Source organism: Panicum hallii, chromosome 3, assembly GCF_002211085.1.
Source record: "Panicum hallii strain FIL2 chromosome 3, PHallii_v3.1, whole genome shotgun sequence".
NCBI lineage: Eukaryota > Viridiplantae > Streptophyta > Magnoliopsida > Poales > Poaceae > Panicum > Panicum hallii.
The window spans coordinates 1,610,022-1,869,534 of record NC_038044.1 but is presented as its reverse complement, the minus strand read 5'-3'; the positions used below and the strand labels follow the sequence as shown (position 1 = coordinate 1,869,534).

The following is a 259,513-nucleotide window of genomic DNA, read 5'->3' as shown; positions in this document are numbered from 1 at the left end:
GGGTACATATCGAAATAAAAATCCAAGCAAAAAACTAGCACAAAAATCAGTTTTTTGGCAAAACAATCTGCTTTCAGTCATACACATCCTATGATTATAACTGCACTGTATCAAACAAACCTCTGCGTCCATCTAGTGATCCTGTACATGTAACTCAAATACATTCTTTTTTTTCAAACAACAAAAATCATTTACACACTAGTTTCTCTGTCCTGACATCATCGCATCGTAGTACATAAAAAAAAACCCTTCATTCCCCATACTCCAATCCTAGAAATCACCATATGAACCTTTCGGGAATATTCACCTAACGCAGTCATCAATCAACGCAATTGATGAACACCAGCTTACTTTGCCCGAGAAGGGTTCTTAATTGACATCTTCTTGATTAGCTTCAAAAGGGGCATCAAGTTCAGAGTTGAGAAGAACAGACATAGGCAAATCTATTCATCCATGCTTACAAGTTTATTAACAGCAACACCTGGGTGCAAGTCAACTGCAGCAGAAACAACATCTTTGCCATACTCCTTTTCAAAAATGCCACGCATCCAACCGAATTCAGAGAACTCTCAGCAGTCAGCACCTTGGAGCTTCAAATATCAAACTGCAGATGCCTTCTTTCGGGTCTGCTGGTCATTCCCTGAAGCACAAGATTACGGCCATCTTTTCCTTAGTTATGATGATAAATGATTTTTGAAGCCGGGAGTTGTGCAAGACAGACTTCTAGCTTTCTACATAAAAATGCCTGTTATGCCACATACATGGATTAATCATATGATATTTAGTCTTCATCAAATTTCTACCCATGCTTCTGAACAACATATGACAGCACAGGCAAGAGTGTAACAAAACAGCAGAAAAATTGGTTCACTTATCAAATACAAAAGAAACTAAAACTAAATCTGTGCCCCATACATGTTCTTATCTGCAAATTGAAAATTGTGTCCTAAGGTCTGTTCATACTATTATCTAAACTAACTGGAATCAAATACGTACTCAGGCTGAAGTACCTAAGGAATCAAAGACGGGGACTATTAACTAGGCCACGGCAAATTGGCGTCGATGGACGTGGTCGCCCGCGCGGTGACGTCCGTGAGGTAGCCTGATGTCACGGCCGGGGTGTCGCGCCACGTCGTCGGCAAGATGAGGCACGGGGACGCGCGGGCGGCGCACGTCAGGGCCAGCACCCGCGTCGCGCGAGGCAAGGGCCGACGGCGCCCGGCGGCGCCCGCGGTGACGCGCGAAACAAGGGAAGGCGACGCCTGCGGTGCCGCAAGCAAGGGCCAGCGACGCCCGCAGTGGCGCTGGCGGCTGCTGTCCAGGGACGGGAACCCGATCTTCAGGCCGGCGCCAACGCGGGCGGGCACGGGAAGGAGGCGGCTGCCAGTCAGGGGTGCCGCCACAAATGGAGCACGCACGACGAAGGCCGACGGATTGGAAGGGAGGAGGCAAGCGGCGCACGCGAGATGCAGAGGACGGGCGGTGGCCGGGAAGGGAGGATGCGAGCTCGCTCGCTCGTGAGATGCACGAGGGGCGGCGGCCTGGAAGGGAGACACGGAGAGGTGATAGGGGCTAATTTGCAAAAGTTAAAAAATTGTTCTCAATTTATATTAAATTGACAATCTTACGTCTTCTGATAGATGGTTGGATCTTCTCTATACCATATATATGGTAGTATTTACGCTATAAAAGATCTTTTATTTCGAACCTTCGATCTACTATTGGATTATCCATTATAATCTTCAATTGCAGCACTATCCCGCGCACTCAACAGTTCGACCAAGAAGAAGTCTACCGCGGCAGGAGATACAGTCTTAGTTCTCAAGTTGATCTCCCCCTGCACAGTAATTATCCATAATTTTAAAGTTTTGTTCGGTTGCTCACCCTATCGTGAGTAATGGCTTATTGTTGTCTCGCTTGGCAATACTCCTACTTGCTATTACAACATGCAGTTTCAAGAGAGTTCTCAAGCGCAAAGTTATAAGAGATATAAAGAGCAACGGCATAGAAGAAATCCACATCACCACTATACACCAAAACAACTAAAATCTGCAGAGAAAGAGAAAACACTATGGATAACTGCACAACTTGCCACACAAGTTGCACAAGTTCCCTAGCTGGATCTTTTTTAAAAAATATTTTGAACCTTCAATCTACTATTGGATTATCTAGAAGAAATCCACATCACCACTGGACACCAAAACAACTAAAATCTGCGGAGAAAGAGAAAAACACTATGGATAACGGCACAACTTGCCACACAAGTTGCACAAGTTCCCTAGCTGGATCTTTTAAAAAATATATTTTGAACCTTCAATCTACTATTGGATTATCCATTCAGACCCGTAAAATGAATCGCTTGAACTGTCGTTTATAAAAAGAACAAAGTTGCTTCTGAATTACATCCTGATGCTCGCTGAGCTTGTTAAAAATGCATATCTCTAATGTAGCCCGAGCGCAGACATACTTATATATTGCCAAACGGGCTGGCCGGTCCGGCAGGGCGCGAGCCCATCTTGACATGGTCCGACGACGAGCGATCTCGGCCTCCCCGCGCGCCTCGTGCTCCGCCGCAATCTCCGCGGCTCCATCCAGCGTCCATGGATCGGCCACTCGCCACCATCCTCCCCTACCCAGCGAGGGGGAAGTTACCGGCGGCTGGGAAGCGGCAGCTGGGGAGGGGCGAGACAAAGAAGGGGAGGGGAGCTGGCGCGCCCGCGCTTGAGCCACGGGATTGCGAAGCAGGAGGCAAGAGAGAGGGGTTCAGGCGGGCGGCGTGAAATGGGAAGAATGAGAGGTTGTGGGTATGGTTTAATCCGATTGAGGAAGGGGAGCTATGGAGGTTGGGGTGGCTGCCCAAGCATAACCCGCTCGCTCGATAGTGTCGTGCCAGCCAGACACTGTGGCAATCGTGCCTGGCCATGCTTTTTCCGACCGTGCTTTGGACCGCCAATTTAACCCGACCCATTTAGTCAACTATAGACGTACTCGCCATCCACGCAGTTGTTCCGGCCAGTACAGGAATAGGACATGTCAGTCCGGTGCACGGACGTCCCCATCGGTCCCCGACAACTCGCCGTGCGCGAAGGCGACGGCGACGGCGCGGGCTCGCCGGCTGGCACGTTGGGGCTGCCTCTACGGCCGGCGGCGTCGCGCGCGCGGGAATTCCACGCGAATTTACCTGCATCAGACGTGTTGGGCTCCCCGAGCGACGCGTCTCGGCCATGGCCCCGCCTACGCGGCTGGGCGCTGGTTCGAAGACCTGAGCACGCCGGCCCCAAGTCTTCTCCAATGCGGTTGGGTTGGGTGGTTGCAGGCTTGCAGCACACGCATTTTTTCGTTCAGTCACGTCCCGAAGCAGCCAAGAAACAGGGCTCGTAACCAATAAATAGATAGATAAACTGGACCCAAGGGTTGATGGTCATGGTCTATTGATATGATAGTTCTATTTTATGGACCCAAAAATGATGTAGCCAAGATGCTAGCCCTATCCCTAAACTCGATTTCTTAAATAATTACTACTTCAATGTGTCTGACAACGATAACTAAGATCATATTATCCGTTAGTCTTGCATGTCGCTACACATCTCTTAATCATTTGCTAATAAGAGGATTACACATTTGGAAACCAAAAACTGTCGCCTTTGACACACTTTTTAATTAAACTTTGGGAACTCTCGCTAGCCGTAAGAGTTTTTTTTTCAAATGTTTGGGCCGAAAACACACAAAAAAACATACGTGCACGCGCTTCTGAAAAAAAAAATCTTACTGTATGCTCATCTCCGAACCATCATCAGTTCAAGTAGTACATATCCCAAGAGGCCAAGTCATCACAACTCGCCCAAAAAGCCAAATCGCAGCTCACAGGAACCAGCTACCTACCTCCCTCTCCTCTCCCCGTTGACCAACAACTCCAGCCAGCGAGGCAGCCGCAAGCTCCCCGTCCTCCTCCTGCCCGCCATGTCCGGCAGCGGCGGCAACACCCGCAAGAAGACGTGCTGCGGCAGCTGCTGCACCCTGCTCATCTCCCTCGGCTTCGTCGTGCTCATCTACTGGGCCATCTTCCAGCCGCACCAGATACGCGCCACCGTCGAGTACGCCGAGCTCTCCAACCTCGCCGTCTCCAACGCCTCCTCCCCGGCCGCGGTCATCACCTACCACGTCGCCGTGAACCTGAGCCTCTACAACCCCAGCAAGCGCGTCAACATCTACTACGACGCCATCGGCGCCGAGCTCCTGTACCGCGGCGCCGTCCTCGGCCCGGCCGCCGCCGCCGCGTCCCCCGCCGAGTTCTACCAGCGCAGGAGGACCGCCCAGCCGGTGCGCCTGGAGTTCGACGGCAAGGGCGTCGCCGTCCCCGAGGGCGTCTCGGCGGAGCTGGAGGGCGAGGTGAAGGCCGCGGCGTCGCTGGGCCTGGAGCTGAGCGTCGGCGTGCGGGTGAGGTACGTGTTCGGGAGCTTCAAGATACGGCAGAAGCCCAGGGTGTGGTGCGCGGTGAGCATCCCGGTCCCGCGGGCGCCGGGCGGCCTCGGCGTTCTTGGCTCCGGCGACCGGTGCTGGGTCAAGTACTGACGATTGGAGTCGAGTACCCTTCTATTATTGGTTGGAGATTGCTACTGTTGGGGTTGGAGATTATAGTTTCTGCATTTGTGTCTATGTTAGAAATTACTGCGCCATTGGATTATTAGTTTACATGATGAGCATGTAATGTTTTGACATGATGTCTTGCATTTGATTGGAGGAGCAACCATGTGATCTGCAGTTCACTGAGCTTGTGATAATTTTTTTTAAGCTAGGCAGGGCAGCTAGGCTGGTTGAGGTGAGATGTTGGGTCAATGACTTGAGATTGCTCAAGTCAACGCCCGGCCATTTTGTGCAAACATCCCGATCGCCTGGCAGGCAAGGCCAGAGTGTCGTTCAGCTAGTCGACCAGGACTCCAGGAGTACAGATACTTGCTTCCTTGCTGACGATGATGAGCCGTTCAGCTGTCTTGGGTCCCTTCTCCGCTAATGTTCAGGGTCGCTCACGCGGGTGCGATCCATGCCATCGCAGAAGCGGTTAGAGCAGTACAATACGATTTCTAAATTGGGTCATACAGGGTTTAATTGAAAAAAATAGCCTCCAACAGGAGTACTATTTTATAAAAAACTGGCAAATCAATTTAGGACTTAGTCTTCCGGGTCCTAGATACACGACTCAATTAGTCGGGTCCTATCTCCCTTTTGCCATGAAATCTAACTGATAGAGACTTCTTTCCCCAATGCCTCTGCTCCAATCTTTCCCTAATTAGTTATAAATGACATGATTTGAGACCCCGCTGTTGGAGTATAAGCTTTTTTCCCCTAAACACATCAAATATGTCCCTAATACAAATTATAGAACTCATGGTTTGAGATGCTCCGAGCCTGTCTATTCTCTCCGGCCCACGTCATCTAATTAGCTGCGCATGTGCGTCCCCGCTACTTCAACTATCCTGATAACGTGAGCGTTTGCAGCACATATTTGGTACGTTTCCAGTTTACTTTTCTCTTTCTCATTTTTTTCTTTTCTTTCTTTTATTCTTTCTATTTCTAAAATATTTGTCTCTAGTAAACAAATAGTTTTTGTTCCAAACCAACAATATTTTAAAGTCATCATAAACAAAATTAAATTTTTGTTCCTCCACGGTTTACTTGTCCATATTTAACAAATCATGATTGTTTATAAAGTATTTGTTCCTTTGAAACTAATATTATTTTTTGTTTCCTATAGTGTTCAATTTTTTATTCAAGAAAAGGTACTCATTTTGTTCCAAGTAAATAGATTTTTTGTTCCATGGCAACAAAAGTTGATTTATTTGCATTAAACATTTTTTAAGTTTTCCTATATTGCTAACATTTTGTTACACGGAAACAAATATTTTTCATTTAGTTCCTCGAGTGTTCAAAATTAACGAATATACATTTGTTTGTATTAAACATTTTTTATTTCTTTTTATTCCTATATTGTTCAAAATATGTTCGAAGATAACAACTACATTTATCTGTATCAAACAATTTTTTTTGTTTCTATAAATAAATATTTTGTTGCACACAATAATAAAGTCTAAAGTCCCACAGATTGCCTTTTGAAGATTGTACTACAATACTATTTCGTCCAAGATAATATTTAAACCTAGCAACTGTGAATCAAACTTGCTCTAAAGTTTCAACCAAAAAATTCATCATTCTATATGTACTGGTTGCTGAACCTATCTAGTCTAATCTACTGGAGTATTTCTTATGCATTCGTGAATCAATCACGTACCGTGGTTTCATTTGTTCTCAGTTCAATTCTATTTATTCAATCTTGTAATTGAAATAATCAAAAAATTTAAAAGACGCGGAATACAAAAATATATGTTCGCACAACGGACCAGTACTCGCGCGCAGGTAGATTCAAAATTTAAATTACGCTGTTCAAACTTTAACCTTGTATCATTTTTACTATCGAACTGGTGGAAAAAAGAAAAAAAGGGAAAGCTTCGCAGTTCTCCCGCCGTTCATCTCGCTCCTGCTTCACGCGACCGTGAAGAATCAACATGGGCCATCTAAATATCGGCCCAACAAACAACCAGCTCTTGCGCCAACCCACTTCTACGACGAACTCCAGTCACGTGCGTTGCGTCTAACAGGAATTTTTTTTAAAAAGGATTAAAAAAATTAAATTCGAAAAAGGGGTGCCCGTTTTGCAAATTTTCGAAAAATGGGTGTCTCCGCCCGATCAACGGGCGGGAGGCGTGGGGCCGGAGACCTCCCGCCCATCCAACGGGCGGGAGGTCCCAAAATTTTTCCCAGACCCCTCCCGAGGGCCTCTTCGCAAATAAGAAATATTTTTTCTTATTCGCGAAGAGGCTCCTAACGCGGCCGCGGCGGCATCCCGCCCGTCCAATGGGCGGGAGAGGCGGGACGTTCCACTACCACTATATAAGCCCTCAACTACCCCCAAATTCTCATATTATTCAGCAAAAATCAGAAAAAAGAAAGGGAGGAGAGGAAGAGAGGAGAGGAAGCGGCGAAGCCCTGTTCACACGTCGGTTTGGAGATATATTCTCGTTCTAATCGTATAATTACTTGAAAATAATTAAATCTAAGAAATATTTCTTAGGGTAGTTATATTTTGAATAGTTTTTAGGAATATTTCTTAGGGTAGTTATATTTTGAATATTTTTTAGTATTTCCAATAGTTTTTAGAAATATTTCTTAGGGTAGTTATATTTTGAATAGATTTTAGTATTTTGAATAGTTTTTAGAACTATTTCTTAGGGCAGTTATATTTTGAATAGGTTTTAGTATTTTCAATATTTTTTAGAAATATTTCTTAGGGTAGTTATATTTTGAATAGTTTTTAGTTTTTTCAATTATTTTTAGAAATATTTCTTAGGGTAGTTATATTTTGAATAGTATTTAGTATTTTCAGTTGTTTTTAGAGATATTTCTTAGGGTAGTTATATTTTGAATAGATTTTAGTATTTTGAATGGTTTTTAGAACTATTTCTTAGAGTAGTTATATTTTGAATAGTTTTTAGTATTTTTAATAGTTTTTTGAAATATTTGTTACGGTAGTTATATTTTAAATAGTTTTTAGTATTTTCAATTGTTTTTAGAAATATTTCTTAGGGTAGTTATATTTTTTATGCAGATATGGCACAGACACCGGAGCTTCTTGACGCGAACAGCGACGAACGGCATAGGTCGTACGTGGCAGCGGTAGAAGGGCAGCAGCTTCACGAGTTGCGCCCTCGTGTAGCAAAAGAGTTATTGCACCTGGACAACCGCTGGCTTGACAGGTGATACGTTGTATTTTTTTATGGAATGAATGTATTGCTTGTACGACAATTGTAACCATAGTGCAAAATATATAGGTTACGTGAGGCTGGTTTGCTACCACTCGCACATATGCTTCAGGCCAGCGACGGCCAAGACGGTGGCGCCAAGAAGTAGATGCAGCTCGACCGCTCTCTACTTGCGGCGTTGGCGGACAGCTGGCGTCCGGAGACGCACACGTTCCACTTGCTGTGCGGGGAGATGGCCCCCACGTTGCAGGACGTGTCGTATCTGTTCGGGCTTCCCATTGCAGGTGAAGCTGTTGGCCCGGTTGCCGTGCCACCTACCTGGAGGGCGGAGCTTCAGGAGCGGTTTGCTCCAGTGAACCCACCATATTTTTTGGACGTACCTGACGCGCCCGGCCCCATCAAGGGTTGGGTAATACAGTATAGGGTACGTACAATTATTTTTAATTAATTTAATTGAATCATATGTGACTACCTCTAAGCATTGAACAAATATATTTCAGGTTCAGGATGTCCACCCTCTGGCTGGGCCGTACGAGGTGTCGCGCTGCCTGGAGGCATATCTCCTGTGGTTGTTCGGCTGGGCTCTTTTTTGCAACTCTAGCGGCAACTATGTGGACAAGGTTCTCATCCAGTACGCGCGCACGATTGCGGATGCGGAGCCGGGCCAGGCATCTGGGTGGAGCTGGGGATCGGCAATGCTTGCTGCCACGTACCGAGGCCTTTACCAGGCCTGTTCCAAGACGGAGAGGACCGCCGTCGTCACAGGCTGTCCACTTCTGCTGCAGCTATGGTCGTACGAGCGATTCGCCATAGCACGCCCCCTAATCAGCGAGAAGCCTTATCCGCACGAGATGTATGGGCTATGGCACGAGGACAGCCCCACGATGGGTTCGCTTTGGACCGATCGACGGGTAAGCTCTTTATTTTACTGTTGCACATTTCTGTATATGCAAGTACCGACGCAGTTGTGTAATTTCGCAGATGAGCTGGGCACATCGGTAGGTCCGAAAAGCATACCCGCAGTTTGTGTCCGAATTTGATCGGTTGCAGCCACAGGATGTCATCTGGACCCCGTACACAGGTGCGGCTGTCCACACACATGCGCCGCACGGGTTGTCCTCCCTCTGCACGCGTGACGAGGCGTACTGGCTCACAAGGCGAACCTAGTGTTCGATATTGTCGTGGAGCCGTACTGCGTCGAGCGAGTGATGAGGCAGTTTGGGTGACGACAGCACTTCCCTCTCCTACCGCGAGCGTTCCAGGCCGTGCCGCGCAGCGTACACGAGTAAGTTTGTGATAACTCGTTTTCTAATAATTATATAACTGTTATCATGAAATAATGTTGTCTTCCAAATGTTTGCAACAGATATTCGCGCAGGGTATATCATGCCAACGAAGTCAACTGGATTGTCAAGCTGTAGGAGTACGTAGGAGGGTAGCTAGACGCACGTGACGATGTGTGGGACGAGCCGCAGCCACACGCAGAGGCGTCTTACGGCGCATACCTCCGTTGGTACCTCACTCGCACGCGTCCGTACGTCACTCTTTCATGTATTGATGACGCGGAGCATCAATATCCGCCGACCATCTCGGACACGTATCCCTTGTACCGTGATCAGGCGCAGCGTGGCGCGGTACGTCTTTCGCAACTTCAATTATTAAATCTTTTTTTTAAAAAATAGATAATAATATTACTCTGCTTCCCATTACTCATGCAGATCGATCTCATCAACTGCGCGGAGGTCGAAACTACATCTCAGGTCACGTTGTTTGAACACGTGGAGTACGTGTACCGGACGCACAGTATAAAGAGAGCTTTCGTCGGATTCATGACAACTTGAAGCGAGCGTTACGTGCACTGATGTGTTGCAGCAAAGATCACGTGGGGGCCTCTAGTTTATCTCATGCGTCCGCCCACGTGTACACAGCTGGCCCGTCGACCTCTCCAGCACCGCATGCAGCGTCCAGCGGTACTGCCGCCAGTTCGAGTTGTAAGTCCTTTATAATTGCCATTTCGATCAACTTTGATTTACACGACTAATTTTGTTTGTTTTTATAGTCATGCACTCGACGGCAATGGGGCCTCCTCCTGCAAGAATGGAGCCTCAGACGTTTGGCGCCTATGCTCCAGGAACGTCTCTCCCGTCGGGTTCGACACCAATTGCTCCGTATTCTCAAGGCTATACTCAGCATGCTTGGCTGATGGGAGCTCCTGCACACGGTGGTCTGTTCGGTGTGCCGGATTGGGACGGCTGGGACGACGCCTACGTCAGTTTGTCGGAGTTGGAGGGCGGCGGCGCCGGGCTTGACATCATTGGTCCCTCCCAGACGTATAACGCTCCAGCTCCACAGTCCCAGGATGACCCGTTCACGCCGGCGCCTCCTCCGCCTCGTCCTCACCGTGCTCCAGATGCACTCACGTACTCGGAGGGACACATAAGCCGACGGCCTAGGACCAGGGGGAGGACCAAGAGAGCGCGAGGACCGGGACAGGCGGAGTAGATACTCCTGATTCGGTGGACTCTGTATATTTAAACTGTTTTTGTATGATACTATTTTATTTTTAATGGGTTGATGTATCGTACTATCATAATATTTGGATTCTACGTTGGAAAACGTTATCGTTTAACCATCTCCATACGAGTTTTGTATACAGTAATCTTATTCGTAAAATTGAATTAAAATTTTATATGTATACAAAAGAGTATGGCGAATAAATCTTGTATTTGAAAAAAGTATAAATTTTAAATAGTTTGTAAAATATAAATTTGAATAAAAAATAAGAAAGAATGGGAACCTCCCGCCCGTTGGGCGGGCGTGATGCCTTAGGGTCTTCTTCGCGAATAAAAAAATTTCTTATTCGTGAAGAGACCCTCAGGAGGGGTGTGGGAAAAATTTTGGGACCACCCGCCCGTTGGATGGGCGGGAGGTCTCCGGTCGGGCGGGAGGCACATATTTTTTTTGAAAATTTCCAAAACGGCACCCTTTTTCGAATTTAATTTTTTTAACCTTTTTTTTAAAAAATTCCGTCTAATAGCACCCCTTCTCCGCTAATAACAACACGCATCATTTGGGCTTTCATAGGCCCTCTGCCCGGTCCCCTTCTCCTCCTCTCTCCCTGGGCCAAACCCAAAGCTCTTGAGTATTGTTTGAGTGGACTGCGTGGTTGGGCTGTAATGACCAAGTTGGGCCCAACAGGCCGTGGATGAGTGTTCGTTTTGGGCTGAAAGAAGGATCCAGTGATAGATGGCCATGGGCCATAGGCCGTTTCCTGAAAAAAGTGACAACACCGTACGCACACTGACAAAGCGACAAGACCTGCATGAGAGTGAGACCAGATCCGTCCAGCAGCCGCATGCACTGCATAGGTAGCCCTAGCTTTGATGAAAGAAGAGGAAAGCAAAAGGGCTAAACAAAGCCCTAGCTCTCTTTCCTTTTTCCTCGAAGGCTGGCCAGGTGGAAATTCTGTCTCAACACACCTCTTGCACACAGCCACATCGTAACGATGGCAGGGCGTATGTACCGGAGGTTGAAGAGGCCTGCGATAACTTGACTGCACTCCGCCTGCTTTTGCTGTGCTGAGTACTGACCATTTTATTGATCGATCGATCAGGTGAAATATAATGCGAATGGCTAACCGCTTTTGCATCCTGTCGTTTTCCTCGCTCTCTGGGTGCAGTAGACATGTACTACTGTATGCAGCATAGCTCTATGTAACCAACTAAAGTAGCACACAGCATCTATAGAGCTATCATGCAGCTGGATTTTATTACCTGATAATCTCGGAGCGAGCTTTGTCAATCCTGGCCTGCTTTACCATCCTTTCGATGCATATCTTGCATTGTGTGACACTGACAGATGCTTGGAGCACCCCTCTCAATAATTCTATTAAGCTGTCAGTGGGCAAGCTCAGTTGTGCGACACAGCTTCAAAGTCTGAAGCAGAGATAAAAATACGTATAGGAGTACTATTAGTTGATAAGCAGGATGAAGCACACCTACACTACGTACAAATGCGTGATCATCATCTTGCGTGGTGCGTGCACGTGGCATGATATGTCCTGGGCACGTCACGAGCTTAGTTTTTTTAATTATTATTGGTGGTCTTCGACGTGCAAACTAAAGATGTCATGGAAGCGCATGCTTTAGGCAGCACCATGCATGTAATCAAGTCTAGAAAATGCACGTTCTAATGTATAAGAAACTATTGATTTCTAACTGATCCAAGTCGCTTGTTGCGTGCTAAGGTTTACAGAGGGAAAGGCGAGCTATCTTTGCCATCAGCACTTGTCTAGAGTTTGTATACAAAGTTGGGAACACACTTAATTTGAAAGGCAGGGGTAAGGCAAAAGCTACATGAAAAAGGCACCATTATCTCCAAACACCAGTCCACATCCTAATAACTGTGTAAAATAATGGCAGCATGTGTCTGCTCGTTAAGGTGTTCACTCATTCGGAGTTTTCAAAAAAAAAATGTATGTATATTCATATTGCCACTGAACTGGCACGCAAATATATATAGGCCACATTATTTACAACTAGTGGCATGGAAATAAAATCATTTTTGTACGGTTTTTATATGGCACCACCAAGAATTCATGGTTGTATTGCCACAACATAATTATTGTGGCAATACCATCTAGCCGCAGTTGCAACAGGCTACGTACATCTTGTTGTAAATATTTTTAGGGAAATAGTAGAAAAATCACACAGAGAGAGAGAGAGAGAGAGAGATAATAGGCAAATAAAATGCCCCAAGTACAACGTGTACATGCATTACTGAATAATGTAAATGCGTAAAACACCATGCATAAATATGCACATGCATGTAGAGAGAAGATACAAGTAGCTAGCCACCTCCTTTTAAGAAGAAAGTAGTATGGAGCTTCTCCCCTTTTGAGATAGAGCAAAAGGTAGAGGTAAAACACAAAAGTGTAACGAGATACACGCAATCGACTATACAGACTACAAAGCTTGTGGAATAGATATAGTCATTGGGGAGGGGAGAGAGATTCACAGAATACACAGAGGCTCTCAGGTTTCAACACATGGCGTCAATTTTTATCTCTGAAAAGCAGCAAACGACAAGTCCCCTACTTACACCTGGTTTGCGTATTTTAGTGGTCTATCATCAGGGTACTGAGAGGAGACTAAATATATCTTTCTAGGATTCTAAAGCATCAAACTTTAGGGCCTAATGACCAGGGAGAGATGCTTATCATCTTTGATCTCTTGCTTTGCTTTCCTCCAGCCTAAGCTTTTTCACACCCACTGCTTTAAGATGGCAATGTGGATTTGGAGATCTAAAGCACGAAAAGGAGGATACTTTTATTTTCTTTTTTCTCAAATGGCATCACCATACTACGCACTAAAAGCATATACCTTTTGGTCATCTCTACTGAATGAAAGATTTCAGCTCGTTGCCTTGTAAAGTGCCGCCCCCTTTCTACAAACCCAAAGTCTCTAATCATATTAGGCAACACATCTATACCGGCCAAGAAATACGCAATGATTACTACTCCAAGTGCCCAAAAATTGTGTTTACGATTCTATTCTTTATTATAGATTCCAGGAGAAATGTGAAACCAAGTACTACTATACAAGCCATCTATCTGGTTGCACTGGATACAATTTTGAGGTTCATGCAACAGAAATCTGAAAGGCAGTTCAATAGGATGTTACTAGCTGTCGCTCGTACAAGTAGTTTGAATACAATACAGGTGGGAATGCTCTCCCCCGGTGACCATTCAAAAAAAGTGAAGAACGCATCACGAGCATATATGCTCCTTGTTTCCATTAATCACATCAAAATTAAATCGGCTGTATGGTTTGAACACCAAATGTGTAATTTAACAGATGCTTTTTTGAGCAAAGGATAAGTGATGCTTGTTTTTAACTTTGATCGATAGAATCTTCGTGAATGTTTAAACTGACCATATATATGCTTGAAAATGGTATGTATTATCAAGATTTGATGAATAGTTTGGCGGAAACAGTGTCGATGTACGTCGATGGCGACAGAAGTTTACTGTGGTTTGCGGTACTACGGTTAGAGGGTGCCATTTTTTTATGGATGGATACATTGTGTCTACTGTCTAGTCCTTGGAGCCTGACATCACAATGCAACGTTCATGAACTTGTCTTCTGCTACTCCTCATTAATATACAAGATGCATAGTTTTCCTATGTTTTCTTGGAAAAAAAATATTCAAGGCAGAAATAATAGGGCAACAGCAACAGGTAAAATTGTTATCAAATGAAGCAAAGCTAGTAATCAAACTATTTTTTCCGTTAATATTGGAAGAAGAAAACGCCATCCACAGCTTTAAGGATCTCCACGTCATTAGGCGAAGAACTCCCTGATTCCTCCCCTTCTTCGTCCATGGCGGCGCAGGCATTCAAATCCAAGCCAAGCCGTGGCACAGCTCCTTTCTCTGCGCCTTCATCTTCCGCCTTGCTGTCGACGTGACCCATGAAACGTCGTAGCTTCACCGCCCGAGGGGAGGAAACCCTAGACCTCGACTCGGAGACTTGGCAGCTCACTACGATGGCGTCCTCCAAGCTCACCGTATCACCATCGCAACCCCTCACCGTTCCGGTTGCCATGGCATTCTTGATACCGGCTTCGTCTGAGTCATGCTCGACGCCATCGATCATCACGACGCGGTGAGGGTTCTCGCGGATTGCCTCGTAGAACCTCTGCATGTAGCCGTGCTCCTTGTCCGGCGACCTCTGCCTCTTGAGGCTGTCGCCGGAGTTGGAACCGGAGGGAGCTAGGGTTAGCTTTGCTGCGGTGATGCAGGTGAACTCGGCGTAGGAGCCAAAGACAAGCCTGGCGAGCTCCCGGGCCATCGCCGCCTTGCCGTCATCGTCCCTCCCTTGGAAGAGCAGCCACGTCGCCGAGCTCGGCCGCGTCGTCCTTGTCACGCCGGAGCGGCGCTGGAGCACGGCGCTAGCGATGCCCGCAGCTAGATCTCTGTGGCGCGGGACGCGCCTCTCGAATGCGCTGCACAGGATCTTGAGATTCTCCGCGGTGAGCTCGGTGAACTTTGGACGGCGGCGAGCTGCAGTCTCCGTGGCGGCGTCCGATGAGTTAGATTTAGACACCGAGTTAGACGATCCAGGATTAGGGTTCGCGAGCAGTTGCTGATCGCACGACTCGGCCATTGGGCCGTCGTGCCCGTGGTTCAGCAACGGCTGCCGCCGGTCGATGAGATCATGCCATGGCTCGCAGCTCATGTTGGCGTCGTAATGGGTAAAGCCGCAGAAGGAGGAAGATGCCGGAGAGGAGAAGCTCAGCGTGAGCTCCGATCCGGTGAGGACTGGACCTTGCTGGCTGCGGCGAATCCACGAGGGGACGCTCGCCGCCGTCGCCACGACCATGTCGGCGCCGCAGTGTGTGATCTCACTGAAAAGAACAGATCAAGAATGCCCCGTCAATGAAAAATCGTTGAAAACACGTTGACTAAACGAAAACTAATTAAGTGATCAACTTGACGCATGCATGCGACACGCTGGAGGATCTCATCAATCATCTAGTAGTGTCGTGTACCGTACCTGTCGCCGCCGAGGCTCAATGCGAGGCTGTGTTCCGGCACGACGACGGGGTGTAGCTCCAAGACGGCCTCCAGGGAGGGCTGCCCCGACCTGCAGCTCGTGTAGGACGCGTAGGTTCCGAAGCCCAGCAGCCAGAACATGTCGTGGCCGCGGCCGCCGCCGCCGCGCACCAGGCTGCTGAGTTCCATGACCGCGTGCTCGACGGGGCAGTAGTACTGGCCATGCGCGCGGGGGTCACTTCTCTTCCACGACGCGGCTGACCAGGCCTCGGCGGCGTAGCCGAGGTCCTCGAGCACGAGAACCACGCCTTTGCCGGCGGCGCAGCCCTCGCGCACGAGCGCGCGCAGGTCGGCGACCCTGGCCTCCACCTCCTCCCTCGGCAAGCGCTGGAAGGACGCGGCCGTAAAGGGCACGAACTGGGCGTTCTTGAGGCAGTCGTGCTGGAGCCGCAGGTCCCCCTTGCTCACCTTGTCCATCACCGCCTTCACCACTCCCTTCGCGGCTGGCGCGCTCTCGCCGACGACCACCACGCATCGGTTCCGTCCGCTCGCCATGCAGTCCAGCACGCGCGCGGCGTCGCCGATGACGTCGACCTTGTCTTTGGCATCCTTGGGTTTAGGATTCGGGGAGGCGCTGGTGCTGCTTGCCGTGTTTGACGACTGCTCCGACGACGAGACCGCCTTCTCGACGTTGGCCTTGACCTCGGCGCTGGAGAAGCCGGCCTCGCGCATGACGCGGCTGACGCCGGGGTCGTCGAGGATGGAGATGACGAGCTGCTCGAGCTCGACCCTGGCGGCGACCTGCTGGCCCTCCGCGGAGGTAGAGCCGCCGCCCCGGCGCTGGTTCGCCTGCGCGCGCTTGAACGCGGCGGCGAGCGCGTTGGACAGCGCCGGCGCGCGGTGCCCCGCGTGGTGGGCGTGGCAGTGGTGGAACATCGCCGCGGGGGCCCCCGCCGTGGCGAGGCGGTTGAGCGCGACGTTGAAGCAGAGCTCCAGCGCCTTGCCCTGGAGCGGGTGGGAGCTCGCCCGCGACCGGAGGCAGGCGGCGCGGAGGAGGCCCCCGGCGTCCGCGAGCATGGCGCTGGCGGCGTGCAGCGGCGTGACCTGCGCGTGCCCCCGGCGGCGCGCCAGGCTCACCGCCTGGTGCATCACGGCCGCCGCGTCCCCCGCCAGCTCCTGCTGCACAGCGCACCCGCCGCTCCGCATCTCCCCTTGCTTCTTCCCCGGCCAGCCACCTCTCTCCTGGCCTGGGACGTACGACGCCGGCCTGCCGAATCCTTGGCTACAGCTCGATCTTCTGGCGTCACTGCGGTACGTGTGCAGATGGACGCAAGCATCGAGGTTTAGCTGCTATATGTCGCCATGAGACGCAGCAGGGATTGGAGTAGGCTGGAGGAAATAATGGAGCTGTGATGGCTGTGTCGTCGTCTTGCCTGCAGGCTCATACTAGCAGAGATGAGATGAAGATGACTGACAGGGCGGACGGCTCATGAGATTCGGTTGATCGTGGCTGTCGGGATGTATTATACTATATGTTGTACTGTCATCAACTCATCATATACGCACACAATAAGACGAAATGCTAATTCTCAATCGCCTGAGGCTTTCTTATATGTGCGTGTATATATTCGTTTCAAGAAAATGTCTGAATTTATATATTCGTTTCAAGAAAATGTCTGAATTTATATATTCTTTTGAAGAAAATGTGTGATGGTGGGGCTTTTTTAAGAAAAAAATCCGATTTACACCCTTTAACGATCACAAAAGTCCGATTTTTAACCTTCAACTACAAAACCGGATAACATAGGCCATCCAACTGTCGAAACCGGGTGAATTTGGCCCTTTGAGTGGTTTCGAAGGTAGTTTTTCATTTTATAAAAATAGAAAATATTTAAATTTAAACTAAAAAATTCATAAGTAGCTCATTTTAAATAAAAAAATACGAAATGGGTATCAAAAGTTTTCTAAAATGTAACCTATCCGTTGGCACTATACTTGTCAGTTATTCGGATCCATTTTTTTGTTCATAGTATTTGGTTGCTTGTAGTTGTGCCTATTATTTTTTAATAATAAGATTCAAATAGAGCTATAATAGTTAGGTTATATTTTTAGAAAACTTTTGGTACTAGTTTCATAATTTTTCTAATTTAAAATAAATTAGTTTTATTTTTTATTCTACTTAGATTTTTTATTTTAAAAAAAAATACAAAACCACTTTCGAAACCACTCTAAGGGCTAAATTTCTCCGGTTTCGATAGTTGGATGGCCTATGCTATCCGATTTTGTAGCTGAAGGTTGAAAATCAGACTTTTGCAATAGTTCGAGAGTGTAAATCGAACTTTTTCCTTTTTTTCTTCTATATGCATGAGTTGAATCGTTTCGTGTGAAATTTTGTTTTTCTTTAAACAAGCTCTACAGACACTAGACTGCCACTCCGAATATATGGGGGTGATACTTGCATAATTTTGTCCAATCGCAAATAAAAAATAGTTGATTTTTTAGATTTGACAATTATTTTCTAAATTTGTACAATTGACAACACAAGATTGATACTACTAATATATTCAGTAAATAAACATTTTTGTTACCAGCAGCACTACTTCCAGTAAAAAAGTATGATTTCAAATGGTTTTCATTTAAAAATTTGCCAATCAAAATGTCACATTGAATACCATGTCGATGTCCTAATAATAAATCCTATATTTGTGATCGGCAGAAGTACACAGATATGCACGAGTTAGATGGCAGCTTATAAGTACAATTACTGAACTCTCTGAGTACGTTTCTGAAGTCACTGCATCAACACAAAACAGGTGAAGCTAATCCAAATCTGTAGTAGTAGTAGTAGTAGTAGTACACAGTTATGCATGCCCCTGCCCTAGCTGCCGGGGTCCAGAAATTAAACTGCTGACACACAACACAGTTGACCCGGCCCCCTGAACCCGATCCCCGATATACAGTGGTCCATGTGTGTACTTGCTACCGGTCCAACTTTGTGATTTGATTGCAGCATGCAAATCATGGTTACTCCATCCTACATATACATAATATTATTAGCGCATTGCCTTAATTAAGTTATCATTCTAATTGTTTACTGCAAATTGATTGTAGAGTATTGTGCGATGCAGTGTACTGCCACGCAAATTCAATGCTAAATAGCTAGCGCAATTGTGTGCCCAGATTTTAAAGTTGATTTGTAATTGTTTTATATAAATATAATCGTTACCTTTTGTGTACAAGTATATGACCTATTGAATTAGTTTCTTCTTCTTTATTTTTTTTGGAAGGACAGGACTACCATAAGCGTGTAGTAAAGTTTTGTGTGCACTCTCTAAGAGAGAGAGCGAGGGGGGAGGGAGAGAAAAATGACCTCGAATACGCTGAATGCATGATTAGCGACAAGTTGGTTTTGTTCTTGTAATAAAGAGCGGGGAGACGTTTTTCTAAAAAAAAGAAAAAAGATCCAAGCAGGCTTAATTGTCGGCTCATTGATCTGCACGTACTCCGACCAAGAGTCGGGAGTGTGTAAATTAGGCTCTTGATCGAAGAAGCTAGCGAAGATGCCCCTGTACAGTACAGTTGTACTCCCATGCGTATCCAACGTACGTACTTATTCTGGTGTCCTTCTTCAGATGACTAGCTACTTAATTTCACTCTCTCTCTCTCTCTCTCTCTCTCTCTCTCTCTCTCTCTCTCTCTCTCTCTCTCTCTCTCTCTCTCTCTCTCTCTCTCTCTCTCTCTTTCTCTCTCTCTCTCCCCCTCTCGCCGAATTGTCATGTCATTCCATGCGTTTGTTAATTGTTGCTGCGGCTGCTGTAGCGCAAATAAATGGTGTGGAGAGACGACCTTGTTGCTTGATCGAACATGCATCGAAGAAGCTAATAAGTGTTCGCACGCAGCAGCGCTTACAACATGCATCTCCAAGGAAAGGATGCAATGCAAGGAATTATTAGCAACGCATGGAATTAGCAGCCATCACCATCGTCGTCGCAAGCTAGGCAGCTGTGGTTGAGGTGAGGTGACGATGCAGATCGAGGTCTATAACGCAACACAGCGGCCACGTACGTACTGGCCGGGGTCGGAAGAGACATGTATGCCTGAGCTGCTGGGGCAATGCAAATTGATGATACCTGCAGTGTGACTAGCGATACAGATTCGCGACCTGCTGCCGCAAAGATCCTGCGTGCCGCGTGCTAGCTGCCTGTCTCTGTCGATCTGTACGCGACCTCCTAACTATCATGTGTTACCATGCATTGTAGCCCCTGCCGGTACTCTACATTTACGTGAAGTAATTTAAATTGCAAATGCATATAGTTAGTTGTGCAGTGACAAGGTTAGGAGCTAGTAATTGCTAACACTGCTACCTCCGTTCTGAAATACATATAAAGTTGTAGTCAAATTATTTTAAGTCTGATTCATGACTAAACTTATATAAAAGGAAATTACCAGCTAGCAATATAATGATACCAAACATGTATCAGATAAGGTATGGCTTTACTTCTTTATTTATAGTGGTAGCTGTTCGATATACTTTTTCTCTACGATAAAATATCTTGATTGGAGAATGACATAATATACTTTTCTCTCTACGATCATAGCTCCTTCTTGCTTTGCAATCTGTAATCTTTTCCTCGCTCCCATGTTTTCCTGTCTCTCTAGGCCTTTGGGCCTATTTTCCTGCTCCTTTTGAGCAGGTCACCGCTCTGTAACCCTAACCCTTTCAGCTGTTGCTGTGTTACTTTAATTCGCCGCCGTAGTTCGCCTCAAAAGAAAAACAGACGCAAAGGACCGTATCTCTGTGACTCTGCGTGTGCCTTCCTTAACTGGCGGAGGCACGTACTAGTACTAGTACGCGCGCAGGGAGCACGGAGGGCAGGGATACGATCGAGCCCACCGGATCAACCGGATACGCCCGCCGTTGACATGCGCGTAGCTAGCTACGTATTGCGACGACAGAGTACGCGCGTCGTACTCCACTACACGTACGCATGCAGGTGAGCAGGTCCCCGGCGCTGCCGCGTGTGATTGCTCGCGCCCGGCCGCCTGCTGGATGACTGGCAAGGCAGAGGCGTACGCCAAGCTGCCGCTGCACGCACGGCACCGCCGGGCAGCCGGCCTTTACGGCCAGTGCTACCTACCGGGTCGTATCTATATCGCCCGCGGCCACCCGGGGACCGCCCGTTGGATGATACGGGGTCCGGCCGCGGAGCCTGGACAGGTAGCCAGGTAGGTGGACATAGAGAAGAGCCCCAGGTGATTTCTCCGGGCGAACCTGCGACGACGGGCCGCCATGTGCCATGCCCAGCTGGGCATGTGCACCTGCGAGTGTACAGCGTCGTGGCGCCTCGTTTCTGGATGGCTAGGCCGGCCGGCCTCTGTATCTATATCTGCTAGTAGTTTCGACCATGCATGTATAGTATAACTATACAAAACCTTTTGTGTTCTGATGAGTCACAACGTACGTAACACACACACACACATACATAAGAAAAAGTAATAAGTCGGGACGAAATCTTTTTTCATGGAAGCTAGCTCTTGAATCTTCATGACGGAAAAAAGCAATGCGCGGGAAGATCGGGCAACGGCCGGGGTCGGGACGCGCGCGTGTACGTTCGTGATGGCAGTGCGGTGGATCGCGCAGGACGGACCTATCTGCCGGTGAGCTGAGCTGAGCCTTGCCCGCCACGGCATCTATGATCTATCTACATCTATCTACGCGCGCGCGGCTCCCGATGAGCCCAAATAAATTTGCATTTCATCCCGGTGGTGATGGCCGGGAGGGAGGAAATTAAATAAACCGTGTGGGGAGGCAAGGCGGTCCGGGCCTTGTAGTTGCATGCTCTGCGCCGCGTCTGCTCCGCTCTCAGGTACTCACCCAAACTAACTAAAACCTATCATCTCTCTTTACCGGCTCACCCAAATTTATTAGAGTATTTTAGGCAACTCCAGATATGGTTAGTTCAGGAGAGTCTACTTACGCTCCAATCCATATACTTCTATACATTATATACAATCTTACATACATGATATCATGAGTCTAGGTACAAACTCTAGCATCCTCTAGCATCCAGCTTCCACTACCTCCCCCCCCCCGAGAGATCGGTCTCCGCCGAGGGCAGCGTCTTCGTAGGATCTGCACGCGGATCCCTCTAATCCGCCGCGCCATCGTGGTCAGGCAGAGCAGATGAATCTACCTTCCATGGTGATTCGATCTCATCGGGCTACCTCGGTGCCGCTTCCCCTCGTCGTCTCCCCCAGCGTATCTGGTCCAGCACTGCCCCTCCCTCCTCCTGCGCTACCACTACCGCTGCCTTGTGTGCAACCGCATGGCTGCGGAGGAAGCATGAGGGGGCGCCAGGCTGCCATGCCATTGGAGCCGTTGGGATCAAGCCGGGCCGCAGTGCCGCCGGTCGATGCCGGCACCCTCTGTCGCGGGATGGGTACCCGTGGTCTGTCTGCTGTTGTTCCTTTTTTATCAGAGATCGGATTGCGTCGCCCTGCTGTTCGCCGCATCGTCGTCGATACTCCCGAGGATGAGGTTGTCGCTGCGCTCGCACAGGTTGCAGCGCCGACACTGGTGATCAGCCACCATTGCTGGTGTTGCCGCCTTTTAGGTGGTGGCGCCACCCATGCTGCCAGTCCTCGTCATGCTGGCTCTCGATCCGAGTCCGTGCCTATTGCTGCAAGCTTGCGGACACCGCTGTTCATGTTGCTGAAGGAAGACGAGTTGCGCTCTTTAGCAGCACCGTCTACCATCGCCATCCGTGGCTCGTCGTCCTGCTGAACTCATCGGCAACAAGCTGCTGTTTTTTGCACTCGTACACCTTTGTTGACGCTTCGGACCAGCGCCCTCCTCCACGGGTTTGATCACGTCCACCTCGACCTCGGCTACTTCAGCACTAAGGGGCTATCATCTGCATGCATGAGCTACTCCAGTCGAAGCATTCGCACCGGTGTTCCGACTGCGGAGGGATATCTCCATTGCTCTCCAGCCTGTCTGATAGTGTTGCTACCACTACGACTGCGGGAGGATGTTAGAGTATATTAGGCAACTCCGGATACGGTTAGTTTAGAATTTATTGTAATCGTGGGATAACCTTACTTAGAGACTCTAGGAGAGGCTACTTGCCATGTACTTCTATATATTCACCCTAGAGGCTCAATGCAATACATCCCACACATTATACACGGTCTTACAAAATTAACTAGAGCCATTCCAATTTTCGGGAGGGAAAAAATTACTAGTAATTCGTTTCTTCTTCGGGTGGATTAGGCTTTAGTGACTTTGATATATATAGCGTAGAGCTCTAAGCTTTTTCATAAAGTAAAGAAAGACCGGCCACCAAAAGCCTATGTGTGTATTTATTTTTTTAAAAAAGGCTATGTGTGGCATTTTCTGACCGAAAGCTGATCGCAGTACATTAATTATACTGGGAATCTCTTTTGCTCGTTTCAGGCACAACCTTTCTGAGAGGCAAGAACAATGCCATTAAACTACGTCTCCGTTCGGGGGGAAGGATAAACACCATTTCCTTCCCCGGAAAACCTAGAAAAAGCCAGCATAATCGCCTTTCATTAATTTCTTTTTTTAAGAAACCACAAGTATTAATTCCCTTTGCGTGATAATAAGCGCCTTAGCTTTGCGTCAACAGAAAGATAATATTCCCCATAACATATTTGGAAAAAGAACTGGCACTAGGGAAAAAAAGTACCAGCATATGTACCATTATTGCATTTCTTTTCTTTATTGAATGTGTCCGGAGGGACGACAGTATTGCATCTCTTTAGATGATCCCTTTTTTTTTCTTTTCTTTTGGAGCTGGCCGGAATGTACTTCCGTTTAAATAGAGGCCGACGTAATTTCTGCGGCAACAAGGTAAATAAATTATATCATTCGGACCACTGTCAGGGCCAGAGCAATGTGCTAGTACCACAAGAACGTCGAAAACTTAATTTCTGCGATAGATAATGACACCACACGGCGCTGAACCAATCAAGAGGTCAAGTGTTCAGAGATGACTTTAAGTTAACTGCATCGGTCTCCAACTCCACCCGTATGATCCCAGAGCATCAGAAGCATATAGCTCAGAGCTAGCCTGCACAAGTGCCATGGCTTTCAGAATCCAGCCCGTAAAGCATCAGACAAATGCTCATGTTTCTTCGTCTCCTGACGCATCACTGCCCCCTGAGACCATCCGTATCCTCTCAGATCATCCTGCTGAAAGAATGAAGTATCTATCAGTGTGAATTTTCAGATATGCTTCCTGGTACAATGCCACCTCAACTGTGGGTGTTGTTTCTGATCCACTGAGTCAGGAAGAAAAAAAAAATCCAAACAGCCAGCGGTAATAATAAGCTTCTGAATTAGGAAAAGATATCTGTCCAGCAGGCTGAGGACAATCAGCGGCATTAACCCGATTTCGCTCTGACCATTATTACACCCACAAGACGACGATGGTAACAACTCTGATCGATCTGTAGCTCATCTGGCCACTTTCAAATTTCTAGAAGATAGAACTTCTTTTGGTGGTTGCAATGAAACCTCAGTAGCAGCAATGTCCTGAAACTGGGCCATGATGGCCCGCTTGTCTATCAAACCACACCTGACCGCCGCCAGGCCCAGAGGGAAAGCATGGGCTGCACCAGGCATATACAAAGTCCAAATTCGGGAGCCCGTAACGTTTTGGGTCGGACCATGCCAGTACTGCAACCAGATGGGGGGTGGATTCCCGGTTTCACGTGGACCGCCCCACCCACATGTATGGGCCGCCAAGCTAGCTTGTGTTAGCTAGAGCCTATGGGCTTCTAATGGGTCTACTTCCCTCCGGGCTGCAGATTTTGTCGGCCCATATCCTCGCGGTGCCACGCGCCAAGCTGCGCGTTCAAGCTGAAATTTGCCCGAGACATTTTTATCGGGATGGCCCACATCAGTTAAACCTACAAGAAAACCACGTGCTACCTACCACCTCCGCGCACTGACAGGTGGGTCTAACACCTCTGGGTCCCCATGTCATGACCGTGCCGCTACTAATCTCGTGTAGCTTCCCGCGTGTTTCAGTTCAACCTCGTCGTGCGCTGGCGTGAGCCAATCAGGATGCTCCCCGCCAAAACGCGCGCGAGCCAGCGCGTGGTCCACCTGTCAGCCTCACGAGGTGGGGGAGCGCCACGAGGCGCTCGGCGGGAAAATAAAAGCGCGCGCACTTCACGTCTTCACCAGGGGGGTCGGACCCCACAACAGCTGGACGGTTTCTCGCCTGGTCACGCTTTACTTTCTCGCCCATGCCTTTTTCCTTTCTGCGATCGAATGAGGAGCACATCACATCGCCTCGCCCGTAGTTCAGCCACGTACAGTTTACAGCAGCCTACTACGTGGTAATCCAACAGTTCAAGGACATAAAACATATTTTACTTTGGAAAATATAACCCTATATGTTATGGTCAATAATCAGTCAAACTACAAAGACATCCAGTGTGAAAAATTATGCAATTTGACGTAAATCGCTAATAATTCATGCGCTCTTATATCTTTGTGTATCTATAAAGATGGACACATCTCCTCCGGTATAATTTTAGGACTGCATCGGGATAAAATATTTCTTAAACTTATGAACCAAGTTATTACTTTTTAGAATAACCCAAGACATATGTTTTTGGTTAAAGTGCTCTAGAAATCCATTACTTGAAAACAAACTATTTAACCGCACCTGAACAATTGCAACCATTTCTTTATTACATAACACAGTAGCATGCCAGAATTCTAAACATCATAGCATCTATCTTGTCTTGAACTGTGAAAAATTTCAATAATTAAACGCATCCCTCTACTTTTATATATCGCAGTATACGAACTAAGGATGAAGGACCTTCATTGAAAATTCTGAAAACAAAAGGAAAAAAAAGGTTCCTAAAACAATTTGTAATTTACATTTTTGCCCCTTCAGCCTCCAGTAGAGCTACAGCGCGCTCCCCCTGTCCACACCATAAACTCGCAACCCCCACTGAAAACTCCAATTTCCCTCGCTTCTCCCACCCCACTTTTCCCTCGTTTTCTTCCCTGCCCTCACTTCCGCCGCGCAAACCCTCGCCCGCCGCCGCCTCAGATCCCAGCTCTCAAACCCTGCCGCCCTCCCGCGCGCCGTCCCTCCGATCCGCGGCTCCACGCGTGCCCCGATCCCCATGGCGGCGGCGGCGGCCGGCGGCGGGGCCGGCGAGGCCGGGGCGCGGGCGCTGCTGCAGCGGCACCAGCCCTTCGCGCCGCCGCCCGGCGAGTACCACAACTTCGGCGCGCCCGCGGCCGGCGGCGACGAGATGGTGGAGGCCGTCGTCCTCAGGACGCCAGTGAGTTCCGGGGGACTGGTGGTCGAGTCCTTGTGCTGAAATTCCCGGTTGTTGGGTCAAACGCTAGAGCGCGGGCGGTTGATGGCCCCTCCCGCCAGCGGCGAGGGGAGCCGGGGGAGCTCGTGTGCGCTGGTCCACTGAATCAGCTTTAGCAATGCCGACGCGCGTCGCCTTGGATTTGGTGACGACCGAGCTGGTGGGATGGGGTTGGTTTGGGTGTTCGCGGAGACGAATTCGCTGAATTTCACTACCGGTGATGGAATCTGCTGCAAATTCTGCACAGATTTCGCGTTATCTGCTTTCTGTCGTTCCATGAAGAGGTGAACAGATGGATAGTTTGCTGTCGTTTAGGTGAATGTTGCTAGGATGTAGTAAGAGAATGCGCTAATCTGGTGAAATTTTCTAATCGTGATATTTGAGGGGATAGCTTTGCTTCTTTGTGCGTGCGCATATTACAACATATTAATCAATGAACGCTTATATTTTTTTTTGTTTGCACATGGTAATCAATATGCGCCAGCTAGAGTGCTATATTGATGGTGCTGTTTGGTGTTTTTTGTGCTGATGAATTGATATGGTGTGTGCTGATTTATCTGGCATCACCCCCCTCCTTTTGTGATTATCAGATTACATAACAAATTGTTACCTAAATTTGGCAAACACTTTGTCTAAGTCTATGCAACTTGTACATGCAGTTATCTAAAAGCACTAGACGCTAGCAATATGTTGGCGGTAGCTTGAAAACCCCAATTAATGCTCCAAAACTCTGGAGATTGAGCGCGAACTATCTTATGGATGGTCAATCATAAATAATGGTGAAACCTCATACAAGTGCATTGTTAAAAGCAGCGCAGGATTTGAATTTACTGAAAAATCTACAAATATTACAAACCATATAAATCTGTCTCCTTTCGCGCCAAAATAACACTATTGTCAAATTTTACCAAATAATCAGTCTGGCTTAATTTATTACCATCCTAACAATGTTCCCAGGAGGTTCTACACTTGTCGGCTTGTGGAGACTATTTAGATGATGTTGCATTTTTGTTGTATTAATGTAATGCTTTTCAGCAACTTGTGCTCATAAATATAGGATCTCAAAGCATAACGATATATATGCATGCAGTTTTTTATTTAGCTCTGGTTCTAACAAGAATATTCCTCTTGTAGTTGAAACGGAAACAGAACAGAGAAGGAAATGGAGCTGCCGAACCAACTGACTGGATGATGAGCCCTGGATATGCTAATGCAGGCAGCAGTCCGGTTCCTACACCACCGTCAGGGAAAGGTTTAAAATCTTCTGCCAAGCCTAAGGCTACCAAGGGCCAGAAACCTTGCCCTCAGACCCCTTTGAGTTTTGGTGAGTGATGCACATTCAATCAGCCATGAATCATCTTTGTCTTGGATAACTCAATCTAATTGTATACTTTTTCACAGGTTCTCCAGGCAATCCTTCTACTCCTGTCGGTGGCTGCCGCTATGATAGCTCCCTAGGTGAGAAGAATCAGTTATCAATTTTCCTGTTTTGGACGTTGATATTTGCATGGTATCTTGATCTCAGATTTCCTTTCTTTTTTCATTATTGCCTTTTAGGGCTCTTGACAAAGAAGTTCCTAAACTTGCTAAAAGGTGCACCTGGCGGCATAGTTGATCTGAATAATGCTGCAGAAACTCTAGAGGTAGAACTTCTTTGTTTGTATCTTGTTCCAAGCACGGTTTTCTTTTGTTAAACATATACATGCAAAACTTGTTTTGCAGGTACAGAAAAGGCGTATATATGACATTACTAATGTTCTCGAAGGGATAGGGCTTATAGAAAAGAAGCTTAAGAACAATATCCGTTGGAAGTAATATTCTTAGTACCTGTATTTGTGATTGGTTCTTTATGGGCATTACTCACTTCATATGTCCTTTTGCAGAGGAATCGATGACTCACGGCCTGGAGAAGTTAGTGATGATATGTCAATTTTACAGGTACTATGCTTCATTTTTTCCTATTTTTTTATAAAATAGTTCTTCTCAAAGCTGATGCTTAAGTATGGTTCTTATTCTCTAAGAAATATTTATATTTATTCTATTTGTCATCCACAGGCAGATATTGAAGCTCTCACAGTGCAAGAGCAAAATTTGGATGAACGGATAAAGTTAGTCACCAGCTATTTAAAAACTCCTGTTATTGTTATTATTTCAGTTTTTCTAAGCATTCTTCTCCAATGTTTCTTTCAGTGAAATGCGGGACAGGTTAAGGGAGCTTACTGAAGATGAAAATAATCAAAAGTAATTATATTCTATTTTCCCCTCAAGACTTGAGTAATTGCCTCGCATGTCTAGGCATTGCAGGTTTTGGATCTGATTAATGAATCTCTGTACCCACAGGTGGCTTTATGTTACAGAAGATGATATCAAATCTTTGCCTTGCTTTCAGGTTCCTTTTTTTTTGCCCTGACTTTAGTAACTGTTAAAATGATCAACAATTCAACACTACTCAGTATAGATATGAATCAAGTAACTAAAAGTTCACTACAACATGCAGAACCAAACTCTAATTGCTATAAAAGCACCGCATGGTACAACTTTGGAAGTCCCAGATCCTGATGAGGTGGGTTGCAAAACTATCTTTGTTTGTCACACTCACGGTCATAGACGGATGTTACATTTCGTTAATGGAGTCAACTCCCCTACGCAGGTTAATGATTATCCTCAAAGAAGATACAGGATTGTGCTAAGGAGTACTATGGGTCCGATAGATGTGTACTTAGTTAGGTATATGCTCATTATACCCCATGTCTGGCATATGCTAAAAAAAACATTAAAAAAATCAGAATGCACATCTCCAACTTAACATGATGCCTAACATTATTTTGTTGATTGATCGTAGTCAATTTGAGGAGATGAGTGGCATGGAAACTCCTCCGAGGCCTACACCGACAATAAGCATGGATTCTCTAGAGAATCCTAGGACGCCTTTGGCTGCAGAATGCAGCAAAGCTGCAGGGACAGAACCTACCATTCAACAAGGGTTTACACTACCTCCTGATGCTCCTAGTAGTTCGCAGGACATTGGCGGGATGATGAAGATTGTCCCTTCAGAGCTTGATGTAAGTTCACTTCCATGCATTATTATTCAACAGGATGTGTGACGTGAAATTGATTTGTCTATAATCATGTTCTTAATATTTAAGTGCATGTTTTTTTTTTGCACCCGCTCAGCTTCACGTGATATGCTTAAATCACATTTGGTCTTGCTTCGTCTAATTTGGAAAATCGTGTTATGTTTGCTTTGCTTCAGTATATCTTCCTTTTATGGAATATCAACCCCTTTGTAGCACTTCATTACTTAAAAGATTGATCTGTGAAGAGGTACAACTTGAGTTTCTTTACCAATTATCACCGAACTGGGCAACACAACCTTTTTCCTAATATTGAAACACGTGGTAGACAAATTTTGTTTTGGATATATGGAACATTACACATCTGAGTTCAACAGCAATACTTGCAGTTCAGGAGCGCAAGCACCTTGTAAGGCCTTAACCCCCCTTTTTTTCTTGGCAGACTGATGCAGACTACTGGCTCTTATCAGACACAGGAGTTAGCATCACAGACATGTGGAAGACAGCACGTATCCTTCTAACAGTCTCTGTCACCATATCCATGTTTCTCATGTAGTATAGCATATGCAGCTTTTTGATATGAAACCAGTAGACCCTTAACTCGACAACGCAGCAGATGTGGAGTGGGACGGGATCGAGAAATTCAACGCGGAGGATTTCCTGGAAGTCAGCACGCCCCGTCAGCAGGATAAACCGGCCGACGTCGTGGATGGCCCCTCCTGTATGAGCTGAAAGCAGATGAATCGTGGCAGGGAACACCATTCATATTTTAACGGCCGATCGGATCAACCTGGAGCGGTATATGGCTGAGTGATGTACAGATGCTAGCCCAGAAATAGCTCAAATGGTCTTTTCGGATCATGCTGATCATATAACCGAGCGTGGAATGTGGACTGCTCAGGCTGTCCTTCACAGGTTGACCTTGAAACCATGTGCCGGGCCTGCAAGTTGCATGCTGTGCTGGGCATCCCACAGCATGAGGAGTGTACAATTAGGAATATGTTGTGTGCTGATGATGCTCGCGGAGATCCATTTGTAAAATAGTAGTCACTATTAGTTATTTATTATTTGCGTCATACTGATTCATCTCTCTTTGAAAAGAAAAAGAAAAACCAAGCGTGTAAATGGTGGCATCCTGGCATGGATGGATCATGGATGGATGCTGCTACGAACAAAGCCCTGCTCTGGAAGTAACCTGTCGTCGGGCTTCGAGTGTCTTGGCAGATGGTCTCTCGCCATCACAACTCACAAGGCACGGGCGCACGGCAACCTCTTGTGCTGATGATGCAGTGCATGTGCATCGTGATCTCTGCTAGCATTTGATTATTCCGCTGCTTCCCTGCAGCTTCACATCGAAGCAACTCTGCTACTCCGTTTCCTTTTCTTGCTTGTCACATCGGGCATCCGGTTGACTGGTATTTTCTTTCCCTGGTCGCCGTTGATGCGGTTTTCTTCTATATCTTCACGCCATTACAAAATGGAGTCACGGTCAGTGTCGATTGTCGAGTATCCTGTACGTGAGCAGTCGTAGATGGCACCACACCATGCCAGTGCCGCGTCAAGCTTATCTGCTTCATCTTTTGCCTGGGAGCATGATGTGGCTAATCCTTCAGCTTGGCGCCTACTGCTGGTCAGAGCCAGAATCCTTTGCTTCAGAAATGGAAAGTAAAATGCAGAACCAAACTCTCAAGTAATTGATCATTAGTTATTTAGTTCGCGCATATGTGTTTGGTGTTTTCTTTTTCCTTTTTTACCATATGCCGGTGATTGGTGTTTTGCTGTATCGATCAACTCTATAGAATAATGGTGGACTGATGCCTCTTCGAAAAAGGATGTTGAAGCCATATCATTTTTCCATTGTCTAAAAAAGGGTGCTCTGTGGAAGATCACAAATGGAGGAAATACAACACCTTTTGTTGCATAATTGCATTACTCTCATTCTGTCGCTGTTTGATACAGGTAGGCATTTTGCCATTTTATGGAAATTCATGGACGACTTGATTAAGAGGGGTAATGACCATGGACCACTGATATTTGCACCTTGTTTAATCTATTGTTACAAGCTGGCCAGCTGGAGTGCTACCCAATAAAAATGGCAAGATGCCTAAACAATTGCAATGGAACATGCGCCAACTATGACCCAGATTTCATCTTTTGTTTTCTTTGGCCACATGTTGTGGAAACTATCTTGAGCCTCAGTCAAAGAGGTCATGAATCAAGTCCTGGAATAAAAAAACCCGGATAATAACTAACCAACATTTGATTAGTGTATTTCATCTCTCCCACTTTGACCCCCTAATATTCTGCTCAAATTATGCAGGTATTATATGCCCTTTCACTGATTCCTACTTGTCCAAAACAAAAGGGGCTTTATGCATTCTGGTCCACCCCACCTGGCCTGGCTCATCTGCAGATATTCGATTCTGAAAGACTCCAATGTGGAGTGCTGACGGTTGAGCATAAAGTGAATTTTCTCACCTTACTGTATTCTTGAGCTACACAATGCAAGTAAGATCCCACCTTGAAATGTTGACATGGACTGATAATGCCTCGCTGAGACTTGTTTTAAAGCAAGTGCATCGTGCGTGCCCAACCGAATCAAGCAGTAGAATGGTTCCAAAAAAGAAAAGGAAAGAAAGAAAAAACAAACAGTAGAATGGTGCCAAAAAAGAAAAAGAAAGAAAGAAAAAACAGTACAAGGATAGAACAGTAGAAGTATTAGGAGTTTGGTTCCTCCAGGGTTTATTTTAAGCGTCGTCACATTGGATGTTTGATGCTAATTAGGAGTATTAAATATAGATTAATAAAAAAATAAATTCCAAAACCCTAGGCTTATTCGTGAGCCGAATCTATTAAACCTAATCAGCCCATGATTAGCTCATATGATGCTACAGTAAATATATGCTAATCATTGATTAATTAGATTTAATAGATTCATCTCGTGGACAGACTAAGTTTATGCAGTTAATTTTATAATAAATTATCAAGACATTCGATATGAAATGACTTAAAATAAGCATAAGGGAACAAAGCCTGCAGCCTGCTACGCTGCTACTAAGCCTGCCATAGTTCCGTCTGATCTGATGTGATGCTAGAAACAGATCGCCCAAAGGAAACGCAACAACTGTCTTGGCTGCACTTTGATGTGACTCTATATCAGCTTCATCCCATGAGGCTCCGGGTACCAACTTCTGAATTCTAACTCTTTATTTTTTTAAAAGAAAATCGTCATTTATTTTGCACCTTATTTGTTGTTACAAGCTTAACAGTAGCTGGTCAATTACTGGATAAAAATTTGCAAGAGGTCTAAACTTGTAAGGCAATCTCTCTACAGCATGCCTCTGCAAATGCCAAATGGATTTGTGGGACCTAGCGAATATACTGAATCTAATTGTTTCCTGTGAAATTTGTACGCGCTTTAAGTTTCGAAATGGACCTAACTTATTTAGAAAAAGAAGTAGCTTACTGATAGTATGTATGATCAACAAGTATCCCATTTCTAAAAAGGTATGTAGACTTAAATTTTCTAATGAACATTATTTGTTTTTATTCATTTTTAATAGATTCTAACGAATTGGGCCTCTAATATTCACTTGCCCAAGCTGCTAGCTCATCCTGAATCCCAGATGCTGTTCCTCAATTCCCAAATTAAGAATATATCCCAAGTGCGCCATGCTGACTGTTGAGCATCCAACTCTCGCCAACGTGGACCAAGATTCCAACGGAATGCGGATTGCTGACTAGGACTGATCCCGAGCGGGCCCCGCATGCGGTGACGCGAAATGCGGCAAAATTAGGGCCACAATTTCCTCGTGGCACTGGTGCCTTCCATCCTGGCCATTCGATTGATCAAAAGGGTTAGGTAAATGCTACTACTAATAATTCCCATCCCTGTTTTGAAATGTTCTTTGTAGTGGCCCCAAACTTGTGATAGAGATGTTTCTGTTGTTATCCACAGGCTACTCTTCTTGCTGTGCAGTGGAGATTTTGCAGTCCTGACCATGCTATATATATTGCTCTTTTATTCCCAATATTTTGATTGGTCGACTTCCTAGGTCTGGACAATGGACAAGTAACTTCGTTGCCAATTACGTTCTCATAATTTGTGTCACTACATGCACAGATGAAGAATGCTTTTATAGCAGTGTAGCTAATGATATGATTTTTTTTTTCACTATGCTAACATGTGGTTTTAAAATGTTAATAGCCAGGTCAAATGAAAAGAACGTAGAGAATGAATACAAAGTTGTCTATCCCCAAAACACTATTAACTTTTTTTAAAAAAAAAGCAATGGCCAATGAGGTGTTCCATACTAATACTATTCAATTATGTCAACAAACCTTCTCTGCTCTAGTATTTTCTAAACGAACTCTAATAAACAGACTCCAAAATTGACTAGCAATTAGAAGCTACATTTTTTGTAAGTATCTAGAAGATTTCTGTAATCAGTGCTAGGATTTGTAAATTGTTCCAAACTATCCTAAACGAAATCAAGACTTCAAGAGTGCAACCTGACGCTGAAAAAGAAAACCATGGGAGGAAGAGGAACGCAGGTCGGCCAGGTGCTGACGTGGATACCAATAATTTCTGTGGGCCCCACCCGCCACCCCGAGCCGCTCGCCCCGCGCGGTCTGACAAGCCGTTTCAGGTCCGCTAGCCCCCAAAATTCCATTCCCGTCGTAATCTCACCACCGAAATTCGCACTACTGATTTCCCGAACATCTACCAAGTCCATGACATGTGGGCCAGCTTATGCTATTTCGCAGCGTTTTTAGGGGCCTGCTATATATCACACCTGTGCAAAAAGAATTCTTCCCCCCTTCCTCACTCCCACACTCTGTCCCGAGCAAGTCGTCGTCGCCTCCTCCTCCCGAGCTCGCTGTTTGATTCGTTTCCTACCATCGCCGATCGCTTCTGCTATGCCGTCGGCGCCAGCCGTCGTGCCGCCGGAGTTGCCGAAGCTTTCGCCGACGTCGCAGCAGGCCCGCCGGCCGCGCTCTCCGCTAGCCAACGGCTCGGCCGGCGGCGATTTCGAGCTGCGGCACTGGCGCACGCCCAAGAAGCGCGCGGCGGGGCCGCCGCCGCCCTGGGCGCCTCCGGTGATCGATATCCCCAACGGCGCCGGGAGCGACGACGATAGCAACAGCAGCGGCGGCGGTGGGCACGGGTACACCAGCCTCCGGGACATTCTGTCGTCGCCGGAGTACGCCGCGACCACGGGCGGCTCGCCCGCGGCCTGCGGCGTCATCGGGGGCGGCTGCGGCAGCTGCGGGGACATACACATGATCCGGCACCCGCTGGTGAAGCACGCGGCGTACGCGTACCTGCAGATGACGCCGTCCGCGAGGGAGGACCCCAGCCGCCGCGGCCGGCGCTGGCGGGGGCCACTCTGCCGCCTCCTGCTCGGCTGCCTCAGCTTCATCGGGGCGCTCTTCCGGCCCTGACTCCACCGGCGACACCGTGCTTGCGGTTCTTGGTTGCAATTTCTTCTTTGTCTTCCCTTGCTCTTCCGGTTCTTGTGTGATTAGAATTTTTCTTAGGATTCTCTCTTTTTTTGCGAGGATTTTCTTAGAATTTTCGTGCTTTCCCTTGAAGTGTAATTTGTGTAAATAATTTGCTAGGATTAGGCACAAATGGAGATGAGATTATAGCAGGAAGAGAAATGATTAATCGCGCACTCACAGCATATCATTGGATAGCTTGATTCTGCTATGATTTTTTTAGTCGTCATGAAGTAATGATTGGCGCAATGAATATGAGAGCAATCAAATGAAGAAAAACAAGTAATGAAGCAGGCTGAGATATATTCCATCGCAGAAAGAAGAATGAAACATACTGATCAATGAAAAACTAACGATTTCTTTCATATCACTTGAACCATACTTGATACACATCCATCTGTTCTTCACAATGGTGAATGGTTGCTGATTTTGCTATGTACTCTACCTCTTTTTTTTTCCCTCTGCCTTTCTTTGATTCGTTCATTCATTCTACTTTCTTTGATAATTGATTCGTCCATTCATTCTATGTACAACAGATAAAATCATCCCCTATAGTTTGTGTAGGAGTCTCTTTGATTTCCTCTAGTAATGCTTGCCGTTGGGCGCTCGCCGGGGCTTGGCGCCACCCCCCGCGGCGCCGATGGTAGCGCGCAGAGCCTCGGCCACCACGGCGGCGTCGGGGTTGCTCTCGAACAAGGACTCCTGCGGTGGCGGCGACGGCGGCCGGCGCTTGGTGGCGAAGGGGCTCCATCCGGACTTCTTGTTCTTCTGCTGCACGTAAAAACAAAAAACGAAACCACCCGTTATTAATGCCTGCTGTGAAAAGAAAAATACCTCCAGTCAGCGCCTGTGCTTCACAATCAGGGCGCCATGATTCGTGCACGTGGACGCACATGTCCGTTTGGTGGATACGAATACGATGCTGCCTCGCTGTGCAGCTGAACCTTTGTACAGGGCGGCGTGTACCGACCAGGCAACAACCAGTCGACACGACACGACGTCTCCTGATTTCACACTGCTTCCTGTGGCCCGGCTAATCTGGGTTTCATCACGTAAAGTTACTCGTTATAGTACGAGATGCCAATACGTGAGCATCGATTTCTGTAGTTCATCATACCCAAAAGACCATGCCAGGTCAGATCAGAAAGAAGTGAGCATTCACCAGACCAGTTCATGGAGCGTGCCAGCGTGGGAGCTGGGACAACGCAAGGAAGGAGAACGCAACGTTGCATGAGCAGAAGAGCTGACAGGAACGAGACAAGGTCAGAGCTGGGCAGGATCAGTGTGTGGAAGCTGGAACGGGGTGAAGGAAACGGTCAGGTTGACAGGTTGTGCTGGCCCTTTGGCTCTTGTGCAGACAAGTGCCCACGTTCTCCGCGCGGGCTGCTGCTGCTTTCCCAGTTGCTGCAAGGCCAGAGCCGTTTGCGCGTCACTGTCCGGCGGGCCAGGATTGTATGGGAGCAGCGAGAGGCTGATAGGGCAGGCAGGGGCCGCACCCGCATGGGCGAGCAACCGTGGCCTCAGCTTGAGGTCGGGGAGAGGGGGCACCCGGGCAGGCGAGAGCCCCTGGCAGTTGGCAGGCACTGGGCCTGGAAGGATTGGTGGATAATGCTGCATTGCTGCTGTCTGCTTTGTCAAAGTGGGGCGGTGAGAGGGAAACCAAGGGGGAGTGAGTTGGCAGGGTTGGAGGGCTGGGCTTTCTTTGTTAGCAACAGTTTGTTCGATGCCGGTTGGAGTTTCTTTAGATGTGACAAGCAGGAGATGTCATGGTTCATCCAAAAGAAAAAGGTTGGCCAAAAAATAACTGGAGTATGTTGATGAGATTTCGGTAGAATATGATTTAAAATAAGGGCAAACTTTTCAACCAAAGCTCAATTTCATATGTTCCGAGCTAAAAATCATCTGTCGCTGGCAAAATGTAAGCCTGCAATTGAGTTTCTGATTGTGATACTTTGATTGGATTGCATTCAAAGGAGCAATAGTTTTTTTAACTGCAGGATAGCTAACCAATGGCACTAAATTTGATCAGTAAGAAAATCTAATGAATCTACATGGAAAGTAGTGTTATTAAATTTATTTATAGCAACCGTACTGCACGTCCTTCAGACTGTATGATGCATAGGATGATAGGACATGAACTTTACCAAGAAAAAACAAATTTGTTTAACAAATTCAGTGTCAATTGTTTTCTGTAAACCATAACCTATAGCAATTTAACACAGATGAGAAGAATAAATTTAGTGTCAAAAGTCAAAACTACCCCGCATGCTGAAATTTAGTCAAGAACAGAAAGGGTCATGTTGGAGCAAGGAGGAAATATAGTGCACGCTATATCTATACTGAGTAGGTCTGATGGAGAAATTGTTGTTACCTCTGCATTGGATCCTTCAGGTTTCTCTGATACGACATAGCGAAGGACATCCATGAAGAAGGCTGTCCCTTTGTCTGCGAAATTCTTCATGTAGAAGCTAAGCAGTTGCCCTGATTTCGCCCTCAGATGCAGTAGCCTCTGCTCGATGTTTGGTTCATATTGCATCACTATGGGCCGAAGAAAGGTGTCATATACCACATCACTTCCCTGCGGATACAGTGAAGTTAAAGCAGATTTTGACCCAAACAAAGGTATGGTTTGCTGGAGAAGTTAAAATCTGAACGAACAAACTTGCTTTCTTACCTTTGTTTTGGGGTACCAGAGATAGACAAAGAAAGCTAGCTTCATTTCTGAATACATCGGCATCCTGACAAGGATACAATACGATAGACATGCGTAGATAAGTGATAGGCTTCAAAATTATAAAGAAAATAGTAAGCAACAAGAATTGAACTGACCAAGAGATCACGCTCTCAAAGGCTATAACCATGGCCACAATAATCCTGAAATATTCACAAACAGGACAGTTTACAAGGATATGTTAGTCTATCTGATACAGTGGTACTTCTACTCAGTCTGAAGACAACACTAATTTTGTACTAGCAAACAAAATAAGCAACAATAAACCTATATGTAGGAACGACTCTAGTAGTCCATGCAATAAGACATGATTGTTTTTAGTCATAGATTGTACGAATAACAAAGTTATTTCTTTGTTTACTACAGCATTTGTATTTTGTCTTGTTGTGTATATACATAGATTTCTTCAATACTAATGTCACTGCTAACTCGATTTTCTAGTAAATAATACCCCAAAAGTCCAGTGAATTCCCCAAAAATAAAGCCTACGATTAAAACCTTACAGTTACTCTATTACTTTTAGCATAGGGTGTCAGAAAAAATAATGTAACATAACCATGGCTGCTCACAATAGTTGAAGTACATATTGCCAAAAGTCTCTTCATTTCCTCTGCTAGGGTAGTATTAACAAAACAATTCTAGTGAGTAGCGCACATTTTACAATACCTTGCATTAGTGGAAAATGTTCCTATGTTAAAATAAAAAACACCTTGAAAAAGAATTCCTCCCTTCTAGCATATGGAGCATCTCCTTTTCATATTTAACTAACAAGTTAACATCAGATTTCAAAACTATATCACCACATAGAATGGTGATCTTATCGCCCCAACTGGTATATATTCTACAGAAATAACTAGATTATAAAAATCATTCCCTGAACTTGGTTCTTTTTTTTTTTAAATCCCTGATAACAAAATGGAACTGTGCATATTTGTATACTAGATTATAAACATTTCTCAGGTCAATCGACCATTCCATTACCAGACAACCATGTAACTCAGACAAACAGGACAACAGAACTTTTGTCCAATCTAAAATGGCCCAGTAAGAGAAATAACAACTGGTAACCAGCTGAGTGATTTTATGGAAATGATCACTGACTAGGCAAAGGGAAAGACTCGTATGGCCACAGGCAAACATTTTGTTTGCATAACAGGATTTTTTTTGTCTCTCTTTTAGATGACAGTCTGCAATCCACATGAAGCTTCTTATCTCTTTCTTTGAAGAGCTTCATGTTGAAGTCAAAGGAAGATTAGGTAAAACCTAGTTTTGCATCATTTTCTGGTTAGATGTTGAATTGGCCTCCCTTTGGTCAATTGAGCCAATTAAAATGAATATGGTGGGCCTTCGAGCCTACCATATTTTAGTTGGTCAGTGACCAAGTCTGGTGATGCTCAAGTCTAATTAAATAGGTAAAATAACAAATCAGGAAACATTCAGCTCACAAACAAATCGATCCTCTTATGTCAGATATCATGAAATGAATGACTACGCACAGAATCAAATTGATGTTGTTAACAACGCAAATGTTTGATGAATTTATAGTCAATTTCTTCCAAAAAAATGCGTTAGTCTTTGTACTAGTTATTAGAGAACTACTACCAATTTACTTGAGGCTAATATTTTGAAAACTTTTGTCTAAGTTGAAGAAGGCATTCGATGAAAGGATATCAATTCTTCCAGTAACTCATATGTCTTACGTTCCACTAAAGTAATGGCGGCTACTGGTTCCATTTACTACTGAGAATCAGATTGAAAAAGTTTACAAAGAATCAATCTCAGTGTTTTTTTTTTCATTGAAACAAAGAATTCAGTCAAGTAGGGTTACATAAAATGAGTCAACATGTTTCTAAATCCAGTATATACAACAAAATGCCAAAATAGAAAACTCTGGTCTTGGAAACAAAATTATGTGTAATCCCAGTGGGAATGGCAGAAATGCCTCAGTCTCACAGTAGATGCCAAACAAAAGGGACATGAAATCTCTGTCTTCAATTACATTTCAATAAGCATGCCACTTATTGCAGAAATAGTTTGTTAAAACTTGGCCAGGTAAACATAGACATAGGCAATATAACCAAAATAGCAATTAATTTAGTGATTAGTAAATCATATATGATGCAAAACCCTGTATAGTAGCAATAATGTCAGAACATTTTTCCCGCACTTCACCAGTGCATATTGGATGGTCGCCCCGATCATGCATTTCACAGGGAGAAGCAAACCAATCTCTTTTTGAGTTGAGGCTTCTACAAGATGTAAAAATTAGTGCAGCACAATTTGCCCCCCCTGCTCTAGTCCATTGCATTGATTTCTAATCAGAAGTCTTAATACAGCATTTCTAATGTTTGGCAGCTTTATTTTCGCGCCTATTTCTAGGTGGCAGAGGCAGGAATCTGAATCTGGAACAGAACTTGCCCAGTTCTATCAATCCTAAAATAGCATAGAGCTGGCAATCATTAACAATAAGGCTGAGGAATGGGCAAGAACCCTCTGATTGACACCACTTTCTTCCGTGGAATGCAGGATTGAGGTGTCATGATCCAACCATCCACCTAACAACCAACTATTAACGCACCATAACGAATGTAATAGTTTGTAATTGAAAAATAAAGGGAGGCAGAAATAAAGGTGGCACAATCATTTCGCATGAACTTTTGCCTATAAACACACATTAAAAAACCACTCCATGTTATGTTAGTCAGGGAGCAAAAGGCTAAAGGTGGGCGAACTAAAGTCAGCATCATGAAACCACTTAAAAGTAAAAACCACGTTATCCAAGTACTGAATCTCACGCCACATCGTCAGAGGGTAAAGAGAAAGCACGCAATCGCGATAGCTAATGGTAACACACAAGCAGGCCGATGGGCGACGGATGTGGAATCGGCAGCGGCAAACGCATGGTCGATCGATTGAAACGAATTGAAATCCGTTTGCGACTCGACAACCCGAGGAAGGTGGCGGTTGACCGAGGGAGGTAACAAGGGAGTGAAGGAGGCAGGGACGCACCAGTACTGGCACCAGAAGCGGAGCATGTGCGCGTCGTTGGGGCGCGTCTCCACCGTCTTGAAGCACTCGAACGCCGGCATGGCGTACCCGAAGAGCAGCCTGTGGGCGAACCAGGTTTCAAAATCAGCACGCGTCAGCGAAAGCCAAAAAACCAAAGCACCGCCATCCGTCCGACCGGCCCGGCGAAGGAGGCAGCATTCGGGTGGGACGAATTCCGACGGGGGCTTACAGCAGGAGCTTCGACAGGAGCTCCCCCAACATCTCGCCGGACCCGGAATGCCGGCCGCCTGCGGCGCTCGGTCTCGCAACCCCCCGCGCGCGGAACCGCGGCTCCTGGCCGCTCGCGGCGCCGCTTTACTTGGGGAGTCGCGTGGAGCGGCGGTGGCGGAATGGCAGCGGAGAGGAGGCGGGGAAGGGAGAGGAGCGGAGGCGGAGAAGGAAGCGGTTGCGTTGGCTTCGGGAAGACGCCTGCGGCAGACCCGCGACGAGTCGGAGATTTGAGAGGGGTGGGCAGGGCAGTTGCCGTTTGCCGAGTCCTCGGACGTGGTGGGGTTGGACCGTCCGTCCGAGCCGGGGGATTGGACTCGTTCGGCCACGACCGCGACTGGGCCTGGGCCATCTACAATGGATGAGGAGTTGGCTTTACGGCATCTGGTCCATGATCCGGTGGGGCCAGGTAGGGGGCATGGCGTCCGTGCGGCCGATCCTCCTGTCACGTACGGGAGGACATGTACAGAGCAACGACCTCCTAGCTGAAAACAAATGCAACTGTCACACAGTCCATCTTTAGCTCCGCAGCAGATCGATGGCGCCCTTTTGGGGCAGGAAACGTGGCGAGAATCTCTACGGAGGGCACGCCAAAGCGGAGAAGATTTGGCATCTCTACGCGTGTGCAGTGACGAAGACCCAGCATTCCAACAATAATCTGGAGGCAGGCGTGCATGAACCCCGCGGGAGGGAGCGAGCGAGAAGAAGCAGGGCCGGGTCAAACCCACTGCCGTTGACGCTTTTGTTAATTTTGACTCGATTTTCTGTGCTTATGACGGTCTCTACCTGGTTTTTTCCTTCCATGAATTTCCCGATGGTTTCTTCTCCTGACATCCCCTGGTGTCCGCATCTGGCAGCGTCTACGCAATTGACGCACGCACACTTCCTCCTCTTCTTTTGTCCCCCGATCCGGCGTGGAAAATCACAACACCAATTGCTCGGCAGTTGTTGAGTTCTACCCGTCCACGGACATGGAGTAGCCGTGCGCGCGTTGCTCGATCGCTCACCGTCGTTGTCAGACATGACAGGCTAGTTTGCAGGAGTTGCCGAGGAATTAAGGATGCAAGTTCTATACGTATCGAGTCATTGGATTAATCCAAAATATTGGTATGCAAGTTGTACCAACCAACCACGATGTAAAGTCCGTTACGGGTTGGTTGGGTTTAGGCCTAGGGGTTAGGTGCTTGTCAGCTCACCGGTTCAATCCAATCAATCGAGCTCGATCATCAGCTAGCGCATCCTCTCCGACCCGTTGCTGATTCGACATGCACATGGCGTCTCCGGTATCAGATTTCCCATCTCGGAAGCCAGGCGTCGAGTCTCAGCTTCCTGGATTGGGCCAAGAAGCAGCCCATAGGGGGGTCAGGCCCAGTTCTACCGGGTCTAGTCCATTTAGTTCAATCTAAAGCCCACGGGGTCTGAACTGAAACCGTTTGTCGACGCTTCCATGTTCCATGCACGTCCGACTATCCGCTTGATAATTTTCAGCTGCCATAGCCATAGCCAGGCCTAGGAAATGAAGCTCTCAAAGCTGGATTGCAGGAGCCAAGCAGAGCACATTGATGCCGCCGCTGTGACCCAAGCCAACCCAAGGATGATCTGAAATCTCTGATCCGTTCCGGGCGCCGCCTGCATCGAATCGAATCCAAGTAGCCAAGCTGGGACTGGGAGTAGTAAACTCGTGAGGTCACGTCCGCTGGTCGCTCATGGCGATGCCGTGAACCCCGGCGGTGCTACATAAAGCTCCGCCTGCCACGCAGCGCTGCAGCTCCCGGTGCCAAGCAAAGCATTCAGTGGAGGTAGAGCAGCGCGACGCCGTACGCGTAGGCCATGCGAGGGCTCATGGCTCCAGCGTGACGCACAGTAATTTCTTCTCTCCCCTTTGGCCCTTTCAGCTCCAGCAATTGATGGTCGTCCTGCGATTAGCTCCTAAGCAAGATCGTCGGTAAACTGTCCGGTCTAAATGCAGGGAATTATGGTAAACCATTGCAGCTTCAGATCGAAGCAGGAGCCCATAACTGGACAAGACAAGTCTCGAGGATTGTAATGAAGAACAGACAAGCGCTGAATTCGCTCGCGGCAGCAGCTGGACGCATCAAATTTCGTCGCAGAGTCGGGGGTAGCCGAGCGGGGGTGGAATGCGCCCGCTCGCTCGCTCAGTCGTCAGCGCGAGGTAAATGCTAGCCAGTGGCAGGGTTACTGGCTACCGCAGCACATGCTGAAGACGCAGGCTGCAGGCATGCAGCAAATGCTGCAGCAGAGCCCCTACCTGCCCTGTTGCCATCTTCATAGCAGGGCGGCCTTGGGCTTGGGCCGGAGAGGAGCCGAATCTCCGGACAAATTTTACTGCAGCCCAAGCTTCAAGACCCTGCTGCTCCCTCTGATACTCATGCCCTCCTTTTCGGCTGCACTGCAGCGACGCGTACCTAGGCAAGTCTCACCTGAGTCACGGCCAGGGAGGCGCCATGATTTCCGGCTCAGATGCCAGGCCAGGCTGTCTGCCCGCATGTTGTCACTCGTGTACTAGGTGTTTATCCAGTACTGCCTGCTTTGTCCGGAGGGGGGCAGCTGGTCAGTCCAAATTCAATCCACATTCAGGCTCTCAAGTCTGAAGAGGACGAGCCGTGCGAGTCATTGCCAGTCCCTCGGCCGGTTTCACGGTGCGACTGGCCGACTCGTGTGGGAGTGTTCAGTACGCGGGAATACAGTTCAGTTTTTTACTGCATGATGAAAGAACCACAAAATCTTCACTGAAAAGAAAAAGGGTCCACCTGGTCAGTAGGCTCACATAGCTCAAGTGCAGAACCATGAACAAATTAATTAAGCCACAAATTCGGCGGCTTACATCAAAACCTCCTCATACAGTGCGTGTATTTGTTCGTTGCCCGTAGTAGGCCATAGCAAGAGGCCGGCTCAGACCTGAGAGTCATGGTAAGCAAGCTGTCTCCTTGCCGGGGCGCCGAGCGCTCTCGCGCGCACGCAAGCGAATAAAACCCTGCAGCTAGCAGCCTGCAAAACCACGCATCGCAGGCAGTAATGAGCGCTGTTTCCGGCACACCCAACGGCTCAAAAGGTCTGTGTCGCTACTGTTCCGGCGACACGCGTGCGCCGCCGTCATCCGGAGAAGATCCATTGGTGGTGCTGGGTTGCCGGCTCTGAAAAGCTGCGGCGCGTCGTGTTCAAGGGATGATCGCCGGCCGCTTTGCCCCTCGCCGACGACACGGCGACATGATCAGCTGAGGAGGGGCATGCATGCATGGGATATGCACCCCGTCCGGAATGCAAAACCTTCGGTGTGGTCTGCACGCATCAGCTAGTAGATTACTAGCTTGGTCCATGTATGGCTGGTCCACGTACATGGACTGAAACTGAACGCGTATGATCGCTGCGTGTGCATGTGCTCGCACAAACCATGACTGCCAAACCTGTTCATCAGCATGTTGCTTCTCATGGTCACGGCAGTGGGACCCTTTTAAACGTGTAATTGAGTTACCTTTTGGGGCATATATGAGATAACTTTTAATCACGAGTGTCGGTACATACGGACAGGGGTACCTCCTGCTAGGGTGTCCAGTCCCTTAGCGTCTCACCATACGTAATCTCCCCCTCCCCTTCTGGGTGACGTGGCATACGGCCCGGGCTTGACAGCTGGGACCATGATCTCCGGACCTTTCCTGTGCTCTTAGAGGCCCGAGGTCTCCACGTGCCCAGGAAGGCAGGGGAGCTCTCGGGTAACCCGCGCGGACCCGGACTCCCCAGGGAGGTCCGGGGCCGCCACGTGTGATGGCCGGACCATCACAGGCCTGACCGCTCCAACCGGCCTCAGGGGCCGGATCCCACCTTCCCTCGGGAAGGGGTCCGGTGTCACCACGTGCCGCCCCCCACGGTGGGAGCGGGGCTGGCTCTGCCACGTGCCTGTGGCAGGAGGCCCTTCGCGGGTCTCCAACCCACATACCAGCATTTAATGCGGTAGCTGGGCTGGGTGCGTCCAAGTCAAAAAGTATGGCCTGCCACTGACACAGGGGCAGGTAGGCTGACACCACGGTAAGCCCGCCTGTTTCCAAGGCGGCGTGTCGTGTCACCGTATGCTGTGCGCAGGCGGCGTACAGTCCCGTCACAGCGTTGCGCGCGGCGTGATGATGGCCTGTAACAGGTGAGCCGAGGCGTGCGCTGCTACAGGGCGCGCGGAGGCAACGGCGCGGCGGGTCAGCGCTGCTCCTTCGCCTGACAGGTTCTCACTCAATAGTGGTGGCACGGCTCCACTGTTGGGTAACACTGACAGTGGTCACTGTGCCTGCAAGGCAGCACACGACCGTATCCAGGCTGTGGATACGCACATTATCTTCCCAACCGTGAAGGCTACAACGAGGAGCTGGAGAAGGAGATCTCCATATCACATAGAGCAGGCTCCTATTGGCCGGGCCCACCTGTCGGGGCCCCGCACAATGTAATCACTCCCCTTGGACTATAAAAGGGAGAGTGCACTCGTTAGAAGATAAGGTTCAGACAGACACACACGAACACAAACTAAGGTGCATCCGAGCTCACACAATCAATACAACACCAAAGTGGACGTAGGGTATTACGCTCCGGCGGCCTGAACCACTCTAAAATCCTCGTGTCCTTCCTGTGTTCATCCGCACATCGATCAAGCGCTCCTAAGTCTCCTCCAAACCCATCCTAACTAGGATTAGGCGGGTGCATTCCGCCACCCGGCTGGAGATTTCCTCTGACAACGAGTATGGAGGATTTAGGGACAGATTTAAGGGCTAAGTTAGGCTATTTTAATAGTGAATGGTGGGAGTGGGCAATTTAGACGCAAATTTAGAATGATATACTTTAGATTGTTGGCATAGGTGAATGCTACTTTACGGCATAATTCTGATATAGATTGATGGGTTTCTTTAGTTTATTTTCAAAACGATGTGGGTAGGTAATTTTTAGGGAAAAAACAAATCTGACGGCTATTATTGTCCATGATGGCAAAGATGAGTAATTTAGATATAGGATCAGTGATTACCTTAGAAATTTTTTTAGATCTAATGCTACAATATACTGTTAATAATTATTAGAGTTTACCGAGTTGGTATCTAGATTTCTCTAAATTTCTATGAATTTTTTCTAGTTCTTAGTACGTGCGGATTACCATGTGGACTTTAAAGAAGATACTTAGGGCCTGTTTGGATCCTTTGGCAAAAGGGCAAATAGCAAAAAATTTGCTCTTTTTTTTCCATTTGGACCCAAACACCCTATAGCAAAAAGGAAACAACAAATACAGATAGCAAAAGGAAACAGCAACCCGCCCGATCCCGCATCCCGACCCCGCGCCTCGGCCTCCCCCCCCCCCCCCCCGCCGCCGCGGGAAAGGGGATAGGAGAGGGAGAAAAGAGGTTTAAATGAGCTTTTACCAAAACTTTTGCCATTTGGATCCAAACACCTCTAATGGCAAAACTTTTGCCACTTTTGGCAAATGGCAAAATTTTTGCCCTTTTACTCTTTTGCACTTTGGATCCAAACACTACCTTAATAATAGTAAGATAAAGTCGTATTTGGCCAAGCTTATGGGGGCTCCGGCTCCTCCTGACAGCGGCATTGACAGCGGTATTGTACCGTCAGAGAAGCCGGAGCCGCAGGAGCTGCAGTTTTAGTGACAGTCTGTGGCTCCTCCGCCGGCTGCGAGAGGGATGGGGAAGGGAGGGGGGAAAAAAGCTCCGTGCTACAGTAATCTACGATGCTGCTATTGTAAACTGTCACAAGGATCGGAAGCCTCGTGAAGTTGCACCAAACATGCACTAAGATGGGACCCGAGTGTGAGCATGTAAATTGGAGAAGGAGCATCCTGACCACGTACAGCCAGTAGGAAGATGAAAATGCTCTGACAGCAGCGTGGTGGAGACTCGTCCACTGCACATCCCTGCTCGCGCGAAGACCTGCCGGCACCCGGGCTTAACGGTTAAACCCTCTTTGATGATTGCACCGAACCCCCCGAACTGGACGCGGCCGTGATTGTATCTTGGGCAGGAGCCTCGGCGAAGAATGATTCGTGGCCCGGCAGAACGCTGCCAGGGAGCACCGTCCATCCGTGACTTTTTGCGCGCAGTGATGATCCTGCGTGCAGAGCTAGGTAACCTGCTTTGGATATATACGGGAGGATGGTCATGAGACGACTGCAGATGCAAAGGCGAAAGCGGCCGCTGGACGACGACATCTTTGCGACGGTACGTTGCTCGTGAGGCGTCATGATGACCCTGGAGAGCTTTGGAGGAGCTAGCCAGGCCCATGGAAGGAGAACTGCAACTACGAGAGCGTTCACACTTTTGCTGGCCCGTGTGTACGGACCGCCGGGGAGGGTCGTCGTCCTCCCTCGTGCTGGCGCCTCCCACACTAAACCGGTAAATCCTCAAGCACGCCGCCGGCCTCAACAATCAACGCCATGTCCGCCAGCAAGGTGGTCCGCCACACCGTCGAGGCGTCGAGCATGGGGGCCGTTCGAAGCAGAGCCGGAGAATCAGCATCCCGGGGGCGCCGGGCGCGTCGAACACCGGGGGCGGAACAGATGTCGCCGTGGGGGGGCTGTCCTCCTCGCAGCCGACGAGTCTTCACGACGGTGCGGTGCCATGGTGGCGGAGGTGCGAGAAACACCGGAAGAGGCGAGGGAGGAGACGCCGGCGCCGGCGGAGACGGACGCGCGCGGCGCTGGGTATTTTGCGACCGGGTCCTCGGTCAGAGGCGGCGACGGCTGAGCTGGGCCAAAATACCCGTGGCTATTTTCTGAAAGAGACCCTAGTATTTGAGGATACGTTTAAACACACCTCCGAATCGGATGGCTGATCCAATCTGGAGGGGTACTTTAAACCGTTGGATTGAGGATGTGCGGGCCACGACGGCGCGGGCCAAAGGGCCAGCGGCTATTTTGCAAAGAAAAAAATCCGATTTATACGTTTAAACTATCGTAAAATTTGATTTTGAACCAGATAAGAAAGATCATCCAACTATCCAAATTTATCCGGTTTTGACAGATAGATAGCCTATTTTATCCGATTTTATAGTTAAAAGTTGAAAATCGAACTTTTACAATAATTTAAGATATAAATCGGACTTTACCCTTTTACAAAATAGCGACTTAGTATTTCGCGGTCCCTTCAAACATGGCCCAAATCGGGTCGTGATCCGATTTTGCGTGGGTTTGAGCCGTTGGATGGCTACTGCGCGGCCCAGATCGAGGAGGGTAGAGACGGCACGATGGAATTTTACAAAACTAACCCTCCATCGACGAGGCCTGTCAAGCGGGGCGGTGAACTAGGCGGAGCGCCCGCGGCGACTGGCCGGCCGTCACGGGTCGCCACCGCTGCTCCCTTCGGGTCTGCCCCTGAATGATCACTACCTCTGCAAGGCGGGAGGACGCCTCCATCCCCTGAGCTTGAGGGCGGTCTCTGCTGTCGCCGCCTCGCTCTAAAGTTCCCCGTGGAGTACGCCGCCGGCCTCGACCGCGTGTTCGCTGGTAAGCTGTTCCACCTCGTCGTCGAACACATCCGTGGAGCGCCACGACCTCAACCGCATGCTCGTCCATGAAGATGGTGAGGCAGAGCTGCAGGGCCCGGTTTCAGAGCAGACGAAACCAAACGTTTCTTCTCCAGGTACAGGATTTCATGAAGAACCTTCCATGGCTTCGCCCTCTCTTTCGGAACAGGCAGAGCCCCGTAAGAGTCTTGCTAATGGACAACTGAAGCTGCATGGCCTCTGCAAAGTAGATGAGTATGTAGGATCTGGTTGTCTTCCAGCAACCGGTCGTACTCATCAAGGAGAAGCTCTTCCGACTGCTTCTGCGACGCGTTCACATGGGGCCTCGATCCGGTGCCGATGCCTTCCTCTCGTGTTCTTCGGTCTCGGATTCCAGCTTCCTCATGCTCTCGTTGAGCTTTGCAATCTCCCGCCGGAGCAACTTCACCATGGGACGAAGACGCCTATATTGGGACGCAATTGCACTAGGGCGGACCGGCCGGGCACACGACCCGCTGTGCCCAGTGGTGGGCCCACAAGCATTCCTGTACACGTACGTGTAGGTGATGATTGGCCGCGGCACGGGCACTGCACGAGCTGATGAGCGTGCGTAGGAAAAGGCTAAAGCCTACTAGAGATGGTCCGAGAGCTCATACTCTCCGTCTTCGGCACGCGCGCGAGCGCTCTCCTTTGAAGGCGGGCGAGCAATGGCAAGCTCCTTTCCACGCCGCCGTCTGCGCGAGCCGGCGCCGGCGTGGACGGCATCCCGGCCAGGGCAGAGAAAGGCGGAGCGGGGCGCGTGGGACCACCCGGTGATTATTCGGACGCGCGGCGCAGGTTCCCAGAGAGATAGAGAGAGAGAGAGAGAGGGGATGCGATTCGATTCCACGTAGCTCCGGCCCTCGAGCGACCGGATCCCGAGGGAGCTCGCTTCATCCAAAGCTTAGACCCGACCTTGCCATGTCCTCGTGTTGACCAGGTTAAGTAATACCGGCCCCGGTGGTCCGGTCCGGTCGGTGTATCCTGCCCCGTCGGGTCTCATGCGATGTACGCCGGCCGTGGCAGGCACAGAATACCCGTAACCCGTTTCATGTCATCAGATGATGGATGCACCAGAGGGTTCGTTTAGAACAACAACTAAAATAAATCTAGTCGACTTTGCCTCACAACCCTCCCCTGGATGGACCGTGCCGTCTCAATCTCAGTACGGTAACTTTTGAGCCAGTTCGGCGATTAAACAAGCACTTTGCGACGGTGCCTACGCGTAACCTATAACACACAGCGGAAGCACCTACATGGTCTAGGCTCTATCATAGTAACACACTTTTATGGAAGTTTCATAGATATGTAACCCAATTAAATAAGATGCCACATCAGTTAATATGGTACTATAGTAAAATATCTGTGAAGAGATATACTACATGAGTAATGAGTAGTTTTATCTTTTATGCAATGGTGCATTGGTATTTTTCATTGTTTCCAATACGCTGGGAATCGAGTGAAACTCCTAGTCAAAGGGTATGTGTTTCATCTCCATACGTTGTAGCGTCTCTTATTGGTCACTTAGATGTGGGATCTAAATGTTAAGATGCTATGGTTGGATTGGGAGGGAGAAGAAGGTTTGAGTCACCACAACAAAAGATGGAGCATGTGATCATATATAACGCAATTTAGGGAACCGAACACAATATTTCATAATACAAAATGCGCTATGCAAATAACCAAACACCACCACATGCACATTGCACAAATTTGGATCCACCAGCTAATTGGCAGCTAAGCTAATTTTAGCTATGGTGGATCAACCTAAGCTAATTAGAGCTCATCGGCTAATGAATTAGCCGGTGGATCCAAACCGGCCGGACCTTAGAGCATGTTCAAGAGTGCCTAAAAATTAGAGTTCCAAAATGCTAATTTTGGGATCTTGCCAAAAACTATTGGGAGGAAAAAATAACTCATTCACCAACAGTACCCAAAAGTTAGTTCCCAAAAAGATTTAATTGCTGCCATATCATCCATCCGTGGGCCCATCATTTTATATTCCTCATGATTGCCCCTCGCCTTTCCCCCTATCCGTTCCCAGTAGGCCACCGCTGCTCTTCTCTCTCCTTTGTTCTTTATTTTTCATCAAACAAATCATCAAAAGCTCGATCTTCCTATCCTCCAAGCTTGGCCAAATATCACTGTACTTCTTTCTCTCAACTGAAGCACCCAATCGGCAGCTAGTAGCTCTCCTCTTCCTCTCTAATCTGAGCTCCACAGCTACAAGAGCCCAGCATGCCTGCTCCTGATCTCTGTTCCTTTTTGCACTACTTCCAAATCAAAACAGCTAGCCAAGCACTAAAACCACTCACGCCATCTTCCTCGTCTGGATTACTTCCAACCAAAGTAGCTCGTGCTCCTCCCTCCCTCTATTCTTCTATACATCGAGCAATCAGTGGTTTTAGATCGGAAGTCAAACCGCATCTTCCGGATCGAGCACCCTGCGCCACATCTTTTATCCCTTCTCTCTGCATGAGCAAAACAGGCAGCCAGCCGCAAGAGCAAGTCAAGGTGATCTCTCTTCCGCACTAGTCGTCCTCCACCTGCAAGCCATGGCGGCCTGAGCAACGCGACACCAGCACTGCGCATAGAGGACGGATGGCAAAAGTCCCCTTTTGCCGGCGTCGCCCCTAGAGACTTGCGTGCCTGCAGGAGGAGGACGGAAGGGGAGAAGGGAAAGTGGCGTGTAGGGAAGACATCACGCAGAGTCGCGGACGGGAGAAAAACCGACGGAATCGGCTGATTGAGAGCACAAGCTAGCGGCGTAAAAGTGGCTCGGTTGGCCGCTACTATTGGGCGCGCGCAAGAATATTGGACACCGTTTTTGGCACCTGTTGGAGCTAATGTTTTGTGTTTGTTTTCAGAATTGATTTCTAGTAATACATTTTGAGCACCGTTGGAGATGCTTTTAGACTAAACTGTAAACTTATTGGGCGTAACGCAGACTTCCAGGGAGCACAATCAACCAAACACACTCTCTTCTACTCCACTGTATACTACATTTCTACTGCCTTGTACAACTACACGTGTCACCACTATGGCAACCTTTGCCCTGCGGGTACTCACGTACGTGCTCCCTTTTATTTTGTTTTTCCACCCGTACTCGCCGCAGCGTAGCATGCATGCAGGTAAACTGCTGGGGAGGACGGTCAAAGTCAACACCGTCGACAAGCCGCAGGGAACGGAATGATGAGCGAGCCCTCCCACCAAGGACAAGGAGAAGCTCACCCAGCTCAACGCATCACGTGGCCCACCCATTTGACCCCACCAATTAACCGCCCCTGGGCCCACTCCCCCCGTCTGGCTGGCCCGCCCCGCCCGTTTCCCTTCACCCAGATCGCGCATATAAAACGGCGGCGTCCACTCTCCTTCCTCCCTTCACCGGCGCCGTCATCTCCATCACGCACAGAGCCACATGCACAGGAGAGCCAGCTAGGCCAGCCAGCCACACTACCACACCGCACGATGTCGTCGGCGTCGGCGTCCAGGACCCGGCGGGGCGGGAGCCTGCAGTTCCCGGTGGGGCGGTGGCGCCACGTGGCGGTGGTCGACGCCGGGTGCGGCTGCCGCCCGCGCCGGGCTACCTCGCGCCTGCTTAGCCAGCTGCCCTCCTTCCTCCGCCCCTCGCCCAAGCCCCCGCAGCAGCCGCCGCGGAGCAGCTCCCGCTCCTCGTCGGGCTTCTTCCCGTCCTCGGCCTCCACCGCCTCCTCCTCCGCCGCCACCTTCACCACCACCCACTCCTCCTACTCCAACTACTCCGCCTACTCCTACTCGGGCGCCGCCTACACTGCCGCCACCACCAAGAGCAAGAAGCAGCACGACCCGCCGGCGTCGACCAAGGCGCTGCCGCCTGCTTCGTCCTCCCACGTGGCGGCGTCCAGGAGGAGGCAGCAGGGCAGGAGGAAGAAGAGGTACGAGAAGATGGGCGCCGCAGCAGGACAGGAGGAGGACGACGTCGGCGTGGCCGTGGAGAAGGAGTCCTCCGACCCGCGCGCCGACTTCCGGGAGAGCATGGTGCAGATGGTGGTCGAGATGGGGCTGTGCGGCTGGGACGACCTCCGCTGCATGCTCCGCCGCCTGCTGGCCCTCAACGCCCCGCGCCACCACGCCGCCATCCTCGCCGCCTTCGCCGAGGTCTGCGCGCAGCTCACCGCGCCCCCGCCCCCGCCCCCGCCCCCGCCCCCGCCGCACCCGGCGTACCACGCCTACGACTACCACTACCACTACTGACCAGCCGACGAGCTGGTTCGCCGCGCCGCTCCACCAGCGGCGTCGTCAGCGACCTCCTGCACGTTCCGGAGGTCTCGAGATCCTGGCACCACCCGTGTGCTGCCTGCGCGCTCGTGCTGCAGAGTGCTGTACAGTCACCGGTGGTGACAGGATCTCGTAGTACTAGTACCATCAGGATTAGTAGTACCTGTTCCTTGTGTTCTAGCTGCAGTAATCCGTCAGGTGGGTTCAGCTTCATTAGTTTCTGATTTTCTCGCTGCTAGCTTGGAATAACTAAGCTGGCTTGCTGGGTGTTGCAGTGTGCTTGTTTCAGTGTGTTCGGCTGGCCTTTGGTTTTGGATGAAGGTCTCTGAAAATGTAGAAGTGTGCTAGTTTAGCAGCAGCAGCAGCAGCTCTGCTTTGTTCTTGCTTGGCAAAGTATATGTAACTTGCTGTGAAATGTTTGAGGTGTTCGTTCATGCATAATAACGCATGGCAATTGCTAGTAAAACGATTTGTTATTGTTATCCACTACATACTTGTCTTCTGAAGCAGTAGTTATTCAGCGATGAATGGTGCCTACAGGCTACAACCCCCAAGCAACCATGGTTCAACGGTACTACCATTTGGTGGTTAAACAAAAAGGTTCCACCGTACTACCTCTTGGTTAACAGGCTGGAAGTAATAAATTGTGATGCCCTGGTGTCTGCCTGATGCAGCGACGCGTAGTTACTGCTACCTGAGAAACCATCTGAATGTGCATTCATCGTTGAAACAGAGCGCAGGGCCCATGCTGGCGTCGGTCAGATCTTCATATCAGTAGGTGAAGGTGAAGCGCTGAGACGGGCATTAACGTTACTGTGCACACTCAGGCGTCGTGCCTCGTTCAGGCGCTCTGTTTTGTTTTTACCACCACTTTACGGGCACTCGCTGAATACATGTACCCTTTTTTTTTCTGGAACGTACAGTGAATATGTACTTGTCGAACTGATTCAGGTACTTGGCTCGCGTCATTTGTTTGAGGTACTTAGAATCATGCCGGTTTTGTTGCAGTAAAAAGGATCCATCATGCCATTTTTTGTTGCAGTAAAAAGGATCCGATCCATCATGCCATTTTTTTGTGGAATTTTTAGCTGTATTTCTCGCTCGTGAACCACCGGCACTGCTCCATATACGTACAGCACAGGTATAGGAGTACACTCCATCTTCAGGAGGTGGTACTACTTGTCCCTATATTTCTTGCTTTCTGGAAGGAGGTGCGTGCGTGCGGCAGCTTACGGCCTTGTGCTTTGAGCCCCGGAGGAGCTTTTCAGGAGCTCAGGCGAGCGAGGCCTTGGGCACCTCTTCCTCGTTCCTGTCCTGGGCAAGCACAACACAAAGGGTAGCACGCATGATGATGATGTATCTGCAGTTGGGTTGAGCACGATGATGAGCTTTGCCTGACGTGCATGCGCGCAGCCGCAGGCGCCAGTGATCATGCATGCAAGTTTTTTTTTTTTTTGCTAAGTTGATGCAGGGCAAGTTGAAGTCCTTCTCCTGGGCCGTATCAGGTGCAGTTGTAAGCCCACGTAGAGCCCATGCGTCTCCTTTTGGCTCGGTCCAGCCCAAACTGCACCGGTCAGCAGAAACGGACACGGACCGGATCACCGGCAGGAACAGCTGCGCAACGCCATTGGTTGATTGCGTTGACCCTTGTTCTGGGCGCGACGCTCCTGGATCGATGCAGCAGCGGCAACGTCCTTCCTCCGTCCACCTGCATTCTGCAAGCTGGCGGAGGAGAGGATGAGGTCCACGAAATTCAGCTCACCACCAACGATCGATGCCATTCCTACGAACCCGATCCACTCGTCAGCCATCAGTCAGGGACACTGGGGTAACCAAACCATGCAAGCAGCAAGCAGCAGTAGAAGAATTCGTCTTACCTCTTCTCCGTACGACTAGAGCCTGGCGTTAGTTAGAAAACCAGGACGGGCTTGAGGGGCTCGAGGGGCGCTTACTGAATCCGGACACACAGTTGAGCCTTCTTGGAGTCTGCTGGGTGCCTTGGAACGAGGGAAAAGCCGGCACTACTGCGCTCAGGATCACGCACCATAAAACGGATGCGATTCGAGGTCGGCTCACCACGCGTGGCTCCCCGTGCCAGTCCACGGGCTGGAAAAGGTTCCTGGTTTCAGAAGCTTCTCCTACTGAGCATGACCATGTTCCCAGCGGCTTCCACGGAAGGATCTTGTCGCACGCCGCGCGCCATGGGAGACTGCATGCCGCGGCTTGTAGTTTCACACTAATAATAATGGGAACATGCACCGCCCCGTCCAGAAACGGTTCGGGCCTTTTGATGAGGACGACCTGCGGCCTGGTTAAACAAAAGAGTCGAGCTCAAAATCTTAGGCTACGGATTAGCGCTAGGAGTCGTCGTCAGGGCTGATTTCGAAAAATTATGAGCAGCTAGCTCATTGCCCAGGTCGTCCTCATCAAAATTTTGAGCTTAGGAAACATACCTGATCCCTACCCTAATACTGCTGACTAGGTCCGGCAGATGAGGTGGGCCGCACCGATGGTCCGATCCAATGCACGCGATGCACCCACTGGTCTGTTCGCGTCGCCCGCCACAAGTTGGGCGCCTCGATCGCGGCCGGCTGGACCGTAGTGCCGCCAGCGCCGGAGCAAAAATCCATTGACGACGGATCAGTGGCGTGCGCCGGGCCACACACGAACTGCTCACCCTTTAATGGAGATCGGAAGGGAGGGTCCGGCTGCCCGATCGGTCTGACCCGTCGCGCGGGCCTCACCCTCACCGATGGCTCGCGGCGACGGCGACATGTCAGGTCCTCCGCCCGCCCGCCTAATTAATCAGAGCCTCATACTGTGCGTCCTACTGCTACTGCCCGTGTACATGTATGATGTGCGCATGCGCATAAATACAGGCACATGCCCGCTCTCCACTAGTGAGCCTATTAAATGGCGGGCATGCCTGCCTGCCCACCTACCGGATCATCAGGGAAGGGAACAGGTGACGCCGTGAACAGGGCCGGTGATTAGTGACTAATGAAGGGGAGTAACTAAGCAAGAGGATACCGTAAAGGTGCTCCATGAATTGTTCCTGAAGCTAAGCTGCTCTCGCTGCATTGAATTGTCAGCAATGAGCTTGCGTATCTGATCTCTACCCATGCAACTAATGTATTACCTTCCCATACATCGCATTGCATCATTTGCATTGGATCCTTCCCACGGTCCCACCGACCACTTCTCCTACTACCACTAAAATAAAACGAGCTCGAGAAGAAAACCTACCCCGATTAATCATCTTGTCGTTAATTTGCTTGGTTAATCATCAAAACACTAACCAGCACCGGCACCGGCAGCCGGCAGCAAGCCATCGAAATCGAAATCGCTTGCTAGGCGATCGATTGCGGAACACGCAGGGGAGCACTAGCCGCGGCAAGAGCTCGAGCAGCACTACTGGCCTTCTCCTCCTCCTCCACGTCGTCCTGGATGTCGGGCCCGGCGGCGCACGAGGACGACGACGAGGAGCAACAAGCGGCGGCTTCGTTTCCTCCGCCGCATTGCGCCGCCGCCGCTGCTGCGGTCGTCACAGCTGTAGCAGCAACAATAGCGGCGTCGCCAGCGGCACTGGTGGTAGTGGCCGCTGTGCTCGTGCTCGTGCTCGTGCTGGTGGTGCAGCGGCTGCCGGCGGACGCGCTGCCACTGCTGCTGCTGCTGCTGCTGCTGGTGCTTGTGCTCGTCTCGGCGGCGGTATCAGAGGGGGAGGAGGACGCGAGGCCGAGGAGCAGGTCCACGAAGGCGTCCACGATGAGGTGGTGGTGCTGCTTGCCGTTGATCCGGAGGTACCAGGCCAGGAGCTCCTCCAGCGCCGCCCAGTCGCGGAGCCCGTGCACGGACACCATCTCCTCCATGGACGCGCGGAAGTCCCCGTACGGGTCGCCCGAGTCCACCGCCACCGCCACGCTCCCCTCCGCTAGCGATTTCGACGGCGCGGACGGCTGCCGCGTCTTCGCGTCGTCGCCGTCGTCCTCTGGCTCTGGGTCGGGTAGCGTCACCGTCTTCGTCTTCGCCTCCGCCGCCGGGGGCGCCTTCCTCGACGGCGACGGGGCGGCCGTCGCGAGGATGGAGTTGGAAGCCGGCAGCGGGCCCGGGTCGAAGAAGAAGCGGTCGGTGGACGTCCGCCCCAGGCTGCGGATCACGGCCTCCGACCACTCCTCGGACGCGGTGGTGGTCGAGAAGCTGTCGACGTCGTCCAGCAGCTCACCCTCCTCCTCGTCGTCGTCGCCGGCGAGGGAGAAGAAGTCGACGTCCGCGGCGGGGTCGTCCATGTAGACCGAGTTGACCGTCTTGTACATTTCGCCGGGCGCCGCCCCGCGGACCATCAGCTTATTGTTCCCGGTCGTGGCAGGGCCGCCCCGGCTGACACCGGCTGCTCCTGGCGTCGTCGTGCAGCAGGGCTCCCCGCCGCCGGAGCCGGCGCGGAAGGACGCGGTCCGCGGGTTGGTCCCGCAGGGCGGCCACGGCCACGGCGGGGGCGCTGGGCCGGCGGCGGGGGAGGAGTCGACGGCGAGCCTGGAGAAGATGGAGACCAGGCCTTTCCTGCCCATTTTTCGTGGTGGATGGATGGATGGATGGAACGATCGACGGAATGCACGCAGTGGAGTGACGATGGATCGAATGGAGTCCCGAGCTCGAACGAATTGAGGAAGGTGCGCAGAGGGAGAGGGTGAACGGGGAATTGAAGAGGTGAGCTCGGAAGTGGTTGAGGAGGCGGAGCGGAAGGAAGGAGGAGAGCGAGCGGAGCTCGGCAGGCTGGGCGGGTGGTGCAAGGTGAGCGCTGGCTGACTGGCTGGCTGCAATTAAGGGAGGAAGGGAGGAACATGGGGATGGGCCCGTGGCTCATGCATGTGCCCGTACTTGCTCTGTTGGTTGGTTAGACCCTAACGGGGACTGGCCACCATTGGGCGCAAGAGACGACGACCGTGCCAAATTTTTTTTTTGACAATACTGCAACTTGCGTAGCACATGATAGGGGCTAGGGAGGGAGGTCAAAATTTTGGCATGTCAAAAATATGGCCACCAAAAGGCATACTATGGTCCTTCCGTTTCTGACCACCGAGCCCCACTTGGAGCGACGTAGCACATCAACAACGCACACCAATGCCTCTCTTTCCTTTTTATTTGGACCTGTTTGTAGCGTTTATGAAACTAAAAACACATGATTTCTAAGATGCCGGAACATCCTGTTCATCTTTTCTATGCATGCACTTGTTTTCACTGCCTTCTCCCGTCGCGTCGAGCCATGTGCATATTGCAATTGCAGTGATGTTGCTGGATGGTTAACCATGGCAGGTTCGCGTCCAAAGATATCTTTACACCTTTCTGCAACCGAACTGCTTCGCCGTGTATCTGCATGCACGGCGAGAGTAGTAAAAGCTCACGCCCCGCTGGTTGGTGGGCGGAGCGCATTGCAGCGAGCGAGCGGCGTTGCTGCAGCAGCTGCACCGGGCGCGGCAATGTTTCATTCCGAGCCGGCTGCTGCCACAGTGCGTCTGCGTCACTGTGCGCGCCCGGGCAGCAGGCAATCTTTGCGTGCGGCGGCCTGCGGCGAGCAGAGCAACAGAGCATGCTCTTGAAGTGGTTCGAAATAGCAACGGATTTTTTTTTGATTTATTCCGCGTCCTGACCTGACGCGGGGATTTGCTTGTCGATCTGCTGAGCTCTCTGCGAGACAGTGAGAGTGCGAGACTGATCGCCGGTCACCGTCGATCCATGTGCCTGGTTGTTTTTTTCTTTTACAGCATTCGACAGCCCCGCATGCTGCGAATAATAATTGCTGCACGCTGCAGTTTCGTCCGCATAAAAATAAATATACGTTTTTAGGGGGGGTCTGACCAAATAATACTAATATACCCCTCCAGCATTTCATTCAATTCAAACTTGATGCTGCATAATTGAGTATAGAAGAAGGTGTCCTGGCTAGAAGCTCTGTTCCGTCATCCGTGGATGCGGAATACGCGGAGACAAGGGCTAGTACTGCACGCTACAGATTTATGAGCAAGATAAAATAGAAGATTCGCAAGGCATGTTTGAATTCGTGCATCCCTTTGATTTTAGTTTTATTTTTTTTTCCAGTTTGTGTCTACGATTCAAATTTCAATTTTCTCCCAGTTTGTTCTAACGGTTCTCTTCTGAACTCCCATGGTCCCGACGATCCAAAGAACAAGACATTATCGGCCAAGCTCCTTTTTTTTTAGTTTTCACCATCCGCGTGAAGATAACATCTTTACTTTTGCAGAAAATTGCATAGGAACAAGTAGGACGTATCGATAAAATCAAGGATTTCAGGTGGCATATTCGCATACAAATCGCAAGTTACCGTGCCATTTATTTGGAGGTCTTGGAAGGATCGCATCAACGATGGAAACCCCAGAACAGCAGGCGCCAGTAGCTCTGGCCGCGGAGGTCAATTTCATACCGTCCAAAAACAAAATATCGAGCGAGTGGTGGCGCCAAACGTGACGGCGATCAGACGCGAGAAATTAAAAGCGGGTGTACCCCGTACTAGGGAAATCATGCAGAAGGGCTGACGCGGTGTCGTCCGCTGGTCATGCAATCTCCATGAAATTCTGGCAATCTCCAAGCGCTTTGGCGACGCTGCACGCCCGCAACCCATCTCCTTGGGCCTTGGCGTCTTTCGCGGCGCCGGCCGCCCGCTATTGTACACTCAGGGTACTCAGGGTATGTTTGATTCTTAGGACTAAAATTTTAATCCCATCATATTGAATATTTGAACATTAATTAGGAATACTAGCCTATCAATCCGTGTTCCCCCCACGGCTAATTAGAATTAAGATAAAAATAAAACTTATAGCTAATAGTTATAATTATCTATCTCACGCTATCTTTCATCTATTAAATATTCTCACACATACTCTAAAATACATATTTATCATTATCTAGTTGCAATAGATTTTATTTTGCATCACACTTCCATATGTGTTTGATATATATTTAATTGAACTATTTGTTTGTAAATTGGTATTATTATCTCTTTCCATCATACATGAAGATTTTTATATAAACGACAACATAAATAATATATTAATAATTATAGAAATAGTAGTTTATAATTTATATTGGTGCACTTTAATATTTTGTTATAATTATATAATTTAGATTCACATCTAGGGTTATTTTAACTTTTAATAATGATATAATTTATATGAAAATTTAGGGGGTTGTTTGCATTATTTTTACAATGGTATGGGTGGATAATTTACACAAAGATTAGAGGGTTATTTTAGATTTTCTTTATAATGGTAAAGGTGAGTAATTTAGATACACGTATAGGGGGTTACTTTAGTCTATTTTTATAATAGTTGTTAGGAAAGACAACAGATTGATGGCATATTGATGGTAATTTAGAATCATTAGAGTTGTCATATTGCTAGCAGGATGTTTCTATTTTTTTGAGAATTTTTAGGATTTCTAATTTTTTTAATTGTCCACCTAGGATTCTTGGTGACTTTTGGCTAATTAGCATAAATGGGTTCGTCTCGATAATTAACCGCGACTTATGATAATTAACTGCGACTTATGCAATTAGTTTTATAACAGTCCATCTAATCGGTGTCCAAAGAGAGCACTGTAGCCAAACGGATGGTCGAGCCATACCAGTCGTCTCGTCTGCTAGCTGCATCCCAACCATCGATTCGCCTGAATGGAGTAGCATTTGCAGGCGCCTGGATGGCTATGGCTTTCTGCAGCAGGAAGCGTTAGTTATTGATCCAAGATTCAGAGCCAGAGAGTTCAGAGTTTCAGGCCCCGATGGCATGGAATGATTCGCGACCTGGATTGCTAACCGAAGACAATTAATTAGCATTCCAGGCATGCATCGACTATCAGCAGTCTATGACCCATCGTGCACCACATGTTGTATATGCATGCAGATGCGCATCAGCTTGAGATTCACATGTATCGACAGAGAGATCGATGCCCTTCGGCCACAGGGACCGTGCTTTTTTCGTTCCGCACGTGATCGTCGCGCCCATGGATACGGCTGACTGCACGAAAACAACATCCTGCGCCGAGTGGTATTTGTTGCAGTTGCAGTGTGCTATGCCAGGCTGAGAGAGAGGTGAAGCAGTCTCAGAATTGCCGGCGGCAGCGTGCGTGCTGTCTTGGAATGCTCTCGCTCTTGTTCGTAGGCGCAGTTAGTTTGACCATGTTCAAGATCACGCTCCGATCAATGTACAGTTACGACTCCGATCCAGTTCGGTATTGTAATATCTGTAGTTACCAACAAGAGTTTTATCAATTTTGTGGACATACAAATACTCTCACCAGAAAGTTATTAACGGAGTAGTTAGTTTAATTTCTGTCGATGGCGCTGCAAACTGCAGGATTACTACTACCACTGAGATTGAGAAGATCTGAAGATCCTTCTTCCTTGGCGTCATCGATCAGTGCGGCCGGTGAGCGTGCTATTATTGGAACTAGCTATAGTTAATTATTGGCAAGTGTACACATGGCTGTAGGTAGGTAGGTAGGTATGCGCATGATTTCATCCGAAGGACGGATCGAACTGCCTAATACCACGTTTAATTTCTCTCCGTGGATGCATTCGTACGCACTACACCACAACACCGCAACAGCAACGGACGGACCGTCGTTATAAGCCGTTATACCGACGGACAGTCCGTCGGTAAAAACTTTTACCGACAGACAACTCCCGTCAGTGCTAGTCCCGTCGGTAAAAGTTTTTACCGACAGACTGTACTTATACCGACGGACCATCCGTTAGAATAGCATTTACCGACGGACTATGCGTAACTAGTTATACCGACAGACGCTTTGATGTTAAAAGTTTCTTTACCGACGGACCGTCCAACGCGATAATTCCAATTTTAAAAAAATAAAAGCTCATTTAATTGCAATTTAAATGGTACATTGAGAATATTCATTCATCAGGTCTCAACATAATTCCAGACAAGCCATTAGCAAGCCAACAAAAAAGCCAAGATAATTTACATCGGTGAATATATATAGGACATCATCCATACAAGCCAAGAGTCAAGATAACAGCTAACATTTCATATATCTATGGTTCAGCTGTATAGCCATTAGCATTTGTTGTACAAAAGATATCATATTAAGAGGTTTAACCTTCCATCAAAATCACACATGAGACAAGTTGCTGTGATTCCTCAGTGGTGTCATCACAGCCCCAAAAGATCCACTGAATTCACCTCAGCCTCCAACAAACGATCTGGCACAAGTATTGGCTTGATGTTGGTAATTTTGCTACTTTTACCATGTCAACTAGTTAATTAGCAGCGCCTTGTGATTCCTACAAATAAAGATCAATACGGAATAATAATCAGCCCGATTTTAATTAATGAGTGAACATGAAGAAATAATCATGATCGAACAATAAAGTAGATCAATTAGGAAATAATCTAGACCATGAGAAGGTTTTGATGCCCTATCGTCGCAAACCTTTAGCTGTCACATGCAAAATCAGTTAGGAAATGCTGGTTACTCCTCACAAATCAAAGAAACAAAGGAAAAATAAAGCCCAATTAATTATTACCCTCTTGTATGGCCATGCAATTGACATCATATCTGCATCAGCCATAGTTTCCATATCATCATAAGGGCGAGGCAGCATTGCATCTCTTTTGAGCACCACATTCACAATAACTTCACAAAATTGCTTCCCAAGAGGCTGACCTCCTAATATGGTGTTTGGATTAGTTGAAATGACAACACCCCTAGCTACAGCTTGTGATCTCAGCATAGCATATAGTATGACAGTCTTTCCAACCTGTTTTGGATGATGCAATTATTTGAAAAGGGTGATGGATGACCCGCTGGAAAATGACAAGTAGAAATTTTGCTGCAGGACAAGAAACTTACAAGGGAATCATGTGCATAGCGATGGCCATCATCAACACATGGTTGGGATGCCTTGTTCATGGCAGGCACTAATGGAGCTGTTGCATGCTTTTGGATAAGCAACTTCTCCCCATCAGAAAGGTCATAATCTTCATTGTCTGTGCAATTACCTGCTTCAGCTCTAGAATTATTTTGATGTGACTCATCTGCAGCTTCTTCAGGCCTCGGATTCTACAATGAGATAGTTTAACAAGATGGAGGAATATGTTACAACACAATAGTCAACTTATAGCAATGGCTGCAAACACATGCTGAATTCAGATTGCTTGTCGAAATGGAACACCCTTACCACTTGGTGTCGTGAAGTAGAACCATGTTGTGAGTTGGATTCATGATTTTGCCTTTCTCGTGCCAGCCTTTCCTCAAGCATTTGCTCCTCTAATTCCTTAACACGTTGTTGTAGGGCTGCTCTCTCACTTTCAGCTTTTTCACGAGCAAGAACTTCCATTTGAATCCTTGTTGGCACGTATGACTTCAACTCCGGCGTACCAATATCTTGGGGAGTTGGTCCTACGCCCAATACACGAACACGTCCTTTTGGCTCCTTTAATCCGCAAACAATAGCGTATGCATCGCCTTGCTGAATTGTTTTGTCTACCAACTCAGGATAGACTTCAAGAATGTCTTTAATTTCATCCTGTACACATGAAAGCAATATCTCATTTGTGGATGAAGCAATGTCGGAGGCTGACTTTTTTCATGTACAGAACTTACAATTTTTGGTGCCGCCTGCTTTGAAGGAACCCCATTTTTTCTTGTATGTGTTTTGACAAAGACTTCATCTCTTCTAGCCGGACGCCCAAGTTCCTCACCCTATAATGATTTTACTACTTAGCAGAAATCACAATGCTCAAAAATACTATCATGAATAATTAATGTGAGTGCTATGTTACATTACCAGTTTATGCCTAGTAGAAGCATGGCTAACGCTGCCAGATGTATGAAGGAGCTGCAACTTTGCACGGCATGCTTTTGCCCGTTCCGTGCGAGCCTATGATAGGAATTGTAAAAATTTACATACATTTTGAAGAATACAAGATCCATTTGCAAGTTATGAGACAAAGATTATTCACATGTTACTTACTTTAGATTCATCAGACCTCCAAAAGTTAATAAGATATTTCCAATCATTAGGATTTACTCTTCCATCATTTCTTCCCATCAGCTCCTTGTCTGTTAATGTCTCATCAAAAAACTTCTCTTTTAATTCTGCCTTAAACCCCTTCCATTTTAATCCACATGTAGTCATAAACCACTTGAAAGCAGCATCACCTATATCATAGACTTCCTAATTTGTGATGAAAAAAATCAGCAGAACATCATGAAAGAAAGGAGTGCAATAAGATGCTACTATGGCAGCTAACAATTTAGTACAATATGGGAAAAATTCAGAGCCATATATTGCTGCTACCTTTATATTTTCCCATACTTCCAACTTCTTTTTTGCATCAACAAGCCTCCAATCATCACACCCAAGTGGTAGTGTACTTCTCACCTGAATCCCAATAGCACCAGCAAGCCTCCTAGAATTTTCCCCAACCGGCTGTCCATATTCATTGAGCATTATTTTAATTTTAGGCATGTGAGGTGTTCTGGAAAATATATCATCCAATCTACTGATACCCCTGCCTTTCTTCTTTTGTGGTTCCAGATCTGTAAATATAAGTTTTAAACAAATGGAAACATAATTTCATAGGTTGCTATTTAAGATGCAATAAGATGAAACAATAGAAGTTACAGGACCTTCATTGTCACATAAGAAATCTCCATTTGTTTCATGGTCTAGATCATGAGAAATCTGCTCGTCTACAGTCTCAATATTGTTTCTTCGTGACCTTGATCGTAAATTATGACCTTCAGTTGCTGCATCACTTGTTTGGTCAATTTTCTGGAAGAAAAAATATAAGTGTGAATTAGTTGTCTAGAAAAAAAACATGATGATCATAGGTTCAAGATTAAGTGAATAGGCTAACCTTTCTTCTTTTGCTAGGTTGCCTAGGGGGCACCAAGGTGTTCATATGAGGAATTTTTAGAGATTCCAGCCTTTTCTTAATTTCTGCCATGTTTGCAATTCTTTGCTGCTCATGCTCAGGAATGGAAGAATCCTGATTATTTCTTCTTACGCTTGACATTTTTCCTCCTACAAAAGATTTGAAACATATTAGCAAACTGAATGAACACTATTTTCAAAGTAATCAGTAACAAAATATAGCAGCCACGTTATTCAACAAACAAGACTTACTTCTTAGTGTTTTTCCTAGACTTTTTAGGTTCAACAATTATACTATCTATATCAGTCCGAACAGCAGGGACAACCCCGTTAATAATATCCACAGTCACATTGCCTTTTAGGTCCTGCAATGGCACAACCAGTCCATTACCATTATCTAGGTGCTCACTCTCTAAATTATCCATATCATAAAAATCCCTTGGTTTTGACTGAAGAACAGCGGCCCACTCAGTATCTATTGGATCAGGAACATAGAAGACTTGAACTGCCTGTGAAGCAAGAATAAAAGGTTCATCTGAAATTTTTTCGCCTGTATTGAATAAATACCTAAAATTGACACTGGTAACCCCGAACTGATCGGTTTTCACCCATTTGTCCTGCACACGATTGTCAACCCAATCACACTTGAAAAGAACCACATTTCCTTTGTGTTGATAGTTCAGTTCAACAATCTCCTTTATAATACCATAGTAAGTCTTGTTTCCTAGTATGATGTTATCCTTATTGCCCCTTTCAAAGCATTCTGACTCAGCAATCAGAGCAACCCCACTATTTTGAACAGACCTACCATCATCATAAGATTTTGTATGGAAATCAAATCCATTTAGTGTGTAGCTACTATACTTTCGTGCGGTCATCATTGGTGCCTTAGCTAAAATTTGTATCTCATCTGATGCTTCCTCACCTATTTCTTCCACCTGTGATTATAAAATACTACTGTTAAGGTAGCTATGATGTTCATCTCAAATAATGTGTGCCGTCTTCCTAGTTACTTACATGCGACCTAAGCCACTCATGAAAGGATTCATGCTGCATGCGGTTGATGTCTCGTTTGTTTCGAAGACCAATTGAAGATAGATATTGATCATGCTTGCTGCAATGGTAATTTTATAACTTTACCATGAAGAGAAAACTAAAATATGATTTTAAATAAATGAGATAACTTACTCCAAGTATGGTCCTATATTGGCATAGTTGAACAAAACATATCTATGTGCTTGCAGCCATGTCTTGTAGTCTAAGCTCACCGTACACTTTCCAGCCAAACCCCGACCAAAACTGTGAAAGAAAGTAGTTGTACTGCAGTTCTCTACTTGCTGCCTGTCATCATTTCTAACTTGTCGACTAAATTGAGTCTCACTATGTAAATAGCGAGCACAAAGGTTAAGGCTCTCATAAAACAAATGCCCCTCCATAATTGATCCCTCAGGATGACTTTTCGTATGAACATCACCCTTACACCTCATCAAAAACCTGTACGCATATAATAAGCTCAAAATGTTGTAAAATAATATGTACAATTGTTTTTTTTACTACAATTCAGCATGCCTAAGGGGAATTACCTCTCAACAGGCCACATGCTACGAAAATGTACAGGACCAGCAATTTTTGCTTGGGCAGGAAGATGAACCATCAAGTGTACCATGACGTCAAAGAAAGATGGAAGAAATATAGCCTCAAGAAGGCTCAAGGTTTCAGCTATATCAGCCTTTAAACTCTCCATATCAGTTATTCGAATAACTGGTGAGCAAATTTTCTTGAAGAAGTTACTAACACGAATCACTGCAGCACTGACTATTTCTGGTAATATTTTCCTCACAGCAAGTGGCATTAAGTGTTGTAGAACAATGTGGCTCTCATGACTCTTCAGCCCAAACACCTTTCTTTCATTGACATGAACATTGTGTCGTATATCAGATGCGTAACCAGCAGGGAACTTTACCCCTTTAAGTACTTCACAAAATAATTTCTTCTCATTAGGACTCATTGTGTATGGTGCAGGTGGTAAATAAAGTTGGCCATCAACATCAATAGGGTGAAGATCACTTCTAATACCTAGAGCTTGAAGGTCCAATCGAGAATTCAAATTGTCCTTAGATTTCCCATCGGTGCCCAGAAATGTATTAACAAAGTTCTCATCCATATTTTTTCCTATGTGCATGACATCAAAATTATGTCGCAGCATCAATTCTTTCCAATAGGGAAGTATGAACCAAATAGATCTTCTTTTAAAAATTACTAATGGCTCCCCCTCCTTGCGTCTCTTGCTTGCTGGTTTCTTTCCAGATGGATCCTTCCCAAAAACTGTAACAATATCTTTTGTACACTCTAAAATTTCCTCACCGGAAAGTGGAGTAGGTGCTGGCCTAAGTTCAGTTGAACCAAATTTATCAACATCAAACCTAAATGGATGATTTTCATGCAAGAACCTACGATGACCCATATAGCAAGTCTTGGTACCATTACTAAGTCAAAATGAACATGTATGGTAGTGGCAATCAGGACATGCTGCTTCACCAGATGTTACACAACCTGATGCATAGCCTAGACCTGGAAAATCAGTGATTGTCCACAATATTGCAGCACGCAGCTGGAAGAACTCCCTCTTGGAAGAATCATAAGTTCTGACTCCATTTTCAAACATATCTAGCAAATCATAGACAAGGGGCTGAAAATAAACATCCATATCACTACCAGGAGCGTGCCGACCAGGAATCAACAAAGAGAGGATGAAGTTTGATTGCTTCATGCACATTGAAGGTGGAAAGTTGTATGGAATACAGATACCAGGCCAAATGCTGTAGCTAACATTCATGCCCCTATATGGATTAAAACCATCGGTGGCAAATGCTAAACGGATATTGCGGCTGTCTGAAGCAAATAGTTGATGTTTATCATCAAAGTCTTTCCACAGAGGAGAATCAGCTGGATGCCTAAGTAAATCATCCTTTGTTCGCCCCTCATCATGCCATCTTGTTAGCTTTGCTATTTTGGAAGTCAGGAACAATCTTTGGAGCCTTTTCTTTATTGGAAAGTAGCGGAGAACCTTGCTAGGAACCTTATATACATGTTTCCCATCTAGACTCTTCCTAACTGATTTCCACCTTGAAACCTTACATTTTGGACATGAATCTGAATCTACATGGTCCTTCCAATACAGGATGCAATCATTTTGACAAGCATGAATACTAATGTACCCAAGTCCTATGGATTTAATCAATTTCTTAGCCTCATAGTAGTTTCTAGGTAGAGATGAAGCCCCAGGTAATGCATCATTGAGTAGATCAAGTAATAGGTCAAAACTTTTATCGGTCCATCCTCCATGAAGTTTGATATGAAGCAATCTAATGAGGAAACGAAGCTTTGTATAATTCTTGCATGTAGGGTACAGCTCTTGACTATTTGCTTCTACCAACTTATGAATCTTTCGTAGATCATCACTAGGTTGCGGAATAGAAGTGTTGTCTTCAAAATCCCCTCTATCATCTAATCCACAAGCTAGGTCTCTAAGCAATTCAGATATTTCATCTTCTTCACTAGACTCATTGTCACTATTCCCATGATTCACATTAGAGGTGTTTGCTTCTCCATGTAAGTTCCATGTTGTGTACCCTTTTACAAACCCATCACATATCAAGTGCTCACGTACATCACTTGCATCTCTCCAAAATGAGTTAATACACTTTCTGCAAGGGCATAATATTTTTTCTCCTACGGCTGAATTGGTAAATGCATAAGCTAAAAAACCGTTCACCCCTTGCAAATATGCCCTTGTGTGCCTACATGCAATTTATTAAGTTAAGTCACATATTAACTTGACAACACTTTCGCATCTTTGAAATAGTTGTGATGTACCTAGCCTCATTGTTGATCCAGGTTTTATCCATCCGACTTTATGGAGATGAAGCTGCTTCTAAATTATATCTTTTAACACTAAACTATTGCACAACAGATAGCACAGACAAACAGTAAGCATGAAAGCCAATGCAACAATCAGTAATAGGCATGAGAGAAATAAAACTTACTGTTACACACAAGCTCCTTCACTTAATAACTTCTCAGCAACAAAGGTTGGTTGCTATGAGTGTTGCAGATGCTCCAAAACGATGTGCGAGCTGCTGACAATGTTGTAGAGGCAATTCAATATAAGTCTAAAAAAATTTGGCCATGAGAAAGAAAGATGGAAATATGTAGTACATGCATTATCATATCTTGCAACCAAATTAATTAGCATTTTATATCAAAAACAATGGCATAGCTTTATTACCTTAATGGGACTTCAGAAGGCCAGCAATGCGGCGGCCACCTCCAGATAACACCGTTGGGGAGGATATAGGTTCAAAAACTGAAAGTAGGAAGCAAGACATAGATCCATAAGAAGATTCAAAATAAAAGTCCTCAGCAGCAAGGATACGACAATATCAACAAACATTGAGCTAATAAGGGTGCATAAACTAATAGTACATCTGAAATCAAGTCTTATCACAAAATTGTACAGATGGCTAAATCAGCACACAAAACTGCATTTATGTAACCACCAAATGAATCATCAAATAAATCACACAGAATTCTCTCCAAGTACTAATAATCTAAGGATCCTATGGCATCATGCATCAACTCGCAACATCATACAGAATTCACCAACTCCTATTACTGTAAGTAATGCATCATCAATTTCTGCTACCACCTTCTAGAACTAAGCATAAACTAATCCTGAAATAGAGCAATCGAACAGGCCTGCACTACCATCTTTCAGCATTGCCTACCCCATACGCGCTCGATCATATATGCAATGAAAACAAACTAAACTACAATAATCGCTCAATTAAACACAGAGCAAACAATATGCACAGGAAACCTGCTATATCCACCATAGATCCTACCAAATCCTAGCACTGAACAAGAGAAATAGCTGGGATTATGAGGGGAAATACCAAATCCTAGCACTGAACAAGAGAAATCCTTCACGACGGCGTGGCTGAGCTGGGGTGGGTGACGGCGCGGGCGAGCAGACGGGGATGGATTGCGCGAGAGAGATGGGGGCTGGGTCACGCGGACGGCCGGGGGCAGGGAGCGCGCGCGACGAGAGGCCAGCGACGGCGCGCGCGACGAGCGGCCGGCGACGGCGCGCCCGAGCGGCCAGCGACGGCCCGCACGACGAGCCGGGCGACAAGCGGCCGGCGACGGCCCGGGGCGCACGAGCGGACAGGGACGGCCCGGCGCGCCCGAGCGGCCGGGGACGGCCCGCGCGACGAGCGGCCGGCGACGGCCCGGGGCGACGAGCGGCCGGCGACGGCCCGGGGCGACGAGCGTCTGGCGACGGCCTGCGCGACGAGAGGCCGGTGACGGCCCGGGGCGACAAGCGGCGACGGCCTGGGGCGATGAGCGGCGACGGCCTGGCGCGACGAGCGGCGACGGCCCGGGGCGACGGCCGGCGACGAGCGCGCCTGAGCGGACGCTGGGATGCGTGCGAGCGAGATGGGGGAAGGTGGCGGCGCGCTGCCTGCTGGTGTGTGGCAGGCAGAAGGGGGCGGGAGTGTGTTTTTTCAGCCCAAGAGAGCAGAGTTAGGTCCAAAAAGCGGGCGCACAAGCCCGCGCGCGGAAATATTTGGCGCTAAAATTTGTTACGTTTTACCGACTGACTGCCCGATGTAATATCAGGATTCACCGACAGATCATTCATTGGTAAATATATATACATTTACCGGCGGACCGTCACTCGTTAAAACAGGAAGCACCGACAGATCGTCCATTGATAAGTTTTACCTGCAGACTGTCCATTACTATTAGTGCACTTTTACCAACTGACTCCTGTCGCTAATACTGTGTTGTGGTGTAGTGACGGCCAACGGAGATGCTTGTCCGTCCAATGGCTAACGTGAACACAGATGCAAAGTGCAGTGCAGGGCTGTTTCTGCATTAGCCGAATTTTCACCCTAACGCAACTTGTCTGTTGGCAGCTAGCCGTGGCTCTTGCTGTGCATTGGCAACGATCTTCCGCTGCAGGCATATGATGCACGGCGGATCGCTGTAGCGGCTACCAGTCACCGTCGGATGCATGTGTACGTACTACCCCACTGATACTGCTGTGCCGGGAGCAGAGATCTGCTACTTAGCTGAGGAGCTTGCAGCTTCCATGACGCGCGGGTGGATCGACGTAAGACATGCAGGTCCGTCTAGATCGGTTTGGAGGTTGGAGCTTGTTGCTACTTTGCTAGCGTGCTGCTGTCCGTATACCTGTAAACTGTGTCTCGCTCTGTTTACGATCCCAAACTGAGCTGTCAGTGGTGACAACGACTGGAGAGACACGTATGAGAGCTGTAAAGATCGATTGAAAAAAAAACTTTTCTGGTCGTAGACATAATTTGTGCAGAGATCCTTGGGTGGTTATAAGCTACTCCTTTGGGCCCTTGCCAGGCCGGTAGTTAGCATTTTTTGAGCCTGTCCTCCACAGTACAAGGTTCTGGGCCGCTCTCATGTTTCTCGCTCGAACGAAGGGCATGGCCCAAAGCCCGCATTTGGTGACCGCGCGGGCAGCCCAAATTCATGCCGGAGGGAGGGACGATGGAGGGAGACCCGGTTGGGGAAGGAGAAGGTCAAATCACACACACACACACACACACACACACATCATCGGCGTCGTTGGGGTACGTTAGGGCATGAATGAATGCGAGTGCGATGGAGACGGCCATGAATGAAGGCATGGGAGAGCCGGAGGTCATGCGCGCTATCGGTACGTGTGCCGCTCACGTACGTCGTCTCCGCTCAATAACCACGATAGATCTCGATCGATCATCATCATCACTCATCAGCGCAGCGGCTCGATATATAATTGTCCTGTATGGCTTCGTTTGGATTTGGACCTGAAGCTGGCAGGAAGCAGGAGTCAGGAGCACGATCAAGGAGATCGATCGCGATCTCGTAGTAGACTCGTGTGCTACCTTCTCCTTCTTGCTCGATGGGAGTGGCAAACAGATAGCTCTTGGTCCGAACAGAGCAGAGGGCCATCATCCATCCATGCAGGCAGCAGGATGCAGGTGGCGAGATCAAAGCCTGAGTGAGAGAGACTGACTGGCGGAGGGACAAGAGCATAACTCAGCAGGTGGCCGGCCGGCTTTAAACCGCGCGCGCAGGATGATGATGTAGTAGTAGTAGTATGCCCAGGAGAGGAGGAGAGGAGAGGAGAGGAGCAGCCTGCAGAGAGCGAGGGCGCCTTGATGGCGCGCTCCGCCTTGTAAGCAGCAGCAGGCACGCAGAGTCAGAGACGAGCCGAACGGAATAAATCGATCGAGCTAGCTAGCAAGCTAGGAGGCGTACGGCTCCTGCGGCTCTACTAAATTGCCGTGACGCAGCACGCGCAAGCATCCATCGATTCGGGCCGCGCTGCACCGCGCGTCGCGTCGCCAGCAGCATTGCATCGCGTTGCGTCGAGGCCGCACCGCACACCATTACTCGCGGCGATCCATCCATCCATCCATCCATCCATCCATCCGTCGGCTCCCCTCCCAACCGCATGCATTCATGCCGGTTTCCTGCACTGCGCTGCCGCATACCGTCATGATATTGATGACACGCCTCGATGCAGAGTTAGCGAGAGCTCCATCATCTGACGTTCGCTAAACAGGGTGGAGTTTGGATCCTGACCGGATGGTCCAGGAAAGAAGAAGATGCCCCTCTGGTGCCTCTACTAGCTGGTTCAATGCAGAGGATCGATCCTCTGCCCTGTGCAAGCCGGGGGATTCCTGGAGGTCCACTTGCCAGTGACCTCTCTTTTCTTTCGCCTCTGGCCCAGTGGCCTTCGTTCGTAGTCGTAGCCTCGCTCGGCCAGCAAGTTCGATGCGCCTTAATGCTTAAGCTCAGAGTCTGCACGCGCTTGCCTTCCGCTACAACATGCATCATTGAGTAATGATGCTCTTCTTATTTGCTGCAGGCCTTCAGTGTGTGTGTCTCTGTGTTTGCTGCAGCGGCCACCGAGTTCTGCATCCTCAGGCAGAGACGCTGCTGCCTGCGGCGCGGTGCCTCAAGCAGTCAAGCTCAAGGCGGAAATGAGTTTGATCCGGGCCACCGGTACTCCATCCGATGGCCATCAACTCGTACGGGCATGCCCTCGTATCACTGGCCAAATCAACTGTACAAGACACGTCCGAGTATACAAATACTACACCGGCACACTCCTATTGGATGTTGAACGCTACGCTAACCATTTCTCCATGCAACAAAAAGAGACGCCCATGAAGCAGGACTGGATACAGGGAACCTGAATACCTGATTCAGACCGCGTATACTCTCGACTTTGACACGACAACAGTTCCAAAACCACAGTCCGGCCAGCTGCACGAATCAAAGCCCAGCTGGACCAAACAGATGCAAGAGCACCGCACTAAACATCACTGCACACAATAGTACTTGATAGGTTAAATAAATAGAAACAGAGAGAAACAGCTCACGAACAATGTTCTTGCATCTGCAAAGGGTAAAGCTCCCTTGCAAACATTTTCTTCAGCTAAACTGGAGGGAGATTACAACTGAAAACACCACCACAACCATAATAAGTCTCCACTACACATACCCCACAAATGACTGACAACCTAATCAGCAGCATCAAGTAAACTACTAAGCTGCTGCTACTGGAACTACTAGCCTCCTGCTAACGAGGAAGGAAACCCTGTCCAGTGGATGATCCAACGGCAGTCACTCTCCCCCACCCCTGAGCTAACCGTCCGTATGAGCATCCACTGGGCGGGCGGGCGCACGACACGATGAATCTCCATTCGCTCCTTCACTTGCGCTTGCCGCGCTTCTTGTCGTCGGCCTCGGCGCCGCCGGCCTCGCCGTGGAGGAGGTCCACGAGGCACGGCTGCTTGCAGTTGATGCAGGTCGGGTAGTCCTTCTTGGCCACCATGCAGTACATGAGGCAGCGCGTGCAGGCGCCGATCACCATCGGGGACTTGCTCCCGGGGCTGCCGCCGCTGGAGCTCCGCCCGTCCGACGACACGCACGAGCTCGGCGACGACGAGTCGCTGTCGTCCTGCCCGACCTCCATCCCCACGGCCGCCGGCGGGGACAGGTTTAGCTGCAGCTCCAGCCTCCCGCTCCTCACCCCGCTGCCGCTGCCCCGGCTCATGGCTCACTGTCACCACCTGAGGATCACAGCCACCATTACACAACAACCTATCAAAGCATGATGATGAACAAGAACACAGAGCAGATAACAGAACTGCTGTTACCTGAAGCAAGCCTGGAGGATCCGAAGAGGAGATGAGAACAGCGAAAGAGATGAGCTTTGATGCGTCTGGTTGAGCGGCTAGGAAGTTATATAGGGCAGGCAGGGGGGTGTCATTGTGTCAAGTAGGGGAGAGGTCAATGCTTCTCTTTACTTGGCATTAATGCAAAACAACAAAGCTCCCACGTCCTCCTCTTCTTCCTCCCTACTGGACTACTATCTCCTTCATTCACATCTCCTCCTTTCTCTCTATGTGATCCCATCCTAGTCTGGAAAGATCATAAGATGGAGCCCTGCGAGATTCATGCGTCGTCCTCAAAGATCATGTTTTACTCGAGAAAGATTATGTATTCAGCCGCTGGAACCAAACCACTCTACTCTACTAGTATGTCCCAACTTGCCCTCCCTGCAGCTGCAGTAAAAATGTAAACAGAGACATCCATGGAGTATGGACTAGGAATTAGGCAAGGAAATGGTATCTTCAGTTAGCCATCAGTTGAGATTTCCTCCTCCTTTGAAAAATAGATTTCTTTCTTTTTTTTTGCTCTCTACGACTCCACCATGCAGAGCAGAGATGATGGCAGGCAGTACCTGCGAGTAATTTTACTCCATACTGTTGGCAGCAGCTGCATATAGTTTTAGCACCTTGAATGCTCCTTTATGATGAGATTTATGGCCGCGGCAGCTGATCAAAGGGTTCTACTCCCATCTAGCAAAGTAGTAAATGTGCATCAATGAGCCACTGCTTATGTGAATCGACTCCCCTTAAATATTAAAGCCATTTTAGGTAAATATAAAGCCTTTTTTCTCAATGTTAAAAGTATGGAGCCTGTGAAGAGAGGCCGGCATATATTACTTACCTATGCCTTTGCAGCCTATATCCTTCAATGCCGTTTGCTCTTCAATGAGCTTCCATACTTTACTTTTGGTGCCTCAAGGATGCAACTTGTGAAATGACACCTAACCAACAAGCATTTAGAACTGCGTTGCGTATTCATTTCAATCCTCACCATCAGCTTATGAATCACTCTAGCAGTAAAAGTGTAGCACTAAATCCATTTCTTGTGGAATCTTTTAATCAAAGAGGATTTGCTCTTGCCTGTTTAATCTGACGAGCAGGTCGAGAGCACTTTAGGGCCGACTCTGAGTAGAGAGTTGACAACGTGACTACTTTGACAAAACACGCACATATTGCAGAGGGTGGTAAAGACCTCCCTCTGCGTCGCAAAGGAATAATACAAAGATTCCCGTTAGTTTTGACAATTCCAAACTAACCAGGCTAAAATATGCCTAATGAAGTACCACCAAAACATCCTATTTCAGCCGAAGTTTTATTTGCAACTTTCTAGTCGACTCTGGACACTTTCTGCGCTACAAACCCAATGAAGGAAGTGTCCAATCCAATAAATTAGCACTGTGTATGATCTAGTCTTTCCACCATAACTTATTGGACCACGACATTTTACTCGGAAATTAGATCAAGGAACATGGCTGCATAATTGAGGGATCAGGATGCATACCATATTGTAGAGACCAAAGCGTATTATGCAAACCTGCTACTTAAGCTTCTCATAGAATAGTTTGCAATAGTAAGATAACAAACTCACCGAATTAGGGAGTACCTTAGAAGGGATCCTACTCGCTGGATTGGATGGATCCAGGCGAAACTGAAAAGAGCTGCCTCACGGTCCTATTGTAATTCAATCAGGACGACCAAGTCATCAACAGTAAAGACTGATACACAATTGGACCCACTCAAGGTGAATACTCACTCCTGACCTGGTGGTCATCTGTGGAGATGGAGATGGGCGACGCGGCATTCCCCGAGAATGATTTTGCCATCGAGATCCCTCATCTGCATGCCTTTAAGTTCAAATACGTATCATAATAAAACAAGTAAGGACAGTCAGATCTTGAATTCCTATGCAGTAAAATCAGCAACAGTCGAAGCAGAGCACTTCAATGTTCTGGCTTCGAATTACATGTCAATTTCCAGACTTGTCTGAACCAGGGTTATCAATATCGTGGTGGCAGAAATTAATATATGTACTTATAACTGTATAAATCACAAAAAAGATGAAATATGTATAGTGCAAGATTGATTGAACCATGGCATCAATATATTCAACTGAGACTTCAAGACTTGATAGATATAGCTACAAGTTTACCAACATTTTGGAAACTTTATTGATTTTGTAGTGTGTCTTAGGAAACCTTTTGTTTTACATTTTTGTGGCACCCTGAACAATAAATTGGCATTACTTAAAAATTCAGCAACCTACAGGCTCTCCGTTTCAACATTTATAAGCTCTATGCATCCATGGCATCAGCCATGGATAGTCCGATACTTAAGTTGGCATCTTTCCTCAAAATGTTTGTAAATTACCAAAAAGATGAAACATCGACTCTGCAATACTTGATCGAGCCATGACACCAACATATTAATTGATAATTCAAGACTTGCTAGATATAGCTTCAAAAAACAGTCCATCAGCATTTTTGAAACTTCTGATAGTGCAACCATGTCTCGAGTCTTAGGAAACCTATTATCTTACATTTTGTGGTACCATAAAATCGATATCTTTGTATCACTTAAAAATTCAGGAAATTATAAGACCTTCCACTGAACTAAGATTCACTTCAACATTTATAACGTCTGTGCATCTCTGCCATCCCACCATCCGCTATGGATTGTGAGTCCGATGCTAGCACTTAAGTTGGCATCTTCCTCAAAATGGGCAACGGCCTTTATGAGGACAGAGCTGTAAAGACGGCTATATAAAAAAAAAGAAAGAAAGAGGAAGCTGTTTAAATCTTTGACCAGAAAGCTTGAATTAATCCAGCAACCAGTACTGTCGTGGGTGATAAAATCTCATCGATATCTTTCCGACACAAGTACAAAGAACTCAAGAAAATAAGGAGTACTGTCTACGGATAGAATGAATACATGATGGAACAAAGATCTCTTAACATATGCACTGTAGCGTAATAAAAGTGAAGTGAATTCTGGTACTTTATTCTTGCTATAAAATACTATTTTGATAAATGTACCAGACAGCCAAGCTTGTACAAGATGAGGATGTATGACCAAATGGCATACAGCATAGGAACCATGGAAGTGGTCAGAAGTTAATATCTCGAACCAATGCAAGAAAAATTATTAGTACTAATAAAGACATAATTTGCAGTATGAAACAGCTTAATATAGTGGCAGCCATTAGCAGTGCACAATCAATATAACTGAACAAACTAATTATGCTAATACCTTGACGCATGAACGAAGAGGCCAAGAACTCTCAGTTGAAGAAGATCGTGGAACTCCAGGAGATCCCTTGCGGTCCCATCGGAGCATTGGACACAGATCCTAGACCAAAGTTGCACAGATGGCGCTGTCAGGCAACGGTGCCGTCTGCTGCTCGCCTCCCGGCAGACATCCCTTGATGAACCAACTGGCAAGCAGCCAAGCACAAACACGAGTTAGGTTGGACCGTCGCCACATGCTGCCCACGAGAACACCTGGGTTACCTGGGTTTTCCGGACGCGGCATTTCGTCGAACATGATGCGGGCAAGCCGGCATGGCCAGGACCAGGGAGAAATCCTGGAGGACAGGACTGGACCACCGATTAGCTAGAGCCAGGTCATAAGTCTCTTGTGATGGGTGTGGATCACCTGCGCCTGCTCACCGGAAAGCTCATCCAGCGGATCGCCCGCGCCGGTGCACGCCGTCGTCGGCGCGCTCCGCTCCGCGCCACACCACACCCGCCGCCGCCGCCGCCTCCGGCCCAAGAAGCGCTCGGCCCTTGTAGCTGTTTGGGCTTGGCTGCCAACATATGGGCCTCCAAAGGTGAAAAGCGAGAAAGCAAAAAGCCCACGAAGCGAAGGCGTCCCTTGGTGGCGCGAGGGGCCGTCCAGTTTGGTTACAGCGAGAATTGAAAAAAGAAAAGAAAAACTCCCCGAAAAAATAGGGGAAAAGAAAGAAAAAAGATCCGCGAGGAGTTCAATTGGCAGTTGCTGAGCCTGAACGCGCTCGCCCTCGCCGTCGACGTTGCCGGCGGCGATGGGGAACTCGCAGGCTTCAACGGCGTCCGCCTCCAGCTCCCGCTTCGTCATGGCCTCCAGGTACCACCAAACTCACAGTTGCCACCTCCGTCGCTGCGGAGATTCGCGAGTTTTGTCCGGTGATCTCACTGCCGCGCCTCCTCGCAGGGCCTTCTCGAAGCAGGAGCTGGATAGCCTCCGCGCGCTATTCACCTCCCTCGCAGCGCAGTCGCAGACCAGCGGCCGCGCCATCTCACGCGCTGTCTTCCTCGTGAGCAACCGTGTTTCCCCCAATTGCTTTGAATTTGGTTTGGATCTTGCTGGATCTGTATGATGGTCTCTAACGGGTGTGGCTCTCTTCGTGCAGGAGTACTATGGGGTGCGGGGGCCGTTAGGCGAGAGGCTGTTCCAGTTGGTGGCTAAGGAGAGTGACGGGAGCGATGGAGTCACGTTCGAGGATTTGATCATCTCCAAAGTTGGTACCTCTGATCTAATGCTCGACTCAATTCGATCCATTCTGTTGTTTAGTTTGTTGCCGCAAGTGAGAATAGTGATGCCTTGGTGGAATTGATCGAAATTGAATTGGATATATGGATGCAATATTTCTCGATAGATTGCTATTTGCATGCATAGACTGCTTCAGTGCTTTAATTCAATGAGAGTTTTCGCTGTGATCTTATAAACTTGTCTACTTTGTATGTATTCTAGTTTGAAAATCTTTTCTTTGTTACATGTAGGCAACATATGGAAGGGGAACTCGAGACGAGGTTGATGAGTTCATTTATCAACTATGTGACGTTACAGGAGATGGTGTCTTAACAAGGTACATCTCGAGGGAAATGTTTATCTTCTGAGTTCTGACACATTGACGTGTCATGTGTGGACTGTGTCATTTGCTAAGCTGGTTCGATAGTTGTACACTTCAAATTTGAAATTACCCCAAACAACTGTGCTACAAAATGCAAGTGAATGAAGGAGGAAAAGGTCTCTTGTTACCATTGGGCCTCTACGCATTTCCATTTGCATGTTTTAGGTAGCTCTTTCACTGGGTGCCATTGAAAGAGATGAGTTTGTCTGCACTTGTAAGAATTTATGTTTTGTGTTTTTAACAAGGCTTATGATTTATAGTCTCGTTGGGGGTTCTTTTATTCAAGGTTTTAGGCATCGATTGGTATTTACTCTTGCATTTACCCCTCTCGTGCACTTCCAGGTCTGATCTGGAAGCTGTCTTGGCGTCCATTCATGAAACTGTATTTGCAGAAAACAAGGGAGTTGGGGAAGGTTCCAATGACAGAACGTTTGAAGCATTCCTCAACTCTGCAGTATTTTCGAAGGATGCTGAAGGGGTCTCAGAGAAGGCTATGTCATTATCAGACTTTAGGAAATGGTGCACTCTCTTGCCATCATTGCGGAAATTCCTTGGAAATTTGTTGATGCCCCCTGATTCAGGTCTGTCTTATTCTTGTCTTTCTGCTGGTATTCCTAAACGCAGCATTTCCATCATTAAAATAGAATAAAAATAAAATAATTGTATATAGCATCTAAAATTAATTCATACGATCATGTTCGGTCCATCTGATGGTGTAGAAGTAGGACTGGCATTTTTTTCCTCAGGCGGTCCCCCATTAGTCTTCACATCTAGGAATTGACACAGCGCTGATTCACATGATGGCTGGGGTGAAAGTTTTTGCTCTTTTCTCAAAAAAGTTATTGCACTCTACAGTTGGAGTGTTAAGGAGAAGCTCATAAGCATGTGCTCACAGAATTTTCTCATGCATGTAACTATGTGAAAAATACAGCACATATAGGAAAACTATTTTCTTGAAAAATGGGACATTCCAGACTGTTCATCCTCAAACTTGTACCTGAAGACACTGACATGGAAGTTCCATTATCGAACCATTACTTTCTAAGTCTCAAACCAGATCAAATCAAATAGTCGAGGTATACATTTTTTTTGCCTCTTACAAATACCCCTTAATCACTTATGTCATTTCACACTCTTGCCTGTTCATTCTGAAAGAATTTCTCAATTAGTTCTGCACATGCTATCTTCAGTTGTACATTTGTACCTCTTGCATGTTTATTGATATTTGAGAAGTTTAAATGAAATCTTAATTTATGTTAAATACCATCCCTATCCGCAACGTATATGATATATCATGGCATGCTTTTGCTGACTTATAGTTCGTTTGCAGGCAGACCAGGGTTCGAAGTACCACTGCTTCACTATCCTGAAAACATCTCCACTGATTTGCTACTTCTAAATAAAGAGTATGCCTGGCATATTGGAGGTGGCTTTTCCCAACATGAGGTGCAAGAATGGAAGCTTTTATATCATAGTTCCCTTCATGGGCAAAGCTTCAACACTTTCTTAGGCAAAGTAACGTGAGTACTCTTCGGTTTTGTAGATCTGCTTGAGTGAAAGCCACATTTTTTTAACTTCGATCGTGATTATAAAGACGTGTTACTATGTATGGAAATGACATTATGAAACTATGTTCCACCCTCATGGCATGATTTCAGCTACTTTTTCTTTGTTTGGATAGCTGCCACATTGAAGCCAGTTCTCATTGCTAATAATGCGCATACAACAGACTGCCATGATTCATGGGAGTCCTTATGCTTGTCCTATCATTGCTTATACTTTTGTATTAATAACTTATGAACTATAAATGTAATTCTTGGATATGTTTTCCATTTTACAGGAATGGTGATGCGCAGACTGTTCTAATTGTTAAAGATACAGAAGGATCAGTTTATGGTGGATATGCACCACAGCCTTGGGAAAGGCACAGTGATTTTTATGGTGACATGAAGACATTCCTCTTCAAATTATACCCTCAAGCATCCATTTTCCGCCCTACAGGAGCAAACAAAAACTTGCAATGGGTATGCCTTGCTCCGTTCTTAACATCTTCTCTGTTTTATTTTCTTCACTGTATGTATTACTACTCGTCTCGAGAACTAGAAATGGGAGTAATCATTAGCTTATTTTTGCAGTGTGCTATAAACTTCAGCTCTGAGAACATACCTAATGGTATTGGCTTTGGAGGGCAGCCCCATCATTTTGGGCTCTTTTTATCTGCAAATTTCGATCAAGGGCACTCATTTACTTGCAGCACGTTTACCAGCCCTCCCCTTTCCAAGACAAACAGGTTCAGGCCAGAAGTCATTGAATGTTGGGGGATACAAATGAGGGGAGCACAAGATGAAAAACCGGAGCTTGTCAAGGGGACAGTCCTTGAGAGATTCAAAGAGGATCGCAACATGCTGAAGTTGGTTGGTTTGGCAAATTCGAGTGATTAAGGACTGACAGAGGATCACATTTTGCAAACTGTTAGTCTTGGAGAGCCTGTACAGCACATGTTTATAAAAGCAGTCCATCTGGATACCATGTCTGTGTGTGTGCATATTTTTCCATCGTGGGCAAGAGCCCGAATTTCAGTACCGAGGCAACGAAATTACAGTGTTTTTAAGCCAGCTTTCTAACTGGTCCAAAGTCTGAAGCAAACTAAAGAAAAGTAGCAGCAAAACGGTTTTTTAAAGATCAGAGACCACGCGGCTGGTTACACCCAGGGCTACCACCAGACATATAGCCGGACCGGCTTCACGAGCAGCGGCCCCCTCAAAAGATCATTCTCTCCACAACTTAGAAAGACTAGCTACTCCAAACGAACACCGCATTCGACCCAGCGGGGCGCGATCTTCACTGGAGAAGCACGGCGGAAGAACAAAGCCGCGCTCTTCAGGACCTCCGCACCTGCTTCGAGCGGCGCAACCCTGCCCAATAAGAAATGAACGAAGAAGCCGAGCAAACTAACTCAGTGGGAGTTTTAATTCTTTTTTGTTCGAAACACACCAAGTTTCTTGCTTTCCACAAGGCCCAGCATATTGCTGATAAGCCCACCATATGAAACTGTTTATGTGAGGGGATGTAGATGTTCGCCCAGTGCCAGAACTGCTCAAAAGAGCAGGGTCTGCAGCGCGCACCCAGCACGAAAGCTACCAGACTCCAGACATACTTGGCTAGCGGACAGTTAAAGAAGAGGTGCATCACAGATTCCTGCTCTTGGCAGAAACTACACCGTTGGTCCCCCTGCCACTTTCTTTTTGCCATGTTATCTTTAGTTAGAATCGCCTCCTGCTGGCCTAACCACATGAACACCTTGATCTTGAGGGGAACTTTAGCTCTCCATATATGTTTATTTGGCGCTGTAACTTGGTTGCTGCAAAGGAACTTGTATACAGACTTTTTACTGAGAAAATTCCTGATTTCTCCCACACCCACACAGGTGAGTCAGTATCATTAGATAAGGCTACGGCAGATAGCAAATCCCTCAGTCTGCGGAATTGAGTTTGCAGGTTCTCGTCAAGCCTCCTTCGGAAGGTCAATCTCCACCCTCTGCATGCAAACTCAGCCACTGAACCCACCTTCTCGTTGCAAATGTCACACAGATCAGGGAACTTCCCTCTCAGGGATACAGAGCCACACCATTGATCCTCCCAAAAATCGGCCATTCTTCCATTCCCACACTTAATCACTCTTCCTTGCAGATAAATATCTTTCACTTTCAGCAAATCATTCCAGGCTGGAGAATTTGAGCTCTTGTATTTCAGCTGTGAGATACTCAGTTGTTTAACATATTTCTTCTCAACTACTTTTTGCCACAATCCTTCTCTTCTCTCCAGTTTCCACCACCATCTACACAGCAAGCTCTGATTCATTTTCCTGATGTCTTGCACTCCCAAGCCACCTTTCTTTTTAGGACTAATGATCTTCTCCCATTTCACTAAGTGATATTTCTTTTTCACTCCACTGCGTTGCCAGAAGAACCTCATCCTTGTTTTGTCAATTCTTTTACATATTGTTTTATGATTGCTCTCGTTGAGTTTTATCACTCTAAAATTTTCATTTGATTGAAAAGTGACATGAAGGTCATGGTTTATACTTTATACTACTCGACCTACTTTTGTGCCTGATCATGAATGACAGAGGAACTAGGTTTGAAGAACATATATGTATATATATAAAAAAAAGAAGCACTGCCATCTGTTCTTCCTCGTAGGAGGGGCAGGGGCCATAACCAACTGGTGGTACATGCCCAGGTCCCAAATTAATGTAACTGTCGATGGAAGAGGTCTGTTGTTGGTTTGCGAGTCAAGTGCAGCTCATGTATGAGCAGACTAATAGGCTCCTCCTCGGTGAATGACTTAAATTTCTTTTGAATTTGAACGGTGTTGTAACAAATCGGTTGATTTTTATGCTCTAGGGTTGATTCTATTGGAAGCACTGGATTTCAGGTTATTCATACAGGAATTATACCATTTGTTTTATTTAGGGAAAGGGATTGTACCATTTCTTGATAAGAATTCTTACAATATCCATGTGAAATTGCTGTACGTTTTGTAAGCCAAATGGGCCGTACTCGTGAACTTGCACGTTGGGCTGGGCTATGGAAACTATGAAATAGACTTATGTTCACCTTTCAACTGGGCCGTGTGGATCATGACCAGGGCTGAAATGACAAATGAGTGTTCAATCAGAACACCCAGAGCAGCAGCAGCATTGGGAATTCTGAGATAGGTTACAGTTTTAGAAAAAAAATTGATACTACCTTCGTATTTTTCTAATTTAAAATAAATTAGTTTTGAATTTTTAGATCTAATTAGAATTCTTTATTGTTTTAGAAAAAATATAAAACCAGCTTAAGGGCCAAATTTGCCCGGTTTCAACAGTTGGATAGCTTCTCTTATCTTATCCGATTTTATAGTTTAAGATTGAAAATCGAACTTTTGCTACAGATCAAGAGTGTAAACCGAACCTTTCTATTTTCTTTAACAACCATTTCTCCAGGGCTTCAGTTTGAGCCGATATGAACATCCTAACCTTTTCGGATTAACAAAAAGAAAATAGCTCATCTAGGCCTAATGCCCAAACGCCCAATTCAACAAATAAAGTGCATGCTCCGATGATCCCGATCCACATCCACAGGCTGCAAAACGACGAGACCCGCCCGGGCGCTCTCCTAGCCTGAGCCTGGCGAATATATGCTGCCATGGTGGTGGCAGGTCTTCTCGATCCTCTAAGACTGCCCACCATGAAAGATGAAACACTCCATGACATTGACAGGCTTGCACAAGGGCAGGTAAAATAAAGGAGACGAGAGAAAACCATAGCACATCGCGGCCCAGACACTAGCACGATGATGGAGGCCTAGCTCGAGTTAGCATGCCGCAAATGGGGATGCACGGGATCGATTCCCCTCTCCATGATACGTTCAACCGAGAGGAGAAAGGCTATTCTATCTGTATGTATGTATAGCTAGGAACGAACAAAACATGATGAGTGTGTCGATCTCCTCTCCTGTGATTGCAGCCACTTACAAAGAGACGACATTCTGAATTGCACCGTACAACTGTCGCTCGATGTCCAGATGGAATCTAGCTGCTCATATGAGAACATTTTCAGTGTAATTTGGACATTTGTAGCTAGACGGCCAAAAAAAAAGGGCGATCTGCTGATGGGCACATGAATGATCAGGTAATAACAAGTTCCTTTATTTCGGGAACATGACAAAATAAAGCAAAGGAAACGCTGCTTCCTCTCTTGAGGCGTGCAAGCACCTCATCCAAGCGAAGGAGAGCTATGAATTTTGCCACGGAGGCCCACCGACCAGGAGGACAGAGTGTGGAGAAAGCACGTGCTCTCAGGTAAAGGTAACATCTATCATCAAGGCTTCTTGTTACCATACAATGATACAAAGATACTACATCTGAGACCAAAACATTGGCCATCATCTACACTTGTTTGGTGCCCACATGCCGCGTGCAGCCCATACTGCATCCACAAAGCTTGCAATTTTTTTCCCAGGGCCAACACTACCACGTTATCATATATACAAAGAGTCTTGAGCTAATTTAGCCAGGGCCACTCTACATGCATGCACCATTAAATAATTTCCTGAGGCCTGATCTCGAGCCTATCTGACCCAACCCTTCGATCATCAACGTAACCTGCGTGCATATATGTGGCCTTCGTCAAGCAAGCAAGCAGAGCCGACACGCAAAATTCAGAAAGAAATTGCATTGTTCCGTTCCTTCGTTCCTGTTTGCCAGATGCCACATATATATATATATATATATATATATATATATATATATACACGTGAAATATGTGATCATACTAGAACATCTATGATGGTATATACGTTGGGTATGTGATCATACATACAATATGTGGATATACTAATTTTTATAAACTAGTACTGAGGTATAATCATAATATATTTAAAAAATAGGGGTGCTTTTGAAATTTTTTGTATATATGCTTTTAAAGTATCTTAGACTTAGTATATGAACATACTCAAAGTGATAAATGAGTATACAGACGTACGCACAGTGGTATACTGATGGTGAGAATAGCTAAACGCGAGTGTAGATAAAACTCGTCGTATATATATAAATATATATATATATGTATGTGTGTGTATGTATGTATGTATGTATGTATATAATACCATCAAACTTTACCAAACTTATAAGTTTTTTTTCCATAAAACCCCTGCTTAGCCTTGATATTTTGAAGTTGTCTGTATTTCCGACATGAAAACCCATACATAATGCTTATTAGGTCGCAGAAGGTGTGGTGTACTAGATGAGATTGCAAGTAGGTGTGAGAGAGGGATGGGGAAGGGGTCCTGAAAGTCTGGTCCCTCTGATCTATCTCGCGCCCATCCCTGATCTCTCATTCATCAGTTACTGGTCCCCAACCACGAAGGACTGACACGACAAGATCACTAGATCATACTCATGGGCATGGACGTGTTGACGTCGTACGGTACACGGCGTGTGTGCGAGCCGAGCCGAGACGGCCGAGGACGACGGCCGCCGCAGGGGCAGGGCCCACGTGCCCAGCATAGGTAAGGTAGCCCAGGCCCCAGAAGGCCCACGCCGGCCATCTTGGCGGCACACGATGTTCAGGTGGTGTCGGAGGGCCCGGCCGGCCCGCAAGTGGCCCGAATTATTAGCACGCTCGGTTTGGATCTACTGCGTCACTCGCTCGCCACATGGCACACGCATATATATCCTCCTGATTCTCAAAAAAAAAATTTAAATCCTCCAAGAAAACTAGCAAAAAAAAACTACTACTGTCTGCTTGCAGGAGGAGGTAGGAGCCCAGTACGTAGCTGATGAGCACGCTCGGTTTCTTGAGGCTTTCAGGCACGCAGAACCCGGCCGGGGCAGTGCTGCGTGTGTGTCCTCAGGCCTCAGCTGACAGTCTGACACACACACACACAGCCGAGCTGCTGCCGAGCAGCGTCATGCATCAGGCAACGCGCACGCCGGCCGGCCGTGACCAGGCTACAGGACGGCGAAACGGATCGCCACTGTGCCGTGCTAAGCTAGCTGCACTGGCTTGGAAAACCAGCGGCATGTACAGGAGTGAAGTGAAGTGAGCTCATCGCTAGCTAGACAGGTACGTACACCCATGTACTACCATCTCATACCTGACGTCAGGTTCGTCGTCATCCTTGCAGCAGTTGCCACGTGCACTCTTGTAATATACAAGCTGTGCCTGCCCGCGTACGTACGTAGTACAGTAACTGCGTACATGTACGTACACATATACAGTACAGTACGTGCCGAATGAATAAGAAAGGCTGCGCGCAGGTACCTTGTGGCCAAGCAAGTATAGATCTGGGCGTCCACCCCATTTCCAGATTCCTACTCCTACCACGATCGTCGATGGAGAGTGGGCCGACCTGTCGCGATAACGATCGCTCGTTCCGCGCACTGTGGAAGCGTGACTCCTGTAGCACCATGCATGCGCCCCACCGCCCGAGAAGCTTCCTGGCGTTTTCCCCGGCCAAACGGCGACGACGCGATCTCACTGTCCCGGCGAGCGAGGCCCACGCTAGCAGCAGCCTAGACCTCCGACGCCGACGACGACGTGCGGTGATGATGCGCGCGCCCGTCGTGGGCCTGCCTGCTCCGTCTGGGGGCCGGGCCGGGACCCGCTCCTGCCCCCGGGCACGCGACGCGTGGGTCGCCGCGGCCAGCGGGGCCCCCGGCCGGCCGGCCGGCAGGTGGTGCGCGGCACGCGACGCGCCTAACAGCGACGCCGCGCGGAGGACGGAGGGGGACCAAGGCAGGCAGGCAGCCAAGAGCCAGGCACCGAGCCAAGGGCGAGCCGTGCTGTGTGCGTGCCAAATTATTCGCGTCGCGTCGCGTCGCGCGGGGCCAGCACCAGCAGAGCCCCCCAGGCCGCCGGGGACGGAGAGGCCGGACGGCCGGCCGGCAGGTAGCGGCTGCTGGGCGCAGCGGCAGCAAAGGGAGCGGGCCTGCTGCACTGTGGCTGCCTTGGCTTGGCTAGCTGCTGCTGCATGCGCCATGTACCGGTGGCGCCTGACTTACGTTACCCTCCGGTCATCACTGCCGCCGTCCTGCCGCGGCCGGGCGCCCTGTTCATCCCCTGTCCACGTGAGGCGGTGGCTATCGTTGGTTTGTTATGTTACTAGCACCGTGACGCCAACAGCACTGTGCTGCGCGACCTCCATGTCCATAGGTTGGTTTTCCGCCGGCGAGGACGAGCAGAGAGGACGACGAGCGGCTGGCTTGCTCACTGACCCGGCCTCGTCGGTGCCGCTACAGTCCGTGCTGTTTCATGGCGCTGTTCACGGCTTCTTCCCACCCGCTTTTTACTGCCACTCTTTTTTTTCCGGTCGTGCAGTGCGGACCGGCCGGCCAGTGCTGTGCTGTGCTGCCTCTGCGCCGTATAGGAAGGAAACTGCCTCTGCCTGCACCCTGCCGGGTGAATAATATCATGCGAGTAAAAAGGGGGCCCGGTCAAATAAGACTGTGCTGTGTGCTCAGCTTTACCTTTTGGTCGTGGTAATCAGGCCCTTGCTTCCACTTTGTCTCCCTCCCTCCACACCACAAAAGGCGCCCTTTCACGCTGACACAAAGCGGCCGGGGCACCAACCTTACTACTACACCAGCATGACACCATGCTTGCAGGCCCTGGCCATTGGCCTGCCGATGGTGAAAAGGCCTCAGAAAACATGCCAGTTCCTTCTCTCTCTCCATCATCATCGTCATCAATCTCCTCCTTGCTCGGCTCCTGGCCTGGCCTTCTCTATCACGTCACGGCGCTGTCCGGTGCGCAAGAGGAAAGGCGTGCTCCAATCTGGTGGGGTGGGCAGGCAGGGCATGGACATCTGATCAAACATCATCTGCTCCTCGCACTGCACTGTTTGCACTGTGCGCCTCCCCTCCGCGCACGCATCCCCGGTCCCGGCCGCAAAGATCTGCCCAAAAGATCACGAGTTTAGTTGCCGCCCGGTGCGGAAATTTAGGCAGCTGCGCGTAAAACGACAGCTGCAAGATGATGGACCAGCGCTGCAACTCCCAGCCCTACTAGCTAGCCTTCCACAGCACGTCCACAACATAGTATTCGTGATCATGCCACCGAACACAACAGGAAGATGGAGTCCTCCTGCATCCTCCGCCGCACCAGTGCTAGCTGCATGAAGGAAGCAAGCAAGCAGGCAAGATAGACGAGGCCTCTCATGGAAAGCAGCTAGCGGAGCCGCAGGGGGGCATTAGCATGTGTCCCCTTATCTCGAGCTCGCCCCGGTATTCAATTCAATTCCCCTGCATAAGATACCAAGCCGCTCATGTGCACGGAGAAAAGATTGTTGGGCAGGTGAGCTGCATGATTGAGCTGCGAGGAGGACCGGACCGGAGGAGAGAAGAAAAAAGAAGCTGTGCGCCCGGCCGGCCGCGGCGTGGCTGCCTCCTCGTGGTCACGCTTGAATAGGATATGCCCGCCCCTGTGATATGATATCATACACTTGGACACCCTCCACAAGCCTCCCCCGCCCCGGTTGATGAGCCCCGTGCGGTATCTCGATGTGCTGTGCTGCGGATGAACATGAACTGACTGGGTTCCAATGATGCGGTTGCGGTTCGGTCCATGTTGCCGATCGATACCTTCAACGATGGGCAATTACTCAATGAGATCAGGTAAAGTATGCTGGACTGGATCTTGAATCCTGGTCAAAGGCCTGCAAGTGCATCCCAACTGTCAGTAGTGATAAACAAGTCCGAGTCCACCCCTACCAGTGTTTCTCTTCTAAAGAACATGCCTACTGAAAAAATGTGATTATGTCCGTTTTTTCCATTAAGTCTGTATAAATGGATTTCTCGGGAAAGAGAAGTTAAACATAAACAATGAAATGCACTTGCTATATGCATGCTATGGAAAGCCTCAGGTAAAAAACTGGAGTGTTTAAGGTTTTCCAAATTAGGACCCTCATCATTTGGGTGGAGCTGCAATCGAGTAACCATGCATGATGACTTTTCTTGACAAGATTCCGCAACAAAACCTGAACTCATACACCATGGAGATGCTAAACATAGACTCATAGTTTAGTCCAAGCATATTTCTGCAATTAAAAATTACTCTCTAAGCACACCAATTAGCACATATATATATATAGTACATCTAGCTGCTAGTGGCTGCGCAAGGGAGCATCAGACTTGTTTATTGCGTATCTCTATGTGCATGCACGCAGGAAAGAAGAGCAGAATAAGCTCTAGGGATTGGTAGGGGATTAATGGGTGGAGGAACTATGAGGACCAGGGGTTGTTGTTGCACAGCAGTAATGCTGTGGAATGAACTGGGGGACAAAAATCTGTATCACCTGATTCGCGAACTTGTTGGAAATTGGAGATGAAGGGATCTCTGGCGCAGGTCCAATCTTGATCTTGTTTCCCATTTCAGTGCAAGATTTACTTTGGCGTTTGGGAACTTGTAGCCCCAGCGACAGCTAGGAAAGAGACCGCACCCAAGTAATGCCAAGGCCACGTGAGATGGTAAATCATACACTTCCCATTTTCCTGCAGGTGTTGATAGCAGACCGAAATATGACTGATCAAATTACCAATATCCGATTAAGTGATCTAATGTCAGAGAAATATCAAATGAAATGAGATGAACAGGGAGAGATTAGTTTTTTCGAGATCCGTTAGCGCACCGTTATGATTGGATTCTGGACAGTACAGTACCTGCTGATATAATAGCAACAGCCTTCCTCATGGCCCCTCCGGTTTCTCCAAAGGTTGACAAGCTGAATAATACTCAAACATAAGCACGCATTAGTGCGAGAACAATGCATCTAACCACGTACCGTTCAGTTCAGAACCATGTGATGGAATACCTGTCTCCAAAGAAGCAAGCAAAGCGACATCGCCGATTTCATCCCCAATAGTTTACGGAATCTGATAAAGATCCGCCATTAAAAATGCCAGGAACAGATCATCTGGTGTCCTGTACGCCAATCTTCCAACAAGAGGAGGTGCCTCCCAAATGGCGATGATGCATGGTAACAACCGCTAATCTGCAGCAGCAGGGGAGGCATCGATCCAAACACGAGCAGGAGGCAGGGGCGTGGTGAGGGCCAGTCGCTTTGCCCCCACGCAAGCCTCGATCACCCGCCACCATGTTCAACACTCCCAGCAGTGCAGGGTCCGGACCAGGCCAGGCCGGGGCAGGTCGTCCTGAACCGATGGTTTGAATGGGAATAATGCAGCAGCATCCTGCAGGCAATTCAATTCATGGGGGTAATAAGAATCCAACCAAAAGCCAGCTCCCTCGTCCCCTCTGGAGGGGTGGTCAGCCAGGCCTTCAATGGGACAGGCCTGACTGAGCCCTTGATGGTGTTGAATCTGAGACGAAAAAGAAGTGTGGCTGGTTCCAGTACAAGATGGTGCATGATAATTAGAGCTGGCTCAGAGCCCATGCAATGCATACACCTCAAATGTCACATCTACAATCTCACAAAGGCCACTAGTGCCCTCAAGAACAAGCAAGATATTGCCTACCAGCTCCTCAGGCCTCAGATATTCCAAGTGGCCTCCACAGGGATGAACTGAGCTGCTGGTGCCTGGTAGGAGTAGAGGGCTAGAGGCAGGCAGGCCAGCAAAACCTGTCAATCCATCCATCTCTTCAGGTTAATCCACACCTACGAAACTAAATGCAGAGAGGAACAGAAGAGACAGGGCCTTATGGGAAATTGAGATGGCAACCGGGACTGGCTGGCTTTCTTGCACCTTCCCAAAGCCAATTGGAAATTGAATGGCTTGAAACACCAGGAGCCAGGACCTCTACTGCAAGCAAGAAAAGAAGTTAAAAAATGAAATAAAACTGGGGGGTTCATCAGGACAGTGGTCATGTATAGGCCCCAACCACCCCTCGCACATGGAACGCAATGGTAGGGCCTGCCGTGTCCCGGCCCCCTGGATGGCTGTGATTAGGCCACAATGTCCAGGCGCCAACTTTTAAGTACCACCACCTGATCATTCCTCATCGGCTACACTGGAGCTACATATTCTAATCTCACCACCTTTGAAGCCCTTCCCTCACTTTGATTCTTCCTGTCTACCTAGGTTAAAATAATAGTAATGCTCTCTCTCCTCAAGATCAAATGCACCTGCACCAAGACCTCCCATGAGTCTCCTACTCATCAGGCATGTATTCCCACCATGGAAGTATTATCAATAGTACATTACATGTACACATCTTCCTGACCATCTAGACTGGTGATTTTACTACTTGGGAGGCTGGCTATAAATGGCCGGCCATGACATATGCATGCCTCCCTCTACACAACACAACACCACCACACCACCACTGCCTCTCTTCTCCCCTCTCCCCACTGCCAAACTTTTCTGCAAGAGCTAGGCAAGAACTGAAGAACCTCTCTTCTTCCACCTCTAGCTAGTTAGCATTCCTCCAGACCAAGAAGTTCAAGACCAAGAATGGCCATGCACCATCTCGCGCAGGGGCACCCCCAGGCGTGGCCGTGGGGGGTGGCCATGTACACCAACCTGCACTACCACCAACACCAGTACGAGAGGGAGCACCTGTTCGAGAAGCCTCTCACGCCCAGCGACGTGGGCAAGCTCAACCGGCTGGTGATCCCCAAGCAGCACGCGGAGAGGTATTTCCCCCTTGGCGGCGCCGGTGGGGTCGGCGGCGGCGATGGCAGCGAGAAGGGCCTGCTGCTTGCCTTCGAGGACGAGGCCGGCAAGCCGTGGAGGTTCCGGTACTCGTACTGGACCAGCAGCCAGAGCTACGTGCTCACAAAGGGCTGGAGCCGGTACGTGAAAGAGAAGCGCCTCGATGCCGGTGACGTCGTGCGCTTCGAGCGGGTGCGCGGCGGCCTTGGTGTCGGCGACCGCCTCTTCATCGGCTGCAGGCGCCGCGGCGAGAGCGCAGCACCAGCGCCGACGCCTCCGCCACCCGTGCGCGCCCCGGCACCGGCGCTGAACGCCGGCGAGCAGCAGCCGTGGAGCCCGATGTGCTACAGCACGTCGGGATCGTCGTACCCCACCAGCCCCGCCAGTCCCTACGCCTACCACAGCGACATGGCACACGCAGGTACATAACGTATCCAAGAACAGAGCACTTTTATGATTAACGTGATGCTAACAAAGGTGAAAAAAGATCAAAGAGATCATGTGACTTACGCCATTTCCTGTGGATGATTGCAGGCGAGGCAGACGCCAAGAGCAGCGGCACGCCTACAGCACCGTCGAGGAAGCTCCGGCTCTTCGGCGTGAACCTTGACTGCGGCCCAGAGCCAGAGCCGGAGACGGAGGCGGCGACGGCAATGTACGGCTATATGCACCCGAGCCCTTACGCTGCAGTGTCCACAGTGCCAAATTACTGGTTAGTGCTACAAATATCACCGAGTTTCAGTTATTGCATCACACCTGGAGCTGGTAGAATTAATCGAAATCAACTAGGACCATTTTCTTTGCTCAAATTAATAATTAAGTGAAAACTTAGTATCTTCTATTTTCTTGTCAACAGGGGCAGTTCATAGGACAGAGGAAGGAGATCTGAGGCCATGCTTGCAGAATCCTTACAACCAGCAATGAAGAAACTAGCTACCACTACTACTGCTCTGTAGTCTGTCTGTACTGAGTGACAGGTTTGAATTGACCTGTGGAATGAAAAGGAAGGGGGTGAAAGAGATCCCTTGTTTCCCGGGCAATCTTCCTTCCGTCACCCAAGAATGCCCCTTTTCTTTCTTGTTGCCTTCCTTCCAGAAACCCTACGTGCAGTACGGGTCGGCCCGGGCCCCTTGCAGCTGCAGCAGCAGGTAGTAGCTAGTTGGAGGTTTCAGGAAACATCAGGTCGAAAAGGAGAGGTAGAGAGACTGAGGGAGTGAGGGATGGTGACACACATGAAAAAAACAAAAGGACATGCCTACAAGCATGTATGTGTTTGTCATCTGTAGTTGGAGTATGTGAGATGTGGGTGGGCCCAAGAACAAAATGTGACGCATATCTTCTCCTCAGCCCCCTGCCTCCTTCAAGGAACAAAGAAATGTCCTTATGGAGACTTTGTTCTCTCCCTGACTCCCCTTAACTATTTTCTACTGTTCTAGCTTCAGGCACTCTTTTTTTTTACGTTTAATCAAAGATTTAAAAATCTATCCATTTATCCTTTTTTAACAGGGGTCTAAAAGGGGAAAATTAAACTATTTAATCCCATGCCATAGAGCTGCATTTCATTTGAAGTAAGAAGAAAGGTACAGAATGATACCTAAAAGAAGTAAAAGAAAGATGACTAAATTTTGCGCAACCTGTCTACTTCATACAACCAATCCAACCAATGCTTTCACCTCAAGGGGCAATCCAAGCAAGGTGATGGATGTGCAATGGCATTTCACCTCCTCCAGAGTGCTCCAGGCAACCAAACCAAACAACAGGGTGAAAACTCATAGATGCCTAAGAAATATTAAAGAAGCGGATATTAAAGAAGCGGATGTGCCCCAGGCGATGCCGACATCTGGGGATTTCCATGTTCCGATCCCTCACTAGACTATCAATGGGCGGTCTCCACCTTTTTGTTCCCTCGGGAAGGAAAGACTCGGCAAAAGTTTCAGTGTCCAAGTGGGCTCAATTTGCCCTAATAGGATACTAAGAAAAAGGGCTGGCCAAGCTGACAGTCTTAGAGGCAGGTTTCAGACAGGGAAGGGGGCACTAAGCTCCAATAACCGGCAAGATTCCCCGCAGCACGTATCAAAAGATGGACGCAGATCTGTGACTGTCCCCGCCTTTTGTTGCCTGACTGCCTACGTCGGAAAGGCTTGTACAAGGCTAAACCAGAGGTTACAAACTGCTCTTTTGGCCGGCCAGCCGGCTGGTCAATATAATTCAGAGCAGTGGTAGGTGCCTGGAGAAACCCGGCCTAACCAAGCTGACATGGCACCGATCAATTCTTATAATTAAGGCAAGGCTGTAGCTAGCTGTAAGAAAATATGTGCACTGCCTTCGTGTCCACTTGTGAAACACAAGAAAGCTTAAACAAAGTGCATGAAGAATCTAGAGTGACAGCCTCTTACCTTAGGTCACCTAATAGGGTATGAGAGCACATCAGTGTAAAGACTCTGCAGCTGGCCAGCTGCAAGTAGCCTGAGAGATAGAAGATATATAATTAGTCAATTTGCAGTGCAAGTGCAAGATGATGAGAATCCTATTAAAACATAAACAAGGTCCTAGAGTACTGTGCTGATTAGGGAAAAAATAACTGGGATGCAGGTTTCACATTCATCTGAATGTAGCAGCAGCAACTGTGGTAATGATGATTAAACATATAGGTTAACTACCGTATCAACAGCAGGATTTCCTGTCTGCTGCTGCGATCGAGAACAGGAGCCATGTGCAGGAGCGGAGGCTTTCCCTAATGACCAGACATGAACCTTATCCGAGGCACTCCAGGGTTACATGATTAACACCTTTGAACACCAGATAATATTATCTTAATCACTACAACTAAAGCGTCATGTGAGGGCCATAATGGTAAAGTAGACTCTCGCCTACTATGCTCAACACATACCAAGGAAAGGAAGTGTTTCTTTCATGCAAAAGAAAGGGGTTGTCAAAGGATGGATGCAACTAGTACAAAGTACAAACTAATCACGTCATCCACGTAAAAGTACACTCCAGCTAAATATGCAGTTCTTCTCTCTTGTCCGACAAAGTAAACAACTCTTTTTATAACCAGAAGTCCAGAAGTTCCTTTCCAAAGCCACTCTTATGGGATAAAAATACACAGGGCCATGGAGGATCAGCAAGGAAAACAAAAAATACTGTATGGCAATGTCTGATGCTAAACAGGCAATGGTGACCACTACTAGCTGAGAAAAATCCGAGATGAGAGTGCAATGACACACCACTCTTTTGAGAGAGAGGGAGGGAGGGAGATTAGGAAGCATCACATGAGTGAATTAAGTCCCAGGAGGTACCAGATGTCTGGCTCATGAAACTGGTCGGGCCTGCAAAATGCTATGATATACCCATCAGGGGCATCAGCCTCATGAGGCCAATGACTTCACGGAGCTCATGAACAAGAATATGGTTGGTCCACAAGAAATGGCTAACCTGATGAATAGTCATAATCTCCAGTGTCAGTTATTTGCCCTTTCCACAGTACTGCTAGTGGTTCTAGACACCAGCTCTTTTGTACGAACACAGTACTTTTCTGGAGAGACAGATGTAAACAAGGGCCCACGGTGGACCAATGGAGGCTCTTCAGGACCTAAGATATGCCATGTTGTACCAAACTATGCATAGCTAAGTTGGCAAAGATGATCAAATGACAAGTATTTTCACTGCATTGGTACTTCCTATGTGATAATGTAGTGCAGAGAAAATAAAAAAGATCTTCAAATTGTTGATTAGAAAAGCAACATGATGGCAATGTACTAGGCTCACTGGTAATTAGAATGGGCGCTTCAAGTCATGAACTCAACTATCATCGCCTAATGCTCAAGCTGTCACAAGAGATAGAAGGTATAAGATATCAAAACATTATTTATTTTTTGTATGTTTTGCATAATGTTTACTTACTAATAAAGAAAACTGATAAAAATAAGTTTCATGAACATTATGTGACCAGTGAACATACCACTTTGAGAGTTCACTGTGAACCGGAAAGATAACGAGGAAGACAGGAATAGAAGATATCCTCCTTTCATGTGCATTTCTATAAGAGGCCTTTTCTATAAACTCAACAAATCGTGCATCCACTTTCCATGTACACCTCTGCAGAAACAAATATTTCATTGCTAAAAAACACTGGCTTACAAAAGCACTGTACAAGATATACTTCATTACTGTATGTCACACTAGCTATTATGATAATAAGCGACTCAACTCAGCCTTGATACGAAGTGTTGATGTCACACTAAATGGGGCCACAAGATGACATTATTGACTTGAATAACAAAGCTATCAGTACAAGCACTGACATTTCTCTTCAGTATAGAATGCCACTACAACAAGGCAATAATTTACTACATGATGAGAATACAGAGTGCCAGAAATAAATTGTTGACATCCCACATTTAGCAATCAATTACCAAAAGTCCTCATAAAAACATGGCCATCCTTAAAATGGTGAAACCGTTTGATATCTCTGACCATGACCAATGCTATTTGCAATCTTAATTAAGGAACGGCAGTCTGCACAAACAGCTCCTCTTTTTGTTCACAACCAAAAATATGAGCTGCATAGATCCAACTTGACCCCATGTCTTTGTTTGCACCACTATCATTCAGGTATTTCCTTGCCAACACAGCATTCTCCCAGTTTCCACTGGCCGCATATACATCTGAAAGCAAAGCATGGTTCCCTCCATTTTCTGGTTCCAGTTTGAAAAGCTGTTCAGCTGCTAGTCTGGCTAATCCAATATTTCTGTACTTACGGCATGATCCAAGCAAAGATCCCCACATGGAAGTAGTTGGCTCAAATGGCATTTGTTGAATCAGTTCCCAAGCCTCATCAGTCCTCCCAGATCGCCCCAAAACATCAACCATGCAAGAATAGTGAAGGACATTAGGTTCGGCAGTCTGATCAGATATGAGCAGGCTGAAGTAGCAGCGGGCCTCTTCAACTAAACCTGCATGACCACACACTGACAACATGGAGAGATAAGTAACTTCATTTGGAGATATCCCTGCCTGCTGCATTTTCTCAAAAAGAATTATTGCTTCCCAAAAATTGCCATGCCTAGTAAAACTAGTAATCATTGCATTCCACAGTACGACATTCTTGTGTTTCATATCAGAAAATATTAGATAGGCTTCCTCAATCTGCCCACACCTTGCATAGACATCCACGAGAGATGATGCCACAAAAAAATTACCATGAAAACCATACTTGAAAATAACTGCATGAAGCTGTATTCCTTCCATCATCAATGCTAGGCTTGCACATGTACTGAGTATAGCAGAAAGAGTGAATTCAGAAAATTCTACTCCTTCCCTTAGTGATCTCTGGAATAAACGTAATGCATCTTCATGAAGACCATTTTGCACGAGTCCTGCAATGAATGTACTCCATGTAACTGCAGTTTTCTCAGGAATTTTCTCAAAAACCAAGCATGCGTCATTAATCATATTACACTTTGCATAAACATCAAGAACTGCAGTTCCAACAAAACTATTGGAGTCCAATGCTAGCTTGATGGCAATAGTGTGCAATTGTTTGCATTCTATGGTAGCAAATTTTGCAGCACATGCACAGAAGGTGCTGGATAAGGTAAATTCACTCATCTGTGTCCCTTCTTCATGCATCTTTGAAAAAAGCTTCAGAGCTTGTAAATCATTTCCATTGCAAGTATACCCAGCAATCATGGTATTCCATGAGACTATGCTTCTGAAAGGCATTGCATCAAAAACACGACGAGCATAATCATTCATGCCACATTTTGTGTACAAGTTGATCAGAATATTGCACGTGATTGTATCAGTTTCCAGACCCAAATGGATGGCTAAACCATGGCAGCCTTTCCCAATCAAGAGGCACCTCCTCTTCGCACACTGTTGCAAAATTACATGTAGTGCAAACATGTCAATCAAATTCCTGTCAAACCTAACAAGCCTTCTATCCTTTAGGACAATTCCATCGTTGAGCTTGTTACAAAAAGAATGAGCACGAAAATGAAGTCCCGAGCATACAGCAATAAAAGATCTCGCGCACTGACTTATAGCATGACAGTTAAACCAAATGCCCATCCAAGCAAGCCAGCTGTCCGCAAGCTCTCAGTTTTACTTGAAGGCAAACTTCACCAATGAAAATTTGTTACTCGCAAAAGGAAAATCATTGGATCCTTGCCTGTTGCTAAGAGCACATCATATTTTCTGCAGAATGAACTAAGAATGTTTCAGGTTTGTTCACCTTCAAGCTTCAAAAACTTATCAGACCTTTGAATGGTGTGTTTCAGGTTTGTTCACCTTCAAGCTTCAAAAACTTATCAGACCTTTGAATGGTGTGGCTGAAAGAAACAACAAGTTAAGGCATTGTAACAACAATGTGATACTCATCACAATTTGGTGCACCTTCTTCTAGCAAATTACATCCTGAAAAATAAGATCTATCAGAAAAGGAACACAAGTTCAGCTGACATTAGCATGAGAAAATATATTAAATTTCATTACAAATGGTTGAAAATAAAACAAAAAACAATTCAAAAGAATAATGCCGGAACTGAAACAAATGGAGTTCCTGGTTTAACACCTTGGGCTGTGCGAGCTGAATTTAGCATGGCACTTACACTATGCACCGGACATTATCCCAGTGATAATAGCCCCAGGTTTCATTTCTGATTTACTGAAAGCTGCAAACATTAATATTTTTGAAGTTAGCATGACCAGTAATTTAATATGGGTTTTTAATTTGTCCATAAGAACTCATCCTGAATCAGAGTGGCGTTAAACAAAACTGTATATCCCCTTATCCTATTCCTCAAAATTCACTTTACTTAGCATCTTCTCATCGAGCTTCTCTGAGACAGGCTTCTAAGGAAAAAAACCCGCCCATCATGGAATGAAAATATCTTCCAGAAACTCAGAGGCAATAAGATCATAAATGGGGAACGAGATACAGAGCACCCGAAACTACTAAAAGCACACTCCGACTCTTCAGTATTGCTCGCAGCAGCAGGACATATTTTCAGTCCAGCGCCCTACGGAGAACTGATAGCCTGATACTATAATGCACCAAAATTCGGGAGTTGTAGTAAATTATGCACAGAGAAGATCCACTGGCTACCTCTCTCGGCGGATCATTCCATCGAACATCCTCGGCGCACGGAGCAGATGTCGCACCACCCACTGGGCCAGCACCCGGTGTGCGCCTCGCGGAAGCGGTAGGACGAGGAGGAGGGGGAGGGAGCCTCGAGGCGAATGGGGCTTCGGAGGACGCCGAGGTTCCGGGGAAGCGATGCGAGCGATCGGAACCAGGCCACAGGTGGAGGAAGACGGGACGAGAACGAAGCGAGGCAAGAGAGTAAAAGAAAATTGACAAAAGAAAATCGAACGCGCGCGCGGCTGGTGGGTCTTGGGAAACTCCTGACAGAAGCATGCGGCCCAATAGAAGAAAAGGAGCGCGTGAGGATTAGCGGCCCAGTATCTTGCCGAGCCTGTTATGCGGGCCGGCCCTGAAACTTGTCTGGTCGACGCAGGGACAGCAGTACTCGGGACATCGTGACCTGAGCCTTTTCCTCATGTTCAAGAACAAGAGCATTTCATAGAAGTCCAAAAAGGCTCCAAATTTATAAGCCAACTTGTTTCTTCTGTTTTCCTTTTCTAAACTATCTTTAGTGACTCTTGTTACAAGCAGTTTGTCTTTTTAAGAGAGTTACCAGCAGTTATATGAATATAATAAAGTTATAAAAGATGGAGGATTTATTCTCTACCTTCTCACCTAAAGTAAAACAAGAAACTGAAAACAACTGCCGCCGGCATGCTCCAATCCCTTCTACTATAAGAGGGTATGGATCACATCAGATGATTCCCATTGCGATTGCGTGATCAGGTTACCACTCACTACTCAGTCGATCAGTTCACATCGCTCGAGTCCTTTGCCCTCCACAACCCGTGAGGATAGCCAGCCAGGAATCATGCCGGCCTTGGTGCATTCCTCTTCGATTTCACCTTATCAGGCCGCGCCTTTCCTCAAATCAAATTGGCTATTTGTTTCATGTTCATCTCATCTGGACTTCACCAGGGCGTGGTCAGTTTTTTCCACGCTGCACTTTTCAGAAAGGGATGGCCATTCGCACCCACCGATGTCGTGAGTGCTGAAACTCTTTTTAACCTTTTAACACTGAAACCTTGTACTATACGCCCACGCGTAACTAGTCGTTTTCATGTGATTGTGACGCAAACACCTGAGGCATTGCATTACCAGGTTAGTTTATTGTTTCATGAAAGTGCAATCTGCTGGCCAAATCTTATGTTCCCTACAGGTCGATGTGATACCAAAAGATTGTTAGAAGCAAGCAAAGCATATCCTGTTTATTTTCTTCTTACTGAAGAATATGCACGACCCACAATCAGGATGTTTGCTTTTTCTAAAAAAAATGTGAGGAGCAATCAGCATAGTCCAACCCTTGCAGCATTGGTTCTGTATAAACAGAGAGATTCTCCTGCTTAATGCATATGAAGTGCTGCAAGGTAATGTAGCAGGCTAGCAGCATACAAGATCAGCCAGTTAGGCCATGGGTGATGTAGGAAAGGGATTTGAAAGTAATTACTTGCAAATATGTTGTACCAGAATTCCTGGAGATACTGCGGCCTACGCACTTTGTAACTTTTGAATTCTGAACGATTTGCGGTCGAGTCTCTTGTTCTGTAAAATTGACATGCAGAGCTTTTGAACCCTAAAGATACAGCAAATTGGCACGTTATTGCCGGATTCAACAAATCACCTAGTTCAATTATTTCTCTTTGCCTTTGTCTCTTGTATCATGGAAAACTCTCTGGAGTTCTATGTAAATAACAAAGGGAGGACAAAAAGCAGCAGAATTCTTTTTTTAACAAAAAGGCAGCAAAAAAGAATCATGGGTTGCATTTGATTGTGCCCATCGTCCAAGAGAATCCAGTAGGGTATATCTGAAGGTGTAAAGTGTAGTGCAGTGGAAGAGATGTGCCTGCACTCACTAACAGCCCTCAGCACTATTCCGTCGCTTAGGCAGGCCACAAGATATGGTCCAAAGCAAAAGGAGGTGCACATGGAAAAGGCGATGAGATCGCTTGCCAGAAATGGAACCAACGCCTCGCCGTTTTCTCATTTGTCAATGCCCAGATAAACCACCAAAAAGAAGTGTCGGCAAATGGCGCTTACGGGACTAAGAAAAATTCTGTGAATCTAAGAGAACATGTGCCGTTGCTCTCAGGCTGCACCTTGACTGTTTTCACTTCGGTGGTGAATCGATGGCGGTGGAAGAAAACTTTCCTCCAGCCGCCCTCTGCTCCTCAGTGGATAATGGATTTGATTCTCCCACTGATCGATCGTTTCGGAGACAAAGAGAATGAGTTATCTCGACATCTGGAGCTTTCTACTTTTCCGAAAGCTCAAAGCAAGGAAATTACAGCGTTTCAAGTTCACTTGTGTCTGAGCAAATGCTAAACATGAGTAGAATTATTATGTGTAAAGGAAATGCCTGTCAGCACCGACAGGCCATACAAGAAAATGATGTCTCGTTATTCTGTCTCAACATATCATACTCGTTTCCGTTTAATTGTGACTGATCGTGGTGATAAAGCTCTAAAGCTATGTGATGTGAACCAGAAATGCAAAAACAAACACTCAAGGTTGAAAAGCTAAAATATTCAGGTCGGTCATCGAAACGCAGTGGGCGGCACAAAGATGTTTCGGACGAATTATTGGCACCAGCTGGATCAGCTTTATCTCCATTCCATCAGGCGATAACTTCAGTCCTCATCACCCAAGCCTATCTGCAGTTTTATATGGATGAAATGTTCAGAGAGCAAAAGTTTCAGAGATGGGACTATTGCAGACTGCAAACAAACACTGACGTGCAGTGGCATCACATCCATAGTGGCAAATCTTTGGAGCGGCGAATTTCCAATTCCCTTGATCGTTACCTACCAGATGATCCGAAGAAAACATGTGCCGATCCCCTCCGTATCATGCAGATTTGTAGACACATTCTCCGAAAGAGACATTTCATTTCAAGGGGCACAATGTGCGTTGGTGAGGCAGTGATGCAAGCATCGCAATCCATCTCAATTTCATTCCACAAGCAATTTTCCAGGTAACATGGCAGATTTTCCACGAGTCCTTTTAGTAGAATCCAACTGGAAGAAGAAGAAGAAGAAGAAGAAGAAGAAGAAGAAGAAGAAGAAGAAGAAGAAGAAGAAGAAGAAGAAGAAGAAGAAGCAGCAAGTGGCACCATCTCCATGCACGCGTGCGGATCATCCCGTCGGCCTCGACGATGGCCGGATCGACACAGGATCAGCATGCGAAGACGATCGCGATCCGGGTAATCATCATATGGTGGCTACTGCCGCTAGGTTCCCGCCGAAGTGGCCGCCGTGCGACCAATCGATAAGCGCGGCATGTTCTGGTAATGGAGGTCGCCGTCGTGGCTGCTCAACCTGCGTGCTCGTGGCAAATGTGTGCGGCGGCGGCGGCGCGATCGTGGCTTTTGGATTTGTTCCTATCGTGAGGATCCGCGCAGAGACGCATACGCATTTCGGTGGCGATCCCTTCTCCGGTTGTGGAAAACGAACGCTACATGCTTTGAGATGGATGGTTGCACTGTGCTTCACTAACATTGCACAATCAAGCTGCATTTCCAACTTGATCTTATCGGATCGGTGTTTACAGGAAGGAATCAGCTACGCGTACGACCATTTTTCCAACTGGTGTACGGCTAGTAGTTTCTGATTGCCTTTGCTGCTTTGGATGTGACTGATGGCTGAACTGCAACGAGTCGGAAGGGAATCATACATATCTGTCGTCCGTACAGCAGGATCTGCTCCGACCTCTATTCATTTTATTTACAAGATGGATTTTGTTTGATTAAATAAGACAAGGCTTTGACGAAAATTACTCCATGAATATGTGAAGCATAATCATAAATAAGTCTTTGTGGATTATGAATATTATCCTACTTAATTTTGTGTTGAAAAATTATGTATTAATGGGAGTAGTTTTTTAATTAAAATGTTAACAATATGAAATAATAACGTGAACTTTCACTCTTAGTCATGAAAAGCGGATGTCATGAACACAGGGATAACATTTTCGAAGAAAGATCAGAGGAATCCTTCCTTGAGCATATACACTTTTCATCTTTGCAAGTTTACAGGATGCATATCCCTTTGTTTTTCTCTATTTCCATGGGGTTGTTTTACCCACCCTTGTTAGATTCCTTTTTTTTCCTTTGCTCTCGTCAGCACAGAACAAGTCAAAAATAGTAAGGAGAAAAAAAAACATACTAGGGCACATGAGCAACACCGAATTAGGATTAGTTCTATCTATATGACGTCAGCCAGGCATCCTGCTACACCGTGCACGCTTCGTCCTGCACCTTTGCCCCGCCGCCGTCGAGACCGCTCTCCTCGGCGTCGTAGCTGGCGTGCACGCTGTAGAGCACGTATACCAGCAACGCGGCGACCGAGAAGAACCCGAACCGGATGTAGGAGGGCCGGTCCAGCGAGCCCAGCAGGAAGACGTTGAGGAACACGGACGCCGCGGGCACCCACGGCATCCCGGGCACGCCCCACAGCTCGGGCGCGTGCGCCTGCGGCACCAGCGCCTGGAACGCGGCGACCGTGGCGACCGCGAGCGCCGCGCACGCGGCGAGGAGGCCCGTCCGCACGCCGCGCTCGGGCGGGGCCAGCTTCCAGACCAGCGTGAAGGAGAGCGCGACGAGGGAGAAGGCGGCGAGGAACGCGAGCGTCGGCCAGGCGCTGCGGGCGCGCCCAAGCTCGGCGCCGACGTAGCGGCGGTACACGACGGCGTTGGCCACCATGTAGAAGACGAAGAGCGTGCCGATGCAGACGAGGTTGAGCAGGATGTCCAGCTCCGTGAACAGCGCCAGCGCCGCCGTGAAGAGGCCTGCGAGGGGGGAGGAGGAGGAGCAAAGCAGTCAGCGTCCAACATCAACAAACAGAGCTGCGGCCAGCGTCAAAGCTGAAACGGAACGCACCGAGGAAGGCGGAGGCGTTGACGGGGGTGGCGGTGCGGGGGTTCACCCTGGCGAGCCAGGCGGGCATGACGCCGGAGCGGCCGATGACGCACAGGTACCGCGCCTGCCCGAGCATGGCCACCATCAGCGACGTCAGGATGCCGAGGCTCGCGCCGGCGCCGATCACGTTGGACACCCACGCCATCCCCTTCCGCCCCCTGAACGCTCCCGAGAACGGCGCCTCCGGGTCAATCTGCACAGCACAGCACCCAAAAAGGACAACAGCAATCAGACCAGGTGAAAAACTGTCGCAGACTCTTGACTGAGAATTAGCTGTCACTGTTATTCGTGGTCGCAGGTAGAATAGAACCACTAAAAGTCAGTAAAAAATCCTCGATGCTTTGTTCTGCCAGAAAGTGGATTCGGGCCCGTCCTGCGATTGGGACCTCAGATTCATCCCAAATCATACGACCAACATCCCAGAAAAGCTGAGGGAGATATGAAAGAGAGAGAGAAAGCAGGTGCCGGGATCAGATGCCAGCCAGTGGCACCAACTGTTCTACCGAACTAGCCCAATTGACCATATATTCCCTGAGCTAGCTACCCCTCACCTACGCAACCAACGATGAGCTCTAAATATAGTAGTCTACACCGTGACCAAAAGGAAAGGAAATGGCTGGGCATCAGTTCTATTCTAAGTTCTAGGTGAGCGTGCAGCATAATGCATTCAGCTATGCCTGAGTTGAGCCTCAGTTTTGGCCTGGATGGAATTCTGAAACAGGATGTCTCTGAGGTTTCTGCAAATCTGCACTTGTACTACCAGCATCAACTCTGTGCACATCCAGTCGCTTTCAGCTAACTATAGCCACCCAATTGACCTTTAGAGAGCGAGTAATATTCGCCTGATTATCCCTAGAGCATAAAGATGAGCTCTCCCTCCTCTAGGTGAGTGAGGGAAGCTTTAGCAAAACGTGGCATGCGTGCCTATAGTGGAATCTCTCGAATGCTGTTACGGATGGAATCTGGAACTAGGCAAGATTTGGGCATCTTCAAAGTCTGCATAGACCAACAAGGCGAGCACGTACCGCGTCGTAGGGGAGGAGCATGGACATGGAGGCGGCCATGAGGCAGTAGAGCGCGGTGACGACGACGACGGAGCCCGAGACGCCGATGGGGATGTCGCGCGCGGGCCGCTCCACCTCCTCGGCCATGGTGGACACGGCGTCGTACCCGATGTAGCTCAGGTACACCATGGCCGCGCCGTTGAACACGCCCATGGCGCCGTGCGGGAAGAAGCCGCCGGGGTTCTGGGACGGGTCGGCCGGGCGCGTCAGGTTCCGCGCGTCGCCGTGCACGAACCCGATCACGATGATGAACAGGATGAACGCCACGTGCACCGCCGTCAGGACCATGTTCACCAACGAGCTCTCCTTGGTGCTGCAATTGATAGCAGAGCACAGAGAGGATTATTAGGAACCAATGTGTCTAAACAAGTAGTACCATTCTTTTCCAAAAAAAAAAATGAAAATGGCTGTTGCAAATTTCAACCATCAGGGGTTGCGTTCCAAATTTCCAAGGCTTATTCTAGACAAAATCGTGTGGTTCTTGGCTGATCTGAGGTGTAAAGAAAGATACGAGCGAGAATTCAGGAACAAGAGGTCAGCCAAGCACTAGAATAGTAGATAGACTGGCTAGCTTTGATTTGATTCTCGTCTTTCGACAAAGTTTGCCAACATTTGCCAGCAAAAACATTCGATCACCAAACAAAAGATGAAGGTACACTAGAAAACAGCGACCAACAAGATTCTTTGCCACGGAACAAAATCTCCATCTGATCGACTCTGCTTTGTCTGAACCTCACAGAATCTGGAGAAAACAGATCAAAGGATAGGAGCAGTTGCAGAGCAAAAACGCAAAACGACAGCCACCAGACATACATGTTTTCACCAAAGAAAAACATCAATTACCAGGCAGTAAAATCTGGGAGTCACAAAAGTGTTGTGCGTTTGCTTTTGAGTGCACAGAAACCAGGTGTTTCCTTTCCATCTCATCATATCACTAATGCAGAGCAGAGAAGCAGATTGGAGAGTGACGTACGAAGAGACAACAAGGGTGACACTTGGACGCGACTTCTTCTTTGTAACGTCAAATTATTATTCTTTTCCAAAAAAGAAAGAAACTTGAGTGCTATGGTGACATCAGAGAAGCTGTGGTAACTGACGCGCGCACCTGTAGCAGATGCAGACGGAGATGAGGAGGATGACGCCGACGGCGACGAGGTCCACCTGGTTGAACCCCTCCGGCAGGCCCGGCACGGGGATCCGCCACTTGCTGGGCGCGTCCACGCCCACCGCCGTGCCCAGGTACGCCGTGAAGCTCCGCGCCACGGCGGCGTTGGAGAAGACGTACTCCATGATCAGGTTCGCCCCCGTCAGGAACGCCGCGAACTCCCCTGCAACCAACGCAGCAGCGCAGGCGTCACGTCACGTCACTTCGCCGCCACGACAGAACAGTAGTAAAAAAATAGTAGTAACTCCAAAGAGAAATCACTGTCAGGCCAGCCTTACAGGGGGGGGGGGGGGGAGTTAAAGCGAATTGCAAGGCAAATGCTAGGTAATTTACTGGGCGATCGGGACGGAGGGAACGGTGGTTGTGACTGAATTACTGAGAATGACCGTGAACTTTTGTCCCGGTCCTGGCCCTTCAACAGGTCGAGGACTCCCGGTCCCGTGCGGACGAAAAAGAGCAAACCGTTTGGGCGTGCGTGATAAAATCTGTTGGACGTCGCAATCGTCTCCAGCTTTTTTTAATCGTCTATGCCAGTTACAAAAGGGCCAGAAAACCAATTGACAAACAAGCCAGTCTGCAACACGGGCTGCACGCAAAGCTGGGCAAATTTATATTTAGGTAGGTCCTGTACTTTTCAAGCGTTTTGAAACAAAAAGGAATAGGATTACCAGCCGACAAAGTGAAGACAAATCTTTTTGGAGGGTGGTGAAAAGAAAAAACAAATCTTAGGGCACTTAATTTCTCGCTCAAATCGCATCTATCTAACAAGTGACATGGAAGATAATCAAATTGGCAATTGTTCTCGTGGTTGCCGCAAATGAACAAACACGACTCCAGCAAGAGCAGCGCCCATAAGACGACACCTCTCGCAAGCCCTTAAATAGGCATGAAAAAAAGGATGCCGCAAATGGACAAACCGAGGAAAGGGGAAAGAGAGCAAGCAAGTACACATGCAAGACGATAACCATGAAATGATTTTTTAAGGAAAAAAGGGCATCTTTTTGTTTGGGATATGTGGCGTCACAACTCACAACTCAGAAACAGCCCAATGCCGTGAATCGCAGGAGCTGAATTCAGTCGGTCGGCTGAAGAACGGAACTCCCCACGAAACAGAAGGCATCGATCGCGGCATGGTGTTGGCGTGAACAGAGATTACTGACCGAAGGTGACGCGGAGGTAGCTGAAGGCGCCGCCGGCGACGGGCATGTCGACGGCGAACTCGGTGTAGCAGAAGGCGGAGAGCAGCGCGCAGAGGCCGGCAATGGCGTAGGACACGACGACCCCGGGCCCCGCGAAGAGCCTGGTGGCGCGGCCCGTGGTGACGAAGACCCCGGCCCCCACCATGCCGCCCAGGCCCAGCCCGACGAGGTCCCACCAACGCAGCGCGCGCGCCATGTGGGCGCCCGACCGCGCCCGCACGCGGCTCATCTCCTCCCCGGGCGCCGTCGCCGCGCAAGCCCGCCGCGCCACGCGCCGCGGCGTCTGCGCCAGCGCGCGCCCGTACGCGCGGAGGCTCGCGAACGATCCGCCGCCGCCGCCGCTCATCGCCCCATGGTCGCTGCCGGACAGTGGCAGCGCGGCCTTGTCCATGGCCCGATTGGGGACAGGCGGTTGGGGACAGGCGGTGCGGCGGGGGCGCAGTCGTGTGTAGAGGAAGGAGATGGAGGGGTTTGGACGGAGAGGAACGCGAGAGGCGTGGCGAGGGGAGGGCGAGGGGGCGCGGTATATAAAGAGGCGGACGCCGGGTGGGTGTGGGTGGCGCCGCGCGCGTTGCCACTGCCACTGGCAGCGCGTCCCGCCCACCCCACCCCACCCCACCGGGGAATCGCAACGGTAAGTGAGGGCCACCCGTAGTAGCTACGACCGGCAATGCCCTGCGATTGTGAATAGGAGTGAGAAGCAAGCTTGGGGGGGCCGGCTAATCCGCGAGTGCGCGCCAGGACGGTAGGGCTTTCTTTTTATGGAAAGTATTTTCTCTTCCCTGGTCGCGTCTCAGCTGTGATCTCGCCGGTTGATTCTTTTAACCAAGGGCCTGTTTAGTTGATTTTGCGTTTTTGCAAAATTTCACTGTAGCAAAGGAATTTTGCTAATTTGAAGTACTAAATGAAGTCTATTTGCAAAACTTTTTGCATGGATGGGTTGTAAATCACGAGACGAATCTAATGATGCTAATTAATCCATGATTAATCAATAATTAGCGGATGGTTACTGTAGCATCACTGTTGCAAAACATGGATTAAGTAGGCTCATTAGATTCGTCTCGCGATTTACAACCCATCCATGCAAAAAGTTTTATAAATAGACTTTATTTAATACTTCAAATTAGTAAGATTCCTTTAGCATCTTTGCGTTTACAGCTTTTTTACGTTTTTGCGGATGAAACTAAACAGGCCCCAAGAGAGAAGTTGTCCGCGAATTGCATAGAACATCCAGGGCTGCTCGTTGCTCTATGCTTCTTTAGAATCCCTTGCCAATGTTTTCTCCACAGATGTAAAAGGTTTGGGTAAAAAAAAAAAGAATACCCCGATCAACCACGCTATATTTCCGGACAATGGTGGCAAGAGAACTGAAACCCGAGAGCAGTGGCGAGGCCATTATACATTTCCTTTTCCGTCGTGCTAAAACCTTAAGCGCGCAGCAAAAACCGATGCAAAAAAGAGAGGATAGATATACATAAATAATAACGGGTGTAGACCCTGGCGTATAGTACATAGGCAATGTAAGCAAAAGGCGAGTGCAAGTTGAAGCCCGGCGTTCCTCTTTCCGGTAATTAAAAAAGGGGCCAAGTTGGAGATGGTTGCTAACGCACATAACCGTCCGTCTCCAATGGCGTTCGTGCGAAGCGCTCCATCTTTATCTGGCCTGTGGTACGTTTCTTTTCTTGCTTTTCCCGCTTTGCAACTTCTGTCCTTGTCCTACAGATAGGTGACGATGCATCCGGCCGCACAATGCACGGTCCATTTGAAAATAAACTCGGCATCCTTTTTTTTTTTGAATTGAGTTGAATAAACACAAACCTGTTTCTCCCAGGCTGCAAACTTTGAATGTCGCCGTCTTCTTCGCATGCACCACGTTTGGCGGCGGAATGGGATTGGGCTTGAATGCTGACCAGGATCCAGATAAACATCGGCGCCATGAATGAGCCGCCCACACCCAATTAGTTACTGCTAGCAGCGGATGACAAGTGGACCTCCGGCGCTGGTGACAAGCTACTAGCTGACGGCTGACCTCTCGAGCGGTGTGCCGGCCCGGCCCATACGCCGTTGCCTCTCTTGCTTCCCGAAAACGCCCTCCTAGCTTGCGCGATGGGGCAGCCAAATGACGGAAAGCGCCCCCGGCCTGGCGCACAAGGGGTGGCCCGCTACATACGGCCCGAGGGCACTTTTGGTAACAAAGCGCGCGGTGGCCCACGTATTCTAGTAGGACTAGACAGGGCGGGCGGGCAGGCAGGCAGGCAGCGCCGCGTGCGACGAGACGTGACGGGCGGCAGGCACAGTGCGGCGCGGCGGCCGGCGGCGCCATATCCACGCTTTTGCTTGCTTGTCCCGCACTCTTTGGTGCCTTCCCATCCATGATCCATGGACGACGTGGCCCTCGTCTAGTCGTCTCTGATACTGATAGGCCAGCTAGCAAGCCTCTGCACTCTGTCCGACACGGCGATTCACTGCGAGCGCGGGCCGGCCGACCAGCTAGCTTGGCGGGGACCACCTTGCCCGGCCTGCACGCTCCTCGAGGACCGGAGAAGCTAGCTCGCCTCTCCGTGGTCGCCGCCCGCAATGCGGCTGACCCAGTTATACTGCTACAGAGGATGTCGGGTTAACTAGAGGGTCAACGTTGAACGGTACGATGAAATTTACTACTGCCGCCGTCGTCGTGGGCAGAAAATTAAAAGACGGAAAAGGATTTATGCCTGCAGTTGACTTGCCTGCCGGCCGGACAGGCTTCTTGGGTCTTCTTCCAGCACAACGCATCCATGCACATGCAATGCATGCTTGGAACAAGTGGGCGCGCAAGCATGCAGAACGGAAAAGAAGATCAAGGCTCAACAAGTCGATCGGTAGCACTAGGCCCGTGTTTCTTTGGCGGCCCGCCGTTGGTTAGCCTTCCGCGCCCGACCGCGCGCCTTTCCGTCATGGTCCTCCTGTGCTGTGCCCACGTACAGTACGGTAGATTAAAGCGAGGCACTGTAGTACCGGTGCGTACGTGCCGTGGAGCGAACACGGTGTTCCCATGATTGGCCGCCCTGCATTTAGCACACGAGTCCCATGCTGCCGCCGCTCTTTCTCCCTGCCCGCATAACGGACTGGCTGGTACTGGTACCGGCCGCGTGTACCTACCGCACAGGGATCGATCGGTTTCACACCCCGGTACAAGAAAAGGGGCCTGCGACTGACGTGTGGGCCAAGGTCAAAGATTGCTCATGCAATCCATCAAAACAGCCACTCACTTAATTTTGTCATGCGTCATGCAATGCAACTCTCTGTGCTGCTTCCCGTTCTTTCTCTTCTCCTGCAGAGGGTGTCTCCGTGCGTGTGTTGGCGCCACGCATACAAATCGTTTTTTTTTATTATTAGCCATCAAACGATGACTTTTGCATCTCAATCATATTCATCCATGTCTTCGATCCTGCGTTTCGTAGATGCCTGCTTGCAGCCATCAACTAAAATGCAAGCTCACATGGACACCATTCATGCGGTTGCAAGAGGGAAAAAGGCTAGCAACTTTGGATTTGTCCCATGCATGCTAATGGTTCATGCCTGCAGGGGAAAAAAAAAGCTTCTCTTTCTTATTAACCCTCTCCTTCCTGCTATACGTCTCATTCTAGCCAGGCTTTTTATTCTATCGTGAGTCAAAAGAGAGGACGGAATAAAGCATGTAAAGCGTAAACCACTGCCATTCACATCATCAAATGATATGTCGAAATCTAGTTTATATAGCAGCTTGGCATACTAGTCATGGACCACCACAGAGGCCGATCTTGCACCTAATCACCATTATTTTAGGACCAGATCGTTGATAGATGCCTACTCTCCAATTGCCGCAACCGCCCACAGTTTTGCACATACTAGTATGATTCGAAGGAGATACTTCCTCCCTTATTACCCTATAACATTCGTCAACCGCATGCGACCTGGTTTTGGTGTGGGAGCGAGGAGGGGGGTCTGGTTTCTGGTATTGTTGCAGTGATCATGGTCGGTTAAGCTATGTGTACTGAACAAAGCATGCATGTGCCAGGGGGGATGGTTGTGATCCATGCGGCATATATTCCTTGCTATCATGGCAGAATGCAAAAATAAATTAAAGCAGCACACAAATATTCTCCAAGATCTCGCCTATTTTTAACAACCTAAAAAAGCACAGGGATTTATCCCTGTGCCATGCATGCATGCTGCTCACAAGCAAGTACACTCGTACCAATACGTGCAATGCATATATGCATGGTTTCAACCTCGTGGGAATCAGCAGAGGACGAACCAATAATGAACTGCAGATACATAGCAACCATTCATTGATTTTCCAGTAGTATATACAGCAAACCAGCCAATTTATTGATTTATTTTTTTTAAAAAAAGAATTGAGTGATGTTGAAACAGCAAGCTAAAATTGATGCCCTACCGACCATTTAGCTACAGGTAGCAGAGGAAGCCCCACACAAGGTCCCTCTGGGCTATCCAGCGCCGCAAGCAGCAGATCATCTTTATTTTTCAGTGAGCTGATGGTCCAGACATTAAGATCCATCTTGCCCAAATGATTAGGTCTTCGGAATCAGACAGGCATCGGTTGGAACATCACAACACTTTCTTTCACTCCTTGCCGATCCATCAGGGCCCCTTGCTTCACTGCAACTGCTGCATTGGATGTTTATGTCTGCAAGCGTGTGTACGTGCAGTCAATTTTTTTCCCTGTGTGACTCTGTCACAGGCTCCACCACATGCAAATGTCTCTCATCCATGCAAACACAGTGTCTCTAATTAGGCCGTACGTTTTTCTGCAGTTGCTAGATGATTTGCTTCTCGTGCCAACTGATTTGGATCCTGTAGTGTACCTGAAGCTCTGAATCCACAGCAACAAGTCATGCATCGTTTACACTGATCGATCCAAGAGTGACATATAGATGCCAGTTCATCGTCTGTCATTCACGCGCGAACCTGCTGCAATTGAACGGGAGGTTTTCGGAGCTCAAACCGAGCTTTTGATCAGTGCACACGCACCGTACGCTGATTTGCAGCAGAAGGGCAAGTGTTCATCTGAATCCAAAGAGGGAGAAGAAGTTCTATATATCAGACTGACACCAAAACTATATATGCAGTTTATTGTTTGTGGCTCCAACGTCCAACCTCATGGGGAATCAGCAAAACCAGCCAAAGAGGTGCCGACGTATACGAACCATACAACTTGCGTATGTATACCTTAAATTATAAAATTATAGACTAGGAGTACTCCTGATATTATGCCCTTTTTAATAAAAAAACTACAGTACTATATACTGATACTAAAGAACATCGATCTCTTTTGAGGCATGCATGCATGCACTGTGCAGCAAAATTTAACTTAAAATTGATGCCCTACCGACCATGAGCTTCGAGGTAGGGACCCCCGCAACGACCACAGGGCTAGCTGCAGCTGGAGCCATCCACCGCCGCAAGCAGCCGATCATCTTTTCCGATCCGCGAATGGACCAGGCAGAGATAGAGGGACCAGCAGCTAGCAGCTGATAGCAATCACCAGCGAGCGTACTACTGCTATCTAGCTATCCTGCTCAAATGATTAGGCGGCGGGGCCTTGCAATCAGACAGACAGGCTTGCATGGTTGGAACCGCAGAACCCTAGCTGGCATGTCGATCGGCCGGGCCCATTCTCTTGCTAGCTAGCTGCATTTGTATTTTTGCATATACAGTGTGCAGTGTGCAGTCAATTTACTCTGTCCGGGACCAGACATGCGAATAGTCAAAGGGAGTTGGACAGAGCTAGCTAGCTAGCCCGTATCTTTCAGAGGCACTTTTCTGCAGACAGATGCATGATCGTGTGTGTACTTGGTGCTTGCTGATGATTTAGCTCACGAACCTCCGATCCGAGTGCACAGCAGGAAGAACAGCCAACGGAGCTTGCATTGCATGCAAGCTGTCGCACTCGCACAGTACTGGTGCTGGACTATTATTCCTGCTTATATTCTTGATAATTTCATTTCTTAATTAGTTAGGACGAATTCTTTGATACACCAATAGATACAGTCAAGTTTAAGTTCTGCAGATACACAGTTGCATATGCAGTAAGCTATGCTGCCTGAACATTCATGGCGCACTGTTTATTTGCAGCTATAGCTAGGATAGCATGCAAGCAGCTGGCTGCCCTTCATGCAGTTCGAGATCATTAGTTAGTTGTAGTTCATACGTAGCCCACCATTCCATCATTTCCATGCCCTGGTGTACTGATCGATACAATACCGATGGACGCCGACAAGCAGCAGACCCGTATACATGGGCAACAGGACCAGCTACATGCATCTGAATATGCATAGCAGCCTACCCGCTATATGCCATATTCCACAGAACAGCAATTTTATAGGGCTAAGTCGCCAACAATTTTTCTCTTTGAAAGATACGTCGCCAACGTTCCTCAACAAGTTCCTGATATATGCATGTGCCCAACGTGGAGAGCAATTGATTCAGAAACATTCTGCCCCTTAAAAGTTGGACAGATTCAGCTTCATGGTTGCTGAACTACGGGTTCTCCTGATGTTTATGCTGACTATTGTCTTCATGAGTTGGACAAATTCAGCTTTATGGTTGCTGCACTACTGGTTCTACTGATGTCTTTTTCCCTTTTCACTGAATATCTAGAGGCTTTCTGAAAGAAACTAAGAGGGAACATACTGCTACTACAGCTAATGAACTCGACATTCAGCAACATATATATACATTGTGGTGTTGATCTAATTGAAGTTTTGTCCTCCGCTCACACCGCCTCGCTGCACATTCCTACATCATTCCATTAGCGATGTTTGTGTTCCCTCGGTTCCTTATCCCCTTCACTCACTGAACTTATTTGTGCCTTGCCTGACTGATCAGCTCAGACTTGTCTAAGAAACTGAAAACACTGACAGTGGAAACTGTAGCTTGCTCTTGAAATTTTGATGCACTAATTTGTTTTCCTTTCATGAGAAACGAGATGAAGCATCCACAACCATGAACCTGATCATGTCAATTGCATCTTCCAGTTTTAGCATCTGTTTCTTGCCAATCGATCAGCATAGAGCATACCGTGTCAAATAGGTTCTTCTGTTTTGAATTTTCCTCAAATATTCAGACTATCTGCAACTTTGAACCATACCGCTGCGGCTTTCGGCCAGTGGCCCCGGTGATGGAGAAGATAGCTGAACATTTCTCTGAATCTTTTGCTGCTTCAGAAATTAGAAGCGGCTTCATGTTGTGATGGCCTGTTCTCGACCTGACGCTCGCGGCTCGATCATAAGGAACATTTGGTTGATGCCATGTTTTCACTGGTAGCCAGTAGCCACGCTTGCAAAATGCCTTTTGCTGCGCCGTACCGGCGTGTTTGCAGTCTGCAAATCGTCAGAATCAACCGATCTGTCCTTGGGACTGCATAAATCCCCATGTTCATCGACGATACATTTCGTTTTCGAAATAGGATTCCACCCCCATCAAGCATCGCAAGAACTCGTTGACACACCTGAAACAGATCTCACTCAACGCCATCGGTGACGTGAGATCAGGCATTTCGTCGAACACCCACTCCACCTTCCCCGGCACGCGCGGCGCCCAGGCTCCCCCACGCCGTGTTCTTGCGGCCGCCGTTCTCTGCCCCATTCTCTTGAAGCTGCCCCCTCGCAACGAGTAGCAGGACGAGAAAGCAGTTCCGCCGGGCAGTACGCCTCGCCGCAAGGACACGTCATCGGAATTAGAAACGAGCGTTCCGCCGCCGGTGCCGGCGGCCCGAGGCTCGCAAGAGGCCCTCTCAGTCAGCGCGTCATCGAAGGGAGGCAGATCCTCTGGCCTGAAGAGGGAACGGCGGCACCGGTGGCGAGAGGAAGAAGGGATCCCCTTAGGTAATACCGTGACCAATGTCGACCGCACACATATGATCTGACGGTTGATAGGGACCCAGGGGCGGACGGTATTTCATTTACCGTCCGGGGGGACGCTATTTCATTTACACTGCGCGTCCCTGCCGTTCGTCGCGCGCTGGACTCACTTCCCGCGTACTGGAGGTATGGTCGTGCTCCTGTGAACGGAGCTGGTGCGGCGAAGGCCCTCCTGCCGGCCGAGTGCTTCCGAGACGCGCGTCGTGCGTTGCTGCATGCTCTGGCCTAGCTGCGAGCCTGCGAGCCCGATGGATCGTGTTCCTGGAGAGGATGATTTCACGGCGGCACGGACATCTCGCCGTGTTTATGCCTGCGTGTTTGATGTCCTGAGTCCGCTACCGGTGGCGGCGTGCTCCATGTACAGGAAGCTAGCCCTCTACCGTGAGCCCCTCTGGAGGTTCGCCGAGGGGGGGGGAGGGGGGTCCGCGGAGGCGCTCGAGGGAGGAGAAAAGGATGGCCTTCCGTACGCAATTATTACGCAGATCCTGTCTCGCCGGAACGCTACCCTGTCATGGTCGTTCCGTTCGTGCTCCCGTCTCCTCCATCCTACCGGAGGTCCAATCGCGCCACCTCAGCGCATGGCGTGGGCACGAGGAGTCCATCACCGCCCGCATTCGGCATTCGCTCAGCCGCACCAGGGTCTCCGAGCTGCTCACCGATGGTGATTCGCTTTCGTTGCCGATGGGGACGAGAGGACAACGGCGATGGCGGAGGAACAGGCGCGCGGGAGGCGAGCGAGGAGGAAGAAGAACAGAATCTCCTATCTAGTCTCGTGACCAATCTCGACCGCACAAGTCCGATCTGACGGTTGACAGGGACCGCACAAGTCCGAAGATCGACTGTCGTAAATGTGGTGAGTTCGGACACTTCCGACCGATCACCTGCGCCGGTCCTCGGAAGCTTCTTCCTCAGTCGGCAAGCAACCGCGGGTCGCAGCTGGCGGACCTCGCGAGGGCCGCCGCCCTGGACGCCGGCGCGCCGCCGAGTAGGCTGACGACGCCGTCCTCCGGCCCAGGCTCCTGCGCGCGATGGGCATGCAGCATCCGCACTTCGGCATGAACAGTAGAAAGAAACATGAATCGCAGCGCACACTTTAGACCATGGCATGCCGTTGATGCCTGTAGAGACTGTACTCTGAGTCTTTGGATCAGTATGCAGGCTGTGTTCATTTTTCCTCGTGCAGTTGCTGCTTTATGATCATGCAGATTGATAGCATTGCCGCTTCTATTTAATTTCTCATGGAAAACCTCTTATGAGGCTCCCATCTCCCATGGCCCTCGGCTAACTGAATCTGGTCACCCTCTTCTTGGTCTTCTTTTGTGAAAATGCATGATCTTCTCGCCCAATTGTCATGCTACAGCAGTGTATAAGCTGGTGATGGCCCTGTCCTGTTTCAAAATGAACTTGATGCATGCATGTCCTTGCTAGCAGCTGTTTGTTGGCATACTAACCATTGCAGAGGCCAGAGGCAACATCGACCCATTATCTACAGAGGAAGTTTAGCTGGCCTTGGAGATCAAGCACGCCTGCTTTGTGCTTTCTGTAGGGCCCAGCCTATCGGGCCCGATGCGATGGCATGGCGATCTCCAACGCCGCCCGGCCCGGCAAGAGAATGGCGTCAAATCGAGTCACCAGAGGATTCTTCTTCGGAGAATGGATGATCCACGCCTCCGCCTGCACGTATCCGGTCAAAGACTATGACAAAGGCAGCGTGGATCAGGTCCGGGCGTACCGACATTCATGGCGATGCTGCGGACTCTGAAAAGTCTGAATGGATGGATGCCGCAGCCACCGGACGCGCGTGTTTGTCCAGCCTCCAGGAGCGATCGATCTCATGGTATCCGGTATCGATCCAGCTTGTTCGTGTGGCCGGGGATCCGAAGCAATCAGTCACGTACGAGGGGAGAGGGAGACTGAAATGAAACCACACGTGGCAGAAAAGGAATACATCACGCGGCACACGTTCCCGAGCAGAATAACGGGATGTTATTCATGGCATACGGCACTAGCGGCCTTATCATTACGTATGTCCGATAAAAATAATAATATTTCTGAACTAAATAAAAAATTCTAGAATAAAATGAAAATACTTTATCTTGTTCTGTAATATTCTATTTTATTCTAAAATATTATTATTTTCTACGAATATATACAATAATACAGCGACTACACACACGAAGCTATTCACATTTGCTATGAATAAGATCCCCGAATAACCCGCCTCCTCCTCACGTGTTAAGTACCCCGCACTGCACCACCGTCAGGCATCAGCAGACTGTACTGTACTGTACTAGGCACACCGACGCGCCGTACCCGTGCGCTGCATCCATCAGAACGCGTTACCAGCAGCAGCCGCGGCGTACGGCGGCGGCTCCAGCGAAGCCTTCACCTTCCGTCCACGGCTCCACCAGGAAGACATTGCCCAGCTTTTTCTCACCCCCTTGTACGATGGTGACGTGCAGTCAACGAAGAATACACGTCGATCACTCGGTGGTCCCACGTCGCAGCGACACCGCACCTTCAGCGTCGCTTGCCAGCTCGGCAGCTAGCGGCGGCTGCGCCGTGGCTTCTCAGCTCGGCAGGTCAGCAAGCACGCCGTGAACGTGACGAACAGGAAGCCGTCACGCTCGGACAGCGACCGCTTACCCTACTGCTCCGTCTGTTTTTATTACATATCATATTAGATTTATTCTAAATTTATAGAAAAAATAATAATACTTACAATACTAAATTTATTTTATTAAATTCATCATAAAGTATATATTAATAATGCATATGTTGAATATTATAGTTATTGCTATATTTTTCTATAGATTAAATTAAAATTAGCTAATTTTAACTTGGAGCAAACCTTAATAATCAGTAATCACGCACGCGCACATGTGCACTAGTATATGTGCGAAGGACAACTAGCTCGCCCGGTCGTATCCAAACCCAACACAGCAAGCTGGTGAGACAAGAAACCTGGGCTAGTTCCCTTACCGTTGGTATACCGGTCCCTTGCGATCCTATCCGCTCCACGCGTCGTTCACCGCCACCGCGCCGCGTGACATGGCGACCGGCGACGACCGGCGCTGCCCGGCTGCGTTCGCGGCCGACGGCGGCGGCGACGGGGAGAGCGCGACCGCCATCGAGGACCTGCCCGCGGACGTCCTGGCCCTCGTGCTCCGCCGCCTCGACGGCGCGTCCCTGGCCGCGCTCGGCTGCGCGTGCGCCGCCTTCCGCGGCCTCGCCGCCGACCCGGACGCCTGGCGCGCGCTCTGCCTCGCGCGCTGGCCCTCGCTCCGCGACGTGCCCCCCGTTGACCACAAGGGCCACCGGCAGCTCTTCGCCGACGCGTTCCCGTTCCCGTTCCCGGCCGCGGCCGCGGCCGTGCCTGCGCCGTCGTCCGCCGTCCCGGCGGGTGCGTGTAGCCTCCCCACGCGGCTCGTCTCGGCCGTCGACCTCTATCACGGGGGCGCCTGCATCATGTCGCGCGTCGTGGAGACCGACGCCGCGTCGGGGTGGTTCCTGGGCGCGCCGTTCCGCGTCGACGCGCTCGTGCAGGAGGGCTTCTCGGCGCCGAAGCCCATCACTCCCGCCGACCTGTCGCTCAGCTGGGTCCTCATCGACCCGGCCACCGGACGCGCCGTGAACGCGTCGAGCCGGCGCCCGGTGTCCGTGGACCGGCGGTGGCTCACGGGGGAGACGGTGGTGCGGTTCGCCGTGGTGCTCGGTGGGGGCGTCGCGCTGGACGCCGCCGTCACGTGCGACGAGCGCTTCGGGCATATCACGGAGGTGAGCCTCCGCATCGAGGACGGCGAGGGCGGCGGCGTGAGCGGGCGGGACGGGTTGGCCGTGGTGGCCGCGGCCATGGCGGGCGCCAGGCAGGGACGCGGCGCCGAGGCGGCGGCCAGGCTGCGGTATGAAGAGTTTGTCAAAGGGAGGGCGGCCAGGAAGGAGCGGAAGGCGAGGCTTGAAGGCATCGTCGACCTCTGCTGCTCCGGCGTCGGAGCGGCGGCGTTCCTGGGGTTCCTGGTGATGCTGACATTCCGGTGACATCTCGACGACGGCCACGCAAATGTACAGCTCGGCTGGCGAGCAATGTGAATAGTGGGGAAAAAGAGCTGTGTATAGTTGACGCTTGACACGCACGCTGCACACAATAGCTGTAATTACGTACATGGTGCAGGTTACAGGTTTTAACAACACTAGCAATTTAGACAAGGGCCATCTCAGCGTACTGAACATATGACTCATCTCACTGATTCGTACAGGTTCGGACTTTTCCGAAAGGAAGCGTTGGTTTGCTCCATGACAGACAAACAGACCCATGTTACCTTGCTCCAGAAATCAGTCCAGAGTATGCAGTTGCTTTGACTTTGAAAAATCCCCCTCCAGCGAGATGCCGAATACCATTGTCGGACCCATTTTGGATCTACGTGCTAATAATAGGTGAAAGTGCTAAACTTTAGTTCATTTTAGATCCAAGTGCTAATAATAGGTGAAAGTGCTAGTATATACAAACAAGAGCGCTAAAAGGGTGGGCTAAAGTTTAGCCAATACTCATTAGCGAAGGTATAAGTGCTAATAGCTGCTAAAGTTTAGCACTCAACTTTAGCCTTCCCAAACAGGCCCTCAATTCTCCAGGGTAAATCAATCACACGAAAAATACGGTATTTAAATATTCCTGCACAAGTCTTGTTTTACAAATCCGCGCGACCCGAAATGGGCCTCCACGAATCTAACATTCTTGGTGCTCGGTTACATAAAAAATACTATATGACAATACAAGTTATTTGGAAACCAGCAGGAGAAATAATACCAAACATTGCTATAAGCACTCTACATTAAAACAAGCTATACAGAAGTTTTGACAAATAAATCATTCAAAACTCACAGGAAAAAAAGACCCCAGACAATCTTGTCACAACAAGCAACTCCCTACAGACTATCTTTGTTTTCAGATGAATTCCAATTCGACGTCTACATGTGCGCATTTTGCAACTCACGACAGATTAAATCGATAAACTCATCACTCTGTGTTGGATACAAAAGTGTTAGAACAAATAGTAACTAAGTATTTTTAAACTGAACATTTTTATAGGAGGCATACCTGAACAAGTCTTTGGAGGGCGTCCTTAACTTTATCCCTTGAAATAAGAGCCCCATCGTTGTATGCAGGGGTCAGGGAAGGAGGTGGAGTCGGTGGGGGGAAAGGCTGGAGTAAGGGGGTGCCATAAGGAGGACGTTGAGCAGATGCTGAAGTTGGATGAAGAGGCGGCGCCGTAGGCATCATGGATGCAGCTGGTGGTGCAGATGCTACAGATGTTGAAGAGGGTGATGGAGGTGCAAAGAAAGCTGGTGTTAGAAGATTTGTTGAATGGCTGGCGTGGGCGTTTGCGTCATGGAGGGGCAGTGGTGGAGCTGATGAACCCCCTAAAGCATGAGGTATTTGATGTGCTGGAGTAGCAGAAGGAACAATCAATGGCACATGGGCAGATGCAACAGCTTCAGTGGATGGATGAGCTCTTCCAGCCATTTGTGCACTTGATACACTCCCAATGCTAGCAGCACCCTGTGGATTTGTTTAAAACAAAAAAATCAGAAGATATTACACTATGGAAAAACAAAGGAATAGTGCTAACTTCATACAACCATTACAAGCAAGAAGCATTAATGAAATATACTGGCATGCATGTATGAATCAGGATGCGGCAATGTCCATCAAGCTGAGACTCCAGATACATGGATATTTACTACTGAACACAACCCATGTTGCTCATCAAGGTACCTAATAATGAAACAAAGCTAAAATTTGAAGAAAACATACATTGAAGTAATTGGCCAGTGATTCATCAGGTGCATCAGAAACTAGAGCACCGGATGATGGCGGAGGTTCAAGGGGGCCATCTATTGCAGCAGATGTCGGAACAGCCTCCAATTCTTCAAACTCACTGTGCACATTAGAAGATACCACACAAGTGAATCTAATATTAAGATAACTACAGTGCATAGAATGTGGAAATTATTGCCCAGTTGGATCCAGGAAGTCCAGAAGAAAAAGACCTTTTGGTGGAAGGCACTTTTGGTTTTGGAGGCACTTTGGCGTAAGCGTTCAGTATTCTGCAAGAAAACGCATGAAACAAAATTTGAGCAGAAGCGAAAAGTTTCTGGGTTCAAAGCCTTCTTCGATAGTAAAATCTGACTCTAATGTATTGAACATAATAGGGATCATTACAATGATATTACTCAAAAAAAGGTAACCCTTTTGCCCATAAATGGAAGGTATTTTTTTTGGGAAAGTCAAACTTGAATCATATGCACATTTAGTGTACAAAAGTTGCATCAATAGATTTGATGGACACAGAGAGTAATAGTTAGTATGAAACCAATTGATGTGAAGAAGTTATGCCTTGCAAGAATTTTAAGTTAGCCACAAGATCAAAGTTCTTGCCATACAGCATTTATATGTACCTAAAGTATCACGCTATCATGTGAACTTCTCACCTTTTGTGTGGTTACGCAATTTCACTTATCAGGACTAAGATGATTGCATTTTTTTTTTATTTCCAACCCCCTCCCCTCTTCTTTTGAGATGGGTGGTAGCTCTTTAGGGAGGAACAATCAACAAATGTACAAAAAATGGTTTTTAGAGAAGGGGTTAACTGGTTATTTAAGATTACAGCTAAATGATACTATCAAATTGAGTAATAACCGATTTCAGTTAGCGAGTTCCAAAATATCCCATCCCAAGTCAAGCCCTACAGCATGTATAGTTTACTTTGCGGTTCCACCTAGAGAAACTGCCTTTTGTTGGCATTATTCAGTCCTAGATAGTTATCATCCATCCATTTCTTGAGTTATGGCAAGATCAGGCCATCCACTTCAGCATGGAAATTCACTTGAATTACACATAAACAGCTTTCACATCTATACACACCGGCATAAGTGGAACTGTGGAAGAAGTATCAGAAAAGCTTTACCTTCCAAAAAGGCTTGCAACAGCTTCACAGTCATGTTGGTTATAAAACCAAATACCATTTACTTCTTGTGAAGCATTTCGATACAACAAATATGGGGGCTGAAGTTCATATTCAAAATCGCTTAATAGATCCTCCACCAGATTATCTGTTATGAAGACAGTATGAAGCTTTTCAACAAGTAATCCGGCACATTGAAAAGTTCGCTTCTACACGTACCAGTTTAACATCACAATATGAACTCAGAAATAAAGTTGAGGTGGCAGGTACTAACCCACTTATATGTTAAAACTATCAAGATTATAGTCAGAGAACTTCGTTCTTATTGTGCAGGATAAATAAAGTATGGATTACAGGATATCAGCTTGTCCTGCTACTCATAGATCAACAAACCTAGTTCCATGTTCCCCTTTCTTATTTTGTCAGGAGTACACATCTCTTAAATTTTTACATGTATTTGCAGAGGAATCGGTTCACTATTTATCTGGAGTACTAATTAAAAACTTCCTCACATGAATAACTTTTTTAAAGAAACAGTTGCTTGCCCTGTTCACTATTATCCATATTAGTAGAGGTTAGCGGCAGTATCACGGGTTATTTGTGAAGTAAGTTGAAAGATTCCATGCAGTCAATATGAGAAGCTGCAGCAATCAGCCAATCAGCGAACCCGCGCTACATTTGTCTTGCAGCACCTACATTTATTTAGTCTACTTTAACATCAAGTTAGTCTATGGAGTTCTTAGAATGCCCAGAAAGAATATATTTTATCATGATCCATCCATACTCCATAGTCCATAGCCTAAAGGTCCCAGTGCACTAGCGATCGATCCTACCAGCACAATGCACTGAACATCAAGCAAGCTGACAAATCGAAGCAACAGGCGAGCAAATCAGTCCAGATCGCAATGTACGTACCAGTGTTGCGCCTGTTCATGACAATGAATTGGAACCTCGGCTGCGAGTTCCTACATGTGATCCAACACGTTCCAGAAGCGATTAGACCAGAGACGAAATAAAAACCCGACGGAAACCCTAAAACCCCCATTGCCAGATCCCTGCGACCCACCTCTTGACGACGAACAGCGACCCCTCCACGTCCTTGCGGCTCTGCACAGCGCAAGCAGAACAAACCCCGCATCAGATCGGATCGGATCATGGTCCGGTCCAGGAACGGTCCAGAGGAGGGAGAATCGCTTGCTCACCCACTGGTTGAGGTCGATGTTGAAGTCGTAGAGCGTGACGTGCGCGGCGGTGATGAGGATGTCCTCGACGGCGGGGTCGAGGCGCTGGAGCACGGTGAGGTTGAGCATGCGCGTGGCCTCGGCGTCCATGGCCAGGTTCGGGGTCACCTTCGCCCCGTTGGCCTGCGGCGGCGGCGGCGGCGGCGGCATCGCTGGGCTCGGTCTTCGCGTGTTGGGGATGGATCTGAGAGTGGGTCGTAGGCAGCAGGCAGGAGGGGGGACTGGGGGTGGAGAGGAACACTGAGCAGACTAGCAGAGAGACCATGCCGAGCAGCGGAGGATGGGATGAGAAGACGGGCCGCGGCCCACGCGTGTGCTACTTACTTTACTTGTTCAGCTCGTTGAGGCCCGGTAAGTTGGTATATGTCTCTCAAATTTTGCGGCCTTTTTCCAGGTATTCTCGGCCCGTATGAGGCCCAGTAAGTCCACGGATTTGTTTAAAGAAAAGACCACGGATTTGCGCCAATGAGACAGCTTTTTTTTAGGTCAAATGAGACAGCTGTCGAGCACATCGCAGGGCGAATTATTTTATATTTTTTATCTTCCCATTTTCGGAAACAATTGCCCTGGCGAAATATTTACAAATCTATGCTCGCAACTAATTGAAATGGCGGTATGTTAAAGACCCACCGGTTGGAAGGTGTGGAGAAATAAGGGTAACAAGGGGATATGAGCAGTTTGCTCGGGTAATTGAGGCTGTGCGACGAGGAATCTCTTGGAAACACATTTGACTCCAGCTGAGGTTCTTTTTTTATTATTATCATGCCGTCGCACGTATGGATAGAGGTGGTAAAGGATCATAACTCTAATGTTTTCTTCACATCTAATTTGACTTTTAATTTTTTAGCTTAAAATTGTATAAAATTAAAGCTCGATCTTTTTAAGTATCCGGCCCTTAGATTATTTATACTAAAATTTAAATCCTTTACCACCTCTGTGTGTACGGGGCGGCCATCGTATTCTAGGACTAGAATTCTTCTATATTTTGATTGATCGGTGCAGCTTGCAGTTTCCGGTCAGGGGGTCTACCTTTGTAGCTTTTTCCGGTCGCGGAGAGGAGGGAGCATGCCGCGACGTTCACACGCCCGGAAGGGCACTGGCGCATCAAATAGCTATTTAGCACCCAGCGCGTTAAATAGCGCCACTTTATATATAGCCGGCCATAGAATTGGCTATTCTATTGCATATATTGCTGTTCGTCTTGTCCTTTTATATCTCTTTTCTGTTCAGTCATGCAAATGCTAGAGAGAATATTGCCTCGGCAAGAAAAAACAAAATCGGAGGAGGAAATCTGTGACGAACTGCATCTGCAGGTCGGTCCATCGGCGGGGCGATGGTGCCGTTCAAGGTGGTGTGCGTGGTCGCCGCCGGCGTCCCGGTACTGGTGTCTGCCCGCGAGCTGCACTGGGAGGGGCACCGTGACGGTCATGGTGCAGAACGGCGGCATCAGCTGGCACCGGCTGTACGATCCCACGGCCGGATGGCCGCAACCCCCTCGGCACGACTGCACCAAGCACCTCCGTCCGCGCAGCCTCGCCGGAGCCTCCCCTCCAGACAGCGGCGCCGCCCCTCAGGCCAGTCGGCAGCCGAGGCTGCCTTCCCCTGCGCGGATGCCTTCTTTAGGCCGCTCCTGCTGCCGCTCGGGATGGAGGTCCGGCGGAGCGCTCGCTTTGCCGGCGGCGCCGACCGTGGCCCCCGGCCGAATCCCTTTCCCTTGTGATCCCAATGCAGCCTTTTAGGTTCATTTTCATCAACTTCCTCCTCCTCCTCTTCTTTTCCCTTTTCGTTTGATGAAATTTGTCAGAATAAAGAGAAACCATAAAATACCCCTGAATCTCCATGCTGAAAGAGAACAAAGAACACCTATCTTTCTGATTCTTTGGATGAATTCATACATGCCCGTGATCTCCTGCCTATGATATCTTCTTGCAGCCTTTCCCCATACTACTGCTGCTGCAACTGTTAGACTTAGTGATCGACTAAGTGCCAGCCGGCTCGATGATTAGCTAAACAAGATAGTATTTAGGACTAATCGAGAGTGAAACAGAGAGAGGGAAGGAGAGAGAGAATATGTGCCGTACCTCCGGTTGATGAGCCGGTATCGCCATTGTTTGCCATGGCGAAGAAGAGAACAAGCCGGAGTCGAGGTCGAGGGAGAAAGTGCGGCGGCGATGCAGTGCAGAGGCGGCGGCGCTTCCCGTCGCTTCAGCGCCGCTCTTAGATCGGGTCGAGTTAGGGTTTTAGGTGGAGCTACAAGCAACGCGGCAAACTTCGTCCCGCGTGCCCCGGCCCCCACCTCTTCCTTTTATTGTGGCGCTGCGTGACGGGGGCCCACATGCCATTGGCTTGGCTGTGCGCCCCCGATCAGGGCGCGTAACGGTCTCCGGATCGGTCGTTGGACCGATCCGGTGTTGAGATCAAATTAACATTCTCCCCTTTGATCTCAACTCACTTACTCAATTCTTTCGTCCGATTTCATTCAGATCAGTGCATCAAGCATGCCTCGTCACAACAGTTATTACTGTTGGATTAACAGCCACAACACACTTTTTTGTTTGAAATAGAACCTTACTTTTGGGCCCTTACTGTCCAGTAATCGTAGGCTTTCCCGTAAACCCATGCAGGCCAAGTCTTCTCTGAACACATTTGGTGGTAAGCCTTTTGTGAGCGGATCCGCTAACATCTTCTTTGTGCTCAAATACTCAAGACTGATTGTATGATTCTGGATTTGCTCTTTAACAACATAAAACTTTATGTCAATGTGTTTGGCAGCTCCACTTGACTTGTTGTTGTGAGCGTAAAATACTGCAGGCTCATTGTCGCAGTACATCTTTAGTGGTTTTTCTATGCTGTCAACCACTCTTAATCCGGGTATGAATTTCTTTAGCCATTTAACCTGCCCCGATGCCTCGTAACAAGCTATAAATTCTGCATACATCGTAGACGAAGCAGTGACTGTCTGTTTGGAGCTTTTCCACGATATAGCTCCACCTGCGAGAGTAAACACATAGCCTGACGTGGATTTTCTGTCATCCTTACCTCCCGCAAAGTCTGAGTCTGAATAACCCTCTATCACTAGAGATTCAGATCTCCTGTATGTTAGCATGAGATCTTTCGTTCCTTGCACATAACGCAAGGCTTTCTTAACCATTTTCCAGTGTTCTATCCCTGGATTACTCTGGAATCTGCCAAGTATCCCGGTGACAAATGCTAAGTCAGGGCGCGTACATACTTGAGCATACTGTAGGCTTCCGACAGCTGAAGCATATGGTACCGCTTTCATCTTATCGATTTCATACTGATTTCTGGGACACTGAAATTTCCCATAACTATCGCACTTGACTATAGGAGCAGGTGTTGGCTTACTCGCATGCATACCGTACTTCTTCAGTACCTTTTCTAGGTATGCTTTCTACGATAATCCTAAAACCCCATTGTTTCTTTCTCGGTGAATCTCAATTCCTAAAATGAATGAGGCTTCACCTAAATCTTTCATATCGAACTTTGAGGACAAGAATTTTTTTTATCTCCAATAGCAAATCAATATCACTGCTAGCAAGCAGAATATCATCCACATACAGAATAAGGAAAACGAATTTTCTATTCTTAAATTTTGCGTAAATGCAGTTGTCCTCATTTTCTTTAAAACCAAACTTTCTTACGGTTTCATCGAATTTCAAATACCACTGTCTGGAGGCTTACTTTAATCCATAAATGGATTTCTTTAGACGACATCCCATCTTTTCTTTTCCTTACACGACAAAACCTTTTTGGCTGTGCCATGTAAACATTCTCATAAAGGCCCCTTTTCAGAAACGCCGTCTTTACATCCATCTGATGTAACTCTAAATTATAATGTGCCACTAACGACATTATAATTCTGAAGGAATCCTTGCATGAAATAGGAGAAAATATTTCATTATAATCTATCCCTTCTCTTTGCGTGAAACCTTTCGCCACAAGTCGCGCTTTATATCTTTTTATATACTCTTTGGAGTCACATTTTGTCTTGTAGACCCATTTACAGCCCACTGTTTTGGCTCCTTTAAGAATTTCTTCTAAATCCCAAACATCGTTGGTACTCATTGATTTCATTTCATCTTTCATGGCTTCCAACCATTCAGATGAATGAACGCTTCTCATGGCTTCTTCAAATGAAGTGGGGTCACCCTCCATCTGAATTTCCTCGCTATTATAGATTTCATAATCGTTCGAAATAGCGGGCTTTCTTGTTCTTTGAGACCTTCTCGGTGCCTCAGTTATCGGCACCTCTTCTACCTGGGGCTGCTGTTGCTCCCCCTCATGTGCGGCTATCGGTTTTGTCGGATCCTGAAGGATAGGTTCCTGATTCTGACTCGTCGCCGCAGCTGGAGAACTAACAACAGGTGCTGACACCGTAGGTGAAGCAACAACAGGCAACACGAAAAATGGATCTTGGATCATCGGAGTCGGTACAAAAACCCGCTTCTCCTCAAGGTCAATCTTTCGAGCTACCGTGCTCCCCCTCATCATCTGATCCTCCAAAAAGACAGCGTGTCTTGTTTCTACGAACTTTGTATATCCATTAGGACAGTAGAAACGATAACCCTTCGACTTTTCTGGATAGCCAATAAAGTGGCAACTTACTGTCTTAGGGTCTAACTTTCCAATATTTGGATTAAATACTTTCGCCTCAGCTGGACAGCCCCACACATGTAAATAATTTAGTGTGGGTTTTCTCCCCGCCCATAACTCATACGGTGTTTTAGGCACCGACTTACTCGGTACGCGATTAAGAATATGAATAGCGGTTTTTAACGCCTCCATCCATAAATTAATCGGTAACGTGGAGTAGCTTAGCATACTTCTCACCATATCCATTAAGGTACGATTACGTCTTTCAGCGACTCCATTTTGCTGAGGCTCACTCGGTGTAGAGTACTGAGCTACTATTCCATTTTCCTGTAGAAACCTTGCAAAAGGTCCAGGAATTTGGCCATACGGGGTGTGTCGACCGTAGTACTCACCTCCACGGTCAGATCTTACTATTTTTATCTTAAGATTTTGCTGATTTTCTACTTCACCCTTAAAAATCTTGAATTTATCTAACGCTTCTGATCTTTCTTTAATTGGATAAATATAGCCATAACGCGAATAATCATCTGTAAACGTTATGAACGAACCATAACCGTCTACAGACTTTATAGAAAATGGATCACAGATATCTGTGGGCACTATCTCCAAAACCCCTGAACTGCGTTTGGCTCCTTTCTTTATTTTCTTAACGTACTTTCCTTTAACGCAATCGATGCAATGTTCTTCATCTGAAAAATCTAACGGATGGAGAATATTTTCTTGAATTAATATTTCGATTCTCCCCCTCGAAATATGGCCTAAACGATAGTGCCATAATTTCGCTGAATTTTCGTTATCGCATCGTTTGCGCTTATTGCTTGCGTCGTTAGTCGTACGTTCAATACTCGTAGTATTGCTAACAGAATTCGCAGTCTCATGCATAGCCAACATATAAAGTTTGTCTTGTCGGATGGCAAGACCAACACACTGACTATTAAATATAATCTCACATTGTTCTTTGCCAAAATGGCAATCATAACCATCATCTGCCAAACATGATACTGAAATTAAATTTCTAGACAAAGAGAGTATATAAAGAACATTATGTAACTGGAGACTAAAGCCGTTCTCTAATTCTAACGTGAGTTCACAAATTGCTTCAACATCGGCTCTAACTCCATTGGCGACTTTCAGCCATCTATCCCCTCTTTGTAGCATCGTCCTTGTACTTATACGCTACAAGGAATTAGCAATACGAACAGTTGCACCTGAGTCAATCCACCAAGTAGATTTAGAATAATTTACGTACAGGGTCTCATCTATAAATGTGATAACATCCTCACCTTTCTTAATTAAATGCTTTAGAAAATCTGGGCAGTCTTTCTTGTAGTGTCCTGTCTTGTGACACCACATGCATAGATCTTTTTCAATGTGCGGTTGATCTTTCTTTGCACCCTTGCCTGGGTGAGTCGAAGAAGAAGAAGAAGTGGAACCTCGTTTGAACTGAGGTTTCCCTTGTGGCCTCGTGTATTTATCAGAAGAGTTGTTTCTTTTGTTGTGCCTAACATAGTTGAGCGTGTCACCATGCGAGGCTTTAAGTCTTTCCTCTTCTTACACACACATCGCAATGAGCTTCTCTAGGTCCCATATCTCTGGGCTGATGTTGTAGTTAACAACAAAGGTTTCAAACTCTTTTGGCAGGGAAGCCAGAACCAAATGGACAACGAAAGCATGAGGAAGCTCCATGTCCATAGGTTTGAGCTTAGATGCCATGTTGCTCATTTTCAGTATGTGCTCTCTCACACCACCGCCAGTGTACTTGTCATTTACTAACCTCTGAATCAGAGTTTGCGCATAAGCTTTTGAAGAGCCAACAAATTGACTCTCAACTTTCTTCAAGTACTCAACTGCAGTGGCGCAATCTGAGATTGCTCCCCTGATACTGTCTATAATGGAACTCTTGATGACCATCAAGCACTTTCTATTTGAAGAGTTCCATTTTGCTCTCTCAAGATCATACTTCATTTGAACATTTGCATGTTCTCTCTGACGAGCTTGCCAAGCGGCAGAGCTCTCATCCGGATCCCTCACCAGTTCCTCGAGACCAACGGGAAACGGTGAGGTGATAGCTAAATCAATATCTGACAGTGCGAGAGCCACTTCTAGCTTCTATGCCCATATCCCGTAGTTGGAATCATCCAACGGCGGTATAGCATTAATGAAAGTCATTGCATTAGATCCTGAAATTTAAATCAAGAAAAGTGAGAACTGCTTTATAAAATAATAATTGCATATCTCAATTCAACGTTGGTCAATATTAAGACATACAAATAACTAGCTACATTAATTGGGCAGAATTAGAACAAGTGCATGGAAACTTACTGAAAAAATTATAATACTGCTATTATCAACGTTGGTCAGAAAATAACAATACTATAACGGAAGAAAAACATAAAACTGACTCCTTTAATTATAATATCTCGTTGGTTCTAAAATAATTAAAGGATATAACTTGATTAAATTTGCAGCGGAAAAATTAAACTGTGCTTACTTTCAGAAACATTCTAACTTACTATATCTCTATAGAATTTATCACGTTGGTGAAAAGAAAATAGAGATTAAACCATACAAGAAAAGTCTAGAAGTATTTCTGAAAAAATTAGTTAACAGAAAAAATACTGTGCATTTGGCCCATCACGGCCCAGTGCAGCCCAGCCCAAAACGCGTCACAGTGCGCGCGGGGCGCTCACCCGATCACCAGGCCGCAACCTGGGCCTGGGCCGGGAAAGCCGTGCCCCGCCTGGGCCAAAAGCGGCCCGCACGCCCGCGGAACGACCGCGACCGTCCGATCGCGATCGACGGTCGCGCGTTGATCCCGGCAGATCAAAACCCCGAGCGAGCACTTCTCCCGGAAACCCTAGCTCAGTCTCTCTTCGCTCCCCTCAGCCTCTCCTTCTTCCTCCTCGCGACGGCGACCGAGGCGATGGCGCCGCCGCGGGCCTCCTCGCCGGCGAGCGCGCTCGCCTGTACGTGAGCGCGCCGCCGTCGAGTGGGCCCGAGGTGGCTAGCTAGCCCGCGCGCCACGGCACGGTGGAGATCCGCGAGCTCGACGAGCTCGGGATGTCGCGGCCGTTCGACAACGGTGGTCCGCCGGAGCTGCTGAGCATCAGCGTTGCTATCCCGTGGAGCAGGGGGCTCCCGGTGGCGAGGTAAGACTCGTTTCTTGCCCGGTTAGGGTTAGGGTTAGGGTTAGGGTTTAGCACGGGGTGCTTTGGTTCTTTCACCCCGAAGGGGTTTCAATCGCTCTGTTCTTGCCTTCTTTCGAGTTGATTTGAAATCCCCTCCTTCTAATTGCTGTGTAAGGTTCTTACCCGAGCCTAACTACACTTAGTTAGACTTACTGATACCATTGTTAGACTTAGTGATCGACTAAGTGCCAGCCGGCTCGGTGATTAGCTAAACAAGATAGTATTTAGGACTAATCGAGAGTGTGAAACAGAGAGAGGGAAGGAGAGAGAGAATATGTGCCGTACCTCCGGTTGATGAGCCGGTATCGCCATTGTTTGCCATGGCGAAGAAGAGATCAAGCCGGAGTCGAGGTCGAGGGAGAAAGTGCGGCGGCGATGCAGTGCAGAGGCGGCGGCGCTTCCCGTCGCTTCGGCGCCACTCTTAGATCGGGTCGAGCTAGGGTTTTAGGTGGAGCTACAGGCAACGCGGCGAACTTTGTCCCGCGTGCCCCGGCCCCCACCTCTTTCTTTTATTGTGGCGCTGCGCGACGGGGGCCCACATGCCATTGGCTTGGCTGTGCGCCCCCGATCAGGGCGCGTAACGGTCTCCGAATCGGTCGTTGGACCGATCCGGTGTTGAGATCAAACTAACAGCAACAGCTACCGCTAGCCGGCCCACAAGGTTACAAAACTACATGTATTGTACATGAAAGGTACTATACATCATGGCTGTACTGCAATCTGACACAAGTCTGCAGCTCTTAATTTTGCTCTTGCAAACTATCAGGGTTCAAATGTTACAGCGGCCAGTACTGGCTCGGAGAGCAGAAGAAAGGACATCAGGGCCTCTCTCTCTACATAAGCAGGGATAGCTGTGGCAAACCGCAAACATGGCGTGCCGTTTTGAGCAAGGAACTGTCTATGCCAAACTCAAAGTGTTTTGAACCATCCGGTCACCCGAGCATTTTGTCTAGTCAAATCACACGATTGATGGAGCAGGAAATTTCGAGTGTTTCGGGGCAAACCAACACTCGAATTTGCAACCACTGGATCAAAACCCAACGTCCTAGATTAGAAACCAGGATAATTGTTCATAAGAATACACAGCGAGTAGAGTCTAATCGAAAAGCATTAACAAATAGATCATGCGAGTATAAGACCACAAACAAATATGAAGGATCCGAATGTTGCAGGCCTTCAATTGAAGGATAGATTTATATAACACATTAGATATATCAGAAGGCAGCAATCCAAATGTGAATGATGTATTAGAGGCAGAAATTTCCACATGCAAGAGGTTGGCAACAAATGTGTCAAGTATAACCTGAACTTTAAAACACAGCCTTGCCTGAACAAATGGGCTTTGTAGTTCATGCAATTACAGGAACTTATATACAAAATTTTGCATAAATTTTCAGCCAAAAATATTGCATGATAGTTCAACTATCATAGGTAGCAGTTCAAGGCATAGTGTTAGTATCACTTCACATGATACTTGATAGATATAACTGAAATATTGCAGAATCAGAAATACTATATATCTCAAGAGCTTGAACTGCCAGTCTGAAACGGTTTAACTGGGCACGGATTGTTGCCAAACTATACTAAGGCGCTGCTGAGATCCATCCTCAATGCCAAACATGTGGATACCCCTGCTGATGAGAAGATGGTGCCACTCAAACAAATATGATCAATGGAAATACATCTACAGACAAAGGAATCATATGAAGAATTTAACAAAACAAGACATTGCCTGAAATATTTGAAATATCGTATCAATTACACCTTCTTTACATACATCTCACAGTACAACCAACACTGGAATTCTAGATATTACGAATTGAAACTAACAAAAATTGTAACCATAGTGACATATATCAACAAAAAATTTCTAAAACATAACATTACCATAACTACTTGACAAAACTGACAAAACTATATGTCAACACATAATTTTATGTGGATGCAGGGTACTTCAAAAATTCTCTTCTGTATAATGGTCAACACTACACATGCTCTATGACATAATAATATTTGAACAATACATATGCAAAATTCAAATTGCAAAGGACTTAGAAATCAGTCTATGTCCAGTCTAGAAATAAACTTATGGTTGCAGATAAGTGTAACAGCTCAGAAGCAAAGGAGAAAATGTTAAAAGGCAGAAAAAAGCTCTATGGGTTCCAGAATTACGAAATTCATTAGGAACAAAACAAACAACAGATGCAAAATACAAAATTGCATAATCCTCAAAATTATTCTATGGTTTCCAAATGTACAAAGTTATTTCGGACTGTTTAAAACCCCACAAATGCAAATGTCAAATTCTCACATTCAAACTACCTTCTACAATATCTCCAAGTGAAATTAGAGTAAAGCATTTCATATAAATTCATTCATAAATATCTGATTGAAAGAACAAGCAAAAAAAGTGAGATTTCAGTGTATACCTTAGGGTGCTAATTGGTTGAAGGGAACATAAAGCAAAGATCATATCTGCAAAACTGAAGAAATAAATCACCTTTCATGTACATAAATGCATTTAAACTCTTAGTAGATCAATTATAAGAAAGATACTGAATATGTAGGCAAATATCAAAACTAAATAGAAACTAAAACGATATATAAGTTATCAGTGTACTTACATGACAATTCTTCATGATTTACACCAGGACAGAAACTGTAACTTATAAGTATCTAGACTGTAATTCCAACAGCAGGTACATGTAACTCATATACAAGAGCTAAAACAACAGTAATAATGGTCTGCAATGTAAAATAAGGTGAACAAACTTATATGCAAAGCAGTAGGTTAACAATAAAGTTCATTCATATGATTAGGCACTAGATGAATGTATATCAGTAAAATGAAAACATGCAGGCAGCACGAGTGCGTGAGGATCCGGCGCCAAATCGCAGCCAAAGCAGGGCAGGCACAGATAGAAAAATAACTGAAACCATATAACACAACCTAATCGGCCTTACAGAGCAGACAAGTAGACCTCAAATGGATTACTCATGAGGCAAAATAAAATACAAAATGACAATACTAGCTCGTATCAATTGGTAACCTAAAATTCGAGGTAGAAGCAAATAAAACAAGCGATGTAACCTTGACCAAATAACAGTATAACATAGAAATAGGTACAAGCAAACAAATCACATGTCAGTTTGAAAAAAGCGCATGAATGAAAACTTAATTGAGAGATTCGTCAAATTAATTATAGGACAAGTATGCCAAATTTTCACGTAGCAAACGTTACCAAGCATGGCACAATCAAAGACTTGATTAACAAATTTTCCTTGGTTGATAAAATAAGCACGAATTTGGGGGCATTTGGAGTCAACCAGAGATCATGGCCAAATCCTAGGCTCGGCAAATAGTTAGCTACAAATCAAACTTCTGGTACTGACTAGTGGCAGAAATGATTCAAACAAACCCAAGGCCATGATTACACGAGTAATATAGCCTACAACTGTATCAATCGAAGGTGAAAATCAAGTTGCAGCAAACAGTAGCAAATCAGGAAATAAATCGAGGAAGTAATGACGCAGATCTCATCAACTAGCAGGAGAAAATAAGTTGGAGAAATGGAAAAGGACTTAGAATCGCCTCAACTGGACGAGCTCAGATAAAGGAGGAGAGCGAAATTGCGGCACCTGGACGAGCTCGGCGAAGGGGCAATGGGGAAATCTTGGAATGGGGACGGGCGGAGTCTGGACAGAACAGATCGACCCTACATATCCAAAAGGTCACGACCCACATGTCAGACACAAAACAAAAACAAAAGCCAAACAGCAGGAGTCAGACCATCAGACGACTACAACAATCAGGAGGCCAGATCGGACGGAGGAAAAATCGAGTGTGGAAAGACCGAGAAACGCTTGAGTGACGTTTAGCTTTCCCCTTCGAGGAAACATCAGGTCATGCACAACGAGAGCATTTGTGTGTGGTGTCCAGCTCCAGGTCTCCAGCACACGCAGATTTGCATTACATTGTGTTGTGTGTAGTTGGAGGAAGGAGGGAGGAGGAAGAAGAAAAACCTTCCGAATTGAAAAACCAACTATGGTCCATGTCGTCGACGGTGAAGATAGGGCACTTCACGCGCATCGAGATTAGTATCTCGCTTTTCTTAATCAATCGTATCATCATCGTCTTGTGTTGGGAGTACAAATAAAATACCAGTAAGTATATTTGCCACGCCACGAGCAACCACGCACAATACGTCACCGCTTTCAGTGCAACGTAGTGCTCACAGCTGGACAAAGATGAGGCTGGAGGGTACATTTATAGAAACAGCATGATCATTCATCCATACAGATGTCAGAGCAAGGCTCAGCCGAAACAGTTCCCAACTCGGCTAATGTGTACGGCACTGATGACCCAGTAAAGGTCGGTCATGTGGCTAGCTTGGAATCGAACAACTGGATAGTTCCAGCCTCTAATTATTTTCTTCTTTTTCTTTGCTCGGCCGGCCTATCGATCCTAGCTAGAAGAACGAGAATAAGAAAATCCCTTGCTTAGAATAAGGAAAGCGAGAGGTCGTGTGCCTGAGCTTTCAGCTGCTTGTTCGTCTCTTTCAGGGACAGATACTCCTCCATCACCAGGTCCTTCTCCTGCGCCACAAAAAAATTAAGGTAACCGCCAGGCCATTTGTGAACCAGTTAGTTACACGTACGGTAGCTAGCGTCAGATCTGGCTCACCGTACCTTTTTTATGGTCTCGTTCTCTGACGACAGGTCTGCAACTTTTCGCGCAAGCTCATCTCGAATCGCCTAAAATTCAGTTATAAATTAAAGTGTCTTATTGACTTGAGCAGAAAATAAAATAAAATTGGACGCTATTTTTTTGTACAGCAATATGCAGCAGTACAGAATAGTAGTAGAGCATGCAGAGGAGATCACCTGCCGGCGAAGGATGGTTTGCCTCGCCGACTCCCGGTTGGCGAGCACCCGCCGCAGCCGCTTCGCCTCCTTCTCCGCCTGGAATTAGTGCACCCCGGCCAACTCTAGTGAGGCAACATGCTCGCAACCAATTGGCACCGCTTGTTAATGACTAAGCAAGAGCTATGTTGGTAATTACCTCGGTGAGCATGTGCCGTGGCCTGGGGCCGTGAGTAGCCGGCGCCGGCTGCCGCGATGATGGGCGCCCGGCGCTGGAGCCGCTGGAGCAGGAGGACGACTGGATCCCGACCCTGCCCAGCTGGAGGCTCAGCCTGGTGCTCGCCATCTCCTCGTCGTCGGTCATGGCCTCCTCGGCGCCGGCGCCCGTGTGCAGCTGCACCACAGCCGGCCGCGCCTTGCCCTTCGCCTGCGCGCGCTCGTGGGCCGGTCCGAGCCCGACGCTACTGCCGGCCATGTCGGCCAGCGCCAGGGCCGCGCCGAGCTCGACGTCGGGCGTGATGCCCCTCCGGCATTGCCGCTGGCCGCCGCCATGCTGCTGATCGTCGGACATGGGGATCGATGGAACGGCGGTGGGTGGGTGCCAGTCGATTACGGCGGCGGGGGTGTCGCGAGCGAGCTCAGTCGGATATACCCCGCGGCGCGCGGCGTCTGGCCCGTGGCGGCCCGCCACGTCTCGGCGCCACAGGACGTGACCGGAGCGGGCACACGTGGAAGGAGGGGACACGTGGGCTGGCTCCCCGTGTGCGCATGCAGGCCCGAGAAGGATGGGAGCTCTCGCGGTGGGCCAGCAGTGTCAGGGAGAGGAGGGCCCCCCAGCGGCGGTGGTGCGCGTGGGCGCTCAGATGCCAGCGCCTCTCAAGTGGACCGGTCAGTCCCGGAACTGGATCGAAGACCCAACCGATCGGGTTCGGTCCTGGTTCTGGACTTGTATCTGGCTCGACTCCACCGCGCCGATCCGGAGAGCTAGCTAACCCAGTCGTGAGCTGGTCTTTCCCTCACAAAAAAAAGAGTACTAGTGAGCTGGTCTGTTCCAGGCACGCGTCAGGCGGGTCAGGCCTGACGTGACCGGCGCGCTGCAAGTCTGTGTGCGTACGTACGGCCTAGTTCGACTGTACGTAAATTGGCTGATGGCGCGCCGACTGACACGTCGCCGGCTCTGTGTCGTGCAGTCCGCCGTTGGCCGACGGCGAGAGGATATGGCCCCTCTGACGACTCGAGAGAGAGCAAGAGCGACGGAGGATGCTGTTTCCTTTTCTGTTTTTTTTTGGTGTGAAATTTATATCCTTTGATAATTATTACATATAGATAGTAGTGATAAGGATTGCACAGATAAGAGAACAGAAATGTGATGGGCACACTTTTTAATGCTTTCCCGCTAGTTTTATTAAAAAAAAGAGTATTGGTCTAATAATAATATAATCGGCACTACTGGATGTTGCAATATTAAACGATTATGTATACAAATAACTCTGATATCCGATTCGACGATGGAAAATTCCCACCACAATATTAACATATCTTTTATGCAACACGCACTATGTGTGCAACATAAAGAAATAATAATTGCAATATTGATATTTCTCTCCTGCGACAGGGCTGCGCGTCGGACGCCTGAATCCTAGCATTACCCTAACATAATTCTTTGGAGGCCGATTTGGTGGGTTACAATTAAAGAGATAATTGGGCTAGGGGAAAGAGAGAGCTGATGGTTTGAAGAATGCGGCCCAAGGTTGGCCGACGGAGCGAGTAGAAGTCGACGTCGAGAGCACGTCGATGGGACTTGGGGACTTGGGAGCACCTCTGGTGACCGTGCGTGAAGTTTCTGTACAGTACAGCTAGTCAGCTACACTACAACTACCATTACAATTACGCGTGTCTAGGCAGAGAAGCCTCAGCAGGTTTACAACTTAGGCAAGGCTCAAAACGAAGAAAAAAATAGTCAAGACAAAATTTCAGTACGTCCCGTGCCTCAACAGAAATGCTCGCGGTTGAACAGTGAATAACAACATGGGAAACAAATGCACTAGCTCCATCACACTTCTACTCAGCTGCGCACGCAACTAACAGCCCATTCTCCTGCATGCGCAAGAGTTGAATTGCAAAGAATTTTTCGAAAAAATAAAAAGGGGGGGGGGGGAAGATTGATATAGACTAGGCAGGGGTGTGTATGAAATCACAGGACAAACATTTACAGCAGCAGAAGATGACAACAATGCGTTTCAGGACCAGTGGACCACAATCAAATTCAAACCCATAGCAACAGCATCAGCAAACAGAAAGATTCCATCCCAGACAGATCTCACATGAAAGTCTGGGCCAACAAGAGTAGTACAGCGTTAAGGAATTCCCAGATGGGCATCCATTTTTGCTTTCAACCGCATTCATTCCCAGATTGATACATTACTGGTGTGGTGCAGTACAATCTTGATAAATAACCGTCATGTTCGCACCTGATCCTTATCAGTGTGGTGATTACAGTTTATAGCAACACTAATCACTTTGGCCATCAGTAAATGGAACTTCACTAAGAAATAAATACAGGGGAAAAGAAAACCCAAAAGCTGGGCAATAGTGTGTACAGGTAGCACATGAGTCACACACTGACTGATCAGGATTGCAACCACAAACGTATGGCCGTGAAGCAACATATCCCATGCAGAGTATTCCCACACGACAATGAGATCATCACATATTGAAACATAAAAAACAACTCTGAAATAGTCTAGGGAGTTGGAGATCTGTGAGATGGCATGAGCAAACCATTTCATTGGGCAGTGGTCCCCCAAAGTTCCATCGCAGCACAGCATACAGAGCCTTTTAAATTCTGATGATCACTGGATGAAAGCATCCAAGGCTATTATTCTGTACCAATGAGATGAGCTGGACCAATTCAAATCAAAATTATGAGCTGGACATCACATATGGTCATCAAATAATTTGGAGTCGTCATCAGCAGTACAGAATGGAAGATACATTGCATATTCAGAGCTGTTGGGTTCATAATGTAAACGCCCACAGGGCAACGAAATTTATAAGCACAGTTGCATGATGGAATCGAATAAAGGGAGATCGGTGGACCAAATCTTAGAAAGCGATATCGAATGGTTAAGCATAAAGGCAGTGTCACTTTCAGGTCGGCATCACTCCATTAACAGCCAAAGTATGAGCCTAACATTGCAGTAAAATAATGTATCTAAATGGTGAGTCGCTTTCTGCAAAACTGTTCCCATGATCATGATATCTGAGAACTGAAAAGCACAATCGAGTATATTCATAAAAGAACACGCAATGGAACCCACTCAAATAGATTTATATATTTGGGAGAGGATCCACGAAGTCGGCAAGTGCAGAGCAACCTAACGAACAAGTGAAATTATGAGTTTAACCTTCAACAACTGTCATTCACGAAAGATGGCTGTTCTTTTTGACCAAATTTCAACAGCATGACTTTGTCATGGTGTTGGAATAGCCTTCTGCTACAGTGTTAGCCAATAACATAAGAGACTATTCAAGAGCCTCAGCGCAAGTCAATCATGTATGTAACATTCAATTATTTGTTGGTGGCAATGTGCCATCTACAGAAATCTAACTAACTGCACTGTACAAACATATGAGAACTACTAACACAAAGCAACTTTTTGTTAATTTACAAATGTCATTAAATCGTAAGGTTTTGAAATGGCCCAAACAAAAGACTTTATGGCACAGGACATGATAGCAAATGCATGTTAGCTGTGTCTTGATTGAGATAATTGAAGGACTCTGCACACTTTGAATCACTGGCCAAGCCAATCACCGCATTCAAATTATAGGACCATTTCATAAGTAGCGCTACAGTATTACAATTGTGGTCCTCATCCATGAATAAAAGCGATGGGAGTAAATTGGAGGATGAACCATTCTTATAATCAAATATCTTAGCAACAAATGATAATTCCAATATCAAAGTTGATCTTTTTGACCTAGCACCAACTATTGCTGAAAAGGACTACAAATAAATCTAATTTATGGTCTTTTGAGATAAGTTGTACTCAGTAGAGATAAATATATTCTCACTGTCAACTCATATCGTTTCACCTTGAAATTAATTTATCTACAGTCTAGTATATATGAACACAACTGATGCTTAACAAATAAAGCCCAAAAGAAAAATAGCAGCCAGGTTCACATCAATTTTCAGCTTTCTAAGTCACTATGTTTGACATGAAAAAAATTGGATTGCACTAACTAGAGCCATAATACCATTTATCCAGACCAATTTTGATAATCTCTAAAACAGAGGAAGAAAAAAGTTTGCATATCAAGCACTACATGTTTCCATTATTCAGATGAATTTTCAATATCAGAAGCTAGAAATGGAAACATGCTATAGGGACAGACCTACTTCAATTAATTACAAACAAGGTTATCAGAAAAAGAGAACTAAACAAAATCCAAACATGAATTAAAGAAGAAAGTAATGGTAACATTCCAAATTCAACAATTCCAATTACCAATTGTCACTAACCACAAAAGAATTTTCTGTGAAATATAACCACAAACGACTTAATCTAGCATTTTTGTCATCCATTCTCTGCATGAATCACCTCCGGGAAGCTCCCAGTTCAGGCATTATTAGCAAGTAGCCAAACATAAGCATAGAACTGGGCATAATTCATTAGGAACTACATTTCTTAGCTCAGCTAACAACTAAATTCTTCTCAACACACAGCACACGGATTGAACAAATATAAAGGCCAAAACTTCCATATATGCGTGATGGAATGGAACAGCACCGTAATTAAGTCCTTGCTCACTCACCTCACCTCAAATTTTTCAACCCCTTGCTCCTCAGGGGATGAAATCAAAATAGCCGGACCGGAAACACATCGGGAAACAAAATCGCAAAGGGGGGAAAAAACATGGTCAAAACTTTATCGCGAAAGCGACGTGACGACTCGCCTCCGCCTCAGTCGAGGAAGCCGGTGCGGCGCAGGACGGCGTTGCGGACGCGGCGGAGGTCGCGGCCCTTGAGCGTCCTCCCGGCGCCCTCCAGCACCGAGCTGTGCGCGGCCGCGCGGCGCGCGACGATCTCGTGCGGCGGGACCATGGCCTCCCCGGCGTCCTCCCCCGCGCCGGCCTGAGCCCACCTACCCCTCCGCGCTGGCTCCGACGGAATCCGCACCGGCGCCGACCTTGCCATCCCGGACGCGGCCATCCCGGCGGCCTCCGGGACGGGGCGCGCCGCGGATCGGGCGGGGCCCCCGCCCCCGCCAGCGGCGCGCTTCTTCTTTTTGCCCTCATCCTCCGGGAGCGCGGCGAGGAGGCCGAGTCCAACCACGGACGAGGCGTAGGCGCTGGCAGGCCAGAGGACGTCGAGCTCGAGGAGGTCGCCGTCGGCGGCCGCAGCTGCGTGGGCCGCGACGGGGAGGGGTGGGCGGGAGAGCAGGAGGCGGTCCATCGCGTCTGCTCCGGGGATCACCAGTACGGCGGATCTCCGGCGATGTGGCGGGGCTCCGGCATGGGAGGTTGAGGTGGGCTGGGCGTGCGCGGACGAGAGGACACACGGCACCGGCGAGGGGAGGCGGGCGCCATCGAGCGACTGCTTCTGCTTATAGGGAGGGAGGGAGGGGAAGTTGTTTCCCGCTTTTTGCATCTTGGTCCTCTAGCTTCTACGGAATCAGATTCTCGTACTGCGGTTGCTTTGACCGAAGCGCATGGGCTGGGTTTTTTAAATTTTTGAGTGGGCATGGGCTGGTGAATATCTCGCCCATGTACCACACCACCACTCTAATAAGGCCCATTTGCAGATTTGGAAACCGCCCAGTTAGAGAATGGGGATCGAGTCGTTTGGTTTATTCAAGGCTTGATGGCTCGATCGCATCTTGGGCATCTGCTTCAGTAACAGCAGACCATGCGTCACGCGGACGCCGACGCCGGCATTGTCGGACCTCCCGCCAGAGCTCGCCGCATCGCCGGCATCGTCCTCGGCTGGCTGCTGTCCCACGCGGACCGCGTCCGCTTCGCCGCTGTGTGCCGGCACTGGCGCCACGCCGCTGCCGTGGATCAGTTTCAACAACGGCCACTTCCAGTTCAAGATCAGTCTCTCCGACGGCGAGGCGCACGCCCTCCCGGACCCTGCGGCCTGGCTGCATGCGCGCTCCGCTAGCTGCTACTACAGCACCTTGGGCGGCCTGGTCCTGTTCTGCATGCAGCGGTGAGGTGACTTGTTCGGAAATTATTGTGCACATATGCGCATTATTGCTACATTTGAGTATATTAAAGAAAGGAAACTTATTGGTTACTTTCTCGATTGTTCAATTGTTTAAATATGCATACACTTTCTAGATATCAGATGATTGTAAACGGAAACCAGAAAGACTCTGGTGCAATGGTAATGGTATCCTTAGATACTGTGCAATGCCCCAGGAACTTATCATGTTTATTATCAGCTCGTCAAACTGGGCAGCTGGGAAATGGCGAAAGAAGGAACATTGTTTTTCTGCTCACAAGAATGGGGGACTTTATTAAAAAAATGCGGGACGGGGAGCATTAAAAAAAATAAGCAAAAAAATGTTCCATTGCCGGGATTTGAACCCGGGTCGCCTGGGTGAAAGCCAGGTATCCTAACCGGACTAGACGACAATGGATCTGTTGTGAAGGTTCACTCAATAAAATATATTTATCCATTCATGTTGCTTAACAAACCAAGCTGCTAGAGTGCTAGTTGATCTAAGCTAGAGTCATGTACAGTAGTGGTAGTTGTTGGAGAGCATGGTGTGTACTGTAGCTAGTGTGGCAAACATATACTTTTGTACTTCTTCTATTGCATAAAAAATGTGATGATGGGGTTAGCTGAAATCCTTGATCCAGCAGCATAAAAAATTTTGCTCCCTCATATCTCTAGCACTAGCTCATTACCATGAGCTTTGCTAACAAAACAAACTTGTGGTAGCATCGAGTAACTGGTGCGGCGTGCGAGCACAAGTAAAGAGATAGAGATGGTCAAGACCATCATCATCTTCCATCCGTTTCCAATAGTCCTGATTTCCATCCCAGCCAAGTTACAGCCTACAATTCCTATCAGTTCCTTACAATACATGACAAACACCTGTCCAGCATTTGCCGCTCCACCAAAGTTTCGATCCATGACTTTCTACTTGATTTCAGAAGGTTGCTTTTCATTGTGCTTGCGAGTGTTCAAATCAAACTTCAGAAGAATACTCTCTACTACAACTAACTGCCCAGTTAGCACACATCATTGGAACTTCCTGACCAGCTCAAGATTGCGAGCCTGGAAGAACTTGCAACGGCCTTTTCCACTCGATTCGATCTCTTCAGTCTTCCTTTTGAAACCAGTAAAGCCTAGGCTAGAAAGCTTGACTTGTCGCTTGGCTCTTCCATTGTTAGTTGCATCTTCATCAACATCATCGGACTCCCTTCATGTCCATTCCATGTGGCACAAATCATACTAGCAATCAGAATCACAGTTTGCAATTCACAGAGGAAAATTTATTCAACAAAGAAAGCATGGGAGCATAAAAATTCAAAATTTGAACACACCATGTAACCTCAACTGCATCCTTGAAGAAGGGCGTGCAAGTTCCCCAACTAAAACGAACAAGGGTCGGGAAGCCAAATACCGGGTGCTTGTGATCTTCTAGCCATTGCTTTGTATCAGGGTCTGCACCATAAACTAGGATGTTTTTTAATGAAACAATCATATGATTACAGTTTCATAAAATCCCATACAATGAGGGTTACCTCCTGGATAGCCTGATCCAGTTTTCATGTGCATATTCAGAGCTGTTTCATCAAACACCCAGTTCCGTAAGGCCCTGTCCCTAGTGACCTGCAGTTGAACATTAAGACATTAGAACTATTTAAGCCTATATAAATGTAGTCACATGAGAAAATTTCATATGGAACATTACCTTTGCCACTATACTTGCCCCACTAACAACTGGGTAAAGGCTATCAGCTTTTTTGGCAACCACAAATTTAATGCCTGGAAACTTTTCAGTCAGCTTGATCCGATACTTCTCAGGATCCCCCACTGTATCTATATATACCTTTTCAAGGAGGAATAAATTACCGAAACACTGTGGTGGATAATCTTATATGGATAACTGCACAAGAGGTGCTTTTGTATTCAAGAACATATGCTCTTACTTCTGCCAGTAGTACTCCCATGTCAAGAACTTTTCTAACAAGGCCCATGGCAGAGTTATGTGATATTTCATTTAGATTTACTTTCGACCTGAAACAATGAGACTATTAATTAAGATAAAAGATCAAGTTTGCAGTTCACGAGGTACAAAGGTTACTAGACATACCTTTTTAACATTTTAGCAGATAGGTCCTTTGGACATATGACATCCACTTCCCACCCAATAGAGCTATTGACCTTTAAACTTTCAAATAGCTCCTCCCTTTGCTCCTCCTTCAAGGTCTTTGAGTCTGTCCACGAAGACAAGACCAATAGGCTACATTAGTTATCAGTCAATGTGCTAATAGCACACCTACTCTTGAACTTTTCAAGGCCCATGGACAGTAGCATATTCAACCTACTCTTTTAGATGGACCGTCCTACGATAGTAAGCATCACAAACTACCTAGATGGATTTAAGATTTGGCCACTCTAAAGGTTGGATTCATGCAATATGTCAGCATGCCACAGATAAACAGGCGCTGTCTCAACCACAACTCTAAAATGTCAGAAACTGATATTTTGCACTACAAGAACGATGCACATGGAAGCAGGTGCAACTTATGAGTTTATGGAAAAAAGGATTAAAGAAGAGAATGTTTGGCAAACGAGGGAAGCAAGAAGAGGATTGCAATTAGCACTTTAGCAGCACCTAATCAGGCTGCACCAAGCTCCCAGCTTTGGTTTGGAAAAATTCAGGATGTACCAAGAATAATATGTTCAATGTACCTACCCATGTGTTCATTTTGTCGTCCACAAATTTAAAAGTTCGTAACTATATGCATCAGCACTTGAAAAGATATGGTGTTACAATTACCAAGCTAACCCATTTCTCTCTCCAATACAGGCTCAAAGTCACAGAATCATTCATGATGTACTTGAAATTAAATTATATTTACATGTCTCTGGAACTAAAACAACTTTAACCTTATTGAGCTGTGCCTTGCAAACTAACATAGCCACCAAGCAAATCAGATTCAAAAAATAGATGAAGAAGGAAAAAAGTGAAGATGACCTGCGAATTTGAGGGTGGCAAGAGTGTCATTGTAAGACCGCGCACAGTACATGCATCCATACACCATTGGACCTGCACAAGCAGTAACAAGAAGTGAATTTGGGCAAACTTCATTTCTGCTCAAACCCTGCAAATACGTGTCCTGTTCATGGCATGCCATGAGTTCAAACCAACTACAATTTCAAGAAACATTGCATATTTCCGCGAGTGCTCATCTTAATTCACTTTAGCCTACTGAAAACTTGTAAAAACCCAAAAGGTTTCAAGCAACATTGCGTATTAACCAGCCAGTCGGGAGAGAAGTGTATACCAAGGACAGGGCCACGGCCAGCCTCGTCGATCCCCATGAGGCAGGGCTCCTTGGTTGCCCATTCTAGCGTCGTAGCCGCCGCAGCGTCCGCCATTTCCACAATTCCACTGCGTTAGGTAAAATACATGGTTAGATCCCAATACAAATAGCATACTTTAGGGGTTTGGGTGTTCGATTTCGCACAGAAGGATAGGAAGGGAAAGGGAATATGCGGACATACCCTCGGCCGGCGAAGCGCCCGACGAAGACTGGCAAGGGCGGCGCCTCTCGCCCTGTCGCCGCCGCTAGGGAGAGAGAGAGAGAGAGAGAGAGAGAGAGAGAAGGGGTCGAACTGGCCCACCCAGTGCACAGCAAAGGAAAGCAGGAGCAGAAGGCCCAGTTTGGCCCAACGCGCGAGAAAGGCCTAGCTTTTAATATTTTCAGTAATTCATTATTTCAGAAATATATTATGCAAACGCTACTGTTATGCAAACAACACAACGTTATTAGTAGTAGAGAGCTTCCAATACCTACCCTCCTCAAGCTGGAGTTGGACAGCCAGCCCTAATTGGGTTACTTACAAGGCTAATTACAGTAGATTTGTAACAAAATGCTCCTTCCGGACTGACATTTTAACGGATGATACAAAATGCTCCTTCCGGACTTACAAGGCTAATTGGATCAGTTTGCAATGCATGATTTTCAATATCGATGGAGAGGTAGCTGTGGATAATCACTTCAGTACTGTATTGTAATAGCTTAATTGAATCTTAATTTTAATTACCTCCGATGTCTTCATCTAACCCAATCTGATCCAGGCAAGACCTCTTGTTATGTGCTTGCACACATGGACGAATAGTTATAACTTGATGAATTGGTGGATGCAGGTTCAGGTACAAGTATGCATGATTGATTCTCGATTAGTTTGGTTGATCCATCCCATCCATGGATTGGTAACGAACGTATGCAACTCCCCCAGGCAAAACATAGTTGCTCCCTTGCTTAAAAAAGCAGCATAATAAACACCTACCACCCCGAGCCGAAGGGTTACTAATCGTCACTGTCACAACTTCATCAGATGATACAAATCAACCAATTGACACAACAGCAGTACATTTCCATAACCCATACACATAGGATCATCTTAGAGAGGTTTAATATCATCAAACAGCCTTCCTCGATAGTCGATACCATCCTTCTTCTTGAGTTGGTCAGTACAAGGAGGTGGAATCAGGTCTCTCAAACGATAGATAATCCTCTAAGATGCCACGTAAATATGCTTGATTTTGGATACAACTTCAGTCAGTGTAAGCTGACTTGTAGTGAAAATCATCGATTGTTGAGTAAATATGCCCAACATCCACATTATAAACAATTGCCTCCCTGCATAACAAACAAAGCCGTATAAAATATTTGCCACTGAGAATACTCTCTTCTTTTTGTGTGTGTGTGTGGGCACGCTAGTGAAAGAGAGGGGAAAGAGCTGTACCTTATCTTATTCTCAGGCAATTTGAACCGCTTGATTATTTCATCAATGTGCACCCCATGCTCACTCTCACTGTCAGCGATATAACAACAAATAAATCATAAATGAGCAACTTGCTAACCCAGGCATTGCAAAAAAATCACTTTCTATTTGTTATGTGAAAAGGTAATTATTTAAACTACGGATAGGAGATGGCGCATCATATTTTGGTAAGAAACAGATAATATGAGAAAGAAAAGGACAATCAGGTGTAAAAAAACTTTTATCTGGAGGGCTTAGACAAAATATAGTGCAAGGCAAAGGGAGGGCATGGATATGCAACTTACATGTTCGCTGGTTCACGGAAAATATTCAGCACCTGCGTGTTTAAATCAGTCTCGTTGGATCCACTTGCACCACTGGTCACCGGTGCCTATAGGAATCAGCAAGACATGATGAAATCTGAAAGTTTCGACTAAATGATCAATGCAATAACTGCAACCATAACTTACTGGATTAGATTTCAAATATGTTGAACTTACTGGATTAGATTTCAAAGATGTTGGCGTGCTTGATTCACTGAATACATTTGAGGCTGATGCTCCCATAGAAGAACTGGTTCGTGCAGGACTGCCAACCTACGGTGTAAAACAGAAGCCTTGTGAGACAAGCATGGGAAAGATAGCACCGGGATTTCATGGACCTTAGTACGAGAAAGGGTGACACCTTTAATTTAGTGTTCTCTATATGCATCCGAACACATTGAATGAAATGCAGCGTAACCTCATTGAAATCAGTTATAGGCCTGAAATAAAATCCATATGTCATCCATATGCTGAACTGCAAGAGTTGTTCAGTTTAAATGAATTTATTGCAAGGATACCTGATTGAGAAAGCAGTAGCGCGCTTCCTCTCTTGAAGTCCCTTGAGACTACCAATCACCGAGACATACATACCATTCCTTGATAAGCAGGATGAAAGGGAGAGAGAGAAAAAAGTGATGATCCCTCCACAGGAAAGTATGGCAACTAGGCTTTAGGAACAACGTAAAGGTTTGGCTTATACTTACTGAATAGCAGCAGTTTCAGAAGAATCTGAAACATCATTCACCCTGTGAAACAGAAACAGAAACAAAATAAATATGAGCAAGGAAACTGATAACTAATTGCAAATATAACCAACATAGTAGGCCATGAAGACCTTGGTTGAATGGTAGGGCGGTTGGCCCAACATTGAAACAGACCCTCTTTTCTAGAAAACAAGACAAATGGCTCTAAAGTTCACTAAGCATGTACACACCTGCATTGCATTGTGTTTAATCAAACAGTGTGCCCTTTACATTAAACTTCTACTGTGTTCCCCTAATGCTGCTAAAATTTGGTTTAATTATCAAGAAGGCAAATGGCTAAGGCTTGTACAGTGTAGTATCATCATAATCAGTATACATTTAGAACCTAAAGTTGCACCCTTGAACCAGAGAAAAAAAAAGAACATTGGAATTTAGAGGAAGTGATTCATGCAAATGGTCTCACCATCTAATGAAATCGAGGCGACCAGTGCCGTCGTCGAGCGTGAATGACACATCTGTCGTCCGCTCTGCCTTGCCATTGACCATCCCCACAAGTCGAATCTGAAAGGGGAACCGCCACCGCCGGCGGCCGAATTAACCGCGAGAAGACGTCCATTATCAACAAATCAAAACATGATGAAGAGGAAACGTTGGGAAATGTAGACGGAAAGATGAAGATACAGTTAAACCCCGTACATTAGCCGTCTCTACGCCATCGACGACGAAGGGAGCGCCCTTCTCGCCAGTGCCAGATTGCTGCGCGTCGGCGATCTGCTTGACGGTGAGCGGCATAGTGCTTGATGCGCCCCGCATCTGCAAACTCAACCACCGAACACAAGTTAGCTCAGGGGAGCAAGAATATTCCATTGCCAAGGCGGCCAAAGGTTGAGTCCCGGATGTGGGAGCGAGAGGAGAGGACCTTGGAAGGGGTGGTGGAGTCGGCGGCGGCATTCTGGGAGGAGGTGAACTGCGAGGGCGAAAAATCGGGCTGGCTCGAGGGCATCATCTTGTCCGTGGCCCGGTGGCCGTAGCCCGTCGGACCTCTCGCGCGGCCGGGATGTGTCTGTCGCGGCGTCTAGCGCTGCTCGCTGTGGCGGCGCAGCTTGCCGGCTTGGACCTGGAAGACGGGCGTGGGGAGCGAGAGGAGAGGGGTGCTAGGGTTGAGCGGTCTTTTCTTTGTTTTGGGCCGGCCTGTTGGGTCTTTTCTGCATTTTGGGCCGGCCTGTTAGGTCTTTTCTGCGTTTTCTCACGTTTAGCTTCATTTATTTTCATCTCTCTTACGGAGTTACCAGTCCCCACCTTAATTGAAGGCATATTGCTTCTAACATCCACATCCAACTCACATTTCTCAGGTATGCATGTCAAAAAACAAGGACTAACAGACCCTTTTTGTTGGGTTTAAACACCCCATGTACGCATCAGGGATAGAAACTGATCTGTTGAAGCAACAAATTGATCTAGTTCTTGCACATCATAGAATATGATCAATGTACTCACCTGCAACAAAAGAAATCTGAACATTCAAAAAATTTTAAGATACCGCCAATCTTCAGACTCCAAAGCATGTCGATCGGAGGGAGTGGAGTGGATGAATCCAAGAACGCTTCGCCAGGTAGAGGAAAGGGCAGCTGAATCCGAGTCGGAGTCAGACGAGCGCCGAGTCGGCGCGACAACGCTTCATCCGCGGCGCTCGGAACCTGACCTTCGTTCCCAGTCGGAATCATCGAATGCCTGTTCGATCGGACTTGGGACGACTGGCGCGGCGCGCGGCGGCCCTATATAACTCAACTTCCACGGCCGTAACTTTCTCATCAGCTCCTGGTCTCTCCGCTTCGTCTCCTCTGCTCGATCGCGCGGTGCTTGCAGTGCCTCTCCTTCCTTGATCCATGGCGATCCCTGTCGCCCGCGTGCACCTTGCCATGGCGCACGCAGCCCTTCCCGGGCTGCTCCCCAGCCCTCCCAAGTGCATGATGATGATGCCGCCACTGCTCCCGACGCCTCCGTGCGCCATCATCCTTCCCAGTTCATCACCTCCCAAACCCAGCCGCGCCGACGCCGCGGAGAGGTGGGACGCGCACAAGATCAAACCAGGCGGCAGTCCAACGTCGCCGTCTTCATCGTCAGGTGGCCGGCGTTCCTTGGACGGCGAGAGCAGCAGGCCTGGGCGCGCGTCCTCGTGCGAGAGGTGGGACAGCGACAAGAAGAAGAACGTGGTGGCGGCTTCCTCCTCGGCGAGCAGAACCAGCAGCCCGGGGCGCAGCAGCAGCAGCCGCGCCGACTCCGAGGAGAGGTGGGACGCGCACAAGAAACCGATGAGCCTGACGTCTTCGTCGTCCTCGGCGCGCAGCAACACCAAGGGGTGCGACAGCAGCAAGCGCCGCCCCAGCAGCCGCGCGTAGTCGACCGCCGCGCGCTTGGACGCCCGCAAGAAGCCCGGGGCGCGGCGGACGGACGAGCTTGACGACGGCGAGAGCAGTACTGGAAGCAACGACATAGAGTACTTGGACATGCCGCCGCCACGGCCGCTGCCGCAGCGAGCACTCTACGCTGGACCCGGATTCATCGCCTCGCCGGATCCGAGCATGCTTCCCATGCCATCGTTGATGATCCGCGTGGCGAAGCGCTGTAACACACGGGGGACGTTATTAGCAATCAGCAGCAAATCGCACGTACTGTAGCAGGGATGAAGCATTGAAGAAGATGATGTTGTTAGAAAATAGAAAAGTACTAGGAGCATGTACTGTTTGTTTCATCGGCGCTAATGGGATGGGGGTAACTCTGATTACCCAAAACTTACTCTTGCATGTTTGATGTTTGATTTCATGATTCAAATTTGTTCATCTGCCATCAATATGAACCGTGTACTGTAATTTTTTTACCAATAAATGGATTTATCATCATGATATACGTGTGCAAGTACTCTCTTGATTGGATTTGTTTCGATTTGAGCGTAAAGAATTCCGAGCATTCTTTGCTAAAAACATGGACTAGCTCCAGATGAACGTGCAATTTCACAATCTACATATTCATATCTGAAACATGTTGGAATGTTGGCCTACCTACCATCCATCGGTACGAGACAAGAATATATAGTGTTCAAAAAGATGATCTAAAGATAAATAGTGCAACAATATAATTGGTAACTCAAACTAGTTTTATCCTAGGTTTTCTTTCAGAATAAAAATAAAATTCGAGTTAGGTTTTATCCCGGCCTTTCTTAACAAAATAGACGGTGGGAACTTTAAGAACCCAGAAGGTTGCTTCTCTGCGGAGGCTTCGAAAACGTATTTCATTTACCTCTCTCCACACAGGCATCCGAGCAGCTGCGAAGTTCCTTTTTCATCGAATACGCAAGAGAATTATGTATCTTTATATTAAGATAGAAAGAGATGGCAATGCTATGCGTCCTATGTTTAGCTCACTGAATTTACAAATTACAATAAAGGTACAACCTTGGTGCTCTCCTACACGCCTAAGGGATTACTTTGCAAGTTGCAACTTGCTGCTTGCATTCCTGCCGGAAAAGTCCGAGCATTCCTTTCCTTCCAAACTTCCCGTGTGACAGGTGCAACCGAGCAGGTGTTGTACCATGAAGACAAGGATTTCAGGCACATCGCCGCTACCGCTACAGTTGTGGCTGTCTAGCACCTGTGGGTGGCTCCTCGCTGAGCTAGGTCGGTGTTGCGCCCACAGCAGCAGAAACCATGGCGGACGAGGTGACGTCTCGGAGAGAGATGCCGTGGTGCCCACGCGGCACGTCTCTGAATTCCGAACAAGACTTCGAATCCGACTCCGACAGTCCGACTCACCTGGTGCACACTGCGCGGATTCGACCGGCGCATCCGGCATGGCGGCATCCCTGGGCAGGCCTATATATCTGATGCTGCTACGGGCAATCGCCATCGCCTCTCCGCCTCATCTCCTCTGCTCTGCTCACTTTCACTTGCGGCGTTCTTTCTCCTTGGATCCATGGCGATACCGGTCGCGCGCGTGCACCTTGCCATGGCACACGCGGCTCTCCCGGCGCTGCTCCCGACCCCGCCCAAGAGCAAGATGCTGCCGCTGCTCCCGACGCCGCCGTGCGTCCTCGTCGTCCTCCCCGTGCCGCCGCCCAAGCCCAGCCGCGCGGGCGCCGCCGAGAGGTGGGACGCGCGCAAGAACGCGGTCGAGCCGCCGTCCAATAAGCCCGGGCGCGCCGACACCGCGGGGAGGTGGGACGCGCGCAAGGCCAGACCGGCCAGCCCGGCGTCGTCAGTCTCAAGCCAGCGCTCCACGGGCAGCACCAGGAGCAGTCCCGGCCGCGCGTCCTCGTCTGAGAGGTGGGACGCCGACAAGACGAGTAGTCCGCCGCCGCCGTCCAGCGGCGACGACCGCCCGAGCAGCCGATCGTCCTCCTCTGCTGCGCGCCGGGAAGGCAACACGCGGGCGATCAGCCGCGCCCGCGCGTCGTCGTCCGCCGAGAGCTGGGACGCGCACAAGAAGCCTCGGCCGCCGCGGGCCGAGGAGCTCGACGACGGCGCGAGCAGTACTGGGAGCAACGACGTGGAGCTGGACATGCCGCGGCCGCGGCGGACACAGATGTACGCTGGGCCGGGCTTCCTCATCGCGTCGCCGGAGCCGAGCATGCTTCCCATGCCATCGTCGTTCATGGTGCGCGTTGCAGCATAGCTGTAGTCAGGAACGGGGATGGCTTAGGGCTTAGGGTAGGGATGACTTTCCACTCTCCAGTGATCGTGGCGAGCTTTATCACGCAGCGTCGCAGTCTTGCAGACTTGCGATTGCTCGTGTTGTCAGAGCAAGAACAGTAGTTTAGCCCGTTGCCGACTATAAGAGTTTGCTATGTCATCTAAAGTTAATATTGTAGTCAACAAATATAATAGATTGGCTATTATGTTGGCTAAAAGAGTGTTGCGTAATTAATATTAGATCCACTTGCATACTCTCATTCTCTCACATCAGTCTGGGAATTTGTGCTATAGCCAGTTATGAGCTGGCTACTATCCTACAGCCAGCTCCTTCTCTCTCTTCTCTCTTCTCTCCTCCACCTCAGCATAAATATAATAAAATAAGGCTTATAGCCAGCTGACTAGATCCTATTGTACCTGCTCTTAAACGCTTGAAAGTTTGTTTTGCAGTACTGTGGTAATAACTTGGAACTTTACATGTCTGATTTCACTTGTACCTGATGTCTTGTGAACTGCCCACTGCATCGTGTTCAGTTTAATTTCTCGATTAAATGTGCTGACGAATTTTGTTCCACTTGTCTCCTCTCTATAAAAGTGATAGTAATGCTAGTGCCGATCTTCCTGGGAGTATGTTTTAATTTAGTCGCGCGGTCGCCCTGGACATCTCAAAGATCCTTTGCTGGCTCTTCCCGGATCTTTTAAGTACCTAGGCCCGGTTTCGCATCTCCGAGACCAGTCAGATCCGAGACTAATCAGGGTCTTGTAACTTATTTCTTCTTCCTCTCAGTAAAATACGTGTTCAGACACTGGGATCAGTTCTTGTTTGTATACGAAAAGAAACTGAGAAGAAAATGGAGTAACCTAACCATCATTCAGTTCAGTATAGCGCAAGAGAAGTGTTTCAAAATGAATCGTAACGTGCAATGCAATTAGTGGTAGGCGAGTTTGGTTTAGATCTCGTTTCGATTCAAATGCTAATGGATGAAAGTGCTAAGTTTTAGCACTACCTCATCTAAACGGAAGTGCTAATGGAGTAGACTAAATTTTAGTTAAGACTTAAATACTATAGCATATGTGTAAATGTTAATATATGCTAAAGTTTAGCACTCAGTTTTAACTTCTCCAGACAAATCCTTAGTCGTTCGCTGTGGACATTTGGAGCTCCCGTGCTCGTCCATGGCCACCTTTCTGATCCAGCAGAAGCTCAAAACATCTCTAGTGTGGATGATCGAACAGAATTACAACAGTGGATAAAATCCTCGTAACTTCGCCATCATCGTTTCGACATGAACTCGTGTAGCTACTTGTTACTAATTAGAAGTATTAAACGTATACAAATAATAAAATTAATTGCATAACCTCTAGACTAATTCACGAGACGTATCTATTAAGGCTAATTAATCTATGATTATCCCATATGATACTACAGTAAAGTAAATATGTACTAATTATGGATTAATTAGGTTTAATAGATTCGTCTCACGAATTAGCCCTAGCCTTCTGCAATTAGTTTGCAATTAGTTTTATAATTAGCTTATATTTAGTCCTCCTAATTAGCATCGAAACATCCCCTAAATTTTTGCCCTTACCATCCAAACACAGAATTCGGGTGGTGAATTAGAGCAACTTTAGTGTATAATCTTTTTCCATGCTGCTAGCCTAAATGATGCAACACTGGTCTGATCTTACGATAGGTATGATAGATTCTATTGGTGGAGAACTCGAGTTGGCGATCCGGAAATCTAATCAGACACGATTTGAACCCCTGCAACCGTTACATTGCTGCTCCGTTGACTATCAACCAAGCACAACTCGATTGACCTCGCCAAGAAGGCTTTTTCCTACAAGCGAATCGAAGAACACAAACAAGAAAAAGCACGCAATCTGAAATTGCAGATTGTACGAAGCAAAGACAAATATTGGGTTCAAGCTCTGATCACAAAGGGACTATTCGCCACAGTGGTGAAGAGCAAGAATAGGACCCTAATTCACAGCAAAAGGACTCGACATCACAGTTACAATGAAGATATCTGTTTCTTAATGGAAAACTAGAACTAAACAAAATCTCAAACCCCAATATGGTGGCTGCTACTGAGTTTATACCGAAGGAAGGACGTCATAGGGTTGAGGGTGACCAGGTGGGGGCATCCTATGTGACATCCAGGTAATAAAGGATATAGACTCTAAGCTCTAGTGTAAAGTAGGCATGTTTGATATGGGTAGTACAAAGGGATAGGAGTGTATTTGTAATTCCTATGCAATATAGGTTTCTAAGTGCAAGGTGTGTGGATTGGAAGGTAGCTTAGAAACCTAGGGGAATATAATATTAGGTGTTAATTTTATGTTAGCATAAGGAAAAATAAGCCCTTAAGTAAAAATAGGGGCCTATTTGTAAATAAACATAAGCCATAGTGTCTTTTATGCAAAATGACTGTAGAATAAAAGTAACTTTCATGTTTACCTGAGGGCCTACTTGTAAAAAGTACTTGTCATCATGATATTTCATGAATGTTTGCAAATATGTCAAAAATTTGATCAAAACTTTGTTTGGTAAGGACAGGGGTAATTTAAATTCTACCCTATTCAAAATTCAACATGTAATGTTGCAAACTTTGAGTTTTTGAATTTGAGTCCTAAAGCAAGTTTGTAGAGCTTGAAAAACTCTACAACTTTCATTTTGGACTTTTTCTCATTTGATCTTTAGATCAGTGAGAATTTTTAGTTTACTGAGAGACCCCTAAGCTTTCAAAGTTTTCCAAATCAGCCCTTGGACTTTCCCCCTTCTTCTACCTCTGCACACCCTCTGCTCCCTCTGCTTCTGCTCTGCCGCCGACGAAGACCCTTTCCCCCTGGCCTGCTCTGCCCTCGCCGCCGTTCATCTCTGGCCTGCTCTCTTCCCCACGCGTCACCCTACTCCTGGCCGCCGCCGTAGCCCCTCCCCGCTGTCCTCTTCTGTGCGTGCCACGGCTGCCCGAACGCCCGTCGGCCGCCACCGCATCGCCGCCGTGGAGCACCCCCGGGCAAGCCCTGAAGCTCTTATCTTTCGCGCGCACTAACACCGCCAGCATCTCTACATCCTGTTCCCCCGATTTCCTTGGCATTTCCTAAGCACCCAACCCACATCCCGCAGTCGCCTCTCCCTCCCAACTCCGGCCGCGCTCGGCATCGCCGTGGGCAGCCACCACCAAGCACTCCGCGCCCCCATCGACCCCCGTAGCAACTTCCCCGTGCCCTACTGATGCTCGCCAACCCCTCGGTGCTCCCCAATTTTGGTCGGAACCTAGTTACCGACAAAGCACCGCCGCCGCCGCCTCGGCCTCACCGTGGAACCCCATCTTCCGGCCTCCCCTAACCCCAATTGACCCTGTCCTGAGCTTTCTCACTTCACCAGGAAGCTTTTCGACCTTTCCACCGTCACCCAAGAGCACCGGAGTGCTGTCCTCGACGTTGCTCCCCACCGCCGGCCGCCGGTCTTAGTCGTGCCACTGCTACAAGCTTCCCCACACGAATTCCCGGTGCCTACAGGTGCACAAGAGCTCACTGTTGCCTTTCCTCCCCTTGTCCCTAGCCGCCGGTGATCACCGACGACAGGACATGCCGGTCAAATGTCACGTGTTCTCTTTGACTGAAGCTAGGGACTTTGGGTTAGAAGGAGCTAAAGCCTGAGGGGCTGTTTGTAAACCAATAGACTCAGAGGAATAGTGCTGACCAGGGACCTCTGTGTAAGAGTTTTTGTTATTTCATGTGAGTAGTGCTGCTGGCTTGTAAAATCAATAGAAAATAGTAGGAAATTCCAAAAATTGCAAAACTAGTTTTGTTGGAAACTAGATGTTAAACTCTACAACTTCTATTAAGTAAGTTTGGTATGAAGCTAAATATTTTTGAATCTATTTTAAATCTAAGATAAGGGGGTTTAATATGCATAGCTCCTACATATTAACTTTGTTAATAATGATTTTTGGTATACAAATTCTATAGATTATGTATGAACTAGTATAGAATTTTCAAACCTATTCTTATTTTGTAACTTGAGTTCTTTTAAAATTTAGACATTTCAATTTAATTTATACTAGGATTAGTTAAACATGTCTATTAAAGCTTAGTTAATTAGATCTCTTTGTCATAATCCATTAAGTATGCAGTTGATCTATATTTAAATTTTCAAAACTTTATAACTTTATTTACCCAAGATTTACATTCAAATTTGAATTTGAATTTAAACTTGAAAAATTTTAATTCTTGTCTTCAAATTAAATCCATACTATAATCATAAGTTGAATATCAATGATAATTCAAGGCTAAAACCCTTTTTGGTTTCATGAGTTCTTGAATATTACCTTTTAATTATAACTTTGTTATGAAATAAGATAAAAGAGTGTGCATTCTTTAATTTTATATCCTTGCATATCATGTAGACCCGACTACTCTTGCCAACGGTGATTACGAGCTGATCGCGGACCCAGCCGAGGAAATTCCTGCAGACTCAGGAGACGCCGTCGAGGGTCTAACTGAAGCTCCGAACCAAAGTTCGGAAAACCTTGACCCTACTGCCCCCAACCCTACACAAGAAGGCAAGCCCTGGACATAATCCACTATTTTAATTACACTGCAATCTATATCTATTTACGTATTCTATGCATTAAGTTCTTAGGAATTGCTTGAAACCCTAGTTGCATTTCCCTAGGAACCAATGTATTGAAAATTAGCACTTGAGTCCGACTAGCTGCTATGCTAATACGACCGGTAGAAGTCGGGTGATTCCCTGTCACTCGCACGATATAGGAGTTGTAATGTTTACATTCCTGTTATCATTATAAGAAGGACGGACGGGAGTTTTGTGAGATATCATGGTTGAGATGATACCCCGTCTGTGTTGTTGAATTTGATAAGGTCGCAGTGTGTGGTAGTGCGGGTTAAGCGTTTTAAAGTACTAACCACATGCCACGAAATATGGTAAGCGGTAAGCCTAGTAACCAATCGGTCCGAGGAGTGGACATACCTCCCACCACTCGTCTTGCTTCTTCTTGTTACTTAAGTTCGACGTGTGGGAATACGTGTTGCAAGAGCAACCAGGAGTACGGGTTTTGTAGTCGCGCTACAGACGTACGTCCTGCACTTTGGAAGTGCGTATGGTCCTGCAGTCGCTTGTGGTGGCTCTGATCCACGAGTCGGAATGAAAGGCAAACGGTTGCTTCGGAACGACCCTTTGGTGTTCCAAGCGTGTGAGTTAGGTTGATCCTTGCAAGGTTGAATTCGATTTAGAATCGTCCGCTTCTCACGCAGATTGAGACTGCTTGATCCCTTTACCACATAGAGTAACAAGAGAAATTTCATAATTATCAAGAATGATGTTTGACCAAAGATTATATCATGCTTGCTTAGATATAGGTGCCTACCTAGAATGGATAATCAACTAGAATCTGAAAACTAACAACTAAAAATAAGGATCTACTCTTTGTTGCTTTTCAGCTGAAAACTAAACCCAGAAGTAGTACAAGCCTTCATAAATCTAGTTACATGGCTATGTATAGCATAACCGGGTAAGCCTTGCTGAGTATTAGAATACTCAGCCTTGCCTTATAACTTTTGTTCAGGTAATCCTCCTGACGGCTCAGCTCTGCCTGTACCGTGGCCCTATCCTCTGTCTGATGGTTGGTCCGTGGAGTGGGACCCGTCCCCGGCCAACGCAGACCCCTCCGAGTGATGTCATGCAAGGGCAAGCATGACATCTGCACTGACGACGTGTACAATGCTGTACTTTAAACTCTGCTGCATGACCTGAAACTCATGTTTGTTTTGTAATAATTTCCCCGGTTGGGAAAGTTATGTCACTTTTAAACACTCATGTAATATATCTGCCTGTGATGTAAAATGTGATGGCATTCGTATCTCTGGACTCGCCTTCGTGCGGGGTACCTTGTTTGATCCTGCAGTCGGTGGTTTATCGGGACGTTACCCGACAGGCCAAGGGGTTATACCGTTTGAAGCACGTTGGAGCCCTCAGGAATGGACTCACGTACTTGAGCCGGTATAATTCAGGTTGGTTCTGCCACATCCTCAACCTGGACTTAAGGTCAACATGATACAAGGCTGACTTGACCAAAAATAGATGACGCAGCATTTTGTCATGGTCATATAGATTGATCCACAAAATTTCTGAAGCTCGGACCAAAACCAAAAGAAAGTTTTCATTGTATTCTTTCTGACGCATCAAAGAACGCCTCGTTTCGATGTCGTATGAAGGAGATATTGGCGTTTCCATTCAGGGTGGCCGGCTAAGTCCGAACCGGACGTGAAGACCAAATTAGTGACGACTTGTAACTCGTAGAAGACCAAATCTCGGGTGTATCCAGCATAGTAATGTCCTCATCATCCTCCTCTTCTTAAATTGGAGTCATCCTCGACCCCATCCCACCATCAAACTCCTGCAAAAAATGAGTGACAATAGCACGCAATTTGCGAGACATACGAGTAGTATCATGTGAAAATAAAACATGTTTGCAAAGTATGGTACAACATGGTGCTGAATCAGCATGGTGCTGAATCAACATAATTTTCAGCATTAAGAGATGTCTTAGCAAGTAAAGCACCTCCTTTCAATTTAATCTTTTGGGCAGGTGGGTCTAAAACATGATCATTCTTAGAAATTTCAGCAAGCTCTTTGTCATGTTTCACAATTTCAGCAGGCATTAAAGGAAGTAAAATAATTTTTTTACCCTTATGCATCAAAGTATATGTATTAGTTCTATCATTATATAAAGCATCATTATCATATTCCTATGGACGACCTAATAAAAGAGAATATGTTTGCATAGATACAACATCAAAATCAGCATAATCATGATATGAACTAATAAAAAAAGTGTATTCTCGTAGATCGAGTTACCTTTGTCTTACCACTATTGTTAAACCATTTGAGGTGATACGGTTTGGATGAACACATACGGTCAAGCCAAGCTTCTTGACCAAATCCGAACTAACCAAATTGTTGCAGCTCCCACTATCAATTATTGTACAAACATGACAATCCTTGACGATGAGGAACATGTTGAACAAATTATGGTGTTGTAGTTTCTCCAGCTCGTGCTCAAGATATGTACTCAACACAAGCTGCACAAGAATAGATCATATGATCAATAGTCTCTTCTTCGCTCTCTGAATTTGCAACATGGTTAGCAGCAAGAGCTAAATCATCTTCAACACCACTATCACTTACATACCCTCCATCAATGGTAGCAATGAATGCACGACGACTCGCGCAATCTTTCATGACGTGTCACATGCCTTTACAGCGGTGGCACATGATGTTGGTGGAGCGGCTCGATGAAGCACCAGTAGAAACAACCTTCTTCTACGGTTGGGATTGCACAGAAGACACATTACTTACGTTAAAAGTAGGTGCAGTAGCCGGCATTGTCATTGGTGGCTTAGCAACAGGTGCTTTGGGCTTGTCGAGGTCGGAACGCTGCAGAAAAGATCTTCCAAGGTTGGACCTGAAATTTTGTTGTTGTCGTCGTCCCTGTACTTCTCTTTCAGCCTTAAGAGCAGGATGATACAATTGCCTGAAGCTGGTCCATTCTTTATAATCAAGGATATCATATATATCATGATGCAAACCACCAAAAAATCTAGCATAAGTATCCTGATCATCCTCATATTGTTACAACATGCTAAACCAATAATGAGCTTCTGATAATATTCCTATACCGCTTTATCAACCTGATTTAAAGTTTGCAACATCAAACACAAATCATGTTGATAACAAGTAGGCACAAAGCGAGATTTCATAGATTGTTTTAAAGCATTTCATGTCAAGGTATAGCATTGGTATTGTTAGAAGCAGTCCAAAGATCACTCCACCAAAATAGAGCAAAACTAGTAAACTCAATAGTAGCAAGTCTAACTCTGTACCCAGTTGGAACCAAATGAGAATTAAACTTTTTTTCAACACTAAATTCCCAATCTAAATAAATGTCAGGGTCAGCAATACCAGCAAAAGGAATTATAGTAAACATTCTTTTAGATTATGATTACCTCCCATACCATGACGATTACACTGAAGACGATAAGCATCAAGGCCGACATCATCGTCCTCTTCCTCCTCACCCATAGGTGGTTGATGTCGGGGCCGTCGTGCAGAAGGCCGTTGTTCAATTCGTGTAATCATATTGTTAACAGTTTTCATCATCTCCTCAAACTTCTCATTGATGTAGGTGCGCTGGTCATAATGAAGCCTTGTAAGCTTATCCTTGGACACACACTCGTTAAAGTCCGAAGGGGACTCCACTCCTTTCCCTGGTCCTCCTAATATATTTAGAAGATAGCAAAAGATAACAGCAAGGTACTATCCCTATCAGCTAACAGCTATCGGATGGTGGTGAAAGTGGAGTGCAATAGCTCAAGCGGTTTACCACCATCTTGCAAGTGTTCTTACCAAAGCCAGTAGAACGGTACAATCTGTTATCAAGTTTGAGTGTAACAGTTGCAAGGTGAACCTTTACTTATAGAAGTATATGTTTATCTTGGGTAGGCATAATATAACAACAAGGAATCAGCAATTATCGAAAATAGATTAGCAAAGTTAAATAAGTATCCAAAGTACTAGTCACCGTTACTGGCTAAGATATATCCCTAGGTGTAGCACAATAAGTTGGAACAAATAAATGATGGATGCAACTCAAATAACAAGCAACCAGCAACTCATGCAATTATTTTTATCTATTTCCCTAATTTTTCCTCCTGTCGTTGTTTTTGCAACTTTTTTACTTTTTCATCTATTTTTTTATATTTTTCTCCGAACAGGAAACACACGGAATGGAACCATAAAATGTTTGAGTCTGAACAACAGAGTTAAGAGGTAGACTACAGAAAACCAGGCACGTTCTTTGAAAAGCGTGCAACAACTTTGGAGCTTGAGATCTCCTACTTATAAAGTGAATTTTAGGATTCTATTTTTGCTCTGAACGAGTTCCTCAGGTCATGGTTGGATGCAAAATGTAATTTCAGCCTATTTCAAAAAAATCACACTGTTTGGAGTTCGTATGCAAAAATTATGCCTGTTTTAAGAAAGGGCCTCCGAATACGGGTTTTTGGAGGTTAAAAATAAGGCAGAACGCATGGGCGCGGTTAGGGCAAAATGTCCCTGTGCGCCAACGTAGAAATATGGCTGAGCAAAACCTCTCAGCAAGCGAATAGCTTAGAGCAAAGCTTCCCTGGTGTATGCAGCAATAGGTATCGCCAGATGAAATAAGGTGGGCTACGATGCAAGATGAAAAACACACGTCGGCTTGCGACCTATCTAGTGTTTGCGCGGTGAGAGTTCACACAATGCGGCTAGCGGGGGCAAGTCAAACAACATGAGGGCTCGACTTGTTGTTTGGGCAAAGGTGGATGGGATAGCGGTGGAAACAAAAACAGTGACGGGCAATTGAACTACGATCACGAACACACGAAACCAGCAACAACGACTCGACCACGGACACAAACTCAACAAAACAAATCTGAAACAAAATTGCAAAGGCTAAAACAGGCCATAGGACAGCGGAAAGTTAATTTTTTTTGTTTTTTTGGACGGTAGATAATGAAAATGAGATGAATCTAAAGGGGAAAACAAACGTATACTTTACGGTTAACTTGAATCTTGATACCACTTGATGTAGCACTGGCCCAATGTTCTGATAAGTATGATAGATTCGATTGATGGAGAACTCGATGTTGCCGATCCGAGCTTCTAATTAGACATGATTCGAACCCCTACAACCGTTATACCGCTGCTCCGTTAGTTTTCAGTCAAGCACAACTCGATTGACCTTGCTAAGAAGGCTTTTCCCTGCAAACGAATCGAAAAACATAAGCAAGAAAGTATAAGCACGCAATCTGAAATTGTAGATGTGTATAAAGCAAAGATAAGTATGGGGTTCAAGCTCTTACTACAAAAGAACTATTCGCCATAGTGGTAAAGAATAAGAACAGGGGTTCCGATTCACAGCAAAAGGAGTTGACGTCACAGTTATAATGAAGATGTCTATTTCTCAATGGTAAACTAGAACTAAACAAAATCCTAAACCCTAATATGGCGGCTGCTACTGAATTTATACCATAGGGGGACGTGTTAGGGTTGAGGGTGACCAGGTGGGGGCGTCCTCAACCTGGACTTAAAGCTCAACACGATACAAGACCGACTTGGTCCAAAATAGGTGACATAGCACCTTATCATTTTCACACAGATTGATCGATGAAACTTGTGGAGCTCGGACCAGAACCAAAAGAAAGTTTTTATTGTCTTCTTTCCAATGCATCAAAAAACGCCTCGTTTTGACGTCGTAGGAAGGAGTTACCCTGGGCGTTCGGGTTTACCCGAAACTTCGGGTCGGGTAGTTCGGGTTTTGAAAATTTCGGGTATCTAGAATCACTACCCAAAAGCGGGTATCTAGAATCACTACCCGAAGATTCGGGTACCCGAAATGTTCGGGTTCGGGTTCGGGTAACCCGTTTTACCCAAACTCTGAAGTCTGAACTAAACATAGTTAAACATGAAGCGGTCAACAAGGAATCAAGGACAATTTAATAATTTATATCTCAAATTACACTCCAGCACAATTTAAGGTTTGAACAACATTCAGCCAATTGCCACATATTTCACAATAGGTTCAGTACCAAATAACAAATACCAATGACAATTATCAAATGACATAGACCAGCAAAGCTGCAAAGGCATAGAAATAGATGTTCACTAGTAACATAGAAATATAAATCTGAACAAAGTCTGAATAATTAAATTGTAGATGATTCGGGGATGGAGTTGCTTCCCGTTGTTGCGGTTGCTACTTGTTTTCCTTTTCTCTTGGCATCCAATTCTTCTTTTAGTTCTGCAATGAAATGATGCATGGACATATTAATATTTTGGATATACAGTGAAGCACTTAATAATAATGAAAAAAATACATGAAGAAACTAAATGATAATATACCTTTTTCCAGCATAGTTAATTCCTCAAGATTCTCTTCAATGTCAATAGGTGTTGACCACCTCAACCAATCTTGTGCACATACTATAGCTTCAAGCATGAATGGAGTAAGGGAGCTACGAAAGTCATCTAAAATGCGCCCACTTGTGCTAAATGCAGACTCTGAAGCTACAGTTGAGATTGGTATCGCAAGCACATCACGTGCCATGCGAGAGAGGATTGGAAACCTCTGCTCAGATGCCTTCCACCACACTAGGAGATCAAGCTTCATTTCTGTGTCCTCAGTTGCTTCGGAAAGGTATTTCTCAAGTTCCGTCTTACTATTGGTGGTTGAACCATTGCCTAGCCTCATCTTCTTAGCAACAATTTCCTTCAACTTACCCCCTCTACCTTTACCTTCCTTCGATGCTATTGAGTCACTTAAATCAGTTGTATCCTCACCTTGCCCATATAATTTCCTATACTCATCAAACAACTCATGAATGCAAGTGTCAATATCTTCCCAAACTAGCTGCCCCCTTTCCTCACCAAATATTTCTTCAACGGTTATCTTTGTGTATAAAGAAAGCTTGTACCTTGGATCAAGACAAGCAGCAACAAAAATAAGTAAATTCATATTCTCCTTCTCCTTTGCCTTTCCCCTCCCCCTCTCCTTCTCCTTCTCCTTCTCATGCTCATTTTTAGTGTGCCAAAGTCCCCAATATTTGTCAAATTTTTCTTTCATTCTCATTCCCATTGATGATTGCAAAGGATCTGTACTATCTATCCATAATTGAATCAATACTTGCACTTCTCCAATCTCATAAAGAAATGTATGTGCAGTGATATGAAGAGTATTAGAGACACGGACAGTAAGATCATAAAAATGCTCTAAAAATTCTGCCATCTTCTTTGCATTTTGCCAATCAATCTCCTCTGGATGACCAAGACCACCTCTTTCTTCAGCTAGGTCCATAATATAACTCATGTCCTCTTCTCCTAACCTTGTGAACACCTTTTCATACACAATTGCAGATTTAAGCATGATGTATGTGGAGTTCCATCTAGTTGGGACATCAGCCTTAAGATAAGGATTATTGGCCAGCTTCTCTTCCTCCACAATTTCCTTAAATTTGACCATTCTTGAACCACCATTTCTAATGTACTTCACAGCCGCCCTAACACGCTTGACTGAAAGGTCCACTTCTTTTAGGCCATCATGTACAATGAGATTAACTATATGAGCTGCACACCTCATGTGCAAATACTTGCCACTGGATAGATTGGTTTTGCTCAATTGCCTTCTCAAATAATTAATTCCAGCATCATTAGCACTTGCATTATCAACAGTTATTGTCATTACTCTATCCAAACCCCATTCATCCAAGCATCTTAGCACATTTTTTCCAATATCATCACCCTTATGCCCCTTCACCAAGAAAAAACCAATTACCTTTTTATGGAACTTCCAATTGTCATCAATAAAGTTAGCTGTCACTGTCATGTAGCTATCTAGCTGCTTAGAAGTCCAACCATCCGTTGTCAAGCAAACTCGTTGACAAGAGTCTTTGAAGAATTTCTTTAGCTTAGCTTTCTCTTGGAAGAAACAACTCACTACATCTCTAGTACATGTTCTTCTAGATGGCACTTGAAAGCGGGGGCATGCTTTGGACACAAACTTTCTAAATCCAGATTTCTCACCAAAACAAAATGGCAGCTCATCTTCTATAATCATCTCAGCAAAAGCAACTCTTAATGCATCTTGATCAAACTTCCATGTGCTAACACCTTCATGTTGGGTTGCTTGTATAGTACCTTGTGTTGGATCTTTGCTAAACTTATTTGGATTACGTTTACAAGTAGCAAGGTGCCTCTTCAACGAAGATGTGCCATTACGGGTACCATCTACCTTCATATTTCGATGACAATATTTGCATTTAGCATGCCTAACTATGTTCTTATCATCCTTTAACTTAACAAAATGCTGCCATACATCTGACCTACATGCTATTTCCTTCCTAATCTCATCCTTAGCCTTAGTTGTTGCCTCTGACGGTGATGTTGATGCAAGTGCAACGACATTATCATTATGTGATGCTTGACCATGACTAATAGGTGCATTTGATTCAACCTCCATGTCTGTAAACTCCTCAATTTCTAGCATCTGATTTGAATCAAAAAACTAATCTTATTCTGATGCACAAGCAACAAACAAAGCAAAACGGAGGGAGGAGGACAGGAGCAGAGGAGCAACCTTCGGGCTTCGGCACTTGGCAGAGCCGCAGAGGAGAGGAGCCGGCGTGCGCCGTCACGTCAGCCGGAGGGAGGGAGGGAGGTGCGGGCGCGCCGTACGTCAGCCGGACGGAGGGAGGGAGGCGCCGGCGCGGACTATGGAGCCATGGAGGAGGCGCCGCGGAGGGCCGGCGGCCTGGACAGAGGGAGGGAGGCGCCGGCGGCCTGGGGATGGAGGGAGGCACCGGCGCACAGCCGCACGGCCGCGCCAGCCAGGCGGATCACACCGGCGGCGGCGGGGGGCGGGGGCAGGCAGTGGCGGCGGGGGCAGGCAGTGGCGGGCTGGCGGCGGGGGCAGGCAGTGGCGGCAGGGGCAGGCAGTGGCGGGCTGGCGGCGGGGGCAGGCAGTGGCGGCGGGGGCAGGCAGTGGCGGGCTGGCGGCGGCTAGGGTTCCTTCCAATCCACCGGCCACCGCTCGCCTCGCCTCCTGCTCCTGGCTGACGGGCCGACGGGGGATGGGCCGAGCCGCCGAGCCGAGCGCCTGGAATCCTGGATGAGTGGCCGCGTGAGACAAAGATTTCGGGTTCGGGTACTTCGGGTACCGCAGATCATTACCTGAACCGGCCCGAACTAAGTTCGGGTATTCAGAATCGCTACTCGCGGAAAACATCGGGTATCGGGTATCGGGTAGTTCGGGTTCGGGTTCGGGTAGTTCGGGTTTCGTGTTTCGGTCTCGGTTTTTATGCCCAGACTGAGGAAGGAGATATCGGCATTTCCGTTTAGGGTGGCCGGTTGAGTCCGAACTGGACGTGAAGACCAAGTTGGTGACGACTTGTAACTCGTAAAAGATCAAATCTTGCATATATATCCAGTTGACGTTGTCATCACTAGAAATGTCATGAGGTGCAATCTTAGCTTTAAATGCTCCAATGTTTAGTTCCTTCAGATTTTGTAACCGTGGGACGCAGAAGGAATAAAATAGATTTGCCCCTCTCAAAATGTGCCTGTGAGCTTGAACGGTGGCTGAAGCATACAGAAGCTAAGCAAAGCAGCACGTAAAGCGAGAAAGAAAAGAAACATTCTTTATTCAGGGCGCCCGGTGCAAATCCTAGCTCCAGGTGCTAGCAGATTCTTCTTAGCTCTACCCGCTCCAATGTATTGCACCTTGTATTTCTCCTCTCTCCTCGGAGCACCCGCTAATAAAACACCCTACTGGAGCTGCCCCTACAACCACCATCGTTGAATGGAAGTAGGGTCGATGACACGTGGCGCAAAGGGCGGGAGAAATCACCGTATCGGTATCCCAGTCCAGCCGGCGTCAGAGAAAAAAAAAAGTTTTGACACTGTATGTAGCCATGCAGTTGTTTGATCCGTTTGATTTTGACATCTTGTACGTGCCGAACTGAAAATTGATCCAGCAGGCACTCCGTACTGTCTTCATTTGACTGATTCGTTTCGACTTGTCCGATAAGATTCGGATAAATTACGTTGCCACTGAAATATTGCAATGTTTCACATGACCTTATAGCTGGAAAAGACCTAACAATAGAAAGGTGACGCATGTCTCTAATCCTGTATTCCTTTTCCTTCTTATTGGTTTTTTTCTTTTGAGAGAGGACAGTACTCCTGTTGCTTGATTAAAGGGGATTTTTGCCACAGGACACTCTACAACGTCGTTTTTTGTCACAGGACATCACTCAATCTTGCCTTGCTGCTGGACACCTTTTAAGCGTGTAATTTTGCCAATAGACACTGCAGCGAGTATAATATGCATTTCCTGGTTGGGAGGATAGAGAAAATGAGTAAGCTGACCAAAATACCCTTGCAATGGTAGGCTGCTCACAAGTAAAGATAATTTTGCTCCTAGACACTCTACAATGTTGATTTTTTTTGCACAGGTCACTCTTTCATACAAGACATAATAAAGTGAGCATCTTTCCTACCCATATATATATTGATTAAACATGGCTAAAATGCTCACATTCATATTTCACAAAAGATACAAATCTTAGATGTTGATAGGCATTCATAGTTTTATAATTCATACATGTTCAGAGCCATTAAAGGGCTAATATTGATACATTTAGGAGGTATTGCAAGGCTAAAAGTCCATACATGCTAGCAGCCATAATAAGGTTCTAAAGCCATACATGATAAGCCATACAAGTTGAGCCATACAAGTTCAGCCATAATGAAAAGGAAAATGTAAACAGCACATGCACTTCAATTTTGTTTGCCCAACAGCAGCGCCTTCTTCGCCCTAGTTAGAGGAGATCCAGGGCTAGTTGTCAAGTCCACTTCTTGATGGTTTGTGGCTAGTAGGAGTGCCTTTCTCGCCCTTGTAAGAGAACTTGCAGGGCTAGTTGTCAAGGCCATTTCTTGATGGTCCAGTGAAGGTACTTGACGTTGGGGTATTTTTCTAAAAAAAATTGTTAGTGTTATAATTTCATAAAACAACACCAATAATTTCATGAAACAAAAGAACAATAATTCCATTAAAGAACAACACTCACATAGATGCTTCAGGAGCATTAGATGCAGCAGGGACAACTTTAGATGTTTGAGATGCAGCAACCATTTTTTTAGTTTTTTTCCTTAACTTGGTAGGTGCAGCAGGGCCATCTTTAGATGCATCAGTGGCAACATGCACTTTTTTAATTTTCTTCCTTAATTTGGTAGGTGCAGCAGGGCCATCTTTAGATGCTTCAGGGGCTGTAGTGACATGGACCTTCTTTGGCTTCTTCCTTGCACGCTTTGGCTTGGGTGGTGCAGGAGGAGGAGCATCTGGGTCAGGTACAGGTTCAGTGCAATTTTTTTGCAAGTGTCCAAATCCTTGACATCTTTTGCACTTAGCCCTCCTTTTGATTGAACCACCTTCTTCGACACCTTTATACCTTCGAGTCCTTGGCCTACCAGCAGCTCTCTTTAGTATGGGAGGCAGCAATTTGAATCCCATGTTGACCTTCTTCCAAATGCTCTTGTCAGGCAATCCTGGCACCCAAGTAGCATAAGCTACCTTAAACATCTGAACTGAATAATATGGGCTTACAAAATCCTCTAGGTCTAACTCTCTCCGAGAACAAATGTAGCTGATAGCATGTGAGCAAGATATGCCTCTCATCTGCCATTTCCGACAGGAGCATTCATGAGCTTTCAGATCGACAATGTGCCTCCAAACTTTTAGAACTTTGTCAACTCCACTCACTTCACCAATAAATGGATGACTTTTGTGCAGCTTGTAATTCAAATTCCTACTCTTGTCATTCATTTCTTTGACAACAGTCTTAAGGATCTTTCCTGTTAACTTTTCAGCAATTCTTGCCCTTGTGAAATATCTCTCCATTATCATCTGCCTAATCCTATCCATAAGATCAATGACAGGAAGTGATTTCTCATCTCTAATCCAATTGTTGAATGCCTCTGCAATGTTGTTTGTAACATAGTCGACATTGCTATAGGTAGAGAACATACTCCTTGCCCAAAAGTGCTTGTGATTTTCCTCAATCCATTTCATTGACTCTGGACATGCTTCCTTCATGGTGTTGTAGTGTGCTTCAAAAAGCTCAACTCTGTGCACCCTTGATGCAGGCCACAAATGCCTTTGAAATACTTCACCAGAATATCTCTTTTGAAAATTCTTAACTAAATACCTCATGCACTCCCTATGTTCAACACCATTTTCAAACACATTTGTGACTGCTTTGTCTATCCCCTTCCCAGCATCTGTAGACAAGACAAGTCCTATGGGTGAACCAATAGCTTTGTACAGCATTTTCATGAACCACTCCCAATTTTCAAGTGTCTCACTTCCAAATACACCATAAGCTACAGGGAACATCCAATTGTGCCCATCTATTCCAATTGCAGCTGCTAATTGACCCTTCCATTTACCTGTAAGAGCTGTAGAGTCAACGCCTAGGTATGGTCTGCAACCATTTAGAAATCCATCTATGCAAGGCTTCAAAGCAACAAACATCCTGGTAAATCTATGATTCCCATTAATTTCCTCATACTCCACCTCCACAACACTACCAGGACACTTGCTCTCTAATTCTACCTTAAAGGAAAAAGCATGGTCAAAACTATCCTCCCAGCTGCCAAGTATGTCATCTAGAGCCTTCTCCTTGCCATCCCACACAACATAATAAGATAACTTAATGCAGTACTTCTCTTCCAACCACCTTTTTAAGGCTGCAGCCCCAATCGTAGAGTCTTTCTTCAATTTTTCAGTCACCCTATCCCTTACCCATGCACTGGTTGCCATGCAATTCTGCTCCAATTTGCTAGTGCTTGGACAAGTGTGCTTGTGGGGCATCTTCTTAATCTGTACAATAAGAAAAAAAAGAGAAAGTTAGTACAATACTAAAACTGGTACAAAAAGAAAAATAGGACAGCAAGAAAGATGACTTCAAATGACATACCATCCATGTCTTCCCATCATGCAACCTAGAAGCATGAATTCTCCACTTGCATTTCTTTGATTTGCAATAGGCTCTGTACCTATCAGCCTCACTATATGGCACTGCAAGTTCAACTTCATTAAGGACTGCATATTGTCTAATGCATTTCTCAAAACATAACCCATCTTCAAATGTAACCCCAACTTCTATCTTAGGATTTTCTACATCAGTGATATGCACATGCATTTCACATCCCTTATCATCATCAACACTCAACTCATCATCGCTATCTTCCCCATCAGAATTAGGAATGTAATTTGGGTCTATCATAACATCATCGTCTAATTTAAAATCCTTATACTTCTCCTTCTCATCATCCACCCCAACATACTCAATTTCATGTTCCTCTCCCCAAGATGCTGGCTTGTTTAGATCTAGTTTTTTATGGGTAGGAGTGGAAGATGGCTCGACACATGCAACAATTAGAGTAGTCTCTAGGTTAGTAGAAGGAAGAACCTCTTCAAGAGGTTCGAGGTCATGAACTATCACTTGTAATGGTAGCCTTCTTATGTCCCAGTACTGAGAAAATGCCTCAAGCAGTGCAGCATCAGAAGCAATCCGCACATATTCATTGCAAGTTTTGTCCAAGAATGATACATGCAACTCCTGCTGCTCACCATGCTTGACCATTGCATCTAGCTCAGCCGAGAAATCAATCCAATTTGTAGTGTCCTTGTCTACAATAATGCTGTTTTTGCTAGTGACATGGTACTCTTTAACAGGTTGCTCCACATATGCAGGAACCTGAATCACAACTCGACAAGCTGAGCTACGATCCATCCTACGCATTCGTAAATGCAGATTAAACAAACAATTAAATTAACCCATAACCATTTATCGCTAAATCTAAATCATAAAATGCAAATGACTGGTGGATTGAAGACATACCCTGCAGGAATCCATGAAAGGTTGAGTTTCTTAGGTAAATCCATGACGATCTGCTCAGTTCATGGCGAGAGAACAAGTGGCCGGGCTCTGATGGTGCAGATGGAAAGCCGGAGGCGGCGCTGCTGGCGCGCGGGAGGTGGGGGCCTGCCTGTCGGTGGGGGGGGCGCCTGCTGCAGCGGGGGGCCGGGGGCTGGGCTGTGGGGGCGCGCCTGCCTGCCGCGGGGGAGGGGGGGGGGCGCCTGCTGCAGCGTGGGGCGGGGGCGCCTGCGGGGGCTGGGCTGTGGGGGCACGCCTGCTGCAGCGGGGGGGGGGGGTGGGGGCGCCTGCCTGCCGCGGGGGGGGGGAGGGGCTCTGCCGCTGGCCGCGCCGGGGGGGGGGGCGGTTGCGCGGGGGGCTCTGCTGGCCGCGCGGTGCCGGGGGTAGGGCTGCTACTGGCCGCGCGCCGGGGGGGGAGGGTGGGGGGCGGCGCCGGGGGGTGGGGAGGGGCCTGCTGCTGGCCGCGCGGGTGGGGAGGGCGGCTGCGCGGGGGGATGGGGTGCCCCACGGGTTTCGTTAGGGCATGAGCAAGGGGTAGTTTGGGTATTTACAAATTTTTCTCCCTCCATCTTTCTTAAAATGAATATTATACTCGTTGCAGTGTCTATTGGCAAAATTGCACGCTTAAAAGGTGTCCAGCAGCAAAGGCAAGATTGAGTGATGTCCTGCAGCAAAAAACGACGTTGTAGAGTGTCCTCTGGCAAAAATCCCCTTGATTAAAAAGTCAAGGTCAAGAAGCTCACAAACGACAAGTCCATTTTCACGTGGGCCAGGCTGATTCCACAAGCTCACAAACGACAAGTCCATTTTCACGTGGGCCAGGCTGATTCCACACACGAGGGGATTTTACATGGGCTGGGCTGCACACAGGTCAGCCACTTTCATATAATTCACTATAGTTATTATACTTTGAGATGGCACCCAGTGGGTACCCGCAGGTAAGAATTCTCACCCGTGCTCTACCACGGTAAAATTCTGTACCTATACCCGTATTCATGGGTAAAATTTTATACCCATACCTGTGGTACCCGCACCAGCAGGTAAAATTGCCATCCCTAGATGCTGACATACATATTGTGCGAAATTCCATGGACAGGTATTTGGATGGGCACTAAACGGCCGGATAGCGCCATGTGAGCGACTTTTGTAAGTAGACGGGGAGATTGTAAGTTTCTAGCGGAAGATATTGCCTGATGGACATGCAGACAACGTAGACGGCAGCCACTTGTGATTGACGTCAGCTTGATACAGCCAAAGTTTGGCCGCTCTCTGCTTTACATCACTGGACCTGTATTCTGTAGTAAACTGAATGAACTTTCATTCACAGAACAAGTCTTTCTGGTAGATTTTTTTTGAAATAAAAGAAAAAAATAATTTCAAAGAAAGAGAGTTTTCAGGCAGCTGCTACATTTAAAGGTTGGATTTGCGACGCGTGTATGCATGGTCCATGCTGGCTGCATGTCCTGCTGCTTCCAAGCAAAAGAAGTCGTCTGATGCGTCTACCTGTAGTAGCGAGCTGGCCAAATAAACAAATTGTTAACTGTCTGTAATGGCATAGTGCCATCGCAAGATCCAACTCAAGCATTGAACCTTCTGCATTATACTGGAGCAACTTGTCATTTTTGTAAAAGCGGCTTGTGCTGTTCTGATCCAACAGAAGCTCTCAGGAAGAAAATAGGAATACTGCCAGTTCAGTTTTTCGGCTCCCTTCTCTCCCTCCCTCCCTCTCTCTCTCATAAAAAATACTAGTTAAGTTGCTGGAATAACAAAGAAGAATTATTTTATGGCAAGTTGACCATCTTCCTTCTCTTGCAGAAAAGAAACAGCACCCTATTAGCCTCTTCTTGCGTTGAACTTATATTGTATAGCTGTCCCTCTATCCCTTTCCGCCTAATGTGATAAGTGACCTCCAGGATCTAAACACAAAGTTTCTATAATAATCTCTCTTGGTGTAACTCCTTTGCCACTCTTCAGTATTTGTATCAAAACAATAGTACACACACTTATGTTATGATCTCTCTTGGTGTAACTCTGCCAGCATTCAGGGATTGGCCCTGCTGGTCCATTGCATTGCTCAGGACGACGAAACACATCAGTTTACACAGTTCAAGTTTTGGTGGCAGGCGCCGTAACAGCATTCAGGGATTGAATGATGCAAAAGGTTGGAACTTTATCCTTTTTCTAAAAAAACAGATTTACAATTGTGCAGCTCATCAGAGCACTGCACAGCAATAATAGTCTTAGATTAAACACAAACAGAATAATGCAATATTCTTATGCTAAACTTCTAAAACAATGCCACTGAAACATTTAAAATGGCAGGTAGAGTTTCAAACTAAAGTTGCCATACAGATCGGTATATGGGCCATCCTAGCAAAGTTCTTGATTACCAGTAGTCCTCGCTGCAATACCTTTTTGATTCTTGACTCCGCACCAACCGGCCTAGCTAGTAGGAGCTAGTACTACGGTAGGATACGGCAGAATGTCGTTTCGACTTAATTCTTACGCATGTGTACTGCTTTGGCAAGCATCAAATGCATGAAAACCTAAATGAGCTGGCACCTAATTAGTCATATAATTGGACATACCTAAGTTTAATAATTCATCAGCTCTTGTTGGCTGGTAGTTCTTTTCTCTGGTACTTCTGTTCTGATACCTAAATTCTACCAAAAACTCCTCTTGCTGTGACACTTGTGAGCCCAATCCTGAGGACAGCACTGCACATCACGTCATCAACAGTGGAATCCTATATGTATCTTATTCATTTCTCCTGTAAATGCACCCGCAGATCTTGTCTCTCGCACCTGAAGAACTCTGAAATTTATTGTGCCCATCAGATGATGGATGGCATTGCATGGAATCTTTCTTCCTGCACAGCCACGAAATGGATAACGTTCTAGATGTAACATAGCAAAAAAAAAAAAGCATTTCCCAATTTATGCAGCCAGAAAATTGCACTTGTAGCAGCTAGTAAGTAGGGTAAGTTGATGAATGCTGGAGAAGGAGAAGAAGGTTTCTTCCTGTTTAGTACTGCGTTTCTCATGATGGACAGCTTTGCGGGCATGTGAATTAAACACGTTAGTAAAAATTTCTGGTACAAAACATGATGGAGCAGGTATTTGATTACTATTATCTGCAAATTTTGCCCGTACCCTTAACCTTTGCCCCTAGCAGCCAAATTGATCAACTTTTTTTAGCTGAACCAAATTAGACTTTTGGTATCATGGAAATGAATCAGAAAGATAACACAGACCATACAGTACATGGCATGATTTCCGGTTTGGAGTTTCATGCTGTTTGGAACGTAGTTTTTTTTATCAAAATAGAACACGGGAATTATATTTTCAAAACGAATTTCCACTTTAAAATCTCGTTTAGCTTGAGTTTGAGTACATATTTTCTTCTTGTCAGTAAAAAATAGTTTAGGCCTCCTTGGTAGGCTCTTCCTTTCCTGAGGCTAATGCGTCAAAACTTGTAATTTAAAATAGAGGTGGTTTCAGGGAAAAAGGTGCAAGGTGGAAAGCCATCTGTTTGTAGGTCCCAAAAGGAGACAAGAACACCAAACGTTCAGTTAAATCTTTCAAGTACCCTGAAAGCCATGACATGTTTTGCAGTTAACCCAGCCCATAAACTTTCTGTGACGTAGGCAATTCGAGACAGTTATAAAAGGTTAAGACTCTCTCTCATGGGTATAGTAGCTTAAATAGAGAAGAAACGCACGCGTGAACGAGACGCGAGGAGCATGCGCATCCATGCGTGCATAAAGGGGATGAAAAGAGTAGGAGCAGGAGAGGAATGATGGTGCCATCACCCCCAGCGCAAGCCCTCCCTTCAATCCAACTCCACCTCCACAAAAATCCTATCCATTCTCCACCAAACACAAACAGCCCACGAGATTTCATCATCTCCTGCTAAAAATTGCATCTTCTGGCTAAAGATTCCTTACTGGAGTTAAAAATCCCCTTTTGCCGTCCGTTTGTCGACGCGCCAATTATTTTTGTTGCGATTTGCGTCGTGGATTTGGACCACGCGCACCACTACAACCAATTCTCCCCCGTCCAATCCCATCCTGCCCCCAATAATCCCAATCTCCAGTCGAAAGCAAACATCAAGAAGTCCTAAATTGGGACGCACCAAGAACTCCACCACGACAATCCCCCAATCATTTCTTGGTGCATTTGGCCCCCCTCCACCATCCGAGAAATCCATAGGAAACTCATCCGAAATCGCCCCAAAATCGGTCCTACACCGCACCATCAGATCACAGCTCATAATTCCGGTGAGAATTCGAAAAGGAAGAAGCAATGACGGAGGTGGCGCTCCTCCGGGGCCCGACCAACCTCGCTTCCCCCGCAAGCCGCGGCTCCGCCTCCTCCTCGCTGCGCTATTTAGCCAATGCCGACAGCGACGTGCTCCCAGGAAGCGGCAGCCCGGAAGACCCTGCGGGATCTACAGGAAGCCGACGACTCCAAGAACGGCGCGGGCAAGAGGCAGCAGGAGGGGAGGAGGAGGAGGAAGAAGAGGAGCGGTGGTCGTTCTTGGCGCTGCTGTTTGAGCTGCTGCGGAAGTCGCTGCTCGGGTGCAGGACGGTCGGCGGCGGCGGCGGCGAAGGCGAACGCGGCGGCTGTGGGATGGAGATTGGGTTGCCCACGGACGTGCAGCACGTGGCGCACGTCACGTTCGATAGGTTCCATGGATTCCTGGGTCTCCCCGTTGAGTTCGAGCCCGAGGTGCCTCGCCGCGCTCCCAGCGCAAGGTTTGTCTCATTGCTCCATTCATCGATTGGTATTAAGTTCAAGCTTTGAGAAATTTGATTATGTTCTGAATTCACAGATACAATAACATAACTCTTTTAGTCCCAATTTGAATTTAATTTTGGAGGGTGTTTTCCAAATTATGTGGTGCTTTGATATGAACTGTTGCAGAAAAGAAGTACTAGATTGCCAATCTGTTTTGTTAAAAAATATAAATGGTGTTTGCTTGACACAGCTCGTTAAAAGCTCAGCACTTTTTACCATTTCAACGGCAGTTTGCGTGCTATATTTTTTTTTGGGGGGGGGGGGGGTGGTCAGGGGCTTTTGTTTGTGTTGCAACCTCTATGTTGCTTTGATCTGAAATATTATTGAATCAGCTTCAAGTGGAATTTAAATTCCATTTGAATCATGTGTATGGTATGAACTTCTGATAGTGGGTATGCTTTGGACCACAACTGTGCATGGAAAAAAAACTTCTGCTGTACTTTTTCCATGTTCCATCAAATAATTGGTCAATCATGCTTCCGAGGCACTCTTATTGACTAGCTTCGATGATTTTGCTGTACTTGCTTGCCTCATCGAAGAATTATTTCGATTGAACTAGGTACATAAAGTTGATTGCTACACCATCTATCATTATTAAGACCAAAAAGTTGTTAGGGATTCCATGATTTATGTATGGCCTATTTTGTCTTGATTAGATTTTCATTTTTGTCACTAGACTTTCAAATTACTTAGGTTTTTATCATCCACCATCTATTGTTTGTATAGTGGACCTTGGGTTCAAATAATTTCTTTTTGTGCTTTCCTATACTATTTGACTTATAATAGGAACAGAGCACAAAGTATAAGGAAAGTACATAGGTATCTTGTTGCTTAATATATTTGGAGTTCCAAGATGTCGGTTTTCAGCACTAGGCTGAAAAGAATAAACAAAAGGTGAAAAGGGTTCTATATCAGTTCCACTTTATAGAATGACGGGAGCCTAGTACTTCAAAAGAAGATAAAGTGGCACAAAGACCTAGCACCTAATCTTCAAACTCAAGGATTGCTGGTATATGATCAATAAAACTCACTCGATAATTAGAGATATTCTTGGCACCATTTGAAATTAAAATTTTGGTGCTTCAAAGATGCCTTGATATCATTGATGGAGGTCTCATTTTCATGTGGACATATCCTTGCAAGTCACATCTATTTTGCTCATTTTGCCATGCTAATATGCATTTTCTGAACAACATAAATTGTTACCTTCATTGCCAGTTTACTTTGACTGTTCATGTTCATTGGCTGACCAAAACGTTATATGCAGTGCAAGTGTCTTCGGAGTTTCAACAGAATCCATGCAGTGTTCCTATGATTCCAGAGGAAACAGTGTCCCGACAATCCTCTTGATGATGCAGAGACGCCTTTATGAACAGGGTGGTCTTCGGGTGCGTTTTTAAGGGTCTCCTATATTTCTTAATCTGTATCCATTGGTGTTTGGAAGCTTTGTTCTGATCAAATTACTGTTTTCTTGTTTTGTACTTTCAGGCAGAAGGTATCTTCCGTATAAATGCAGAGAATAGCCAGGAGGAGTTTGTAAGAGACCAGTTAAATAGTGGAATCGTTCCTGATGGCATTGATGTCCACTGTTTGGCTGGTCTAATCAAAGTAATCTTCTTTCTATCATGAAGCTTATGCCATTATAATCAATCTATTGGGAGCATCGGTTTCTTAATCACCTGGCCAGTAATTAAAGAGTTATTAATGATCACGCTTACCTTCACTGGTGGAATTTCATGTCAACACCTGCCAGAGAATACAGACATCACTTTCACTTTCTTTGAGAACTTTATCTTCTCCTTTTCAAATTGCCTCAACCCTCAAATCTTTTTTTTTCCAATGCGTACAAAGTTGTGATTGTAGATTTGCTGTTTAGCAATCTTCTGTTGCAGAGTATAATCTTGCTTTTGGAAGCAGTCAAGGAGTTTGATCAACTTTTTGACATTAACAGCTTATACTTTTGAGTCTGTCCATTTATTTTTTCATCTCTTTTCAGGCCTGGTTTAGAGAGATGCCAAGCGGGGTGCTGGACTCTATCCCACCAGAACAGGTGATGCAATGCCAATCGGAAGAGGATTGTGCCCGGGTTGCGAAATGCCTTCCACCAGCTGAAGCAGCTTTGCTTGACTGGGCTGTTAATCTAATGGCTGATGTAGTCCAAGAAGAACAGATAAACAAGATGAACGATCGCAATATTGCAATGGTTTTTGCACCAAATATGACTCAGGTAATGCATTGTGGTAATATCATATCAAACTAGCAATATGCTAACTGATGGTTACACATGCTAACTGTAACACATTTACCAAGCAGATGGCAGATCCTTTGACTGCACTAATGTATGCGGTCCAAGTGATGAATTTTCTCAAGATGCTGGTACAAAAGACCCTCAAGGATAGAGGGGAGTCCAATCCAGAGGATGTTTTGCTGCCCCAGAAGGATCCATCTGATGAAAATGGGCATCAGAAACCCAGCGTGACACTGGATTCTCTCCTTGAGGATGGATCCAGGCGCCCTTCTTTTGCCAAGGAAGAGCCCCTTCTGAGCAGTCCTGCACACAGCACTGGTGATAAATCTAATGAAACTAATACCACTGAAGGAGTCACTGCTCAGGCAAGTGAAGTCGTAACGAGTGTGGAGGACTCTACTAGCTGCTTGCAACCTGCAAATGCTAGTCCGACTGCTATTGCTGATGCTTCCGGTGCGAATGCTACAAATTTTCTTCAAGGCAAGGGGAACCGAAGCCTGAATCGTAGGAGGGCAAGAAAGAGCAAGGGTCAGTCTGGTACACGTACTACACCTGCAGTTGAGAAATCAAGAGGTGTGAGCATCGTGAGCCGAATAAACTCCAAGGTTGAACGGATCGAAGCATGGAGATGAAGTGAAACACCATTTCCATCGTTGCTGTGTACTAGATGACTGACCCAGTGTTTCCTGAAATAGCAGCATGAAGTGCTTGCTTGCACATTTTGCATTTTCTATGTGCTTATCATTTCTTTGCTGTATTGTGGTCATGGTATTTTTGATATTTGAGTTTCTCGTCATCACTAACTTCTGTTTCTTTCTAATGATTACTTGTCTGAGTGAATGAAAGATGCTGATGTTTTCATTTGTACATACATCTGTCCGATGCCTAAATTATGAAGTGCCTGAATGTTCAGATGTGTTATATGCTGCATTACTGTGCTTGTTCTCATTGTATTGTACCTTATTCTGCCATCTGCTGCTTCCCTTTCATAATTTTGGACTGATCAGTCACAGTGATCACTCTTGTGCTTTAGTCTTGAAAACTTAAGCTTATGTTTCTACCTGTCTTAGCTCTCTGAGTTGCTTATCCTTTTCCACAGTATAATTTTCCTTTGCTGAACTGTCTACAACTGAGCTCTCAAGCATCGTATGCATACCATCTATAATTGCATCAGATAGCTTTATTCTACCTCCTCTACTTCACTCCTTTTTCGATTAAAGGCTTGCAGAATCTGTGCAAAGATCTTTCAGCTTTCGTGAACAGGCAAGGCAACACCAATTAACATTTCATTTAGAAATTTAGGCCTGCTTCGCTGAAGAAAGTTTAGACAATCAAAGGATGATTTGGGTTACCTTGATTTCTGCCTGTTTCGCTACCAATGGGACAATTTGCTCTTTGTTGTTACGACTACCACATCCTTTATTCCCTGTCGGTGTTTGGAAGTTCTGCACTCCAATTTCAAGATCACACTAGCGTTATTCTGTGACAAGTACAGCAGCGGTCGGTGAAAAATCATCGGTCCAGTCTTCGATCTGTTCCAGCACCACACGAACATGTGCAACCATTCCGTTCAATGGTAGCTAATATATGCATCAAATGGTTGAAATGCATATTTGTGCTTGAGCTGTACGCGAAGCATTTCCCAGTCTGATTTGGGCAGACAGATCAGTATGCGCGGGGCAGACAAATAGCGTTGCAAGATCACCACCATGAGGAGATGGCAGGTCAACTTGAGCTTAAGAATACTGAAGCAATGGCTCATCTGTGCCAATACAAAGATGCCAAGCCATACTTGAGCTCAAACTTCAATTCCTAACGTATGGGTCATGCAAGCCAGCACTGAATTCTGTAAGACCCATTAACTTGCGCTTACTGGAGTGACGGTCATAAAAAACTGAGCTTCTTTTTGCATTCCAATGAACTGACTGAACTGAGTTCTCAAGCACTTTATCCACGACCCTTTTCATTGCATCAAGTTGCTATATTCTATCTTCTCTCCAGTCCTTTTCGTTTACAGGCTTACTGGATAGATTTTCCAGGTTTACAAAGATGATACAGTATAAGCAGGCAACCACAAAGATCACCGATTTCCAATTGCCATTTCATTCAGACAACCAGGCATGCTTCAGAGTTCGGAGAAGAAAGTTCAGGCATGAAAGGCCGTATTCCCTCCTCAGGATAACTTCGGTGTTATTCAGTGACAAGTGCACTACTAGTCGGAGAAAATTGTCAAGCTGCCATCGCAATGTTCTAAGTTTCTTCGCATCACTTAAGATCAGAATCGGATTTGGGGGGGACAGATTTGTACGCTATACTTATCAGAACGTCCATCTTGAGCTTACATATTTTGCGCGTTCCAGGAAATTGCCAGTGCAAGATAACGCACCATGAGGAGAGGTCAATTCCTGTCCCAGAATACTGAACCAGTAAGTCACTGGTGCCAGTACAAAGATGCCTCTTTGAGCTGTAATATCGCACTGGAAATTTGGGTTCCCGAACGTATGTATCACTCAATCCAGGACTGATATGCTCGTCTTATCTGAATTTCCATCCTGGTGAATATAATCTGCTCAAGCCAGACACTTGCACTGATCACCATCATGGTTCATTAGGACAGGTCAAATACAATTTACAGGATCAGAATACTGAAGCGACCTTTCCTTCACTGAATCCCAGAGACACCTGATTATTTCACTGCAAATTTGCATTCTTAACGTATGTATCATGAATGCCAGGAGTGATTGCTGTTCTCTGGACACTCACACTTGTGCTTGTTAGACTGACGGTCATAGAAAAAAACGAAGGCTCTTTTGCACTGTAAGTGACGGTCATATTCTCAAGTTGCAGTGGCAGCACCACTTGTGAGATGAAGAAATATTCCAATTCCACAGCCACAGAAAGCCTTGCATCTTTCTCCACCCCTCCTTTTTCTATCAGTATATATATACATCGTTGTCTCTACCTTACAATTCATCAGAACAACACAAAAATTAGAGTCTAGCTGACGGTCACGCACCTCAAACTGTTCTGCAATTCCTTCAGCGCTGACATCATACTTGAACCGACTCCATTTTTGTTACAGGTAAATTCCTGGTGGCACTCTCACAACTGACATGGTTTCTGAATCCTGAACAGCACACACAGAAAAACTGAAACTTTTGTTCACTTCTGTTGCTTCTTTGCAGCGCATTTTCTCGAGAGATAAGCAGTCGATGGCTGCGCCCATGGCGTCGGATGGTGGGCTGAGGCGTCTGTTCGAGAAGCCGCTGCCGGAGAACCCGACTCTGCTGGAGGCGCTGTCGGCGTGGAACCGCGATATCCACCCCAATAAGCCCATCGACCCGGCGTCCTTCACCGAGATCTTCGGCGAGCTCCACTTCCAAGAGAAGCAGCAGCCGGACCGAGCCATCCTCGTGTCGCAGCCACCGCCTCGCCCTCGCCCTCCTCCGCGCACGGCGTCGTGGCTCGATATCGCCGCCGAGGCCGAGATGAGCAACTTAAGCAAGGACGACTCGTCGCTGGACGGTCTCCTGAGGCCCAAGCCGGCGAGCACGGTGGCCACCGTGAAGAGGAGCGCGAGCTTCTGCATGAAGAAGAGCTCCGCGTCCCTGCTGCTGTGCACGGAGGGCCTCGGCTCCGAGAGCACCGTGGACGCCGACGACATGCTCAAGGACGGCGACGCCGAGGCCGAGACCGGCGCGCTCAGTGGGCACAGCAAGGAGACGGGCACGGAGAGAAGCAGCGACGTGAAGGACGCCGCCGCCGGCGCCGTGGAAGAAGGAAAGGCTGAGAAACGGCCCCCGTCGTTCCCGCCGCCGATACGGTCGATCGGGCGCGGCGGCGGGAAGCCGCACGTGTGCTTCCGATCGTTCCGGGAGGATGGGCGGTTCGTGCTGCTGGAGGTGGTGATCCCCGGGAAGGATCTCCTGCAGGCAACGCGCGAGGGCGGCAGGCTCAAGCTGCAGTTTACCAACGGCGCCGCTGCAGCCATAGCGGCTGGTGGCGTGGGCGTCGGCGAGGAGGTGCACGGAGAAGACGGCACCAAGCATCCAAGCCAAGATAGATTAGTCATATAATGCAACGATGTGTGGTTAATGGCGATCAAAGGCTGGAGTAGCAAAGCAGGTGATGGTATAATTAATTATGAAAAGCATTGCCTACCTAAAGCTTCTTGAAAATGATGAAATATATGTATGTTCCTCCTATTCAGTCAGAGATTCAGACTCCACAGCACAATATGAATACAACATCTTGATCCTTGAGACCTTCAGTGATCTGTACGCCACAGACTGATCGATCAGACGATCACAGTCGAGCATCTTTGTGCTGCATCTTCACGCACACATCTGAGTGCAGTCCCAGCACTAGGAATTCGGAATTATGCAATGTTGGTGGTGGCTACACAAGGCCACTTGATCAGGGAATCCTTAAAGGCAAAATATCGAAGTTGAACCATCTTCGTTGCAGATGATTAAATAGAAATATCCCAGCCATTTAATCCGTTAAAATTATAGTTCGTTTTTAGTTTATCCCTAAGTCAAACATCTTTAACTTCAATCGAGTTAAAGATTGCCACAACATTGACGATAAGAGAGAGATCCGGTGTAGCACCAGGCCAAGCCCATTAATGAAATCGCCTTAACCAGACACTCGGCCCACTTGCGAACTCCCGTGAGCCAATGACCTACCAGGGCCCATGCCACCCCTCGCCCGCCATGTCGCTTGCCCCGGGAATAGAAAACGCGCGCTTTGCACAATTTGGCGGGAAAAGAAAGCACGCCTGCCCCGCACAACCCTCCCCCTTCCTCGCATCCAATCCGATCACGCACGCATCCCCCATCGGTTCCCCCGCCCCCATGGAGCAGGAGCGCACTCCACCAGCGATGAAGAGGGCGAGGCCCTCTCCTCCTCCGCAAGCCCACGCTGCCGACGCGGAGGACCGGCTCAGCGCGCTGGACTACGCCACCCTCCACGCCATCCTCGCCCGCGTGCCGCTCCGCGACGCCGCGGCTACGCCGCGCTCTCCCGCCGCTGGCCCCGCCCGCGTCTTCGCCACGCTCCCGCGCCGCCTCCTCCGCGTCATCACCTTCAACCGCCGCGACTTCCCCGACGAGGGCGATGAGGACTACTGCGAGGACCCCAGACGCTGGATGTGCGCCCTCCGCCGCGTGCTCGACGGCCGCGCCGCGCCGGTCGCCGCCTCGAGATCAATTTCAAGTACATGGGCCTGTACGACGACTGGTTCTTCGGCGTCTTCCGCGAGCTCTGTGGGAGCGGCGGCCTCCTGGAGCTCAGCATCACCAACACCAAGTACACCGAGTGCTACGACCTGCCCTCCCCTGTGTACGCCTGCAAGACGCTCACCTCGCTGTATCTCTCCAACTGGCGGCTCCGGGTGCCCGGCAGAATCACCGGCCTGCGCGCTCTGCGGTCGCTCCGGCTTCACGGAGTGACCGCGACGGATGGTGATCATCGTCGTTTCATCTCTCGGTGCAGCGCCATGAGCATTTGGAGATCTTTAACATCCACAAGGCACGGAACATCGTCATACGCGCGTCATGCCTTAAAGACCTCCTCATATACTCGTACCGCCCGCTCTGCGTCTCGGTGAAGAAGGCGTCGCGCCTGGACAAGGTGAGGCTGGGCTTCTCGTACAGCTACCCTGAATACTCTTGGAGGCTCCAGGAGACCATGGACTCCGATGAAGACTACTCGTTTTCTGAGATCGAGGAGATGCTTGATTACAACAAGATGGCGAAGAGGGAGCATAGGCAGACAGACGAGATTAGGAATATGGTGATGTTTCTCGGTAGTCTCAGTTCTGCCAAGAAGCTTCACTTGTCACCTGAATTTCCTCAGGTCAGTTAGTTTGATGAATGCTTGCTTATCTTTTCTGCTTAGTCGTATCATTTACTGAGGTTATGCCAAATTGTAAGCTGAAAAGTACAAGTTATTTTTACTGAAATGTACATTAGTTGCAGCTGCCATGATGATGAGATCACCAAAAAATGCTTTTATAGTAACCCAGCGCTTTAAATAAATTTTCAATCATGGCGCACTTCATTTTGATGTGTGCTACTGTAGCACATCCTTTGCTAGTGACCACCTCATCCAGAAATGATCGAATATAGTTCAAGGACACTACAATGATTATGATACTTACTGTTGCAATTGTAAGAGAAAAGATGAAACAAGGGTTTGGGGTTATGATGCCATCAGCCAACAGGTGTCAGCCCTGAAATACTGTACTAGCTTGGCAAGGAAAAAACGTTTTAATTGATCATGGTATCGCTAACATCAAATCTTTCTACTTAAACACTGATATAGATTTCAAATTATACGGTAGACCAGTCTTTGATTTTTATAAAGGACAATCCATAATTGATAATTGTCATCATCAAATATTTTGACCACTTAGCTTAAGGATTCCTACTTTTTCTATAAGGAATGTGTCGTGGAAGCACTTGCTTTAATTTCATCGGTCATGGAATTAGACTTCTTGCTTATCAGTGAGACAGTGATGATTATTTCTTTCATACAAAATGAACATGGCGATAGCGGCGGTGCTGAGTTTAGTATCATGCCACCACGCCTCTTCAGCTGGAGGATATGCGGTGGATTAGATCAGACATATGTGGCATGCAATAAAATTATCTATGGATTTATGCTTGCTCCAAATATATGCTTCTTCCGAGAAATATGTATAGCATTTTAAATAAAGATAGTAAATGCAAGGTGGTTAGCCTTTATATTTTTCTTTCTCACAATACTCTCCAGATTATATCTTATTTGTTTTTTCCTCTAGGTGTTTATCATAATCCTAGCACAGCCCAAGTGTTTAGATCAGTCACTCTGCTTTAGGACTAACGTAATTTAGTTTTACATGATAATAGTTGAGTAGTGCCCTAAAGGATATACACAGTTAAAACTTGATTCAAATACTTTTGTCAAATATAATTCAAATGATTTTCATGTCGAAGTTGGAACTACATTATAAAAACGGTGCAAAATTTGATCGATTGATGTTCTGATTAGGTCTTGAGCCTGCCCAAGGTCGCAATGCCGAAGAGATTGCCCAAGAAAAACTATTTACTTGGATTGCAAATGCTTACCCTTGCTCTGGATCACAATCACGCAGTGTTTGCCACATTAGTTGCATGCTTGCTGAACAGCTCTCCCAACCTCAGGGACCTCAGAATCATAGTAAGCCCCAAGCAACAGATGTTCGTTCAGTCTTATATTAATGTTCCAGCAGCTGCTTGTAAAATGTTTCTCCTGTGTATTACCAGGACTCTCGTTATTCAAGAAGCCATGTGCCCTTAGCTGCAGAGTATTGGGAGGAGCAGATAAATGCTGACTGTGTTCTCAATCACCTGTCAAGCATGACATTCTTCATCGATGAACTCTTTGAAGGGCACTCTTGCGGTGGCTTTTGTCCGTTCCTGGTGATGAACTCGAGGGTCCTCAAAAAGCTACACATCATGTACTATCGCCGGCAGGTCAAGCCTGAGGATGCAGACAAGCTGTAAGCGATCCGAAGAGAACTCTCCATCTGGCCGAGGGCTTCACCGGATATGGTGCTGGAGTTGTCTCCCATTGATCACTATCCGAGCTTATGAGGTGCGACCGTGTGAGGTAGCCGATCCATGTCCTGTTCTACTGCTTCCTGCTATATGCTGCTCCTGAATTCTGATTCTAAAAACCACAGGCTAGTCTAGTCACCAGAAGTCTTCTGTTGGAATGGTTCGGAAATCTGGATTTGCACTGTGGTACAAGTATATTTGACCTTGTTAGTAGTCTTATCGACCTCGTACTATCATCTTCTGGATTTTTGTTATTTTGTAAATACGGTTGTCTTGTTACCAATCAGGATCTATTAATTTTATATGATGATCCTAGCGTGGTCTTTATGTCATGAGAAAGCTTACACTTGCCCCCTGGAGGGCTCGCACTGCTTCCTGACTACTGATATAAGGCTGTCTCCAGCGATATCCTCCAAATCCCATCCTCTACATCCTTCATTTACAGAATTCTCTACAAGATTCTCTCCTCTATATCTCATTTCTCTCCAACAACATTCTCTAAATCTCGTTCTCTATACATTAAACCCTATATTAGAAACGTATTTTGTTCTAAATTTTTGTACGTACGTATTTATTATACCTCAAACGCTATGGACATATTTTATTTTTATTTAATTCAGTGTTTGAAACGTAAAGAAAAAAATAGAGAAGAGGAGAGAGAATCTCTATATATAGAGGAAACCTGTAGCGTTCTCTATTTTAGAGGACCATTTAGAGAACGCTGCTGAAGCAATAGAGAACGGAATCTTCCTCTATATATAGATAGAGTATTGGACGTTTTACAGTCTACCGGTGGAGACAGCCTTATACGGATATTACTTGTGCTTCCTGGAGTGTCAGAGGAAAAGATGAATGCCTTTTGCGCTGCTAGTCAGTACGGTGACTGTCATGTCTCATTGCGAAGTACCAGCTTGCGGTTGTGAAATGAAGAGAAATATTCCAATTCCACCGCCAGCCACAGGAACTACGTTGCTGTGGTTGGCTCACATGTTAGGACTATAGTTGGCCATTCAGGCCGTCCGGCACTGCATGGCCCGGGCCCGAGTCGGCCCGACACGATTAGACTCGGCACGATTAGCCCGTTTACTTAATCGTGCTGTGCCAGGCCAGCCCACGTGCCGAGACATCAGCCCACGCACGGCACAAAGACCTGTTATCCGTGCTAGGCCGGCCCGATTTCCCATATGGACCCAGCCTGCCGTGCCGGCCCGTGCCCTGGCATTCAATCCACCCTCCATCTTCACAAAATTTTTCCATATATTCCAATTTCACAAGTAAAAATTTGAAACATTCGCACATTCAAACTTAAACATACTCATAGTTAAACATACACATCCAAACATCACACATACTGTCGGTTCCAAAATGGCCGTAGCTAAACCTACTCAAAATGTGTATCGCGTATTGTGATCGAATGTAGCCTAGCACACAATCACTACGCCAGAAACTGTAATCTGAGACGCGCCCTAGGCAAAATGCCAGACGCGCAGGGGTCGCGTCCCGCATTACCGCGTCGTAGATTAAAAAGTAATCTGAGACGCGCCTCACACGCATCTCAGATTACCAAAATGCAAGACGCACCTCTTTTACGGTGCGTCTCGCCTTGGCTTCACATAGGCGTCCTGGGAGCCAAATGCGAGACACGCTCTAGTTTAGGCGCGTCTCGCATTAGTCACAGATGGGAGACGCGCCTCACTTACGGCGCGTCTCGCCTTGGCTTCACACAGGCGCCTCTGGGAGCCAAATGCGAGACGCGCTCTAGGCTAGGCGGGTCTTGCATTAGTCACAGATGAGAGATGCGCCTCACTTACGGCGCGTCTCGCCTTGGCTTCACACAGGCGCCCCTGGGAGCCGAATGAGAGTCGCGCCCTAAGCGAGGCGCGTCTTGCATTACTCTACCCCCAACAGGGGCCTTTTTTCCCCAGCTGCATCCTGGAACTAGCCAGGATTTGGCAGCTGCAATCAAATACCTGCAAAAGATTTCAATTCACAGAATTCACCGCAACCATCGCACGCATCCATACAATTCACACAGTGCGATACACACAATCAAAGATAGTATTATATAACACATGTACAATCAATTAGCCTCGTCCAAAACTCAAAACAAGGCTCAACCTAACTCAAAACAACAATGATCGATAAGAACAATAGAGTACATGCAAAGCAAGTCTCTCAATCTAGCTCAATGTTGGCTGTCGTGCTATGATAAATGGAACTCCCCCTTTGGGTTGATCACCTCCATCGTGAGGAACTCCGCTAGCCTCTCTCGGATATCCTTCACGTTACCAAGCGTCGTTTGATTGAAATAATCATCTTCATCCTTCGAAATATAATTACAAGCAGTTAGAATACAAGATGAAGATAGATATTCTTTAATTAGAACACGTGAGAATTCTTACCGTGAAATCCGGTTTCTCTGCAACTAGAAGCATGTTGTGGCAAACATAGAACCCACATGAGTTACCCGAGGGTTGCCGTGTGCACTACATGTCAAAGATAGATAGAAATTAGCATTTTGCGACACTTAAAACCAAGAAAACATCGTAATAGTAAAGCGATTTAGTTATAGTAGTTACCGTCCACGCGGTGTGATGTGTAAACGCAACTTGACGTTGCTCTTTGTATCCTTCTTCGGCCCTAAGATGTCTGTCAAGAGACCTAAACACAGACATCCGGATGTTATATTACAAATGCTTCTAAAATGGGCAAATGATAAAAAACTAAAGCAAACAACAAACTTACTCGTCAAGGATTGAGATGACTAGAGAATAATCACGTATCTGAGGCGCGCCCGACTCATCTGATGGAATGCTCGAGTCAAGGTAGAAGACTTGCTTGCTCCTGACATTGATGATGAGTGTAACCCAATGGTTGCCTGGGTTGTACGGCACCACAATGTGCTCCTTGTCAGCATGTACTCGCATGCACTTCACCATGTACCTAACCAAGTTGAAATGGAAACAAGCGGTTACATGTGTTAAATGGAAACAAGTGACTACATGTGGCTACAAGTTGAAATGAAAACAAGTTTAACTGTTGCATGTGCGTACCTGACCAAGCTATCTCTATATGAATTCATCACTGTCACCGTCATCATCTGTGGGTCAATGTACCCACACTTCTTTCCGGTTCGACGCCTTGTCTCTTGTTGCATGTGCCTACACGATCCATATGAATTGAAATAGAAACGACTTAAATTGTTGAACGTATATCAAATGCATTGAAATGGAAACAAGTCTTAATCGACTTACAATGCAAAGCACCGAATGAGAGAAAGATCCAAAGCGTCGAGGTTGAAAAGGTCGAACAAATCGCAGAAGGCAACAATAAAGATGTTACCACTGCCCTCAAGCTGCAGAAAGTGCCGCTCTTCATATGACACCATGATTTCCTGGGCTTTATTGACATTGCGCATGTAGTAGTTGTGCAGGTCCACACAATATTGACCTGCTGTCTGAAGCTCAGGGACACTAAGCAAGGACTTTCCAACCCTGTACTTTGGATTCTCAGAAGTGTAAGCCCTTGTAACCGGGTGTTTTATCCGCTCCACCTTTTTCTTACCCTCTGAGATCTCCCGCTTTGTCGCCATCGGCCTACTCTGCTTCTTCCTCACAGGATTAGCCTTGCTTGGCTTCTTGGGAGCGGTAGCTGGCTCTGTCGGAACAGGTGGAGGGGGGGTAATCTGAGGCTGAGTAGGGACAGGAGGATGCGGATCCGGTAACGCTTCCCATGTATCCGGCAGCTGTGGCCATGGCTCAGAAAACGTCGGTGGCACTGCAGGACTCTGTGGCTGAGGTTCAGTGGTCGGTACTGAATCTGCATCTGCTGGATTAATATCAATACCAGCTCTCCGCCACTGAACCCTTCTCGCAACTGCATCCCGCAAAGTGGTGGTCATGTCATCTGGTGGCACATCCAGCTTGATATTCTTAGCAAACTCATGCAGTAAGTCAATCTTGACCACAGCACAATCAGCCCTGACCTGCACCAACAACAACAACAAAGCCTTTAAATCTCAAGCAAGTTGTACATACCAAAAGAAAAAAAACAAAAAGAAATAGGAGAAAAGAAAAGAGATGCAAAGACCAATGCACTGACCTGGACACCTTCAAGCTGGGACATACCGGGATACACAAGCCCTTTCCCGACCTCCAATCGAGATGAATCTCCGACCAGCTGCACGAGAAGACTGCATCGGGTCGGACGAGCCAAGCCATCTATCGTATCCGGCTCCACTGATGTAGGCACAATTGCCCTCTCTATCCCTCTACTCTGAGAAGCACCCGCTGCAGTAGAACCGAAGCTGTCCTTTCTCTCTTCACTCATCATACTCCCCGGCAAATCAGGGAATGGCAATCCCTGAGACTCGAAGATGGTCTTTAGCTCTCCAAACATCTCCATCTTCACCTGCTTTTTGATCTCATCTATGTCAACCTTTGATGAGGAGTCTCGAGTCCGCTTCCGATATCTGCCTTTGTGTTTAGGGAACCCCTCCTTCCAGGTCAACTGACTGGAAACACCACGGACACGACCCCGTTGCTCACGGGTTCCCAAAGCCCTGGTGAGCGCATCAAACTCCCTCACTCCTTCATTTGAACCTTGGCTGCTCTCCATCAAAGCCCTTTGAGCAACTTCCTCAGCGCTCGTGCTGTAGAAATTGATATTGCCATCCTCCGTGAGCTTTGACCTAGCACGCATAAATGGTGCCAGCCGTCCCTCAAACGATTCATAGGGATTCTCAATGCCCCTCTCTGCCAGCATCTCATCCTCCTGCTCCCACTTGCGTTGCTTTCCAGCATATCCCGCTGAGCCAAGGTGGTGGTCAAGCTCGTTCCGCGCTCGGAGACCCCGAAAATACTCACTTGACTGTTGGAACTCGGGAGTATTCCACTTTTGAACAAGCTCGTCCCAGGCTTCTTTTGTCAAGTCCGCATACTTGTCAAAAGGGTTCTCTTTCTTCTTCCAACACTTTAAAAGCCTGCACGACAAAACAATAAATCTGCATAAGTGACAGTAGATAATGAAAAAATGTTAGTAAATGACAATAGTAAGTGACAACACTTTACTTGTTCTTGTAGCTCCTCCAGGCTTTAGAGATGATCTTCATAGCATGCTTCGTAGCCTTATCGTGCAACTCTATCGGATATTCAACATAGGGTTGAATATTGTTTTCGAAGATTCTCTTTTTGTCGTCCCAAGATAGGTCATCGAAATGTTCCAAGGTGAGTGGCACCTTTGCCGGGCTGTGAGGCCACAAACCCGTCCTAATCTCACCAAGATTGACGGGTCTTCGGGTGCTGCCTCAGAATTGACCCGGCCACAACTTTTCACATCTGATGGCCATGTTGTCTGTGACCTTTTCTTTCTGCCAGCACCAGACGTGCTAGCTCCTGACTGTGACCGTGCCGGCCGTCCTGATGATGCTCTGTCATCTGTAGGTTGCTGCACACTGTCCGGACCACTGGACATCGTGCTACACGAGAAAGAAAAAAAATCAGATACAACCATAGAGTAACCGCTCCGAATCAGATACAACCATAGAGTAACCGCATGAATCCCATACCTAGGCCTAGACATGCTTAATGCTTTAGTGATACATATTCTCGCAAAGTAATCTCCATTTTTTGAAATATATGACTTAATCTTTGGTCATTAACCGCTCTTTTTTTTAATTTGGCTAGGTTGGTCTCTTTTTGCTCTTGATAATTTGATTTGTTTTGAATTCTGTGTAGCAAAACATATTATGTGTGTCCATGGAAGATGTTTCTTGCCTCATACATCCATATACAGGGTATGAACACTGACTAATTAGAAAGGGGGAAAGCTCACCTACGCCGGCAGTGGACGATGCTACGGTGGCTTGGGGCGGCGCCGCGGGGCCGGGGACGACAGCGCAACGGCTCGGGGAAGGCTCGACGGCGGCGGCACTCGAGGGGACGGGAGCTCGGGCCCGGGGGGCGCCGAGAGCGCGGAGCGGCGCTGCGGGGCCGGGGACGACAGCCGCGAGGGAGTGACGGTGTGGCTCAAGGACGCGGGTGGTGCGAGAGGACGGCGGCGGCGGGGAGTAGAGAACGGGTGTGAAAATTTGGCGATTCGACAACGGGCGGCGCGAGAGGACGGCGGTTTCGATTCGAAAATTTGACCTAAGTCCCAAGAAGGCCGAGGGGCACCTTCTAAATGCGCGACGTGCTTTACCTAAGGCGCGTCGCGCATCTCCATGCGCGACCCGCGTTACCTACGGCACGTCGCGCATTGTGATATGCGCGACGCGCCGTAGGTAACGCGCGTCTCGCCTTTGATGCCCCGAGCTGGTTGCCTGATCAGGCGCGCGTGGGGAGGGGATTTTGTCCCACCTCGCCAACGCAAGGCGAGTGCGTCCAGCTTATAAGCTTGGGCGGTCCAAGCCGTTTCGAAATTACAATACATGCACCTTTGAGCCGCTGTTTCCTCTCTTTGCCCATGCTGGCGGTGGTGTGGGTCTGTGCCCCGAGGGCTCCCTGCGTGTCGAACCCGTTCAATCTATTCGTGGTACCCTGCGGGTTGAGCCCGGTGGGCCCCGGACCCACACCCCCGTGTAACTTTTTTTTGTTTTCTCTTTTTAGGCACAAGTGTTTTTTACATCATGGACCCCAGGGTCCCTGGGTTCCGCCCGGACCTGTAGGTTTTGCCCGGACCACCTTAGAATAGGAAAAATAATTGCAGCTGAATGCGCGACGCGCGTTAGCTACGGCTCGTCGCGCATTAACTATGCGCGACGAGCCGTAGGTAACGCGCGTCGCGCATTTCATGGTTGCCTGTGTTTGTTCAGTTCCAGAACTGAATGGTTCAGTTCTGGAACTGAAAATTCACACATATTCATATCTCACAAATATGAACTCGTACTTCACAAATATTCACACATTATCATATCTCACAAAGGCACAATTAAAGTCACACAATTACCATATTTCAGAAAGGAACAATTAAAGTCACACAATTCCCATACTTGATAAAGAAACAATTAATATACATTGTGTGCCCAATCATTTTGCTACTTTCTGTTGTTCCCTTGGTTTTTTGAAATTCTTAACTTTTTCTTTATGGTCGTTGCGCAAGTAGGGAGTTTCATTGGCCGATGGTATTCTTGGCTTGATCATTGAGGTGGCGAAAGGAGGTATCTCATCAAACTGATCAAACTCTTCCTCGTCGACCGCATTCTCAACACCGACGATTCGCCGTTTTCCAGGTATAACCACCTTGAGTCTTTTGTTTGTTGTGTCAGAAACATAGAACACTTGAGCCACATGTTGTGCGAGGACGAAAGGGTCCGTCTTGTATCCGTGACGGCTAAGATCGACACTAACGAACCCGTACTTGTCTTTTTGTACACCTCTATTTGCATCAACCCAATTGCAACAGAAAAGAGCAATTTTAAAACCGTGAAAGTCAAGCTCCCATATCTCTTGTATTTGACCATAGTACGCAGTTTTGTCCTCTCCGTTAACATCGTAAGCATCAACACGTACACCACTATTCTGATACATGCTTTTCTTATCTTGTCGTTCGGTATAGAACGTGTATCCATTTATGTCATACCCTTGGTATGTCATAACGGTGAATATAGGACCAAGAGCCAAAATTTTGAGTTGTTCACTTATAGGAGTATCTGATCGTGAAATTCGATCCGGAGCCAACCACAGAATTTGTTCATGTGTTCCTTTGCTAACCATGATTCACTGTGTAGAGGATTCTCTCTAAGCAACAGCTCCTTATGCTCATCAAAGTACTCAGACACAATGTCCATTTGTTGCAACACGTGGAAATGAGCCCTATGAAATAAATCTTGATCTGGAATTATAGCCTTCTTCCCGATCGTCCCCGTGCCTGTGAGCCTCCCCTCATGATGAGACTTGGGAACACCAACCGGGTTACTCGGGTCAGCGTAGTTTAGGCCCCACTCAATGGCTTCCTCTGTACAATATCCTTGTACCATGCTGCCCTCGGGGAAAGCTCGATTTTTTACTAGTGACTTCAAGATGCCGTTGAATCTCTCGTACGCATACATCTGGTGAAGGAACACAGGACCAAGTAGCTTTATCTCCTTGATAAGATGGCCCGTGAAATGAAGGCTGATATCGAAAAAGGCAGGTAGAAAATACATCTCAAGAACGCACAAAGTTTCATAGTGCTTCATTTCCAATGACTCAAGATCTTCTTCACTTAGAACCTTTTGACCAATTGCATTAAAGAAAAAGCAAAGGTTCATAATAGCCTCCCGAACATTGACCGGTAGGATATTCCGAATTCCTACGGCAATCATCTGCGTCAGCAATACATGGTAATCATGAGACTTTATGCCGGGAGATAGCTTTAGATCAGGCATTGATACAAGCTTCGAGACGTTGGTTGAGTAGCCAGTTGGAACTTTCACACTTTTCAAGAACTCGCAAAACTCCTTCTTCTCATTCTTTGAAAGGGTGATGCATGATGTGGGCAGCTCCATTCCTTTAACGGAGTCATCATTGAGCCACAACTCTTCTCTAATTTTCATTTTCTTCAGATCAGCTCGTGCATGTGCGTGATCTTTCATTTTTCCGTCCATGTTAAGCAATGTGCCGAGAAGGCTCTCACAGACATTCTTCTCCACGTGCATCACATCAATAGAGTGACGGACGTCTAAGTCCTTCCAATACGGTAGCTCCCAGAAAATCGACTGCTTCTTCCACATGTCATCTTCTTCAACAACGACCTTCTTGCCCTTCTTGCCTTTCTTCTCTCCTTTCTGCTTACCGAGGACAACATGGACATTCTTAACCATTTCATAGACATCATGACCTGAGAAATGCGGTGGAGGATGCCTCTTCTCGGCCTTACCGTTGAAGTGATCACACATGTTCCGGAACGGGTGTTTCATTCCAAGGTAGCGTCTATGTCCCATGTACACTATTTTTTTTGAGTCACTCAAGTACTCAGAGTCTGTCTCTCTCAAACAATGTGGGCACCCGCAACCTACTTTCTTGCTCTGTCCGGACAAGTTCCGTGCCGCTGGAGAGTCACTAATAGTCGCGAATAAAATGGCTCGAAGCTGAAAGTACTCACGCTTGTACTCATCCCAGACCTCCACTCTTTTACACCACAGCAACTTCAGATCGTCAACCAAAGGACTGAAATAAGTGTCGATGTCATTCCCAGGTTGATGTGGCCCTGGTATCAAGCCCGACAGCATAATGTACTTCCGTTTGTTACACAACCAAGGCGGAAGGTTGTATATCGTCAGAACAATTGACCAGGTGCTATGTGTGCTATTGTTCATGAATGGGTTCATGCCATCTGTGCTCATTGCAATCCTAATATTCCTCAGATCTTCCGCAAATTTAGGATATCGCAAATCTATGTTCCGCCATTGTGTGGCATCAGCAGGATGTCTTATCAACCTGTCCACCTTATGCTTCTCCTTGTGCCATCGCAACAATTCTGGCTCCTTTTTGTTTGCAAACCAGCGCACCAATCGTGGAACAATTGGAAAGTACCAAAACACCTTTTTAGGTCCGCCCTTTGTTCTGTTGCAATCCTCATCATCACCACCATCTTTTCTACGGTTGAATCGATCGAGTCCACAAACAGGGCACTTCTCAAGGTCCTGATAATTCGAGCCACGATAGAGAATACAATCATTCTTGCACGCATGGATCTTTTCCATCTCCAATCCCAACGGGCAGATAATCTGTTTGGCCTCATAAACGGTCTCAGGGACGGTGTTGCCTTGTGGAAGCATGTCCTTAAGGAGTGCTAACAACTCCTTGAAACTGCCATCACTCCATCCGTGGATTGCTTTCAACTGGAAAAGCTCCACCATTGCAAATAGCCTTGAGTATTTCAATCCACAACCAGGATAGAAAGGTTTCTTAGAGTCTTCGATCATCCTCTTGTACTTTCCGAATTCGCCTCCTTTGAACTCATCGTCGCCGTGTCTGTCAGCATTGCAAACCATCTCCTCTATGTTATCAACCTGTCAAGCCAGACATGAAAAGTCATATTAGCACAACCTTATTATACTAATTGTAAGCTTTATTATGGGGCCGGGTTTGATTAGTACCTGTTCTATGATGTCGGCATTGCTCAACCCTAGTATATCCGCCTCGTCCACATCGTCGTCCTCTTCTTCGACAACGCTATGGACCTCTCTCTCCACATAGGAATCCCTACTCTCTGCTTCATTAAGTCCTTCTTCACTGTGTTTATTCCAACATCGATAATCCTCCATGAATCCATGTTTGATCAAGTGTGATTTCAACACGTGCTCTTGAAGATATCGCTTCTCATTTTTGCAATTTTTCCATGGGCAATAAAGATACTGTATACCATTGCCCACCATATCTTTCTTCGCGTTCTTAATGAAGGCTTGAACACCATCCATAAACTCCTTGCAAAGGCGTGGACCATACATCCAAGGCCGATACGACATCTATATAGAATATGAAATCAAAACGTTAGGATTCTCATAGTTTGAGGCCATGCACAACTAGTGTTTAAGTTCAAATACTATTAGATGGCAAATGACATGATATCATGTGCTAGAAAAAATATCAAGTACGACGGTCATTTAGATCTAGAGTTGCGCTAAATTTTATTGGCCCAAAATAATCGATATCATGTCGGAGGTACCTTGCCACTGCCCCCGCGACACACGACAGCAAGAAGAGGCTCGATCGTGCTCCAGCCGCCCGCCGCGACACGCTCCCCACGAGATCTCCACCGCCCGCCGCGGCAGATCCATCCAGCCGCACATCCGCCAGCACCACTTTCCCCAGATCCACCCAGCCGCACCACCAAAGTATCAGACTGCAAGTTCGGACAGCTTGTTCGGACCTCCAGACCCCCAGGCGGGTGTTGTCTGAGGTGGGAACAAATGCAAGACGCGATCTGAGATGAGCCATCCAGTGGCGAGTCTCCCATCCGCATAATCTGAGACGCGCCATCCAGTGGCTCGTCTCCCATCCGCATGATCTGAGAGGCGCCATCCAGTGGCGCGTCTCCCATTTGTAAAGCTTGTTCGGACCTCCAGACCCCCAGGCGGGTGGGAACAAATGCAAGACGCGATCTGAGACGCGCCATCCAGTTGCTCGTCTCCCATCCGCATGATCTGAGACGCGCCATCCAGTGGCTTGTCTCCCATTTGTAAAGCGAGACGCGTCCCGGCTATTTAACGAAAGAAATATAGTCGCGAGATGTACTGCTGAACGAGATGAGCACGGCTGAAATCCCCCTCCCCAGCGTCCCGGAGACCGAGGAGCTCGCCACCACCAAAATCCCCCTCCCCAGCGTGCCGGAGACCGCGGCGCTCGGCATCACCCTCCTCGGCGCATCCTCCGAGACCGCCGCGCTCCCGGAGTGCACCGCTTCGGAGATCACGGCGGTCGCCACCGGCAGATCTACGGCGCCTCCTCCAGCGGGCTTCTCCACCACCAGCCGCAGATCTGCGACACGGGGACCACAGCTCCCTTCACCACCAACATCCGCGGGCTTCTCCACCACCAGCCGCAGATCTGCGACACGGGGACCACAACACCCTTCACCACCAACATCACCCATTGTTGCAGGTATTTGTTGGAATCATCGCATTCTGCCTGAATCTGCATCAGCAAACCCACGGAGGAAGCTTCTCTTTGTTTGCTTTAGTGGTAGTACTCTATCGATTTCTATTGTCTCACGAAACCCACGAAACACGAGCTGGTCCGTGATGAAATTTTCGAGCTGGTCGAAGCTGTTTAGCTGCTTCGGCGGCTGCTTCCCCTGCAGCGACTGTTCCACCAACGTCACCCTAAACTGCTGTAACTCGGGGAACAACAACGCTTACAGGGGGCAGGACGATGATTCAGCTCGCCAAGCTGCTAGCGCTCCTAAGCCAGCGCCATTGCCTGATTTAATATCTATGTAATAATTAATATCGATGTAATAATAATTGCTGGATTTAGCTAGACATTGTAATGTATTGTGAGATTATTTGTATTTGAGACATTGTAATGTAATCATCGTTCGGTTTCAAGGGATTCCATGTAACTGTAATATGTAATTGTATTGTACGCTACAGACGCGCCCCACCGCGCCCCCCCGGATCAATGCGAGACGCGCCTTACTAAGGCTCGTCTCGCATTACTTTCAAGCCCTCCCACGGCGCATTGAGGTGGGAATAAATGCGAGACGAGCCACGTTAAGGCGCATCTCAGATCTCAAAATGATCGGAGACGTGCCCTCCCACGGCGCGTCTCGCATTTGTCTCTTACCCTCCCCCACCCCACGCAGCGCCGCGTCCGCATTTTTAGCGCGTCTCTCTTTCTGTAATCTGAGACGTGCCCTTAGAGGCTTGTCTCAGATTGCTTGCTCCTATTTGCTGTTTTGGCGTAGTGAATGACTCAAGATCTATACCGGTGCAGGCAATCATACCCTACGTCCAGTCGGATGTATTGCTTGAGCCCAGGTGCTCGTGCGAGTTGAGGAGTTACAAGCTTTCGAGCGGAAGCTATGAGATTTGAGAGTCTATGGTGCAGATCTATCAAGAGATGGGATGTCTTTCCTAGGCGGATGACCTTCCCTTTTATAGTCCAAGGGGGCTCCACAACAGGGGAGCTAAGGGTGTAAGGATAGAAAAAGAGGACTCCCGACCCCGCCGGTCGGGGTCATCAGCTTCGTCAGTCCGGTCTTTCCATCCCATCAGTCGGAGTCTTCCGGTGACCACAGTTCAAGTCCTACATCATGGGGCAAGCGTCTTGTCTTGTCCCTTCGCATCATGCTCCGTTGGTCGATGTTCGTGGGGGCGTCGATAGGTACGGTATGGCTATCACGACCCATCCCTAATGCCTCGCCCGGTCACTCCATTGTGATGGGGCGTTCTGGCCGTATCATGATGATGTTTCATCCCGTCCCTTCACGAGGACGGGAAGGTAGAATAGTGGCGCCCTACTGCCACAGTAAAGGGGATTGTAACCCCCGTAGAGAGAGTGGTTGGCCGTGTACGATAAGTTGACCCCAGGTTCATCCTTATCCTCCGCACCTACTCCTAGGTCCCGCTGGTAAGCCGGGCCTGGCCTAGCCTCCCAACCAGCCTGCCGATCGGGGAGGCGGGCACATGTAAGCCGGAGCCCAGTTGGGTTGAAGCCTTGGTATGGACTCGGCCTCTGACAGTTCCCATAGTCGGGGATATGTGCCTTGGTCATCCCGACCGAGTTGTCAATCGGGGTTGTGGGCCGAGGCAGCCCATATGAAATTGTCACCTTATATAGACGGTGCTTGTTTCAGGCGCGGCCTTGAGTGGTCAACGAGAAGTTCTAGAGCCTTGTTTTGAACTCGTTCCCAACCTGAGTCGTGAGCGAGCCCTGCCTCGAATAATGGAGTTGCTTTTAGCCTGTGTGCATCACGAAATGAAGATGCTGCAGTGGCAGCGGCTGTCTGCTTTCGATGCAGAATCGCGAGGCCTGCCCGAGGCGGCGTGGGTATTCAGTCGGCGGTAGATGGACTTCTCGCCGTCGACCCCTGCCAAGGTGTCCTTGAGGGAAGGGGTGCAAGAAGAAGACTTGCAAGGAAGATGTTCCTCCCAGTCTTCCCATACTTGGAGCAGCCCTCCCAAGGTTACCAGTGTTACCACCCTGGTGGTGGTAACGGGTATTTCGTAGTTTGTAACAGGCCGTAGGCTAACTGTACTTTGTAATACTTATTTACCAGGAATAAAATACATTTATTCCGGAGTGTTTTACATCTGTTGCGCCCGACCAGGTGTCCGGTCGGGGGCTGGCGTTTTGCCTTTCTTCCCGAGTGGAAAACGTGGTACCCCGACCCGTAGCAGTCCTTGTCATGAAGGATGGCGGTCGGGTCGGGTGATGTCACGAGCATGCACGCATAGAGGTGGCCCCGTCCACGGTCTCCGCAACCGGAGGGGTTGAGTCGGTGTCACTTGCCTCGATGGCTCGAGTGACGTGCTTAGTAAGCTCCTAACAGGTGTGCCCGGGTAAAAAATTTCGGGCGTCCGAGTGGAATCCGAGTCCGTCATTCGTGACGGGGTCGTCATAGCCCGCAGATGGCATTCCACTGCTATGTGACCCGCCTCCCGGCAGCAGCCCGAGTTGTCCGACCGACTCAGGTGGCCCGTTGGCCTCTCCTCGATGGAGATTCTGTGGGCATGGATTGAGATCCGGATCGGATGAGAAGGTTGAGATGATCCGGATCACTGCCTGAGCAGACTGGGCGAGGGCCATTGGGGCTCATCTGCGTTTTCTCCCCTGACTCTGTTTGACGCGTGGCGGCCTCGAGTCCTCCGTGGACCGGCCTTTGAACCTCGGTCGGTCGGGTTTCCGTGTCGGGATCCATTAGCACACTTTAATTGGCCGCGCCGTCTTTGTTTCAGCAGTTTTAATGTATTTCAAGAATTGAGCAAATCAATGCGATTATCGACCGAGGATGTGGCCCGTTGAGGCTTACCCGGGAAGTTGGAGGGTCGCCCCATTTTTCACGCCCACGCCATGGTCGTGGTGGGCCTCCTCGTGCCGCTGACCAGCTCGCGATCTTGGATAGCGCTTGATGCCGGAAACAATGGTGATTGCGGAGGCAACCGCCGCAGAGTGGGTGAAGACAGCTTGTCACGCGGAGAGGGAGGCGACCCTAGGTAGCAGTGGGGTCCAGACAACTGGAACCGAGTCAAGTGCTGCCTCGACCGCGCTAGCCCCGGCCTAGGAGCTACTCCGGTTGACCCTGCAGCGCGGTCCTTACCATCCACGTCGTTGGCCAACGCGGACAGGTGCTGCAATAAAAGGCATGTGTTGCATAGTTAGTTTTTATTTTGGAACAGTTTATGCGGCGGACTTAAAGGGCCCCTGAGCGAACAATTTCGAGTGCTTGTAATCGCTCTCGTTTTATGATTTTTTGGAAGCTGGTCACGCCCGTATCCCTTTGTTTCCTGAAGTGATTTCTGCCTTCGCACTTTTCCTTTCGAACCTGCTCATTAACTGTAGGTTGTAGTGTGTAGCCGGGGGCTGGCCTAAGTGGCGTCAGCTGATTCACCGTAGGTTGTGATGAGAGTTCGGTAGGTTCGGTGGTCCAACAAACATCACTTAGCAGGCCTTCCGTGCTCGGGCTGGCCTGATCGGGCCGTAGCATAAACATGCTGGGCCGGGCCGTCCCACGTACCGAGGAGTCGGCCCAGGCACGGCACAAGCCCCATGCGGGGCCGGCCTGGGCCCGATTAACTTTGTGCCGGGCCAAAAAACCAGGCCATGGGCCAGCCCACGGACCTCAGGCCGCACAGAAAACTATAGTTAGGACCATGCAAAAATCAGCTCCACTGCAAGTCTAAACTCAGCTCCGGCGCTTAAAAAAAAAGATTCGTCCGTGGTGGCCGTTCTTGGGTGCCATTCCTCTAGAAAAAAGCAGAATGGAATTTTGCTGTTCAAATATCTATTATCTTGAAACGTGGAATTTTTAACTTTCTCGCCATATATTACCTATATGCCTTTTTTTCGGATGGCCCACTCTACATCAGACTAGACTAGTAAATGTCAGATTCTTTTTCTTTTTCTTTTGAGATGTGCGATGGAACCTTGTTTCGAAGAACAGCAACTTAGCAAGACCCGGCGGAAAGAAACATTTTTCTAGCTCTTATTAGAATCCTCTATTCTAATGGGCCCAAAGCCCCAAATTCTCAAGGCCAGTCAAGTAAGGCCTGTTTTGCTCGGGAAACACTACACGGGCCAAAGAACATGATGGCTCAAAAAGATTTTCCTCCTCGGGGGCCCACTTGCCATTCATGGAACGCCGAACCGCTCTTATCCATCGTCGGCTTCGTTCGGTTCCTGCTTCAGTGCTTCCTCCTCTCCGCCGAGGAAATGGACGCCACCACGCTCGCGCTCTACTCGCCCCCAGCGGCCGCCCGCCGCTCGCCGGCAAAGCCATACTTCGCCTCCCTCCACCTTTGCTGCTCCTCCACAGCCTCTTTCCACCTCCGCGCGTCCCAGAACCCCGCCTTGCGCGCCCTCTCTCCGGTCCGCTAACTAGCCTTTTCTTCCGGGGTTCCTGAAGAAGATCGCATTCGTTCGGCCTTAATGCTACAATATTTTGGGGATTTTAGGGATGGAGGACACGCAGGAGGTGGGGCGGACTGGTTGTGCGGGCGGAGATGTTTGGGCAGCTCACCACGGGACTCGAGTCCGCCTGGAACAAGCTGCGTGGCGTTGGTGAGTCAGTTTTCCTGATTCCTAACATCGATGCCTGAATTGCGTTCTTGTTTCATGAGGAACTATGGAAAGCATCATAATTGTGCTCTGCCTGGCCTGGCTATTTGAACTTAGTTTGCTCACTGGTGTGGCACCACCAGCCAGTAAATATATATTACTCCGTGCTTTGTTTGTGTTGGGTTGCACTCCTTCCGTAATGTAATTATAAATTATATGTAAAAGCGAAAGAACAGTTTGCTCTGTTTGAGAACAAAAATGTAATTATATGTAAAGGAAGGGACAATGTTAAGTGTCAAGCATGAATACATTTTTAGTCTGCAATATAGCAAGCACAGATATGAGTACTAAATTACAAGTTCTGTACATGGTTAACTGGTCTTTCCAAAAAGTGCAGGGTTAACCAAAGGTAATAGCCAAGCATTTGAACTCATATGTTTGCTTGTCAATCCATCATATCATTATAAGACTAATAGACTATTGAGTTATGTGCTTGTTAATTTGTTACTTGTTGTGTCCTCATTGAGAATTAAGATTAACACAATGCCCTTTTCATTCAAGACGTGCTAACAAAGGAAAATATTGCCGAACCAATGCGGGACATTAGAAGAGCACTTCTGGAAGCAGATGTAAGTACCTTGCAGCTTCTCATTTTACTCATCAGTTCATTTCATATCCATATAGTCTGAGGACTGAAGTTTTCATCAGGTTAGTTTGCCAGTTGTGAGACGTTTTGTTTCATCTGTTAGTGAAAAGGCTTTAGGTGCCAATACTATCAGAGGAGTTCGACCAGAACAGCAACTAGTGAAGGTATGTTGAGCCATCCTACCATTAAGGGATTAACAGATAACGAGCACACAAATGTCTGTTTTGGAGAACTTTTTTTTTCACTTTGGTTCTCTCTACAACTTTACATATTGGATTCTCTTAGCTGTTAAGTTCCCTTTTGTCTAGGAGTAGTGAAACTTACTAGCAAATAAAAATACTATAACATGCATAAACAATCGGTGCTGCAGATTGTTCATGATAAAATCTTGTCAAATTTATTTATATGTTTCTAGCACAGGAAAATAATGTAATCGGTGCTGCAGATTGTTCATGACGAACTTGTACAGCTGATGGGTGGAGAAGTATCTGATCTAGTATTTGCAAAAAGTGGCCCTACCGTTATCTTACTGGCAGGTCTACAAGGTGTTGGGAAGACTACTGTTTGTGCAAAGCTTGCATTCTATTTGAAGAAACTGGTGCATCCCTCAGCCTTTTACTTTCGAGTATCTGGCAGGATTTAATGCTTGATAATCTATAGATACTTATACCAGAGTTAGGTTTCAGGGGAAGAGTTGTATGCTGGTCGCTGCAGATGTTTACAGGCCTGCTGCCATTGATCAACTTACTATACTGGGTAAACAGGTACGCCTTATATGACTTAGCCTTGAATAGTTGCATGTGACAGCTGTAAAAATTAAGAAGCGGATGTACCATCAGATTTCAGAAGGTAAACCATCGTGTAGCACTTACTTTTGTCACTGCCTTCAGTTTTTTTTCTTGATTGACAGGTGGGTGTACCAGTTTACTCAGAAGGGATGGAAGCCAAACCTCCACAGATAACCAAGAATGCTGTGGAAGAGGCAAAAAGTAAGAACATTGATGCCATTGTGGTAGATACCGCTGGAAGACTGCAGGTTAGCCTTTTGTGTATCCCCTTTAATTTTTCAGTCCAAGGTCACAACTCATGGGATTCTGGTATGAATCTGATTTTACTGCACCTAAATACACATGAAAAATGTGTCCTATTCAGATAGCATATTAACTAGCACAGCCTTTATGGTTTAACTTGCATTATTGATGCTATCTTATCACCTTTCTGTCATTCAGATTGATAAAGCAATGATGGATGAATTGAAAGAAGTGAAGAAGGCAGTTAATCCTACTGAAGTACTGCTTGTCGTTGATGCCATGACTGGCCAAGAAGCTGCAGGTAGCTTCTTCCTGCTATTTCAATCTTGTTGCCAGTGACAACATTCTACACAACACTTGTCAGAACTGCAGCAATGCAGCACAGTAATCCAATAAATTAGCTGTCGTTCTGAAATTTGGCTATTGGTAAAGTCTTAACACAAGTTTGTTGCTCGTAGTGCTCCTGTAAAGCAAGATTTTTGTTCTTCTGGTCCCATAAAACTCAAATAAGCTTAGAGACTCTTTCCTTCAATAGAATCGCAACATCCGCATAAACATTTCTTTTCTGATATGCAGCACTTGTCACCACCTTCAATATTGAGATTGGTATCACTGGCGCTATACTGACTAAAATGGATGGTGATTCCAGGGGTGGAGCAGCACTAAGTGTTAAAGAGGTTATTCCTTGCCAGAAACTTTTCTTGCCATCATATCAATTAATGATTAGTTGATGATGCAAAGAAGATTATTGTCAATTTATCTACCTCTGTTTGATTAATTGCAGTTTCTTACCGGAGACTAGCATATGCTAGTTCAGGAGTTTCTGCTGGTAGCTTTTCACAGGCATAACTTTTTATTTGTGTGCATATCTTTAGACTGTCCTTTTGACTTGTTTGTCGCAGTTATGAACGATAAAGACATGTCATCATCACCTTTTTGCACCACACAGCATACATACATACTCCCTCCGTCCCATGAAAAATGCAATCCTGCGTTTATATCCCACAAAGAGTGCAATTCTAGAAATTGGATCTCAACTACCTGCCTAATTAAGTGGTCAGATTTGATTTGCATGCCAAAACTAACCGCATGTGGCAAACCAACGAGGGTATGAGAGTCTTTTCACGCCACTACTAATCTGTCTGAAAAAAGCTAGAATTGCACTCTTCTGAGGATATGAGCAGTCTTATATCCTCAGCAGTTATCTTGTGGTCATTGCTCTGTAGTATATTTAAATATTCTTATTTTCAGTTGGTATATTTGCTTTGGTCATATTAAAATAGGACTACATCAGGGGTCAGCATTGAGCCCTTATCTATTTGCTTTGGTGATGGATGAGGTCACAAGGGACATATAGGGTGATATCTCTTGGTGTATGCTCTTTGCTGATGATGTGGTGCTAGTTGACGAGAGTAGGGCAGGGGTTAACATGAAGTTGGAGCTGTGGACACACACGTTAGAGTCGAGGGGGTTTAGACTGAGTAGGACCAAGACCGAGTATATGATGTGCGACTTTAGCCCGACTAGGCATGAGAATGGGGACGTTAGCCTCGAAGGTCAAGTGGTGGCCAAGAAGGATACTTTTCGGTATCTAGGATCAATGCTTCAGAAAGATGGAGACATTGATGAAGATGTTAGGCATAGAATTTCAGCCGGTTGGTTGAAGTGGCGGCAGGCTTCTGGCGTCCTCTGTGACAAGAAGGTGCCACAGAGGCTAAAAGGTAAGTTCTATAGGACGGCGATTCGCCCGGCGATGCTATACGGTGCTGAATGTTGGCCTATAAAAAGGTGACATGTCCAGCAATTGAGTGTAGCAGAGATGCGTATGCTGCGTTGGTTCTGCGGGCATACAAGAAGGGATAGAGTCCGGAACGAAGAGATTCGAGATAGGGTCGGGGTGGCACCTATCGAGGAGAAGTTGATTCAACATCGGTTGAGATGGTTTGGACATGTACAACGGAGGCCTCCCGAGACGCCGGTGCGTAGTGGAGTTTTAAAGCGGGGCGATAATGTAAGGAGAGGTAGAGGTAGACCTAGACTAACTTGGGACGGGACGGTTAAGAGAGACATTAAGGAGTGGAATATCGCTAAGGAATTAGCTATGGATAGGAGCGCTTGGAGATTAGCAATTAACGTACCTGAACCGTGACCTTTGTTACTTTTTGTTTAACCCCTAACTCTTCCTTTGGCTTATGCCCTTTTTGTGTTTCTTATTCTTGTTTTATGTGGGTTTCATCTCTAGCCTACCCCAACTTGCTTGGGACAAAAGGCTAAGTTGTTGTTGTTGTTGTTGTTATTTTCAGTTGGTATATTAAAGTAAAATCACTGCTTAACTGATGATGCAGGTATCTGGAAGGCCCATCAAATTTGTAGGACGAGGGGAACGATTGGAGGAGCTCGAACTTTTCTATCCTGATCGCATGGCACAACGAGTTTTGGGAATGGGAGATGTTCTTTCATTTGTTGAAAAAGCACAAGAAGTTGTAAGTAGCATCCTGTAAAACTGCTCATTTGGTGTAGTCCTAAGAAATCTTGTGAAGATTTTATGTTGTTTACTTTTACATCTGGTACAACTAGATGCGGCAAGAAGAAGCTGTAGAATTACAGAAGAAAATTATGAGTGCAAAATTCGACTTCAATGACTTCTTAAAGCAATCTCAAAATGTTGCGAAAATGGGTTCCATGAGCCGAGTGATTGGAATGATTCCTGGCATGAACAAGGTACATGAGCATGTGGAATTAATTTGTTCTCCAACTTGACATGACAGTTATGCATGACAACTATGTTTAAATTTGATATGATAATTGCCAGCTCCTGAAACATGTTCTCATTCTAAACAGGTTACTCCTGCACAAATTCGAGAAGCTGAGAAAAGACTTGCATTCGTCGAGTCAATGATTAATGCAATGACTGCGGGTATGTTCTTTCTGATTTGAGCTACATTTATGAAACCTACTTGTATGGCTGCTTGTGTAATGGACATAGATGCCATATTGGTTTTTGTTCTGGGATGTGCAGAGGAAAGAGAGAAGCCAGAGTTACTGGCCGAATCACGTGAGAGGAGGATAAGAGTGGCTGAGGAGTCTGGAAAGACTGAACAAGAGGTTTAGTTCTGCTCTATCGATATTACCAGTCACAAAAAGTCCATAATGCTCTAGTCGTACCAAAACATGAATCTGACAAGGTTGTCCTTTTCCCTATTAGGTGAGCCAACTGGTTGCTCAGCTTTTCCAAATGCGCGCTCAGATGCAGAAATTGATGGGTATGGTGCAAGGACAAGAAGCAATAGCAGGCATGGGAGACCTCATGGACTCACTTAAAGCTGAAGAAAAGGTAATGATTGTCTCAGGTGGTGTGAACATTTCTGAAAAGTGATCCTGGAGGATCTTAGAGTTCTCTGAATTCTTGTGCATCATTCAGGCACCACCTGGCACCGCACGGCGGAAGAGGAGGAACAGCAAGCCGAAACAGAGGGACCTGGATGCAGTTTTGAGCTAGTCTGCTGCACCGGAGTCGAAACTTGAAAGTCTTGACTGGAAGTGGCTCCTGCGTGCGAGACTGAGGACAAGGCCTACATATTCCTCATCCTCACCATCGATTGTGGAAATGTGTTTGAATTCAGAAGCGGGAAATTTCGTAAAATTCACCTGATGCCAAGTTGTGATCCTTGCCAAACGCCAATGCATAGTTGGGCGGTGCTATCTAGACTCGCTAGAATGTGACTTTGGCCTAGTCAAATGAAAGGTCTAGATCAGGCCTAGTTAAATCTGGCGGTTACAACTTACAAGTCAAAAAATGCCACAATTATGTATGCATGATTTGTGAATACGGTTTTTGTAGGGGTCACTCGTTTGGTAGTTGAACGGTGATAGATGAAATACTAGAGATGCTTGGTATTGCTAATCCATGGATATTTTTTTCGATCAAATTACTGCACACATATTTGTACGGTCTCATGCATACTATATATATATGTACGCAGTATACGAGTTTTTTACGGTTTTCTGTTCAGGATTAAATCCATCCGATAGCTATCTTGAATTTATTTTTTTGAGATTTATCTTGCATTTTGTTTCAAAATATAAGAGGCCAGAAAGAACTTGTTCCGTCGCTTCAAAATGGAGACAGTTCAGTATCATGGCCCAACCTGTCAGCCCACCAGAAGAGGAATGAATTCAGGGCCTAGCATTGCAGCCCGGGTACCTTAATATTGAGCCTTCTTCTGCAATCGCTACGGCCCACAAAGGCAGAGAGGCCCGCCCAAACCAGTCAGTCCGTTTCCAACTGCTCTTATCCGCCTCGTCGCTTCCCTCTCCTCCGCAGAACACAACACTGCGCTCTCCTCTCCTCATCAGGCCTCTCCAATGGAGGCCACCAGCACACTCGCGCTCTCCTCGTCCCCCGCCGCCGCGCGACGCTCTCCGGAGAAGTCAGCCGTCGCCTCCCTCCACCTCCGCCGCTTCCCTACGACCTCCTCTCTCCACCTCCGCGCGGTCCAAAGTCCAGCACTTCGCGCTCACTCCTCACCCTTCCAGGTCCGCTAGCTCCCCCCAACTCATCGGCCTTTCATTTCTTCCTTTCCCACAGCGAGAGGTTCGCGTTCTGGTTTCAATTGATTTAACCTGTTTGTCTCTGCGCGCGATCAGGGATGGAGGAGGCGGAGGAGGGCTTGCGGGCTGGTGGTCCGGGCGGAGATGTTCGGGCAGCTAACTACCGGCCTCGAGTCTGCCTGGAACAAACTGCGGGGAGTCGGTGAGCTACACTTTTGCTTTCTACGTTTATACTTCTGTGGATTCTCTTTCAGTATTAGTAATATGTAGAATGGGCGTACCCAGTAATATGTAGAATGCAGTGAACAAAAATGTTTTGGTGCATGATAATTGTAGCACCTAGCTAGTAAAATTGTGTGCTTGCACATCCTGAATATGCGGCAATGTTGGGTATTGTCCCGTCTTAGTTGTTGGCGGAACTTGTGAATTATTCTGTCATGAGACTGTGAGCAGCTGATATTCTCTTCGATGACATGTTACAGTTATTGAGTTATATCTGCATACTTTTATAAATTCTGCTCAATTAATACTTAACAAAATGCCTTTTCTGGTTCAAGATGTATTGACAAAGGAAAACATCGCCGAACCAATGCGGGATATTAGAAGAGCACTTTTGGAGGCGGATGTATGTTTCGTCCCTACTTCAGCATGGCTTTTATTTTGTATTCCTTTTTTCCCCCTAATCATCTAACCTGGAACCTACCTTTCAGGTAAGCTTGCCGGTAGTGAGGAGATTTATTGAATCTGTAAGTGAAAAGGCTGTAGGGACCGATGTTATACGAGGTGTCAGTCCTGATCAGCAGCTGGTGAAGGTATACCCATGTCATACGTTCCTATAATTGTATGAAGGATGCTTCTATTTAAGTTTCTTAGAGATAATTTTGGTTGTTTGATTTGGACTTTCTTATTTTTCTTAATAGAAAAGTCCTCATTTTATCTTTCTAGGAGAGGCAGATAAATTACTCGAGATAATGTAATTGTGCATGGAAGCAGCCTTAACTAAGAGATTCAGTATTAATTTGATTTTAACAAATGCGCTGTTCCCATACTAATTGATGTGCTTCTAACACTTGAGGACTAACTTAACTCATTGGTACAGGTTGTTAATGATGAACTTGTACAACTGATGGGCGGTGAGGTATCAGATTTGGCATTTTCAAAGTCTGGTCCAACTGTTATCTTGTTGGCAGGTCTGCAAGGTGTTGGGAAGACTACTGTTTGTGCAAAGCTTGCCTTGTATCTAAAAAAAATGGTGCTTTCCTTAAGCCTATACTTTAAGACGTTCCTAATATATATGACCATAGAATTTTGGTACTAATAGACCAGACTCAGGTTACAGGGGAAGAGTTGTATGCTGGTTGCTGCAGATGTTTACAGGCCTGCTGCCATTGATCAACTCAATATTCTGGGTAAAAAGGTAATTTGTGTCTCTTTTAGATTTTCTAGAATATATAGAACTTACCATTAATGCATGTTTTATCTTGTTTGGAAGTTCAAATTATACTTGCTTGAATGTTCTGGTATATCTTATTCTTCAGCAGAAAACATTTGAACTATGATAGGTTGGTGTCCCAGTTTACTCAGAGGGAACTGATGTCAAGCCTTCTCAAATAGCCAAAAATGGTTTGAAGGAAGCAAAAAGCCAGAAGAAGGATGTAATTATAGTGGATACTGCTGGAAGACTGCAGGTCACACTCATGTTTGTTGCTTCTATATTTGTTTGTCTGATTTGTAGCTGTTATTATAAAATTTGGATGGCATCTTTGTAAGGCCTTGGTACCAGGTCATAATCATGTTGTACTTTGAAACTGTTAGGTTGTGCTTACATATATGATTAATTTGCACTAGTTTTTTTTTCTTATCAGTTAGTTTGTAACAAAACAACAAATGACTTGAAATGTTCGAGACTTTGAATGAGATGTGTATAATGTTTGATGCTTGTTTCAAACTTACATAATCATTCATGCTACTTGCGTTAAGTTTGACCATCACCACTGATGCCAGATGATTAATCTTTTGTATCATTAGGTAGACAAAGCAATGATGAATGAGTTGAAAGAGGTAAAAAAGGCTGTGAATCCTACAGAAGTTCTGCTTGTGGTTGATGCCATGACTGGCCAAGAAGCTGCAGGTATGTAGCTTGGTCTTGTTTATTCTATGAAATACTTTGTCTGTTTATAATTTACCTGATGCCCTTCACGAAATTTAGTAAAAAAGAATTTCACATTTTGAAACTTGACTATTTCATAGCTTCTGTTCGTATGCCATGTATTTGCCTATTTGGATTTGGAGTTCTGGCATTTTTCATATGTTCAGTTTTCTACAATTTCTTAGTTCTTTCAAAGGTGCTCCCTATAAATAGCAGGAGATGACATTATATGATACAAATCATAAATTATTCACATCATTTTTAAGAGTGGCACTGTACTTGCCTCTTTTTTTTCTGATGTGGTTAGGATTGGTCAGCTCCTTCAATGACGAGATTGGTATAACTGGTGCTATACTGACAAAACTGGATGGTGACTCCAGAGGTGGAGCGGCACTAAGTGTTAAAGAGGTCTCTTCACTAACAAAACTCTTAGTATCTTTTTATTTCATAGGTTCATAAAGAAGCTACTAATTCATTATAACACCACACATTTTGATAGGACCAACTAATGGAAGATATATCATCACTTCCTTGTACTTAATCCTTATCTTTTATGTTTTTACTTACCTATGGTATACACAAAGGAAAAGATACGATGATCCATCATACATGAAAGGGTCCAATCATAAAGCTTGCATTCATCAGCTGTTTCTTGCTTCCTTCCTTTCTAGTGATCTATATATAATAAATACATATGAACAACCTACAAATTTGCAGGTGTCAGGAAAGCCCATCAAGTTCGTAGGGCAAGGAGAACGCATTGAAGATCTTGAGCCTTTCTATCCAGATCGTATGGCACAGCGTATCCTGGGAATGGGAGATGTACTCTCATTTGTTGAAAAAGCACAAGAAGTGGTAAGTACCTCCTGTGAAATGATCATTTTCTCTTGTCTTCATTAGACTATGTTTTTTGATATTCTATGTCGTAACCTGTTTGTACCAATAGATGCGCCAAGAAGATGCAGAGGAATTGCAGAAGAAGATCTTGAGTGCAAAATTTAACTTCAATGACTTTCTGAAGCAAACACAAATGATCGCAAAAATGGGTTCGTTCAGTCGTTTAATTGGCATGATTCCAGGCATGAACAAGGTGCAATTATGAACTTATGGAGCCCATTTATTAGCATATATTGTAATTGAAACTGCATTTTGAAAAAGGTACATATATTCAAAGATTTACTTGAACTTTTTAAGAAGCAGCTCTTACCTCGTTTTGAATAGGTTACCCCAGCACAAATTCGTGAGGCTGAGAAGAATCTCAAGTTTATGGAGTCAATGATCAATGTGATGACTCCTGGTATGTTCTCTAATCATAGCACACATCATAAATATATCTTTTTTGCATGCACCTCCTGAAATTCTACTACTATGCTTTCTAACTTTCTTATTTTCTAAATTACTGTTCTAAGCTGTGCAATGAGAAAAATGGGGCATGTACCTGAAAATTATTTCGTATTGATTGTCACATTTTGTATAGGCCATCCATGCTTGGTTAAGTGATTGACTAGTACTACGGAGGTTGTCGAGTAAGCTTGCTTTTTGACCATGCATGTTTTCTGCTCGTTTCATCACACGTACTCGGTCACCAATGACGTAGCTTAGCAGCTAGCACATGGAGTACTACCTGAATAAGACACCTTTCTTTTCTGAACTCCGAGAAAAGCACTTCAATTCGTTCCTTCCTTACGTCATTAGGAGCGAATGCATATTTCTACCGGCGCATAATCCAATGATGTGACACACACGACGCGAAGCGCGACTGAAAATCTGAATTTCGGGAGATTCCGGATTCTTTCCAGAACTATTTGGTTAGTTTGCACATGCAATCAGCTATTTGGTTAGTGTTCTCACATCCACAAGGCAGGCATTAGGTTGCCTAAATTTGAGATTGCTCTGTTTTTACATAAATGTCTGATTGTTCTTAAGATTTTCAGCACATTTTTGACACATTTCTTTTATTAGTCTGAACTCTCAAAGATTGCATTTCTCAAGCACAGCATTTTTTATCACTGCACACATGGCACACCTTCACATGTAATTTCGTAAGGCAAAAATCCATGCTCACTAATTAAATAGTCGCAGTCAATAGTCAATCATAATGGTTTAGAGCATGATGATGATGAACCCCCTGTCCCACGAGTAGATACCTAGTGGCCCAGTTATATATTCATTTACTTGTGCAGAGGAAAGGGAAAGACCAGAATTACTGGCTGAATCACGTGAGAGAAGGAAAAGAGTGGCCAAGGACTCTGGAAAGACTGAACAGCAGGTTCAGTTCTTATCATATAATCATTTTCTCCTGTATGTTCCTGCGTGAACCAAACTAACCACGGGTGGATCTAATTAACGGTTCCTTCCCTATTAGGTGAGCCAATTGGTTGCGCAGCTCTTCCAAATGCGTGCCCGCATGCAGAAAATGATGGGTGCCATGCAAGGAAAAGACTCTCCCAACATGGACGAAGTCATGGAGTCAATTAAGGCTGAGGAGCAGGTAAAAGGCGCCTCCGGTGCAGACCCTAATAGTTGCTTTGGGGGCATATATACATCTGTTTGTTGAGTCAAAAAGCTTTTGCAACTGTGCCATTCAGGCTGCTGCGGATACTGGAAGGCGCAGGAGGAAGTATGGCAACCTGAGGCAGCGGCAACTGGATGCGATGCGCGGTTTCCGCCGACGTTGAGAACTTGAGATGTTCATTGGCGAGTCTGACTGGCAGTGTCTGCCGTATGCCTGCCTGCTTATCTGCATGAATGATTGCGTCCAAGGGCTTTGTCTCAGAGTCAGAACTCAGAAGTGGGAATGAAGTGCTTTCGGGCGCTCTGCAGTTAGAATTGCATCTGGATACATTTACTCCGCCTAGTGGCTGCGTACCGCTGTTCTATATTGCCATGGTAGTTGTGCTAGTTATTTTATAGTGATTTCTCACTAAGACATTTTCATTGTGATCTCATTTTTAACACACTTGATGATTTGGAGTAGCTTATGCCCTTTCTCTTGGGAAAAAAAAAGGATGAACACATTGTTGTTCAACTCATTGGTCAACATTATTTTTCAGCCATCGATAGTGATGGCATTTGTATAGCCTGCAGTGTTCAACAAGCCCGTGCCTGGAAGCCAATGGTCATCTTCTCCAGATCATACACAACCCTGAACGATCTCAGTGCCTTGTTCCCAAGAATCCGAACATCTCGCACGCCAGAGGTATCAGGCTGGAACGCCAAGCATATCCGATCAACAGACTGTTGATGGAACACATTTTCCGGCGGCAGGTTCACGGTCGCCCCGAGGAACCGCATCTCCATCGCCGGCAAGCCTCTCCAGTTCACCGGGCCACCGCCGGCAGGCCTGAAGCAGACCTTCTCACTACCGTACTCACGGTAATACCCCTTATCTCGCATCGCCGACGTCACCGCCTCGGCTAGAGCATAAAACGTTGGAGACGAGACGAAGGTGTCATCAGTGCCAGAATCAACAACCATGATCTGGCGTGTGTCGATGGATGGATCGACCTCGAGCCGCTTCCCATCGACCGTCATGTCCAGCAGCAGAAGGGAGTACACGTACCATCTGAGCCCGTATCCCCTGATCAATGGGGTGACGAGCTCCAGCCTCTGGGGGTATGGTCCAATGATGAGAAACCCCTCGGCCTGATGGTCACTGGGAAAGCAGTAGGCGAAGGCGTTGTAGCTCGTCTGCCGGGCCATCTGGTTGAAGAAGGAGTAGCTCTTGTTGCCGAAACCGATGATGCCTGCCTCGGAGCCGTAGAACGTGTCGTCCATGCTGCAGCCAAAGACGAAGTCATCAACGACGGTGATGTCGCCCAGAGCGAGCCTGTCTCTCCCGAGCTTCCCCGCCGAGTACTGCGACCCGTAGCGTAGGCTGTAGAGGCAGGTGTCCGTCTCGTCGATGCAGCCGTAGGGGATGCCGTTGTCTTGGTGGATGTCGATGCAATCCTCGTTGGAGCAGCCGATCTGCCGGTATGTAGTGGAGCTCTGAGGGTTGAACTTTGGGCCGGCTTCGTCTGCTTGCTTGTGGCATTCTATCTGACACCTCTCGCAGTTGACCCAGGAGAGGGTGGAGCCGGTGTCGATGGTGACGAGGTTGAAGACGGCAGGTGTGCCCAGACTGATGGCCATGAAGTATTTGCCTTGGTGGATCCTGTCGTTCCCAATGACGGTGCCTGCGTCAGATACGCTTGCTGGATGAACCGGGGATGGGTCCAGGCAGGGGTGCTCCTGGTGGAACACAGGGAAGTGGAAGGCGCCAGCTTTGCTCAGGCGAAACTCTGCTATCCATGCATGGAGATCGGACAAATTAACATAGCATCAAGTACACAAACATCAAGGAAATATTCTGCACTAGTGGGGGGAAAGAATCACTAATTACGAAGTTATAATTAGTAAAAACAAAAGGATCGTGTACATCCAGTGCAGATGAGTGAAGATTATTACCGTACGTCGCCGGAGAGCACAGTCCAGTGCAGTTGCACGGTCCGACCATGTAGTAGCTTAGAGCAAGAAACACCATAACAACCAGTATTAATTCCATTTTCGAGCAAAACAATATAATCAGTTCTGTATGTGCAGTGTGCACGGCAGGGGCTGCATATGTTTAGGTTTAAGAAGCTCTGCCATTCAATATATTTTGGAGAGTTGGACACACTCGCATGCAAAACGGTCTCACCACCTAACCTAGTTTTATTGTTACTCACACTATCTTCATGCATTTCATACCGTAAGGAGGTCCTACATTTTTGTGAAATTTTAATTGTACCAAATATACTGGATTGCAAATAATTTTTAGTGCATTCAATCGAGCATGTAATGAAATCCTTAAATTAAACAACAACTTGCCCAATGATAAATTAGTAATTATTGCATTTAGAAATGAAGCATAAAGTTATGCATGCGTGATTTGGATTTCATCAAATTTATTTGGATTTTCTTAAATATGCTCTTGTCCACGGGCTGCTCGGCTGCGGCTATTTGGGCCTGCCTGCAGCCGAGCAGCTGGGCTCCGCAGCCACAACGAGCAGGCCACTAGGACCGCAACCCAACTAACGTAACTAACCAGGCCTGCCCAACGCCGGCCTAAGCCAGCCCGCTACCCCAGCCTCAGCCTACGCGAAACATCTGGCACCAAAGCCAACCCAACTACCCAAGATGGACCTGGCTGGACGTGAGGGCCCGCCCAGCCCGCTTCTCTCTGTTTCTTTCTTCTCCTCCACGCAGATCGGGCCGCCGCTCCCCTCTCCCCTAGCTAGCTTTTCCTCTCAAGGGCAAGACATATACGCGGAGGCGACGGCGAGCCGGGGCGGGATTGCACCGCTGCTGCCTCGAGGGCGACCGCCCCTACGTCGTCTACCTCGACCACGTCGAGCCGAACTGCGAGGAGAGGATGGGAGCACGCCGCCGCTTATTCACCAAGCCCGAGCCCGCGACGACTTCACCATCGCCCCGACGTGAGTCACCACGCCATCTCCCTTTTCCTCTTGGAAGGAGAATCTGTCCGGCCTTCGCGCCGCTGCCGATTATTAGCAGCGTCACAGCCGCACGGCCGCGCTGAGCTGATGCCCGCCGCTGGACGAACGTGGTGGCCGCGCTCGCCTCGCCGCGCGCCAGCACACTAACACGGTCAAACGCCGCCGCGCACACGTACGGCTGCCTACTCACTACGCAGGGGTCCCGGGCCGTGCGGCAGTGACGGCCCGCTCGCGCATGCTTCACGGCGCCTCGCCGGGAACCTCTCCTTCGCCGGGCGCGGAGGGAGCGCGCTCGCTACGGCCAGCGCATGCGCATGCCGCCCGCACGCGCTCGACGCGGACGGCATCGCCGCAGGGCACACGCGTGACAGGCCCGCAGCCACACCCCGCGCACCCTCGGCAACACCGGCACGCACCCAGGCAAACACGGCATCACCCACGCTCATTCATTCGAGGTGCTCTCGTGCGCCAGCCCATTCGCGGCGAATGCCCCTTTTAAGCATTTCATCAAGCACCACCGGCGCGCGCGCACGGCCACACTCAACCGTATGCACGGAGGTAGACTAAATTGTCAGTCCATCACCAGGCGGTCAGGCCACAATATGCAAAATGCTTGCTTTGAACAAAATTCTTCTACATCGTTTGACAGAAGCAAAGTCAAGCAGAAATCTTCCATATGATTGCCATCTATTTGTCTAGCTAACATGTAGATATCTATGAATTAATTTTTGGTAAAAATTAGTTTGAGAGACAATTTTATACGTTCTTTCTGATTAATATGTATTTTGTTCTGATTGCCAGTCCATATGTCATGCTGTTTGTGGGTGGTCCTGCTCACAGTCCTCCTATCTTCATCTGGTGCTAGTTCAGCTAAGCATACTACAAGATCGGAAGAGGGCAACTGTCGTTATGACCTGACGAGCATTGCTACTCTATCATGCGTGCTGCCAGATGGTGTATGGAGGCCACCCTCACATACATGCTGCAACGCATTACTGTATGCTATTGATCAAGTTCCGTCTAGCGATGTGAGGGGAGCATGTTGTCTTTGCCGCTATCTCAAAGAAAAAGAGGGAGCTCCTACTAAACTGGCTACAGCATATGTTATGTGCAATGGAGAGGACAAGCACATCGTCACCGAGTGGTCGTTTCCAATCACAACATGTTTGATCGGTACGTATGTCTACTTTGGTGTTTATTAAGCTTAAGATACTGACTGTTAATAACCATTAGCAGTAATTTGATCTTCTGAATAATAATAATGATGTTTGTATCTTCTTTAAACCAGACTGTGGGCATGGAATCATTTCCTCCCTCGGCATAGAGCATGAGGATACTCCAGTGGTACAAGCACTCGGCACTGGCAACGAGGGACAAGAGCACGTCAGTGGCATTGGACAAGCACACGTCACTACCAAGGTCATCACGGAGGTCGTTCAAGGCAACAGAAAATGCAAGCGAACCCCGATCTGGGCGCCGGCGATCTGTTGACGTTGGCCCTTCATCAGCAAAGCGAAAGGAGAAGAGGCTTTCATCACCATGAAGGGGCTTAATCATTTGCATGAGATTCACACGATTGATTTGGCATCTAGTTATATTACTACTTGCAGCTCATCTTGTTCGCATAGTTACTAAGGTTGTCTTGGGGTGTGTGATGTATCTATATAGAAATACGGGCATGTTATTTTTGTATCTGACCAACCGCGTCAAGATAGATATCTGACTGACTCACTCTAATAGTCCTCCATCCATGCTTCTTGATGATCTCCATGTGAGGTGTAACATACCAGTTTTCATCACCATTGAAAGATATTTTAAGACAACCCTCTAGTTCCTTCTCCACTAAGTAAGAGTGGGCTCTAGTTCCTTCTCCACTAAGCAAGAGTGAGATATTTTTAAGGCAACCCTCTAGTTCCTTCTCCACTAAGCAAGAGTGGGATATTTTCAAGGCAACCCTCTAGTTCCTTCTCCACTAAGTAAGAGTGGGATATTTTCAAGGCAACCCTCTGGTTCCTTCTCCACTAAGCAAGAGAATCAGGGATCAGGGATGTTGCTGCACGAGAATTCCGGTTGTTACCAACATTTCATTTTGGCGTAAGAAGCTACCTGATTTGACAGGATCGGAAGCTTAGAGAATTCTGATCGTTACCGGCATTGAAGCATAGAACCTATGTGAAACCTTTATGAAGCCTCTCTAAAACTTTGGTTATGATAAAACTACTTCCACGCATGTTTGGAACACTAGAATTTTGCCACTTGCATGAATTGTTTGGTGTGGTCAGGTGCGTATGCGTAAGAATGGCAAATTCTTAACCAAGTAAGCTTGCCGTATATATTTATAATTGTTGTTGGTCAAATATTTATTTTAACTGACTACTTATACTCATATTTGAAAAACCATATGGACAGACTTCATATACTTTGCTACTATATTAATCACGAATAATATTTTCATAATATACATAACACTTTCATCTTAAAGTATTATACTTGTATAAAAAATGAAAGTCAAAAGTGTCTTGGAGGCGAGAGCCGCTTCAGTAGAAGCATGCCAATGGTTGACCATCGTCAAGCCTACTGCCTACTATAGTTTATGACCTTGACAATTATTCCGCATATATATATATATATAGTAGTTTATGATTTTACCCATATTTTGTTCACTGGATCATTGCCATAGTCGACAATAAAAACTGAAGAAAATAGGTCACTCGATCACAATGGCATGGCTGATCGAACGTGAACACTATCAAAGCCTCCAGACAGCCGTAAAGTAAAAAAAAAAAGTAGCTTCCCATTATCCGAGAGCCACACTGGTTCAGTTTATCTAAGGCGCGGCGAGTTCGACCAGGTTTGTGTTAAAGATAAGGCAAAAAGTTCTCTGTTTCCAAATGGACTCGGCATGCACCTCGCGCGCCGCCTATATATCTATAACCGATCGACCGACCGAGGAGCCCCAACCACGATCCCGGCCCTATCGATCTGTTATTGCTTGCCGCGATGGCTGCTGGCCGCGTAGCGGCGGGGGCGGCTTCTCTTCAGATACTGTTGGCGTTCGTTTGCTTGCTTACCGCGGCGTCGGGGCTTTATGATCCCCCAGCGAGCTTCGCGCGGACGAATCACATCTGGTACCCGCCGGCCGTACAAGTCATCGTCATCGATCTGGGCAACACCAACTCCTGCGTCGCCGGCTACGCCCCCGGCAAGACCGAGACCATGTTCCAGTTCTGCATCCCCTCCTGGGTCGCCTTCAGCGGCGACGGCGCTACCCTCGTCGGCGAGGCCGCAAAGAACCATGCCAGCGCTGAACCTGACGCCACGGCCTTCGGTTTCAAACGCTTGCTTGGGCTCAGGTATTGTGCACGCATGCAGATTGTTCTTGTTGGTTTCTATCCACTGCACTGCAGACTGCAGTGTCGTCGTCTCCTTAATTTGTTTTCTTCCATATAACTATATATATATAGACTATAAAGCTGTTCAGATTATTATGATGCTGAAGTATCATCAGCAATCTGTTGACAGACGAAACCTCTGGTACGAGGAGGACATAGTGCAGAGAGCCATCAAGCGCGTCCCGTACAAGATCGGTGCAAGTAGCGACAGGCCAAGCATCCAAGTGGCCATGGATGATGGTGCGGTCAAGCAGCACGACCTCGTGAACGTCGCGTCCATGGTGATCGCCCAGCTCAAGGTCAAGGCCGAGGAGTACCTCGGACGTCAGGTTAGGTACGCCATCATGACCGTTCCGCAGCATTTCAGTGAGGCGTCCATGCTGGGTGCCGAGAACGCCGCCAAGATTGCTGGGCTAGAGATAGTGGACATGGTCTCCGAGCCCGTTGCGGTTGCCGTCGGTTATGACCTCCGCAGGAAGCTGCGCGAGGGCGGCAATGCCCTAGTGCTCCATGTTGGCGGCGGCACGGCGTTTGCGAGCGTCGTCACGGTTCTGATGGATGGTTCTGTTGGGATCCTTTTTTATCGGAACGATCCTTTCCTTGGAGGAGATGATTTTGATCAGAAGATCGTGGACTATTTTGCCAAGCTAGTGAAGATGAAGCACGGAAAGGACATCAGTGAGGATCTGGTTGCTCTCGGAAAACTGAGGGCAGCATGTGAGCGTGCCAAGAAGGCATTGAGCGATCAGGATCATGTGCAAGTGACTGTTAAATCTCTTATTGATGGCGTGGATTTCTCTCAGCCATTCTCACGGTCAGAGTTTGAGGAATTGAACGACGATACGTTCCGCAGAGTTGTTGCATTGGTAAGGAGAGTCATGCTAGAAGCAGAACGGAGGAGGGTAAACAACAACATCGATGAGATTCTTCTTGTTGGTGGAAGCACCAAGATCCCAAAGATCCAGAGACTTATCAAGGATTACTTTAATAGGGATGAACCAAACATAAGGTTGGAAACCGATGAGGCAGTTGCTCTTGGAGCAGTAGTTCATACCTATTCTTCTGTTCAACAAAATCATTGCATTGGTGGAGAGAGTCATGGCTGAAGCTGAACTGGAGAGGAGCAAGAACGAGATCGATGGGATTGTTCTTGTTGGTGGCAGCACCACGATCTCTAAGATTCAGAGACTCGTTAAGGACTACTTTGGTGGGAATGAGCTAGACATAAGGGTGAAACCAGACGAAGCAGTTGTTCTCGGAGCAGCAGCAGCACTTCATGTGCATTCTTCTGATAATTCTTGATTTTTTTTTTCTCGAGTGTGACGCTTTGTAGTAAACATTCACTAGATCAATCTTTGGTTTGAAGATGCACTGGACAAATGCTAGTGCTCATCTATCCATGTGCAGATGGTGTTCTTGTGCTAGTTGGATGGATCGGTACATGCAAGAATAGGTTAATCAGTAGATGTATATGAGTTCCTAGCTTCTCATCTTTGTGCTCAGTACAACTGCGCAAAAGGGAGATCTGCTGACTAAAACGTCTTGTTATCAGCAGAGGCACCCATACACGTGTACTCTATTCTACCAGTATGCGTGTGTAGTTCTGTAAACTAAAACCAAAGCACAGTGACGTCAGGGCAAACATCGGTTGTTCTGTCCACTCCACTCCACCGCACTAAATAAATTGGCAAGGCAGTTCTAGAACCACTAGGAGGTCGATGGCACGTTTGATCAAACAAAAGGCTTCTAGAAGATTCTCGGGACAAGGCTTCTAGTAGCCAGGTGTGCAGAGTGCAGACTAGTACTACGGAGGTTGTCGAGTAAGCTTGCTTTTTGACCATGCATGTTTTCTGCTCGTTTCATCACACGTACTCGGTCACCAATGACGTAGCTTAGCAGCTAGCACATGGAGTACTATCTGAATAAGACACCTTTCTTTTCTGATCTCCGAGAAAAGCACTTCAATTCGTTCCTTCCTTACGTCATTAGGAGCGAATGCATATTTCTACCGGCGCATAATCCAATGATGTGACACACACACGAGACGAAGCGCGTCTGAAAATCTGAATTTCGGGAGATTCCGGATTCTTTCCAGGAGACCCTTTTTCAAAAATTCCACAAACTCGAGCGCGGCGGCAGGCTAAAGCATGATAACTTGGGCGGCCATGCATGCATAAAGGCTAAAGCCTCCCATCTTCTGACTTGATTTGTCTTCTGAATTCTGATCGAGTCCTCCTTTTTAACTGATGCTGCTTGTAAAGTTGGCCCTTCGATTGTTACTCGCTCCATTTCAAATTGTAGGTTGTTTTATCAAATTTAGATGCATAAATTTTATTATATACCTAAACACAGTATATATCTAGATTTATCAAAATGAACTACAATTTAAAAAGGATGGAGTATCTTTCTTTATAGTAGCGGCTGCTAAAGACCAAATGTTTGATGACCACGCTAAACTTTGAAACTAGGCACAGTTAGTAGCAGTAAGTATATTTTTGCTTTGTCCAAATCGCAGATGGAACTCAGTTTATTTATTCGAATGCTGATTCCTGGCTCTGGCTGGCTCGCTGCTCTCATGCTTGCACAGTTGCACTGACGCTAGTAACCATGCGTCTTTCTTTCTTTTCTCCCCCCCACCCCCCCCCCAAAAAAAAAAAGATCACATTAAAAAACGGCAGCTTTGTCTCCACAAACGACATGCATGGCGAGGGTAGGCGGCATTTTGTTTTGGTTTCCTGCTTGCAAGATGTGACCGAATTTTCTACTGTACCATTCCTTTTTTTTTAATGTTTCCGGAAATCAGTGTCACCGAATGTTCAAATCTGACACGGAGCGGTATGGGACGTACTATCTGACGGGAGCTGAATGCGACGCGGAGAGCGACAACTCGAGTCAAAGTGGGTCAGCTTTCTGGAACCAGTCACGGAAATCTAGAGTACTACGTGATGTTGTAGCACTGTACGTACGTCTGTACTGCTGATATGATGCACGGCGACTGATGAAGTACCAACCAACCAACAAGTCAACAACCTGACCGAAGGTACCGTGTTTGTGTTAATTGACAAACAAGAGAGATTGAAGGGAGAACCTACACACACGTCTTTTTTTTTCTATCGTACCTGGGCACATTTTCCTATGAGGAAGAAGAATATAAAGACGGTACAGATGAGTTTAGGAGCAGGGTCCCAAACTCACCAGTCCTAAAAACCATATTACATGACCAACAATTGGCGACCAGCAACTCTATCACAAGCAGCCACAAAAGCATTTATCTGCTTAAAACGTGCTAGCAACCAGGTAACAGCTTCCTCCTCCAAGCAATCTTGACCTTGGAATCAAAGTTCTTCTATTGCGCTCGTTCCAGATCATCCAAGAGGTGAGGATAACCAAGAAATCAGAGCACTTTCGATCAGTCTCCGCCAAGCTCTTGCGAGAAGTCGTCCACCAATCGGCGAGATCATAAGAATGACCATTCGGTGTGAGGGCTTACCAGTTCAGCTTAAGCAGAACTCTGTACCAGATCTTCCTTGCAAAGGAGCAATCTTCAGCAGCCAACCAAAGTTTGAAGCAGCCAACCAAAGGGAGCTCGCTGTAAAGGTACAACGAACTCAAGACGTAAGAACTGCCACTCGAGTGGAATGTTTACATGTAAAATAAACAAGAGCCGGCGGCGAATTTACGCTACTAACAAGTACTACTCATTACACAGTAACCACCTGCTTTAGCAGTCTGAACGCATGCACTTGACCTCCTTTTCTTCAGTTGTCCCTCTGCCACTATATTCCAGTGCCTTTCTTTCCGGTAAATCTTTCGGTGTGAGATACCGTCAAAATCGATGACCAGTTGACACATGAGTCGGTACGCATCGAAGTCGGTCGAAATTCAGACGGAACGCAACGCCGCGCCACTTGTTCAGTGCAGAGAGGGGAAAAAACAAATATAAATCCCCGTCACCTCACTTATCAACTTGAGAAAACGACGGGCGTTCCGGTATCGTCACTGCACCTGATTAAGCTCCGCTGGTTCACTGCATGACTGCAGACCCTATCTGAGGAAGCGACAGCAGTTCTAGCTGCTCGTAGTCCAAGGTCAGAAAAAATGTCTGAAACCGCGGGAATTCAGGGCTGCCTGATGTGGAGGCTCCAGACGGCTGCATGCACCCCGGGTCCCCGGCACCAGCCGTCGTAGGCCTCAGGCAAGCAGCTCACCGGTTTGAAATTTTCGTTTGCAGATAAAGTAACCTGTCGTTAGTCTCAAGGTTACATTATCTTATTCAGCGCTAATACCAACTGTCCGTCTGAATACGGTGCACTGTCCCTCTCCTAAGAGAGGAAAGAAAAGATCCACCATCTACCTAAGCCTGGTCCATGGACCGATGCTTGCTTGCTTGCTGGGTTTAGTTAGTGATGTGCAACTAGCTATTGCTCTGCCCCTTTTTTCCTGAATCCGTCCCTTGCAAGTTAACAATAACTGGTCAAGTGAAGAGCTTTAAATATGGAACCATCCACTTTGCCCCCGGTGTCATTCAAATATCAAACACTTGCTCACCAAATTTCAAACATTAACGTGGATCACGCTTTTCATCATGCCAAAGTTCAGTAGTGTTAAATTCGACAGTTAAACAACGTGCAGACATATCCACCTTCCTTCCTCGAAAATACAGGTCAGGTTTAATGAAATCGCTGTGATTTCTTTTCTTTCAAAGAAGGAACAATCCAGAGAATTGTTGGGAATAGTACATGTAGGTAGGGCTCTGTTTATGGACCAGGTCCACCGAGCAGAGAGAATAATGGCGCGTCGTTCGTGGTATCCCGCCCGTATCCACCCCAATCACAGCAATCCCGACGAATCAGCAACGCACCACCTCCTCAAAAACCTCGCCACACGCCATCGAGCCGGAGCGATTTCCAATTCTTCCCCCCAGCCAAACGCCATCGGCGTACGCATCCCTCCCTCGTTCCCATGGCCGCCTCGCGCGCCGGCGACCCGCCGGAGTCCACGCGCCTCCGCATCGGCGACGACATCGCCTGGTCCGAGATCAACGGCGTCTACGACCGCGACGACTCCCTCAAGGAGAACACCAACCCCAAGTGCCTCCTCAAGAACCACCCCCACCACAACGGCTCCTCCTCGCAGCGCTTCTCCGGCAACCTCAAGCCGACGGCCGCGCCCATCATCGGCCTCTCCGGGAAGCTCGGCGCCCAGGGCGGAGGCGCGCGGCGGCAGCACCACCACCCGCCGGCCATCTTCCCCAAGAAGGCCAAGACCGGCGGCGGCGGCCGCGCGCCCAAGACGGCCGTCCCGGAGCCCGAATCGCCCAAGGTCTCCTGCATCGGGAAGGTCCTCTCCGACCGCGAGCGCGCGCGCCTCGGCCGCCCGCCGAGGGCGCGCGGGAGCTCGAGGCCGCCCGGGTGCTGCGGCGGGCTCGGGTTCTTGATGCGGCGCAGCCGGTCCAGGAACAGCGTCGTGGAGTGCGTCGACCAGTCCCCGCCGCCGCCCTTGGCAGAGGCGGCCAGGCGGAGGGAGACGAAGGAGGTGGGGGAGGATGAGGTGCCGGCGGCGGCGGTGCCGGGGCTGGGAGGCATGCGGCGGTTCGCGTCGGGGAGGCGGGCGGCGGAGTGGGCGGCCGAGATGGAGGACGACGGGCGCGTGGCGAGATCTGGGCCGTTGTAGCGCGTGCGGGGAGGGGGCCCGGGGGGCGGGGGTAGTTGACGTGTGGCTTTCGGTTTGGTTGTGCCTGTGTTGTACCTGTAGTTGAGCTGTGTACATACTTGCAATTAGAAATTGCGGTTTGTGTTGACAGATTTTGGTTGCTCTCCTTTCTGCAATTTCGACTTTGGTCATGGAGGTGCATTACTTGAAGGTTCCGTTTGGATCCTTTTATTTTGAAAAATTGGAATCTACTTAATAGAGTAGGCTATTTGTCTTAGAATACGGTATTTCATAACTTTTCAAAATATATATATATAAGCTTCTCTTAAATTCATGGAGTAGAAGATGAAATTTGATTCTACAGATTCTCATATTATATTTTTAATGTACAATTTACACCACACTCTTCGATTCGCTTCGATCCTCATATTATGCACACATTTGTAGAGAGAGATTAATAGTTGATTTTTTTCTTAGAGCCTTCTGTTACTTCTTACCCTTCTTTCTTCGAAGAAGAGTTGTGCACAACTGTTTAGTGCCCGTGCACACAACCACCTGAAAATAAAGGAGTTGTGCACAACCACAAGAATACGAGTTGTACCTACTTGGTAGTAGTAGTTGTGACATGTCTGCAGGAGGATTACATCTGGAAGGAGATTGTGCTGTTGGGCGGGTTGAAGAACTGTACGGTCCGGCCGTTGAGCGGCTGCACCGGTCGCGCGTCGCTGCCGGGCAGCGGCGCCTTGAGCAGCTGCAGCTGCTCCTGGCTGATCTGCCTCACCTTGCCGAGGACGTTCCAGATGACGTTCTCCGTGCACGGCGGCACGGTGAGGGACCCCTTGTACCGGAAGTAGCTGCCGGTGCGCTTCTGCAGCGAGCGGAGAAGCACGAGCCCCGTCTGGACGTGCGACTCCTCCTCGGCGAAGTTGCACTTGTCGCCGGCCATCTCGGCGAGCTTGCTCCTCAGCTGGTAGTAGAACGAGTCGGGGGCGCCGAGCTCGTAGAGGATCCCGATGACGGCGACGGCGCCGTCGGCGCTCTTGTGGACGAGGTGCAGCTCGAGGGGGAAGCGCTGGCCGTTGATGGTGTGGTCGGAGGGCGAGTGCCAGTGCAGCTTGTCGAAGTTGTAGACCTTGCCGGCGACGGTGATGGCCCCGACCTTGGCGCCGTCGAACTTGAGCGAGATGTCGTGGCCGTCGTTGACGAGCGTGCCGTGGGAGGCGGTGTAGGTGCGGTCGAGGGTGTCGAGGCTGGGGTTGGGGACGACCTGCTTCGTGACGATGTCGATGGGGGACTGCTGCTTCCCCTGCTCGCACAGCCGGTACTCGGGGCTCAGCTTACCCCAATTCTCCGGCCCCGTCGCGCTCCCGACCGCGTACCCGTACGCCGGCCCCGAGCCGCCATCTGCTCAGCCATATGGCCCGCGCGCTCGTCATCAACCGAAAATATAATTAACTGCTGATCGATCGATGGGCGCGTGTACGTACTCGAGAGAGCGACGGCGAGGGAGGAGGCCGCGACGAGGAAGACGATGGCCGCACGGGGAGACACCATTGCCGGCACGCACGAGCGATCACCGTCGAACCTAGTAGCTTCTTTCTTTCTTTGAAAGAGGGGAGGGGAGAGACCGGTGGGCCCCGCTTGTCGTCGTGGATATATGTGAGGAAGGAGGCGGACGGATTTGCAGCGGGAAGGAGGCGGGTTCGAGCGGACAGGATCAGCTAGCCACATGAGGTGAGCGGGCCAGTTTTGCGGTGGAAATCTGCTTGGAGGATTTAGCCATGCCGGAATTAGCATCCCCCCATGAGTCCGATTATCATCTGGCCCAGCAGGAACGGAAAGAATTAGCATGCCAGAATTAGCTTGTGCCATCGGTTGGACAGGAACTGAAAGATTTGGCCCAGCAGGCGCGCGCGAAAAAATAACTGAGAGGCCCACCTGATTGTGCACAGGCACAGCGCAAGCGAAGGGAACGCTGGATGTGGGCTAGGCCCAAGAGGACTGGACTGATCGAGTACCGAGCGACACAACATGCGATCGTTTTCGATCTCTACAGCCTGCTAGCTAGCAAGGGTCGGCTGTTAATTTCAACGCATGCGCAAGAAGATGCACGGCGGTGGCCACCCGCCCGCAGCCCAGCCCAGCCGGCGGCCGCGCACAACGACCGCGACGTCCGCGGTCTTTGCGGCGGTGCCGACCCACCAGCGCGGCGCTGAGCCCACTCCTGACCCGCCACGTCGGCTCACCGGGCCCACAGGCAACGGAAAAGCTTCCCATGCGTTAAAAAGTTGTTCAGCAGGCAGGCAAAAAGAGTCACTAGTAGCACATCTACAATCTATACTAGCTAGTATATATTATTGCATGCTTTTGTATGGAAATTGTATGCTGCTTCAACAAGATCTATAATAACCTTTTACTTGAAACTTTCTCGATTCAAAGCTCTCTAGATGTTTCCCTTTACATGCATGTCTACATAGTTTAGGAAAGTTTTAGACGCGACAAGGATCAAAAGGAACCATGCTCCCTGACTCCCTGTTGCATCAGCAGCAAATGAACGGTGCTGAGGTCCTATTCTGTAGCAGTGTCACTTGAGGCTTGAATGAGTCTTCTGGTAGGTAGTACTAATTTGACCGAGGGCCAGCTTTTATTGTTCGATCGTCATGGTAATTAACGCGCGAGGTCAGTATGTTGCTGCACCAAGTGCACGCTTTACCATAGTAGTGCGCACTAGAAAAAAGAGAGCGCGTGTAATAAACCAGGAAAAGCTAGCAAGGGAGAGAAACGATGACGACACAAAAGGAGCTAGGATCGTAGTGGGAATTCCTCCGATGATGGGGATCGACCATGACGCGCTTTAATTTTTTCTTCATTCTCTTGTGCTTCAATGTCTGCTTAATTACGTCGCGCCAATGGAAAAACTGGAGTATGATCGTTCTCGGCATGTCCCCCACAGGCACAGCCCCAGAGCAGCTAGCTAGCATTGTTGGGTTGGGTCCTTTCATTTTGCTGCGAAATAGAATGATTCTCACCTCCACCACTTTCCAAAAGCTAGCAGGCACGCAACACGGATTTGCCCCGCTGCTCCAGGTGTTGGGCCCCACATGCACATCATAATGTTTCGTGACATCATCCTTACCTTAGCATGTTCTTGGCTGACTACCGACTTTGCCCCTCCTATAGCAAGCCTTTCCAAATTTCAAACAACACACAATGCAATAATATTGGCATTTGCAAGCTTGAGAAATACATGGGTTATGTATTCATGTTCCGTCACAACTTTACACAACATAGGTACATACAACTACATCATAACATAAAGAGTCCTACATGATTGAAGTATACACAAGATAATATTATATTTATAAATAAAAGAGGAAGATCAATAGCTTTAAAAGACTAACATTTTGCCCAACCTTGCAAATTAACACTGTTTATGTTTTGGGCAATGAGTGTTCACAAAAAGAAAATTATTCTATATGTGTGTGAATTGTACCCTAGTGAAATTGGCACGCGCCGCCCTATTAATTAATCTTTTCTAGATCTGACACAAAGCATGGCCAAACCAAGTCAAGAACAGCATGGAACAAAAAGGATGGTTGGTTCCTTCTCACTTCTTGTGAGTGGGCTAGTCGTCATAGCTAAATAAGCTTTTGCATATATGAAGCAACTTCCATTGGTCGGCCAGTGGCATTCATGAAATATGCTCTTAATCATGAGTCCAAATACGCAAAGCATTTCCTTTAAATGCAGCAATCCACTACTGCCTCCAACCCCCCCGTCACTTACTCAGACCCACCACTACTATACGGCACTACATACAGCACAATTGTGAATTGTGATCTTGTTCCAACAGAGCTTCAGAACTCACTACAATTCTAGCTCCTTGCACCTATCATTTTACAGTCATCCTCATGGGGAATTGCCTGGTGATTCAAGACAGGAAGGAGATCAAGATCATGAGCGTGGACGGCAGCCAAGTCCTGCCGGACGTGTTTCCAGTGAAGGCGGCGGCGGCGTCTGTGGTCGACTCTGGCGCCGCCAGGGTGAAGCTGGTGATCAGCAAGCAGGAGCTGAAGAAGATGCTCGACAAGGAGGGCATGTCGCTGGACGACATGGTGTCTCTCATGCGCAAAGAAGCAAGTGATCGCGAACGGGAGGAGTGTTGCGGAGGGTGGCGCCCTGCGCTGGAGAGCATACCAGAGGGCAGAGATCTATAGCAGCCGCGATCTTTCAGATATCGAAGTTGCAAGATCAACGATCCTGCTTACAAGCAAGTCGCAGGATACTTTTTGGAATAAGCGTAAGCAAGATATATGCTAGATAGCATATATACATATAAATGTATAGAGATATCATAGACGTGATAGGTGTTTTGAGATAGGGATCCTCTTCATCTTTTCTTGCTTCTCACATGCATGCATGCTTGTAAAGAAAAGGTAAAGATGATCCTGGAAATCAAGCAGGAGTTATCTCAAGTGTTTCACTTTCTTCTGCTATGGGCTGATCTTTGTTGATTGTGCACTGTTGTCGTTAGCACAGACCTGGAAATTAGCATGAGTAAAGTCTGAAGAATCTCGCAGCTTTGCCGCTTAGGTAACTGCTTGCGGTACTTTCTGAAGATCAGTAGGTATTACTGCATGCTCTGTATACCAAAAGGCTGAAAACATGGAGCTCTGCTGCAAGGCACTGCAACTTATTCCTCGTCATAACTACGATACGTAAGATAAAGAGAACTAACAAGTGTTCCGACCAAAAAAAAAAAGGAGAGAAACTCAACAAGTGACGATGAGAGGCAAAATCACAAGGGTGACTTCGTTAATTCAGTAACCTGAACTATTGAACTGCAGAGCTATACACATATCCTCTCTATTTTTTATTTTTTCTGAGGGGTCATACAGTGGTAGAATAGTACCCTGCCATATCCTCTCTATGGAAATTTCCTCGAGATCAATTTGCACAGATTCTTTCAGAATCGGCAACATAGAATGGGCTCAACAAAAAGGGATCAAGCTATTGCTTTTAGTTCAGTTGTCCTTAGCTACTAGACAGTTCCTAAGCAGGGAGACGGATGCGCATACACATCGATCTCGATCCTGCGTAATAATCTGCCGACCCCATGGTCTGTCATGTCGGCATTTGCATGCCAAGATCAACAAGCGATGATGTTCCCGAAGACTGAATCGACGGGTTCATGACAAACTAGCAACATCAGAAGAATCCACCGTCGGGGCAGCATCCTTCTCCTCTCCCTTCGCCAGGCGGGCGCGGCCGCTTCAGGTCGGAGGGGACCGCCGCCGGGAGGGCGGTGGCGGCGCCGGCGTGGTCGGATCCGGGGCCCTAGCGGCCGGATCCGATGGCCGCGGGACCGGATTTGTCGCCAGTCGCGGCAGAGGTGGCGCGGCGGGTTGCTGCGGCGGCTAGTGCTGAGGAGCAGCAGGAGCGGCAGGGTCCGGCCCGCGGTCGCGGAGGCGGCAGGAGCGGCAGTCCACGTCGTGGGGCTGCGTGTGCTCGTCGAGGCTCCGGCTCGACGCAGCGAGCCCGCTGCTGTTGTCGTCGTCACAGCTGCGGCGGAGGGCGCATCGGCACCCGGCAGGAGCGGAAGCTGCCTGCGGTGGCGCGTCTGGATGGCCGGGGGTGGCCTGACTTGGGGACGGCGGCGCAGCGGCTTCTATGGCGGCAGGCCCGGCCGATTCTGGCAAAGGCGGCGGAACTGCTCTGGTGGACGGCGGTGTGAAGCGGCGGCTGCGGGTTGCGACCGCAGAAGGTGGCGCGAGATGACGGCGGCGCGTGAGACCGAGGGCGGCGCGACGCGAGGTGACACGGCGGCGCCGCTGCCTCGACAGGGTTTTTCTCGACTGTGATCTTATTTTGCCGGACTGTGTGTGCGCTTGGTTTGGGACTTGGATGCTCCGGGGGAAAAGCCTTTACCGGCTTTCTCGCTGGTGGCAACGGCTGCGGCGCTGTACAGTGTCGTTTTCCTAGGCGGGGGCGTCATGTTGGGGCTATTCCTGGTCCATGGAGGTTCTCTGAGCGAACACCGTGGCCTATTTCTAATGCATGGGGGTTCCGTGAGTGAACACCCTGTTCTACAGTTTCCGGACGAACGACGGTGGCGTTACTGGCGTCGTACTTTTGTTGGAGGTGTCTTCTCCATGGAGTTTCATGGCGAGTTTCATAGCATTAATTACCATAACATATCAGTATTTTTGATGATGTGATACTGATTTAATGAGGGAAGAGAAGGAACCAATTTCATCCCCATGACACTCTGCTAACTCGTTTCCAAGACGTTGGAAATAGCGTGAAACAACCACTGTGACCGCCGTTGTTTTATGGGGATCCCGTGCACCAATAGATCAACTAGCATTTAATTATACTGGTTAGCTTTGGAAACAGCGAAATGAAACTCTCCATTGAGGCATAGTGTTTCATTCATCCCCAAGCTAATATGGCATTGTTGGAAACAGAGATATGAAACCTCCTATCGTGATTAGCCTAGAGATCCAACTTGACTTTGACAATATTGGACTTCGTTGGTCTTGGGAGACTGCAATCGGTGGCGGCGGCATGGATGCGAGCTTGACGGGGATTGCCGAGCTCACGTGGAGGCGATTGTCATTGTGATGGTGGTCAGGGGTTGTTGCATGCTTATCGGGTGGGCTACTTGCAGCGACCACGGTGGCTGGCGATGCTTGGCGGCTGTCAATTCGGTGCGAAATAGCGTCGGAAGGCATCGATAACATGGGATGACTAGGCTTGCAGCGGACTACGGCGGGTTGCTCAATCTTGCTTGAGCTACTCCGGTGCGGTACATCGTCGGAAGATGGCGCAAGCGACATCTTTGGCTTCCTAGTGGCAGCGGTCTTTCGCGCGATAGGTCGGCATGCGGCGGCGGCTCGGCTGCTTGATGGAGACCCTAGGAGGCGAGGCGATATTGTCCACCATTTCGATGGCAACACAAGAGAAAGTTCTGTGATATTGAGTGTTGTGGCGGACGTGGCGAGGGCTCCGCATAGGGTGTTTCTTCGAGGCGACGAGAGTGGAGCCTGACGGCGGACGTGGCGAGGCCTCCGCGTGTTGTGTTTTTATGGTGATGACTGTGTTGCAGCCTGCGAGCGGTCCGGATCTGATGATATCACTCTCTTAAGTGGTGGGTGGTATTGCAGCGATACTAGGGTCCCGCAGGGCGGGGCAGTGGCCTTCTCGCTGCGGTGCGATCTACTTCTCCTGATTTCCTATCAGCGTGGGGTCACGCTTGGCTCTGTCGACTTTTATGAGCCTGAGGCTGTTTATGGGTCCAACTCTGCGCTGTTAGTTTCCTAGGTTGTGGTGGTTTGGTGTCGAGCCGAGTTGAGTTGACGGCCGTTTTTAATGTCTCAATCCAACTGGAGGGTGCTGAGTCGAGTTCGAGTGGATGCTGTTCGAGTTGTGTGGCCGTATTAATATTCCAATCCAACCAGCCGATGTTCTTATCATTATTGTGTGCAGTTTTAACATTATTTTTTTAATATATAATAGGTAGCTCTTCTATCTATTTGTTTAAAAAAGAAAAATAGCAACATGAGAGTAACATTCGTGGAGTAGCCAGGTAGATATTTCGGCAACTTTGTGATGACCTTTCCTTCACCAAAATCTGCGTATGATCATGACTTCATGAGGATGTGGCCCATAAAAATGTAATGCCTACTCGGATCAGTCAAAGCGACTCACATTTGTGTTTGGTACATGCAGGCTGCAGCCTGTCTGGACGAAGAAATATCTGCATGAAATTTGATGATGAGAAATGCACTCCCTCTATTTGGGCCGAGATGATAGAGGATTGGCATTGGAGGCCCTGTTCTGAAACGAGCCAGACAGGGCCCGAACAGCCTAGATTGGGCCAGCAGGCCCGTAAATCCCGTAATCTCCCTACGGTTCTGTCCAAGTGCACACGACGGGCGTGCAGCGAATTATAAGCCGTTCCGTTTGTTTAATTCCTCCCACATCGTCTGTCAAAGCTTGAACGCAACAGCTAATAAACAATGACCGTGACGGTCCCATCACCGCGTGGCAGGCGCGGTGAGCAACCACCCAAAAATCAACCAACAAGTTTATCAAACACTGGCCGAAATGGCTGGCTACAGATGTATTGCAGTCCAATTCATTTTATGCAACGCATCAAATTTATTTCGTGAACCATATACGGCACCACAAATTCATTTCTATTGCAGGAACAAACAAATAGTGTTGCGGCGTAATTCTCGATACGCTCTGTGCTGGTTCTTCTTTGCCTGTTTTTGCTCGGGCTTCCTATTATGCGCATTTTGACGGTCATGTATGTATTGCTTGTCTCTGCTTAGGTGTCATATTTGCATATCGTGCTCTCTCTTCTGCACGTCTTGATTCGAGTTGCTCATCCATTAATTCTTGTCGTTGCTTTAAAGACGTGCTAGCATGATGCACCGATTCAGGAGCAATCTTTTTTCCTACAATGACCAATATCCACGGTACCATTTCCATTGTTCTTCAAGAATAAATTATGAAAATATAGTAAAAGTAAGCTTAGAGTTCTTTTTTTTTGTATGATCTACTATTGTCGGTCCACGATAAATGTACACATTCTCTATCTCCGTAGTAAAGAACAAAAAATGTATAGACAGTTAGTATATTCTCATTGAATGTTACACTTTACTTTTTCATTGATCTTTAATTAGTTTTTACTTTTTACTGCTAGACAAAAAAAATTTCCCTTCGCACCCACAATTTTAAAATCATGCGTCCACTACTGCATTCAGTGTGTTTGATAAAGGTCAAGTTCGTTTTTAAACTCTGGTGCTGAATTGTGGCATGTCATGACCAACCTTGGTCGTGATTTCGACCAAGCAAGTTAATCCAGCAAATGAATTCATCCGAGTCCAAGCATCAAATCCAGATTTGAGGAATAGCCAGTTACAGAGCTTCAGCAAAGACGGATAAGTTGTAGATCTTTCCAGCACCTCGCCGCCGTGCCGCTCTCCCTCCGACGGTGCCGCCGCCGGCCGCTGGAGACGAGACAGCAGCAGCTGTTCCTGCTGCTGCCGCAGTTGCGACTCGACGAAGAGGTCGAATTCAAGTACGTCTCTGTCGTTGACCTCCGCCCCGCCGCCGCCGGGACCCCTGCTGTTCCGCTGCCGACGCCGTGGCGAATCCGGCCCGCGCACCGACGCCGCGGCTCCCAGGGTGCCCGGGCGGCGCTTCTCGCGGCCGCTGACCCTCTGGACGCGCAGCGGCGGCGCCCGCTGCCGCTGCCCGGATGGAGGCGCCCGGACGAGGCGGCCTGGCCTCCGCCACTTGCTGCTGATCCATGCACCATGCCTCCGTTCGTCCGGTGATAGATTTGCCTGTTGTTTATTATATAGGCTCAGGCTGGGAGCCGGTCGATTCGTCAGGCTCGGTCGGACCCGCCGAGCCGTTGGGTTCTATCGCTTGGAACCGGGAGAGGCGGGCGACGCGGCGCGGGCATGCGGCGAAGGGAACTAGCGGGGAGGGATTGGTTTATTTCCACCAAATCCGTACGTCATCAGATTCGGAGGGATTTCACCTGGAACAAACGGGCCGAGAGGACGCTGTTCTACGGTTTTTTTTTTTAAGATGCGTCCATCCTTTGAGGGGGGGGGGGGGCAGTACAATATATAGACCTCAAATGTTTGTCAAGCATCTTGACAGCTTGTTCATACCCACAACACAGCACAATGCATGCCTCTGCCTACACAACTCCACCATGATCTTCACCTATATTATACAAAAATTGGGTGTGAGATACAACTGTTGCACATTTTAACAGTTTTTTGTGCAATGAAGCATAACATGACCAATATATTGTTAAGGATCGGCAGACCGCTCGCCTATATATTGTACTGCGCGCTGGGGGCCGGGCTGCGCACGCATGAGAAGGATTTCATGAGAAAGCGAAACTGCAAATGGTTCAGTGTGTAGATAGATGCATAATCGCAGAGACCAGAGAGCTGTGCAAGATCGATGGGTTATTACAAGAACTGAAGAAAGCGCTCCTGTCAGCCTTGGTGGGTGTTTGTTCCCCGGACCGCGGTTACAAATGAACCTAACATCTGACGAACTTTGCGCGATGACGCTGACGCGACAACACCTGACTGCTGTGATCCATTTTTGCTTCTTCCCTCAAGAGAATCTTTCATTTGTTCCTGCTTCTTACGTGTATCTTGGTTCTTGACAATGCCCAAGTCAGTTCCACTCCATTTCATTTTTGGGTGCTGTGTAGGATTAGGTTGTAATTCCATCTAGTATTTCTGAACTGGTTAGAAGACCACGTTCCATGTGAATTTTCTGCAGCTCTGTTTGGATGACAGTATTCAGTTCATATTTCTGAATCCCTGGTCACCGAGTCTTGCAGCCGCGTGTCCGACGGAAGCCGCATTGTGGAGAAGTTCGTGTCGACCTGCGGTTCCGCTAAGTCAAAACATAAATATGTGATGGTATATGTTGCATTCATTTATATTGTGTTGAAGTCTTTAAAATTATATTTAGACATTAATTAGAATATTTTTAAAGTTACTTTGATTTTTTGATACTTTTCTAGAGCTAAACCTATTTTGTGGAAGCTTTTAGCGATATTTTTACGAGATCTACATGTATCCGAGTTTCTCATGTCCCAATCCATCTCTATGATTTTTCTTAGAATTTTTTATAGATTAGAGATATTTTTCATAATTTAAAAACCTTATGTAATGGTTACTAGTTTTTTTAACTAAGAAAAGATGAAACTGTCTTGAAAATCGGTGCAGGAAGGTGATTTAAAAGGTTTGAAAAGCTAAGGTTATTTAAATTATTTAAGCTAAAGTGATTTAGCATTAAGGGAGAAAAGAATCAAATTTCACAAATGTTGGCCAGGGTTAATAGTCACTTTCTAAAACGTTTTTATCACTTAGTTTTCGAAGATCCAAAATTGAAAATATCCCAACAGGCAACATCCGATGGCCCGTTCAAACCAAACTCTAGCCTGTCCTCTGTGGGCCGCCCGTCGACGCGTCCCCACTCCCCAACCTTTGTCGTGCCACACCGGTCTCTGCCGCCGCAGCGCGTCGGTGACTCAGCGGAGCGGAGTCCGCCTCTCATCCTTTTCAATTTTGTAAGGGTTAATTGGATCGATGCTATTATAAATTTGCAACTTTCAAGTTATTACCATTCGTCTATTTGAAACGATGCTATTACAATTCGTTAGAACCTTGAAACATGCAATTTTCTGCGTCCCTGACGACCTCGGGCCCACGTGCAGACGTCCGTATTACGGTACAGACCAAAATGCCTCCGCTACAATCTTCCCTCCGTACTCACGTACATACGGCCCCACGTGTCATCCCCTTCCTCCGTCCTTTCTTCTCTTCTCCTCTGCTACAATCCTTCGTCATCATCGCCCGAGTCGGGCGAGCGGTGTGGCACGAGGACGAGGGCAAACCCTAGCCCAGCAGTCGATCGCGACAACCGTCGACGGTGTCCTCCGCATCCCCACGCAGTCGTCCTCCTACTCCAGCCCCTCGTCCCTCGCCATGGTCGACGGCGAGGAGTTCTCCGCCAAGCACCGTTGGAAGCTGCAGCCCACGTGCGCGCACGGCAGGAGCATCCCCGCTTGCCACCGCGGCGCCCGCGGCCTACTACCTGTAATTTGAGAAGTTCGCCGGCGCCACGCGCCGTTCATCCGCGCCCCGACCCGCTCGGCCGCGCTCCGCCCCCTGCCGCGCCGACGCCGCCGCTGTGGAAAGGCCGGGTCGGCCTTTTCCCTGTCATTTGCCTCCCCCGGCTCGTCCATTCGCGTCGCCAAGACCCCACCCCACATCGCGCCGCGTTCGCGCCGAGCGTGCGCACGCCGCGCCCAGCCCCAACCCCTTTGCGCGTTCGCCGTGCATCGCGCCGTCCGCGGCCGCCATGGCCGAACCGGCCTGAGCTCCAACCGCCGCCGTTCCACTTCGCCTCACCTCGCCGTTCTCGCCACGCCGCACCGTGCGCGCGCCGCCCACGCCCCGCCTGCGCCGCGCGTGCGTTCGCGCGCGTCGCGCCCGCGGCTGAGCGCGCCGCCGTCCGCCGATCCCATAGCAGGGGAGCTCTGGTGCCGACCAAATTCGCGAGGCACAGCCCATCGCCGTCCGATTCCTCGGACGGGGAGCACCCCCACCACCACCGCGACCTCCCCAGCCCGTCGTCCCATCTCGCCGCGCGCCACCGTGTCCTCCCGCCGGCGAGCTGCGCCGCCCTCAGGCCACCGTCCGCCGCGCCGGTGAGCTTCCCCTTCCGCGCCTTCTCGTTTCGATTCGAGGCCATAAATGGAGTCTCCTAGGTTCCCCCGTCACGATGATTCCGCTAATTTTTGGCGTTCTCAGCATGAGGTTTCGACTACTGTACCAAAAATGTTAGCATGAATCCTAACTTGCAATTTTTAAATGATATATGAAATTCCGATAAGGCACACAAATTTTTCCATCTGCTAGCAAGTAGCTTGCCTCATGCATCACCTAATCCAATCATAAACATTCTCCCGTTTTTGTGCCATTATAAAAATTCTCTTGTGCAATGTCTTGTGCACATTTTCATGCCAATCATTGGCAAGGAAACAGTGGATGGGGACAGAGGAAAGGAAATAAAAGGGTCTGATAGGAACAGCATAGATTAGTGAAGTACTTTAGTTTTCCAAGTGTAAAATGAAAGGGACATCTGTTCTGATTCCAGCTAACCATCTTCCCTGATTGAAAAGAGGTTTCTACGCTTTGTTGGTGAATTGGTGACAACTGACAAGGAACCACGGACGCCAAACTTATCTCCTTTATAAACATCTGATGTGGAATCACACAATAGTGGAATTATCTTTCACTAGATATGCTAAGCCTTTTATATTTTTTTCACTGCTGTACATAATGCAAGAGTAAACTAGCTAGTTGAGTCACGTGACCACTAACTAGTTCAGGTTTTACATTAGGAACATACGGTGAAGTTTCTGATTTGCACTTTTGCAGAATCACTCAAGGCATGAAGTGTTGCTTTCAATTGCTGTCTAATACGTGTGTTCAAGAAACTGTCAAAACATGAAGTGTTGGAGTACACATCATTTAAACCCCTGCTCCAACACAACAATGACAGGTGACATATTAGCTAGCAAGACAAGCCCGTTGAGTGATTAGACTTAAACACTGTATGTACTCGGGGATTTATTAATATGTTATATAGCTCAGCACGATTTGGATATGGGTATTATTGGATCGGTGTGGGATTAGGTTTTGTTTGAGAAGCCATGGATGTTGACTCATTAACAGGGGACGATGGCGAGCAAATTTAAATCAGGAATCGAAAGCTCATATTGGTGTTGCCTTTCCAGTTGGTATGGTCATTACTCATTACTTTCTTGCTGCATAATTGGGCATCGACATGAATATTGGAGAACACATCGAGTTGTACTTGCTAGCTAACTTATATAAGATTCCTCAAAGGTATAGACTTGTTTTTCTACAGGTTTAGGTTCAGAATATGATTTTAGTTAGTTATTTTCTATCTTTGAATTGAATTGTTGATCTAGATTAAACAAGAGACATATTGATTAATGTTTTTTATATGAAAAATGCATGTTGAGCGCTAGATAAGACCGTACAACAATTATCATTGGGGTATTATTTAAAAACAGTCATGCTATCCGATAAAGTCAAAGCCAACAAATAAGAACATAGAGGTCTATGGCCGGGCCACGGAAAAATCAGAACGATGTTCACGGTGTACATTTATGTCTAGCATGCCTATGCTATCCGATATTTTTGAGAGAGGTTTATTAGTTTGTATGATAATAACTAAGGCAGGCAAGTGCTCTTGAACTGATATCAGAGATTGACACACATGGTCAAAGACTCAAAAGTCTATATGTGATGGATGCTGTAGCATCGTTGAGCAGCAGTTGCTGCAAGAAATCATTTTGAAGCTAAATAGCAACATTTACTTTTCAACAGCTCATATGATTGTGCTATCGTCAGTGTGTGAAACTGTAATTCTTTCAAGTGCTACCCACGTCCATCCATCCATCTACATGTGTGTTTCAACTTTGGAACAAAAGAAGGTCATGCAATAAAGAAAGATAAATTAGACGACTTGCCGGGGCCAACCAAGAGAGCAGTCAGTTCCAATCTGATAAGAGTGCAGCCTGGGATTCCTGTGGCTTCATGACAAAAGTTTTCAAGTGAAGACAAGACCCTAGACCTTCTGCCCAGCCCCGCTTCTCTCTCTCCTCTCCCTCTCACACCCTCCCACACCCTGACCCCAAGGATAGAGAAGAACAAAATCACAGTATAAAGGCAGCCTATAAGGACAAGATCTTCCTCTGAACTGTGGGATTGGCACACCTATAGAAGCTGAAACTATTATAGTGTCATATCAAACAAGAAGCTGCGTGTGAGCAAGAGCTACTGAGAACAGAAAGGGTATTATCTACCTGCCCCTCCAACTCCTCCAAGGCTCCTGGGCTCTTGCTTGCTGTAGATCTCTCTATCCTGGTATGTTCTTTGACTCAACCTTCTTTGCATGCGTTCTCTGAGCTAGCCATGTGCAGCATCGTCATGGACAGCCGATTTGATGTTTTTGCATTCTGGATGCAGATAAAGGCCAGCAGGTTGCTACTTGCTAGTCAATCTTGAAGAGGCACAAGGGTTTGCGTTGTTCTTGGCGTGCCTCACAGGATGGGAGAGACTAGTAGTAGTACTAGTCATTCAAGGCAGGATCCTCCTCTTCCTGGCTATGGCTTTCATGGTGCCATCGCCAACTCTACTCCTCCTGCAAACTTCTTGTAAGACCACCCCCGCTGCCCCCCCCACCGCCCACCCAATTTTTCGTCTTTTGCCGATTGACCACGATTTACGCAAATTAAAGATGAATGGCAGCAGCACCTTGAAGTTTTATGCAAATTTGCGCTTCCTTTTCTCTGGCTAATATCTTCCTGCCTCTAATGTTTTTGCTCTACCACCTCTAATGGTCACTACTTGCCGTTTCACATGCCTGGCAGTGACCAAGGAAGAGGTACCTATTTTGGAGAGCTGGAAGAGGCTCTCATGCATCAGGTTGCCTCCCTCAAAAGAACTCAACAGGCTGCAACCACCTCCAGAGCTCATCATGGAGACACCAAGCGTACGCCACTCTCTCTCTCTCTCTCTCTCTCTCTCGGTCTGACCAAGACCAAGAAGACACACAACCGTTTCTCTGTGTGGCTAGCCAAGGCCAAAAACGCACAACCTTGTGATGCACTTTTGCAATAGGTTAGGGCATTGTAGTCAAAAGCAACCATGCAAGAGCAGCTGGAGCGGCAGTTGTGCAGCTGTGCTACTTGTGTGTGGTGTGACTACCTTGTGATTCCTCTCTCTCTCTCTCTCTCTCTCTCTCTCTCTCTCGTCCAACGAGTTGATCTCCATGGTAGTACAACAGTACCACACTACCAACTTTCTGGGTTCTGGCTCTCTGCAGTCCGCAGGCACAAGCTCAAAGAGAATAAGCTCTGCTTACTTTCACTGCCACAGTGGCCCCCACTTCCTTCCCCTTCACTTGTAATCCCAATGGCCAGTGCATCCTTTCAGTTTCACCTCTAGTAGGGTAGTTTGGATGCATGTCTTGATCTCCTCCTCCCCTATGATATCTTGTTGCAGCCTTTCCCACTGCTGCTACTGCTACAGCTGCAACGGCTACAGCTAGGCCACCTACACTGGACATCTTCCCAGCTTGGCCTATGAGGTCTGCTCACACACCCAAGGTATGGACTATGGACTAGCTACAACATTGTTTTTATGGACTAGCTACAACCTACAAGTATAATCTGTGCATCTAGATGGTGCAGCAAGAACACAGGTTTGCAACTGCTCTCCCTTTTGCTTTTGCATTAGGAGGGCTCCAACTTGACGGCAGACAGCACAGACGATTCGGAGAGCAGCAGCATGAACAACAGCAACCACTCCTCAGACCAGCTCGGAGCAGCAGCAAACAGGGCACGCCAGTTTGATCGAGTTTCACAGCAGCAGATTCAGCACAGGGTACACATTTCTCTTTGATGCCCATGGCCGCATCTCTGCAGGTTTTTTTAATGCATTTGTGCTCTTGGATGTGTTCTTTGCTTCTGCATCCATCTCTCCTTCTCATCCTTAATCATAGAAATGCAATGTGTATCTTGTTCCCTGTCTTGGCGTCGTGTCGCTGGCTAGCCCTCAAGGCCACAACTTCCAAGATGCTCATGCCGCTAGCTTCATGCTCCTATTGGTAGAGGAACACATTATTCCAGGGCATTTATCATCTCGCTGCTCCCAATATTGCCAATCCCAATATGTTAGGTGAATCTTTTGGCCCCTAGGCCCCTAGAGAAATACTAAGAAAAGAGCTTCTACTTGCTCCCCTAAACCCGGATGCTTGTTGCACTGCTGGAGTAGTGTTTTTGTGTACGGCTAGTATTGTTAGATGGAGAATATGATGACTTATTTGAAAATTTCAATTTGATTTACCTTTCCTTTAGGATGACGGACTACAAACTACAAATTTACAATCTTCTACAAGAACTAGTCATATACTCTAGCTATGTGCCTAAGAAGAACTAATCATTCTAGTTATTCTAGATCAACAATCTTTTGTTGTAGGTGTGGATAAGTCCTGCAGAGGATATGTTAGGTTAGTGCATGATAGATCATGTACTGCAATTGGTGCTGCAAAAGGAGACAAGTTAGCATTCTTTTAATATTATTATTTTCTATAGCTTCCAAACTTGTGCCTTAATAGAAATGCACAAAGTGATGCTTAAATAATGGCAACTTTGGGTCAGTGGCGCTTTAGGTAGTTTCTGGTCAATTGATCAACTGCCAAGATATATTTGGTGAGAAACATTGTATATTAACGGGATGATTCACACTTAACCAAAAGAAACTTTACAGATTAGGGCGTGACAACAACTTGAACAAAAAGTAAAACCAAATTTTGTCTGTTGTAAGAGTGGATGGCTTCCACCAAATGTACACTACTGTTTTTTATTTCTGCTTGATGTAACTGGAATGTCGTTATTCTATTATATACTATTTAGGCAATGGACACACCTAGATAGATGAACAGCAATTGTGTTGTTCCATTTCACTCCTGTTGTCTATTTCTCCCCAGGTTTAGCAATTAAATGTTGTGACTTGTTCGTGTCTACTTGGTATGCAGAACATGGCTACAAGTTCCACTCCAAAGACTGGCAAGACTCTTGATCCAAAGGTCTCTATCTGGCTATTTCAGTTACCTTTTTTATAGCAGTGCATATCCTCAGGGTGCTGTAGTTTACGATGTGTCTGCTGTTTGAGAATCCTAGATAAATGAGTCTTATCTTCTCTCTTGGTTTCAGCAGACAATCAGAAGGCTTGCTCAGAATCGCGAAGCTGCACGCAAAAGCAGGCTGCGAAAGAAGGTGAGCACCAGCTACTTGGAAACTGAAAATTTTCAGCAGTGACTTTCCCAAGTTCTTGACAGTTAAATAATTATGTCAATGTGCCATAGGCTTATATTCAGCAGCTTGAGAGCAGCAAGCTGAAGCTTGCTCAGATGGAACAGGACATGCAGCGAGCCCGTTCCCAGGTACACTTAAAACTCCTGTGTATTTTGCGTTCTGACCACTAACTGAACATCTGAATCAATGAAATGTGAACTCCTGCCTAGGGCCTCTTTCTTGGTGGAGCTCCAGGTGCAAACACCAGCTCAGGTGCCTAATCTGATCCTCATTTCTCAACGTCCTCTTCAGTTGATGTCTATATTCTTTCTTTATCAACATGTGCCATCGATCCACGTCTCATTATTTGACTGGAGAGTGGCGGCCTTGTTCAGGTGCCGGGATGTTCGACGTGGAGTACGCGCGGTGGCTGGACGAACATGGCCGGCGCATGGCCGAGTTGCACGGAGCTCTGCATGCGCAATTGCCAGATGGTGACCTCAGAGCCACCGTCGACGACACCCTGACCCACCATGACGAGCTCTTCCAGCTCAAGGCCGTGGCAGCCAAGTCCGACGTGTTCCACCTCATCACCGGGGTGTGGACGACCCCTGCCGAGCGTTGCTTTCTTTGGATGGGTGGATTCAGGCCCTCTGATCTGCTCAGGGTATGAACTTGTGTCTGACAACTGACTAAAACATCCAAAATCTTACTGCCTGCATTATACATACACAGCTACGTTCTCCTAGATTCTTAAGCTGAATTAAGGGTGCTTTTGTTACAAATGCACCTGAGACAGGTCAAGCACAAAGCTAACCTGAAAGTAAGATGTGACGGTGAATTAGTTCATTCACCAATCAAACCAGTAGAGTAAAATTGGATTCAAGCTAAATATGAGATCAAACATGGTTTTCTCTATCTCATTAAAAAACTTTTTCATGTGGCTGCAGACACTGCTACCCCAGCTAGATCCCCTGACTGAGCAGCAACTGGTAAGCATATGCAACCTTCAGCAGTCATCACAGCAGGCAGAGGAAGCTCTTTCCCAGGGACTGGAGCAGCTGCATCAGTCACTAGCTGACACCATGGCCGGTGGATCTCTGATTGACGACGCCAACATGAGCTTCATGGGCCAAATGGCAGTTGCCCTCGGCAAACTGGCAAACCTTGAAGGGTTTGTGATACAGGTTATGGTTTTTCATCAAATCTTGAATCTCAATCGATATGCCACTGTCAGTGCTACAGATATAACATACATACTACAAAAAGCCTGATATGTTACTAATTTCACTCAACTTTGTAGGTGAGCAATAAAATACGTGATTTTTTTGCAGCAATACTGTATTCATGGCAACTTTATGCATCTGATAACACCTTAAACCTCCTCAACATTTCTGAAACAGATGTCTGATGTGTCTGCATTGTAGAAAGAAATGACTTATCAACTAACCATGTAACAATATTCTTTTGGAATGCATCTGTGTAAGTATAACCAACATGGGGTAACTAAAAGTTTTTTGATCAGTTGGGAGCTTGCGATTACATAAAATAGGATGCCAAGCTTAATGTTCCTGAAACATGTACTAAAACTACATGTTTAATTCCCAGGCTGATAACTTGAGGCAGCAGACTCTTCATCAGATGCACCGGATTCTGACAGTTCGGCAAGCAGCTAGATGTTTCTTGGCCATTGGCGAGTATCACAACCGTCTTCGTTCCCTGAGCTCCCTCTGGGCTTCTCGACCTCGAGAGTAAGCATCATGCAGTTCCTACGTTGGTCCCTACCTTCATCTGATCTAATAAAGAAGTACCCAACCTCTAGTTGTTGAAGGTGGTAGTCACTAATCATTGGACAAATTCAAATACACATTAGTATAAGAGTGAGCCATGGTTTCTGTACAGGCATGCTAAATTAATACAAAGATGTGCCCTACTAAATCAGCATGGAATGGACCGCGCTCCTACCAGCAATCAAAAGTCAGCAAGCAACCATAACAAAAAATAAAGTCCATACTCTCTTAAAAAAGGGCCATGCTATGGCATATTTCTTTCTTTCTAGATGTTTGGCCAACTAGCTGAATTCTTTAAACTCAAAGAATTAGCTAAATAGCTGTATCATATTTTTTTTCAATATGCTTCTCTGATCTATTTTTTATTACTGGTGCCTGTATTTCCTGCAGGATACTGGTGGGAGATGAAGGCAATTGTGGAGAGATAAGCATTGCAGCACAACCATCTCAAAGCCAATTTTCAGCCTTCTGATTCAGCCATGCTGCAAAACTAACCTTCAGCTTAGGAGCAAGAGAAAAAAAGACTGGGAAGAGAAGTTTTGGATGCCAGCAGATATATGAGCGCCACAGAAGAGAGCTGGCAAAAGAGGTTTTAGAACAGGGACTGTTACTGGAGTTATCTTTTTTGGGGATCAGTGTTTCTGAGAATGTGCAAGAATTTGACTAGTACTGTGTGTTCTTTTGGTTCTGTCCAGTCTGAATCCTCAAAACAGCTCTTACTGCCTTAATGCAATTACTACAGGCAATCACTGCTTACTGCCATACGGCAGAACTACAATACCTTGTGCCACCACCAGACTAGTTGAATTGGATGGTTGAAGTTGAGCTTCCTAGTAATTTGAAATTTGAATGACCGTATATCTTTATCCACTTTTTAGTAACTTATTAGACTTGGTAATACACTGCCTGAACTACATTTTGTTATTATGCTGCAGCATTTGTCTGTATCTACCTGCTTGGTTACATAAAGAAAGTATTAAAGATAATATCTCCTCACTATTAATTAGCAAGGTGGGCGAAAAAAAAAATCCCAAACCTGGGTATAAATTCAAGTGATATTTAAAGCTAGAAAATAGAGATCATAGCTTCCAAAATAAATAAGATTATGCACCGCACAACAATCCAAGACATCGATATTCCGTGATTGGAAGGGCTGATCCACAAGATTCCTATACTACATATAACTAGCAAGCATCCATAACTCAGTTATCACCTCAATAGTTCTCATGTACAAATGATTGCTGTGTGCATGGAATTATATGAAATCAAGAATGTTGCATAATTACCCTGGAATAAAACAAATGTGCCGTTTCATGGTATTTTAAACATACTTTTAACATCACAAAGCAGTACAATTAATTTCCCTTTTTCTGAGAAACTCGATGATTGGACCACTCTTCCAAGGTTTTCCGATGAAGAACATTCATTTTTATCTTTCGTCTTCCACGGATGACATTCTCAGCATCTTTCCAGGTTTCAGCAATGCCCAACGCTACTAAAATTGCACACACGACACAAGCACTTCTTCCATGGCCTAATGTATCAACCACAAAAGAAAAACATAACAGTTGATATACTAGGAAATACAATTATGTACACAACAAGAACACCAAGATGCAATCGCAAAATTAATTTTCTGCATAAGTTGAGTGTCTAGCAAGAGATAAATTACTACTAACCAAATGCACAGTGGACATAAACTGATTTCCCCTTGGATCTCTTTTGACAAGCCCAACGCGCAGCAAGTTCAATTTGGCATGGTGTTGGAGCTCTTGTATCCCAAGTTGCAAGACAAAGATACTCATCTGCTGGAACAAAGAAACTTCTTGGCAGCTCACAAGTGCAATCTATAACAGATGGGCTTCCAGGGGGCAAATGTTTCAAGAGAAACGGCCATCCTCCCAGATATAGGCCTTCCACGATCTTGTCATGCACAGCCTCCTTCCTCATGTATCTCTTAGCCATTGCACATGCCCGAGCAAGCATCAAGAAAGGACCAAACAGTACAATTGACCAAAGAGGAAATCTTCCCACTGAGTTCTTCCCCAAGATCCAAGGTAGGTTGATGGCATTATGGGATGCAATCGTGACAATGAAAGCAACAAAACTGGTGACTAGGAAAGGAAGCATAACAGTTCTCATGCCCATCTCGCACAAACTAACAGATGTGACAAGAAAAGCTGTTGCAGCGATACCGGTCACCTTGGATATCCCCATTGCTATTTCTTACAACTAGGCCACTTCTTGTGCAATACCAAGGCCAAACCTGCATCAAAGTTTCCATCAGCAGGCTTTTTTTTAGCAGAGCAGTGAAATTTGAACTTCCATGAGGAGAAACACCTGTGCCTTCTGGTATAAGAATTATGTCTATTAATTCCAGATAGCAGCATAAGTAACAATACTTAAAAGTTTGGCATCTCGTATCACTAAACTAGCATAACTCAGAGCATACTGAAGAAATAAAATAACAAATACTGCCAGAAACTCGCTTGGCCTAAACATTAAGAAAGTCACTAACTGACCAATGCAGGCAAGCAATAATGCTGACGAGGGGAAGAAAATGGAATTAACAAGCATGCGCGTTTGGTTATCTGAAACGCCATCTATCTCGTTTCAGATCATGTGGCTCAGAGAAATTCCACCATTGCAGCCTATAGCAAAGCGGGTAACTAGATCCTGCCTGGATCAAAGCACTGGGCCACATTGCAGGACCACACTGGGAAGCTCTACGTACCCTCCTTCCGCTCTACCAAGCGATCACCACTGTGCAGCTAGGAGACGGTGCAGCCACATCCTTCTGGTTTGATGTCTGGCAGGGTGATGACTGCCTCGCCGATCGTTTTCCGGCATTACTCAGCCATTGCGTCAAGCAGAACTGGAGTGTCCGAACAATGGCCAGCCGCCAGCCAGGGGATCACCACTACCCTACAGCCGCGACTGACACCCCGGGCACAGGTCGAGCTTGAAACTGTAAAGGATGTGCTGAGCTCGCTGCAACTCACAGAGGCACCGGATCGCCGGGACAGCCCCCTGATGGATAAAGAAGGGAAACTGCACACCTCAGCACTGTATGCGCTGCTGCGATCAACGCCGGACAGCCAAACGGATGGGCAACGGGTCGCCTGGCAGAACCACGCTCCACCGAGGGTAAAGTTCTTCGCCTGGCTCCTGACGCGCAAGAGGATCCAATGCCGAAGCAACCTGCAAAGACGCAAAGTACTGGAGGACGCCACCTGCGAGGTCTGCGGCAGGGGAGATGAAAATGCAAATCACATCATCTTCAACTGCCCATTTGCTGCTTCGTTCTGGTCAGGAATTGGCTTCGTCATCCCGGCGGACGCAGATGTAAGTTGCTTGGACAAGCTGAGCAGACCAGCTCAAGTGCCGCCTGAACATTTCTCCACTCTGATCCTGCTCTGCTGCTGCCAACTGTGGAAAAGAAGGAACGGCGTCGTCTTCAGACAAGAGGCGGCGACACGGCGAGAAATTCTTCGGCTGGCCAAGGAAGACGCCAGGCTGTGGCAGGCCAGGCTACCTCGCAAGGATGCGTGTGTAGCTGAAACCTGGGGTGAAATCTTTAGTTTGGCACTGTAAACCATCACATGAGAATGTAACGATAGAGCTCTTTGCTCATCACGCGGGCCGTTAGGGGCCATAATGAAATGAAATGAAATCAGGTGGGGGATTCTCTCCCCTCCCGTTGACCCTAAAAAAAAGCACTGGGCCACGATCCATCAGAACCAAAGATTACAAAGACAAAAGATCAAGAAATATTCACAGCATTATTCATGAACCAAATAATTTTTCTTTTTGAAACTAGGAACGTATCCTTTTGATCTGAACGAAGTGCCACGGCACAGGAAGCACGTGTTCGCGTGGCAGGGAATCAAAACAGAGGGATTACCTCGGCAGGCAGGCGAGGCGTGAGGTGGTGTCTGGGGTCGGAGCGCGGGGGGAAGAGGAAGCGGGATGGCCGTGCGCCCGTGCCCCGTGGGAAGGATGGGCTCAGCCGCCCTCCATTTCCTTTTCCTCCCGGCATCGTCGGGGACGGAGACGGGACACGGCAGGCGTGCGGCTTCCAAGGAATTTTTTAGCCTTTCTTACCACGCTGACCGAGTGGGCCGTCGAAAGCAACATTTTTTTTATCGCGTCGGAGGAGGAGGGCGCAAGTTGGTTTGGCCCGCCGAGTGAAATTGTGTTGAACGGGCTGACGGGATTGCGCACCGATCAGCCTCTGGCCTCAGCCCATCTGTTGTCCCGTTGACCCGAACAAAAAGGTTGGGCTGTCAGTGAGCCCATAACTTTACGTGTCAAACAGCAGCGTGTTTTATTCTTTTTTTTCCCGATAGATAGATACAGTGTCTTTTGGTTTGGAAGCCTGCCAAATTCGTGTCATCTTCTTTTCAAAAAAATAATAAATAAAAAAAAATAAAAAAAATCGTGTCATCTTCATGTAGACGCAATGCTACAAATTTATTATTTGCACATCACCATGGCATTACACGGAAGAACGGGCCAGGATCTCACGATCTCTAAAGAACACAATAATTACCTCATATATCTTTATGAAACCTAACTCAGTTAATAAAAATTAGAAAAACTTTGCCAACTAGACCACCCTTCACGCTCCGCCGCTGCGTTCCAGGATAGACGATACCCCAAGAGGACACCAAGAGTCCAAAGCAAAAGGTCGTCGATGACGTGCAGCGCAGTAGCCGGAGAACAAGAAGACGTTTGCAAATTGCATTGCGGAACAGGAAAACAAAACAGCCGGATCCAATAATTGGAAGGGGTGGATCCAAGTGGCACGTAAAGAAAGCGCACGTCACCATCAGCCGCTTCTTGTCTACACCACCGGTTGGCCGCTCGTCCTCCCTTCCCCAGCCGCTACCGCCCACGGAGCACCAACTCCACTCTCCAGTGAGTCTCCCGCACGCAGAGTGGCGCGCGCGACTCCGCCGCAGGCCGCCATGGCTCTCGCCGCCTCCCACCACGGCCTCGTCGCCGTCGCCCCCGCCTCATCCTCCGCCGCTGCGGCCTCCCGCGTGCCGCGGGGAGGGTTCCTCGGCCTCCACGCCGCATCCCCTGCCCCGCTCGCGACCGCACGTAGGTGAGCGCGAGCGATGCGATCTCCGGGCAATCGGTTCTCTTCGTGCTTGTATTTCTACTGGACTCCTGGGAGGGTCGTGATCGTGTGGTGCTCGGATCGAATCAATGGGGCTCCGCGCCCGCTTGCGTAGTTTGTCGTATACCTGGGTTGGCGGCCGCAGTTCCTTTTTTGTTTGTTAAATAGAGACGGCCTCATGCTAGAGTAATTAGTAAATATGGTTTAACCGGGCTTGTTCTATTTGGAATCATGGTGCGACAGTTTGACTGAGCTGGTTCATGGTTTGCTAATTGCTTTAGATGATTGTACCCACGCGCTATGCCAAGTTGGGCTCTACAATTAGTCATTGGGATTGGATAAAATTGAGCGGAACCCCTTGTGTATTCTGATCCGTTTCCATTCTGTACATGTATCCGTTCTTATGCTACGCAGTTCCTTAATTCTCTGAATAGATCTTTTAAGTGCAGTTGCTACCTCGTCCAATCCTTTATTTGTATGTGCTAATATTTTTTTCTGCTATCATTTGACCAGAATATGTTGCCAGTCTATCAACTCAGCTAATATGTTGGGAGCTTCTTCATCAGTATGTTCACATAACTCTTTCTTCGTACATGCATAATTTTGTGGAACATATCTTTACATGGTAGAACTAGTAGCATGACCTTGCAGTTTTCATTATATATCCTTGCTTGTCTATCGATATGCCTGCATCAAGGACTGTTTACATCCTAATGTTTGCATATGAACTGCTAATCTATTTAACTACTGTGGTATTCTCAATTGATTTAATCTTGGCCTTAGGAAGTGCAGTTTTCTTATTCCTCTTCAGTTTATTTCTCATATTAACTGATACCATGATATTGCTTTTGGACTTCTTCAATATGCCACTGATTGATGCTTTTTTTTGTGAATTATTGGGAAACATTTTATCCCAGAAATCTGATGAGGCAGTCCCAGTTCCAGTTGTCATGATAGATCAAGAATCAGACCGTGATTCAACCATTGTGCAGTTGAGTTTTGGAGACCGTTTGGGGGCATTGCTTGACACGGTATAAATTCCTTATACATTGGTTATGCTTTTTACCTTACATTGGTGCTGCTCAAAAACATGTTTTTGTGATTCCTAAATTCTCGCCATATCTGTCAATTATTTTGCTTTGGTATTCACTGTTTGCAGATGAAGGCACTCAAGGACCTTGGCCTTGATGTCACGAAAGGAACTGTGACAACTGACTCTGACGTCACACAAACAAAGTTCCACATTATGCGATTGTGGGTGCTTGCCACTTTATGTTTACTGTATTTTTGTATACAGAATCTAGTTGTCTGTGTCTATGACTCTATGTATAGAAAACTAAAGAGCACTCACTGTTCATGCACGTATGTAACTATACTCACATTTTGAATGCATCAATTTCTTTAAGTGCATAATGTCAGCACATTTATGCTTGTGCCTGTATTCATCTTCATGTGACCAGTTTCCTTGACTATACTCTGTCCCTGCACACTCATTCAATTGTTGAAATAAGTTATTACTATTTTCAGCTAGCCTAGTGCCTTTTGAACTCATCAATCATAAGGAGTATGGATAATCTTACTTTTTTTATACTCTTTTTTGATACCCAAGTTTTCTTGAAATCCCTTGTTCAATCTTAGGTGGAAAAAAAAGGATAGCACCCTAAGGACCTTTGTATCAAGATTCCATATGAATTCTATATCTCATCTCATTAATCATAAGAGAATTTTATTTGCATTATTTCCTACTGTAATATCTTTCCCTCTCTTTTGCATGTATCTAGCGGGCGCAAAGTTGAGGACCCTGACATGTTAGAGAGGATACGGCTAACTGTCATTAACAACCTTCTCAAATATCATCCTGTATGTTTCAGATTCTTGTGTTTGTTACTTTGCTTTACCACTAGTTCACATATTTTTGATATTTCATTGAGTGTAACTAACACAGTAGTCATGTCCAACTGGTGCACAGGAATCAAGTGAGAAGTTAGCAATGGGTGAATTTTTTGGGATAAAACCACCTGAGAAGAAGGCAAGTATAGTGCATGTTCTCATTCTGGAATTTTGGATGCTATACTGTATCTTTTCAGCTGCAATGTGTGAATTTTCTTAATTTATGAAATGGAAAAATGTAAGCTCAAATTTATGCTGTTATGCTATGGTTTTTGTTTTGATACCTTCATCCTGAACTTACTTCTTTGTGTTTGAACTGGCAGGTTGATATTGATATTGCAACTCATGTGGTTGTTGAAGATGACGGACCAAAAAGAAGGTTTGATACTGCCAGCTCCTAGTGATGCTGTACTGTTTATTGAGCATGAATGCATATCCAAGAACGTACAGTCACTTCACTTCTAAATAATTATTACATTGCATGTTTGATGATATGTTGGCATGCCCACGTGTATGGTTTTTATCCTAGCATAAGTCCTAACATTTGAAAAATTCTAATATTGACACCAAGTGATAGTTCCCAAATCTTTCTAGTACAAGATGCATTAGCTGTTGATGTATCAAGGCATAAGGCAGAGCTTCTTAGGTTCAAGCCTCGCTGACGCTCGGAAAGATCTAATGCATCACTTCTCACACAAGCCAAGAAATTAGTAAACTGGATCTGGCTAGAGAACATAAAGATGGACATGCCTAGATCGTGATAGGCATAGAAAACGCAACTCTATGCTAGGCTGTTAGATTTTCCTTATCTTTTTTTTATCTAAGGCCTGTAATCTGTATCACTCTGGAGTCAGAATCCTATTTTCCCTATATTTTGGCTTTTGCATAAGAACCTGAGCTGCCTATCTATAGGTTTTCGTTTTTCCAATTTGAACTTTGATATATCGCAGCCTACAGTAAAAGTATAAATGCATATTTGCCCCTCTCCAAGAATCACTTCCCGTAGAAGTTAAAATTCGGTTCCACTATGTATTTCTTGTTGGTTATTATATGATGCTACATCATTTACTATCCTTGTTGTTTTTTGTTGAACATGCACAGCATGCTTTACATAGAGACAGCTGATCGGCCTGGGCTACTTCTGGAAATAATCAAGATTATCACTGACACAAACATTGATGTGGAATCAGCTGAGATTGACACTGAAGTATGCTATATTCCATCTTCGTGTCCTTCTAGTTGCTAAGGCCATCAGAGCTCATATCTGATACTTATACAGGGTTTGGTTGCCAAGGACAAGTTCCACGTGAGTTACAGGGGCGCAAAACTAAACAGTTCCTTATCTCAGGTGTTGTTGCGTCTTAATTCGATTCTTCATTGGCCATTTAAGCAAGACCATATCTCTTAACACGGTTTCTTTCCTGTGTTCACTTGGCACTCTTTAACCTGCCTTTGTATAGGTTCTGATCAATTGTCTGCGCTATTACCTCCGAAGGCCCGAGACGGATGAAGACAGCTATTGATTGCTGTGCTGTCCAGCATTTCAAGGGCCTCAAATCAGAAGCTACGAACTCTCCCTTGAGTTCCTTTTCTGTGAGGCCTTGCACATGGAATTTTCCTGTGTAGTGAACAAAGTATGGATCATCTGTTCCTGAAATGCATCCATGTATACTTAGAAGATGGCATTGACATTAGGTTGTCGAATGAGCCTGATATCTTGTAGTCGGACTGCTTGGAGCTACAGGCTTATGTTTCAACAGCCTTTTACCCCATTTGATCCCAGTTGTAAGGGGTCACATTGGAAGGTCCTTACATGTTGGGTGTTGTCTGTAAGTTGGCACAATCCATTTGCATGTAACTCGGCTATGATGTCTTCTGTGATGAAATAAAAAGGCACTGCCGAATTACCAGGACTAGCTTGGTTCTGCTCCCTATCAGATGTGCTTATTTTGCTGCCGTGATTGAAGGAGTTGCGTTATGCTGAAACATTTGCACCGTTGAAGAAATCGAGATAAGTACGAATTGTGGGTTCTTCAATTGTGCACATCTCAAAGCCAGGGTTGGGCGGCACGTTAGAAATTTGATTTGATGTCGATTTGAAAGGGACCAATATGAGTATACGATAACTGATGAAAATGCCAAAGAAAAAAAAGTTTGCTGTGGTTGCTATTTGAAAACTCAATTTGTCTCCTCCAATGTTTTTGTGTTTTACTCCCTCCGTTTTAAAATATAATTTATTTTAGCTTTTCTAAGTTTATAGATTTTGATATGCCCTTAGACATATATTATGTCTAGATGCATAGTAAATTCTATAAATTAAAAACTAAAATAAACTACATGTTAGAACGGATGGAGTAGAAGTACTTTACACATTCAAAATTCAAGCTCCAACGCAAAAGCGTAATTCAGTGAAGCTAGATTGGATGCTTGCACAAATCTGGATGCAAAATAGACGGTGCAGATCGCACGTGCTCTGTACCCCGCCAGGGCCAGAGCGCTCTGGTGCACGTGCTTCCGCCGCCGCCGCCACCGCCACCGCCGTTAACGCCGGCTCCCGTACAGCTTCCCGGCCATCTTAGTCAGCTCCCACATCCGCGCGCCCTCCACGCCAGGTCGGGGGCTGCCGCCTGGGGCGCGCGCCCTCGACCCCATACGGCCGCCGGAATCTGGTGGACGCGCCGCAGCTATTGCCGCAGGTCCCTTCTCGCCGCCGCCGCCCGTCATCCATGGCGAGGCGTCGCCGGGTAGGACCAGAACCTTAATCCATGCTATTCAACATTCCATACTGCAATTCACAAGCTCCTGCAGCCGCCGTCGCAGCTATCTCCAGCCTCCGCTTCTCCTCCTCCTCGCCGGCTTTGATTCCACCGTTGCCCCAGCCGCTGGTTTCACCTCCGCCGGCGCTTCCCGAGGAGAACCCATTCGCCGCACTCCTCGCCTCTGACCCCCCACCGCCGGAGCCTCTCCGCCTGGTGCTCGACGCTGGCGACGTTCACTCCGCGCTCCGCGGCCTCCCGGGCCTCGCGCGCCAGCTGTTCCGGTGGGCGGAGGACACCCCGCGCGGCTTCCCGCGCACCGCCTCTGCGTTCGCAGCCGTCCTCGTCCCGCTCGCCCAAGCCAACCACATCCGGGCCGCCTACCCTGTCTCGCTCCGCGCCCTGCACCTCGGCCTCCTCCTCCCCCTTGTGTCCCTCCTCCTATCCACTCACCTCTCTCCCGCCCCAAAATCCCTATTGAGCTTCCTCTTACGCCTGTCCACCAAGTTCTCCACAGAATGCCAAGCTCGCGTTGTCACGCCCGCTACCTGTTCGACGCTGTGCCTACCTGCCTTCCATGAGATGGCGCGTCACGGAGTGGCCCCTGACGTCAAAGACTGCAACCGTGTGCTCCGCGTGCTGCGTGATGCCGCCAGGTGGGACGACATTTGTGCTGTGCATGCGGAGATGCTCCAGCTCGGGATTGAGCCGAGCATTGTCACGTACAACACTTTGCTGGATTCTTTCTTGAAGGAGGGAAGGGAGGACAAGGCTGCCATGGTGCTGAAGGAGATGGAGACCCGGGGGACTGGTTGCTTGCCGAACGATGTCACGTACAATGTGGTGATTTCTTGGCTAACCAGGAAAGGTGACCTGGGGGAGGCAGTGGAGCTGGTTGACTGGATGCGGCTGTCCAAGAAAGCATCATCCTTCACTTACAACCCACTGATCACTGCGTTGTTTGCGAGGGGTTTTCTTAAGAAGGTTGAAGCTTTGCAGTTGGTGATGGAGAATGCTGGTATTATGCCATCAGTTGTGACATACAATTCAATGATTCATGGGCTACTTCAAAGTGGGCAGGTCGAGGCTGCGCAATTGAAGTTTGTGGAAATGAGGGCGATGGGCTTGCTGCCAGATGTGACCACGTACAATTCTTTGCTAAACGGATATTGTAAGGCAGGCAATTTGAAGGAGGCTCTTTGGTTGCTTGTTGATTTGAGGCGTGCAGGGTTAGCACCAACAATTTTGACATATAACATTTTGATAGATGGTTATAGTAGAATAGGTGATTTTGAGGAAGCTAGGAGATTGAAAGAGGAAATGGTAGAGCAGGGCTGTTTGCCCGATGTTTGTACATATACAATTCTCATGAATGGTTCACATAAGGTGAGGAACCTTGCTATGGCAAGAGAGTTCTTTGATGAGATGCTGAGCAAAGGTTTGCAGCCAGATTGCTTTGCCTATAATACAAGGATTCGTGTGGAGCTTGCCCTAGGGACTGCTTCCAAGGCTTTCCAGTTGAGGGAGGTGATGATGTTGGAAGGAATATCTTCTGATACAGTCACATACAATATTCTTATTGATGGATTGTGCAAGACTGGAAACCTGAAAGGTGCTGAAGATCTGCTGATGAAGATGGTCAGTGATGGTTTACAGCCTGACTGTATCACATACACCTGCTTGATTCATGCACACTGTGAAAGAGGACGCCTAAGAGAAGCAAGAAAATATTTTAATAAGTTGATCTCAGGTCATTTACCACCCACAGCTGTGACCTACACTGTTCTTATTCACGCATATTGTAGAAACGGAAACCTTTATTCAGCATATGGTTGGTTTCAAAAGATGCTGGAGAAAGGAGTCGAACCTAACAAGATAACATATAATGTCCTTATACATGCGCTATGTAGGATGGGCCGAACTCAGTTGGCTTATCATCATTTTTATGAGATGCTGGAAAGGGGATTGGCACCAAACAAATACACGTATACCTTGTTGATAGATGGTAACTGTAAAGAAGGCAGCTGGGAAGATGCGATGGGATTGTATTTTGAAATGCACCAGAATGGTGTACATCCAGATTACTGCACACATAAGGCCTTGTTTAAGGGATTTGATGAAGGTCACATGCAGCATGCGATTGAATACTTGGAGAATGTTGTTTTGGGTGAATAGATTGATCTTAGTGAAAAATTGTCCTATTTTCCTTGCTTTTCAGATGTGTCCCTGTAAGAACTTTCTCCTGTATGCATATTTCTCTCCTGCAGTGGTTTGTTGTCTAGCTTTGCTCACTTCATCTAGCATATTTTGTTTTTTTGTGTTCAGTCCAGAGATGATAGATGGAGTTTTTGGGCAATCCTTTTCAAAAGGGAAACAAAAAGAGAGTTTGAAACAATGGTCTCTGAGTTAAGCTGCTGGGTGCTTTCTAAATGAATTGTTAAGCACAAGCAGATCTTCCTCTTGCTGCTCAGAAGATGATGGAGTTTGGAGTCAATTCCATTCAAAAGAAGAAAAGCAAGACTTCAGGACCATGTCCTCTGAATTAAGCAGCTGGGATGCTTCCCAAACGAATAGTTGAGTACAAATAGTTCTTCCACTTGCTGCTTTAACCTTGCCAGAATTCTTTCCTTGGCATTATACTCACGGATATGTGTTCTCTAATGAAAACTGGGTGGTAGGAATGTGATCTGTTTTCTAAAGACCTCTCATCACGATTCTGTCCTGTTTGTTATTTGGTTTTGAAAAGGTGTACTGGGAACTGCCTGGTGATCCTTATATTAACAATCTAAAATAGTAAATGACTGGACCTTTGCAACTGAGATTCCTTCAATTAGATATAGGATTTCTTGGTAAGAACATACCAAGAAATTTTTTGTAATGAATAATTCTTGTGTGACCATCAAATTTGCCATTGGCATAAGTCACAGTATATTGATCTGTCAGATATGTAACCATGTTCTCATTTTTTGCGTCTTTTAGTGAGAGATTATCTCTTTCTTAAGATCTGTCCCAACTATTATTGATATCAACAAATTTTTGGCAATAAGGCTCTTTGTCAGCCCATGTCAGAGTGTTATAGTTTCTGAGCTCCAAAGTTCGAAGAGATTGGATCTGTGGTGCAAACTTGCATTAAGTTCTGAATTCATGTACTTACCCGTACTTGGTTAGTGATTTACCAGAAGAATCTGACCTGTATGCAAATGTGACAACATGCAATACCATGATATGCTTGTGCTCATGTGACAACTCCAATTATACTCATGCCTAGCATAGTCATGTATGCTACTGTCTAATGCTATTACAATAGTTTGATTTGTCATAATCAGTTGTGAGCTTTATTTTTTTTCCGTTTTTAATTGATAGACTAACTGTGGAAATGAGGAATGCACATATAACCATATAATTAATACCATCTATTTGTCATAACTTCTCAAACTGTATCTTCCAAGGAAAAGGTGAGAATGCTCATGCTGAAGCTTGTCATAAACTTATATCTAGATCATGACTGCAGATTAGTGGAGTTAGTTTCCCTTTTGATTGCCTCTTTGTGTCATATGCATAAGGTGTTTCATTTTCCTTTTTGCTGTTTCTAATACTAGTGAACAGCCAAGGTATAGTACTACCTCTTGTCTGATTCACTAGTCATTTAGGTCACCAATACTGTTCCAGTGCACAACGTTGATAATTGATTTTCTTTAGCATATGCTCCACTGTTGTTTTCATGTAACAAAACTGAATACATTTATATATAGTAATCATAAAGGATTTGATATTTGACTACACGCTTTCTAGGATGACATCAATTTTGGACCAAAGGTAAGAAAGGAGTATCATGGTCTCACATGCTGTTGTAATTACTTGATATGCTGGAGAACAATAGCTTAAAGTGACAGTATAACATATTATGAGTTAGACCAGTCTTGATGTTATAGGAATACAATTTTGGGAAGAAAAATTTAAACTGAATAGCAGCTGTGCAGTCTTGATGTTGTCAGCATTTTGAAAATGGATCTACTGTCACACAGCTGAGGGCTCTTCTCCTACCACGAGTGCCTTGAGAATTCGGTCAGTCCATCCATCTACCAGCATGAACATATGTCCACCTTCTCGGACTTCATGGTACTTAATCCATGGAAGTTTCTTCGAAATGTACCTCTGCAGCTCAACAAGCACCAACCTGTCTTCATATCCTTGCCAGATGTGTACAGAACCCTCATTTTGAGGAAATGGATTCGTAATATTCATAGGGTCAAACTCCCACCTTCCAAAAGCGACAAGTAAATCACGGTGGATTGATTCATAAGTGCCTTGTTGCCTTGATTTATTCTGAAAAAATGTAGTAGTAAATCAGTGTATGTTGAGAAATCTTAAAAAAAGGGCAGGCTATTTTTATTACATTGCTTTAGGCCAGCTTTGAGTACTAATGTTTCTTTTGACATTCTTTATTGCTGCAATTTTCATGCAAATAGTCTCTATGCCATGAACACATAGGAAACAAGTCCTGCTCTGTAAAGTAGTATTTTATGTGGTGCAATTTTTCTTATATCCGAGGCTGTGGTTTACCTCGATGGTTCTTGGCATTGCCATCATCTTCTGAAGAACCTCCATATCATGCTTGCTAAATATTTCAGGGTGGTGCATGGCAGCCGCAGAAGAAGGGAGCCACTTCTGGGTCATCCACAGGTAGAGCAAGGAAGGTACATTGTGTGCAATCCACAGGGTCCTCTGCTCTGGCACTACCTGTTTCTTGAAGGCTTGCCTGGATAGTTCAGCTGGAAAAGAAGGCCACCAGTAGTTGATAACTGGAACAACTAGCGCAGCACCTGCGAGCCTGCACACATACAGCATATGGAGTTTTACATATCTGAGGAGTTTCATATTTCATTAAAACCAATCTGGTTGGAGTCTATGTTTGCCTGTGAGGTATATACTGGAGGCATCCCCAAACTGAGTATCCTCCCATTGAGGTCCCCAAGACATAGAACTTCTGCCCAAGCTCCAGCTGGTCAGCGAGCTCCTCGATATCCAGTGCCTCGCTCTTTACATCCCGCTTGGGATTTGGGTCACTTTCCCCATACCCAGCTCTATCAAAAGCAAGGAGGTAAATTCCCAGTTCTTCCACAAGCTCCTGAATTGACAGAAAAAATAGAAGCCAGTGGGAATAATATGAAGAAATGAAACAGATTTCACTTGAAGTCGTGTTATGCTGTCTGCTATACCTTGGAAACAGGTAAGGGTATGTCCTTGGTGCTATCAAATGCATGTATTGTGATGATCTTGTACCTGGCCTTGTCTTTCTGTACTCCATCTTCTCTGTATGCAAGGTGCCTTCCATCCCTGAGCTTGATCCTCGGAGATGTCAGAGGAGGGCCACCTGGGGAGCCACACAGTTTTGCGGGGGGAGGCCGGAGAATCGCCTGGAATGCCCAGCCAAGGAGCACAATTGGCAGAACGAAGACTAATTTAGGAGCCATTTTCTCCAGATCTGGTGCTTTCAGGTGAGAGGAGACAACTGTGAAGATAGCTTCGAGTGGCAAGGCACACTTGCAATATCGGTTGTGCTTTATTCCATTGGTGGCCTTTCTGCAACAGATGGACCCCATCAGGCCATCATTGCTTTTTTTTTCTTTCTTTCTTTTTTCATCTTCTGCTTTAGCTTGTTGCTGTAGACTTATGACTATTTTATTATGCTCATGGCCTACGTCGATCCAGATCTACGTTCATATTTGCAATGTGAATTTGAATATAGGCACTGTGGTGAAGAGGCAGAGATCTGGCCTGGGACAACTGACAGGACCACAAGATTTTTGCCTGTGATCCACCCTGTCACTGTTGAGTGCTAGGATGGTTGGTACAAGGTTCTTCGGCAAGTCACAACTTTCTG

General features: G+C 47.1%; 35 protein-coding genes, 3 long non-coding RNA genes, 1 other non-coding gene and 1 pseudogene across 55 annotated transcripts; 20 read left to right on the top strand and 20 right to left on the bottom strand.

Annotated features, from left to right (window-relative positions):
• The first annotated feature begins 3,819 nt into the window (after nt 1–3,819).
• Nucleotides 3,820–4,791, top strand: LOC112886682 (NDR1/HIN1-like protein 10). Its single transcript, XM_025952648.1, has one exon. The coding sequence runs from the start codon at nt 3,961–3,963 to the stop codon at nt 4,570–4,572; it is 612 nt and encodes a 203-aa protein (XP_025808433.1). The 5' UTR covers nt 3,820–3,960; the 3' UTR covers nt 4,573–4,791.
• Nucleotides 4,792–14,026: 9,235 nt separating this feature from the next.
• On the bottom strand, nt 14,027–16,854 carry LOC112886845 (protein SMAX1-LIKE 3-like). The gene is made up of 2 exons (XM_025952856.1): nt 15,370–16,854; nt 14,027–15,220 (listed from the first exon to the last, which is right to left on the bottom strand). Exons 1-2 carry the CDS (start codon nt 16,572–16,574, stop codon nt 14,104–14,106), a joined length of 2,322 nt encoding a protein of 773 aa, XP_025808641.1. The 5' UTR covers nt 16,575–16,854; the 3' UTR covers nt 14,027–14,103.
• Nucleotides 16,855–25,380: 8,526 nt separating this feature from the next.
• On the top strand, nt 25,381–29,911 carry LOC112883797 (transcription factor E2FA-like). 2 transcript variants are annotated; one of them, XM_025949027.1, is made up of 14 exons: nt 25,381–25,706; nt 26,877–27,066; nt 27,144–27,200; nt 27,300–27,385; nt 27,465–27,553; nt 27,626–27,680; nt 27,798–27,850; nt 27,933–27,983; nt 28,083–28,131; nt 28,240–28,305; nt 28,393–28,469; nt 28,585–28,804; nt 29,259–29,325; nt 29,433–29,911. In XM_025949027.1, the coding sequence occupies exons 1-14, from the start codon at nt 25,545–25,547 to the stop codon at nt 29,546–29,548; spliced, it is 1,338 nt and encodes a 445-aa protein (XP_025804812.1). In that variant the 5' UTR covers nt 25,381–25,544; the 3' UTR covers nt 29,549–29,911. The 2 variants fall into 2 exon arrangements, with proteins under 2 accessions (XP_025804812.1, XP_025804811.1); XM_025949026.1 differs by having other exon boundaries at nt 25,382–25,706; nt 29,430–29,911.
• A 3,734-nt stretch (nt 29,912–33,645) lies between these two features.
• LOC112887952 lies at nt 33,646–34,571 on the top strand. Its single transcript, XM_025954250.1, has one exon. It carries the CDS (start codon nt 33,737–33,739, stop codon nt 34,259–34,261), a length of 525 nt encoding a protein of 174 aa, XP_025810035.1. The 5' UTR covers nt 33,646–33,736; the 3' UTR covers nt 34,262–34,571.
• Nucleotides 34,572–34,658: 87 nt separating this feature from the next.
• On the bottom strand, nt 34,659–40,534 carry LOC112887950 (putative HVA22-like protein g). 3 transcript variants are annotated; one of them, XM_025954249.1, is made up of 6 exons: nt 40,234–40,534; nt 40,059–40,157; nt 37,148–37,192; nt 36,993–37,056; nt 36,690–36,896; nt 34,659–35,089 (listed from the first exon to the last, which is right to left on the bottom strand). In XM_025954249.1, the coding sequence occupies exons 1-6, from the start codon at nt 40,254–40,256 to the stop codon at nt 34,901–34,903; spliced, it is 627 nt and encodes a 208-aa protein (XP_025810034.1). In that variant the 5' UTR covers nt 40,257–40,534; the 3' UTR covers nt 34,659–34,900. The 3 variants fall into 3 exon arrangements, with proteins under 3 accessions (XP_025810034.1, XP_025810032.1, XP_025810033.1); XM_025954247.1 differs by having other exon boundaries at nt 40,288–40,533; XM_025954248.1 differs by having other exon boundaries at nt 34,659–35,086; nt 40,288–40,532.
• Nucleotides 40,535–51,332: 10,798 nt separating this feature from the next.
• Nucleotides 51,333–52,097, top strand: LOC112884391 (transcription repressor OFP8-like). The gene has a single exon (XM_025949771.1). It carries the CDS (start codon nt 51,333–51,335, stop codon nt 52,095–52,097), a length of 765 nt encoding a protein of 254 aa, XP_025805556.1.
• Nucleotides 52,098–55,180: 3,083 nt separating this feature from the next.
• On the bottom strand, nt 55,181–56,461 carry LOC112887469 (transcription repressor OFP13-like). Its single transcript, XM_025953645.1, has one exon. It carries the CDS (start codon nt 56,459–56,461, stop codon nt 55,472–55,474), a length of 990 nt encoding a protein of 329 aa, XP_025809430.1. The 3' UTR covers nt 55,181–55,471.
• A 16,368-nt stretch (nt 56,462–72,829) lies between these two features.
• LOC112884386 lies at nt 72,830–73,174 on the bottom strand. Its single transcript, XM_025949764.1, has one exon. It carries the CDS (start codon nt 73,172–73,174, stop codon nt 72,830–72,832), a length of 345 nt encoding a protein of 114 aa, XP_025805549.1.
• A 107-nt stretch (nt 73,175–73,281) lies between these two features.
• Nucleotides 73,282–77,199, bottom strand: LOC112886043. 6 transcript variants are annotated; one of them, XR_003227322.1, is made up of 6 exons: nt 76,958–77,198; nt 76,799–76,885; nt 75,053–76,722; nt 74,134–74,963; nt 73,865–73,982; nt 73,282–73,685 (listed from the first exon to the last, which is right to left on the bottom strand). It is a non-coding gene; the product is annotated as an uncharacterized LOC112886043 (long non-coding RNA). The 6 variants fall into 6 exon arrangements; XR_003227321.1 differs by having other exon boundaries at nt 73,282–73,982; nt 75,053–75,136; nt 76,539–76,722; nt 76,958–77,119; XR_003227325.1 differs by having other exon boundaries at nt 73,282–73,982; nt 75,053–75,128; nt 76,539–76,722; nt 76,958–77,119.
• Nucleotides 77,200–77,232: 33 nt separating this feature from the next.
• LOC112886042 (TLD domain-containing protein 1) lies at nt 77,233–80,776 on the top strand. The gene is made up of 8 exons (XM_025951794.1): nt 77,233–77,393; nt 77,481–77,583; nt 77,680–77,787; nt 78,050–78,135; nt 78,523–78,761; nt 79,511–79,700; nt 80,021–80,204; nt 80,316–80,776. The coding sequence occupies exons 1-8, from the start codon at nt 77,332–77,334 to the stop codon at nt 80,619–80,621; spliced, it is 1,278 nt and encodes a 425-aa protein (XP_025807579.1). The 5' UTR covers nt 77,233–77,331; the 3' UTR covers nt 80,622–80,776.
• A 10,041-nt stretch (nt 80,777–90,817) lies between these two features.
• Nucleotides 90,818–92,764, top strand: LOC112883830 (B3 domain-containing protein Os11g0156000-like). Its single transcript, XM_025949076.1, has 3 exons — nt 90,818–91,758; nt 91,872–92,049; nt 92,194–92,764. Exons 1-3 carry the CDS (start codon nt 91,137–91,139, stop codon nt 92,204–92,206), a joined length of 813 nt encoding a protein of 270 aa, XP_025804861.1. The 5' UTR covers nt 90,818–91,136; the 3' UTR covers nt 92,207–92,764.
• A 2,672-nt stretch (nt 92,765–95,436) lies between these two features.
• LOC112883829 (pentatricopeptide repeat-containing protein At5g04780, mitochondrial-like) lies at nt 95,437–98,687 on the bottom strand. Of its 4 annotated transcripts, none has more exons than XM_025949073.1 (3): nt 98,446–98,687; nt 97,655–97,754; nt 95,437–97,598 (listed from the first exon to the last, which is right to left on the bottom strand). In XM_025949073.1, the coding sequence occupies exon 3, from the start codon at nt 97,407–97,409 to the stop codon at nt 95,841–95,843; it is 1,569 nt and encodes a 522-aa protein (XP_025804858.1). In that variant the 5' UTR covers nt 97,410–97,598; nt 97,655–97,754; nt 98,446–98,687; the 3' UTR covers nt 95,437–95,840. The 4 variants fall into 4 exon arrangements, with proteins under 4 accessions (XP_025804858.1, XP_025804860.1, XP_025804859.1 ...); XM_025949075.1 differs by having other exon boundaries at nt 97,655–97,669; XM_025949074.1 differs by having other exon boundaries at nt 95,437–97,768.
• A 3,722-nt stretch (nt 98,688–102,409) lies between these two features.
• LOC112884317 (cationic amino acid transporter 6, chloroplastic-like) lies at nt 102,410–107,302 on the bottom strand. 2 transcript variants are annotated; one of them, XM_025949697.1, is made up of 5 exons: nt 106,786–107,302; nt 105,566–105,788; nt 104,422–104,773; nt 103,335–103,589; nt 102,410–103,266 (listed from the first exon to the last, which is right to left on the bottom strand). In XM_025949697.1, exons 1-5 carry the CDS (start codon nt 107,213–107,215, stop codon nt 102,694–102,696), a joined length of 1,833 nt encoding a protein of 610 aa, XP_025805482.1. In that variant the 5' UTR covers nt 107,216–107,302; the 3' UTR covers nt 102,410–102,693. The 2 variants fall into 2 exon arrangements, with proteins under 2 accessions (XP_025805482.1, XP_025805481.1); XM_025949696.1 differs by having other exon boundaries at nt 103,358–103,589.
• A 10,285-nt stretch (nt 107,303–117,587) lies between these two features.
• LOC112884283 (probable F-box protein At2g36090) lies at nt 117,588–118,934 on the top strand. The gene has a single exon (XM_025949664.1). It carries the CDS (start codon nt 117,780–117,782, stop codon nt 118,764–118,766), a length of 987 nt encoding a protein of 328 aa, XP_025805449.1. The 5' UTR covers nt 117,588–117,779; the 3' UTR covers nt 118,767–118,934.
• A 425-nt stretch (nt 118,935–119,359) lies between these two features.
• Nucleotides 119,360–123,169, bottom strand: LOC112887862 (mRNA-decapping enzyme-like protein). The gene is made up of 8 exons (XM_025954145.1): nt 122,893–123,169; nt 122,757–122,797; nt 122,606–122,655; nt 121,694–121,838; nt 120,777–120,833; nt 120,541–120,664; nt 119,824–120,285; nt 119,360–119,747 (listed from the first exon to the last, which is right to left on the bottom strand). Exons 1-8 carry the CDS (start codon nt 123,079–123,081, stop codon nt 119,694–119,696), a joined length of 1,122 nt encoding a protein of 373 aa, XP_025809930.1. The 5' UTR covers nt 123,082–123,169; the 3' UTR covers nt 119,360–119,693.
• An 8,846-nt stretch (nt 123,170–132,015) lies between these two features.
• On the bottom strand, nt 132,016–134,447 carry LOC112887777. 2 transcript variants are annotated; one of them, XR_003227616.1, is made up of 2 exons: nt 133,163–134,447; nt 132,016–132,417 (listed from the first exon to the last, which is right to left on the bottom strand). It is a non-coding gene; the product is annotated as an uncharacterized LOC112887777 (long non-coding RNA). The 2 variants fall into 2 exon arrangements; XR_003227617.1 differs by having other exon boundaries at nt 132,016–132,364; nt 133,163–134,444.
• Nucleotides 134,448–134,999: 552 nt separating this feature from the next.
• Nucleotides 135,000–136,483, bottom strand: LOC112887495 (light-inducible protein CPRF2-like). Its single transcript, XM_025953676.1, has 4 exons — nt 135,796–136,483; nt 135,618–135,695; nt 135,423–135,488; nt 135,000–135,329 (listed from the first exon to the last, which is right to left on the bottom strand). The coding sequence occupies exons 1-4, from the start codon at nt 136,165–136,167 to the stop codon at nt 135,234–135,236; spliced, it is 612 nt and encodes a 203-aa protein (XP_025809461.1). The 5' UTR covers nt 136,168–136,483; the 3' UTR covers nt 135,000–135,233.
• A 3,679-nt stretch (nt 136,484–140,162) lies between these two features.
• LOC112884153 lies at nt 140,163–141,191 on the bottom strand. Its single transcript, XM_025949505.1, has one exon. It carries the CDS (start codon nt 141,055–141,057, stop codon nt 140,566–140,568), a length of 492 nt encoding a protein of 163 aa, XP_025805290.1. The 5' UTR covers nt 141,058–141,191; the 3' UTR covers nt 140,163–140,565.
• A 981-nt stretch (nt 141,192–142,172) lies between these two features.
• TRNAE-UUC lies at nt 142,173–142,246 on the bottom strand. The gene has a single exon. It is a non-coding gene; the product is annotated as a tRNA-Glu (tRNA).
• A 338-nt stretch (nt 142,247–142,584) lies between these two features.
• Nucleotides 142,585–145,471, bottom strand: LOC112886833 (ribonuclease H2 subunit A). The gene is made up of 9 exons (XM_025952837.1): nt 145,351–145,471; nt 145,131–145,237; nt 144,821–144,892; nt 143,933–144,056; nt 143,769–143,856; nt 143,531–143,668; nt 143,361–143,448; nt 143,160–143,280; nt 142,585–143,035 (listed from the first exon to the last, which is right to left on the bottom strand). The coding sequence occupies exons 2-9, from the start codon at nt 145,222–145,224 to the stop codon at nt 142,855–142,857; spliced, it is 906 nt and encodes a 301-aa protein (XP_025808622.1). The 5' UTR covers nt 145,225–145,237; nt 145,351–145,471; the 3' UTR covers nt 142,585–142,854.
• Nucleotides 145,472–146,111: 640 nt separating this feature from the next.
• LOC112886092 (replication protein A 32 kDa subunit A-like) lies at nt 146,112–148,790 on the bottom strand. The gene is made up of 10 exons (XM_025951874.1): nt 148,563–148,790; nt 148,340–148,456; nt 148,107–148,204; nt 147,644–147,685; nt 147,458–147,535; nt 147,301–147,379; nt 147,117–147,212; nt 146,922–147,007; nt 146,599–146,667; nt 146,112–146,492 (listed from the first exon to the last, which is right to left on the bottom strand). The coding sequence occupies exons 1-10, from the start codon at nt 148,647–148,649 to the stop codon at nt 146,408–146,410; spliced, it is 837 nt and encodes a 278-aa protein (XP_025807659.1). The 5' UTR covers nt 148,650–148,790; the 3' UTR covers nt 146,112–146,407.
• Nucleotides 148,791–151,612: 2,822 nt separating this feature from the next.
• On the top strand, nt 151,613–152,311 carry LOC112884380 (proline-rich receptor-like protein kinase PERK14). The gene has a single exon (XM_025949759.1). The coding sequence runs from the start codon at nt 151,613–151,615 to the stop codon at nt 152,309–152,311; it is 699 nt and encodes a 232-aa protein (XP_025805544.1).
• A 22,298-nt stretch (nt 152,312–174,609) lies between these two features.
• LOC112884942 (rho GTPase-activating protein 5-like) lies at nt 174,610–178,857 on the top strand. The gene is made up of 5 exons (XM_025950589.1): nt 174,610–175,645; nt 176,956–177,076; nt 177,177–177,296; nt 177,685–177,915; nt 178,002–178,857. Exons 1-5 carry the CDS (start codon nt 175,194–175,196, stop codon nt 178,566–178,568), a joined length of 1,491 nt encoding a protein of 496 aa, XP_025806374.1. The 5' UTR covers nt 174,610–175,193; the 3' UTR covers nt 178,569–178,857.
• A 1,993-nt stretch (nt 178,858–180,850) lies between these two features.
• On the top strand, nt 180,851–182,151 carry LOC112884943 (protein FAF-like, chloroplastic). Its single transcript, XM_025950590.1, has 2 exons — nt 180,851–181,018; nt 181,122–182,151. The coding sequence occupies exon 2, from the start codon at nt 181,149–181,151 to the stop codon at nt 182,010–182,012; it is 864 nt and encodes a 287-aa protein (XP_025806375.1). The 5' UTR covers nt 180,851–181,018; nt 181,122–181,148; the 3' UTR covers nt 182,013–182,151.
• Nucleotides 182,152–182,668: 517 nt separating this feature from the next.
• Nucleotides 182,669–185,637, top strand: LOC112883854 (annotated as a pseudogene).
• Nucleotides 185,638–188,626: 2,989 nt separating this feature from the next.
• LOC112884376 (SH3 domain-containing protein C23A1.17-like) lies at nt 188,627–189,662 on the bottom strand. Its single transcript, XM_025949753.1, has 3 exons — nt 189,621–189,662; nt 188,929–189,504; nt 188,627–188,680 (listed from the first exon to the last, which is right to left on the bottom strand). Exons 1-3 carry the CDS (start codon nt 189,642–189,644, stop codon nt 188,627–188,629), a joined length of 654 nt encoding a protein of 217 aa, XP_025805538.1. The 5' UTR covers nt 189,645–189,662.
• A 127-nt stretch (nt 189,663–189,789) lies between these two features.
• LOC112884375 lies at nt 189,790–190,745 on the bottom strand. The gene is made up of 3 exons (XM_025949752.1): nt 190,589–190,745; nt 189,854–190,500; nt 189,790–189,794 (listed from the first exon to the last, which is right to left on the bottom strand). Exons 1-3 carry the CDS (start codon nt 190,627–190,629, stop codon nt 189,790–189,792), a joined length of 693 nt encoding a protein of 230 aa, XP_025805537.1. The 5' UTR covers nt 190,630–190,745.
• Nucleotides 190,746–201,339: 10,594 nt separating this feature from the next.
• On the top strand, nt 201,340–207,327 carry LOC112887154 (signal recognition particle 54 kDa protein, chloroplastic-like). The gene is made up of 15 exons (XM_025953251.1): nt 201,340–201,529; nt 201,616–201,721; nt 202,280–202,347; nt 202,427–202,528; nt 202,810–202,962; nt 203,051–203,128; nt 203,275–203,400; nt 203,594–203,696; nt 203,972–204,072; nt 205,741–205,878; nt 205,973–206,116; nt 206,237–206,312; nt 206,415–206,500; nt 206,601–206,729; nt 206,817–207,327. Exons 1-15 carry the CDS (start codon nt 201,374–201,376, stop codon nt 206,892–206,894), a joined length of 1,644 nt encoding a protein of 547 aa, XP_025809036.1. The 5' UTR covers nt 201,340–201,373; the 3' UTR covers nt 206,895–207,327.
• A 378-nt stretch (nt 207,328–207,705) lies between these two features.
• Nucleotides 207,706–213,123, top strand: LOC112884602 (signal recognition particle 54 kDa protein, chloroplastic-like). The gene is made up of 15 exons (XM_025950041.1): nt 207,706–207,931; nt 208,043–208,148; nt 208,504–208,571; nt 208,657–208,758; nt 209,046–209,198; nt 209,286–209,363; nt 209,509–209,634; nt 209,975–210,077; nt 210,403–210,503; nt 210,813–210,950; nt 211,042–211,185; nt 211,317–211,392; nt 212,279–212,364; nt 212,461–212,586; nt 212,684–213,123. Exons 1-15 carry the CDS (start codon nt 207,761–207,763, stop codon nt 212,771–212,773), a joined length of 1,668 nt encoding a protein of 555 aa, XP_025805826.1. The 5' UTR covers nt 207,706–207,760; the 3' UTR covers nt 212,774–213,123.
• A 62-nt stretch (nt 213,124–213,185) lies between these two features.
• Nucleotides 213,186–214,645, bottom strand: LOC112884367 (aspartyl protease family protein At5g10770-like). The gene is made up of 2 exons (XM_025949745.1): nt 214,545–214,645; nt 213,186–214,378 (listed from the first exon to the last, which is right to left on the bottom strand). The coding sequence occupies exons 1-2, from the start codon at nt 214,639–214,641 to the stop codon at nt 213,186–213,188; spliced, it is 1,290 nt and encodes a 429-aa protein (XP_025805530.1). The 5' UTR covers nt 214,642–214,645.
• A 238-nt stretch (nt 214,646–214,883) lies between these two features.
• On the top strand, nt 214,884–218,207 carry LOC112884604. 2 transcript variants are annotated; one of them, XR_003227139.1, is made up of 4 exons: nt 214,884–215,554; nt 216,377–216,748; nt 216,864–217,211; nt 217,694–218,206. It is a non-coding gene; the product is annotated as an uncharacterized LOC112884604 (long non-coding RNA). The 2 variants fall into 2 exon arrangements; XR_003227138.1 differs by having other exon boundaries at nt 214,884–216,748; nt 217,694–218,207.
• Nucleotides 218,208–218,401: 194 nt separating this feature from the next.
• On the top strand, nt 218,402–220,196 carry LOC112884603 (luminal-binding protein 5-like). The gene is made up of 2 exons (XM_025950042.1): nt 218,402–218,928; nt 219,098–220,196. Exons 1-2 carry the CDS (start codon nt 218,576–218,578, stop codon nt 220,071–220,073), a joined length of 1,329 nt encoding a protein of 442 aa, XP_025805827.1. The 5' UTR covers nt 218,402–218,575; the 3' UTR covers nt 220,074–220,196.
• Nucleotides 220,197–223,689: 3,493 nt separating this feature from the next.
• Nucleotides 223,690–224,899, top strand: LOC112886774. Its single transcript, XM_025952762.1, has one exon. The coding sequence runs from the start codon at nt 223,930–223,932 to the stop codon at nt 224,638–224,640; it is 711 nt and encodes a 236-aa protein (XP_025808547.1). The 5' UTR covers nt 223,690–223,929; the 3' UTR covers nt 224,641–224,899.
• Nucleotides 224,900–225,057: 158 nt separating this feature from the next.
• Nucleotides 225,058–226,224, bottom strand: LOC112887708 (alpha carbonic anhydrase 7-like). Its single transcript, XM_025953965.1, has 2 exons — nt 226,107–226,224; nt 225,058–226,023 (listed from the first exon to the last, which is right to left on the bottom strand). Exons 1-2 carry the CDS (start codon nt 226,171–226,173, stop codon nt 225,260–225,262), a joined length of 831 nt encoding a protein of 276 aa, XP_025809750.1. The 5' UTR covers nt 226,174–226,224; the 3' UTR covers nt 225,058–225,259.
• A 2,178-nt stretch (nt 226,225–228,402) lies between these two features.
• On the top strand, nt 228,403–229,237 carry LOC112886912. The gene has a single exon (XM_025952936.1). The coding sequence runs from the start codon at nt 228,531–228,533 to the stop codon at nt 228,834–228,836; it is 306 nt and encodes a 101-aa protein (XP_025808721.1). The 5' UTR covers nt 228,403–228,530; the 3' UTR covers nt 228,837–229,237.
• A 9,555-nt stretch (nt 229,238–238,792) lies between these two features.
• On the top strand, nt 238,793–244,724 carry LOC112887377 (transcription factor TGAL4-like). Of its 3 annotated transcripts, none has more exons than XM_025953526.1 (13): nt 238,801–239,135; nt 239,238–239,425; nt 239,642–239,763; nt 240,276–240,379; nt 240,510–240,656; nt 241,810–241,860; nt 241,991–242,050; nt 242,140–242,217; nt 242,299–242,341; nt 242,464–242,735; nt 243,019–243,255; nt 243,677–243,819; nt 244,249–244,724. In XM_025953526.1, exons 2-13 carry the CDS (start codon nt 239,319–239,321, stop codon nt 244,328–244,330), a joined length of 1,446 nt encoding a protein of 481 aa, XP_025809311.1. In that variant the 5' UTR covers nt 238,801–239,135; nt 239,238–239,318; the 3' UTR covers nt 244,331–244,724. The 3 variants fall into 3 exon arrangements, with proteins under 3 accessions (XP_025809312.1, XP_025809311.1, XP_025809310.1); XM_025953525.1 differs by having other exon boundaries at nt 241,988–242,050; XM_025953527.1 differs by lacking the exon at nt 244,249–244,724 and having other exon boundaries at nt 238,793–239,135; nt 241,988–242,050; nt 243,677–243,823.
• A 414-nt stretch (nt 244,725–245,138) lies between these two features.
• On the bottom strand, nt 245,139–246,075 carry LOC112887696. The gene is made up of 2 exons (XM_025953949.1): nt 245,538–246,075; nt 245,139–245,392 (listed from the first exon to the last, which is right to left on the bottom strand). The coding sequence occupies exons 1-2, from the start codon at nt 246,073–246,075 to the stop codon at nt 245,214–245,216; spliced, it is 717 nt and encodes a 238-aa protein (XP_025809734.1). The 3' UTR covers nt 245,139–245,213.
• A 2,642-nt stretch (nt 246,076–248,717) lies between these two features.
• On the top strand, nt 248,718–252,807 carry LOC112887642 (ACT domain-containing protein ACR12-like). The gene is made up of 10 exons (XM_025953877.1): nt 248,718–248,968; nt 249,497–249,548; nt 249,901–250,014; nt 250,143–250,237; nt 250,765–250,843; nt 250,953–251,012; nt 251,197–251,252; nt 251,975–252,080; nt 252,153–252,221; nt 252,334–252,807. Exons 1-10 carry the CDS (start codon nt 248,829–248,831, stop codon nt 252,394–252,396), a joined length of 834 nt encoding a protein of 277 aa, XP_025809662.1. The 5' UTR covers nt 248,718–248,828; the 3' UTR covers nt 252,397–252,807.
• A 789-nt stretch (nt 252,808–253,596) lies between these two features.
• Nucleotides 253,597–257,789, top strand: LOC112887898 (pentatricopeptide repeat-containing protein At1g22960, mitochondrial-like). Its single transcript, XM_025954185.1, has 3 exons — nt 253,597–255,857; nt 255,955–256,202; nt 257,655–257,789. Exon 1 carries the CDS (start codon nt 253,639–253,641, stop codon nt 255,802–255,804), a length of 2,166 nt encoding a protein of 721 aa, XP_025809970.1. The 5' UTR covers nt 253,597–253,638; the 3' UTR covers nt 255,805–255,857; nt 255,955–256,202; nt 257,655–257,789.
• On the bottom strand, nt 257,466–259,310 carry LOC112887899. The gene is made up of 4 exons (XM_025954186.1): nt 258,849–259,310; nt 258,546–258,757; nt 258,193–258,460; nt 257,466–257,955 (listed from the first exon to the last, which is right to left on the bottom strand). Exons 1-4 carry the CDS (start codon nt 259,230–259,232, stop codon nt 257,647–257,649), a joined length of 1,173 nt encoding a protein of 390 aa, XP_025809971.1. The 5' UTR covers nt 259,233–259,310; the 3' UTR covers nt 257,466–257,646.
• Between the last annotated feature and the right edge of the window lie 203 nt (nt 259,311–259,513).

What these genes read in the sequence shown, in the direction of transcription:
- LOC112887469 (XM_025953645.1), bottom strand. Translation starts at nt 56,461, where the DNA reads ATGGTCCGCGGGGCGGCGCCCGGCGAAATGTACAAGACGGTCAACTCG.
- LOC112886845 (XM_025952856.1), bottom strand. Translation starts at nt 16,574, where the DNA reads ATGCGGAGCGGCGGGTGCGCTGTGCAGCAGGAGCTGGCGGGGGACGCG. An exon ending in TTGAGCCTCGGCGGCGACAG is followed by an intron (nt 15,221 to 15,369) that starts GTACGGTACACG and finishes TGTTCTTTTCAG; the next exon opens with TGAGATCACACACTGCGGCG.
- LOC112884391 (XM_025949771.1), top strand. Translation starts at nt 51,333, where the DNA reads ATGTCGTCGGCGTCGGCGTCCAGGACCCGGCGGGGCGGGAGCCTGCAG.
- LOC112884283 (XM_025949664.1), top strand. Translation starts at nt 117,780, where the DNA reads ATGGCGACCGGCGACGACCGGCGCTGCCCGGCTGCGTTCGCGGCCGAC.
- LOC112886833 (XM_025952837.1), bottom strand. Translation starts at nt 145,224, where the DNA reads ATGGCGGACGCTGCGGCGGCTACGACGCTAGAATGGGCAACCAAGGAG. An exon ending in TCTGCTAAAATGTTAAAAAG is followed by an intron (nt 143,857 to 143,932) that starts GTATGTCTAGTA and finishes TCATTGTTTCAG; the next exon opens with GTCGAAAGTAAATCTAAATG. An exon ending in TGGATCAGGCTATCCAGGAG is followed by an intron (nt 143,281 to 143,360) that starts GTAACCCTCATT and finishes TTTATGGTGCAG; the next exon opens with ACCCTGATACAAAGCAATGG.
- LOC112883797 (XM_025949026.1), top strand. Translation starts at nt 25,545, where the DNA reads ATGGCGGCGGCGGCGGCCGGCGGCGGGGCCGGCGAGGCCGGGGCGCGG. An exon ending in TCAGACCCCTTTGAGTTTTG is followed by an intron (nt 27,067 to 27,143) that starts GTGAGTGATGCA and finishes ACTTTTTCACAG; the next exon opens with GTTCTCCAGGCAATCCTTCT. An exon ending in AGACATGTGGAAGACAGCAC is followed by an intron (nt 29,326 to 29,429) that starts GTATCCTTCTAA and finishes TCGACAACGCAG; the next exon opens with CAGATGTGGAGTGGGACGGG.
- LOC112883830 (XM_025949076.1), top strand. Translation starts at nt 91,137, where the DNA reads ATGGCCATGCACCATCTCGCGCAGGGGCACCCCCAGGCGTGGCCGTGG. An exon ending in CAGCGACATGGCACACGCAG is followed by an intron (nt 91,759 to 91,871) that starts GTACATAACGTA and finishes GGATGATTGCAG; the next exon opens with GCGAGGCAGACGCCAAGAGC.
- LOC112884376 (XM_025949753.1), bottom strand. Translation starts at nt 189,644, where the DNA reads ATGTCCCAGCTTGAAGGTGTCCAG. An exon ending in CCCAGCTTGAAGGTGTCCAG is followed by an intron (nt 189,505 to 189,620) that starts GTCAGTGCATTG and finishes TTGTTGGTGCAG; the next exon opens with GTCAGGGCTGATTGTGCTGT. An exon ending in ACAACTACTACATGCGCAAT is followed by an intron (nt 188,681 to 188,928) that starts GTCAATAAAGCC and finishes TGGATCGTGTAG; the next exon opens with GCACATGCAACAAGAGACAA.
- LOC112887642 (XM_025953877.1), top strand. Translation starts at nt 248,829, where the DNA reads ATGGCTCTCGCCGCCTCCCACCACGGCCTCGTCGCCGTCGCCCCCGCC. An exon ending in TGTTGGGAGCTTCTTCATCA is followed by an intron (nt 249,549 to 249,900) that starts GTATGTTCACAT and finishes ATTTTATCCCAG; the next exon opens with AAATCTGATGAGGCAGTCCC. An exon ending in AAGTTCCACATTATGCGATT is followed by an intron (nt 250,238 to 250,764) that starts GTGGGTGCTTGC and finishes GCATGTATCTAG; the next exon opens with CGGGCGCAAAGTTGAGGACC.
- LOC112887696 (XM_025953949.1), bottom strand. Translation starts at nt 246,075, where the DNA reads ATGGGGATATCCAAGGTGACCGGTATCGCTGCAACAGCTTTTCTTGTC. An exon ending in TTATGTCCACTGTGCATTTG is followed by an intron (nt 245,393 to 245,537) that starts GTTAGTAGTAAT and finishes TTGATACATTAG; the next exon opens with GCCATGGAAGAAGTGCTTGT.
- LOC112884943 (XM_025950590.1), top strand. Translation starts at nt 181,149, where the DNA reads ATGGCTGCGCCCATGGCGTCGGATGGTGGGCTGAGGCGTCTGTTCGAG.
- LOC112884375 (XM_025949752.1), bottom strand. Translation starts at nt 190,629, where the DNA reads ATGAAGATCATCTCTAAAGCCTGGAGGAGCTACAAGAACAA. An exon ending in TGGAGGAGCTACAAGAACAA is followed by an intron (nt 190,501 to 190,588) that starts GTAAAGTGTTGT and finishes TTTGTCGTGCAG; the next exon opens with GCTTTTAAAGTGTTGGAAGA.
- LOC112887154 (XM_025953251.1), top strand. Translation starts at nt 201,374, where the DNA reads ATGGACGCCACCACGCTCGCGCTCTACTCGCCCCCAGCGGCCGCCCGC. An exon ending in CAGAACAGCAACTAGTGAAG is followed by an intron (nt 202,529 to 202,809) that starts GTATGTTGAGCC and finishes TCGGTGCTGCAG; the next exon opens with ATTGTTCATGACGAACTTGT. An exon ending in TGATTCCTGGCATGAACAAG is followed by an intron (nt 206,117 to 206,236) that starts GTACATGAGCAT and finishes CATTCTAAACAG; the next exon opens with GTTACTCCTGCACAAATTCG.
- LOC112884386 (XM_025949764.1), bottom strand. Translation starts at nt 73,174, where the DNA reads ATGAGCCGGGGCAGCGGCAGCGGGGTGAGGAGCGGGAGGCTGGAGCTG.
- LOC112887899 (XM_025954186.1), bottom strand. Translation starts at nt 259,232, where the DNA reads ATGGGGTCCATCTGTTGCAGAAAGGCCACCAATGGAATAAAGCACAAC. An exon ending in TACCCTTACCTGTTTCCAAG is followed by an intron (nt 258,758 to 258,848) that starts GTATAGCAGACA and finishes CTGTCAATTCAG; the next exon opens with GAGCTTGTGGAAGAACTGGG. An exon ending in CTCCAGTATATACCTCACAG is followed by an intron (nt 258,461 to 258,545) that starts GCAAACATAGAC and finishes GTATGTGTGCAG; the next exon opens with GCTCGCAGGTGCTGCGCTAG.
- LOC112886092 (XM_025951874.1), bottom strand. Translation starts at nt 148,649, where the DNA reads ATGATGCCCTCGAGCCAGCCCGATTTTTCGCCCTCGCAGTTCACCTCC. An exon ending in ACTCCACCACCCCTTCCAAG is followed by an intron (nt 148,457 to 148,562) that starts GTCCTCTCCTCT and finishes TTGAGTTTGCAG; the next exon opens with ATGCGGGGCGCATCAAGCAC. An exon ending in TTGCCTGAGAATAAGATAAG is followed by an intron (nt 146,493 to 146,598) that starts GTACAGCTCTTT and finishes TTTGTTATGCAG; the next exon opens with GGAGGCAATTGTTTATAATG.
- LOC112884380 (XM_025949759.1), top strand. Translation starts at nt 151,613, where the DNA reads ATGGCGATACCGGTCGCGCGCGTGCACCTTGCCATGGCACACGCGGCT.
- LOC112884153 (XM_025949505.1), bottom strand. Translation starts at nt 141,057, where the DNA reads ATGGACCGCCTCCTGCTCTCCCGCCCACCCCTCCCCGTCGCGGCCCAC.
- LOC112887708 (XM_025953965.1), bottom strand. Translation starts at nt 226,173, where the DNA reads ATGGTGTCTCCCCGTGCGGCCATCGTCTTCCTCGTCGCGGCCTCCTCC. An exon ending in CCTCGCCGTCGCTCTCTCGA is followed by an intron (nt 226,024 to 226,106) that starts GTACGTACACGC and finishes ATGGCTGAGCAG; the next exon opens with ATGGCGGCTCGGGGCCGGCG.
- LOC112884317 (XM_025949697.1), bottom strand. Translation starts at nt 107,215, where the DNA reads ATGGACAAGGCCGCGCTGCCACTGTCCGGCAGCGACCATGGGGCGATG. An exon ending in TGCTCCTCCCCTACGACGCG is followed by an intron (nt 103,590 to 104,421) that starts GTACGTGCTCGC and finishes TGTGCTGTGCAG; the next exon opens with ATTGACCCGGAGGCGCCGTT. An exon ending in CGTTCCGTTTCAGCTTTGAC is followed by an intron (nt 103,267 to 103,334) that starts GCTGGCCGCAGC and finishes CCCCCCTCGCAG; the next exon opens with GCCTCTTCACGGCGGCGCTG.
- LOC112886774 (XM_025952762.1), top strand. Translation starts at nt 223,930, where the DNA reads ATGGCCGCCTCGCGCGCCGGCGACCCGCCGGAGTCCACGCGCCTCCGC.
- LOC112887952 (XM_025954250.1), top strand. Translation starts at nt 33,737, where the DNA reads ATGCCGTCGGCGCCAGCCGTCGTGCCGCCGGAGTTGCCGAAGCTTTCG.
- LOC112887950 (XM_025954247.1), bottom strand. Translation starts at nt 40,319, where the DNA reads ATGTTGGGGGAGCTCCTGTCGAAGCTCCTGCT. An exon ending in CTCCTGTCGAAGCTCCTGCT is followed by an intron (nt 40,158 to 40,287) that starts GTAAGCCCCCGT and finishes GTTCGCCCACAG; the next exon opens with GCTGCTCTTCGGGTACGCCA. An exon ending in CTGAAGGATCCAATGCAGAG is followed by an intron (nt 35,090 to 36,689) that starts GTAACAACAATT and finishes TTTTACGTGCAG; the next exon opens with CAGAAGAACAAGAAGTCCGG.
- LOC112884603 (XM_025950042.1), top strand. Translation starts at nt 218,576, where the DNA reads ATGGCTGCTGGCCGCGTAGCGGCGGGGGCGGCTTCTCTTCAGATACTG. An exon ending in AAACGCTTGCTTGGGCTCAG is followed by an intron (nt 218,929 to 219,097) that starts GTATTGTGCACG and finishes ATCTGTTGACAG; the next exon opens with ACGAAACCTCTGGTACGAGG.
- LOC112883829 (XM_025949074.1), bottom strand. Translation starts at nt 97,409, where the DNA reads ATGGGCATTTGGTTTAACTGTCATGCTATAAGTCAGTGCGCGAGATCT.
- LOC112884942 (XM_025950589.1), top strand. Translation starts at nt 175,194, where the DNA reads ATGACGGAGGTGGCGCTCCTCCGGGGCCCGACCAACCTCGCTTCCCCC. An exon ending in CGCCGCGCTCCCAGCGCAAG is followed by an intron (nt 175,646 to 176,955) that starts GTTTGTCTCATT and finishes CGTTATATGCAG; the next exon opens with TGCAAGTGTCTTCGGAGTTT. An exon ending in ATGAACAGGGTGGTCTTCGG is followed by an intron (nt 177,077 to 177,176) that starts GTGCGTTTTTAA and finishes TTGTACTTTCAG; the next exon opens with GCAGAAGGTATCTTCCGTAT.
- LOC112886042 (XM_025951794.1), top strand. Translation starts at nt 77,332, where the DNA reads ATGGGGAACTCGCAGGCTTCAACGGCGTCCGCCTCCAGCTCCCGCTTC. An exon ending in AGGATTTGATCATCTCCAAA is followed by an intron (nt 77,788 to 78,049) that starts GTTGGTACCTCT and finishes TGTTACATGTAG; the next exon opens with GCAACATATGGAAGGGGAAC. An exon ending in ACTTTCTTAGGCAAAGTAAC is followed by an intron (nt 79,701 to 80,020) that starts GTGAGTACTCTT and finishes TCCATTTTACAG; the next exon opens with GAATGGTGATGCGCAGACTG.
- LOC112887377 (XM_025953525.1), top strand. Translation starts at nt 239,319, where the DNA reads ATGGGAGAGACTAGTAGTAGTACTAGTCATTCAAGGCAGGATCCTCCT. An exon ending in AGCAGCAGATTCAGCACAGG is followed by an intron (nt 240,657 to 241,809) that starts GTACACATTTCT and finishes CTTGGTATGCAG; the next exon opens with AACATGGCTACAAGTTCCAC. An exon ending in TGGGCTTCTCGACCTCGAGA is followed by an intron (nt 243,820 to 244,248) that starts GTAAGCATCATG and finishes TATTTCCTGCAG; the next exon opens with GATACTGGTGGGAGATGAAG.
- LOC112887898 (XM_025954185.1), top strand. Translation starts at nt 253,639, where the DNA reads ATGCTATTCAACATTCCATACTGCAATTCACAAGCTCCTGCAGCCGCC.
- LOC112887862 (XM_025954145.1), bottom strand. Translation starts at nt 123,081, where the DNA reads ATGCCGCCGCCGCCGCCGCCGCCGCAGGCCAACGGGGCGAAGGTGACC. An exon ending in GTTGCAAGCCTTTTTGGAAG is followed by an intron (nt 120,834 to 121,693) that starts GTAAAGCTTTTC and finishes GTTTTCTTGCAG; the next exon opens with AATACTGAACGCTTACGCCA. An exon ending in CACTGGCCAATTACTTCAAT is followed by an intron (nt 120,286 to 120,540) that starts GTATGTTTTCTT and finishes ACAAATCCACAG; the next exon opens with GGTGCTGCTAGCATTGGGAG.
- LOC112887495 (XM_025953676.1), bottom strand. Translation starts at nt 136,167, where the DNA reads ATGTCCGACGATCAGCAGCATGGCGGCGGCCAGCGGCAATGCCGGAGG. An exon ending in CACGGCACATGCTCACCGAG is followed by an intron (nt 135,696 to 135,795) that starts GTAATTACCAAC and finishes CACTAATTCCAG; the next exon opens with GCGGAGAAGGAGGCGAAGCG. An exon ending in AAACCATCCTTCGCCGGCAG is followed by an intron (nt 135,489 to 135,617) that starts GTGATCTCCTCT and finishes ACTGAATTTTAG; the next exon opens with GCGATTCGAGATGAGCTTGC.
- LOC112884602 (XM_025950041.1), top strand. Translation starts at nt 207,761, where the DNA reads ATGGAGGCCACCAGCACACTCGCGCTCTCCTCGTCCCCCGCCGCCGCG. An exon ending in CTCACTCCTCACCCTTCCAG is followed by an intron (nt 207,932 to 208,042) that starts GTCCGCTAGCTC and finishes GCGCGCGATCAG; the next exon opens with GGATGGAGGAGGCGGAGGAG. An exon ending in TCAATATTCTGGGTAAAAAG is followed by an intron (nt 209,364 to 209,508) that starts GTAATTTGTGTC and finishes GAACTATGATAG; the next exon opens with GTTGGTGTCCCAGTTTACTC.
- LOC112886682 (XM_025952648.1), top strand. Translation starts at nt 3,961, where the DNA reads ATGTCCGGCAGCGGCGGCAACACCCGCAAGAAGACGTGCTGCGGCAGC.
- LOC112884367 (XM_025949745.1), bottom strand. Translation starts at nt 214,641, where the DNA reads ATGGAATTAATACTGGTTGTTATGGTGTTTCTTGCTCTAAGCTACTAC. An exon ending in GTGCTCTCCGGCGACGTACG is followed by an intron (nt 214,379 to 214,544) that starts GTAATAATCTTC and finishes CATGGATAGCAG; the next exon opens with AGTTTCGCCTGAGCAAAGCT.
- LOC112886912 (XM_025952936.1), top strand. Translation starts at nt 228,531, where the DNA reads ATGGGGAATTGCCTGGTGATTCAAGACAGGAAGGAGATCAAGATCATG.